Consider the following 288358-nt stretch of genomic DNA (forward strand, 5'->3'; position numbering starts at 1 on the left):
CGTTGACGAAGACGTCGTCTTCGCCTGCGTCAGTTGGGGCAGGTTCGACAGGAGCCCGGAAGGACAATCTGCGTCCAAATGTCTACGACCGGATGTTTAGGTCACTGTAATGTCGTATTCTTGTAGGTGGTGGTGAAAAAACTTTATATTTGGGAGCCTTAAGGGATTACATGCTAATGACGGGTCGGCTCTTGGCTGCGTGTTGTGGCCGGAAGCTGGTGCTTCCCAGCGACACCCAAAGCGCAGTCCGTCAGCCGCTTTTGAACGGCCGGGTCAGAGCTGGACACCGCAGCCTCCCATCGCTCGAGGTCGGAGAGTTGCCAAGAGGCTGGGGGTGGAATTCCGAGCATTTGATCATAATATGCTCAAAATCAGCTTTAGGTGCCCCACACTGGGTGCACTGCGGCGAGAGCAGTCCTGGATGGATCAAAGATAAGAAAGCAGGGGATGGGAATGTACGGGACTGAAGCTGGCGCGACGTCACCTGTTGTAGCTTAGTCATAGATTTATGAGGAGGAGGGTAGATGGTTCGTTGATCACGGTAATGAAGAGAGATTTCGTGATAGGATACCATGCGCTCGCGAGCATCTCCCCAGGCAGTGGCAGTCCCTGCTTGGCTGACGTATCCTCGAGCAAGAGAGTGAGCTGCTTCGTTGCCTGGGTGACATGTGTGAGCGGGCACCCATATTAGTTGAATAGGGTGTTCGGGTGGGGGGAGGGAGGCGAGGAGCCGGAAGGCTGGCGTTGAGATCCGATCATGGGCGAAGTTCCGTACGGCGGATTTAGAATCGCTAAAGATGGTTGTGGCTCGGGTGGTAGCTATGGCGAAGGCAACCGCCGCCTCCTCCGCCTCCAGGGAAGTGGAAGCAAAAGTTGTACCGGCCGCGACCAGTTGCAGAGTTGGAAACAGCGCTGAGGGCGAACGCTGAGCGGGAGGGGTATAAGGTAGCGTCTATGTAAACGGTCTCTGGCTGGAAGCCATAGTGTTTGTGAAGAGCTTCTGCGCGTGCCTTGCGGCGAGTGACATGGTGCTCTGGGTGCATATTCTTTGGCAGGGGATGCACCTTAAGAACGCGGTGTATCGCAGGGGGAAGTGTATGTTGTGTAGAGCAGTGACCGGGAGGTGAGAGATGGATGCGAGCAAGGATGTTCCGACCGGTGAGGGTAGATGATAATCGCTCCAACTGGGCTGAGCGGTGGGCTTCCGTGAGCTCAGTTAGGGAGTTATGGATGCCCATGTGAAGAAGGCGTTCATTGGAAGTGTAACGGGGTAAGTTAAGGGCGGCCTTGTACGCCTGTCGGATAAGGGCGTTAACCTTATCTTCCTCCACCCGCGTGAGGAAAAGGTAGGGGAGCGAGTACACAACACGGCTCAGGACAAATGCCTGTACCAGGAGTATGAGGTCATGCTCGCGCATGCCACGATGGCGATTGGCTATGCGGCGAATGAGGCGGTTTGTTTGATGAACCATCACCGTTCACTTTTTCTTCTTCCTCAGCCCACATAAAAGCCCCGCTTAAACACACCCGTACCCAGGTAGCACAGAATGTGGGGCCCCAGTAGGTCCGATGTAGGCAAGTGGGGCTGGGGCAACCATCATAAAACCTGCATCGGTCCCCGATGGGGCAAATGTGGGCAAGCCCCATTTGGGCTTGCCCCTGCTCCTCCTGCATGGGTCCCATAGCGGCGTTTCTAGGGCTAATGCAGAGCACATTCCTGCATCCAGACCACAAGGGTCCCTTGCCGGATATTTGAGGGCAATCCAACCTAAATGTGGGCTTTTTATGGGAAAGCCCTCATAGATCCGAAGTGAGGCCGCCCCCATTAAATCTTTGTGGGACCAACATCGGCCGTAGTGGGGCAAGAAAACGGACATACCCACATGCTGCCCAAATCGGCCCCTTGTAGGTTACTTGAGGGCAGGTGAAATATGAATAAGGGCACAATTTGGGCAAGCCCTCATGAAGCCCAAATGAGGCAGCCTTAGCTAAACCGCTTTAGGTCCCACATAGGCTGTAATGGGGCTGGAAGGCGGGCGTACCCGCATGGTACCAAAATCGGTCCTTTGTGGGGGCTTTGAAGGCCCGTGCAACAGCAGGTGGGCTCTAGGTTCAAAAACAACGTCCAGCCCAATTGGGGCTGCCCACATAAAACTGCTTTATATCCCACATGGGCCGCAATGGGGCTGGAAGGCGGGAGGGCCCGCATGATACCAAAATTGGTCCCTTGTGGGGAATTTGAAGGCACGTGCAATAGCAAGTGGGTTTTAGGTTCAAAACCAACACCCAGCCCAATTGGGGCTGCCCACACAAAACCGCTGTAGGTCCCACATCGGCCGTAACGGGGCTAGAAGGCGTGCGTGCAATTGCGTAATCATTGCTTCCAACTTTTATTTGCATTAGATGTTGCCCTAAATTACTTTTATAGGTGATTTGTATAACAGTTGTGGCCATGTTTAGTCGATTAGAAATTTACATGGCTTTAGTTCTCGCGCTCGTGCAAATTGCGCTACATATACTAAAACAAACTGATTGCTAACCGTTGCCTCTTATGTGGTTGCTTTGGACAGCCTGCAACTCGCAGTACAATATTACTGTTCAGAACACACATCTCCATAGCCTGAACAAGATGTACATGAAGTCATTTCGGCTAGATGAATGTTATGAATTATTGTAAAATTTATTATTGTGGCTGTTTAGAAAGTGCAGACATGTATAAAGTAATTACTTAATTATGTGCCTAAATAATGATTGGGAAAACTTGGACTAGGGCTTTCCATCAATTTCCTACGTCGGCCCCCTATGAGAATAATGTGGGCAAGCCCAAGTGTGGCTAGCGCTATAGAACCCGCATTGGTCCTATGTCATTTTCTGAGGGGCTAACTGAAAATAAAACAATGTTCCTCCAAAGCGGCTGCCCAAATTGGTCCAAAGTAGGACCATCGCGGGGAGTTGGCGGGATGTGCCCTTTTAACAATGCCGGAAAAATGTGGGCAGCCCCGCAAGGGCTGCCTGCATCGGCCCCTAGTGGGGCCAATTGGGGCTTTGTCGACAGCCCGCTTCGGGCCTACGTCGGCCCCTCTTGCAGCACCCACATTGAGCCCACCGGGGCTGTCCTGCATTGCCTACATCGGGCCAACCGGGGCCCACCCTTCATAGCCCACTTTGTGCTACCTGGGTATGAACATGCCTTAGTGGCCTATAGGGGTAACGTGAATGCCAGGGTCCTAGCAGGCTGATTCTGACGTAACCGTCCCATGTGAAACGAGATACCCAAGTTGGCAGCTCGGGCTAGGCCACATATAAAGCCCCGCTTTAACAAAATCGTAGGTACGTACCTGACGTCACGTATTACGTGAGCACCAGCTGCACCTCTAGCCCACCACATCGACCGCGTTTGTGCCATGGGGGGTGTCGTCAAGCGCTGCGCTGTAGCTGCGACCGCGCTACGCCGACCGCTTGAGTTGGTAGCCCAGCTCTCACCCTAGTGTCACGTGCGGTGTGATGTCACAGCGTCACATGGGTGCGTCCGAGCTATACTGAAGGATCGAAACCTAGAGTAGTTCTGCTTTCGCAATAAAAGCTTATGATTGAGCAGAGGAGATCGTTGTTGTCTTACCCTACATTCAGGCATTTCACATCGTTTAAGAAGATTGCCAGGCCAGTTAGGTTAGTATAGTGCTGCCCGCAGCCAATCAGTTACAAAGACAGTGTAGAAATTGAGCCCAAGGAAGGCTGCTGCCTGCGCATAAGGAACGCTTCGTCAGCTGCTGCAAGGGAGTGTTTGTACGAAGTTCCTCTTACATGTGGGAAGGCGTATGTTGTCCAGACGGACCGTTGCCTCAATGTTAGGATAAGAGAGCATCGGATGGCATATAATGCAATGTCGGCTAAAGGGAGCTTGGCAGACCATTGCTGCCACTTGCATAGAAATGGCGCGCAAATGAATTGAACTGTGAAACTTTGATCGCCCAGGTTAAGGGGCACAACTGTCAAAGATCCAAGGATTCGTTGAATCCAGTGATTATCAAAGCTTTAAGAATGAGTTCGGCTCAGGAGAGACAGTGTATGAGTATGCCTTCGGTATCCTTCGGCGGGAAGGAGACGCCGCCGCTTCTTCAGGACAGTAGAAAAAGATGGGATTATTTTTTTTTATTGTGAAATAAATACTACGACAGCCAAATCTTGACCTCGAGTGGCCGCAGTTACACCGCGAAGAGGTGTAACTACGGTCTCCTCATAAAAACATCAGCCTGCCATGTCATTTGAATTCACGTTACCCCTAGGCCATGGGCCGGAGCTGCCAACTCGGTTCGCTTCCTTCATATGGGAGGGTTTTATCAGAATCAGCCTGCCAGAACCGTTTGCATTCTCGTTACCCCTACAACCCGCAGGCACGTCCATACGGCTTTGCCGAAGCGTGACTTTATATGGGGGCTGGCAGTTTACGTTCTCGCGTCCTACCCTTAAAGTACCACCTTACACTGATAGGGCGTGATAAGGGAATAATGTAGCAAGGAAAAGAAGCTTCTGCCATTGCTTTCGCAATTAAAGTAGGGTTACCCAGAGCTGAATCACAATTAATTTTTTCATAGTTTTGTTCCCCACGATTTTATTCGAAAGCAATACTACTCGCGCTTTCAAGCATTCGCGTGACCCGGCCGCAGTTACGTCTAATTCACATGACGCTGTGACGTCACACCCCACGTGACACACGGGCTGGCAGAAGCTGCCAACTTGCGTCCCTCGTTTCACATGGAAAGGTTATGTCAGAATCAGCCTTCTAGGACCCTGGCATTCACATTACCCCTATAGGCCACTAAGGCATGTTCATATGGGTTGGTTAAAGCGGGGCTTTATATGTTGGCTGAGGAAGAAGAAAAAGAGAAGAACGCTCGGTCCCCCGCAGATAATGCTTTCGCTCAATATTTGGTTCAGCAGCGTCGAGCCTTTGTAACTTTTTTTCGCTGCTCTTTTTCCCCTGATCTCTTGTCTTAATTACGTTTTTTTTCTTCTTTGGTCTTATTTTTTGCAGATAGAGAACATTTTCTTCTTTCTTTTTCATACTAAAATAAACCGCCAGTAGTCAGCATATGCTCCACCGCAGTGAACGTGTTCTTTGTGTTCGCTATTGCGCTTTAGATGAACTATGTATTCAGCATTTCGGAAAATCGTGTCACCAACTAGCCTGCAAGCCCGTTTTACAATATGTCGGACGAATGCTGCTAGAGCCGGAATGATTTATGCAATAGTTTCAAAGAAGCCCACAGGTGATAAAATTGTCAACCATTCTCTCATTATGGCACAATCAGCGCTATTGTTTGTTCAATCACTTTGTGAGTGTGTACAGTAATCCAGCAATTTTCTCAATACATTATCTTGTTTTGTAGATGCACTGCTAATTGGTTTTGGTTTATTCCTTTTCAGACACAAATCATGACTGTACCAAAGAAAAACTAGATAGAAATAGATAGAGAAATAGAACGCTGAATAGATCAGCAACTTGTCTACTGGTGCACCTACACGCAATAAACGTTTCACAAAATCGCGCCAAATGTCTTGTACTCCAGTGTCTATCATAATTGAGGGAAGCTCGGAAAAACTCAACACCCTACCAAAATATTGGACCAATCAATCAATAAATCAATCAAGTAAGCAATAGTATTTTATTCTTTTAGTGCACGCAAACTGGGTATGGTGAGAAAAAACTGCCAATTATACACCGCTTGATGAAACGAAACGTTGAAGCAGCGGTAGGCACAAGGCAAAACAACAACTGCTAAAAAATAAAAGTTCGCACTAAAAAATTAGTTGTGGTGTAGCTCTGGTTAACCCTAGTTGAATTTCGCAAGCAAACGCGGAAGCTCCCTTTGCCTGCCTACATTGTTTCCCTATCATGTCCTATCAGTGTAAGGTGCTACATTATTGGGGACACTTAAGCTCATCCTTTAAGGATATGAAGCGAGAGCGTAAGCTACCAGCCCACATATAAAGTCACGCTTCAACCAAGCCGTATTGACATGCCTGCGCGTCGTAGGGGTAACGAGAATGCAAACGGTTCTTGCAGGCTGATTCTGATATCACCCTCCCATATGAAAGGAGCGACCCGAGTTGCCAGCTCGTTTGTCATAAACCCGGCTGATGGGGCATATAGTAAATCAGTTTCCCTCTTTTTTTACTACCGGTTCAGCTATGACTGCCGTGCAATACTGTCTGATGACAGCGCCGTAATCTTCCAAGACAAGAAATGAGTTTTTTGAGGCAGTTTGTCAGTTGCTACAAGCGTTTTTCAGCCACTTCCTTGTTGCCACTTAAATCTATACTCTCCTTCCATGGAATGACTACCTCGTATCTAGAGCCACTGCGGCTGATATGCTCTTCATAAGAATTAACCCGCTTGTATTTCGCATCGCTGTCATCGTCCGTGAGTCCGATCGACTCGAGAGCCCAGAATCGTTCCAAGCAGTTTGCAGTTTCTATCTCGGCAAGACAGACACGAAGAGCACTGGTTTGCGCGGATTGCGAGCCAGAAGTTTTGTACCCTACGTGGCCCTGAATGCACCACCAAAAGGGTGTTTTCACCGCTCACAATTTCCTACTGAGCTTCTTGCTTCTTCCCGTTACAAGTTCCCAGTAGTGCTCCGAGCCGATAAACAAGTCTATGTCACCTCTATCGTTATCGCGAGTCATGTCAGCAGCAGTAAGGGGTCCAATTAATTTTTAATGTTGACATCAGGAATCGGGATTCTTTGCTCAGAGATCATGTTAGTCTCAAGAACTTCGATCTGATAACTCGTCTTACTGTGCGCGGTTAGCGACGCCAGCACTCTCTTAAAATCTCGTTCTGACTGATGTCCACAGCGCACACCAACTTTTAACGTTTCTTTTCAAGAAATTTGTATCCGATTTTTTAGATGCTTGCTCAGTAATGAATGACCGTTGTCTTCTGCTGTCAAAGAGAGCAAGTACATAAACAGCTTTACGTTCGCGTGCACGCAATACTGCCGCGAAACCTTAAAAACTGTATTTCTTGTTTTTTAGCAGCCGCCGGCATGCCGCCTTATCACTCTGATTCTGGCTCGCGTCTCAGTTCTGTATTCTTAGTTTGCTAATGGTCGATGTTGCAAGACGCACATTTATCAGTTTCGTTGTCGCGTAAGATGCGCCGCGATCTCTCTCGAAGATTTCAGCCACTCCCGTATGTTTCTACAAGGTTCCAGGTTGTGCTAGTAGCAGTTTGTAACATTATCTAGATGGTTCTGAGCAGCCTTTATATTGAGCGTTGACGAGTGCGACGGGAATTCTTAGTTCGACGACCGACGAGCACGCTTGTTGCTATCGCTGTCGCCGATGCGCTTAGTTCTTTTGCGGGTGCAGGTCAGCCCAATAAAGAGCTTCTTCCCTGCACTAGAAGGCTCTTCATTTGTGCCATCGACCTTGTCACCACCACGTGACATCTGGTGGAGGTACTGTCCTTCTTGTCCCGGTTTACTCCTTTAAGCCAAGACATCAGCCCTGTTCCCGTCATCCTGGGGGATCCGCCAACAGGCTAGCGAACCAGCCGCCGACATCAAGGGTTCCAACCCAAACCCGGTCTACTTCCGGACCCCGTTCGATATCGGAAGGCATCAATGGTGACAATGGTCCAGCCTAGAGCACCGGTTTTTTCGTCCAACTCCGTGAGCCGCCCTGCTTCTATGGACGACCGGACGAGGCTACGGAAGACTGGCTCGACCTGTTCGAACGCGCGGCAAGTGTCAACGCCTGGAACGACGAAACGAATGTCAGGCAATGCCAACATTTCTCTTGAAGGAACAGCCCCAATATGGTTCGAAAATCATGAGGCAGCTTTGAAGGATTGGAAGATTCTCAAAAAGAGTTTTTGACTGTCTTTGCAAGTGTCGTCCGAAAGGAAAGAGCCAAGGCACTTCTTCAGTCACTACTTCAACTCCCTAACGAGCCTATCCTGGCGTACGTTGAGGAGATGAAGCACCCCTTTCGCCGCGCCGACCCTAACATGACAGAATGTAGAGAGTCAAATTTTTTATAACGAGGCGTTAAAGAGTCGGTTTTGGCAGGTCGTGTCCAAAATCCGCCAAAAACATGGCGGAATTTGAAACGGAAGCGTCTACCCTCGAGAAAACGTTGGACACCCGGATGGACACCGGGCTAATAAAGTCACTGCCCCAGCGCATCTGCAAGCGAAGAGAACCTTCAGCACCTCATCCGGGGTATCGTATGAAAGGAACTCCGCCGATTGCTGCCATCATCGCAACAATCCAAGATGGGGACGCTCGCGGACGTCGTCCGTGAAGAAGTCCAGCAGGCGCTGGGCGTTCCTCAAGCGACGGCTGCGACGGCTGCGACAGCTCCAGCACAAGAGACAACAGCGATGAACTACGCTACTGCGTTATGTCGCCCTGCGCCCCGACATGGTAACTTTCCAAGCTCTCACCGCTACCGTCCTGTTCCTGAAAGCCGGCAAACGACATCCAATGCCCAGGACGTACGACGCCTGGAGGGCAGCGAACAACCGGCCATTGTGCTTCCACTCCGTTGAGGCCGGCCACAATTTGCTCCACTGCCCATACCAACGAATCGGTCTACGCGGATTTGCAGTCGATGCTCCATGACCACGCCCAGGTGAATGATCGCAATAAATTCACAACTATCTGCGCAGCGGTGAGATTGAGCTACCAAGCCGTCGGTTCAGGTCCTAATCGCCGTACAGGGCCCGCTCTGCGTCGCCAGGCCGCAACTACAATACCAGTGTGCGCGGAAGGTCCCAAGCCCACACAGGGGAAACTAAATAGAACAGCCTTTGGAGGTGAGGTTGCTTCACGGTGAAAACACGAAGATCCTTCATCGCCGACAAAGAGGGACGATGACGCAGCCATTAAATCTCTGATCCACAAGACAACGCCGACGACAGCCCGACCAGACTTCAAGTTGACATCGCCACCCAGCGACGTGACGACGATGTGCCCCGGCCGCGACTTCAGCACGAGACGAAGCAGAGATCAAACACTGAAGCCAACGTGCAATACTAGGACGCTAAGAAGTGACCTTGAGGTTGCTGTCGACGGACGCACAGTTACCGCAATAGTGGATACCGGAACCGATTACTCTGTCATCAGTGGAGCTTTCGGCGCCCAGCTCAAGAAAGTGACGACCACTTGGGAGAGCCCGCCAATCCACACCGCTAGTGGCAACCTTATTACGCCGTCGGGGCAATGAACCGCAGGGGTTAGAGTAAATTGACGTACCTACCCTACCAGCTTCGTCGTCCTTCAGCACATTTCCCGCGACGTGATTCTGGGCATGGGGTTTCTGAACGAACATCGAGCGACCATCGACCTCCGATATAAACTCATCAAGCTCTCGACCGACAAAGCCATACCTGCTCCGACACATCACGTCGCTCTCAACGTCCTTGACGGAGAATTGACCGTACCGCCCCAATCAAGCGTTATCGTCCCTGTGGTTAAATAAGAAGTCGAAATCCCGGAAGGGGTTGTCGAAGGGAACACTCAGTTGTTACTGGATAGAGGACTTGGCATCGCAAGAGACATCGTTCGTTCCCGTCATGGACAAGCCCATGTGTTCATCACGAACTTCAGTGACAAATACCGGCACCTGAACAAGGGCATGACGATTGCTTTCCTTGACGATCTAGCAGACACCCGAGAAGTCTTAGTCCTCCCCAGCCAACATGAAGATGATGCACACAACCGAGCCAAGCAGCCCAATTTCAACATCAACCCAGCGCTGACCTTAGACAGACAAGACCGGATTCCCACTCTTTTTGAAAACTACAGCGAGTGGTTTCCTTCAGCATCGAAGGTGCGGCAAAGTCCGTAAGGAAAGCATCGCATCATCATGGACGAAAACACTCGACCACTACGTCAAAGCCCCTACTTTGTATCGCCGCGAGAACGCCCGGCCATACGCCATCAAGTTGAGGAAATGCTGCGTGATGATGTGATCCTGCCATCGAACAGCTCCTGGGCGGCACCAGTCGTTTTGGTGAAGACGAAAGACGGCACACTTCGCTTCTGCGTTGATTTCCGCCGCTTGAATAGCATAACTAAGAAGGATGTCTACCGGCTTCGCCGCATCGACGACACATTGGACCGGCTCTCTAACGCTAAGCAATTATTGTCTATGGACCTGAAGAGCGGGAAATGGCAAATTAAGGTCGAGGAAAGAGACTGCGAGAAGACAGCGTTCATAACACTGGACGACCTCTTCGAATGCAAGGTAATGACATTTGGCTTGTGCTCTGCACCGATCACGTTTCAGCGGGTAATGGACACTGTCCTGGCGGGCTTAAAGTGGAAGATTTGTTTGTTATACTTTGACGACGTCGTAGTGTTCTCGTCAAACTTTTAAGACCATCTGAGAAGTCTTCGAACAGTACTTAACGCAATCAAGTCTTCAGGTTTAACATTGAAAGCCGAGAAGTGTCACTTCGCCTACGAAGAAATGTTGTTGCTTGGTCATATTGCCGCGAAACCTTCAAAATTGTATTTGTTGTTTTTTAACAGCCGCCGGCATGCGGGCTTATGCCTGTGATCCCGGCACGCGTATAATTTCTGTATCTCGTGTTTGTTCATGCTCGTTGTCGCGATACCACACGTTATTATTTTCTTTGACACAAAAGATGCGCCGAGATCTGTCTCGAAGATTCCAATCACTTGCGTATGTTTCTACAATGTTCCAGGTTGTGCTAGCAGCAATTTCTAAGGTTGTCTAGATTGTTCTTAGCAGCCTTTAAATTGAGCGTTGACGAGTGTGACCGGCATTCTTTGTTCGACGATCGACGAGCACGGTTGTTGCTATCGGCGCCGCCGAGTTGCTTAGTTCTTTTGCGGGTGCAAGTCAGCCCAATAAAGAGGTAATTTCAGTACCATCAAGCCTGTATCCTCTTTTGGTGTCTGCGGTCTTGTCACCACTACGTGGCATCTGGTAGAGGTGTTGCGTTTGATCCTTCAAGCGAAGACTCCAGCCTTGTTCTTGTCGCCCTGTGGGACCAGCTTACAGGTCACCAAACAAGCCGCCGACTCCAAGGCCTACAACCCGAACACGGCCTACACAGCCTGCTGCCTGACCCCGTTCGACTCCGGAAGGCATCAACTTTGGAAATTGCCAAGTTAACAGCACCAGTTGTTTTCGCGCAGCCCCGGGAGCCCCCCATCTTCTAAGGGCTGCCCAGTGAAGATGAAGAAGACTGGATGGACCTTTTAGACCATGTGGCAGAATTCAACGGCTGGAACGACGCTGCGAAACTCCGGCAAGTCTGCTTTGTTCGTCAAGGACGTGCCCGAGTTTGGTTCGAAAATCACGAGACTTTTTTAAAGGATTGGGAGATCTTCAAAGCAGAACCCGCTGAAACCTGTGCACGAATTTAAAAGTGAAGCATCGACCATCGAGAAGATGTTGGACACCCGGATGCGTCACAACGAGCGACCAGTTCAACCGGACTACTCAAGCCACTATCCCAGCGCCTCTGCAAGCGGAGAAAACCTTCGGGACCTCATCCGGGAGATCGTGCGAGAGGAGCTCCGCCGATTACTGCCATCATCGCAACAACCCCAGATGGCAACGCTCGCGGACGTCGTCCGTAAAGAAGTCCATCAGGCGCTGGGCGTTCCTAAAGCGACGGCTGCGACAATTTCAGCACAAGAGGCAACAGCGATGAATTACGCTGCTGCATTACGCCGCCCAGCGCCCCGACGTGATGGCTTTCTAAGCCCTCGCCGCTACCGTCCTGTTCCTGAAAGCCGCCCCTTGGCCCCCACCAGCCAAGCCTACCAACGACCCCAAGCCCCTGGAAGAGCGACGCCTGGAAGACAGCAAAAAACCGGCCATTATGCTTGAACTGCGGTGAGGCCGGCCACATTCTGCGCCACCGCCGCTACCGAAAAATTGGTCTCCGCGGATTTGCAGTCGACGCTCCACGACCACGCCCAGGTGAACGACCGCAAGAATTTGACAGTTATCTGCGTAGCGGTGATATTGCGCCATCGGTTCAGATCCCCATCGCCGTACAGGGCGCGCTTTGCGTCGCCAGGCCGTAACTACGATGAGGGTGTGCGCGGAAGGTCCCCAAGCCCGCGCAGGGGAAACTAAATATAGCAACCTTAGGAGGTGAGGTTGCTTCATAGCGAAGACACGAAGATATTCCTTCGCCGACGATAAGTTACGACGACGCAGCCATTAAATCGCCGATTCACAAGACGACAACATCGACGAGATCCCGACCAGACTTCAAGTTGACATCACCGCCCAGCGACAATACGACGGTGTGCCTAGTCCGCGACCTCAGCACAAGACCAAGCAGAGATCGAACACCGAAGCCAACGTGCAATACTAGGACGCGAACAACCTTGAGGTTGCTGTCGACGGACTCACCGTAACTGCCCTAGTGGACATCGGTGCCGACTACTCTGTCCTCAGTGGAGTTTTCGCCGCCCAGCTCAATAAAGTGACGACCACTTGGGACGGCCCGCTTGTCCGCACCGCTGGTGGTAACAATATTATGCCGTCGGTACGGTGCACCGCAATGGTTACAGTAAATGGACGTACCTTACTCGACCAGCTTCGTCGTCCTACAGCACTTTTCCCGCGATGTTATTCTGGGCATGGAGTTTCTGAACGAACATCGAGCGATCATCGACCTCCGATCCAAACTCATCAACTCTCGACCGACAAAGCCATACCGGCTACGAGAACTTCGACGCATCACGTCGCTTTCAACGTCCTTGACGGACAATTTACCATACCGCCCCGATCAAGCGTCATCATCCTTGTGGTTACAACAGAAGTTAAAATCACGGAAGAGGTTGTCGAAGGAAACACTCAGTTGTTACTGGATAGAGGACCTGGCATCGCGAGAGGGATCGTCCGTTTCCGTCATGGACAAGCTGATGTCCTCGTCACGAACTTCACCGACGAATAGCGGCACCTGAACAAGGGCATGACAATGGCTTCCCTTGGCGAGCTAGCGGACACACGAGAAGCCTTCGCCCTCCCCAGCCAACTTGAAGACGATGCACCCAACCGAGCCAAGCAGCCAATTTCGATGTTAACCCAGCGCTCGACCGAGAGAGAGAAGACCGGATTCCCACTCTTCTTGAACACTACACCGAGTGCATTTCTTCAGCGTCAAAGGTGCGGCAAACTCCGTTGGCGAAGCATCGCATTATCACGGACGAAAACACTCGACCGCTACGTCAAAGCCCCTACCGTGTATCGCCACGAGAACGCCAGGCCATACGCGATCAAGTTGAGGAAATGCTGCGTGATGACGTGATCCAGCCATCCAATAGCCCCTGGACGGCACCAGTCGTTTGGGGAAGAAGAAAGACGGCACACTTCGCTTCTGCGTCGATTACCGCCGCTTGAATAGCATAACTAAGAAGGATGTCTACCCACTGCTCCGCATCGACGACACACTGGACCGGCTCTGCAATGCAAGGTACTTCTCATCGATTGACCTGAAGAGCGGATATTGGCAAATTGAGGTCGACGAACGAGATCGCGAGGAGATCGCATTCATCACACCGGACGGCCTTCTCGAGTTCAAGGTAATGCCATTTGGCCTCTGCTCCGCACCAGCGACGTTTTAACGAGTAATGGACAGCTGGCGAGCTTGAAGTGGCAGATTTGCCTGGTATACTTGGATGATGTCGTTGTCTTCTCGTCAAACTTTGAAGACCACCTGAAACGGCTGCAGACAATGTTGCAAACCATCAAATCATCGGCACTAACGTTAAAACCAGGGAAGTGCCACTTCGCCTACGAGGAACTGCTGTTGCTAGGTCACATCGCTAGCAAGGATGGTGTTTGGCCAGACCCGGAGAAAACAGCTGCAATCGCACAATTTCCACCACCTGCTGACAAGAAAGCAGTGCGAGGTAACTTGGGCTGTGCGCTTATTAGCGACGATTTATCAGACATTTTTTGCGCATCGCCGAACCGTTGACGCAGCTTACAAAGGCTGACGTACCTTTTAAATGGGAAACGCCGCAAGAAGAAGCCTTTGGCGAACTCAAGCGCCGCCTGCAGTCCCCTCCGGTCCTTGGCCGCTTTGTTGAAAGCGCCGAGACCGAAATTCACACCAACGTGAGCAGTTTGGGCCTAGGAGCCGTTCTCGTCCAGAAGAGTGCCGCACAGGAAAACGTAATCGCCTATGCTAGCAAGTCCCTCACAAAAGCCGAAGTCAATTACTCAACAACCGAGAAGGAATGCCTCGCAATCATCTGGGCTACTTCTAAGTTTTTTCCATACCTATGCGGTCGACCATTCAAGGTGTTAAGCGACCACCACGCGCTCTGCTGGCTGGCTAATTTGAAAGACCCCTCCGGCCGCCTTGCCTGATGGAGCCTACATCTTCAAGAATTCGACATCACAGTCGTCTACACGTCAGGCCGCAAGCACTCCGATGCAGACTGCTTGTCACGAGCCCCCGTTGAGGCGCCTGTGAAAGAAGACGACGAAGACGCTTTTCTGGGACCGGTAAGCAATATTCATGGCGAGAATCTCGGTACTCCAGTGGAATTGTCGCTCTATCTTATCTTCTTTCGACGACCTACAGCCCCTTATTCTTAAAATTACCCCTGATATTATCTTACTGCAAGAAACTTGGCTCTCTCCTAATCGTCCTTTCACAGTTAAAAATTACCGTGTTTTTAGAACTGATCGCCCAAACGGCAGAGGCGGAGACTTGTTAACGTTGATTTCAACAAATCTAGTTCATCGTGCTAAAGGGCTTCATTATTTATTGGGCCTGATTGTGAGATACTTGCCGTTAAGGTAATTGTCCCGCAGTGTGTCCCGGTCATAATTGTAAATATCTACTTTCCCACAGGCGCCCGTAGGACATAGTGTTTAGAAGCTTTGCTGACAATAATTTCAAATGTAGCTTTGGCTGGGGACTTCAATTCCCATAATGTCATATTGGGTTTCAGAACAGACTATAGTGGGCAGTTACTTTCTTCTTGGTTGTCTAGAAATGGTATTCATTGTTCCGCGCCTACACTTATATGAGAGCAAATTCTCATTCAGCCATTGATTTAACATTAGCTACAAATGGTATTGCAGTATCATCATAGTCTACAATAGACTTCGGTACGTCAAGTGACCACTAACCAATCACTTTCAACATTGCATGTAATCCGATTAGGTCAACTGGTACATCGTGTAAATTTCTCAACATTATCCTGTTGAAGAAATGTCTAGGAGAAGCCTTCTAGGAGAAGCCTTCTGATAAATCGAATCGCAGTCCTGAAGTTTCAGTTCAGGATTCAGTTCAGGACAGTTCAGTTTCAGACGCAACTCGGCGATCAGAATTTATTGTTCAATCAGCCAATAAAAGAAGACTCCTTCGAACTGGTGGAATGAAGAATGCGAAAAAGCCTATCGTCAGAGGAAAGCCGCATGGAAGCGCCTAGCTCATAATCTGTGCCCAAATAACTGGAATAATTACAAATTCTTTGCAGCTTCGTTTAAAAGAACAATGTCCAAGGCTAAGGAGGAATATTGTCACGACTCAAGCCACAGGGAGCCGTCAAGGTACACGGTACCGTGAAGGTAAGACCCGAGAGTCAGGTTTGCGTCTTGCTCCGATGACCGTGTCCAGCACCAGCGCGCTGCTCGTGCCAACCACCGCTTCGTCGTCGTCGGCACCAAGCACGGCTTTCGCGCGGCGCTAGGCACGTGGCATTATTCCCCCCCGTGAAAGAAAAACATCGTCCCAATGACAAGGTGAGAGGAGAAAAAAAAATTAGGTGTGAGGTGAACTTTACAATAACGCATGGTCTCACTTGCAGGAAGCGCTCAGTCACGCGAAAAGTACGGCTTTAAGCGCACCACATGCACAATTTCAGGCCGCTGACGCCGAACACTGACCATCTGAAATGACTTGGTAATTAACGCTGTTTAAGCGGCGCAGGACTTTGTAGGGTCCGAAATAGCGGTGGAGTAGTTTCTCGCTCAAGCCTTTGTGGCGCACGGGGGTCCACACCCACAGTTGGTCCCCTGGTTCGTAGTGGACTTCCCTGTGCCAAAGGTTATAGTATCGAGCGTCGGTGGCATGCTGCTCCTTGATGTGCAAGCGGGCCAGCTGACGGGCTTGCTCGGCCTGTACAGCGAAATGGGCGGCATCGGGTTCGACCGCTTCATCCCCGCATGGGAGCATCTCTTCCAACATCGTGCGGGCCTCCCTGCCGTATACGAGACGGAACGGCGTAAACTTCGTGGTTTCCTGCAACGTCGTATTGTAGGCGAAGGTGACATACGGCAGGATCTCGTCCCACATTTTATGTTCAACGTCGATGTACATTGAGATCATGCCCGCCAAGGTTTTGTTTAGTCGTTCTGTTAATGTATCTGTCTGAGGGTGATACGCAGTTGTTGTGCGATGCTCGGTATGACTGAGAAGTAAGGTGTACCACAATAGCCGGGCTGTAAATGCCTTTCCTCGGTCAGTAATGATGGTCGACGGTGCACCGTGTCTGAGCACAATGTCGTTCATAAAGAATCGAGCAACTTCGCCGGCAGTACCTGGGGCAAGGGCTTTCGTTTCAGCGTAGCGTGGTAAGTAGTCTGTGGCGACTACGATCCACCTGTGTCCGTTCGAAGATAAAGGAAATGGGCCTAAAAGGTCCATGCCCACTTGCTCGAAGGGTGTGAGGAGTGGTTCGATGTGGACGGCGGGTAGGAGTGATGCGAGCGGGGCGGCGGCAGAAGCTGGGCGGCATGGTCTGCGTCGGGGCGATTTAGTCGACATGGCGTTGATAAATGGTCAGCGATGCGGACGACGTCGGAGTGATCTGGTCTGTGCGACAAAAATTGGACGGGAATTCGGCGTTCGATGTCGCGACGAATCAAGTGGTGCGGCGGTGGAAGCTTTGCGGCGAATCGGTGTGCGCCGGCCTCGCCCCCAAAGGTCGCCGGAGCTAGTTTTCCCGATGAGGGCTCGAAGAATCAAGGTGTGCAGCGGTATAACGTGGCCCAGAGGGCGAACAGCGGCGTGGCGAAGGCGATCGCGACTGACGACGAGGAGAATGTGGCGAACTACGCTGGCGGGTGATGTACTCGGCGATGTTCTGAGGCCGTTGACCAGATCGTGGACAAGGGCTGTCGGGAGCAAATCCTCTCAGGCCCATCTGGCGATAAGGGCACTGCCGGTAGAGGTGACTAGCCTTGCCACAATGATAGCATAGAGGGCAGTTATCTGCAGCGCGCCAGATATCAGTCTTTCGGGGCGCCTGGCGCCGATATGCCCAGTGGGCCGGCGGTTCTGCAGCATGTACAGTGACCTCGGGTGGATTGTAAGGAGAAGGAGTAGGAAGCAGAGCTGGGCGGCGTGTGACATCAGCATAACTCATCGGCTGCGTGAGGCCCGGGTGCGGCGGTTGAACGACTGTACTTATCGGTGGCGTAAGTGCGTTCTGGACCTCCTCACGGATTGCGCTGGCCAGAGAAGCCAGACCTGGGGCAAATGTCCCGTGGAGTTGCTGCAGCTCCTTACGGTGCGAATGAGGTCGCGAAGGGAGCTCAATCTGCCAAGGGATTGTAGTCGGTGTGATAAGTCGGCGGGGGTACGGAGAGGGAATTCAGTAGCCGAGCACACTGACTGCACCGCTGCTGTAGCAGTTTCTCCATGATCACAGCTTCAGACAGAAACATCGCGACGGTGGTAGGCGGGTTCCGCACGAGGCCAGAAAAAAGCTGATCTTTGACGCCGTGCATCAGGTGCCGCACCTTCTTCTCTGCACTCATGAACGGGTCGGCGCGATGGCAAAGGGCGCATGACGTCTTCAACGTACATTGTGACCCCTTCGTTTTGACGCTGAACCCGAGAGGTCAGGGCACGCTCCGCGTTCTCCCGGTGGTCGCTGTTGGCGTACGTACCGAGGAGTTGGCTTCGGAAGGCCGGCCACGTAAAGAATGTAGCCTCGCGGTTCTCGAACCACGTCCGAGCAGCGTCTTCAAGGCTGAAGTAGACGTTTCGCATTTTTGCAGCGTCGTCCCAGCCGTTAAATGTCGCGACCCTTTCGTAGTGAGCTAACCAGTCCTCGGCGTCTTCAAACTGCTCACCGTGAAATGGCTTAGGGGTAAGTGGGGTCTGAAGGATGAGACAGGACGAAGGGGTGGAAGGGACAGTCATGTTATGGGCGGCCGGGCTCGTTACCATAGCTAGGTTAGAAGCTAGGGGCTCTTCGTCAAGAGGGAAGGTTTCGGGGGGTAGGCCTCGGAGCCGCCGGCTTACACGATGAACTGGAGTGGTCACGAGAGGCGGCCACGCCGGGTCATCCGCAGGAGAAGGGGTCAACAATGGCACCTCCACCAGTGTCACGACTCAAGCCACAGGGAGCCGTCAAGGTACACGGTACCGTGAAAGTAAGACCCGAGGGTCATCGGAGCTACACTACAGTGGCTACATGTTCAGCACTAGCGCGCCGCTCGTGCCAACAACCGCTTCGTCGTCGTCGGCACCAAGCACGGCTGTCGCGCGGCGCTAGGCACGCGGCAATATAATGCGAATCTGAACACCTATTTGCCTAACCCGGTCAACCGGAAATCTCTATAGATACATGGAACGTACAAACGTTTTGCCCTCCTTTTATACCACCCAGTCCACTGTTTTGTCTAAAAAAGATGAATTAAATCAATTGGAATCAATTGCCCAAGGCCTTGCGGCGCGTTTTCAAGCTTGCACTACCTTTCATTCAGCCCGATTGCAGTTTGGTATAAACTTCACTGAGGTAACTATATCTAAATTAATGTCTGTAGTTACCTGCCTGCAATCGGCTGCCCCTGGAGTTGACAGAATATATGTTGCCATGCTGAAAATACGGTACAAAAACTTTGCCTCGGACCTATTGCAGATTGTGAATTGGTCTTTGGAAAAAGCTCGGATTCCACAAGTTTGGAAAACATCGAAAATAATTTTACTACTGAAAGGCCAGGCGAAAGGGTTTGATCTCGATAACATTCGGGCGATTGCTATCACGTCAAATTTAGTTAAGCTTATAGAACGGATAGTCTGCTCTCGTCTCACGGATCATGTTCTATCCTTCCCAGGCTTTAGCGAGGCTCAGATTGGATTCCGACAGGGATGCTCGATTTGGAACGTACACGTAGACTTGGAGATTCGTATTAGCGTTGCCATGAGCAAAAAGAGGTTTCAGCTTTAGTTACTTTAGATATTGCCAAGGTGTACGACAGCGTAGAATACAGCATTTTGCTTCATAAGCAAGCTGATCTACATCCTCCATTATGCATGTTTGCGTGGATTAGGGAATTTTTAAAGGATAGATCATTCTTCTCCACAAAGAATACAATTACATTCCAGCGCTTACACTCAGTCAAGAGGTGTACCCCAGGGAGCAGTCCTGTCGCCGTTATTGTTCAATATACTAATGCGTGACATTCCTATCCACCTGGCCGTCAAAGTTTATGTGTATGCAGACGATATAGCTTTTGTTGCTTCTGCCACAAATATTCACAACCTATAACATTTGTTGCAAGATTATCTAAATGCACTGGAGGTCTGGTTGGACATCCTAAGGCTAACTTTAAATGTCAACAAATGTGCCGTCCTAGTATTTCCACAGACAATCCCCAACATTTCCTTGCCTTATCATTCGCTCCTAATCCCGCAGGTTGAATCTATTAAATATTTGGGTGTATTATACGGCCCACTGTTAGACTGCAGGCCTCAAATTAGGAGCCTTGTGCTTCAAGGTGAACGCGCCCTTGGCCGGTTGATAAGAATCAGCAATAAGAAATATGGTATGCGTCGGGACACTCTGCTCTAGCTTTATAAGACCTATGTACGACCAATACTTCAATTCGTCTCCATTCGCTTTTCTGGATGCCCAAGGTACAAGCTTGAGCCCCTGTTTGTTTTGGAACGATGAGCTGTGCTCCTTTGTTTAGGTCTGCCCAAATAAGTTGTCAATGCTTTGCTATACTTGGGAGCTCGGATACTTAATCTATATTCGCGCTTTCAGCTTTTAACTGTGCGAACATATTTAAGGTCTTTGGAGCCAGTCTCTGGAGTGGGTAACCCAATATTTACTTCGATCCCATGATACTTCTTTGATAATATTTGGCCTAGGTATAAGCTCCCTCAGGTTGTGTTTACTAATTCCCTGCTGTGGAGACTTTCAGTATCAGTAACAGCTTTAGTACAAGTTAACCACCGGCGGCCTGATACTATAATCTCATTTGATGACACCCTCCTAGGGAATGCTAAGAATTTGTCTCCCAATGTAATAAATGCCCTTATAGAGGATTCCCTAGACAATTTTCTGAGCCATGTTGCCATTTTTACAGATGCGTCTTAGCAGGATGAAAAAGCAGCTATTGGCATATACTCCCAGGCTCTTGACTGGAGTTATTCACTTCGGGTACCAGACTGTCCGCCAATTTTCGCTGCTGAGTTTCTGGCCATTTAGATGGCCTTATCTAAAATCTCTAGTAGTATTTCTAAGGTTATTTTTCTTTCTGACTGCCTATCCATGCTGTCATCGCTCGAAAATTCGAAGGACATTCTGCTTTGCCGTTCCCTTTATTTTTTCTTCCTCCTCACATTTCAGATTTGCGTTTTCTATGGGTCCCTGGTCACTGCGGTATTAACATATAATGAAAGGGCAGATTTTTTAGCAAAATCCGCTCTTAGTGGACCTCTTGTTCTATTCATACCTAATACCGTAGTCATGGTGAAATTGCGCAACAAACACGACACAAAAGTAAGAGGGACACGTAGCACGGGCTACGTGTCCCTCTTACTTTTGTGTCGTGTTTGTTGCGCAATTTCACCATGACTACAGTAGACATTCACCAACTAGCCCGCCAACAGCTCCTGTTAATACCTAATACCGTTTACTTAACTTAAGCACGATTTCAAAATTTCTAACGTCTCCATTACCTCAGTAACGAGCCTCTCCTTTCTGCACCAGATTACTAAGACCTCAGATGGCCTTGGCGTGGCCGCATAAGTGTTTCAAGACTATGTGAAGTGTCTATGACTCTCTTGCGCTGCAGATTACCGAAACTGAATCTATAGTCAACAACGATGGCAAGGCGGCTATTGTGCTCCTGGGAGGTCTTGCCGAAGATCACAACATCGTCCAAATAGCACCAATTTTCCACTTCAGTCCGCGCAGAATGATGTCCATGAACCGTTCAAACGTGGCAGGCGCATTGCACAATCCAAAGGGCATTACGTGAACTCATAAAGATCATCGGGTGTCCCAGATTCTCTTTTTCTTTGTAGGTCGGATTCATTGGCATCTGCGAGTACTCAGATCTCAACTCCTCCGAGGAGAAGTATGACGCCGAGTGTAGACAGTCGAGTCCATCGGTAATACGTGAAAGCGGATTCACAACTTTTTTGGTTACGGCATTAAGCCGACAATAGTACACATAGAAGCGTCATGTGTTGTCTTTTTTAAGGAACGCCCAAGGACTTGAAGATTCCTGGATCACACCACGTTGGTGCATGTCATGAACTTGTCCGTTGATAAGCTGACATTTGCTCGGCGACACACGGTATAGGGCTTCTGTCTGATCGGGCGAGAGGCTCCAGTATCAGATCAAATGATGAATGCGAGAAGCTGGAATCAGTGGTGGACGATCCCTGGCGAAGTTGAAATGTAAACCTGCTTGGAAAGCAGGTCCGTCAAAATTCGGCGCTCTTTTGTTCCCAAAGATGTTTTTATCATCGCTTAGGTTCAAAACTATGCAAAGGGTTGTATTTTCTATTCAAGAGCACAGTCCCTCATTGCCATCACGTAATTCGCCACATTTTTCTCGAAATGGGCCAGTTTCATGTCACGAGGTAACACGGCTGACTCGCCTGAATAGTTCATTCCTCAGTAAAGTGTGGCCTCTGGTTAATGTAGCTATGCAACGAGGCACCAAGACATTCTTCTTAGCACAGGTAAGCGTTGTAAATTCGACTACGGCGTTGAAATGCTCACGTTGAAATGATCTGTAGATGAAACAACTTGGGTGAATTCTACGGACATCGCCGGTACAATTGTATCTTGTGAGGCTCCCGCGCCCCTCATGGCCTTTTTAACTGCGTGCGCTCCTTCAATTCCGTCTTGGTGCGCACGGAGGTAGCGCAACGGCGCATGTGCAGACTTTATCGCGGTGCATGACATGTACTCGACTGAGAGTGAGCCTCACGGACGTTTTAACTACGTGCGCTTTTTCCACTTCATCATGGTGCGCGCGGAGGTAGCGCAACTACGCATGTGTAGTCTTTCTCGCGGGGCGTGCAATGTGCTCTTTTCGAGAGGGAGCCTTAATGAGGGTAGCGCAAGGCCAAACCAAAGAATGGCAAGACAGCGCCCTGGGCCGCGGTCGTGCTGTCAGCAAGCGGTACGATGCATGCCGGGTGAACGCCGACGGCGTAGTAGAGCCTTACCAGGATGAAGACGTATGCGGTACCACCGAATAAGTGTTACGCTGTGTGCGTGAGCTGTTGTCACACGCGATTAATGTCTCTGGCGCCGCTAGGAGCGATTATGCCGTGCCCCATCCCAGTATTCGCGCATCCTAGATTGCTGTTCCTTTCCGCGCCGTATCAGGGCACAAACCCCCCTCCTTTTGTAATCATGGCGTAGCGCTGCTGCATGCCTGGATTGTATGCATCGCTTTGCAGTGTGTTCTAATGTTTTATCGTTAGAAAGTGCATTTTTGTTAACCCGGAATAATGCGGTGTTTTTATGGCTTGTCAGGCGAGACCATTTCTCGCAGACCCGTTTCCTAGAAGGCGGAGCCTTCAATCTTCAGAAACAGGAAACGTTCCCAAATCGGGTGCCGAGGCCTGGGCCGCTGACATCAACGTAGTATTCAGAAAGATCTGTCTGCTGCGGCAGTCTAGCATTGCGCCACAGGAGGAGGAGGAGGAAGATGAGGAGGAAAGTTAGGGAGGTTAACCGGTAAAGTAACTGGTTTGCTACCCTGCACTGGGGGAGAGGGGTAGATGGGTATAAAAGTTGTGGGTGAGAGAGGGATGGGTGATGACAGTACAGTTGCATCAGACATGTCACATCACATCAGTTCAAAGGCATATTGTAGCATGCGTTGACGACAAAGAAGCGCAGAAGTGTGAGAGGAAGAAGAAGTGTGCTAACCTCGAGTCTGAACTCTGACGCTGTTCGTAGAACCTTTACCACGCCTTGGACCTCGGACGAAACTGTAAGGGTCGCTGTTTACGCGACATCTGGTGGAGGTGCGGGGTACGATTTTCATGAGCCGGACGGCCCCTACAAGCCCAGGACGCACCCCTAAGGTGGAGACCCCAGTACACCAGAGCAGCCGCCGACTGCAAGGTCTGCCTCCCGAGTGTGGTCCTCTCCCTGACCACAGACCAACAAGGAGCATTTCTGTCAGCGCGATGAATCCCCCGGTATCGACAACTCCTGTCCTGCTCCACCACCAGCGGGATCCACCACATTTCCACGGCCTGCCCCATGAAGACGCTGAAGACTGGCTGGAGCAGGTCGACCGGGTGGCTGCCTTCAACGTCTGGAACTCTGACTCGAAGCTTCGCCATGTCTACTTTGCACTGGAGGATTCTGCGAGGACATGGTTCGAAAATCACGAAGCCGGACTCCGAACGTGGGACACATTCAAGGCAGAATTCTTGCGTATGTTTACCAGCACGTTTCGCAAGGAAAAAGCGAAACTGCTTTTAAGTAGCCGTATACAGCATCCGAATGAAATTGTTACGGCCTACGCCGAAGAGATAAAGCGACTCTTTCGACGCGCGGACCCAGTCATGTCAGAAGAGAAAAAAGTGCGCCTTTTGATGCAAAGTGTTAAAGAGCAGTTATTTGCAGGCCTGGTGCGAAGTCCACCAACAACTGTCGCCGAATTCATAAGTGAGGCGTCTACCATCGAAAAGGCACTTGACATGCGCGCCCTGCAATACCAGGGCGCTACAGTGTCTATGAACGCCGTGAGTGCAGGTGAAGCCGTACAGTTTTCGTCAGAATCGCTGCGTGATACGATCCGGGCGATAGTCCGGGAAGAGGTGGCCAAATACTGCGGATTCCTCCACAGCCACAGGTTGCCACAGTTTCCGATATCATCCGTGAGGAAGTACAACAGGCGCTTGGTGTTCCCGCCCCCGTCACCGTGCCCGCACCCGTCACCGGGCCCGCACCCGTCGCCGCGCCTGAACCCGTCGTAGCTACACCGCTGCTCCAGACCCTGAGCTACGCCGCGGTCACCAGCCGCTACCTGCCGCCTTCGACAGCATCCTACGAACCTCGCGCACCGGTCGCCCATGTGTCTTCCCGGCCGAGCGTACGCCGCCGAAGGACCGATATCTGGCGAACGCCCGAACACCAACCGCTGTGCTACCATTGCGGCGAAGCTGGACACCTGTGTCGCCGCTGCTCCTACCGGGAACTCGGCCTCCGTGGGTTTTCTTTTGATGCCCGTCGTCCGTTGCCTGGCCAGCGGCCACGCGATATCGCAGAATACATTTCGCGTTCCGACACAGGCCCAAGCCGCTTCCGGTCGCCGTCGCCTCGCCGTTACAGCTCTCCTGGACGCCAGGAGGAACTCCAAAGTCCCCGTAGGGGAAACTAGATGCAGCAGCCTCTGGAGGTACGGCTGCTACAGTGCGAAAATTTCAAGATCCTCCACAGACCCACGACAGTTCTTCACTGCAAACTACAGTTAGTTACATACGGCTACCACCAGAATCGACGCCGCTACGAAATTCCGCTAATCCTCAACGTAACCACGACGCCGACATTCGCCCCACCACTCCTTCAGAGCATCGAAGTCGAGACCGAACCCCACGAAGCTGTCGCCACCCGACACAACAAACTGCCGACCTGCAGATCTCCGTTGATGGCGTAGACGTCACTGCTCTAGTCGATACTGGCGCCGATTATTCAATTCTAAGTGCACACTTCGCCAAAGCTCTCAGAAAGGTCACAACATCATGGGGTGGCCCGCAAATACGCACCGCTGGCGGACATTTCATTATGCCCACGGGAGTGTGCACGTCGAGGATCACTGTACAAGGGCAAACCTTTCTGGCGACATTCATTGTATTGGCTCAGTGTTCCCGTGACGCCATCCCAGGTATGGACTTTTTAACCGAAAATGGCGCCATTATCGATCTGCAGAATAAGTCCATAAGATTTTCAGTTGAGAATGCTATCGAATCCAACAGCCTGCTCCCCGCTGCACTCCACATTATTGATGACCATGTTAGTGTGCCCCCACGTTCAAGCATCCTGGTCTCCGTGGGTTCCATCCCAATGCAAGATACAGAAGGTATCGTCGAGACAAAACAGAAACTGCTTATTGAAAGAGGCATCGCCGTTGTCAGGGCAGTTGTTTTTGTTGAAAATGGCAAAGTTGATGTTCTCACGAACTTCAGCAATGAACATCAACATCTGAACAGAGGGACAACTGTCGCATATCTCGACGCCATAACTGACACTAGTTATGAATGCAATTTCACCAGCGCTTCAGCAATAGAACCCTCCGACAACACTGAACCTCTGTACAATATAAACCAGGCATTACCTCGAAAGTATCAAGAGAAACTACGGCACCTGCCCCGTCGCTACTCTAATGCATTTGCCCGATCATCACGCGTCGGTCGAATCCACCTTGCAAAGCACCGCGTCATTACAGACGAAGCTGTTCGATCACTCCGCCAGTCGCCTTATCGAGTTTCCCCTAAAGAACGTACTGCCATCCGAGACCAAGTGAAGGAAATGCTCGATAACGATGTCATTCGCCCTTCCCGCAGCCCCTGGGCTGCACCTGTGGCACTTGGGAAGAAAAAAGATGGCACACTTCGGTTCTGCGTAGACTATCGCCGACTGAACAACGTTACGAAAAAAGATGTTTACCCTTTGCCCAGAAGAGATGACGCCTTAGATCGTCTGTGCAACACAAGATACTTCTCCTCCACGGATCTCAAGTCTGGATACTGGCAGATAGAGGTCGACGAGAGGGACCGCGAAAAGACTGCTTTCATTACACCTGACGGGCTATACGAATTCCAGGTCATGCCCTTCGGCCTTTGCTCCGCGCCCGCAACCTTTCAGAGACTCATGGACAGCGTTCTTGGAGATCTCAAGTGGACGACATGTCTTGTATGCTTGGACGACGTAATTGTATTTGCCCCGAATTTCGAGGAGCACCTGCGTCGCCTAGACGCAGTACTAGACGCCATCCAATCGTCGGGCCTCACTCTGAAAGCCGAAAAATGCCATTTTGCTTATGAAGAGCTGAAGTTTTTGGGCCATGTCGTGAACCAGGCGGGAGTTCTGCCGAATCCTGAAAAAACAGTTGCCATTGCCAATTTTCCGACGCCGCGGGACCAGAAAGAAGTGCGACGCTTTCTTGGGCTATGTGCATATTATCGACGTTTCGTGAAAAACTTTTCTAAAATAGCCGCCCCCCTTACACTTCTTACTAAGGCTGATATGCCGTTCACATGGGGCGACCAGCAAATGGACGCATTACAGGAGCTTCAACGTCGCCTACAGTCACCTCCAGTTCTAGCACATTGCGATGAAACCGCAGACACCGAACTCCACACGGATGCGAGCAATGCCGGTTTGGGCGCTGTCCTAGTACAGATACGGAACAGTGAACAACGTGTGATCGCCTACGCTAGTCGGGCTTTGTCTAGGGCTGAGACAAACTACTCTGCCACTGAAAAGGAATGCTTGGCCATCGTGTGGTCTATTTCGAAGTTTCAACCATACCTGTACGGCAGACCCTTCAAAGTGGTGACCGACCATCACGCGCTTTGTTGGCTGACAAGCCTTAAAGACCCTTTTACGCGTCTCGCCAGGTGGAGCCTACGACTTCAAGAATACGACATCACTGTAACCTACAAGTCAGGTCGTAAGCATTTAGACGCAACTGCCTGTCTCGTGCTCCTGTACAACCAGCTTCGGACGCCTCAGGTGACGACGACGCATTTCTGAGTGCAATTAGTTCAGACAATTTTGCCGATGACCAACGGAATGATCCCGAACTTCGCCAGGTAATCGACTTTCTTCAAGGTGCCGGCAGCATGGTCCCTAGGCCTTTCCGTCGTACTTTGTCTTCTCTGTGTCTCCGTGATGGCGTTCTCGTCAAGAAGAATTTTACAGCCAACAGTCGCCAATACCTCCTCGTTGTACCAGCAAGCTTAAGGGATGAGATTTTTCAAGTCTGCCACGACGAACCCATATCCGGCCACCTGGGAGTCACTCGGATGATATCCAGAATTAAAGAACGGTATTACTGGCCACGTTTGTCAAGCGATGTAACGCATTATGTTCGAACTTGCCGTGACTGGCAACGTCGAAAGGTTCCGCCTCTGAGGCCAGTCGGTCTTTTAAAGCCCATTACGCCACCGTTCAGACCATTCCAGCTAATAGGGATGGACTTGCTCGGACCGTTTCCTACTTCGACCTGTGAGAACAGGTGTATTATAGTAGCTACTGACTACCTGACCCGCTACGCAGAAACCGCTGCTCTTCTTTGTGGTACCGCTTTTGAAGTGGCGAAATTTTTCGTTCTTCAAATTGTCCTGAGACATGGCGCACCAGAAGTACTCATTACTGACAGAGGAGCTGCATTTTCTGCAGAGCTCATCCAGCATATCCTTGTTCTTAGTCGCACCAATCATCGTCGCACGACTGCATACCACCCGCAAACAAACGGCCTGACAGAACGTTTGAACAAGACCATTGCCGATATGTTGTCAATGTATGTGTACGTCCATCACAAGACATGGGACGAAGTATTGCCGTATGTAACATTTGCATACAATACCGCCGTTCAGCAAACTACCAACATGACTCCATTCAGCCTAGTTTACGGCCGACAAGTGACGACCACGCTCGACGCCATGCTGCCCCACATAGACAAAAATCCAAATGATGATGTCGCCCCTTTTCTACAGCGTGCCGAAGAGGCCCGTCAACTTGCACGGGTGCGAATACAGCAGCGGCAAGGCCGAGATGCACAACGCTACAACCTGCGGCGGCGGACTGCAGACTATCTGCCAGGTGACCTTGTCTGGGTTTGGTGCCCCATTCGACGACGCGGACTCAGCGAAAAACTCTTGCGCCGTTATTTCGGCCCCTACCGCGTTCTTCGACGCGTTAGTGAACTGGACTATGAAGTCGTTCCGCACGAGGAACCAGAGCCCCGGCGTCCCAAGCGTTCTGAAGTGGTCCACGTGGTCCGCTTGAAGCCTTTTCATGCCAGATAGCAGCCCCTTTTACTCTGTCCCTCTTTCAATCTAGCATCGGGACGATGCTTTTCGCACGGGGGGGGGGGGGGGGGGGGCTAATGTAGCATGCGTTGACGACAAAGAAGCGCAGAAGTGTGAGAGGAAGAAGTGTGCTAACCTCGAGTTAGAACTCTGACGCTGTTCGTAGAACCTTTGCCACGCCTTGGACCTCGGACGCAACTGTAAGGGTCGCTGTTTACTCGACAATATCACGTAACATAAAAAATCATAGCCTTTCGATCAGTCCTGTGCTTTTCATAAAGCGGAGCAGTGCCTGGGAGGCCTTCACCGCAGACGATCGCCGTGGCCAGAGACCTAGGATCTTAATTTCAGTTAGTGGTCGTCCATCTAGATGCTCCAGCGCATGGCATAGGCACTGTCTTTCCTCGCTGTATATGGGGCACTCAGAAAGAATGTGGCCTATAGTCTCTTCTCACCCGCAGTTTGTGCATGCAGGGCTATTTACCATTTTGACCGGAACAGCGCGCACTAAGACTTAGTGCGCGCTGTTCCGGTCAAAATGAGTTACCAACTTGCCCAAGCATCTGTTTTAACGTATTTACCATTCCTATCACAAAAGAATGAGAGTTTGTAAATGCTACACCAACCCACAGGCGGCACAGCAAAGTTTCTTCACATCGGGGTAGGCCAGGTGGAAGCCGGAGCTTCAGGTCAGGGTCCAGGGATTTTAAGCAGCAGTTCGCAAACTGGTAAGAATTCCACATGGAGAGCGTGTGTTCCCGCGCAAGTGCGCGAAGCCTGCCCGCTGCGTCTGCCCTGGAAAATGGAATCAACGCACAATCGCAGCCTTGGTGGGCTGTTCGTGCGACCTCGTCCACCCGGAGATTGCCCGCTATGCCGCTGTGTCCTGGAAGCCATTGGTAGATGATTTCTTGTCCTCTATTTGTGGCATAGTAATGAAGTTGTCCTATTTCCGCGGCGAGTTGCTCATGGGCTAAACGGCGAAGAGCCGCTTTCAAGGCTTGCAGAGCTGCTCTTGAATCTGTGAAATAGACCATTGTTGAGGGCTTTGCTGACTGATATGCCTAATAGTGACACATAGAGCGGTTAGTTCTGCGGCTGTTGAAGAAGTGCGGTGAATTGTCCTAACTTTTATTTCTGTAGTAGTTGCGGGTATGACCATGGAGCCTGAAGAACTCACGGCATTCACTGAACCGTTGGTGTCGATGTGCATACGATTTGCATGGTACTCATGGAAGTATTCAAGAGTGATTTGTTTTAGTTCTGTCGGCGATAGCTCGACCTTCTTCCTGATGCCGGGTATTGAAAGAAGCACGTGCGGTTGATGCAGGCTCCACAGTGGAGAGGACGGTCTAGATGCGGGTGTAAACTGGGAGGGCAGAATAGCGCGATGCGCATCAACGGTCTCTGCAAACGATGTACGCTGCCTGGTAATAGGAAGACTGGCCAAATGATGACAGAGAAACCGGGTATGTAGTTGATGCCCTCAGGGCGTCAACTGTTAGGTAGGTAGATATTGGATGCTCCTGAGCAATCAAAATGGTAGCAGCCGTAGAGGCACATTTCGGCAATCCCAGGCAGGTTCGCAGAGTTTGAGCTTGAACGTTGTGTAGAATTCCTAAGTTGGCTTTCCTGACATTTCCAAGTGCAGGTAAGCTGTACCGAAGAAATCCCATAATTAATGCATAGTACAGCTGGAGCATCGACCACACGGACGCTCCCCATGGCTTTCCCCCAATAAAGGCAAGTATGTGAGCAATTGCTGTCATCCTCTTTTTCATGAATGAAATATGGGGAGTCCACGAAAGATTTCTGTCGATAATCACTCCCAGAAAGCGATGGCTGCTTTCGTAGGGTATTGCTTTACCATCAATGCGTACGGTGTAAGGTGACATGTTCTTGCGTGTAAATGCAATTAGCGAATACTTTTCAGTTGATATTGTCACGGACAACAAGGCTAGATGTGACTAAGACGACGGGACGAAGCTCAACCAGCAGGCAAAGTTCCGCGCACAGCACGCGAGACAACTTCGGCGTCCTTTTCTTCTAGGTGCCACCTAAAAACATCTGGGACACCAGGTGGCATTACTCCCCCTCCTAAAAAAAACGAAAGCACAGACTGGGCGCGAGCGATGAGCGATGCAAGTCAGTACAGAAAACGAATATAAAACAGAGGCGGTGCCCTACACAACTAAACGAGTGCATAGTACACCGCACATTACTGCGTGAAATACGGTTTCATGCGGACAACGTGCACCACCTCGGAGCGTGGTTGCCGACGCGATGTCTGCACAGTGCCCGCTGGAAGGACTTCGTATGTCACTTCTGTGACACGGCGCAGAACCTTGTAAGGTCCAAAGTATCGCGACATCAGTTTTTCAGACAAGCCGGGCCGGCGCACCGGTGTCCACACCCAAACTTGCTCTCCTGGTTGGTATGTGACGTGTCGATGACGGAGGTTGTAGCGACGCGTATCCTTTCCCTGCTGTTGCTGAATGTGGATGCGGGCAAGTTGACGTGCTTCCTCGGCGCGCTGAGCAAACTGCTCAGCGTCTGGGATGAGAGGATTATCCGTGCAGCACGGAAGCATGGCATCTAACATCGTATGAACGTCGCTTCCATAGAGCAGGCGAAATGGCGTAAAACGCGTAGTCTCTTGGATGGCAGTGTTGTAGGCATATGTGACGTACGGGAGAATCTCGTCCCAGGTCTTGTGCTGGGAGTCTATGTACATGGCAATCATGTCGGCGATCGTTTTATTGAGTCCCTCCGTGAGGCCATTCGTCTGTGGGTGATGAGCAGTTGCTTTGCGATGGCTCGTGTGACTCAGCTCAAATACGTCGTGCATAAGTTGTGCCGTAAACGCCGTGCCTCGATCGGTGATTACTTGGGACGGTGCGCCATGACGCAACACGATCTGCTGCATAAAAACTGGGCGATCTCAGATGACGTGCCACGCTTCACCGCCTTGGTTTCCGCATACCGTGTGAGATAGTCGGTCGCGACTATAATCCATTTGTTACCGACCGATGTCAGCGGAAATGGGCCCAGAAGGTCGATGCCGATTTGGTCAAACGGTGTTCGGGGAGGCGCAATAGGTTGGAGCAAACCCGCTGGCTTGAGAGGTGGCGCCTTTCGACGTTGGCACTCACGACAGCCTCTGACGTAGCGATGAACGGCGTCAGCGAGTTTAGGCCAATAATAGGCTTGATGAACTCGGGCGAGTGTGCGTGTAAAGCCCAAGTGGCCGGAGGTGGGCTCATCATGGCAGGCAAAAAGGATATCGGCACGGAGGACGGCTGGCACTACGAGGAGGAACGCTCGGTCAACAGTGCTGGAGTTCTGTTTGTATAGAACGCCATTCCGGACACAGAAAGCAGACAGGTTTCGAGCAAATTGCCGAGGGATATCAGCAGCGCGACCCTGCAGGTGGTCAATGACAGGTCGGAGGTCCGGGTCAGCTCGCTGTCGGGTCATTATGTGTGAAGCACTCACCAGTCCAAGAAAACCGCTCTCATCGTCCGTGCTCTCATCGACTAAATCGACGGGTGCGCGCGACAGCGCGTCAGCATCTTCGTGCTTCTGGCCAGATTTATACACAATGGTGTACTCAGATTCTTGGAGGCGAAGACTCCATCGTGCTAGGCGCCCCGATGGGTCGCGGAGGTTAGCCAGCCAGCACAAGGAATGATGATCGGTGACAACTTTAAACTGGCGGCCGTAGAGGTAAGGCCTAAATTTCATGGTTGCCCACACAACCGCAAGGCATTCCTTTTCCGTAGTGGAGTAGTTTGTCTCGGCGCGGGAGAGCGTGCGGCTGGCATACGCTATTACCTTTTCGACGCCAGCTTGGTCTTGAACGAGTACAGCGCCAAGGCCGATATTGCTGGCGTCGGTGTGGACTTCGGTGTCAGCGTCTTCATGAAAGTGCGCAAGAACAGGGCTTGTTTGCAGTCGGCTGCGCAGCTCCGCAAAAGCCTCTTGTTGCTCGGCGCCCCACACGAACTGTGTATCATCGCGCGTGAGGCGAGTCAGGGGGGCGGCAACTTTGGAAAAATCGGCGATGAAGCGGCGGTAGTATGTGCAGAGACCCAGGAAGCGTTTCAAACTTCTCTTGTTTGCAGGAACGGGAAATTTGGCGACAGCAGCAGTCTTGTCGGGGTCTGGCCTAACGCCTGCGGCACTCACAAGGTGACCAAGAAACTTCAACTCTTTGTAGCCAAAGTGGCACTTCTCGGGCTTGAGCGTCAAGTCAGCTGACCGGAGGGCATCTAATACTGCGCGCAGGCGTTCGAGGTGGTATTCAAAGGTTTCAGAGAATACGACAACGTCGTCGAGATAGACTAAGCAGATTTGCCATTTGAGGCCGGCGAGGACGGTGTCCATCATGCGCTGAAAAGTTGCCGGCGCTGAACATAGGCCAAAAGGCAGCACTTTGAACTCGTACAGTCCATCTGGGGTGACAAAAGCTGTTTTTTCGCGGTCCCGCTCATCAACCTCAATCTGCCAGTACCCACTCTTTAAGTCAATGGAGGAGAAATACTGGGCGCGACGAAGCTTGTCGAGCGAATCGTCGATACGGGGCAGCGGGTAGACGTCTTTTTTAGTGATGGCATTCAGCTTTCGATAATCGACACAGAAGCGAAGGGTCCCATCTTTTTTCTTTACCAGCACGACAGGGGATGACCACGGGCTGTTGGATGGTTGTATGACACCATCACAAAGCATCTCCTGAACTTGTGTCTGAATCGCTTCACGTTCTGTCGTTGAGATACGGTACGGCTGCTGGCGGATAGGGCGGGCGTCGTCAGGAGTAATGATGCGGTGCTTCACGAGAGGCGTTTGCCGTACTTTCGATGAGGACGCAAAGCAAGAGCTGAACTCTAGTAGGAGGGCACGTAGCTCACGATTCTGTGTGTCCGAGAGATCCGGACTAATATCAAGACGGTCAAGTGGGGGCTGCACAGTGCTAACAGCCCCAAACGTAAAACATTCAGAAACATCCGCTAAGGAGTCAGCAAACGCGATGGCAGTAGCACGAAAAAGATTCCGGGGTTCGTTGGTGAAGTTAGTCACCAGGAGATCAGACCGGCCGTCGCGGAGGTGGATGAGGCTGCGCGCTGTACAGATGCCGTGGGTGAGCAAAAGTGACTGGTTGCCTTCCGCGACCGCATGCCCATCACACAGTTCGTCGCAAGTAACAGTCACAAAAACACTGGCGCGTGGCGGAATCGAAACGCTCTCGGCGGAAATTCGAAGGGCGGCGCGGCGTTGGCGATTCTTGACGCCAGTATCAGCAGCTTTCTCGGTTGAAAATGTCACTGTGCGCTTTCGGAGATCGATAATAGCTCCATACTCCCGGAGAAAATCAACCCCAAGGATAACGTCACGGGAGCAGTCAGGTATAACGAGGCAGCTTACAATAAACGCGGAGCTGCGAATTTGAACTCGTGCCGTACACAGGCCACTAGGAGTTACATGTCCGCCAGCGGTGCGAATCTGCGTGCCCGACCATGGTGTCATGACTTTTTTTAGAAGCGCTGCTAGCTTCCCGCTTATAATCGAAAAATCCGCGCCAGTGTCCACCAATGCGCTAACCTTATGGCCGTCGAGAAGCACGGGTATGTCCAGCGAGAGTCGATGTTCATGCGTAGGAACTGTCGTCGGTGCCGTAAAATCCAGATCGCTCACAGGTCTCCTTGTCAGGGGGTCTTCATCACGTCGATTGCAAGCGGCCTCGCCCCCGGAGGTCGCTGTCTTTAGTTTTCCCGGTGGGGACTTGGCGAGCGTCGCTGCGCCGTCCAGGATGGCCCGCGCTGCGGCGATGGTCGGCGTGGGGACGTGGATCGTGACTGCCGCTGAGAAGTTGGCGCCATGCGCTGCTGCGCTAAGTAGTCTTCAATCTCCCGGGGTCTTTGGCCTATTGGAGGGCGACGCATGTCGATGGGAAATCCGTGAAGTCCAAGGTGTCGATAGGGGCACTGGCGATAGAGATGACCTGGCTCCCCGCAATGGAAACACAGGCGCTGGCGATGTGGGGCGCGCCACAGGTCCGCCTTCCGCTGGGGTGGTCGTCGGTTGTCGACGAACGGCTCAGTGTGTGCGGAATACAGTGAGCCTTGATCGGGTGGCGGTAATGGCGCCGAAGCAGTGGCAGGGCGTCGCGCCATATCTGCATAAGTTGGACGCAGGTACTCCGTGGGGAAAGGTTGTGGATCAGCGGACGCTACCGAGGGCTTCAACGCTTGAAGCTCTTCGCGGACAATGCTAGCTACAGAGCCTACCATCGGCTGTGGAGCGCCGAAAAGCTTCTGGAGCTCTTCGCGTACAACTGAGCGGATAATGTCGCGTAGGTTCGGCGTAGCCCCGAAGGCCGAAAACGGCTCCACAACCGAAGCGGCGACCACCGGCCTGTCGTAAGTGGTAGACCGCTGCTGGAGCGTCCTCTCTATTGTGACAGCTTCTGAAAGAAACTCAGCAACAGTCCTTGGTGGATTACGCACGAGGCCAGCGAACAGTTGCTCTTTAATACCGTGCATAAGGTGGCGCACCTTTTTGTCTTCGGTCATTGCCGGGTCAGAACGTCGGAAGAGCCGGGTCATGTCCTCCACATACATGGTCACAGTCTCATTTGGCATCTGTATACAAGACTGTAGAGCCCTTTCTGCGCGTTCTCGCCGATCCGCGCTGGTATAGGTCTCACGAATTCGTCGGCAGAACTCACGCCATGATGTTAGGGCGTCTTCTCGGTTCTCGTACCAAGTACGAGCGCCATCTTCCAGGCTGAAGAAGACATTTCGAAGCTTGGCGGCGTCGTCCCACTGATTAAACGAGGCGACCCGTTCAAATTGGATAAGCCAGTCTTCGACGTCTTCGCTCTGACTGCCGTGGAAGGGCTGAGGCAGTCGTGGATTTTGCAGGTTGCAGTAAGTTGGAGCTCCTTGCATAGCCAGTCGAGGGGGCGCCTGCGGTGTTGAACTCCAACGGCCCGTGCTCAGGTGGTAGGCCTAGGTTCCTCCGGCTAGCGCGGTGAACAGGAGTGTCGATTGGCACAGGACCTGAATCCTGGGTATGCGGAGGATTTCGGGACATATACTGGGATCGATACCCTGCGCCGACACCAAAATATGTCACGGACAACAGGGCTAGATGTGACTAAGACGACGGGACGAAGCTCAACCAGCAGGCAAAGTTCCGCGCACAGCACGCGAGACAACTTGGGCGTCCTTTTCTTCTAGGTGCCACCTAAAAACATCTGGGACACCAGGTGGCAATATATGCAGACCTTGCAGATGGAGGTAGGACGCAACTATACTTGCCGCCTTTTGAAGCCTCGCTCTAACCTGTGGGCGCGTAACTCCTGATGCCCAGATACAGATGTCGTCCGCATATATTGAAAGTTGCACCGACTGTGGTATTGAGTCAACAAGCCCGACAAGAATCACATTGAACAGTGTTGGGCTTAGTACTCCACCCTGTGGGACTCCACGGGAAGTGAAGTGAGAAGATGTTGGGCCATCGTCAGTCTGCATAAAGTGAGAACGGTTGGATAAATAACTGCGTATCCAGCAAAAAACACGACCGCCGAGTTCGGCAGCTTCCAGAGCGTCCAAAATGGCCTGGTGAGTGACTTTGTTATATGCGCTCTTCTCTTTATATCCAGGACCAACGCCGCGGGTAAGCGCTTCGAAATTTTTTGGCGTTGTACAGATGATACCAGGTCCACCACGTTGTCAATTGAAGAGCATCCACGTCGAAACCCTGACATTATATCTGGATATATGCGGTAGTGCTCCAGATACCACTCAATATGTGTAAGCATGCAGCATTCTTTCCAGTACTTTACCAACGCAACTAGCCAGTGCAATTGTGCAATTGGACGGTATGATGTCAAGTCCAGAGGCGGTTTGCCAGGTTTCAGGAGCGGAACTAAACGACTGCACTTCCACTTGTCTGCAACTGTACCCTCACTCCATGATTTGTTGTAATATTCCAAAAGAGCGTGCCTAGCTTCTTGTCCAAGATTTCCAAGCGCAGTGTATGTTACACCGTCGGCACCCGGCGATGATGACCGTCTGCAAGAAGCCAGCGCAGCGTCAAGTTCTTCCACAGAGAAGGGAAGGTCTATTCGTGAATCCCGTGAAGCTGGAACATCGTTGAAATGTAGCGTTGCCGTTGAAGTCGATTGGCCAGCTACCCTAGCGCAGAAATCTTCTGCTACCTCGACCTCACTACGTCTTTGATAGAGCGCGACAGATTTGAATGGGTAGAGCTGTTTAGGGGATGTTCGGAGACCATGAACGACATTCCAGATTCGTGATAAAGGCATGCGGAGATCAAGCGTTTCACAAAATGACCGCCAACGTTTTCCCTGCAGGGCTTGAATTCGGCGCTGAATTTTCTTTTGCAGGCGCCTCGCATCTCTGAGGTCGAGGCGCGACTTCGTGCGTCGGTATCTACGCTCTGCCCTCCGTCGCAATGCTCGCAGGCGCTGTAATTCCGTATCAAACTTTGTGTAGGTAGGCACTGGGGTGAAGAAAGACGTCGCGTTTATCATGACCTCCTTAATTTTCTCTTCAATACTTGCAGAGAGGCCTGCTGTGCAAGCATCTTCCATAAGTGCTTGAAATGCCGACCAATCGATGTGGCGTAATCGTGGGACAGACTTGGACGTGGAAAGGCCATTAATGATCACATACGTAGGAATGTGGTCACTTCCGTGTGTTTCTATATCTGCAAAACATTGGCCGTTGTTGGTAAGGCATCGAGACACGAAAGCTAAATCAAGACAGCTGCTGTAAGTTGCCCCTCGAATAGAGGTCGGTGTACCGTCATTAAGACATTGCAGGTCATGATCAGAGGCGAAGGACACAAGTTTTCTTCCCTTGAGGTTCATTCGAACACTTCCCCACATCATGTGGTCAGCGTTAAAGTCTCCTATAATGATCCAAGGGCCAGGTGTAATCGCCATCAAGTCGCTCAATCGTGTGGCGTCAAAACGACTGGGTGGCGACATATACGCACCCACAAGTGTAAACGTGAGATTGCGCTTCTTCACTGTCAGGCAAACGTACTGGTTGTCGTTGCTGGGAGTAACCGGATGGATTACATATGTGAGTTCTCGCCGAATATAGATGATGATCTTGCTGTTTCCCTGGTGCGTTGGAGATGCAAATGCCTCGTAGCCTGACAGTCGTAAAATCTTTAATACATACGGCTCACAAATAACAAAGATGGCGATGCGATTTTCATGAACATATTGTCGAATATCTGCAATTCGGGACTGAAGCCCACGAGCATTCCATTGAAAAATGGAGGCGTCCTTGAGATTTTTTTCAAAAGTTAATGCTGGGGGAGCCATTGTGTCTACTACTGTAGAGCCGCTAGAACTGGTGTTAGCGCGTCCAGAACCTGTAGCGCATTCTGTGCTGCTGGTGTGTGCAGACTAGATAGCACAGCGCGGATTGCATTCATCATGGACGTGAGAATGGCAATTACCTGTAGGTCTTGAACATGCTCCACATCATGACTTTTCTCTAGCTCGGCAGTAGGTGCAGGAGATTCGGTTCGCGGCAAAGTTTCCTGGCCCAGCGCACGTCGAAGGTTTTGGTAGTGGTGGCCAGTTAACGTCTGAGGCCCCACCTCCAGATTCACCGCCCGTCGAGGTCCCTTGATTTAAAACTGCAGGCATAGGAGTAGGACAAGATGCGGGAGTGCTCGAGGCCTTGCTATCAAAATTAATTGCTTTCTTAAATGATCTTCGGCAGCGCGAACGACGCCGTCGCACCTTAGCAGCGGCCTCTCTGTGTGTATATTGATCACGCACCATTTGCTTCAGCACTTCCCGTTCTGTCTTTAAGCGGGGGCATTCCTTTCAGGAGGAGTCATGAGGGCCGTGGCAGTTGGCGCACTTCATAGCAATCGCGCGGCAAATGTCGCCGCTATGCGACTCGGGGCATCTAGGACACACGATGGAATTTTTGGAGACCGCACTTACGTGCCCGATCTTCATACACTTTCTGCATTGAAGTGGCTTGGGCACCAAAGGGCGGACCGGGTGTCGAAAATGTCCAACCTTCACATGCGATGAACTACAGTCCCCCTTTTATGTGAGCTTGATGCATTTCGATCTGCCGAGGCGCTGCACTTGCAGTATGGAGATGCTATTTGATGCTGGTTTGATTAAGACTGGTAGATCGGTGTCAACATTGTAGATGACACGTGCTATAGTGCCACTGTCCTGAAGAATATGGGAGCGCACTCTGATGTCGCCGAGTTTGTTGATGGCGGTCAATCTCTCCAATGCGCTCCGCTCCATGATATCAATGACAATTATGTTTTTGTAAGGATTAACTCTAACGTCTTTGATCTTTCCAGGGACGAGGCTTTCAAGGAACACAGACATGACTCGCCTGTTGAGTTGGTTTAGATTGTCTGTTGGCGTCTCTGACACAAACAAGACAGTGTGTGTCGGAGGGCCTCGCGTAGTGATGAGCGTGGACGTTCTTGATGAGGACGAATCTTGTCGATGGTGTAGTGTTTGCTTTGCTTTCTTGCTAAGCACCGGCACGACCCCATCGTCGTCGGCAGAAGAGTCATCATTAGCATCCGAGTGCAGCACGGTGGTCTGGCTGCTTGCGTCACTCGAGTTGTAGAAGCGCTTCCTCTGGGCGACCGCTGCCGATGCACCGGGTTCCACAGGAGGCCCATGAGTGTCCACTTGCATCGCCGCGCGGAAAAGGGAGCGGCACCTCCCGGTTATGTCCCAAATTCCAAAAAACAACGGAGACTGGAACGCAGCGTTTTGGTAAAGAACAAATTCTTCTTTTCCCGTTGCGCCACAGCGTTGTAAAGCGTCTATAACTAGAATTACTCCATGTGTGGAACGAGGTAACACTATATATTAGGTTCAAAATGCTTAGCTGCCATTCACAACGTTCGCGCAGCACACACCCAGAGGCATGAATGATTCCCCGCCAACGCCACCGAACACCACAGCTATACTCCCCCTGAACATAACGTTACGTCCCAAGTGCTTGTAGAATCCTAAGCTCATAACAGAAACTGTTACTTTAATGTACATGAATGCCATGTTGCTGATGACGTCACTGAATACTTCGTATATGTTCTTTAACATAAACACAGGGAGAGGCATTGAGAACGTTGATTCTCCGGTGACCTCATCCGCATTTGCCGCACATTTGTTTCCCGAAGGGGAAGAACAGCGTCGAGGAGATGGTAAGCGTCGCTGTTTTTGGGTTGGCGGCGTCAAGCTGCGAACAGAAACAGGTGGTCCATTTCGCATCAGTCATCATCATCATCATCAGTCTGATTTTACCCACTGCAGGTCAAAGGCCTCTCCCATATTTCTCCACTTAACCCGGTTCTGTGCTAGCTGCATCCACTTGACCCCTGCGAACTTAACCTCATCCGCCCACCTAACTTTCTGCCGCCCCGTGCAAGGCTTTCCTTTCCTTGGAATCCAGTTTGTTACCTTAAGAGACCATCGGTCATCCTCTCTTCGCACTACATGGCCCGACCATGCCCATTTCTTCTTAATTTCCAGTAGAATGTCGGTAACTTGAGTTATTTCTCTGACCCACTCTGCACGCTTCCTATCTCCTAATGTTATCCCTACCATTTTTCGTTCCATAGCCCTCTGGGTTGTCCTCCACTTAAGTAGAACTCTCTTGGTTAGCCTCCACGTTTCAGACCCATAGGTTAGTACAGGTAAGATGCAACTGTTATATACTTTACTCTTGAGCGATACCGGCAAGCTGCTAGTCATAATCTGCGAGTGCTTGCCAAATGCGCTCCATTACAGTCTTATTCTTCTTGTTACTTCCTTTTCATGGTCCGGATCTGCGGTTACTACCTGTCCTAAGTAGACATATTCGCCTATTGCTTCCAGTACTTCACTACCTAATGTAAACTGCCGTTCCTTCCCGAGGCTGTTGAACATTACGTTAGTCTTCTGCATATTGATTTTCAAGCCTACCTGTCTACGTTTCCTGTCTGGGTCATCAATCATTATTTGCAGTTCATCCCCAGAGTTGCTTAGCAAGGCAATGTCATCAGTGCCGGGCGGTATGAACCGAAAGTCGGGGTTGAATACACTTCATTGTTCAGACGATCAGAATCGTTGGGCAGCGGGCGATGGTCTTGTGTCAGCAGTCCCCGTTGATAGCGATGTGTCCGGGAGATGTGTGCGGTCATATTACAGCTATAACGCACGGGTTGCGGGCGCCACCACTCAGAGTGAAAATAAGTGCAAACTTATTCACGATGGTCGTTGTAGTCGGGATTGCGCTACTGACGAGCCACCCCGCGTTTTTAGACGATTCTTCGGCTCATCCGTGGCTAGGAAGAGATCATATCGTCACACTGTCTCAGGTCGTCAAAGCGTGGCGCATTTAAAACCGGAGGCCAGGACGTTGATGCGGTCGAGGGTTCTGTCTGCAGCGCGCAACCGTCATACTGGTGTTCATACGGGCACGCATAATCTTTGTTACGTAGCAATTCTGCCTGCACGAACCGGCGTGTTTAGATCAGCCATCGACTCCGGAACACTGACATCAACGCCCGCGATGGGTGTAACGTCGGCCAGTCGTCCCAGTTTAGGTGTGATGCAGCGCAACTACAAGGTTTCATAACTGTGGCAGTGACTGATGACGTCAGCTGTAGAGATAAAACTGTCTTTGCTAATAAGGAATGAATAGATATCTTCAGCGATCCCTTTTGGCAAGTGCCCCACTTTTTTTTCCTCGGACATTTGCAAGTTAACAATCTTGCACAATTTCACAATGTCCTCGATATATATGGTGCAAGTCTTTTCAGATACCTGGGCTCGCTACAGCAACGTTAGCTGTGCGCGTTTCTTCTTCGCGAAGCCATATCCAAAGAACGTCTTTATCCCTTCTGTGAAACGATCCCAGCTCGTAAAAGAGTCTCCATGATTGGCAAACCAAATTAGTGCGGTGCCTTCCAAGAAGAACACTACATTCGCTAATTTCACGGTTGAATCGCAAAGACAATACCGGCTCACTCGTTTGTAGTTGGTTCGCCAATCGTCGACGTCCTCTTCAGATTTTCCACCAAAGGTGCGCGGGTCACGGTGATGCTGCCAGTTGCTCACCACAGGTATAGTATGCCAAGCGTCACCGTCTTCAGCCACACTGAATGTTAGAGGTGATAGGCCAGCTTGTCTGCGGCTTCGTCGAAGACGACGGGGACCCTTTTTGAGTCACCCCGCACCTCCGTCACAACTGTTACGTACTCTTATTCATCCTTCTCATGTCGCCCCAAAGTACTTGAAAAAGAAATATATATATATATATATATATATATATATATATATATATATATATATATATATATATATTGACATGGGGCGTTCGGAGTGAAAACGACGTTAAAGTGCATTGGCTCCGGACTCGTAGGACGTACCTAAAACTCGGATCGTGCAATTCCACCTGTCCCGGCTGTTAACCTAGCCCCAGTCTCCAACACCGTGACAAATCTGATGGAGGTGAGCCCTGATGTCCCGTACCCCTACGCTAAGCAGGAGGGCCGGTGATATATCCGAGGAAACGCCTTTCACCGCACTAGCCACAAACAACGAGGCCTACCACCTGAGTTTTCCCCCTCGGGCATGACTACGGCAGCCACGACGTCGTCGCAATGCCTGACGCGACCCCCACTTACGTGACGTTTCAGAACCCCCGTGTCCCAAAGACCTTTTACGGGGACACCTACAAAGACGTCGACGGCTGGTTGCAGCACTACGAAAGGGTAGCTACATTCAACCTCTGGGATGACGCCGCTCGGCTTCGAAATTGGGACGTGGTTCGAGAACCATGAGGAGCAGCTGTCTTCTTGGAGTGAGTTCAAACGTCATCTTGCGGCAACTTACGGTAGCTCAGATCGCCGTGAACGGGCTGAACGCGCTCTCCAATCTCCAATGCCTAACGAAACCGTCGCGGCGTATATCGAAGACATGACGCGCCTGTTTAAGTGTGCGGATCCTAAGATGTCCGAGGACAAAAAGCCGCGCTACCTCATGCATGGCTTTTTGCTGGCCTGGTGCGCAGCCCGCCGACAACTGTCGCAGAATTCCTTGCGGAAACATCCACGATAGAAAAAGTGCTTCAGCAGCGAGCTTCTGACACATCGGCGCTACGGGAGTTCGTACGTTTGATAGCGCTCGATGAACTCCGACTGATGTATGGCACACCTCAACCAGTTCCTGCCTCCATTGCAAGCGTTGTCCGCGAAGAGGTGCAGGAAGCGCTCCGGCCTTCATTTCCAAGCGGTGAACCTCGCCCGGCTCCTCCTCTTACTCCACCTGAGTGTCACCGCCCCACATACTCTCAGGTGCTGCAATACTCTCCGCCCTTGTCGCCATCCCTGATTCCTGCGAACGTAGCTGTGCCGAAAACAGCAGCTCCCGTGATCCAGTACGTCACAGATTCCCGACCGCCAACCCGGAAAGCAGACCAGTGGCGTACCCCCGACCGACGGCCGTTATGCTTCCACTGTGGCGAACCGGGTCATGTCTATCGGCGCTGTCCCTACCATCGACTGGGTCTCGGAAGGTTTTTCGCTGATTCTCCGCGGCCTCGCTACGGCGAACGGCCTCGAGCCGTTGAAGATTTCGTCAATGATCAGCGCCGGGTTGTTCCGTCTCATCTGCGATAATCTAGATCACCGTCACCCAGGGCTCGCCCGTCGCCATCTGCTACGAGTTCCTCATGGGCAGCGCAGGGCCGATCGCCCAGTCCCCGGAGGGGAAACTGAAACCAGCGACCTTCGGGGGTAGGCTCGCTGGACATCGCTGCGCGGGACACCCCCCATTGATGCGGACATGGAAAGACTACGCATCGACATTGGAAAAGCCCGCGGTTACCGATCATAACGCCACTTCGACGACACCACGACGCACCTGCAACCCCGACGAATTGCCGGTGGAACCGACGACGAAACAACGCACCCGCAATGACGACGAATTGCCGGTGGAACAAACGGCGCCACTACGCACTTGCAACGAGGACAAGTTGCAGGTGAAGCAGACCGCGTACACCGACGCAGAGCACTCAAAGACTCAGAAGCCTGACATTCGTGAGCAGCTTTCGTTGGACATACCCGTAGTACTGGATGGTCGTCATGTTCGAGCTCTGTTGGATACTGGCGCTGATTATTCTATTTTGAGCAGCCAGTTTGCCGCAGTTCTCAAGAAGGTTTTGACTCCGTGGGCTGGCACACACGTTCGCACTGCGGGTGGTCATCTGATTACTTCTCTGGGTATGTGCATAGCTAGAGTCCAAATTTCAGAGTAAACATTTGTAGTAAGCTGCCTTTTTCTGAAAAGCTATTCGTGTGACCTGATTCTGGGCATAGACTTTCTGCGTGAATATGGCGCAATTATTGAAATCCGGGATTCTAAGGTCTCGTTTTCTACTGAGAAAGCAGTGGCCCTCAGCGGTACAAAGCGACCACTCAATGTGCTTCGAGTTTAGGAGGACAGTGTCACTCTGCCTCCTCTAACCAGCACTTTCGTTAATGTCAAATGCAATGCCCTTCACGATGGTGACGCAATAGCCAAAACTAACGTCTCGTTACTGTTGACACAAGGAGTCTGCATGGCCCGCAGTTTGATCCATCTTCACCGAGGTCAGTCCAAGATACTTGTTACCAATTTTTCGCACGAGTATCTGCACCTTTTTCGTGACACTTTCGTAACTTTCGCCGAACGCATCTCTGATGTCTCCGAGTGCTTGTCCACAGAAACCGTGCCACCATCCACATCCCTTGACAATCTCGATGTCAACTCAGAGCTATCGGTCAGCCAGCGTGTTTAGCTGTTTTCATTGTTACTGGAATTCAGAGAGTGTTTTGCATCATCGTCAAAAGTGAATCAAACTCTCATCGCCAAGCACCAGATCGTGACGTTCGATGATGTGCGCCCAATCCATCAGCACCCCTACCGCCGCGTCTCTTCGACCGAGCGCGAAGTTATTAAGTCACAAGTTAAGGAAATGCTCGAAGATGAGGTTATCCAGCTTTCCAATAGCCCGTGGTTCTCCCCGGTCATTCTAGGTAACAAGAAAGACGGCACGTTACGCTTTTGCGTCGATTACCGCAAACAGAACGCCGTAACCATGAAGAATGTCTACCCCTGCGGCGGATTGACGATTCTCTCGACCGCCTTCGGCGTGCAAAGTGTCTTTCGTCCATTGATCTAAAAAGTGGCTACTGGCAGATTGAGGTCGATGAGCGGGATCGTGAGAAGACGGCCTTCGTCACACCCGACGGCCTTTACGAGTTTAAGTTCTACCTTTCGGCCTGCGTTCCGCGCCGGCCACATTTCAGTAGATGATGGACACTGTCCCCGCCAGCCTTAAATGGCAGTGTTGCCTAGTCTACCTAGATGACGTGGTGGTCTTCGCAGAATAATTTGCACAACATCTTAAGCGCTTGCGGTCAGTACTCGAAGCCCTTTGATCCTGACACTAAAGCCACAGAAATGCCACTTTGGCTGCCGAGAGCTTAAATATCTCGGCCATGTCGTCAGCGCCGACGGCGTGAAGCCCGACCCTGATAAGATTGCTGGTGTTGCGGAATTTCCGATTACATGTGACAAGAACGCTGTTTGCCGATTTCTCGGCTTGTGCAGTTACTACCACCGAGCTGCGTCTTCGTCTCCAATCGCCGCCTGTTCTCGCCCATTTCAATGAGCAGGGGGAGACAGAAATACACACCAACGCCAGTAATATTGGCCTTGGGGCGGTTCTCGTCCAAAGTCAAGAGGGTGTTGAACGAGTCATCGTTTATGCCAGCCGTACTTTATCCCGCACCAAGACGAACTATTCAACTACTGAAAAGGAATGCCTCGCCATTATTTGGGCTGCTGCGAAATTTCGCCCCCACCTTTATGGTCTCCCATTTAATGGGGTCACTGCCCACCATTCTTTGTGTTGGCTGGCCAACCTGCGTGACCCATGCGGCCGCCTGGCGCGATGGAGCCTTCGCCTACAGGAGTTTGATCTGACTATTGTCTATAAGTCCGGGCATAAGGATGGAGATGCTGACATGCTCTCCCGTGTGCCTGCCGAGCTCGCATCGCCAGACACGGAAGACGCTGGCAGTTTCCTCGGAGCTGTTGATGCTTCAGATATGTCTCATCAGCAGCGTGCCGATCCAGAGTTACGGGCACTGATTGATTAATTAGAAGGTCAGCCAGCCACCTTACCTAAGTGCTTTTCTCGAAGCCTCTCAAGTTTCTGCCTGACAGGTGGCGTGCTTTATAAGCACACACTCTAGATCCGAGTCGAGAACCTAGCTCCTCGTGGTACCCACAGCTCAGAGGAAATCCTTTCCGCGTGCCACGATGCACCAAATTCTGGACACTTGGGCTATACTCGCACACTTGCTAGAATACGACAGAAATTCTACTGGCCCAACCTTGCCACTGTTAAGCGCTATGTCAAGAGCTGTCGGCAATGTCAGTGTCGGAAGGTTCCGCAACCAAAGCCTGCAGGCCTCCTCATGCCCATAATACCACCACGAGCAGAGCACCGTTTGGTCAAGTCGGCATGAACCTTCTCGGTCATTTCCCTCGGTCCTCCGGTGGCAACCGCTGGATAATTATCGCCACGACTATCTGACTCGCTATGCCGAGACCAAAGCTTTACCTAGTGAAACAGCGTCTAAAGTTGCCCATTTCTTTGTACACCAGATCATACATCGGCATGGTGCTCCTACCTGTATTATTACTGATAGAGGGACTGCCTTTACTTCACAAATGATGGCCGAAGTCTTTCATCTCAGCAGCACGGCACATCAAAAAGCTACTGCTTACCGTCCGCAGACCAATGGGCTGACGGAAAAGACCATCGCGGATATGCTGGCGATGTATGTCGGCGCCCAGCACAATAGTACTGTGTTAACGTCTTGGTTTAATTCTCTTGTGTGTGTAGTGTGTTTTTTTTTCTATAACCATGCAGCGCCGGAGGTCGTCGGAGCCCAGTACAAGACTTGGGATGCGATCGTACTATATGTGACATTCGCATACAATACGGCAGTCTAAGAGACTACACGTTTCACGCTGTTTCGCCTCTTTAACGGCAGGGAGGTTCGGACGATGCTGGATGCAATGCTCCCTTGCAAAACAGATACCGAACTTTGTTCTGACGCCGAGCAGTTTGCCCAAGATGCTGAGCAAGCACGCCAACTAGCACGCGCCCACATCACCCAGCAACAGGACAGGGATTCACGCCGGTACAACCTCCGCCACAGACAAGCTTCCTACAACACTGGGGACCAGGTGTGGGTGTGGACTCCTGCTCGACGCCGCGGCCTGTCAGACAAGCTAATTTGCCGCTACTTTGGACGATTTAAAATCGTGTGGCGCCTCAGCAACGTCAATTACGAGGTGCTCCCGGATGCATCAGAGCACACAGGCCGTAGGCTACCTCGTCCAGAGACAGTTCATGTCTTGCGATTGAAGGCGTACTTTGCGCGGTGACTGACAAACTGCATCTGCAATTTTTTTTTTGCTTTTGTCCGCTTATATGCACGTGTGAGTGTGTGCGTGCTTAAGGAGGGAGGAATGCCAGGGGGCGCTCGTAGTGAAAACGACGTTGAAGTGAATCGGCTTCGGACTCGCAGGACGTACCTAAAACACGCACCGTGTAATTGCACCTGTACCGGCTCTGTTTACCTACCCCCAGTCGCCAACAGAGACTATATATATAAACACACTGTTCTGCAACTTTATCAACCCCGTCTGAAAAATTCTCCCGCCTCTACTGGAGGCTCATCTGCGCTGAAACTGCACAGAACACGTCCGCGTTGTTCTCGCCTGCTTTACGAGGTAAGTATGGCTATGGTGCTTACTTGGTTTGGCAGCGCATTGTGAGAAAACAGAACCGTCTGCGACGGGACTGAAGGGCAATAAACGCATACATAAATTTTCTGCGAAAGGGCAGCAGTGGCGCCATCTAGCAACATTGCAGGAACGTGTTATGCTTCCCTCGGCGCTTTTGAACCGCAGCGCTTTCCCCCAGCGACGCCAGAAGGCATCACAGCTGCCTCACAACGACGGGCTGCTTCAAGGGAACACCGAGTGGCAAAGCACAGGTATCTCAGGAGGAAATCGACCAAAAATGGAATCATCTCGACAAAAGAAACTTGAAGTACAGGCTCTCGTCCAAAGTAAAATAAAGCAGTCCACCGTTCGCTGGATGGCTGACTACACGATGCCTCTAAGGCGGAGCAAGAAAATTCTGGAACCATATAAGCTGGCTAGGGAAAAAGAATCAAAGAAAGCAGGATTGGATTCAAGGTAACGAGTGAAATTGTTCAATAAAATGGAGAGTTGAGCTAGTTGGTACATGTTTAAGGAATAACAGCGCGGAGGCGAAGGACAAGGATGAAGACAACACCTGCTCTATTTAAAGGAAGACAATGCAGTGAGTCATTTAAGAGCGACGATAGGGTAATCTCCGTATATCAGGAAGCAACAGAAGGTAGCAGAATACAAAGCAGCTTAGAACTGACCAATCTAAACAGGAAAAAGACAATATTTCTAAAAACACATATACAAGAATAGATGGAATTCCGATCAAGCTGATTAATGAACTTGGTCCAAAAAGTAAGGAAACGTTGTTAAAAGCTTTGGAAACAGTCATAACGAATACGCAAATTTCGGACAGCTGGCGGCAGAGTAAAATAAATTTGATTTATGAAGGGAAAGGCGAAAGGATGCACATAAAATCCTACAGGCCGATTACCATAACATCTGTTATGTACAAGGTGGTCATGCAGGCGGTGAAATTAAAGGTGCAAGCATGGGTAGAAAGTAACAAGATAGTCGGAGAACTTCAGAACGGCTTTAGAAATGGTAGGCGCTTAGATTTGTGCTTACCCGATGCATCGAAATATCTAGAGTGGAAAATAGACCTTTGTATTTGGCCTTCCTGGACATAAACGGGGCGTACGACAACTTAAAAAGGGAATGCAGATAATATTGTGCTGCTAGCTGAGAGTGTGGAAAAATTTCAAACTCTAATTGTGTATTGCGGAGACGAAGGGGATGCTCTAGGCTTCAGTTTCAGTGGAACGTATTAAAAGAAGAAGGTATCGGTTATGAAATAACAGAGTTCCTACAGGAAATATACCGAGATACCAAAGTAGAAATTGCATGGGAAGGGATAAGCAGTACGGAAGATGTCAAAGTATGCAAAGGATTAAGACAAGGAGGTCCTCTAACACCGCTGCTGTTCACGCTTTATATGATAAACCTGGAACGTTGGATACAAGACAGTAACCTAAGTTTTAACCTATCATATAGATTAGGTGGAAAAGCGGTAGAGCAGCGCCTCCCCGGTTTGATGTATGCAGATAATATTGTGCTGCTAGCTGAGAGTGTGGAAAAATTTCAAACTCTAATTGTGTATTGCGGAGACGAAGGGGATGCTCTAGGCTTCAGTTTTAGTGCAGTTAAGTCGGGTCTGGTGGAACGGCTGAACTGATCAAGACCTTAAAACACAAGGCCATGAAATACCCAGAGCCGTAGAATATAAATATTTGGGGGTATGGGTAAACGAAGGATTGGCATACATTGGAAAGCATGAGCAATCACTTAAGGCCAAAGGGCGAAGAAATTCCGAGATAATGAAGCATAGGGCACTGTGGGGATACAACAGGTACGAGGTTTTGAGGGGTATTTGTAAAGGAATTATGGTGCTCGGACTTACTTTCGGAAAGTGGTTATGTGCCTAAAATCAGAGGTACAGTCGACATTAGAAATAAATCAGAGTGCCGTCGGACGATTAGCACTATATAGGTGCCCACGGCAAAACCACAGGGAGATATGGGCTGGGCATCTTTCGAAGTACGGGAAGCTCAGAGTAAAATATTATATGAGGCACGCCTGAGGAAATTGGACAGTAACAGATGGCCAGCTAAAGTATTTAAATATCTATATTTAAAAAGAGTTGACTCACAATAGAGGAAAAGAACTAGGAAACTAACTAGTAAGTATGCTAGTCACAAGGACGGAGAAATAAAGAGCGTTAAGCAACAGGTGAAAAACACAGAAGGTAAAAATTGGATAAATTCGATAAAAAAGAAACAGAGTGTGGAATTATGCCGAAAGTGGAAAAGGCAGATCAGGAAGGAAGCTTTCTTTGATAACTCAAGAGGCAGTGCCCTACTTTTTGAAGCTAGATCAGGGTGTCTTAGAACACGCAGCTACAAAAAGAAATTTAACAATGAAGATGACGCATGTGTTTAATGTGGTAACTGCAGTGAAACAATTGACCATATTATGCTAGAATGTAATGTTATCCATCTGGAAGTTGATGCAGACGCAGTCACTGTTCCTGAAGCTCTGGGGTTTAGAGATACCAGTGGCCAGGTGAATAAACCAGCGATGGAAACTAGCAAAAAACGACTGGAAAATTGGTGGCTTAAAAGCAGAGAAGTGGCGTAATGTTAGTAATGTAGAAAAAAAAAATCAATAAATAGAGTGATGGTATAGTTAACCAGTCTAAAACAATAATTAAGATATAGGGAGAAAAATGAGCATGATAGCTACTGCTACCACCCCGTTTCAAAGGGGACGCTCCTATATTCCATCCATCTAGCTGGAAACTGCGTTGGCGTTTTTTGCTCCTCATTCTCGTCGCAGACGGTTCTGGTTTCTCATCATGTGCGGCGAAACCAAGTAAGCACCGTGGTTAAACTTACCTCGTAAAGAAAGGGAGAACTGGCGAGCTTTGTGCGCAATTTCAGCCCAAGTGAGCCTACGGTTGAGATTGGAGAATTTTTCAAATGGGGGTTCGATAAAGTTGCAGAACAATCTATATGCCATATCAATAGGTAATTTGCTGTGTTCCCCGTCTCACTTTACCTAAGCCCCACCTAAACATTACAGAAATCGTTCGGTGGATAAAAATAAAACCCACGAGCATCAAGGAATACAAAATAAATTGTATAGGGGTCGTAGGGGTATACCGCGGCCTGATATCAGTCTTGAAAGATTTTAAAGAAATTATTTGAACGAGAATACGTTTCGTCACTTTAAGAAAAAGTGTCAGCTACTGTGTGAAGTTAAAAAATTTTATTTTCCTCTGTGCTTTGCAAACTTGAATTTTGTCTGGCCGCAAAAGACACATTTACAGGAGATAAAATTACTTTTACAAACCATTCCGGCAGTTATTCGAACTGATTACAAACTCACTTAAAGGATGGGTCGCCGCCATTCTAAGCAAACGGCAGCGCTGTGAAGCTTCTAGGATTGATACAAAAATTTAATGTGATAGCAAGGATTTTACTTGCAAAGGAAGCAAGGAAAATCTTTATTTGGCTCTATGTCATTTTTCGGCGGTTTTGGGGCTCTCGAGATGTCTGCTGGTTGCAACCCCAGAAGTCATCTCGGTCGACCTCATCCACGTCCAACCATTGTCGGTTGCCCTCAGTCCAGAGCTCCGCTGGCCACTGCCGCCCGTTAAGCTCGCTACACCATACTCTGCTGGTCTTCGCAGCGGTAGGTGTACAGAAGAGTTTGCCATTGCTCTGTACTCTGGTTTCGTATTCTGGAGTCCACGCCTATGTTTTGCCAGGCCCATGTGATGTGATATGATGTGGGTTTCTCGTCGCACCAGGGCATGTGTTCGCGTATATCGTGGGATGGATTTTGTTCAGCATGTGCAGGTTTGGGTACGAAAAGGTTTGTAATTCTATCCAAATGACAGCTTCCCCTCTGTTGACAGATTAGTGCGGCGCATTTTCTGCTCGTATATAGAGCCATAGATATAGATAGCCATATAGATATATAGAGCTTGAAGATATCGCATTCTTCTGGCTCTATAGATTTCTAGTATGGCTGAGTATTCCTTACGTGCTGGCAAAAGTTCCTTGGTCTCGTCGGATGCTCGGAAAGTAGTGTATGCTTGAGCTGACCTGCCGGCTTCTTTGTTGCCCGCACCCAATGTGCCCCGGTACTCATATAATTTTCTGTGTGGTCATTTCTTCCCAGTGGTTTTAAATTTTGTCGCTCGCTACGAGTAAGATGAGAGCTTGGCGGCCTATCTTGTCATTCATGTCATTTCGGCAGGCTGTTTAAGAGTTCGTGAGTGTAGTTAGTGATCGCCCTGTTCTAAGCCATCCCCCACCGCTAAATCAACGGCTACTTCTTCGGCCTCTGCTTATATGCAGTCTAGCATTGACGTACTGGTCATTTCGCGTACAGACGAATCGACCACCGTGGCCATTACAATTTTGGTGTCTCCTCCTCTTGAGGACGCATCTGCATACACGGTCGCGTCTTCAGGAGCATATATTTTTGCAATGAATTCGGTCCTCGCTTCCTTTCTGCCTTGAAGGAGCTTGGGGTCCAGGTCCATGTTGCTCGGAATTGGCGCTATACTTTGTGGGAGAGAAAGGTGGGCGGGAAAGTGGAAAGAGAGAAAGGGGGAGCCGTAGTGGAGGGCTACGGAGTAATTTGAACCACCTGGGGATCTTTAGTTTGGTTTGTGGTCTTTAACATCCCAAAGCGACTAAGGCTATGAGAGACGCCGTAGTGGAGGACTCCGGAAATTTTGAGCACCTGCAGTTTTTTAACGTGCACTGACATCGCACAGCACACTGACGCCACTCCGATTCGCCTCCATCGAAACGCAGCCGCCGAGGTCGGGTTCGAACTCGGGTACTCCGGCACAGCAGTCGGGCGTTTACCACTGCACCAGCCCGACGGGGCAACCTGAGGATAATAGTAGTACATTGACACCCCTGATGGTGCAGGGCAGGCTGGTCACCGCCGCTTGCGGTGGGGGCTAGCCTGCCACCGAATTTTTATCTGTCGTAGGCCGTCATTGCACCCGCCACCGCTTCGGTGGTGGTGGACGACGGCTGCTGTTGCGGCGCGCGCCTTTCTCTCCCTCTTCTTTTTCTTGTCTAATTTCTTCTGTCCAAGAAAGAAAAAGAAGAGGGAGAGAAAGACGAAGAGGGAGTGTAGGTTAGGTTGGTTGGTTCATAGGAAGGGAAAGGCGCAGTATCTGTCACACTTGCTCTGTGGACACCTGAACCGCGCCGTAAGGGAAGGGAGGAAGGTGGGAGTGAAAGTGAATAGAGAGAAAGGGGGGCTGTAGTGGAGGGCTACGGAGTAATTTCGACCACCTGGGGATCTTTAACGTGCGTTGACATCGCACAACACACGGACGCCACTTCGTTTCGCCTCCATCGAAACGCAGCCGCCGAGGCCGGGATGAGAAGAGGGAGTGTAATTTCTCTTCTGTCCGCCACCCCGGCGGGGCGGACAGAAGAGAAATTACACTCCCTCTGGTACAGTGGTAAGACGCTCGACTACTGTGCCGGAGTTCCCGGGTTCGAACCCGACCTCGGCGGCTGCGTTTCGATGGAGGCGAAACGAAGAGGCGTCCGTGTGCTTTGCGATGTCAGCGCACGTTAAAGATCCCCAGGTGGTCGAAATTACTCCGTAGTCCTCCACTACGACTCCTCTTTCTCTCTTTCCGCTTTCTCTCCCACCTTCCACCCTTTCCTTACGGCGCGATTGCGGTGCCCACAGAAAACAAGTGAGACAGTTACTGCGCTTTTCCCTTCCTATAAATCAATCAATCAATTCAATTCTCTTCTGTCCTAAACGAAGAGGCGTCGTGTGCTGTGCGATGTCAGCGCACGTTAAAGATCCCCAGGTGGTCGAAATTGCTCCGTAGCCCTCCACTACGGCTCCTCTTTCTCTCTTTCCACTTTCACTCCCATCTTCCTCCCTTCCCTTACGGCGCGGTTGTGGTGTCCACAGAAATCGTGAGACAGTTACCGCGCCTTTCCTTCCTATAAATAAATCAGTTTTTTTTCTTCTGTCCGTGCGATGTCAGCGCACGTTAAAGATCCCCACGTGGTCTAAATTACTCCGTAGCCCTCCACTACGGTTCCTCCTCCTCTCTTTTCACTTTCACTCCCACCTTCCTCCCTTCCCTTACGGCGCGGTTGCGATGTCCACAGAAAACAAGTGAGACAGTTACCTCGCCTTTCCCTTCCTATAAATAAATCAGTTTTTTTTTCTCTTCTGTCCGGCCCGCCGGGGTGGTGCAGTAGTAAGACGCGCGACTACTGTGCCGGAGTACCCGGGCTCGAACCCGACCTCGGCGGCTGCGTTTCGATGGAGGCGAAACGAAGAGGCGTCTATGTGCTGTGCGATGTCAGCGCTCGTTAAAGATCCCCAGGTGGTCGAAATTAATCCGTAGTCCTCCACTACGGCTCCTCTTTCTTTCCACTTTCATTCCCACCTTCCTCCCTTCCCTTAGGGCGCGGTTGCGGTGTCCACAGAAAACAAATGAGACAGTTATCGCACCTTTTCCTTCCTATAAATAAATCAGATTTTTTTTTCAGTCCGCACGAGGCAGCGGAGGTGGCTCAGCTACAGAGCCAGTAGCAGGCCCATGCATTTTCTTTTGTTTCTTCCTACAGCCACAACAACAACAACATAATAGTAGCGGAATACCGCGAGTGAGAGATACTGCGTCTTTCCTTTCCTGTAAACCAATTACAAACCCCGGTGAACTTTGATGCATTCAGCGGAACGCTGGTTGCGTTCGACAAGTAGCGCACGATGTACTGAGTGCAGGAGCAACGCTCAAGCTTTCGCATTTCTCCACTGCCGATTCTGCAGTCCTCTCGGGTTCTTCCTCTTACAGGTTAGAATATGCTATATTTAGATGACAGTTGTCTATTTGAAGCAAAATTACACTCTATGGAAGAAGGGCAATTTCTTTTTGTCGGCATCGCCCCTTTAAGAAAAGGACGGATTCGTGCAAACATCGACACTAATAATGTGCACTTCAGGGACAAATAAAAAATACCTTCTCTATGGTCAGAACTACGTGGTATGTCTATATGCGCGGTCTGTGCAGTTGGGTAATAAAGACACGTGTACATTAGGAATGCAAAAAAGAATGAGAATTAAACGACTAAATCCCTAAACAACCAATATTCTTTATTTCTTATTTTAAGAGTCATTGTTACGAGTGTGAAGGCGTTGAAAGCAAACTCGAGATGTCTTTCTAAGCTATCCTAATCATATGGGGGTTCGAAATATTGAATACGTAATATGAGCACGTGAAAGCTCGTCTAGTTGTCTTTACTGCGTGGCACAGCTGTATAATGAAGTCGTGCCGTGCAGAAAAGTCAACAGAAATAAGCTAACGTCTTGCGAAGGATCAAATCTGCAAATGACGTTTGTATCTGATGCGCAAGAGATTCTATAGATGCAAATTTATGAATGTACATGCCCGAAAGTCAACTAAATAAACTTTCGGTTGCGTGTTTTGATGTTAACTAGTCCGACTAGCGTATTCGATTATGAAAATTTATACACGGCCTGCACTTTCACATAAAATAAAAAGAAGTACTACAGCTAATTTAGCATCCAGCTATCGAGCGCTATGAGGTATATTCATCAGCCTTGGTGTAAAATCACTTGCACAGGTCGAACAGACAGTTTTCACAAAATTTTGTAAACGTGAAATAAACTGCCGTGTATATACACTAGTAACAAAATACAAAACTGAACAAGCATGAGCTGCTGCACGCAGTGTACAGACGTTCCGAATTATAACTGTTTGCGACCTACCAATGCACATATATAGAATACTACATGTATAATGCGCACATGCACAAAGCTGCGCGTGTAATATGTTTTTGCTGACTGACTAAGGTGTGCAACATACTTAACACAATTTGCTCAAATGGCTCCGCTGGGGCGTTCGGCTGAGTCTTTGTAGCACACACAACTGTCGTGCCCGGTTGGTCATATTTTTTTAGCGGTGGCAGTTGTCCACATCGAAGCCATAAAATAAGTCCATGCACTCGCTTCTGGGCACACCTGATACAAATCCGCCTTAGCCTTATAAATCATACTTCATGGCAGTTATTTCGGTAATCTGCAAGGCAGTAGAATATTATATGGCATCGCGTACGGAACAAAGGCATGCTGCAAGGATATTTGCTCACAGTATAATTGAAGGCGTTCACTTTGTGATAGGCATGTTTTTCTATAGCGTCTTTGATGAGTTCGACCGCAGTGATGGCTTTGCCGCCGTTGTAGTACTCCGTAAACCGGCGACATTTCACAGCTTTGCTTTTTGCAAATACGCTCCAACACAAATAGAAACATTGTGAACAAGTATAGGCCTAAAGGAATAAAATATACATAGAATACTGTAGAATTAAACGACAGAAGGAAGAAATTATTGGCGTGGAGGAAGCGGCCGGGAATACCAAGACGGTAGAAGTACAAGAAGCTTTACGAACAAATCAATACAAAGACAACAGTCATGAATATGGGAGAGTCATTGAGACATGAGTGGGGGACCAGTATTATAGCATCCTGCTTACAGTCTACACATTTTATTGGCTCTAGAAATAATTACACTGTCCGTCTTGCTCCACTAGCGCCTGAAGAATCATGTCCCGTCTTTTACAACGTTAACTCCAGTTCTCCAGCGACATTGATGGTAAACAGGTATTACCGGTCATGTATGTTATAGACACATGCACACCAGTCATTAGAAATATCGTCAATCTGTCTTTCACTCGGTATTTTTCCCTCAAAGGTGAACAGAAAAACTGATTCCACTGTTTAAAACGGGTGACAGGAACAATTTATGCCATTATAAAGCAATTTTTCTCTTGCGTTTCCCAAAGGCCTTTGAAAAAGCAACTGGCACATACCTGCTTTCTTCAGTAGGACAAAGTACCGTCACGGAACCAGAGCATTGCTTTAAGTAAAATGCCTCCGCTAAAACTGCCCTTTCAGCCCAAAGAATTTATTCTGCGTAATGTTGTAGACCATAATTTATCACTGGACGTTTTTGTGGATGTTTTTCGTGTATTTAAAATTTTAAAATCCCGATGTTCTTTTATTAAGCGGCCACAGCATGAATTTCGCAGAGCTACTCTAGCGCTCACATGCGTTCCGATCTGTCTCAGCGTATGCTGTTTTTAGAGCCTAATGGCTTCACTTCACCTGAGCTGCTCAGCACATGTGCAGTACAAACACGAAGTATTTTTTACCTTTCTTACTCAGCCTGCATATAAATGATGATATTAACGTAACAATTGAGATGCTTATATTATAGTTTATGCTACTGATGTTCACTGAAAATTATCCCGATTGATTGAAAATTTGAATGATGCACTCTTATTTCTTGACCGCCGCAGCCATGAACAAAACATGTTTCTTATTCCGAAAAGGTGCAGAGTAAACATGCCTGGGACAATATTGCCCAGCTCTAAATCAAGTGACGTTGTGAGTGCTTTTAATGCGCTTGAAGTGCTTTTAAGAATCAAGATACTTTGGGATGCACATATAAATCACAAAGCTTTGAAAATGTCTCATGTCGTTTGTCTCTTATACTGGCATGGTCATCTCCTTCCGGCTGTAGTCAAGCTGCTCCTATTTAAATCTTTATTCATATTCCACCTACACTACTGTCACCCTACATAGGGCACGTGCACATCAACTAAACAAGATAATACACGCTCTGCGAAAATGCGCTTGGAGCGCCATCCGGTGAACCCTGGGCTAGTCAAACAAAAGAGCCCTGGCAAGTGTTATTTCTGTGTCTTCATGTTGTATGCGCTGCATTCGTGCGTCGGAATGAACTGTCTAGACCGACAAACCCGAACTTCCACTCTTCACCAGCCGTGCGAGGTTGCTGATAAAATCAACATTTTCACCAGCACGTGTTACGCCTCGCTCAGACCTGCAAAAGTCAAGTATAACATTGCCTTTATACGTAAACTGGTGCACCTTCAACTGTCTTACCAACGTGCTCTATACGTTGTTTTTTATACCTGGACCACGAACTAACTACGGTGCTCAGCTGTTGGGTTATCTGCTTCCGTCAATTTCCAATTGACTAGCTGATAGCGCTTTGAAAAAGGCTCCAGTTCTGAAGCAGATTTAGGGATCTTCCTCAAAGTTTACCTTCTCATTATGTCACTCGTTAAACGACTAGAGTGCCTTGTACAAATGTTTGTATTTTGTTGTACACTTTATTAGGAGGCAACCATAGATCCCGCGTATCATACTGACATGCTGTATGTATTTTTGTTTGAAGCTAGTACTGTAACACTGGCACTGCTAATATTCTTTTATCTATTTCGCAGTTCCTGTTGTGTTATTTTTTTGAGCTCGAGTGTCAGGCTAACACTGAGCCATTTTAGTTTCTAAAACTCGTGCGCTATGTCTCTTTGCACAACCCTATTTCTCTGCCTGCAGATCGTACGTTTGTGCCCTAAATTTATCCGAGTCATTGCTATTGAAGACGTCAATTTGGCGCTACCGCTAACCTCCCCTACCCCCCCCCCCCCCCACCCCACCTACCGCTACCGCGCGAGTGTCAGTATATAAACACAGATCACCTGATGACGACAGATTGCGCCACGTTCCCGTCAAATTTCGGGAGATTCGGCAAAAATGTGCCAATCAGTGCTTGCGTGGCGGACGGTGCGCGGTAGTGGTAGAAATTGGCGGTGAGTGGTAGCGCTAAACTAATTAACTAAACATCTCTACTGTGCTTGTCCACACAGGGCTGAGAAGGTCGTTAAGCTCGTTGAAGCTTTTTTTTTCTTTTTTGCGTGTACTCACCTTCCTTTCTTTCTGGTCAAAAAAAGGCGAATTTGATCTTATTTGAAAATTTCGAACAGACTCATGAACCAATATTTAAGGAGAATGGTGTTAAAACTGATTTCACTCTCCAAAAAATGCTGCGGCGTTTGCGGAGCCTTTTGCAAGTGTACGCCACCAGAAAGCCGGTTGTCGAAACGGGAGACGCTATTTCCCCATTGGGTATGGGTAGTGGGTTGCGAACTAGCCAACACACGTAGCCAATGTAAGCGCCAAGACACTAGACAGACATCCCTACAAATAGGACATAGGCCCCTTCCTTAGCGTCTTGTTAACGCTTTAAGGTGGCGGGTAGTGACCGCATAATTCTCACAAAACTTGTTTCTCATTTGCTCCCCAAGCTCTTTGCGAAGCCCTGAGTTTCACGTCTTTTGTTGTAATACGATTCCTTGTTGGAAAATAGCACCAGTTATCTTTCCTCAAAATAACATAGCACGCACATGTCAAATTCTTTTTATTTATTGTAGGATACCAACATACGCATTCCTTTTTTCTCAAACTCTTCTTTCCTCTTGATACCTCAGTCCTGTATGTCATTTTATTTCCAATACCTTGCGGTGTTATCGTAGTGGTTACTAACTACTTAGTAACATTCACAAGTTTCTTCTTCATAGATGGCTTGCCACACTATTCAACTATAATGCCAAAGAGTTCTGTACTCAGGCTAGGTAAGCTTTCATCTGCCCCAAAAATCATGGATAACTTGCGTAATTTAGGAACAAAGGATCTTTATTGCTACAAGCTGCAGGGAGTCAGATTAACTTTACTCGCCGTAGTATATATCACAAAATTTACAATCAAGGATGCTGGTCTCATTCTGGTGGAGAATCCCCTCTTTGTTGTGAATTAGTCCTGTTGGTGATGCACTCGAGCACTTTGTTGGCACTGGGGCCAGTCTTGAAGAACTCGACCAGCTCCTTCACAAGCCGTGTGCGTCCGTACGCGCCGCTCGTCGACATGCTGGGGCACTCGTTGCCGTAGTCGCTGTACTCGAGGCCGTACGCAGCCACACCGTATGCCAGGCCCATGTGCGCCTGCTTGCCGGCGCAAAGCTGCAAAAGCGGGCATGTTTTACTCCCCCTAGCTTTACAGGATTCGTTACATAAGCCTTGGCAAAGTAAAGTGCAATGTATGCGTTTGAATCAAAGGAGTAATCGTGGCTATTCACGTGCGATTCCAAAACACTGCAGTACATCGTTTTAACTTTTTATTAGACTTTCATGTGCACCGTATCAGCGCTCAGCCGTTGAGAGCATCATACAAATGCCATGATCAAAGATCTCATCGCTACAATTACATCATTAGTGAAAATATGGAAAGGCGAAAAAACTAAGTCAGCGTAAGAAGTTAGACCTATTTCTGTTTCCTGAATGCGTGAATAAGTTAATACTGGACTCGGCAATAATACCCATGTGTGTGCACTACGTTATGAGTGAGATTACATATACTCTTTAACCAACCAATGCAGCGTTGCATTCAGAGATTGGCTTTATGCAGTTGTCATCGCTTGCCAAAGCTTTGCTTTTGCAGAAATGTTCCTTGGATCATGTAACGCTCATACAGCACCTGGCAACTAAGGTTTTTATTTTTCTCAGCTAACTATGTTAGAAGAGGTAGTTGTTGTTTTCCTTTTCAATTACAGGAGCAAAGCATCGTCCACACTTCCATGCATAAATGACATGATGGATGTTGTACACATAATAATTTTTTTTACGGAAGCCTAATTCCTACCAGACGTTTCTCTCAAATAATTTTAAATGTACCGCACCGAGACTCGCCTACTATTGTTGGTCAGTTCGCAGACGTCCTATACTATGCTGTCATACTCTTGTATTGCATAGGTGCCCATTTGTGCACCTTTGTGTCAATTATTATATTCGCTCCACTATGCAGTGTTTGCCAGTGGATAAAAACTCATAAGGCTGGCTGAAGCATAGAAATATATTAATGTTAATCAAACTGAATGCAAGGTCTTCATATTGACCCCATGTACATATTATTTTCTCCGGCTATTGGCATTCACAACCATCGCTTGCCATTACGTGCCGAATGGTCCCACAGGTTCACCTAGTTATGAGACTATACATTTGTGAATATTATAGTTTATTTTCTTCTGCTGTATGCAATCAAGAAAAATAATAAAAGATATTGCAAACTCTAGAGGGAGATGACTCAGCACCCGCAAACATTTAGAAATTTAAGTAACTTAGCTGCCTACAGATTCAAGAGTTGGTACAATTGTTTTGTCGAATATATTATCCTAAAGCAAGGAGAGAAATAAATCTGCAAGTGATGGGCGTATAAAATCAACGAATTTAATTTTGAATTCAGTATGCCAACCTCGAGTCAGCAACGCATAAGCTGAATTAAGTTGTTACTCAGAAGAAGTGGGGTGTTTAGTTGGTGCGGAACTGTTCCTATTAATTATTTTATTTCTTTCCACGAAAAAACGCACGAGCATTTTAAAGATTGCATCAATCAGTGAGTTTTTTACACGAGCCTACGTCCTGTGGAGATCAAACTCATGTAGGATTCTCTCGTTTCTTAGTCACTGCCAGCCAACGAAATATAAAGTGTAGTAACATGCAGAGAGTTATTTCCATTGGAGAGCCAACATAAGACAGACAAAAAAAAAAAACAAAACAAAGAAAGAGAAGATGACATGCGCTTCCTTTTTTTGGTATTTTTTTTTCGAGCTGGTTCCACAATATTATTACAGCTACTAGAATGGTTACAATGTTCTGTAAAAAAAAAAAAGCTCACTAGCTCACCTTTTCTGCTATGCTGTACTCAGTGTCGTACACAATTGTCCACTGGCCTTCCTTGTCGAAGCTCGACACGCCTTTGTCGTAGATGTTCGTTTTCAAGTTTCGAAAAAAGATTCGCTCAGTGCAGAACTGCGAAAATTTAACGAAGCATGTCAAACAAAAGCAGCCATAAGTACCCGTGCATTCCAGCATTCATGATTTGCAGTGATAAAGTCAGCCAATTTCATTCAGTGGTTTTGGTTCTTCTACCGCAGTATAAACCATAAAGTACTACACTTCATTGGGTTTGGATCACGAAGCGCTCGATACGCTTCTCAAAGACAGACAGCACTTTCATTCAGGTGTCGGCGCACGGAGCATTAGTTGGCACGGCACGTTCAAACTGCATTTTCATTTTTCACAAAGCGTGGAGGCCTACGACAACAACTAAATGGTACGGTATACCATACAGTACATCCACCGTCAAGAAACCTATGCGATGTAGGTTGAGTTGGGACCGTTTCTTTAATGTTGTGCTGTTGTATGTTCTGGAGATTATATTGGGCCACAGTAGTCCAGGAGTACGTGTTCTATTGTACCGGGTTTCTTGCAAATAAAACAATTTCTTGTGCATGGTATAAAACGCCTTTGTCATGAAGCCAGGTTTTACCGGCCAGTTCGCTTTTGTGCAGTTTAAAAGAAGAAAGGTTTAACGAACGTTATTACTGCCATTTCCTTTAAACGGTTAAACACATCCAGTCCTGGATCTCGAAAGTATAGCAAATGGTACATTGGCACGGGAAGCACTGAGTCTATGAAGTCATGAACGTTTTTCTTACTCATACTTTGAGATACAGTTGCGAAAAGCATGCCTTCATTATCTTGAAAGTAACAGTTCACGAAGACAACGTTCTAGAAGCTGATTGCGCAATCTTCCTTTTGTGAATCTGCGCGTAAAGTGACCCTTTTGATCACACACGCATAGAAAAACAAACCGCGACACAACTTGTCGCAGAAAAGTATTTATGAATAATTGGCGGGCACACTTTTTTAACAGGACAAAAGAAATTAATTTGACTCATATGATTACATTTCGAAGCCCTAATGAAAACAGCAAACATTCAATGATTTTTATTGCAAAAGCAATACTACTCGCGCTTCGAAGCATTCGCATGACCCGGCCGCAGTTACGTCTTACCCACATGACGCTGTGACGTCACACCCCACGTGACACAAGGGCTGGCAGGAGCTGCCAAATTGGGTCTCTCGTTTCACATGGGATGGTTATGTCACAATCAGCCTGCTAGGACCCTGACATTCACGTTACCCCTATAGGCCACTAAGTAATGTTCATATGAATTAGTTAAAGCGGGGCATTATATGTGGACTGAGGAGGAAGAAAAAAAGAAGAACGCTCGGTCACCTGCAGCTATAGTGCTTTCGCTCAATATTTGGTTCAGGAGCGTTGAACCACTGTAATGCTCTTTCTATGTTGGCCCATAGTGCAAACAACACGTTTATCACGTACGGGATCTTGGAGACAAGGAATAGGGTGCAGATACATAATTAAATAGTTTTAAGGCGCAAAAAACAGACAAGACACATAGGTAGGTGACAAGACGAAGCACCAACTTCGAACTGTCACCTACCTATGTGTTTGGTCTGTTTTCTGGCCTTAAAACTATTTAATTCTGAACCGAAACCGACTAGCCCAGCAGCAAGTGATTTTAGGTTGCAGATAGAGGCTATTGTAAACCTTGATAGCTGTCTGTCTATACGCGCATCGGGCTTCCCCTTTGCACTCAGGTTATGAGAGGGCTCTGGAAATACCAATCATTCGGGGTTTCCTAACATGCAATGGCCTCGCATATCACATGGGCTCCTAGCTTTTCGCCTGTATCGAAAAGCGGCCGGGATTCGGTCCCGCTTCCTTGGGAGCAGCAGTCGAGTGCCCTAACGACTACCACACTTCAGCGGTGCCGTTGAACACTAGTGTGGATCGCGATAGCAGTCGTTTGCACAACGAACAATCAGACCCCTTCAGCGATGGTAATGCTCCGGCGGGTGGTCCCAAAGGCAATGCCATAATTGGTAATCTTATGCCAGATGATCAGAGCTCCGGTGTATTCAAAACATTGTTCAACAACGCTCGTGACCTGTTTATTGCTCTCTCTTTCTGAGCCAAATATGGCGATATCACCTGCGTGGGCAGAATATTTACATGCGCCCTGTGATGTGGTTGTTATAAGCGATTGACAGCAGACCGACTGAAGATGAGCTGCAAACAACAAGGGCAAAAGTGGGTATCGCTGCCTTACTGAAGAGAAACGCTGTCGATCTGTAAGCGCTCACACCAGACAAGAAGACGTGTTGTACAATTGGTGTACACAATTTTAACCCTTTCAATGCTATGCGGCCAATGTTGGAAAACTCTAAATAGAAAAAAAAAGAAAGGACCTCATGCAAGGCACAATCAAAAGCTTTTTTTTACATGAGCTGCATAATCACCACATGGTCACCAAATGCGCCACAGCACTCTAGCAGAATTATGCCTAAAGTCTTGATACGCCCTTACGATGGTCGTTACAGCTTCCTGAAGACTATTCGCCTATGCTTGCCTAAATATTTTATACCCTCCATTAGCAAGGACTATTGGGCGATAGGACCCCTCAATAATCGTTTCTCCGGGTCATCGGTTTTGGGCACACGCGCAACATGTGGTTGTGAACGACAGATGCAGCCTGGATTGGCCTTAACATTCTTGGACAACTCCAAGGATCAACGGGGCAGTCAGAATTTTGAACGCTTTAAGAAGGCAGCATGTCGTCCGGCAGGCCAAGGCGCTTTGCCTACGATCAAACCATCAATAGCCTTCTCTATTTCCTACACGGCAACCGGCTATTCCAGAAATCTTTCAAATTATTTATCCAGCCTGGGCATATGTAAAATAATACATCCTGAAATCGATCCTTTATATTACTAATCCTTACATTATTGATTATATTTCAGTCGCTGAATTGGTCGACGATTACTTTTCTTTCGACTTTTCATTTTCTGGCTAAAAACAAACGGTTACTCATCATCATCATCATCATCATCAGCCTGATTATACCAACAGCAGGGCGAAGGCCTTTCCCATATTTCTCCACTTAACCCGGTTCTGTGCTAGCTGCATCCACTTGACCCCTGCGAACTTCTTAATCTCATCCGCCCACCTAAGTTTCTGCCGCCCCCTGCTACGCTTTCCTTCCCTTGGAATCCAGTTTGTTACCCTCAGCGATCACCGGTTATCCTCTCTTCGCACTACATGTCCTGCCCATGTCCATTTCTTCTTCTTAATTTCTACTAGAATGTCGGTAACTTGAGTTATTTCTCTGACCCACTCTGCACGCTTTCTATCTCCTAATGTTACCCCTACCATTTTTCGTTCCATAGCCCTCTGGGTGGTCCTCAACTTAAGTAGAACTCTCTTGGTTAGCACCGACGTTTCAGCCCCATAGGTGAGTACAGGCACGATGCAACTGTTGTATACTTTCCGCTTGAGCGATACCGGTAAGCTGCTAGCCATAATCGGCGAGTGCTTGCCAAATACGCTCCATCCCAATCTTATTCTCCTTGCTATTTCCTTTTCATGGTCCGGATCTGCGGTTACTACCTGTCCTAAGTAGATATATTCGCCTACTACATCCAGTATTTCAGCACCTAATGTAAACTGCTGTTCCTTCCCGAGGCTGAACATTACCTTAGTCTTCTGCATATTGATTTTCAAGCCTACCTTTCTACTTTTCCTGTCTAGGTCATCAATCATTATTTGCAGTTCATCCCCCGACATGCTTAGCAAGGCAATATCATCAGCAAATCGCAGATTACTGATCGGTATTCTCCATCTACGCTTATCCCTAACTGCTCCCATGCCAAGTCTCTGAATACTTCCTCTAAACAAGCTGTGAATAGTACTGGGGAGATTGTGTCTCCTTGCCTAACACCTTTCTTTATGGGAATTTCGTTACTTTCTTTATGTAGAACTATGGTTGCTGTACAGCCACTATATATATCTTCCAGCACTTTTACGTACGGCTCGTCTACCCCCTGATTTCGCAATGCCTGCATCACCGCCGAGGTTTCAACTGAGTCAAATGCTTTTTCGTAATCAATGAATCCTATATATAAAGGCTGGTTATATTCCGAGCACTTTTCTATCACCTGATTGATGGTATGGATATGATCGATAGTAGAGTACCGTTTCCGAAACCCTGCTTGATCCTTTGCTTGATTGCAGTCTAAGGTTGTCCTGATTCTATTAGCGATTACCTTAGTAAATACCTTATACGTAACAGACAGTAAGCTTATTGGTCTGTAATTTTTAAGGTCATTAGAGTCCCCTTTCTTGTGAATGAGGATAATGTTTGCATTCTTCCATGGTTCCGGTACCGTCGATGACACCAGGCACTGCGTATACAGGGTGGCCAGTTTTTCTAGCACGATATCCCCCCCCCCCCCCGTCCTTCAGCAAATCTGTAGTTATCTGATCCTCTCGAGTTGATTTCGCCCTTTTCATAGTTTCCAGTGCTTTCTTGACCTCGTCCTTCGTCACTGGTGGAACGTCTGACTGTTTTTCCCTACCCCCAATCTCCTTACGGTCCTGACTACTTTGGCTACTGTAGAGATCTGTATAGAATTCTCGGCTACTTTGACTATCTTTTCCATATTAGTGATGACGTTGCCCGCCTTGTCCCTTATCGCATACATCTGATTTTTGCCTATGCCCTATTTCTTCTTTACCGCTTTAAGGCTTCCCCCGTTCTTTACAGCATGCTTAATTTTCTCCATGTTATACTTCCTCATATCGGCCACCTTGCGCTTATTGATTAGCTTTGATATCTCGGCCAATTCGATCTGGTCTGTTGGATTGGAAGCTTTCATACTGTGGCGTTTCATAATCAAATATTTCGTCTCCTTAGACAGCTTACCGGTATCGTCTCTAAATATCCTACCGCCTACTTCTGCCGCGCACTCAGTAATATCTCTGAAATTATTGTTCCTTGCCTCTAGGGTAATGTCGCCATCCTCAGTTAGAGCTGAATACCTATTCTGTAGCGAGATCCCGAACTCTTCTGCCCTCCCCCTCAACGCTAATTCGTTGATGGGTTTCTTTCTCACTAATCTGTTGCGTTCCTTCTTCAGATTTAGGCTAATTCGGGACCTCACCATCCTGTGGTCACTGCATCGCACTTTCCCTATTACCTCTACATCTTGCATAATGGCGGTGGTTGATGAAGTCGATTTCATTTTTAGTCTCTCTGTTAGGACTTTTCCATGTCCATTTCCGGTTCTTCCGTTTGCTTAAGAAGGTATTCATGATTAGTAAGTTATTGCGCTCTGCAAACTCAACCAGTAACTCCCCCCTGCTATTCCTAGAACCAATGCCATAGTCACCTACTGCCTTGTCTCCTGCCTGTTTTTTCCCTACCTTGGCATTGAAGTCGCCCATTAGTACAGTATACTGCGTCTTTACTTTTCGAATTGCCGATTCTACATCTTTGTAGAAGCTTTCAACTGCCTGGTCATCATAACTACATGTAGGTGCATAGGCCTGTACAACCTGCAGTTTATACCGCTTATTAAGCCTAATTACGATGCCTGCAACCCTCTCATTAATACTATAGAATTCATCTATATTACCCGCTATATACTTATTGACAAGGAAACCTACTCCTAGTTGTGGCCTCTCTGGTAAACCTCGATAACTCAGTACATGCCCATCCTTCAGTACAGTATATGCCTCATTCGGCCTCCTAACCTCACTAAGCCCTATGACATCCCCTTTCATGCCCTCTAGTTCCTCTAACAGCACTGCTCAACTAACTTCACTAGCTAGGGTTCTAGCGTTAAACGTTGCCAGGGCCAGTTTTCAATGGCGGTCAGTCCAGCGGAGCCAGGCGTTCTTAGCACCCCCTGTTGCGTCACAGGTCTGATCGCCGTCGTGGTCAGTTGTTCCGTCACCGCTGGTGACTGAGGGCTGGGGTTTTATGGAGCTTATCATAGGAGGTTGCGGCCAATTACTGCACCAGGGTAGCCAATTCCTATTCTGGTGAGAGAGTGCGTTGCCGGAGGTGTTCACCGGCATCAGGTCGCACCCCAAACCTGTGTATGCAATTCCATCGACACGCGGAGTTTTTTTTTCATCCGGTGGAGAATAGCGCGGCACCGGGATTTGAACCGCGGTCCTCTTGCATGCGAGGCTGATGTTCTGCCGCTACGCCACCGCTGCACCTACGCCACCGCTGCACAACGGTTACTAGCCTTTCACAAATATCAAGAACTATAGTTGATCGTGAAGTTTGGTTTCGTTTTGATTTTGGCTATAATTAAGGATGGTGCTTCTTTCGATATATGAAAAATATTTCATCCTTTGTTAAAACCCTTGACATTTGACTCTCAGCGTGCTGAATGTTCTTTGAGTATCGTGTGTAGTTATTCTATCGCTGTATTGTAAAACTTTCAGTCTTCTAAAGCTTCATTATAAACTTCCACAGGTTCCAGTTTATTCTATATTGGCCTGTCTTTTTCCGAATGTTGCAACAACTAAGCAGTGATCACTGAACGCAATGAATCGACCTCATCAGTTCAGTTCAGTCATTCAGTCGTGTCCGACTCTTCATGACCCTATGAACCATATTGCGCCACGCTGTCCGCTCTCACTATCTTCCTAACATCACATAACTTCATCTGCAGCGCCTCGAGGATGCCATCTAACCATCGCGTTCGCTGCCTCCCCCTTCTCCGGTGACCCTAAACCTTTCCCAACATCAAATCTTTCTCCAGCGGCTCCTCTATTCTCATCAGATGACCAAAGCAGCTGAGCTTTAACTTTATAATTTGACCCTCCAATGAGCAGTCACGGTTTATGGTCGACAACATCGACTGATTTGATCTTCTGGCAGTCCAAGGAACTCTCAAGAGTCTCTGCCAGCACCACCATTCAAACGCGTCAATTCGTGGTCGGTCCGCCTTCTTCGCAGTCCAACTCTAGCAAACATACATCACAAGTGGAAAGACCATAGCACAAGTTATACAGATCTCGGTTGGCAGTCTAATGTCTCTGCTCTTTACTAGGTGGTCAAAGGAAGCCATGGCTCTCTTTCCCAGAAGCAGGCGTCTCCTAATTACATGGCTGCAATCTCCTTCCAGGGATTACTAATGTTGGAGCCCAAGAAGAGAAAATCTGTCACCGCTTCCACTTCTTGTCCCTTGATGTCCCAGGACTTGATAGGGAAGACGCCATGATCTTTGTTTTTTTAATGTTCAGTTTAAGCCCAAATTTCTGATCTAATACGCAGTGCACAAATGCGGTAGTTCGGATAATACATTTTTCAATAAGTCTAGCAAGACTATCTCACTTAATATGGACTTAACGTGGGCGGGTGCAATCAGTAAAAATGCTGCCTATGTCTGCTAAGTGTTTTTCGTGCACAGGTTTGAAACCAGCTCGCCATTATTGTCCCGTACTCGTGTATGCTTCCAGCGATCGTGAGCAGCACGTACATGGTTGAAATCATCTAACAGTACTTACTGCCAGTCGGACAAAATGTAAATTTATATCGAATAGATCAAAAGTGGACTTACATTCCGTTTCGTTGTTTAGAGCACACGCTCAAATCATGTTCAACACAGACATGAAGCGCTGAGGTCAACAATCAACAATCGGCCACTTTGATATGAACCAACGGAATGTACAGAAACGGCCACGTGTTTGAGTGTAAACAAAGCAAAATAGCCAGAAATTTCAACCCCGCTAAAAATATGCATCAAAATGGGCATGAAAAGCACATTCAGTCAGTCACCTCCTCGCTTTCTTACTTTGTCTCTTGGACTGCTACAAAGTGCAAATCGAAGCCCTCCGATGTTTGAAGCCGCTATCCGCAGTGCTTTTTCAACTTTATAGCCATGATCTAGTGATTGATCGCTCTCCCAAATGGTGCCTACTGCGAAGATCAAAGTTCCCACCCTCAAAATAATAGGATGACGTGGGCACAATCGACTTCCCAACAAATAGCTCTCAGAATTAACGCAAGGATATCATCGTACTTTTTTCTGCACAGCTAAAGGTGACTAATCTTTTTTGCCATGGATGTCATCGAAATCCCCTGAAACCCCTTTTCCGGTTAACGGCACATAACTGCAGAAGTGGTTTCCTGCCTGCCCTGAGTCGACTGAAATGTTCGGTTTGAAAATTGGGTGCGTACCTCCTGGCAAATTTCGCGCAGACTCGTCACCTCCAGCGTTCTTTGGTCGCGGCTCACCGATCACAGCCTGTACATGCGACCGTTTTCCCGTCGTAAGGCTAGTATAACCTCACAGGGGTGTCCATGCACTTAGCGCGCATTGGCGGACTGTCACCGGAGATTCTCAAAGGAGTTTCGCAGCACCTTCCGGCTTTGTAACGTCACGAGGGCACACTGTTGCTTTTGTTTGTTGAGGGCATCATTCTGTGACAGGTTTCACGTCCAGTTGACTCGTCTGAGGGGATGTTTGGAACGCCGCATGTTTCCACTGTCTGCAGGAGATGGCTATTCCGCATATGCCTCATCCATAAGCAATTCGGATGAATTACCGCTGCTCACCCCTCCAGTAACGTTGATATACGTACGGACAAATTGACTATCATCATCGCGAAAGGGCCGGCAAACACCAAAACATGGACTGCGGCACTAACAGCGAATATGCTCCGTACCGTGGCAGCGAACGCAGAGCGATACCCTGTCCGGCACAACCACGAGAGATAGCTCGGCAGAAACGCTAAGCTGGTGAGGCGAATCATCAACCTTCATTTTATGGTTTTCCTTCAGCGCAATAATCTTGATGGTTACAACCGTTGTTAGGTACGCTCTGAACCCGGCACCGTTCCCTGGCGACGTCGGTGGCTTTGCCAAATGGTGATAGAGGTGCACTCCCTCCCCCGGAACGCTCTTAAGAAGCCAATTTTGCTTCATATGGACTGCCCGATGTCACGGCTTAATTATGAGGCAGTGGTGACTTTCCCTTGCATTTCATCGACGTGGACTGTGCCACGATGCAGTCACTCAACCCGTTCTGCCTCGCTGTGCAGGTTAGTAAGCCATGTTGTCTTTACGCTAAGAAATCTCGTGATTATTTCATGTTACAGCTGCCGAGCCCACTATGTTGCCTTGCGATTGCCACTGAGTGTGGTGATGTCATTATTTCCTTGCTTTTATTATCCGGCGACATAGAGACTAACCCCGGCCCTGCCCAACTCGAAACTGTACTTGAGGAAATTCAAAATTGTCCACCGGTTAGTCGACACTAATCACGTAAGTTTCAGACCTCAAAACCCAGTTACTAACAACAGGAAACCTTATTTCTGATCTAAGCAGGCGCATTAGCGCACTTGAAGGCCGCTACCAAATCATACAGACGCTACGCGCAGAGATAGAAGGCATAAGCACTCGCACCGCTCAGGCGACTCGACAGCTCTGTGATCTCGAGGATCGTATGGACCGAGGAGAAAACCATTCACGTCGAAATAACCCGATTTTCTGCAATATTCCTGACCGTGATCTGAAACGTGGGCCGATTCTGAAAAACGACTAATTTGCCGTTGCTCCGAATTTTTGGACATCACCCTCGACCCCAAAACAATAGACCGCACTCGCCGTCTTGTGCGCCACGAACCTGGCCGCTGCCGTCCGTTAATTGCCAAATTCGCGCTCTTCAAAATGAAAGAAGAAATTCTAACTAATGGTCGCAAATTCAAGAACACTGACTACTCCGTCGGCGAGGATTTTTCATTTCGCGTTCGTAATGCGCGCAAACACCTAGTTACCTTTGCAAAAAGCAAGACTAGCCGTTTTTCTTTACGGTACAAGACCCTGTTCGTCGGTGCCCATAGATATATTTTCGACGAACCATCGCAATCTTTAAAAGAGATACCATAGCCGTTGCTGCGCCACAAGCTTCCAGCCGCTCACGTATCTACCACCCCCTAGTATAATCTTTCCCTTTCGGCGATTTTCACTAACATACGCAGTTTTCTTCCGAAACGCGAAATCATCTCCAATCTTGTGTGTTCATCTCCTAGTAACTTGCTGATTCTTACCGAAATATGGCTCACTAACGACGTCACTGATATTGAAATTCTCGCTGACTTACCGAACTTTAACCTTTTTCGCAAAGATCGCACAGCCGCTCGAGGCGGAGGTGTCCTCATCGCAGTTCACAATCAGTTCTCGTGTAAAGTCATAAATATTCCATCAGACCTCGAGATAGTATGGCTACAGTGTCGCGCCGCGCATCAAACCGTACTGCTAGGCGTTTGTTACAGAGCGCCAAATACTAACTCTGATTTTTCCCGAATACTTAAAGACGTGATTAGTCAGCTATCGAAGAAATACACCAAAGCACATATCATCCTTTTTGGAGACTTCAATTCTCCAGGAATCATCTGGCAGACACAGACAGCAGTCGGCAACAGGGAAGCGAATGACTTCATTGAGGTCTGCCTAAACTTCAACTTAACACAAGTGGTATCCAAACCGATCCACGTTGCAGAAGGGCGTGCAAACATCCTCGATCTAATCCTAACTACCCACCCGGAAGCCCTCTCATCTATCAATTATCTACGCGAAATCAGCGACCATAAAGTCATCCACGCCACATTTGTGTTCCACCCACCACGACGCCAAAATCAAAACAAAACTATTCGGCTATACGACAAAGGAAACCATGAAGCCTTTAATCTCGAATTAAGCCAATATCTCACATTTGAGGTATCTTTTCACGATCGCTCAGTAAATGATAACTTGTCCCTTTTTAAGAGTAAGATTATCGAACTAACAGACAGATACATCCCTAAAATAAGCTTCCACTCGGACCGCCAAAGACCATGGTATACCAAAACAATAAAAAGGCTCAGCAATAAAAAGAAACGCCTTTTCCGTGCGGCAAAATTAAAGCGGTACGACGCTTTCGCATGGGAAAAATACTATGCAGCCGAACACACGTACCTCTCCGCAATCCGAAACGCGAAATACTCTTTCCTTCACAACGACCTCCCGAAATTGTTGGCTTCCAATCCCAGAAAGTTCTGGCAGGCAATAAGTGCGCACCCGGCCCATACCATCACTCTTACTAAAGAGTCTAGGGAAGAAGCAGATGACAACGAATGCGTTGATATTTTTAATAATACCTTTTCATCTGTGTTCACTAATGAAATTCATCCAACAACTGCGCCTTCCGCCGCCAGTATACAGTCCAACATGCCTGCTGTCGTGTTTTCTGAAGCTGGCATTTCCTCGCTAATCGAACACCTTAAAAGTTCATCATCGGCCGGCGTCGACGAAATTAACTCCGAAATACTTCGCAATACTAACAGCATTTCTGCAATGTACTTATTGTTATTGTTTTCACAGTCGCTTTCTACAGGATGCATTCCGGATGACTGGAAAAGGGGGAAGGCCATTCCCGTCTATAAATCAGGCAAGAAAGTTACCGTCCGATATCATTAACCAGCATATCTTGCAAAATCATGGAACACGTCATCTATCCTCAAATCATGAACTTTCTTGACAGTAACAACTTCTTTCATCCCTCACAGCACGGGTTTCGCAAGGGTCTGTCATGTGAAACTCAAATGGTGTTCACTCATGACGTTCACTCCAACCTCGACCTAAACATACAAACTGACGCTATTTTTCTAGACTTCGCTAAAGCATTTGACAAAGTTCCCCACATGCGTTTACTGCTGAAACTAACCATGCTAAATCTGCATCCTAACGTCTTATTATGGATCGAAGAATTCCTTTCTAACCGCTCCCAGTTTGTTCTCGTTAATGAACACAGTTCTAACCCTCTTCCAGTAACATCAGGCGTACCCCAAGGTTCTGTATTAGCTCCCCTCCTATTCTTAAGCTATATAAACGACTTACCCTCAAACCTGGTTTGAAATGTTCGTCTGTTTGCAGATGACTGCGTTATTCATCGCACAATTTCCAACACCTCTGACCATTCACAGTTCCAAAACGACATTAACGCAATACATGCCTGGTGCGATGACTCCCTAATGTCGCTTAATCCTAATAAATGTAAACTCGTATCTTTTCACCGCCGGCGTAAACCCCACATTTTCACTTACTCGAATGCTAACACTCCACTAGAATATGTGTGCTCATACAAGTACTTAGGCGTCACCTTGTGCCAGGATCTCTTCTGGCGCTCACATGTAACGAACATCGTCGCATCAGCTAACCGATCATTGGGATTTTTGAAACGCCATTTACGGCACGCCCCTCAAAGTATTAAACTTCTGGCCTACCAATCTCTCATCTGACCCAAACTAGAATACGCATCTGCTATCTGGAGCCCGAAACAAGCATATCTCATCAGTTCACTAGAATCTGTCCAAAATCACGCCACGAGGTTCATTCATTCTGCCTATTCGTATGACATCAGTGTATCGTCACTTAAACGGCAATCAGGTTTATCAACTCTTGCCCATCGTCGTCGCATTGCTTCTCTTAATCTGTTCCATAAGTTTTTTTACAGCTCCCTCGGCCAACCACCCTACATCCCACCGCCAGCTCGCATATCTCTTCGCACCGGCCATCCACTAGTAGTTTCATGCCAGCGCGCCCGCACCATCACTTTTTCTTCATTCTTTCTTCGCACTGCAAAAGACTGGAATGGCCTTCCCTTCGATGTTCATGCAATCACCTGCCCATCAAGTTTTGTTAACAGTTTAAATATGCACTTCATAAATATCATGTAGGCAATCATATTCAATCAATGTTTATACTCCCACCCCTTATGTAATACCCCCAATGTGGGGTTTTTAAGGTAATAAATTGAAGTGAAGTGAAGTATTCTTCAATGTTATGGCTGACGGGGTACACCCTCAATGCGATCTCCTCGGAGAACATTGACCATTGAGTGGGAGCGCCACAACAATCCCCTACCCAGTTGGCCGACACCTGATGTCGGCGTGCAGAAAGAAGGCATTTAAAACAATCTCACCCGTAGCAAATTGGGCAAAACAACTTCGTGGCCGTTCTTAGAGGCCAACAACCTGCTATCGCGTCCCTTCTGATCCGCTCAAACCGTTCCGACAGAGGTCATGACAAACACGTCAACTCACTACCGCGGTCGGAATTGGAATGCTAAGCCATGCTGACGACCTGAGAATGTGTTTTTAATTCCACATCACAAGCGTAATGAGCTCAAGGGCGGTGAGGGAAAAGACAACTCTTACGTGAGATGAACAAAAAAAAAATATGACCGCAAATTCATATACCTGTCTCAGAACACAGGTTACAGGAGCCAACGAAAGCGTTTAAAAATCTGAGCATGTGAAAACCAAAGTTAAAACTTAATCCGCCAGTAGCCTTGAGCGTTGCGCCATCTAGTGCGGTTGACACAAAACAGCACAGTACAGCAGTCTCGTGGTGCGGAGAGCTTCAAATGATCTTGGGGCCTCAAAACCGCATTCATTACAGCAAGAAACGCTTATCCGAAACAGCCAAGACCTAAAGAAACGAATATGCAGCAGCATAATCGGCATCAGTAAGAGAATTTCTTTTGCATTATTGCACCTAAGCAGACTTAGATGCATGCACCCCTGGAATTTTAGGTTTTGCAGGCTGTTTTGCATTTTGCAACAATTCCAGCAAAGGCGCAGTACAGATAATCCGTCTCATGTCCCAGGGGACAGCCTTATTATGAAGCTATGGATTAATGTTTTTCTGAATAAAAAATCCGCGTATTGCAGGAATCGAGTAACCAATCCTGTGTCGAAGCAAGCTTCTGGTCACTGCAGCCAGTAAAGCAGTCACTCAGCAGAAGACAAGACCGCCCTGGTTCCTTGGACATCACATACGACCCAAACGTACCAATTAATGATCACTGCAGCGGACAGGTATGAGGCGCAGCATAGGTTCCTGAGTATCTCTGGCCGCCACACTGGGGATTAAATCGGACAACGTTGAACAAAGTACTCTTTCATCAAGTGTACACTGTAACAACAAAACATTTTCCTCATTCATCAACTTTGTAGACGATCCACATTTAGGCAGTAGTGCAACTGAAGTTTGTTGCACTTTCCAGTGGTTTACTTTGCAACAGAAAACGACTTTTCCAAGCAGTTTCCACCTTCAAAAGGACACTTCAGTCAGCCGAAAAAGCCACAGCACACCTGCACAAAACACCAGGGGTGGCTCTGTTTTGTGTTTGCGGGTAGCCAGAATCTCCTGGCATCAGATATTTGGCTGTTTCTTGAAGCTGAAAAGTGATCTGTTCATGCGTGCTCTGAAACTTACACAGCCTTCCAGGCTTGTACGCCGTTCTTATGTTCACGAAGGCTGTCCCAGTTCCTAGGCGCATCCATACGACCAGAGCAGAGCACCAATTCTTCCTTTGGAATGTTTGCAAATTTTCTATAGGAACAAGCATACGACCCTAAATTCTGTTCTTCAGGCGCTACTGAACTTGCAGTTTTACTCTGATTTTTTGATGGCTCGGCTTCGTAGTCAAGGTTTTGTAGTGCCTATCTTCAGCTCCTTGATAATTTGTTTCATAATTGAAAAATTATGGGGAACACTTAAGCTCCGCCTTATAGGGTATGATACGGTAGCGTAGGGGCACACCTAACGTCTTAAGGCCCGTTTAACTAAGTGGTTAGAACTTACCTGCGCAGCCTTTCTTTAGCGTCCCTGACTTGGTATCAAGAGAAGAGAAAGGTGGATTGGTATTCCACCTTCCCTATCCACCAACGTGGGACACTACTCTTCACTACAAAAAAGAAATCAACGTTCACTACGACAACATTAGAGAAACTCTCCGTACACTTCCTCTTCCTGATAAATCTCTCACTACCACGCGAATCCGCATTCTTAGACGCATACAACTAAATACACTCCTTACTCCTGCCCGAGCTTTTCTATACAGAATCATACATTCCCCTGCATGCCCAAATTGCCCAGAACACTATGCAAACTTGGAGCATTGCATCTTTTCATGCCCTGTCACCCTCCAATCTCCTCACTTTCCACACCCTCCTCCCCCCACGTGGCGGGCTTGGTTAGCCTCTGACCAGCTGCAAGATCAGTTGGCCTTGGGACCCTGTCCCAGGACATTCTTAACGCCTAATGAAATGCGGTAAATAAAGTTGTTTCCTCCTCCTTCCTCCCCAAATGAGCAACCGAGCTGGCAACTACTCACAACGTTCTGACATCGTATGGCCCCGTTAAGTCGCACAAACCACCGAAGTGGACGGCCATGCCAGGTGCCAGCTTAAACCTTCCAGCACCATGACCGTGATTTTAAGCGAAAGCCTTTGTATGCTCACGGGTGTGCACAGAAAGTATGCGGTCCCAAAACCTGTCCACACCTTATGGCGCCGGAACTAATAAAGACAAAGAAAAAAGAATGATGGTACCAGATAGAGGAGAGAATAATGATCCTTGGACCCATGTTTGAAGACTGTCGAGAAAATAAATTATTAGACCCAGAATGTGAAATTGTATCGAAATAGCGCGGACATTGACATAGCCTTGAGGACGTGCAAGCAATGCGGAAGTCAGAATAGGCCATAAAACGTCAAGATTAGGATACGAACGCTGAGTGTTTTGTCAGATCAGACTAATTCATTCAGACTAAGATTTCATTCAGTGGTTTTGGTTCTTCTACCGCAGTATAAACCATAAAGTACTACACTTCATTGGGGTGGATCACGCAGCGCTCGATACGCTTCTCAAAGACAGACAGCGCTTTCATTCAGGTGTCGGCGCACGGAGCATTAGTTGGCACGGCACGTTCAAACTGCATTTTCATTTTTCACAAAGCGTGGAGGCCCACGACAACAACTAAATGGTACGGTATACCATACAGTACATCCACCGTCAAGAAACCTATGCGATGTAGGTTGAGTTGGGGCCGTTTCTTTAATGTTGTGCTGTTGTATGTTCTGGAGATTATATTGGGCCACAGTAGTCCAGGAGTACGTGTTCTATTGTACCGGGTTTCTTGCAAATAAAACAATTTCTTGTGCATGGTATAAAACGCCTTTGTCATGAAGCCAGGTTTTACCGGCCAGTTCGCTTTTGTGCAGTTTAAAAGAAGAAAGGTTTAACGAACGTTATTACTGCCATTTCCTTTAAACGGTTAAACACATCCAGTCCTGGATCTCGAAAGTATAGCAAATGGTACATTGGCACGGGAAGCACTGAGTCTATGAAGTCATGAACGTTTTTCTTACTCATACTTTGAGATACAGTTGCGAAAAGCATGCCTTCATTATCTTGAAAGTAACAGTTCACGAAGACAACGTTCTAGAATTTGATTGCGCAATCTTACTTTTGTGAATCTGCGCGTAAAGTGACCCTTTTGATCACACACGCATAGAAAAACAAACCGCGACACAACTTGTCGCAGAAAAGTATTTATGAATAATTGGCGGGCACACTTTTTTAACAGGACAAAAGAAATTAATTTGACTCATATGATTACATTTCGAAGCCCTAATGAAAACAGCAAACATTCAATGATTTTTATTGCAAAAGCAATACTACTCGCGCTTCGAAGCATTCGCATGACCCGGCCGCAGTTACGTCTTACCCACTTGACGCTGTGACGTCACACCCCACGTGACACAAGGGCTGGCAGGAGCTGCCAAATTGGGTCTCTCGTTTCACATGGGATGGTTATGTCACAATCAGCCTGCTAGGACCCTGACATTCACGTTACCCCTATAGGCCACTAAGTAATGTTCATACGAATTAGTTAAAGCGGGGCATTATATGTGGACTGAGGAGGAAGAAAAAAAGAAGAACGCTCGGTCACCTGCAGCTATAGTGCTTTCGCTCAATATTTGGTTCAGGAGCGTTGAACCATTGTAATGCTCTTTCTATGTTGGCCCATAGTGCAAACAACACGTTTATCACGTACGGGATCTTGGAGACAAGGAATAGGGTGCAGGTACATAATTAAATAGTTTTAAGGCGCAAAAAACAGACAAGACACATAGGTAGGTGACAAGACGAAGCACCAACTTCGAACTGTCACCTACCTATGTGTTTGGTCTGTTTTCTGGCCTTAAAACTATTTAATTCTGAACCGAAACCGACTAGCCCAGCAGCAAGTGATTTTAGGTTGCAGATAGAGGCTATTGTAAACCTTGATAGCTGTCTGTCTATACGCGCATCGGGCTTCCCCTTTGCACTCAGGTTATGAGAGGGCTCTGGAAATACCAATCATTCGGGGTTTCCTAACATGCAATGGCCTCGCATATCACATGGGCTCCTAGCTTTTCGCCTGTATCGAAAAGCGGCCGGGATTCGGTCCCGCTTCCTTGGGAGCAGCAGTCGAGTGCCCTAACGACTACCACACTTCAGCGGTGCCGTTGAACACTAGTGTGGATCGCGATAACAGTCGTTTGCACAACGAACAATCAGACCCCTTCAGCGATGGTAATCCTCCGGCGGGTGGTCCCAAAGGCAATGCCATAATTGGTAATCTTATGCCAGATGATCAGAGCTCCGGTGTATTCAAAACATTGTTCAACAACGCTCGTGACCTTTTTATTGCTCTCTCTTTCTGAGCCAAATATGGCGATATCACCTGCGTGGGCAGAATATTTACATGCGCCCTGTGATGTGGTTGTTATAAGCGATTGACAGCAGACCGACTGAAGATGAGCTGCAAACAACAAGGGCAAAAGTGGGTATCGCTGCCTTACTGAAGAGAAACGCTGTCGATCTGTAAGCGCTCACACCAGACAAGAATACGTGTTGTACAATTGGTGTACACAATTTTAACCCTTTCAATGCTATGCGGCCAAGGTTGGAAAACTCTAAATAGAAAAAAAAAAGAAAGGACCTCATGCAAGGCACAATCAAAAGCTTTTGTTTACATGAGCTGCATAATCACCACATGGTCACCAAATGCGCCACAGCACTCTAGCAGAATTATGCCTAAAGTCTTGATACGCCCTTACGATGGTCGTTACAGCTTCCTGAAGACTATTCGCCTATGCTTGCCTAAATATTTTATACCCTCCATTAGCAAGGACTATTGGGCTTTAGGACCCCTCAATAATCGTTTCTCCGGGTCATCGGTTTTGGGCACAAGCGCAACATGTGGTTGTGAACGACAGATGCAGCCTGGATTGGCCTTAACATTCTTGGACAACTCCAAGGATCAACGGGGCAGTCAGAATTTTGAACGCTTTAAGAAGGCAGCATGTCGGCCGGCAGGCCAAGGTGCTTTGCCTACGATCAAGTCATCAATAGCCTTCTCTATTTCCTACACGGCAACCGGCTATTCCAGAAATCTTTCAAATTATTTATCCAGCCTGGGCATATGTAAAATAATACATCCTGAAATCGATCCTTTATATTACTAATCCTTACATTATTGATTATATTTCAGTCGCTGAATTGGTCGACGATTACTTTTCTTTCGACTTTTCATTTTCTGGCTAAAAACAAACGGTTACTCATCATCATCATCGTCAGCCTGATTATACCCACAGCAGGGCGAAGGCCTTTCCCATATTTCTCCACTTAACCCGGTTCTGTGCTAGCTGCATCCACTTGACCCCTGCGAACTTCTTAATCTCATCCGCCCACCTAACTTTCTGCCGCCCCCTGCTACGCTTTCCTTCCCTTGGAATCCAGTTTGTTACCCTCTGCGATCATCGGTTATCCTCTCTTCGCAATACATGTCCTGCCCATGTCCATTTCTTCTTCTTAATTTCTACTAGAATGTCGGTAACTTGAGTTATTTCTCTGACCCACTCTGCACGCTTTCTATCTCCTAATGTTACCCCTACCATTTTTCGTTCCATAGCCCTCTGGGTGGTCCTCAACTTAAGTAGAACTCTCTTGGTTAGCACCCACGTTTCAGCCCCATAGGTGAGTACAGGCACGATGCAACTGTTGTATACTTTCCGCTTGATCGATACCGGTAAGCTGCTAGTCATAACATGCGAGTGCTTGCCAAATACGCTCCATCCCAATCTTATTCTCCTTGCTATTTCCTTTTCATGGTCCGGATCAGCGGTTACTACCTGTCCTAAGTAGACATATTCGCCTACTACATCCAGTATTTCAGCACCTAATGTAAACTGCTGTTCCTTCCCGAGGCTGAACATTACCTTAGTCTTCTGCATATTGATTTTCAAGCCTACCTTTCTACTTTTCCTGTCTAGGTCATCAATCATTATTTGCAGTTCATCCCCCGACATGCTTAGCAAGGCAATATCATCAGCAAATCTCAGATTACTGAACGGTATTCTCCATCTACGCTTATCCCTAACTGCTCCCATGCCAAGTCTCTGAATACTTCCTCTAAACAAGCTGTGAATAGTACTGGGGAGATTGTGTCTCCTTCCATAACACCTTTCTTTATGGGAATTTCGTTACTTTCTTTATGTAGAACTATGGTTGCTGTACAGCCACTATATATATCTTCCAGCACTTTCACTTACGGCTCGTCTACCCCCTGATTTCGCAATGCCTGCATCACCGCCGAGGTTTCAACTGAGTCAAATGCTTTTTCGTAATAAATGAATCCTATATATAAAGGCTGGTTATATTCCGAGCACTTTTCTATCACCTGATTAATGGTATGGATATGATCGATAGTAGAGTACCGTTTCCGAAACCCTGCTTGATCCTTTGCTTGATTGCAGTCTAAGGTTGTCCTGATTCTATTAGCGATTACCTTAGTAAATACCTTATACGTAATATAGAGTAAGCTTATTGGTCTGTAATTTTTAAGGTCATTAGAGTCCCCTTTCTTGTGAATGAGGATAATGTTTGCATTCTTCCATGGTTCCGGTACCGTCGATGACACCAGGCACTGCGTATACAGGGTGGCCAGTTTTTCTAGCACGATATCCCCCCCCCCCCCCCCCGTCCTTCAGCAAATCTGTAGTTATCTGATCCTCTCCAGTTGATTTCCCCCTTTTCATAGTTTCCAGTGCTTTCTTGACCTCGTCCTTCGTCACTGGTGGAACGTCTGACTGTTTTTCCCTACCGCCAATCTCCTTAGGGTCCTGACTACATTGGCTACTGTAGAGATCTGTATAGAATTCTCGGCTACTTTGACTATCTTTTCCATATTAGTGATGACGTTGCCCGCCTTGTCCCTTATCGCATACATCTGGTTTTTGCCTATGTCCAATTTCTTCTTTACCGCTTTAAGGCTTCCCCCGTTCTTTACAGCATGCTTAATTTTCTCCATGTTATACTTCCTCATATCGGCCACCTTGCGCTTATTGATTAGCTTTGATATTTCGGCCAATTCGATCTGGTCTGTTGGATTGGAAGCTTTCATACTGTGGCGTTTCATAATCAAATATTTCGTCTCCTTAGACAGCTTACCGGTATCGTCTCTAAATATCCTACCGCCTACTTCTGCCGCGCACTCAGTAATATCTCTGAAATTACTGTTCCTTGCCTCTAGGGTAATGTCGCCATCCTCAGTTAGAGCTGAATACCTATTCTGTAGCGAGATCCCGAACTCTTCTGCCCTCCCCCTCAACGCTAATTCGTTGATGGGTTTCTTTCTCACTAATTTGTTGCGTTCCTTCTTCAGATTTAGGCTAATTCGGGACTTCACCATCCTGTGGTCACTGCATCGCACTTTCCCTATTACCTCTACATCTTGCATAATGGCGGTGGTTGATGAAGTCGATTTCATTTTTAGTCTCTCTGTTAGGACTTTTCCATGTCCATTTCCGGTTCTTCCGTTTGCTTAAGAAGGTATTCATGATTAGTAAGTTATTGCGCTCTGCAAACTCAACCAGTAACTCCCCCCTGCTATTCCTAGAACCAATGCCATAGTCACCTACTGCCTTGTCTCCTGCCTGTTTTTTCCCTACCTTGGCATTGAAGTCGCCCATTAGTACAGTATACTGCGTCTTTACTTTTCGAATTGCCGATTCTACATCTTTGTAGAAGCTTTCAACTGCCTGGTCATCATAACTACATGTAGGTGCATAGGCCTGTACAACCTTCAGTTTATACCGCTTATTAAGCCTAATTACGATGCCTGCAACCCTCTCATTAATACTATAGAATTCATCTATATTACCCGCTATATACTTATTGACAAGGAAACCTACTCCTAGTTGTGGCCTCTCTGGTAAACCTCGATAACTCAGTACATGCCCATCCTTCAGTACAGTATATGCCTCATTCGGCCTCCTAACCTCACTAAGCCCTATGACATCCCCTTTCATGCCCTCTAGTTCCTCTAACAGCACTGCTCAACTAACTTCACTAGCTAGGGTTCTAGCGTTAAACGTTGCCAGGGCCAGTTTTCAATGGCGGCCAGTCCAGCGGAGCCAGGCGTTCTTAGCACCCCCTGTTGCGTCACAGGTCTGACCGCCGTCGTGGTCAGTTGTTCCGCAGCCGCTGGTGACTGAGGGCTGGGGTTTTATGGAGCTTATCATAGGAGGTTGCGGCCAATTACTGCACCAGGGTAGCCAATTCCTATTCTGGTGAGAGAGTGCGTTGCCGGAGGTGTTCACCGGCATCAGGTCGCACCCCAAACCTGTGTATGCAATTCCATCGACACGCGGAGTTTTTTTTTCATCCGGTTGAGAATTGCGCGGCACCGGGATTTGAACCGCGGTCCTCTTGCATACGAGGCTGATGTTCTGCCGCTACGCCACCGCTGCACAACGGTTACTAGCCTTTCACAAATATCAAGAACTATAGTTGATCGTGAAGTTTGGTTTCGTTTTGATTTTGGCTATAATTAAGGATGGTGCTTCTTTCGATATATGAAAAATATTTCATCCTTTGTTAAAACCCTTGACATTTGACTCTCAGCGCGCTGAATGTTCTTTGAGTATCGTGTGTAGTTATTCTATCGCTGTATTGTAAAACTTTCAGTCTTCTAAAGCTTCATTATAAACTTCCACAGGTTCCAGTTTATTCTATATTGGCCTGTCTTTTTCCGAATGTTGCAACAACTAAGCAGTGATCACTGAACGCAATGAATCGACCTCATCAGTTCAGTTTAGTCATTCAGTCGTGTCCGACTCTTCATGACCCTATGAACCATATTGCGCCACGCTGCCCGGTCTCTCACTATCTTCCTAACATCACATAACTTCATCTGCAGCGCCTCGAGGACGCCATCTAACCATCGCGTTCGCTGCCTCCCCCTTCTCCGGAGACCCTAAACCTTTCCCAACATCAAATCTTTCTCCAGCGGCTCCTCTATTCTCATCAGATGACCAAAGCAGCTGAGCTTTAACTTTAGAATTTGACCCTCCAATGAGCAGTCACGGTTTATGGTCGACAATATCGACTGATTTGATCTTCTGGCAGTCCAAGGAACTCTCAAGAGTCTCTGCCAGCACCACCATTCAAACGCGTCAATTCGTGGTCGGTCCGCCTTCTTCACAGTCCAACTCTCGCAAACATACATCACAACTGGAAATACCATAGCACAAGTTATACGGATCTTGGTTGGCAGTCTAATGTCTCTGCTCTTTACTAGGTGGTCAAAGGAAGCCATGGCTCTCTTTCCCAGAAGCAGGCGTCTCCTAATTACATGGCTGCAATCTCCTTCCAGGGATTACTAATGTTGGAGCCCAAGAAGAGAAAATCTGTCACCGCTTCCACTTCTTGTCCCTTGATGTCCCAGGACTTGATAGGGAAGACGCCATGATCTTTGTTTTTTTAATGTTCAGTTTAAGCCCAAATTTCTGATCTAATACGCAGTGCACAAATGCGGTAGTTCGGATAATACATTTTTCAATAAGTCTAGCAAGACTATCTCACTTAATATGGACTTAACGTGGGCGGGTGCAATCAGTAAAAATGCTGCCTATGTCTGCTAAGTGTTTTTCGTGCACAGGTTTGAAACCAGCTCGCCATTATTGTCCCGTACTCGTGTATGCTTCCAGCGATCGTGAGCAGCACGTACATGGTTGAAATCATCTAACAGTACTTACTGCCAGTCGGACAAAATGTAAATTTATATCGAATAGATCAAAAGTGGACTTACATTCCGTTTCGTTGTTTAGAGCACACGCTCAAATCATGTTCAACACAGACATGAAGCGCTGAGGTCAACAATCAACAATCGGCCACTTTGATATGAACCAACGGAATGTACAGAAACGGCCACGTGTTTGAGTGTAAACAAAGCAAAATAGCCAGAAATTTCAACCCCGCTAAAAATATGCATCAAAATGGGCATGAAAAGCACATTCAGTCAGTCACCTCCTCGCTTTCTTACTTTGTCTCTTGGACTGCTACAAAGTGCAAATCGAAGCCCTCCGATGTTTGAAGCCGCTATCCGCAGTGCTTTTTCAACTTTATAGCCATGATCTAGTGATTGATCGCTCTCCCAAACGGTGCCTACTGCGAAGATCAAAGTTCCCACCCTCAAAATAATAGGATGACGTGGGCACAATCGACTTCCCAACAAATAGCTCTCAGAATTAACGCAAGGATATCATCATACTTTTTTCTGCACAGCTAAAGGTGACTAATCTTTTTTGCCATGGATGTCATCGAAATCCCCTGAAACCCCATTTCCGGTTAACGGCACATAACTGCAGAAGTGGTTTCCTGCCTGCCCTGAGTCGACTGAAATGTTCGGTTTGAAAATTGGGTGCGTACCTCCTGGCAAATTTCGCGCAGACTCGTCACCTCCAGCGTTCTTTGGTCGCGGCTCACCGATCACAGCCTGTACATGCGACCGTTTTCCCGTCGTAAGGCTAGTATAACCTCACAGGGGTGTCCATGCACTTAGCGCGCATTGGCGGACTGTCACCGGAGATTCTCAAAGGAGTTTCGCAGCACCTTCCGGCTTTGTAACGTCACGAGGGCACACTGTTGCTTTTGTTTGTTGAGGGCATCATTCTGTGACAGGTTTCACGTCCAGTTGACTCGTCTGAGGGGATGTTTGGAACGCCGCATGTTTCCACTGTCTGCAGGCGATGGCTATTCCGCATATGCCTCATCCATAAGCAATTCGGATGAATTACCGCTGCTCACCCCTCCAGTAACGTTGATATACGTACGGACAAATTGACTATCATCATCGCGACAGGGCCGGCAAACACCAAAACATGGACTGCGGCACTAACAGCGAATATGCTCCGTACCGTGGCAGCGAACGCAGAGCGATACCCTGTCCGGCACAACCACGAGAGATAGCTCGGCAGAAACGCTAAGCTGGTGAGGCGAATCATCAACCTTCATTTTATGGTTTTCCTTCAGCGCAATAATCTTGATGGTTACAACCGTTGTTAGGTACGCTCTGAACCCGGCACCGTTCCCTGGCGACGTCGGTGGCTTTGCCAAATGGTGATAGAGGTGCACTCCCTCCCCCGGAACGCTCTGAAGAAGCCAATTTCGCTTCATATGGACTGCCCGATGTCACGGCTTAATTATGAGGCAGTGGTGACTTTCCCTTGCATTTCATTGACGTGGACTGTGCCACGATGCAGTCACTCAACCCGTTCTGCCTCGCTGTGCAGGTTAGTAAGCCATGTTGTCTTTACGCTAAGAAATCTAGTGATTATTTCATGTTACAGCTGCCGCGCCCACTATGTTGCCTTGCGATTGCCACGGAGTGTGGTGATGCCATTATTTCCTTGCTTTTTTTATCCGGCGACATAGAGACTAACCCCGGCCCTGCCCAACTCGAAACTGTACTTGAGGAAATTCAAAATTGTCCACCGGTTAGTCGACACTAATCACGTAAGTTTCAGACCTCAAAACCCAGTTACTAACAACAGCAAACCTTATTCCTGATCTAAGCAGGCGCATTAGCGCACTTCAAGGCCGCTACCAAACCATACAGACGCTACGCGCAGAGATAGAAGGCTTAAGCACTCGCACCGCTCAGGCGACTCGACAGCTCTGTGATCTCGAGGATCGTATGGACGAAGGAGAAAACCATTCACGTCGAAATAACCCGATTTTCTGCAATATTCCTGACCGTGATCCATCTGAAACGTGGGCCGATTCTGAAAAACGACTAATTTTCCGTTGCTCCGAATTTTTGGACATCACCCTCGACCCCAAAACAATAGACCGCACTCGCCGTCTTGTGCGCCACGAACCTGGCCGCTGCCGTCCGTTAATTGCCAAATTCGCGCTCTTCAAAACGAAAGAAGAAATTCTAACTAATGGCCGCAAATTCAAGAACACTGACTACTCCGTCGGCGAGGATTTTTCATGTCGCGTTCGTAATGCGCGCAAACACCTAGTTACTTTTGCAAAAAGCAAGACTAGCCGTTTTTCTTTACGGTACAAGACCCTGTTCATCGGTGCCCATAGATATATTTTCGACGAACCATCGCAATCTGTAAAAGAGATACCATAGCGGTTGCTGCGCCACAAGCTTCCAGCCGCTCACGTATCTACCACCCCCCAGTATAATCTTTCCCTTTCGGCGATTTTCACTAACATACGCAGTTTTCTTCCGAAACGCGAAATCATCTCCAATGTTATGTGTTCATCTCCTAGTAACTTGCTGATTCTTACCGAAACATGGCTCACTAATGACGTCACTGATACTGAAATTCTCGCTGACTTACCGAACTTTAACCTTTTTCGAAAAGATCGCACAGCCGCTCGAGGCGGAGGTGTCCTCATCGCAGTTCACAATGAGTTCTCGTGTACAGCTATAAATATTCCATCAGACCTCGAGATAGTATGGCTACATTGTCGCGCCGCGCCTCAAACCGTACTGCTAGGCGTTTGTTACAGAGCGCCAAATACCAACTCTGATTTTTCCCGAATACTTAAAGACGTGATTAGTCAGCTATCGAAGAAATACACCAAAGCACATATCATCCTTTTTGGAGACTTCAATTCTCCAGGAATCATCTGGCAGACACAGACAGCAGTCGCCAACAAGGAAGCGAATGACTTCATTGAGGTCTGCCTAAACTTCAACTTAACACAAGTGGTATCCAAACCGATCCACGTTGCAGAAGGGCGTGCAAACATCCTCGATCTAATCCTAACTACCCACCCGGAAGCCCTCTCATCTATCAATTATCTACGCGAAATCAGCGACCATAAAGTCATCCACGCCACATTTGAGTTTCACCCATCACGACGCCAAAATCAAAACAAAATTATTCTGCTATACGACAAAGGAAACCATGAAGCCTTTAATCTCGAATTAAGCCAATATCTCACATTTGAAGTATCTTTTCACGATCGCTCAGTAAATGATAACTTGTCCCTTTTTAAGAGCAAGATTATCGAACTAACAGACAGATACATCCCTAAAATAAGCTTCCACTCGGACCGCCAAAGACCATGGTATACCAAAACAATAAAAAGGCTCAGCAATAAAAAGAAACGCCTTTTCCGTGCGGCAAAATTAAAGCGGTACGACGCTTTCGCATGGGAAAAATACTATGCAGCCGAACACACGTACCTCTCTGCAATCCGCAACGCGAAATACTCTTTCCTTCACAACGACCTCCCGAAATTGTTGGCTTCCAATCCCAGAAAGTTCTGGCAGGCAATAAGTGCGCACCCGGCCCATACCATCACTCTTACTAAAGAGTCTAGGGAAGAAGCAGATGACAACGAATGCGTTGATATTTTTAATAATACCTTTTCATCTGTATTCACTAATGAAATTCATCCACAAACTGCGCCTTCCGCCGCCAGTATACAGTCCAACATGCCTGCTGTCGTGTTTTCTGAAGCTGGCATTTCCTCGCTAATCGAACACCTTAAAACTTCATCATCGGCCGGCGTCGACGAAATTAACTCCGAAATACTTCGCAATACTAACAGCATTTCTGCAATGTACTTATTGTTATTGTTTTCACAGTCGCTTTCTACAGGATGCATTCCGGATGACTGGAAAAGGGGGAAGGCCATTCCCGTCTAAAATCAGGCAAGGAAATTACCGTCCGATATCATTAACCAGCATATCTTGCAAAATCATGGAACACGTCATCTATCCGCAAATCATGAACTTTCTTGACAGTAACAACTTCTTTCATCCCTCACAGCACGGGTTTCGCAAGGGTCTGTCATGTGAAACTCAAATGGTGTTCACTCATGACGTTCACTCCAACCTCGACCTAAACATACAAACTGACGCTATTTTTCTAGACTTCGCTAAAGCATTTAACGAAATTCCCCACATGCGTTTACTGCTGAAACTAACCATGCTAAATCTGCATCCTAACGTCTTATTATGGATCGAAGAATTCCTTTCTAACCGCTCCCAGTTTGTTCTCGTTAATGAACACAGTTCTAACCCTCTTCCAGTAACATCAGGCGTACCCCAAGGTTCTGTATTAGCTCCCCTCCTATTCTTAAGCTATATAAACGACTTACCCTCAAACCTGGTTTGAAATGTTCGTCTGTTTGCAGATGACTGCGTTATTCATCGCACAATTTCCAACACCTCTGACCATTCACAGTTCCAAAACGACATTAACGCAATACATGCCTGGTGCGATGACTCCCTAATGTCGCTTAATCCTAATAAATGTAAACTCGTATCTTTTCACCGCCGGCGTAAACCCCACATTTTCACTTACTCGAATGCTAACACTCCACTAGAATATGTGTGCTCATACAAGTACTTAGGCGTCACCTTGTGCCAGGATCTCTTCTGGCGCTCACATGTAACGAACATCGTCGCATCAGCTAACCGATCATTGGGATTTTTGAAACGCCATTTACGGCACGCCCCTCAAAGTATTAAACTTCTGGCCTACCAATCTCTCATCTGACCCAAACTAGAATACGCATCTGCTATCTGGAGCCCGAAACAAGCATATCTCATCAGTTCACTAGAATCTGTCCAAAATCACGCCACGAGGTTCATTCATTCTGCCTATTCGTATGACATCAGTGTATCGTCACTTAAACGGCAATCAGGTTTATCAACTCTTGCCCATCGTCGTCGCATTGCTTCACTTAATCTGTTCCATAAGTTTTTTTACAGCTCCCTCGGCCAACCACCCTACATCCCACCGCCAGCTCGCATATCTCTTCGCACCGGCCATCCACTAGTAGTTTCATGCCAGCGCGCCCGTACCATCACTTTTTCTTCATTCTTTCTTCGCACTGCAAAAGACTGGAATGGCCTTCCCTACGATGTTGATGCAATCACCTGCCCATCAAGTTTTGTTAACAGTTTAAATATGCACTTCATAAATATCATGTAGGCAATCATATTCAATCAATGTTTATACTCCCACCCCTTATGTAATACCCCCAATGTGGGGTTTTTAAGGTAATAAATTGAGGTGAAGTGAAGTATTCTTCAATGTTACGGCTGACGGGGGACACCCTCAATGCGATCTCCTCGGAGAACATTGACCATTGAGTGGGAGCGCCACAACAATCCCCTACCCAGTTGGCCGACACCTGATGTCGGCGTGCAGAAAGAAGGCATTTAAAACAAACTCACCCGTAGCAAACTGGGCAAAACAACTTCGTGGCCGTTCTTAGAGGCCAACAACCTGCTATCGCGTCCCTTCTGATCCGCTCAAACCGTTCCGACAGAGGTCATGACAAACACGTCAACTCACTACCGCGGTCGGAATTGGAATGCTAAGCCATGCTGACGACCTGAGAATGTGTTTTTAATTCCACATCACAAGCGTAATGAGCTCAAGGGCGGTGAGGGAAAAGACAACTCTTACGTGAGATGAACAAAAGAAAAAATATGACCGCAAATTCATATACCTGTCTCAGAACACAGGTTACAGGAGCCAACGAAAGCGTTTAAAAATCTGAGCATGTGAAAACCAAAGTTAAAACTTAATCCGCCAGTAGCCTTGAGCGTTGCGCCATCTAGTGCGGTTGACACAAAACACCACAGTACAGCAGTCTCGTGGTGCGGAGAGCTGCAAATGATCTTGGGGCCTCAAAACCGCATTCATTACAGCAAGAAACGCTTATCCGAAACAGCCAAGACCTAAAGAAACGAATATGCAGCAGCATAATCGGCATCAGTAAGAGAATTTCTTTTGCATTATTGCACCTAAGCAGACTTAGATGCATGCACCCCTGGAATTTTAGGTTTTGCAGGCTGTTTTGCATTTTGCAACAATTCCAGCAAAGGCGCAGTACAGATAATCCGTCTCATGTCCCAGGGGACAGCCTTATTATGAAGCTATGGATTAATGTTTTTCTGAATAAAAAATCCGCGTATTGCAGGAATCGAGTAACCAATCCTGTGTCGAAGCAAGCTTCTGGTCACTGCAGCCAGTAAAGCAGTCACTCAGCAGAAGACAAGACCGCCCTGGTTCCTTGGACATCACATACGACCCAAACGTACCAATTAATGATCACTGCAGCGGACAGGTATGAGGCGCAGCGTAGGTTCCTGAGTATCTCTAGCCGCCACACTGGGGATTAAATCGGACAACGTTGAACAAAGTACTCTTTCATCAAGTGTACACTGTAACAACAAAACATTTTCCTCATTCATCAACTTTGTAGACCATCCACATTTAGGCAGTAGTGCAACTGAAGTTTGTTGCACTTTCCAGTGGTTTACTTTGCAACAGAAAACGACTTTTCCAAGCAGTTTCCACCTGCAAAAGCACACTTCAGTCAGCCGAAAAAGCCACAGCACACCTGCACAAAACACCAGGGGTGGCTCTGTTTTGTGTTTGCGGGTAGCCAGAATCTCCTGGCATCAGATATTTGGCTGTTTTTTGAAGCTGAAAAGTGATCTGTTCATGCGTGCTCTGAAACTTACACAGCCTTCCAGGCTTGTACGCCGTTCTTATGTTCACGAAGGCTGTCCCAGTTCCTAGGCGCATCCATACGACCAGAGCAGAGCACCAATTCTTCCTTTGGAATGTTTGCAAATTTTCTATAGGAACAAGCATACGACCCTAAATTCTGTTCTTCAGGCGCTACTGAACTTGCAGTTTTACTCTGATTTTTTGATGGCTCGGCTTCGTAGTCAAGGTTTTGTAGTGCCTATCTTCAGCTCCTTGATAATTTGTTTCATAATTGAAAAATTATGGGGAACACTTAAGCTCCGCCTTATAGGGTATGATACGGTAGCGTAGGTGCACACCTAACGTCTTAAGGCCCGTTTAACTAAGTGGTTAGAACTTACCTGCGCAGCCTTTCTTTAGCGTCCCTGACTCGGTATCAAGAGAAGAGAAAGGTGGATTGGTATTCCACCTTCCCTATCCACCAACGTGGGACACTACTCTTCACTACAAAAAAGAAATCAACGTTCACTACGACAACATTAGAGAAACTCTCCGTACACTTCCTCTTCCTGATAAATCTCTCACTACCACGCAAATCCGCATTCTTAGACGCATACAACTAAATACACTGCTTACTCCTGCCGAGCTTTTCTATACAGAATCATACATTCCCCTGCATGCCCAAATTGCCCAGAACACTATGCAAACTTGGAGCATTGCATCTTTTCATGCCCTGTCACCCTCCAATCTCCTCACTTTCCACACCCTCCTCCCCCCACGTGGCGGGCTTGGTTAGCCTCTGACCAGCTGCAAGATCAGTTGGCCTTGGGACCCTGTCCCAGGACATTCTTAACGCCTAATGAAATGCGTTAAATAAAGTTGTTTCCTCCTCCTTCCTCCCCAAATGAGCAACCGAGCTGGCAACTACTCACAACGTTCTGACATCGTATGGCCCCTTTAAGTCGCACAAACCACCGAAGTGGACGGCCATGCCAGGTGCCAGCTTAAACCTTCCAGCACCATGACCGTGATTTTAAGCGAAAGCCTTTGTATGCTCACGGGTGTGCACAGAAAGTATGCGGTCCCAAAACCTGTCCACACCTTATGGCGCCGGAACTAATAAAGACAAAGAAAAAAGAATGATGGTACCAGATAGAGGAGAGAATAATGATCCTTGGACCCATGTTTGAAGACTGTCGAGAAAATAAATTATTAGACCCAGAATGTGAAATTGTATCGAAATAGCGCGGACATTGACATAGCCTTGAGGACGTGCAAGCAATGCGGAAGTCAGAATAGGCCATAAAACGTCAAGATTAGGATACGAACGCTGAGTGTTTTGTCAGATCAGACTAATTACATATGGTTGGTTGGTTGGTTTGTGGGGTTTAACGTCCCAAAGCAACTCAGGCTATGAGAGACGCCGTAGTGGAGGACTCCGGAAATTTCGACCACTTGGGGTTCTTTAACGTGCACTGACATCGCACAGCACACGGGCGCCTTGCTTTTCGCGTCCATCGAAAAGCTGCCGCCGAGGCATATATTACATATAATTACATATAATTAAGAATAGTCAATGTTTAACCTCCCCGAAACAAAATATAAATTTGGGCAGAGAAGCCAAAAATTACCGTTTAAACGTCAAATCAGCCGGAAGTCGTACAAGCAGTGTGAAAGTATCACACAATAATCACAAATACACCGGATTTGTGCCAAATAGATTAAAACGTATGCAATTAAACGTAATTGACTTTTATGAACTTTGAAAAACTGTAAATTGGGCCAAAATGTGTTAAAAATGTGGAATCGTGGAATATGAAGTCACAAAAGTGATATTGAAGATATGCGATTTTTTACAAAGAATGATTTAACAACTTAAACGGTACCTAATTAGTGTCTAGTAACTAACTTTATTGATTATGCGAAAGAATTTGACTGCATGGATCACAGCAGATTGTGGCAAGCTCTCCAAGAGATGGGAGTTCCAATTCACCTCATCTGTCTCCTCAGGAACCTGTATGAAGGGCAAGAGGCCTCGGTCAGAACTGGGCATGGTCTTACGGATTGGTTTCCGATTGAGAAAAGAGTGAGACAAGGCTGCATACTGTCGCCCTGCCTATTTAACCTATATGCTGAGTGCATCAGAGGAAGGCCGGTCTGGACGAGTCTTCAGCTGGAGTGAAGATTGCTGGCAAACCTATCAACAACCTTAGATATGCGGACGATACCACTTTAATGGCAGAAAGTGAAGTGGAACTCAAGAGACTTCTGATGCACGTACATGAAGAGAGTGAGACGTATGGGCTTAAACTGACCATTAAAAAGAAAAAGATCATAGCGTCTTGCCCTATGAGGTCCTGGAGCATCACATGACAAGAAGTGGAAGCTGTGACAGATTTTCTCTTCTTTGGCTCCAAGATTACCGCGGAAAGAGACTGCAGCCATGAAATTATAAGACGTCTGCTTCTGGGAAAGAGAGCCATGGCTAGCCTTGACCGCCTAGTAAAGAGCAGAGACATTAGACTACCAACCAAGATCCGTAAAACTCGTGCTATGGTCTTTCCAGTTGTGATGTATGGATGCGAGAGTTGGACTGTGGAGAAGGCTGACCGCCGAAGAATTGACGCGTTTGAATTGTGGTCCTGGCGGAGACTTTTGAGAGTTCTTTGGACGGCCAGAAGATCAAATCAGTCGACATTGTTGATCATAAACCCTGACTGCTCATTGGAAGGTCAAATTCGTAAGTTAAAGCTCAGCTACTTTGGTCATCTGATGAGAAGAGAGGAGTCGCTGGAGAAAGATTTGATGTTGGGAAAAGTTGAGAGTTACCGGAGAAGGGGTAGGCAGCAAACGCGATGGTTAGACGGCATCCTCGAGGCGCAGCAGATGAAGTTATGTGACGTAAGGAAGATAGTGAGAGACCGGAAAGCGTAGCGTGATATGGTCCATAGGGTCACGAAGAGTCGGACACGACTGAACGACTGAACTGTACTAACTGGAAGACAACAACTTACTAATTTCTGAAATAATTTATTATAGGCGTTCAATGAGTCGCCAACGGCTTCCACCTTACGCATTTAATAGTTATGCAAGAGCCTACAAAAAGTTTTTTTTCTCACAACGCCGACGCTGTATCTTTAGAGTAAGGGGACATTCATCGCTATAGCGTTAAAACAGATTAGCCTTCTTCCGTTATGCGTTGTTCCTGGTTCTTTTCGGGCCAACGCTGGCAAACGGAGAGTGATCATGTATGCCTCTTAACACGATAGCTTAAGATCCCTCTCTCCAGAAAATCCGGTGTAGGTGTTGTTAGCATTCTTGTCGTGAGCGCGTGCACGGCTCTGACAGGTGGCACATAACCGATGACATGGCTGTGCTCTGACTGATTGTCTCATTGTGCGACATCAGGATACTGCATGACATGACCTAGTTTGCAGACGCTGCCAACTCGGCTTTCGCCTTTGTAATGGGAGGTTGGGATCAGAAGCACGGTTAAAGGGCTCTGCATCCCGAGTAAGAAACGCTACCTTTATGCTACACATACACGTCCGTGCTGATTTGTTAATGCGGACATTGATATCTATATGCCGACTGCATGGTCTTTCACATAATTTTTTACATTACGAATATGTACCAATGAGTATATGTAGGATAATAGAGGTACAAATAAAACATTAACAAAGAGAGTAAATATGAAAGTATATCCCCAAGGGCTACCGCCGGTAAACGGCAGTCATTAACGCTGTCGTATGTTACCCTTAAAGACGGAACTTAAGCGTATTCCCAAAGTTTTTTTTTTGCCCTTCCATTTTCTCTTCATGAGGTACGATTGTGAAGCTATGGGCCAGGTCGTATGCCCATTTTGCAATGTACAGGGAGTTGCCACCATTGCTTTCTGCTCTTAAGCACCCTAACCCTCGCTCTTTTTTCGTACTCCTCCGGAGCAAATCAAGCATCTGGTTTGTGGTGTGCGTGGTTTTCCTGACCGTGAAATTCCTTTCCCCGTTCCGTATCTGCATGCCGAGGTATCGCTTGCTGATTTTTAGAGGGCTAGATCTATTGCTATCATCACTGAAGGTCAAATGTAGCTGGGATCTTATATCTAACGAATAAATGCAGTCAATAGTCACGTATGCCATCGCTCTGACAGAGGCACCTTTTCGGTCGCGTCCCATGTGTACGATGTCTGGCACGATTCGACAGCGGCGAACCGATGGATCTGCCCCAAATTTAACCGGGGCCACAACAGAAATTTGACCTCGGGCGATTTGGACCAAAATTTCTTATCCAGCCTAAGTCGGCTATTGCGAACCCGATGGTGTCGTTCGAATGGGCCCCTCCCAAATTTGGCGACGGCCACCTCTAAAATTCAACCTCCGTTCATTTGCGCCAAAATCGATGTACAGCCTATTCAACTTTGGGAACATGGCGGTAACATCCAAATTTGGCCTGGGCCTCCCCGAAATTTGACCTGAGGCATCCTAATATTTGACCTCAGCCGATTTGATATCCGGCCTAATTTTTCATGGCGAACGCAATTTTGACCCCGTAACTGAATTTAAGCTAAATCCAAATTGACTCGGGCCACGCACAGAATTGATGTTAAGCCTATTTAGGCTATGTCAAACACGATGATGGCCTCCAAATTTAACTCGGGTTATCCTCAAATTCAGTCTGGACCACCCCCAATATAGGACATCGGCCGATCTGGGATTCAAAAGGGATCCCTCACAATTAAACATGGATCAGTTAAAAAAGATTAAAAAAGGTATGAATTCTTTGTTCAGTCTAAATTTGCCTACTTTCACTCTTTCGACATGCGTATACAAGATCGTCCTAAACAATTTTGACAGTACATAAACAAAAAACAGAAAAGACGAATTGTCTATCCCACCACTCGATCATAACGGAATTATCGTTCATAATAATCTGGAGCAAGCCAAGTGCTTTAACACGTTTTTCAGCTCGGTGTTTTCTGTTGTGGCCAACAATAGCCCTGCCGGGTTTCGTTTGAACTTGAGCAGTACCGAACCTATGGCGACTATTGAATTTGATCAGCGAAGAACTGGGTCGCTCTTGGGGAACTTAAAGGATAACACTGCCTCCAGACCTGGCGGCTTACCCACGGGGCTCCTCTTTTCTTGCGCTCTTGCTTTGTCAAGGTACCTACCTATTCTTTCCACGAAATCATTACAGGACGGCTCTTTGCTTGAATAATGGAGGCTTGCAAATGTTGTACCAGTATATAAATCGGGACCTAAGAATGTTGTTTCAAATTATCGACCAGTGTATTTCAACAGTGTAATATGTAATGTTTTAGAGCACGTGTTTTATCCTAATAATATTGGTATAGTACACATTCATTATTAAATAAGCATCAGCATGGCTTTCGCAGTGGTTACCCGTGTGTCACCCAACTTACCGAATTCGTACATCCCCTGTCAAGCGCAATGGATAAGGGATATTTTGTTGGCTGTATATTTCTAGATTTTAGGAAGGCTTTTGAAGTTGTATCACATCCCTTATTAATGCAAAACTTATCCTGGTACAACATTAATGAGAAAGTTATTAGGTGGATAAAGGAATACTTGAGCTTTATACGTCAATGTGTTGTTGTCAACGGGAAACAGTCGCATGAGGTGACTAACGTCAGGGGTGCCTGAGGGATCCATCTCGGACCCATTGCTGTTCATTATTTACATGAATGACATCTTTTTAGGTATTTCTTCATGTATGCGTCTTTTTGCGGACGATTGTGTATTGTACACAATTATTAATGATCGAAGTGACTGCGATTATTACAACTTGAGTTATGTAAAGTAGCCCAGTGGTGTTAGAATTGGGGAATGCATGTTAATTTACAAAAAAATGCATTATGTGTTTCCCTAAAAAGGTTTCACATAATTTCACTTATAATAATATTATTAGTATATTGATTTCAGTGTTCGCATTTAATTATCTTGGTGTTTATTTAACCAGTGCAGCGTCTTGGCATCGTCACGCGGATTTTGTTACTGCCAAAGCCTGACGTAACGCTAAACTTTTTTCCTTTAAAGACAAAGGAACTGCTGTATAATACAAACGTTAGAAGCATACATGAGTATGCTTGCACAGTCTGGGGCCCGAATTCCTTGACTGATATTCCAAAGCTAGAAAGAGTTCAGAATTTGGCAATTCGTTTTGTTTGTAATAACTCTGGGTATTATTTTAGTGTAACTAGTGCGAAAAAAGCTTTGGGTTGGGACTCGCTTCAAAACCGTAGGAAAGTTTTGCGTTTAAAATTATTTCATAATATATTTCACCGAAGAACTTGAATAGACAGAACGAAATATTTAGTCAACCCTGATTATGTGTCTTTACGGAGAGATCATTCACTAAAAGTTAAAGAATACAGATCCCAGACTAACCTTTTCAAAATGTCTTTTTCCCCAAAACGATTTTTGGAATGGAACCCACCTGTCACGCCAGACAATGACGCTGTGGGTATGATGATAAATAAACAAATAAATAAATAAATACTAAATGCTCAACCTAATAACACTAAGGTGAACACAATGGTGACTTCGAGATTTAGGCTGGGCCGACCTCAACTTTTACCTCTGGCGGATTTGAATAAAGTAGGACTACATCTGGCGCGAATTCGTCTCTAATAAACAATACACGCAACCATGCTACTCCACGTTCACCCAAAGTAACTCGTGGTTAACACTCAATATTAAGATTCGGCAGCGTCGAATCTCTAAAGCTCTTATCCCCCACGTCTGATACTAATTGGTATGGAATAAAATTGAGTATCTGTACACTTTGTAATTTCAGGTCTCCTGACGCCTTACGTTCCGGCGTCTCGCAATACTCTCAGTGCGGGAGTAGGGCTTTCAGAGTACGTCCTGTTTTTCAGTGGGGAATCACGTATTTGTCCTGGCCTCAATGTGAACACCATAAAGATTGCCCAGTATATTCTGCAGTTTCTAGTTAGAACGTCAGGCGTCATTACCACTGCTACACATATCCTTTTAGTGGAAGCATAACTGTTCAATTTTTTTTTCTCGGGATCTCTCACGAAGTAAAACTTACTTCCAACGAGGCAATCTCAGAAATCTCTTCCAACATAAAATCAACGTTCAAAAGCGAAAACAAAACATTCAAGCTTACGTGTGTGAAATGGACCAGGTAGTCACCGGCATACGATGTGCACGGCTGCCCGGGAAGGAAGCCGCTGTAAATGGGTGAAGTGACGGGGTCCGGGTTAGCCGGCTTGTAGCGCCGGCCGAACAAACCCACCGAAACAGCCAGCGCTGCAGTGTGGTGCTTCAGCTTCTCCAGCATCTTGAGGGCGTTTAGCTGTGGCAAGGAAGCGCATCGCATATCATGAACCAGATCCCACCCTCAAGTTAGCAATATGCAATTGATTTAAGAAAATGGAACACAACGCTTACGTTATTCGCTTTACTTTACGGTGAGTAAACATTTGAAATTTTCTCTAAGTAGTAATGTTTCATTTTTATGCTCTTAATTATCACGACATTAACACGTCCAAGGTATAAACTTATAGAATGTTCACCAAGGTCTAGTTCGCAGTTAAACACAAAGCGACGTGCACGACCATTTTTGGCATCACAAAACAAACTATTGCGTAGCACTTTGATCATTTCCTTTGATGTGGAAAATCTTGACCGATGGAAATGCAGTCTTAGCAGCATTCAGTTTAGTGCTATGACTAGTGCACATTTCAAACTTCTTTTAAACCTAACTGCTCCTCTTTGAGTGAGCACTCTCTGCTACAGCCATGTCCAATTTATTCTGCAGAAGCGCCTTCTCATTTTTGTACTTTTTGCTTTATTCTTGGTCACTTTGTCTCCTTACAGTCTCCACAAGGCGGTATCGTCTCAAATCTTTGGTTAGGTCTACAAAAATATATTTTTTTCACGGTTTGTATGTTGTGGCTTTGACTCCCCCCCTCATAGTTCTGAAATAACAAGCTGCAGGTTTCTTGACGGAACGGTGGGCGGTGGGATCCTTATCATGTGTATGAAATATAATGTTTTATGTGGCAGATTAGTCTTCCCGAGCGATAGGTTGACGATGAACAGAACATTTATACGCCACTTTGGTGATGGGTGAAAGAATTGGATGTTTAATGACATCGTGAAATGCGCAGGACAACCACGGGATCTCCTAGGTAAAGTCCCTTGATGATTTGAAAGTAGCGACTTTCTGTGAACTATGCCGCCGCGCCGCGCACCCTCGCCGATCCTCCTCTCTCACTTCTCCCATCGGATGGTGATTGGCTCCGCGGGCGGTCTCCGGGAAAAGTGCGCGAAAAGTTCGCTCTTTTTGTGTTTTCGTTTTTCGTCGGCGCCATGTTTTGGGCAGTGGTCGCTGCTACGACCGAGCTCCGTGACATTGCGCGCTTGCTCTTCGCGTTATTCGCGCTCCTTTAGTGCAGCACTATGCCCAGTTGCTGCGCATTTCAGTGCACAAGCCGGCGTGAAAAAGGCTTTGTTCTTTTCGCGATTCCGAGCGGCAAGAAAGACGTCGTTAGAAGAAAAAAGTGGCTGCACAACATTGGCCGCAAAAACTTTACGCCGACGAAGACTGCCCATCTCTGCGAGGTACTGTGCATTTCTTCCAAGCGACTGTGTATACTGAAACTGCATGCAAGCGCATCACGAATCTGGCAATCTCACTTAATTCACTGATCATTTTGCATCGTTATGCGTGTTATTGTTTTCGCTTCATGGTTCCGCTCAACGTGCTATAATAGCGACGGCTGATGCATGCAATGCGCATACATTCGCATACACTTGCTTTTCAATGATAACGCGTGCAGTAAGCATTAATAGTCTTATGCCGCAGGAAAGCGTGTAGAGAACTTGTCCACAGAACGTGTCCGCAAAACTATATATCCGCACATCAAAAATTTCCCTTTAAACCTTGAAATTTGTCCTTGTCCGAATCTCGCGAAAATTGGTGTCCAACCTAACTTGAATATGGCGAATTCAGTGGTTACGTCCAAATTTCGGGACCTCTCGCCAAATGCAACCCCAGGGACCCTCTGAATTTGACCTCATCCGAATGTGGCCAAAATCGATGTCTAACCTATAATTTGGGTACGGCGAATTCAGTGAAGTCGAATCCAAATTTCGGTGGACCTCCCCGGAAGTTTGGCCCCATGGACCCCCGAAATTTGCCTCGTCCGAATCTGGCGAAAAACGGTGTCCAACCTAATTTGAATAAGGCGAATTCAGCGGTGATGTCCAAATTTTGGTGGAATACCCCTAAAATATGAGGCGCAGAATTTGAATCTATTACAATTTTTAAATTTTTGCAAGCTGCTACATATGTGTGCTTAATAGCACTACTTGCCATTTCAGCTCCATTTTGCTGCTGATCAGTTTGAGCCGCTTATACTGCAGCGCTATGGGAAAAAGAAATTAAAACCTAATGCGATACCGACCATATTCTCGCACCGCACTGCACCAAAGCAAAGGAAGCCCCCTGCGAAAAGGCTGCCACTCCCCCCCAAAAAAGGTAAATGACACTCGTCGCCCTTTCTTTAGCACTACTCTTCACCGTTTGAAACATTTTGTCCAGATGCACAGCCAAAAGCGAGCAATGTGATTATGGTTGGCGAACCTTTTCAAGAATTTTATTTGCTCACAGGTTATATAATAGTTTTGTTTTCTCCAGCATATCTACCTGCGGGCAGCGTTGCAGAAGGTGTGCCTGCTGAATCGTCCCGTGAGCACGCTCTTTTGAGAAATTGCCGTTTCGTTCAAACCTAAGCAAGTGCATCAGACTTTTGGCTTTTCCATTTCAGAGCCTCCTAATGAAGGCGCGTCGATTAATGATGCTAGCAACGAGCAGTGCATTCCTGATGGTGAGTAGACCGTGATCACCCCACATACACTTTTAGTGGCTGACATTCTTCTTTTATGCATACCTGCCGATGGTCACACACTTACCTGAGGACAATATGATGCCTTCAAGGTGTACTTTGATTTGCCCTGATTATGCTCGTAAGATTCGCTGCGTTTCATCCAAAGTACAGTAGTTAAATGATTACGCATTACTCGTTACTCAAACTGGTTCCACATATGCGATAAAAATGTTCCAGTTATAAGTGGAATTTCCACTTATAACTGGCACTTATTTTGACGTGTGTGTGGAATCAGATTAAGGGTGTAGATACTGAAAGCGGTGGCCATTGTATAAAAACGGCAGATTAGGGACTCGGTAATTCAGCAGTTCTTGGCTTTCTCGTTTCAGTACAAGCAGATGAGGATTTCGACATGCGCGACTGTGCGGACCAGTCGTCTTTTCCCGACGGTGAGTCTCAGGCTTTGCAAGGTATTGTTGACTGTGTTTGATGATTTAGAACGTGACATCGTTAAAAGGCCCTCTTCTGCAGAAAATGCGGTGGCGGCGTTGTGACCGAAAAATAAAAATCATGAGCATGGCTCTGGCAGGTGGCAATAGGCAGGTGTATTGGCAAGGCACTCATTGATAGACGGGTTGTGTGACATCACGTGCCACTACCAAGTTTTCAAGAGCTGCCAACTCGGAGAGCTACTTTCAAATGGGATGGTAAGATGGGAAAGACTCCAGACGTTCGACCTTGTGTCGCACAAGCTGCCCTTCCAACACAGGCACGTTCGTATCGGCTCATTCTGAGGGTGGAGGGGCTTTATATCTATGTTAAGTGGTCTTTCAAATAATGCGGTTGCTTAGGTTATATGGTAATATGTACATATGAAACAATAGACACAAATTAAGGGAATAAAGGGGAAGCGAGTAGCAAAGTGCACGCAGCGAAAATCCGCAGGTGGGTGCCATTAACTCTATCGCGTCATGCCCTTGAAGGTGCAGCTGAAGTGCCCCTCAATGTTTTTTTTTTTTTTTTCAGATACACAAATAGGCACGCATTCCTCTCTGGACGGTATGACAACAACGGAGCCTCCTGCATCTGACCTTCAGCATGCTTGTATGTTTTGTAAAATTTAATTACGCTAATTCAGCATTTTTAAAAAGTTGCCTCTGAAATCTGAGTGAACATTTTTTTTTTAGCAACACATCAAGCCCTGATAGACCGCATATCACAGCTGGAGCGCCTTCAAGAACAATCAGAAATGAAGCTAGTTGCTGCCAGAAGAAGATATCTCAAAAGTGAAAGAGAAAAGGAACTGCTCAAGTCAAAGGTTAAACATCTTTTCAGCGACGACCAGATGAGGTCAATGGAGCGGCTTTCAAGCCAAGGTATGCGCTGGGAGGCCAACACGCTTGTCAAATCACTCAAGCTACGTCTGGCCTGTGGATCCCAAGGCTACAGTCTTATGAGAAGTTTCGGTTTCCCATTTCCGACTGAGCGTACACTCCAACGTCACATACAAAACTTCAAATTCCGTCCTGGACTTCTTCAAGACTTACTCGAGCCACTCAGGATGAAGGTAAATTATTTTTGACACCTGATGCAGTGGCTTAGAACTCTCTTCCCGACGTGAGAGGTACTTGACAGCTGTAAATTCATGATGGCGTTAACAATACAGTTAAGATCGATATCGGTTGCTATACATTATATCTGCTCGATTTTAGCTTGTTTTGCTTTAAATATAAGTACGGACATTTCAGCAATTTTTCCGGATTGGTTGCAAAATTGACGGTACTTCAATGTTTAGATGTGGCTGTGGACAATATCTTGACTCGGTGCCGTTTATTGTTTTTCTTCTTAGGTAAACCTCATGAAGCCTGAAGAACACCACGCCACATTAATGATTGATGAAATGCAAGTTACACCAGGGCTCGTTTACGATCATTCATGTCGCAGTGTTCTCGGTGCTCCTACCTTGCCTTTATCTGATGGTTCACTGCCGGAAGATACCTTAGCTACTCACGGTTTAGTGTTCATGCTGGGAGGCTTGTCCACTAGGTGGAAACAAACGATCTGCTATCATTTAACGGGCAACTCATTTCATGCTGTAACTTTGAAAGAAGAAATCATTAAGGTAATAACGACATGCGAGTCACTTGGATTGAAAATTCATGCCGTGACCTCAGACATGGGGGGCGGGAACCTAGCGCTCTGGAGGCTTTTTGGTATTCATGCCGGGAGACACAGCAGGCCGAAAACAAGTTGTGTTCATCCCTGTGACTCTGAAAGAAAACTGTACTTTTTTGCTGACGTGCCGCACTTGCTAAAAAATTTGAGGAACCACTTAACTAAAGGTCAGTTAATTTACCTTCCAGTTGATATAGTTCAGAAAAATGACTTGCCAACAGACATTGTAAACCTTGAATATATAAAGATTCTTGTCCAGCGTGATGCTAAATCGGAACTGAAACTTGCTCCTCACCTAAATGCTGCATGTGTCGATCCTAGTCACTATGACAAAATGAAAGTCAGCATGGCCTACAGTTTATTTCATAATGACACATCAGCTGGTTTGCAGCTTTTGGTGCAGAAAGGCTTGATATCGAAGAATGCGCTCTCGACGGCCTGGTTTGTCGCAACAGTATTTCGTTGGTTTCGCTTGCTGACGTCCAGGACTACCAAGCTCGCGTTTAGCAGCGCAGTTGAAGGAATCCATGAAGACAGCGTATCTTTTTTAAATGAGGTAGTAGAGTTATTTTCTAAAATTTCTATCGGTGCCCAGACTAAAGCCGTTTGGAAGCCAGTTCAGACAGGCATTCTTCTGTCAACACTGTCGGCCCTTGAAGTTCAAGACAAGCTACTTAATACATACGACTTCGAATATGTTCTATTAAGTAGATTCAGCCAAGATGGCCTTGAAAACTTGTTCTCAACTTTGCGCTCAAAAAACCCTATTCCACGTCTCTACGAGTTCAAGTGCAGCCTCAGGAGCGCGACACTAGCGCAATTTCTCAGGCCAAGCAGGTACGGTAGTTACTCGGACGATGAAGGATTTTTGCTGACTGGTTTGAGTCCAGGAAAAGACTGGAGCGAAGGCAGCGAAAACAGCAGTGTAACGGCTCCCACTGACCTTCTGGACTTGAGCACGGAAGGAGAAGAGTCACTAGTCTACTTAGCTGGCTACGTAATCTCAAAAATAATCAAGAGACTTCATTGCGAAAACTGCAGGGCTTCTCTAACATCCAATGATGCAAGTTGCAAATTAATTGAGCTTAAGAACTTCTCTTCATCGCACCTGTCGCTCACCAGCCCTTCTGAAGGTGTGGCTGAAGTCATTAAAGTAGCAGAAAACTTTTTCCGTGCAAACAAAGAAGCACTACTGTCGAACCGTGTCGACCCGTTGGAAATTGAGGAACCAATAATGAAAAGCATTTCAGTGCAAACGCTTTTTCCTTCTTGTCATAACATAATGCCTGAAATTGTTCGCACAGTCCTGAGGGTAAGAATGCAGATATTCGTTCGAACTGAGGCTTCTCACAGCACACCTGATGTTGCCAACAGCAAGTGCGGAAGCAAAAGTGTTGGTATGCGTGCAGCGGTATCCGCGGTGCGGTAAATTTTTTGAAACTTTGCTAATGGTGCGCATCGCAGTAATGCGGTGCAAGTCCAGAGCGAGATTTAACCTAGATTTTTTTTATGAATGCAACTTGTCTAACGATCTTCGCTTATTTGTTTTTCTGAGCCGTTACATTAAGTGAGATGTATCAATGCCACATTCTCGGAAAAAAACCTCATATTGCATTCATATAAATCATTCATTTTTTAGTCACTTCAGGGCTTTCAGTGTTGCTGAATGTACTCAAGTATTGTAAATATCCAATGTATGCTATTTTTGTATATTCATTTCTACAGTTCCTGATCATTTGCTTTACTTGAGCATGGTCGCGTGGCTTTTTGTTGAATACATCATCTGCTCAAAAACAATAGGCCTACATCTGAGCTGTTTCATTTCCCTAAGTATGGTTTGTATTGAAGACTGCGTTCAACCGGTCACAGATGTCCACAGCTGGCTTATTCGTATTCGTGGTTTTTATGTATATTTTCGGGGTAAAACTACAGGACTCACCTGTAATAAACATTGCATCTAAAAAACTGTCTGTCTGTGTCATATTGTGACTGTATTTATACTCAAGACTGATATTAGTCAGGCATTTGCTTTAGTTTAGCCTTGACTGTGGCTAACCAAATTGCTAAGACCCTATAACTTTCTCTTGGGTTTTGTCACGGTCGTTGCTATCAGTTTTTTTCTTTCCTAATGTGCCATCTCTTTGAAGCGGGTTGAAAAAGGAACAGAATGCGGGCGGAAAATGCCCAAGTGTGCCAAACTTGGGGAGGGGGGGGGGGGGGGGGGGGGGGCTACCTAAATTTGGAAGCCAACACTGAATTTCCCATAATCAAACTATGTTCGACTCCAATTTTGATCAGATTCGGAATAAGTTATATTTCAGGGTCCAGGTGGGCTAGAATTTGGTGTGGCACACCTGAATTTGGATGTCACCATTAAATTCGCCATAGTCAAATTAGGTTGGACCCCAATGTTGGTGGGTTCCAGAGAGACAAATTTTGGGGATAGCCCACCTAATTTTTGAGGTCACCATTGAATTGGTCATACTAAAAATAGGCTTGACTCCAGTTTTGATGAAATTCGGACAAGGTTAAATTTCGGTGGTCGAGAGGGTCAAATTTTGGGGTGCGGACACTTTCCTTGATAGCGAGAAATCGGTGCGCGGTTCTTTGGCTCTCGATTTCGGCTCGACATCACCTCAAGGTTGCCGACAGCGGGAGCTAAAGGCGTTTTATGCTTAATAGAACAAAGTTCATACTCGTTTTCAAGCCGCCGCGAAAATTCTCAACCACAAATACGATTAAGCCGTTGCATGTGCACTGCGCGGTGCCAAACTCCGACTGAATCTTAATGGAACATTTTAGGACGGCCATCAAAGCAAATGTCCCAGCTTGTTCGCAGCAACCATCCCACTAATAAAACTCCACTCGTGAGCAACTTCATAAACTGTACTTCCGCGAAAATTAGTTCGAGGTGAATCTACATTTAACTAAACATTGGTATGCTGAAAATATTCTGGAATGTTCAAATATATTGTAAATATTAAGCGTCATATACCATGCCGTGTTGAGACAGACGGTATTGAAAAGTCAAAAGGAATGAGAGATGTATGCAGCAAGTGGTTTTGTTCGTACCGCAAGCTCTCGTAATTGGCACTTCCACTGCGCGTACGAGACGCTAATTTATGTGGCTCGTGGTAGTCAAGCATGTCGCATGTCTTACTTGTGTTTTCATTCAATAACAGAGCGTGGAAAAAGCGCGAACTTAAGGGCGCGCGCATGTGCCAGCCATCTTCCCGGACGGCGAGCGAGCGCTGCCCAAAAAAGCGTGCCGTGTGCAGCGCGCGCAGCCGGCGGGCGAGGATATTCGAGGAGGAAAACGCCGGAGTGGAGGAGAGTGTCGCTACTTTCAAATTATCAAGGGACTTTACTCCTAGGATGCTGACGTCGCCACCTAGCTATCACACCTGGTACTGCAATGTGAACTATGTCTGCCTATATTAGCTAGCACCGAACTTCGGCAAAAATTCCAGGCCATCATTCTATAATTTTTAAAAATCGTCGTTGTACCTGACTGCTTCTGTATTTCCCAACTGAATTAAGTGGCGTTGGGAGCACCATCTTGCAATCCATTCCAAACCCTCGGTCGTCGAAACCAATATGTCCGTGAGCGATGATAAGGCTCGGTGTATAAACGGTCCTGCGTATAGAGCAGAATACAGGCAATCATCAGAGGTAATTGATGGTACTGCATGTAAGCCATAAGCTTATGCGATATGCCGTAAATAAACCAGCTATTAATGCGAAGGACAACTCTTATGACTCCCTGAGTTCGTAATAAATGGATGCGGAAGTGAAAAGAATGGCTATAATTAGAAATACACAGCATGAACACTTAGTGCCCGGCGGATCTAGTACTAAGGCATGACGACCGCTGTCAGACTGAAAAGATACTCGTTTCTTACAATACAGGGTCAAACCTCGCACAAGATTGTCACTCGCCATTCAAGATTGCGCTTATCAAACGGTGTTGTAAAATTCTTACTTCTAGGCTGCAGAATGACGACAATAAGCTCTGCGTACCTGATTGTCTTTATCGCTTCGTTCAGATCCGCATCTTCAGCGTAAAACCCGACCGCCAAATACGAAGCGTCTTGGGGTGACGTGCGTTGCTTCTGTAGCAGGTTGTCTAGAAACTGCGCAGAAAAGTAATCTTCATGGTAGCCAGGAACATTTTGATTTCAATATTGTTCATTGTTCCACCTAAGCAGTTCTTGCTAAGTGGACGAATTACTTATTAAGATAACGCACCGTGAAACTCAATCACCTTACGAAGATGTGCCCCGCACGCATGGATGACATAAAGCATGCCTAATATAATGGCATGCATGTCAGGATATGTAATTACGGAAATCTAGAATGTGCAATTACACTGGTAGTAGTCGGAACACAGAAAAAATGGCCTTACCTGATGCCGGTTATTATGCAGAAATGAGAAAGCAGTAGATAAGTGGCTCCGTTATTAAGCGTTTTAAGCACTCCTCTCATGCAGTGGAAAACGTAAGAGCTGAAATCGAGTGAGCCCCTCGCAGAAATGCAATGGACCCCTTGCAAAAATCGTTAAGGAGGCTTTCCCACGCTGCTTCTTTCCCCAAATATGGCGTCACTGGCCGCCAGAAAAATGGCGATATAGACCTGAAATCGCATGTTGCTTCTACACAGATGCATGTAGTGGTAATAGAGCAATTATGCGAATATGTTCTGATGCATAAATGATATGAATTATGGCCATAATATAATGTTTCAATACACTGCTGTTCCGCCATTAGAGGGGAATGCAGCATAGAGGTGAAGCTGACTTAACATTTACGAAAGGGGTCTATAGTATGCATATAATTTATAGACATAATCTGCGCTCCGTCTTACAAGGCACTCCACACGAGTATGGGTGAACAAAATTACACAATTCACCGTTGTCATGACCATCCTGACTGCACCCTCGCTTAGTCATGCGGTACAACTCGTGACCAATACAAAGGGTATGCTGCTACCATCATTGTCATCACACAGTGCAGAGGAAATGTGCTGTCAAATGCTTCCAATTGAGTTGATCTTGTGCTAAACTTACCACTTGGAACTGAAAAACGTCCTAATTTATCCAGCCAACTAACTTTATGTCGACGGCTGCTACGCATGCCTGCGTTTGGAATGCAGTCTGTTGTAGCTACCAACAAGTGGTTACCTTCCCTTCGTATTACTTGCCTTGTTCATGCTCATTTTTTCTTTCCGATGTCGACTAGAATTTTATTCTCTGTAATTTTTTATCTTAACCCACGCTATACGCTTCCGACATCTTAAATGTACAGCTGCCGTTTGCCTTTTCATACTCTCTGCGCTGTCCGAAAGTTTACATTGAATCCAGACTCATCCCCTTAAGAGAGTACCGGTTAGACACAGGTGTTATAAAATGTAATCCCCTTCAGAGATTTTCTTAAGCTGGCATGCATAATTTCAGAGCTTTTGCGAAACGAAATAAACCCCAACGGAATAAATATCGTTCTAGCTCATTCACCCTCTTAAACCCGGATCTTCGGCTACTACCTGTGCTAAGTCCACGTATTCCTTACGCTTCCAGAGCCTCGCTGCTTATCGTAAATTACTGCACTCTTACGAAGCTGTTGAATACTATTTTTGTTTACTACGTACTAACTCTGGGACAACAGACAACAGAAGCTCTGTTAGGGCTAGTTCGTCATGGTTTTTGAAACCATAGCGCAAATATATACGCTGACAACATCAATTTAGTCGGATGTCACGAAATCGGCGCACATTTTTACTAAGCCGGCGCGGCGCGAGGCCCGCGCGTCGCCGCATTGAAACTTCCACAAGGTTCTAGAAAAAGCTGCTTCCGTGCGCGAGAGAGCGCGTAGCTTTGTACGCGTCGCCGTCACCCTCTTTCTTGTCACCCGGCGATGACGGTGACTCAAATGTCCGCAAAATGCCAGACGTCTCCAGAACATTCTATAGGACCTAGCCAATGACACGCACGGCTCAACAGGAGGAAAAGGGAGCGCTCTAACCAGCGAAGCTAAGTGTGTGTGGCGCGCCTTAACAGACAGACGCAGCGCCCTATTTATGGAGTCCAGTCAGTCAGTCAGTCAGTCAGTCAGTCAGTCGGTCGGTCGGTCGGTCGGTCGGTCGGTCGGTCGGTCGGTCGGTCGGTCGGTCGGTCGGTCGGTCGGTCGGTCGGTCGGTCGGTCGGTCGGTCGGTCGGTCGGTCGGTCGGTCGGTCGGTCGGTCGGTCGGTCGGTCGGTCGGTCGGTCGGTCGGTCGGTCGGTCGGTCGGTCGGTCGGTCGGTCGGTCGGTCGGTCGGTCGGTCGGTCGGTCGGTCGGTCGGTCGGTCGGTCGGTCGGTCGGTCGGTCGGTCGGTCAGTCAGTCAGTCAGTCAGTCGGTCGGTCGGTCGGTCGGTCGGTCGGTCGGTCGGTCGGTCGGTCGGTCAGTCAGTCAGTCAGTCAGTCAGTCAGTCAGTCAGTCAGTGATTGCGGCGTGTTCGCAAGTGCGACAACTGGACTCTTGGGGATCACCCGCTGTTGGCAAGCCCACGGACCTGCGAGGGAGCGGCGCTCGTCTTGTATGGCGGCCACGTCGTGACTATCGAGGCGTCGGATTGCAACAGTGCCCGGTGGACAACTCGGTCTTTGTCCATATGACTCTGTCGTGTCTGATCTGTGTTGTACAGCCTCTGTGTTATTGAATACCTCTGTAGTTGCATGCTTAGCGTTAGTTTTCTGTGAACCTCTCGTCTCTGCAATTTGAGTATTAGTGTTCCTCTGTATCGTCTTTTGCTGTGTGTAACGTTTGTTTTGTTTGTTACTTCTGACTCCGATCGTTACTCTGGCTTGAACCGGCGACAGCTGGGCACAAAACGGCCACCCCTTCTGTCACTACATGCTAGTTGTATTCCGGCTGAGCTTGCCACGCTAGTCGAGGGTACGGTGTTAGAAGTACTTTTTCTAACACCATGGTCGAGGGCATCTCCTTTGCGACCGGAACAGCTACCCCCACTCATTCTAAGGGTGTCTGGGAGTGTGCGCACCGTTAATAGCGCATCGTTAATAATCTCCTAATTATTAACGAGTGACATCGGAACCGGCGCTAACTTATCTAATATTGCTTCTAACTTGTAACACTGCATGAGTATACGCAAAGAAGAGCACTATCAGGAGAACAGAATGTGGAAAATAAAAAGGGCATGTTGCAGGGGTGGTTCTGCTACCATGTTGTTCTTACTTGTTTCGGAGCGAATGCACTTACAGCGAGAACTTCAATCGTTTCTCCAAAGTCAGCCGCGTTGAATGGGACGGAGTTGATGGAGAGGAATCCGTATTGGCGTATGTTCTGCTTCCAGAGGTCTACAATTCTTGACTGACCCGCCACACGTAAAATGTCACGCGCCACTTCATGTCTTTTGCTGGGAAGAGAGAAACATCGGTTATGTAAAATATTAATTTAATGCAGCGTAGAGCGAGAAGGGTCATAATGTTTGCAGTATTTATTAGACACTTTTAGCACAGTGGAGACGCACTAATGTAGACGTATACCTCCACCCCTATCAATGCACGTGCACTGGAAGCGTCCGATAGTAAACCTGTATATCTGTACGCAAGCACGTCTCAGTCAAGCTGAATCTCTCTATTATCCTCATAACAAACTATTTAATGGCATTCTTATCTGCTTTCTTGAGTTCATATCAATTAGCACTGCAATGTCTTTATCATTAAAGAGTCGCATGTTTAAAAATCCCCAGTTATCATTCTTTCTCTCAGCCTTTTAAGACACTCTGTATTTCCCCTTTCGATTATATTTTAACATCAGTATCTTAGGACAGAAACAGTACATGGCGATACACTCATAACGCGTGCTGTTGAGTTAGGATGAATAACCTGTTTTTAGCGTCTCGTTTACCTTGAGCAAGAGAAGCCTACCAACGATTTCATTTGGCAATCTATTAAAGTGATAGGGGACGTAATATGCATGACAACTTTTTCCATCATTGCTGCACACCATTGGTAGCTTAAAAAGTTCGTTTCTCCGAAACACTCTAGGGTTATTCTGAGAACGTTTGAATTTATTCGATAACTACTCATCATCATCATAACCAGCTGGACTATACCCACTGCAGGGTGAAGCCTTCTCCCATATTTCTCTAATTACCCGGGTTTGTGCTAGCTGCATCCAGTTGACCCCTAGGAACTTCTAAACATCATCCGCCTACATTTATTTCGCCCCCGTGACGCTTCCTTGAGATAACTACGAATGCAAAAAGATAGATAGAGGACAAATTTCTGCATTTATTATTTTAGCACTCAGATGTAAGTTTTCTAGGACAGCTCCATACATAACATTAATTGCGATTCGGTACAGCAGTTAATTTACATGACAAGTTTGAAATTCGTCAACAGCCGCACACTGTGACTCCATACCGCACTACACCCGACATCCGTCGCTTCACTCAAGGTTATACTTTTGTGAGGGATCTTAAACCACCCCAACAGGATGCTTTTGTTTTTATTGAAATATATTTCGTTTGAAGCTGACCACTGTACAATATTCTAAACACCTGGACAATCAACTGGATTCGAATAAATTCAGAGTTAATTATGTTTTAGTGCTCAATCGATAGAGCCATTGAATGCCGACTGCGAAAAACATGTTTTCACATAGCGATATGCATCTTAAATGCTCTAGAAGCACGCAATCTGAGCACGCTTTAAACTTTTCCAAACAAAATTGGGTCAAAGGTTTCCTTTCTAGCGTTTCTAGTTAGACACGCAATTTTTTTATTCAAAACTGAAATACCACATTAAACCACATAAAAACGTGCCCACTCCCAGTCGAAAAAACTACAGAATTGTGTTAAAAATACGACAAAATATCTTGCAGTTCTGTCGTAACCATCAGATTATGCTGTAGTTCTGTAATACGTTTCTGTAGTTTTGTAGTTTTTCTGTAGTATATTTTTCTTGTCTGTAGTTCTGTAGCACTTTTCTGTTGCAACTACAGAAATTTATGATGTTACTACAGAATCTTTTGTTGTCACAGCAGGTTTCCCGTCAAAAACCGCACAAAAATTCTGTCGTGACATCACAAAATTTTCACTCGCATCTGCGAGTGAAAATTAGGCTCGAAAATTTTGCCACTATTTTTGCAAGGTATCTTTCTATAGACGCCCAAAACGAGACATATCGTGTGCGACATCATTTGACCAGGCCCTAATCTATTAGGTCTCCTTGATTAGTATACCTGTTGTGAACACTGTTTCTATGATATTCGTTTCGATTGTGTCTTTCCCGTCAGTAGAAAAATTAATATGATTCAACCTCAACAATTTGAAGAAACCACCGAGCTGTATGTCATTTGGATAGCAAAATAATCGCACGATAGGTAGGGCTCAAGCAACTACGACATGATCATGCTAATAAACAGATAAATCCTAGTTAAAGCAACTTCGATCAGGTGTCTTAGTAATTAATCTTCCTACATGAGCTATTAGTAAGTTTAACTTTGCCCTACAAACGCCCTTTAAAAACAGGGTTGGTGAGCGACTGCGAAGGACAAGCATGACCAAGGAGAAGATCTTTCGGGCGAGGCAATTTTTTTTCTACTGCGAAATGTATGAGAAAGCTGTAGAGGGTTTCCCTGTAGCCAATTGGCTGCGCTTGGGTGTATGCTAATGTGTACTATTCTGTATAGCAGACATGTTGTGCACTTGCAGAATTTCTACACCGGTTAATTGCTTTCATGATATTTATGAGTTGTAGCACGGGGGAATCTACCGGGCGGCGTATTAGAACTCGCAAAGCGTACACAATAGTGCACTTAAGCTGACATGAGTGCACACCTGGAACTTTTTCCTTTTGCATATACCCCAAAACCAAATATGTACACCTGCCTGTAGTCGAAGGATAGTCCATATTTCGTGGCAGAGTGTTTCAGGGCGTTGCCCAGCACGTGCTTTACTGCCGGCCGGAATTCTTGGCTAGTAAGCGTATCATCCCGGTAGGTGTACAGCCCGTCATAGAAGGTGAAGTCGCACATGCCGTCCGGAGGCATCAATACCGACTCGTTCGTCGCAGAACCGAAGACGCAGACCATCGGATAGCGCTTCATGGGAGGCTCTGCATGATGGCACTACAATGAAACGTCTAGAGAAGGTATATCGGTAAAACACATATCCGTCATATAACAGCTGAATTCCGTAGAAAGATTTATGTTCAGTTGGCGCAAGTGCCGCATAGCACAAGTAACCATGCACGAAATTCAACAGGCTTGTCAAAAATATCTGCATCATGCAAATCAGCAATCATTAATGTTGGCACGCTCCACATATATACCATGATACAGATAAGTGGTTTGTTGGTGGCGCAACCTTTAATATTACTTAATCTTACCATAATGTATACGTATACGACAAGACAAAATGCAGTATTTGCAATAAAGGTCGGAAGTTAACAATAAAGCCCCGTCAAATGAATGTCATTGGTCAGGACTATTAAATGCCTGTTCTTTTTTTTCATCTTGTCACTATCAGGGTGAGAGCGAAAAAATGTTTTGCATTATTCAGCTGCTCGCTTAAGACAAAACACATGCCGTGTATTTAAACAAACCAAACTTGGGACCAGTTGTGGCGAATTCAAAATTTGTAATGAACAATAAAAAAACGCTTAACAGGAAATTACCCAGACGACCGATATACAATACACATGTACGGGGTGGATTAGTGCTCCTTCTGCTTGCAAGTCAGACCAGTAGCATGCCTTACATTTCTTCATAGGTTTCTCGTTTGTTGCCTCCAATATGTCCATTTTTTTCACTCGTCTGTAATCGCTACCACTAAACAAGATTCAGATTGCTAAAAGCAGACAAAGACCAAGTTGCTGACTTATCCCGTAGTTTCAGGTCTTAAAACGCTAATGAGTTTGTACACATAAAAATGTTAGGCCAAGTACCAATACCTTCACGGAACGTACTGTACGCTTATGAGACACATAAAACTTATTGCACCGCCATGTTTCCATGATTTGCGAAATAACTGTGATGAACTGTAACAATAGCAGAGGCACTAAAACCTGACAAAAAGCACCGGTTCGCATGCCGGCTCGGCGCAATCTTAAAAAACTGATTTATTTATAGGAAAGGAAAGGCGTGGTAACTGTCTCACTTGTTTTCCGTGGGCACCTCAACCGCGCCGTAAGGGAAAGAGGAAGGTGGCAGTGAAAGTGGAAAGAGAGAAAGAGGAGCCGTAGTGGAGGGCTACGGAGTAATTTCGACCATCTGGGGACCTTAACGTGCACATCGCACAGCACACGGATGCCTCTTCGTTTCCGGCGCAATCTTGTGGTTGCTGTGGCTGTAGAAAGAATGAAAAGAAAATGCACGGGCCTGCTACTGGCTCTGCAGCTGAGCCACCCCAGCTGCCTCGTGCGGACAGAGGAGAGAAAGTAGAGAAGAAAGAAAAAGAAGAGGAAGAGAACGACGTGCGCCGCTACAACCATCGTCCACCACCGAAACAGTGGCGGTTGCAATGACAGCCTACAACAGATAAAAATTCAATGGCTGGCTAGCTCCCGCCACAAGTGGCCTTGAGCTACCGTCCCAGCTCCGTAGGGCCAGGAACAGCCGCCCCTCAGCACCAGTCCCCGGCTCGGCGCATTCTTCAACGTTGACTGGATATTGACAAAAAAGAGGCGCTTCTTTTGCAAAAAAAAACTACGACATGCGACTTAAGTGGTAAAAGGAGAAAGCCTGAGTGCCGCACTCTGCTACGCATTTGTTGCGAATGTGGCGGTGAATGATGCTTCGAGTAAAGAGGCTGACTACTGTTTCACATTACTCCCTTCCTTTCCCTGAATTCTGACAGGCGTATTGAGCTTATATGGGTGCCGGCTCACTCTGGCAATCCCGGAAATGAGGCCGCCGATAACATAGCCCGAGGACTTATTAGCCGGGCAAATGGCGACCCATGCCGGGACTTCTCGAGGGAGCGGGCACATACATTTTCTGAGCTCACACAGCAAGCACGCCTTGCCCGTCGACTCTACCCCCCTCCCCACTCCCGGCTGTCGCACTCCCAACAAATCCTCTGGAGGCGTCTTCAAACCCGAACGCTTCTCACCCCTCAACGCCTATCCTACTACCGACCCGTTTCCCCTGAGTGCACTCTCTGTGGAGAGTTGCACGCCACCTTGGACCACATTCTTTTCGGCTGCCCTGCCGATCCTCCCCCGCAGGTACAGCCCGCCATCGGATCATGGGAGGAATGGGAGGCCCTCCTTACGTCGCAGGACCTGGACATACAACGTCGCTGTGTGGACCGGGGTGCCAGCGCCATGGCCCTACGTGACCTGGACACATGCACGTAATGTGAGGGCCGTGCGGTGGCCCTGGGCCCTTGAAGGGTCCAAACTCGCTCGTTTAATAAAGTTTTTTCCTCCTCCCTCCCTTCCTTTGTGGCAGGGTACATGTGTCCGCGAAGTCGTCTGACAGATACTGCGCCTTTTCTACCCTGTAGATCAATTTCAAACGCCGCTGATGGCTGATGCACTACTGCCTCCTAGACGTCTGGATCTGCTTGTTTTCTGTGTGGTGCGTCGTTCGAGGTAGCGGCAAATGAAAGCGCGTACGGATGCCTGAATCTGACGCCCAGTGGAGTCAGCTTCGTATAGAGCTTATTCATGAGACGTCATTGCTGCTTTACTGGCAAACTGATTTTAAAAACTGATTTATTTATAGGAAGGGAAAGGCGCGGTAACTGTCTCATCGACCGCACCGTAATGGAAGGAAGGAAGGTGGGAGTGAAAGTGGAAAGAGACCATTACACGCACAATATAACATGAGAGAGGGAGAAGGAAGGAAAGAAAGAAAGAAAGAGGGCCTAAGGCGAATCAAGGTACGGTGCCGGTAAAGTCCAAACTCTGGTTAGACGGCCTTCCAAACGGCGTCTCAAGAATCCGACAAATGAGCGGCGCGCAGCAGGGAGGACGGTGGCGACGCGTAGGAAGCATTTTTTGTAGGCTTTTAGTTTTGAACCGCCCAAAGTTATGGCGTCTTCCCAATGCAGGGTTGCCACAACGGACGTTTGCTAAACCTAATAGTGAATAGGGTCAATATGCATGAATCGCCTGGTGACGTCATAACCTGTCGTGGCGGTACATTGCGCGCCCCCTTTGACCCCCTCATGGCCGATGCCTTCTTCTTTCAATATGTTCCACAGGAGTTCCCTGTTTATGTTGTCGTACGCCCCGTTTATGTCCATGAAGGCCAAATACAAAGGTCTATTTTTTTTACTCTAGATATTTCGATGCATTGGGTTTCGATGCAACAGGCTATCATCAAAGCGCCTACCATTTCTAAAGTCGTTCTGAAGTTCTCCGAGTATCTTGTTACTTTCTACCCAAGCTTGCATATTTATAATTTCACCGCCTACATGGCCAACCTATAAAAAACAGATGCTGTGGTAATGAGCTTGTAGGATTTTATGTGCATCCGTTCTGCTTTGCCTTTATAAATCAGATTCATTTAACTCTGCCGGCAGCTGCCCGGAATTTGCTTATTCGTTATGACTGTTTTCAAAGCTTTTAACAACGTTTCCTTACTTCTTGGACCAAGTTCATTAATCAGCTTGATCGGAATTCCGTCTATTCCTGTAGTTGTGTTTTTGGAATATTTTGTCTGCCTTTTTCCAGTTTAGATTGGCCAGTTCTAAGCTGCTTTGTATTCTGCTATCTTGTGTTGCTTCTTGATTTGCGGAGATTACCCTATCGTCGCTCTTAAATGACGAGCGGCGATTACGGCGTCACCTCGCGTCGAGGGGAAGAACAAGCCGACTGCGCCAGGTTCCTGTTTTTCCCCCGCCTTTTCTGTTCAATGTGGCGATGTCGGTGGTGCCGGGCTGCCTGCCTGCAGGCGGCCGGCATCATGTGTACATCTCCATATACGCGGATGACATTGCTCTGTGGTGCCTGGGACCGCCGGGCGAGACAGCACGGGTGCGCGCGTGCCTGCAGGCAGCTCTGACGGCGGTGAGCGACTGTTTGCGCGGCCTAGGTCTCTCGCTCAGCGCGGACAAATCCGTCGCAATGGCCTGTGTTCCGAGCTCGCGCAAACGACCACCGCCGCTCACACTGGACGGGACCCTCTTGCCGTGGCGACGTTCGGTGCGGTACCTGGGGTTGGACATAGACCAGCGCCTTTCCTTCCGACCCGCGGCGATCAAAGCCTGCCTGCAGATGAAGAGAACCACCGCCGCCGTACACAGACTCACTGCTCGAGGCCAGGGCATCTCCCAGCAAGCAGCGTTACGGCTGTACAACTCCGCGGCTCTGGGGGCAATACTCTACGCGCTACCGCTCGTCACACTGCGCAAACCATGCTGGAAGAAGCTAGAGGTCGAGCATCGCAAGGCGCTCCGCATTTGCCTCGGCCTTCCTCAGAACTCTCAATGCGCAGCTACTTTGGCCGAGGCAGGTGCGTGGCCTTTACAACTTCAGGCCACGCGGCGGGCGCTCCGACACATCGATCGCCTACAGCGCGCAAAGGACGGCGGCCCGCTATTACATCGGTTGCGACATCATCGCCACTCGCGCATGGGAGCGGCGCTGCTCGAGTACGAGCAGCTCACCAATGCAACGCCCCCCTACGACCTCTTCTCGCCCTGGCCCGCTGCTACGGAGGTTCAGCGAGAGATTGTCGGAATCGCGGGGAAACGCACCACACCGCCCTGTGCAGTGCAGCAGCTGACCAGAGCCGTCATCTACGAGGAACTCCAACACCACCTCCTCGTTTACACCGACGGCTCCGTGGCCAGAGACAGTTGCTCGCTAGCAGCGGCGGCTACCATCCCCGCCCTGCAACTGCACAGACAGCTGCACCTGTCATACCTGGGTTCTTCCACCACGGCGGAGCTGCTGGGCCTACGCCTAGGCCTGGATCTACTGCTTGAACTGACTCCGCCGCCACCCAGGTGTGCCGTGCTATGTGACTCCCGCGCTGCCCTCAGCCGCCTTCGAACCACCGGCCGGGGAACTCCGCTGCTGTGCCAGATTCGCACACGTCTCAAGCACTTGGCGGAGCGTGGCTGCGCTATACGGGCACAGTGGATCCCCGGGCACTGCGGCATAGAGGGCAACGAACGTGCCGACGAGCTCGCGACCGCAGCACATGAACTTCCTCCCAGCGACGAGCAACTCGCTTTGGAGGATGTGCGTGCGGTAATCGACGATCACCTCCGGATGCAGCACCCCGACCCACGCATCGCAAGAGGTGAGCGCATTCACAGTGTCAGCGGCCGCTCGCTGACTCGGCTGCAACGCGCAATGATCCTCCGTGCACGCATTGGATGTGTGTGGCCTGGGGAACGACGGATGCGCCACGGACTTGCCAATAGTGACGTGTGTGATGGCTGTGGCGAGGTAGAAACTCTCGAACATCTTCTACTGCGCTGCATCGCGCTAGCCGAACCACGACGTGAGTTGCTGGCGGCTTACAGAGCGCAGGGGCTAATCCCGGACAGCGTAGCTGTGCTCCTGTGGCCACCGGGCTGTGCGCGCGCCCGCGAGCGAGCTCACGTGAGCTTGTGTGAGTACATCGAACAGGCGGGCTTGATGACCCGCCTATTTCACCTCGCCAGATAGTGCGCGCTGGGACTGAACGCTCCACGTGTGCTATTTCCCACAATAACGGCTGATCGCCCACGACAGCCGTCAGTGTTTTGTACAGTGTGCAAGTGCGTGCGTAGTGAACAGTTGCCTGCACGTGGAGCTATTGCGGAGGCCCGCCCGATGTGCCGAGTACTCAGGGACCTAAGACATTTGCGGGTGGGCCTCAAGCAAACTACTGTATACTGTACCATAGTGTATATATTTCTTTTATTTTTACCTACTCTTTTCTTTCTCCCTATCACTCACCTCTTTGATTTCCTCTACCTTCTCCTCGCTATCCCTTTATTTCCGCCGCCCCAGTTCAGGTGCTTCAGATATAAGATAGCAGATACCGGGGCTGGCAATCATCTTTTCTTTCCTTTTGTACATACAATAAATAACCACTACAACAACCCCCGCGCATCTTTTCTCTTCTCCTACTGCGCACAGACTCAGCCAAACAGCGTTTACATGTTTCCTGTAGGGGGTCGAGTCCAGTCAACACACCCTCTTCGCGGGAGTTGACTGGCCTCAACCCGTCGTGTTCTCGGCCCGACCCGACGAGGTTTACATGAACCCGAAAAGCGGTTTTCGACCCAATACCTCAACTCAACCAGCTCCTGTCGGGTCCATGTAAACGCCGCTAATAACTTTGTCCTTCGACCTAGACCTTCTCCTTGAATTTTGATGGGCATATTGCTACCATAAGTGGTTGTGGCTGAATTTCCAACTTGACCTCGAAGCTGTTTGAAGGTCGTAAGAAGAACACGGTGAGCTTGGCTTTACCTAGCGCAGCTATCGCTTATTAAGTTCTGAGAACACTGCAGAATCTGTAGTGAAGAAATGCACAAGCTTGATCGTTGCTCCTGCACACAGTACATCGCGCGCCCCTTGTCGAGATATCGGCACGCGGGGTCCGTGTCCCGACAGCAATTTTGAAATATTCTATAAGCTAAGGGGGTGGTCCACACTTGGGCGACGTTCTGGCAAGCCGGGACACGGCCCCGCGTGCCGATATCTCGTCTGGGCTCCTAGCCACCAGGGTCTTGCAGGGAATGAGGCAGCTGACGCAGCCGCCCGCGCGCTTTCTCTCCGGGCAGTTTCCTCGGGACTCGAATCGGCTGAGGACATCGATTCCAATCCGGCCTACACATTCAAAGATATTGTACTTTTTTTATCAAAACTCGCATCGCAAATACCCTAACCCCTGTAAAGGGTTAGGAAAAGCGAACGAGAGGCTGCTCCTGCGCCTCTTCACTAACACGATGCTGTGCCCGGCAGTACTTAAACATTTTGACTCCCAATTCACTGGGCCAGTGCCAGTACTGTGGGAAGGTGGCTGACACCTACCACATGGTATGGGCCTGCCCACAAAATCAACCTCTTCCCCCCATCCCTAACCCTTCTCGGGAGGACTGGGAGGCGACCCTGCTCGGCTGCTGGGACCTACAGGCCCAAAGGGCCTTAACGCGGCGTGCGCGGGCGGCGGCAACCGCCAATGGGGTCCCTGAATAGGGTCTCAACCCAGTATTGTAAGGCCGAAGCCCTTAAGGTTCCGCGTCAAACCTCCCAATGTGAAATAAACGTTTTCACCACCACCACCACCCCTTTGTCGAAAACAACCAGCGTTCAGTTGAACGCGTCAAACTTCACCTGCGTTCTATAATTGGTTTCCAGGAAACCGAAGGAAACTAGCCGAGTCTCGCTGGCACATCTCGCAGACTAATCTCGCCGACGCGAGATTTTCACCATGAGCTTAGAAAAGATTTCGCCTTAATAATTGTTTCACAGGAAGGAAAAGAAGCAGTATCAGTCACACTCGTTTCTGTGGACAATTGAACTCTTTTTGGGGTACCATCCAGTCCACACGGTGGCGACACATGTTCCCGTAATGGGGCTAGCAAAACATTCGCTTTATTATTTGGGCTTACGAGCAGCTTCAGGAACAGCTCAGCAGATGATGATCGCCCTGTCGCATCATGCAGATACACCAACTCCCGCCTTATTTGCCGAACGTCACAGTTATAGCGAACTGATCAAGCGAAAAACCGGCGCTTGCATGATGTTCGCTTAAACCTAGCACGACAAACAGTGACTTCACGGCGCGTAAAATTAATCCTCCAGCGTAAACGAAACCGCAGTGTTCGCTGCTTCGTCACGTGACTTGCTTAGTGAGAATTCTTTTTTCAAATGGGCAATAGACAAACATTGCGTAGGCTAAACTTTGTTGGACCGATTTTTCTGTACTTTAGAACTGTTTAGCATAATCTGGAATGACATTCTTTTTTGTGCATTAACGAATCGCCTCATATTTCGGCAGTGGTTCACAGATGCAGTTCCAAGGTAAAAAAATATGTATGTAGTTTGTGTGCTCTAACCTGACTCAACCTATGCGAGAGGCTGTAGTGGAGGTCTCCGGAAATTTCGGTCACCGGGAGTACTTTAACGTGCGCTGACATTGAACAGACCACAGGCACCTTCCATCTAAAAAGCTTTTTGACAATAAGCAGGCATATGCTAATCCGCAGAAACCGTCCGGTATATGCTATGTTTGGGATAATATTTAACATAGCAATGCAGCTAAGGTACAACGACAATTGACAAGAATATCCCTCAGCTCTTGTGTCCGCGTGGGCGCGTCCGCAAAACAAGCACGTCTTTCACACCCATACAGTTTGCCTCGAAATAGGTGCCGAGCCGGCTCGAAAGCTACTGGTGCATTGCAAAACTCCGATCTCTATGACCACGTTCTTTACACTACAATTTACGTTCCTTTCAGGAGAATGTCTGGCATTATGATCGAAAAAAATTATGATTGAATAATTGCCGCTATGGTAATCATCCGCATTCTTGTTAGTTTGCTGAGTTCCATTAGATTGGAACCAAGATTCGTTCTAAACTTACTTAAGACGTAGAAACCGCTGGCATTCCAGAAAGATTTTACCTGATGGATCGATAGAAAATTTACCACCCCGTTGAAACGGGGTGGTAACAGTTGCTATCATGCTCATTTTCCCCCCATAACTTAATTATTGATTTTGATTGGTTAACTATCCCTCATTCTATTTATTGAAGTTTTGTTTCTAAATTACTAACATTCTGTCAATTTCTGCTTTTAGGCCACCAATTTTCCAATTGTTTATGCTAGCTTCCATCGCAGGCTCATTCACCCGGCCACTGGTATCTCTAAACCCCAGAGCTTCAGGAACAGTGACTGCGCCTGCATCGACTTCCGGATGGATACCATTACATTCGAGTATAATATGGTCAATTGTTTCGCTGGAGTTACCACATACAAAACCAGCGTCATCTTCATTGTTAAATTTCTTTTTTTAGCTGCGTGTTCTAAGGCACCCTAATCTAGAATCAAAAAGTAGGTTACTGCCTCTTGAGTTATCAAAGAAATCTTCCTTCCTGATCTGCATTTTCCTTTTTCGGTATAGTTCCTCACTTCCTTTTATTTCTATCGAATTTATTCCATTTTTACCTCCTGTGTTTTTCACCTGTATCTTAACGCTATTTATTTCTTCGTCCTTGTGATCAGCATACTTACTGGGTAGTTTCCTAGTTCGACTTTTAAGTATAGGTATTTAAGTACTGTAGCTGCTCATCTGTTACAGTCCAATTTCCTCGGGCGTTCCTCATATATTTTACTCTGAGCTTCTCATACTTCTAAAGGTGGCTAGCCCATATTTCCCTGTACCGCCTTATTTGTGGTTTTGCCGTGGGTACCCAGTGCTAATCGTCTGACTGCTCTGATTTTTTTTTAATGTCGACTGTACCTCTGATTTTAAGCGCGAAACAGCATTTCTGAAAGTAAGTCCGGGCACCATAATTTCTTTTCAATTACCCCTCAAAACCTCATACCTGTTGTATCCCGACAATGGCCTATGCCTAATTATCCCGGCATTTCTTCGCCCTTTTGCCTTAAGTGATCGTTCATGCTTTTCAATGTATGCCAATCCTTCATTTATCCATAGCCCGAGATATTTATATGGTGCTACTCTATGTATTTCATGGCCTTGTATTTTAAGACCCTGCTCAGTTGAGCCGTTGAAAATCATCTGACCCAACTTAACTGCGCTAAAACTGAAACCTAGCCATCCCCTTCGTCTCCGCAATACTTAACTAGAGTTTGCAATTCGTCCAGACTCTCTGCTAGCAGCACGATATCGTCTGCATACATTAAACCGAGGAAGCGCTGCTCTACAGTCTTTCCGCCTAATCTATATGACAGGGTAAAACCTATGTTACTTTCTTGTATCCTCCGTTCCAGATTTAACATATAAAGCATGAACAGCACCGTTGATAGAGGACTACTTTGTCTTGATCCTTTGCATGCGCTTCGAGTGCAATAAGCCAGTCATAATCGCTATGATATTAAAATTTTTTAACCTATCTGTCAATAACGAGGAAGTTGCAACAACCAATACGACTTTGATAAGCTACTGTTTCGAGTATGTCCAATAACCAGCTAACCGAGGACCAGACACAGCCGCTACACTTACGAAAAGGAAGAGGAACGTTCACGCTAGTGCTAGATGCAGTTGAAGGCTCCGTGAGCATTGTCGTTTCGTCCGGAACTACTGTCGACACTGCAAAGGTATCTGGAGTCGTCTCAGCAGCGTCGGTGGTGAAAGGTCCACCTGCATGGTCTGAAAGGGCAATGGCACTTAACTCGGCAATATTCTCGAAGGCGTCTTTTTCAGAATTCAGAATAGGTTCCGAGTCGACGACAAAACGCCATCAAAACACTAACCAGATGAACGCCTAGTTGGTTTTGCAAGCGTTGAAGGCACCGCGGGCCTCACGGTCGGCAATTCTATCTCTGTCGAGAATGAAGGGATTGGCACCATTGTATCGGCCGCGTCAGTTGATGGTGTCTCCCTTGCGATATCTAAAAGAGGGCAATACATAGCCCCAAATTTTGAACACATTTAGGGGAAGCGTTTTCGAAGGGAACTTTTGAAATAGTTTCACAACTTCGCGACAACAATCAATATATCCTTTCGAAAAATGTCACCTCGGCAGGCTCCTATCTTCTCACTGCGGATTTTCATAAGCGAAATTTTCCACCGCGTTGGAATATAGAACATGATAATATATATATACAAGCGGAAACAGCGCTGGTACTAACCGGATGAGCTCAACTATTTCGGATGCTGACAACTAGACGGTTTAGACCATAACCTTGGTTATGCGGTCCACTGTTCGTATTTAAGCCAATAGTGCATCCCTCCTGTTTTTAACATACAGAGAGCGAACCAGCAAACTCGCCGGGAATTACAACATATGCAAGACACAAGACACGGCGACAGTAGAATGCTAAGCCGTGCAAAAACCATAGCGCCCCGATTCTAATATTCGCTTATCGCGCGACTTCCCATATTCAAAATGCTTCTAATCAGAGTACCACAGCAAATGTCACAATTAAAAACAAAAAACAATCTATGGCAAGCGCAGGTGAGTACCATATTCAGTAGCCTTCTGGACAGAAAATGAGATGAGTTGATGCGATGGTAATGCCAAGCAATGAGATAGGTGAACAAGATTTGGTGCTGCCACAAAGAAGCTCGAGGAATAGATTAGCAGCTGATTGCCGTTGTCGCCTATGCTTCATGCGCATTCAACAAGTCTCGCTGAATAATCCTAACCGCTCCGTCATAATGCGCTGATCAAGCGAAAGACCGAAGCTCGCCTGATATTGACATAAGCCTTGCACGGCCTGCCGGGCCTTAAAGCGAACACGTACTGTTTCCACCTTCAAATTATCTGACTCTCATAGCGGGAATCTCTTTCCTAGAAATTCAACGCTGGACAAAAAAAAAATTTGCTGGGTTTTACTTTGGTCCAATTGAGCGCCAAAGGTTCACCAAAAATTTCAGCAAGGTTTAAAATGTCAAACTGTAGGTCATAAATGGGGATTGACCGTTGTCAGGTATGGCGCTAAACCATGTTAATCATATGCTATGCTTGGCTTTACAGCTGTTATAGAAACGAGGCTCAGGCGCAAAAGTGGGTGTTGCTCGGCTTTGCAGTTCGTAGTGCTTTCGCATTAAAAGAGCGCATTTCGCGCCCCTTGAGTCCGCTTTGAAAAGATGCCGAGTCATCCCGAAATGTTATTTTGCGTCGTAACAGTCCGGTCTTTAATATAACGTTACTTGCGCTCCTATTTTTACTAATCAGGAGAATCTCTGCTGAATTGATCTCAATAAAAAAAGTTTGAAACGATGCCGCTCCTGTAATATTTCGCATTCTTGTTAAGCTGGAACCGTACGGCGCGATTTAGGGCGTGATTGCCGCGCGGATGGTGGGACGCGCGCGTCATTCTGACGCATGCCACCACGAAATTGCGCCGCCGCTGGTTCTACGAAGAGTAGAAAAAAATGCCTCGCACGGCGCGTCCGCTGACGTCACTGCCGCCAATCACCGTGTAGTCACGTTTCATTTTGGTTTTTTGGTTCGCAAACAGATGGCTCTGCTCTCCGCGCATAGAGCGTTGCGCAACAGATGAAGAACACAGAAGGAAAAAATTGGATAAATTCGATGGAAAATCAACAGAGTGTGGAATTATACCGAAAGTGGAAATGGCAGATTAGGAAGGAAGATTTCTCTGATAACTCTAGAGGCAGTTCCCTACTTTTTGAAGCTAGATCAGGGTGGCTTAGAACACGCAGCTACAAAAAGAAACTTAACAATGAAGATGACGCATGTGCTGTATGTGGTAACTCCAGTGAAACAACTGACTATATTATACTCGAATGTAATGGCCATCCGGAAATCGATGCAGGCTCAGTCACTCTTCCTGAAGCTCTGGGGCTTAGAAATACCAGTGGCCGGGTGAATACACCGGCGGTGGGAACTAGCAAAAAACGACTGGAAGATGGGGGGCTTAAAAGCAGAATAGTGACATAATGTTAGTAATGTAGAAACAAAAATTTAATAAATTGAATGATGGTTTAGTTAACCAACCTAAATCAATAATTGAGATATAGGGAGAAAAATGAGCATGATACCTACTGCTACCACCCCGTTTCAAAGGGGACGCTCCTATATTCTATCTATCCATCCATCCATCCATCCATCCATCCATCCATCTCGGCGGAACCTTTCTTGCGGAACCTTGTTGTTTCGTCGGCAAAGCTGGTGCGCGCGTCCAAGGAGCCACATGCATTCGCGAATCGTGTTCATTCGCGCGTAGTGTTCGGTCAAAATGGACAAGACAACCTTTAACGATGCCCTAATCACTGAAGTGGAAAAGCATTGCGTCTTGTGGGACGTGCGCGACCGAGACTATACAAACAACATAATCCGAAAAACGCGGCGCGACAGCGCCGCTCCATTTTTTCGTGCGGATGCTAAGCGCGTCGCGTTTTTCGCTCGCGAAAAACGTTCCATGCGGTTCTGGCTTTATTTTGCTAAGTTTGAAGAGTTTGAAAAGAGTCTACATTTGTTCTGCCCTTAGTAAAGACGTAAAGAAAATGAGCTGGGCCACCGAAGGTGTACGATTAAGAGCGTTAGCTTGAAAATTTGATAACCTATATCTAGGTTCGAAATTTGGATACCGTCGGGTACACCACGAAACAAAGATTCCTTCGGTACCACTCACACTTTTCTGCGATCACTTGTTCGCCCATCACAGCCCTCCCAATGTCGCAACCAATGACGATTTCTAGGACCAAAAGTCGTCTGGGCGAATTGATCGCACATGTGCTCGAAAAACAGTTATGTGTACTATTGGTGCCATTTCGTTTACCACAAATTAGAATCCTGTATCAAAATAAGGTGAACGCCAATTTTCCGACCCCTGGTGGCGAAACACACACACTCACTCTCTCTTCCAGGAGGAGTATATAAATCTGGTCGATGTCGTAGTAGGTAAAGCAGTGATGGTGGGTGTGGCTGGGACATGTGGCTTTTGGAGGTTCATGACGTCATACATGGTGGACCAGGTGGTGGACACCATTTTACAGGGACTAGAATATTAGAAGTATGCTTGTCACCTCACAGCGGTGCCTCTCTCGGTTACACGTTAGGTCGGCAAATGCAATGCGTGCTTGAACCCTCTGCTGCTGCCTGATGCGAGCGTCTTGTGTTATGTTTTCTGAAACTTCTGCTTGAGGGTGTATGCTGAAGCAGGCGCAGAATCACTAGTTTACCTGGCTACGAAAACCAGCGCAAATCGTGCTGGGAAGTTATTCCCTGCGCCAATATTATTGACAGCTGTTTCCATAATTACACAGTCGACGGCGGTCCCTCTGCCTGGCGCGTTTAGGATCATTTTACGGATGTGCTTTTTATGCCCCAAAGCGCTCTCGAAGGAGAATAAAGGAGGAGTCTCATGACACGACGGCCACTTTTGACAGCGTGTTGCTTTTAATCACATGCGTGCATGGGCACTGGAGAATTAATTACTTCAGTGAGGTGTAACTGATTGCAACGCGCAGTGTGTGCCTTAGCCATGAACCTGGCATGAGTACCCTGGACGCGTGGAAACGTGTTGGTTACAACAGCTCGACACGGTATGTTTGCGCACGGTCGAGTTAAAATCAATCTGAACAACCCTTCTACTGTCTTGTATCTTCGAGAAGTCATTAAGCGTGTGTTCAGGGGCAGGATAGCGTAAAGTGTTCACGCGAAATCCAGCTTGACAGCTTACAGAATTTGAGCACGAAATGACCGCAGCTCTAAAACCTCACTTAAGTATACAAATTGCATCTTTACCCTGCAAGAATGTCGATTCCGAGTGTTTTCCTTAGTAATTAGTGATGATGAAAATAGGATACAAAATAAAAACAATGGCCGTAATTTAAAAATTTGTTGATGCAAATATATCATGGAATGAAATTGTTTTGTCCTGCAGAGATGTGTTTTTCTCTTTGGTGAGAGAGGGAAAACAGCAAAATAAAGGACTCGGCGAAGTAAAATTAAGTCAACCAATAAACAATCTCTCAAACAAAATTTCAGCTATCAGAGCTGCCCACCACTTCGTGGCGACGAAAACAATTAGGTGGCAGTTTACCTTGGCTAAGCACGGATGAACATGCGCATGCAATTTATTGCACCATGTTTAGCAAGACTTTTGCTTCATTTAGCTTTGTTGTACGACGTCATGATGTGTTTAGCTAAGCATTTAAACAGGTTCTTTGCGTTTTGTTAAGGACGATTGATGTTTAAGTAAAGTCTTTAGTCCAGCTTTGTCAGAAGGTGAAGACGACACTATTCGAGGCGCTACTTGAAAGACTGGCAGCCTATAGCTGGTGAATAAAACTCCCGAAATTACCTAGTGGTCTTCCGCTACGGCCAAAAAAACCCTTATCTCTTCCCCTCGTGTCCGACACCCACTGGCGGCAAGCGTTTCTTGTAGCGGCTTCTCGAACAAGGTTTTACCGTCACCATGGCGCTAAATCCGGCCTTGAAGACGGGTTGTATTTCTTCACCTAACAAAAAAGACATTAATGCATAATGATGGAAACTGACCCTGGCAACGTTTAACGCTAGAACCCTAGCTAGTCTAGCAGTGCTGTTAGAGGAACTAAAGGGTATGAAATGGGATGTCGTAGGGCTTAGTGAGGTTAGGAGGCCGAATGAGGCATATACTGTACTGAAGGATGGGCATGTACTGTATTATCGAGGTTTACCGGATAGGCGAGAACTAGGAGTAGGTTTCCTGATCAATAAGCATATAGCGGGTAATATAGATGAATTCTATGGTATTAATGAGAGGGTGGCAGGCATTGTAATTAGGCTTAATTAGCGGTATACACTGAAAGTTGTACAGGCATATGCACCCACATGTAGTTACGATGACCAGGCAGTTGAAAGCTTCGACGAAGATGCAGAATCGGTAATGCGAAAAGTAAAGACGCAGTATACTGTACTAATGGGCTACTTCGATGCCAAGGTAGGGAAAAAGCAGGCAGGAGACCACGCAGTAGGTGACTATGGCATTGGCGCTAAGAATAGCAGGAGGGAGTCACTAGTTGAGTTTGCAGAGCGCAATAACTTAAGAATCATGAATACCTTCCTCGGCAAACGGAAGAACCTGAAATGAACATGGAAAAGTGCTATCGGGGAGACTAAAAATGAAATTGACTTCATACTGTGTTCAACCCCTCGCCATTATGCAAAATGTAGAGGTAATCGGGAAAGTGCGATGGAGTGACCGCAGGATGGTGAGGTCCCGAATTGGCCTAATTCTGAAGAAGGAACGGAACCGATTAGTAAGAAAGAAACCCATCAACGAATTAGCGGTGAGGGGGAGGGCAGAAGAGTTCAGGATCTCTCTACAGAATAGATATTCAGCTCTAACTGAGGATGGCGCCATTACCCTAGAAGCAATGAACAATAATTTCAGAGATATCATTACTGAGTGGGCTGCAGAAGTAGATGGTAGGATAGTTAGAGAGGATACCGGTAAGCTGTCTAAGGAGAAGAAACATTTCATTAAGAAACGCCACAGTATGAAAGCTTCCAGTCCAACAGACCAGATAGAATTGGCCCAGATATCAAAGCTAATCCATAAGCGCAAGGTGACCGATATAAGTATAACATGGAGAAAATTGAGCATGCTGTAAAGAACGGGGGAAGCCTTAAAGCGGTGAAATAATTGGGCATAGGCAAACGCCAGATGTATGCGATAAGGGACAAGGCGGGAAATGTCATCGCGAACATGGACAAGACATTCAAAGTAGCCGAGAAGTTCTATGCGGATCTCTACAGTAGCCAAAGTAGTCATTACCGTAATGAGATTGGCGGTAGGGAAAAACAGACGTTCAACCAGTGAAGAAGGACAAGGTCAAGAAACCATTAGAAACTATGAAAAGGGGGAAATCAGCTGGAGACGATCAGATAACTACAGATTTGTTAAAGGACGGGGGGATATCGTGCTAGAAAAACTGGCCACCCTGTGTACGCAGTGCCTGGTGTCATCGACGGTACAGGAACAATGGAAGAATGCGAACATTATCCTCATTCATAAGAAAGCGAATCAGCTTACTGTCTGTAAGGTATAAGGTATTCACTAATGTAATAACTAATAGAATCAGGACAACCTCAGACTGCAATCAAGCAAACAATCAAGCAGGTTTTCGAAAACTGTACTCTACTATTCATCATATCCATACCATCAACCAGGTGATAGAAAAATGCTCGGAATATAACCAGCCCTTATACATAGCATTCAATGATTACGAAAAAGCATTTGACGCAGTTGAAACTTCGGCGGTGATGCAGGAATTGCGAAATCAGGAGGTAGACGAGCCGTACGTGAAAGTGCTGGAAGATATATATCGTGGCTGCACAGTAACCACAGTTCTGCATAAGAGAGTAACAAAATCCCTATAAAGAAAGGTGTTAGGCAAGGAGACACGATCTCCCCAGTGCTATTCACAGCTTACTTAGAGGAAGTATTCAGATACTTGGAATTGGAGCTGTCAGGGATACGGGTAGGTGGAGAATACCTCAGTAATCTGCGATTTGCTGATGACATTGCCCTGCAAAATAACTCGGGGGATGAACTGCAAATAATGATTGATGACCTAGACAGGAAAAGTAGAAAGGTAGGCTCAAAAATCAATATGCAGGAGACTAAGGTAGTGTTCAACAGCCTCGGGAAGGAACAGCAATTTCCGTTAGGCAGCGAAGCACTGGAAGTAGTAGGCGAATATGTCTACTTAGGACAGGTAGTAACCGCAGATCCGGACCATGAAAAGGGAATAATAACAGGAATAAGATTGGGATGGAGCCATTTGGCAAGCACTCGCAGATTATGACTAGCAGCTTAACGGTATCGCTAAAGAGGAAAGTATATAACAGTTGCATCTTACCTGTACTCACCTATGGGGCTGAAACGTGGAGGCTAACCAACAGGGTTCTTCGTAAGTTGAGGATAATGCAGAGGGCTATGGAACGAAAAATGGTTGGGGTAACATTAAGTGATAAGAAGCGTGCAGAGCGGGTCAGAGAATTAACTCAAGTTACTGACATTCTAGTGCAAATTAAGAAGAAATGGGCATGGGCAGGACATGTAGTGCGAAGCGAGGATAACCGATGGTCGCTTAGGGTAACAAACTGGATTCCTGTGCTGACGTGGGAGCTGCCCTCTACACCTAGCGCCTAGCCGAGTGTCCTTCAGGACCCCTACTGTGGGAAATAAAGTTTTACCAAACCAAACCAAGGGAAGGAAAGCGTAGCAGGGGGCGGCAGAAAGTTGGGTGGGCGGATGAGGTTAAGAGGTTCGCGGAGGTCAAGTGGATGCAGCTAGCACAGAGCCGGGTTAATTGGAGAAATATGGGATAGGCTTTCGCCCTGCAGTGAGTATAGTCAGGCTGATGATGATGGTGATATGAGCCTAAATTGGTACACCACATATTGTAGGTAAAAAAAAATAAGAAAGCTGCGTAAAAATGAAAGTCGCCTTAAGACCGTAAAGTATGTAGCAGTATTTGAAGGGACGTCTCAAACGCGGCCGATAACTTCCAGCCATCATAGGACGCACAGCGAGATGACGTGTACGCGGGTGTGAGCGCTTTCTGGAGCGCCCCCTCCGGCGTATCGCGGAGGAGCTTCAGAGCCGACAACACTTTCCGCACACTTCCTTATTCTAGCCACAGTAGACATTGTATCGGTTTCACATGACTATATTCACGCTACTTCGTCGCCATCTTGAATCTTAGAGAGACATAGATGGGCGATAAGCTGGCAAATGTAAGTAGTACGAGCTAACCCTGTTAAAATACAGATATGTAATAGAGCTTGTGCCTGCCTCTAAATGTGCTTCGAGCACACTAAGCTTCCAGCGCAGCAGTTGTAGGCTCACAATGCTAATGTTCTACTATTGTGCAACCAAGAACACAATTTTCATTCACTACGGTTTCCAATAGATGCAGTAACCACCCAACCAGTACCCAGACACAGCCGCTGCACTTGCAAAACGGACGAGAAATGTGCGTGCTAGTGCTAGGCGATGTCGAAGGCTCCATGCGTATTGTCATTCGTTCCGGAACTATTATCGGCACTGTAGAAGTGTCCGGTATCGTCTCACTCTCTTGAAGTGTCTAGGATGTCACTGGCAAATGACTCTACACCGTTCTCGAACGCGTGTTTTTTGAATTCACAATAGCCATTCAGCCAATTACGACACGCCACCAGCACACTTACCAGATGAGCGCTTGGCGGTTGTGGTAGACGTTGAAGGCACCACGGGCCGTACGGCTGGCATTAGTACCTCTGGCAAGATTGAATGAATTGGCACCGTCGTATCGGTGGAGTCTGTGGTCGTTGTCTCCTCTGCGACATATAAGGGGCAAATAATACACAGGCACAAATGTTGTACGTTTTCAGAAATTGAAGGAAATTTTTGAAAGCATTTCTTCAAGTTTTTTATCACTTCGCAATAACAGTCACTATATCCGCAGATGTCCCGTTGGCTGACCTCTCAATAATTACCATTGATATTCAATTACGCGTCTCCTTGGCTTTTATGGTAGCCTTATTTGGTTGTTTTTACCACAGGAGAAACGTCTCGAGTAGAACGTTTCTGGGCATTCTAAACAAAATATTTCTATCAATGCTCTCATAAACAAGCTTTACAGCATGCTCCAGCTCTCCACAATATTTGCAAAAACACAGATAAACGGTTTTAAATAGCATTTATAAATACTCGGTGTATGCGCAGAGAACATCTTGAAGGCCTAATTTCACCACACATGGGAACCGTTGGCCAATCGCCTCAAAGTGTTCATAACTGTTTCCTAAAATATCTCTGATGCCCTAAAATTAGAAGCTGTTCGAAACTCCGGGACTTCAATTACTTTAATGCATGTCCCATAAGCTTCTTTATCCTTATCTAAGATTAGTTTCTTTAGCTAACAGAGCGCGCTGCTCCCAGGCAATAACCCACGAACAGTGTGACTGAACATAAACAGAACTGCAAGGCACAAAGGCTCTTTAGTAAATATAAAATAAATTGGTAGAATCAATTTTCTAACATACTATAGATGACCTGTATGAAGGAAAGGAACAGTACCGGACAAAGAAGTAGAGAGCTTCGCGACGCCACAGTGAAGCATACAAACATCGCAGCTTCATTAGGCCTTATCAGGGCGGTGGCATATGTGGCGAGTTAGGCGTCCGCGCAGGAGCCGGCACCGTCGGAACGATGCCAGCGCACCGGTGGCAGAGAGAAAATGTAGGCTGCGCTGGGCCTAATGAAAATAAAATTTCCTGAAGCATGGGTCACAATACATTTATGCTCGCAGGTTAATTCTGAAACAAGCTACCCAGAATGAAAGATGCTTCACCTTGAAAAGTCCCTTGCTTGCGGTGACAGTCACCACCCCTTCTGTGGCGTCATCCACACGCAGCCGTTTATAAAATTGTGTAAGATGTATCTTTGTAACCATTTTGCCCCCGCATAACGTCGCCATCAACTCATGCGCTGTATGAAGAAAATACGATGAATATTTCACGTTCCCTTTTATAGCGTGGTGTCTATGCATATGCGCAGAGCCCGGCTTTTAACGAATGAGCCCCACCAGCTTTGCCCAAGAGGAAGACGGAACTGGTTCAAAGATATCTAGACATTCGGGCCTTTGCAGCTGCGGCTGGACGATTTTTCCCAGTGCGAACGGGACTTGTCAACACTTCTGAAACCAAGGAGGTGCATCTGGCTTGACAGAAAGATGGCCCTGTGTCCCAACATGATCGTTCAAAATGTCCTCGAAGTGTGCGTTTAAGTAGGTCTTGAGAATTTTCTCAACGGTGTTGCATACACCTCGTGGATTTCACAGAACTATATACCAACAGTATGAAATAGCTGTGTCCCAGCCGACTTGACCCGGCTCATTTAAGAACAGTAATGGCAGCTTTGCTCCCTTTTCTGCTGTTGCGACAATCACTAGTGTCTTTCAGAAGCAGCAACCCCTCACCCAACCACCCTTGCAACGTCAAGTTCTCTTCCTTGCGAAGCGGCGACTTAACCCGGCCATATTGCGTTGTGCGTATCTTGGCTGATAACCGAGATCTCCACGCTGGTGTTGAATTCCATCATATGGGAAATGTCATCCAAGAAGCGTCGCATGGCGCAAGTAGGTATGATATTCGTGGATAGGTTTGTTCAATGTGTACAGACGTCCTTCTGCAGCGCAAGGATTGTCGTGAGGCTCCACATGATGTGCGTGCTGCTTGAGACCGTTCCACTTCGCTATGAAGGCTTTTTCAATAGGTCTTTTTTGGCAACAGTTACATGTTGCACTCTTCATGCGGCACGTATAAATGACATGCTTCCCGGAACAGAGAAAGCAGGAAGAACTACGATGCGGCTTCCCAGGGTCGTTTTGATTTCGTCTAACATCTTTGCTCGGCGTCGTGAGAATTTGCGCGAAGTCAGGTAATGGCGCTTGCAGTTTAACCTGAGGATATCGTGTTGACTCGGCTGCTGACGTCATGTCCAACGCCCTCTGTAACGTGATATCGTTCTCGCCGAGAAGCAGTTGCTGACTCCGCACACCCCTTGGTTTCGTTGCATTACTTCGAGTAGCAGTGTCGCCGACGTCGTCTTGAACGACAGCCCGCCGCGTTCAAAGTGATGACGACGTGAGCCATCGCAGGAGCCGATCCACTGCTTGTGCCAGAGTTGCATTTTTTGGCGATTCGCGTCATCTCCATGAACTCTTACGAAATAGTATCAAACGGCACTTGATCCAGTTTGTAAAATTCGTGGCGTCAGGTGGGCTCTGACGGCTGGTCAACAAGCTCGTTGTAGCCCACCTCCGCCGGGATTTTGGTTAGCAGAAAGCCAGGGACAATTCTGTATGTGTGCTCACCGCATTACCTTAAAACCATCGCCCGCTTCTTTGTCGGAGCAACAACTTCGTTGGCCTCGAATTTAACTCAAGACATTCAATTCAGAATGAACTCTTTAATCGCAATGATACACAAGCTGCACAATGTGTCGCAAGGTTGGTTGCCTCGTCGTGCAGTGTTACATCGATCAGGCGGCCAGAGAAGTTCCTGGCGGAATATAACAGTGAGCGGTCTGAAGACCCCGGTGATATTAGAACATCTCGGCGGATTAATGGCTGCCTAGGGAAGAATGCCCATTTGTAGCTTTCCGCTTCCCTTCACTTGTGAAATGCGCTACGTGTGTACAGTATGTGTAACCCTTTCTAAGTCAACGTGTTTATGGCTTGAAATCGTACCAGACAGACACCTTATCCTTGGATTTTACCTCCCGCGTCCCTGTGCGTCGTCTGGATTTTTTATTAATATCTCAGTCTACCATTACTTAAACAAAATTACCCTGGTAGTCTTCGACCTACTTGAGCTCACTTTTAATAAAGCGAAAGGCTTAAGCAAAGTGTAGTTCTGGGCCAGTTGCAGGACATGATTTACAGGGAGGCTTAGCGCGAGACAGTCGAGGACAAGAGAGGCACACAGGATAGCGCTCGTCCTTTGTTCCTCGCTTATCCTCGTCTTTCTCGTGCTAAGCCTCCCTGTGAATATAAAGGCCTACGTTGTTCATAAGTGGCGTGAACACGAAGTGTCCGACGACAGAGGAAAAGCTTGCCTTGTCAGATGGAAAGAAGGATTCACTAAGTGCGATCCTCAGACCTCAACCTGCGACCATCATCATCCTACGGCTACCCCAGGCAAGGCCTTGCGTCATGTCTCGCTTCATATCTGACGTGCCCAGCTTGCGTAACAGTATCCAAATTGTTACGAACATTTTTTGTTACTGTTGAGCGTTATGTATGGTGTCACCCAATTTCGCTTCACAAATGGCACGCATTTCATAGTCTACTTTGTAACACAGATCCTAACCTCATGCATTCCTCCATATGTATGACTTAACTGCCTCACTTTTAACGTTACCGTGCCTAAAGGTGATATCAGAGGAAGAGGAGGGGATGTGGCACAAACAGATTCAGTAAAGTTAATAATTGTGCTAGTTGTTTGCCATTGATTATGGAGCCGCACATCAGGAAAACACACAGGCAAGAAGGAAGGACAAAAAAAAACTGATTGCTTTATACGAAGGGAAAGGCGTGGTAACTGTCTCACTTGCTTTCTGTGGACACCTGAACCGCGCTGTAAGGGAAGGGAGGAAGGTGGGAGTGAAAGTGGAAAGAGAGAAAGAGGAGCCGTAGTGGAGGTCTTCGGAGTTTTTGTGACCACCTGGGGATCTTTAACGTGCGCTGACATCGCACAGCACACGGACGCCTCTTCGTTTCGCCTCCATCGAAATGCAGCCGCCGAGGTAGGGTTAAATTGGTTCACAGGAAGGGAAAGGCGCAGTAACTGTCACAATTGCTCTGTGGACACCCGAACCGCGCCGTAAGGGAAGGGAGGAGGGTGGGAATGAAAGTGGAAAGAGAGAAAGAGGAGCCGTAGTGGAGGGCTACGGAGTAATTTCGACCACCTGGGGATCTTTAACGTGCGCTGACATCGCACAGCACACGACGCCTCTTCGTTTCGCCTCCATCGAAACGCAGCCGCCGCGGTCGGGTTCGAACCCGGGAACTCCGGCACAGTAGTCGGGCGTCTTACCACTGCACCACCCCGGCGGTGCAGAAGAAAGGACAAGCGCTGAACTTACAACCAGATGAAATTCAGGAGTGCTTAAGAATAAATAAACAATTCAAACATAACAAAAACAAACATGAGAGCAGGCAATTGTATACGGGATAAAGTTGCCCTGAGCAAAAAGTTACATCGACCAAACAGGCCGATGTCTCCGTGAAACGCTGTACGACCACAATTATAATGTGTGTTAGACCACATCAGGCATTCCGACAAAGCAGTGCAGCGCATACAAGCACTAATCTGCCCGAAAACCTGACTTTTCCGCTTGCAGAAACCTGGCCAAACATGACTGTAAAATAACAAGAGAAATTATCGAGGCGAAGGCGGGGTCTTAATGTGCAGCGCATAATCCATTTTGTTATCTGAAAAGCGGTTGCGATTCCATGATGCGCGAAGGTAATCCGTGACTAAGGATGCTCGTGGGTCCGCATCTTAACCGACCTGTTTCACGTTTCAATTGCTTCGTATTTATTCTGACGCGCTCCTGAATAAAATCTACTTCAGCGCTTCTACATTCTTCCTGTTTGTGTATTTTCCTCGTACACTGTTGTTGTTTAAAAAAAGAATTGCGAAAGCCTACCCTTCCTCTCCTTTCATTTGCCTCTCATCGTTTCTTTCTTATCGGCGCTCGTTGTAGTACTTCATATTGATGTAATTGGCTTACAGGAAAGGAAATCCGCAGTATCTAATACTTTCTCTGCCAATTGTCAGTTTGGAAGATACATCATCGCTTCTGACGCGTGGCGTTCCTTGGTGGACGTTCAACTGTGCCATTACTGATGGTAGGAACGCTAGACAAGAGCTAATCTTCTGGAGTCTCGCAGAATATGGCAGATTTTGCGCACAGCTCTCACGCACGGGATTTTTTCCCGAGCCTAGAACGGCTTTCACCTTAGTAAATATAGGGCATTACTATACAGCTCGCTTGGTGGAACGCGCCACTAGAAAAAAAAAAGATGGTTTAGCTCTGCTATATCTGGATATACGTAGCGAAAAGCAGTGACTACCTCGGAATCAGAAGAAGTCAATTTCTCCAGCCTTGTGCGCCTTTCGCCAGCAGCTGAACTCTCCGTGGCTTCCATGTCGAGCACGTCTAAGTTCAACGGCGTTCTATAATTCATTTACAGGAAAGGAAAGGCGCGGCATCTGTCACTCGCGGAAGGCAAGAAGCGTCACCCGGCGGCGTTGGAGCGCACTCGCTCCCGCTTGTTCCTCATAGCTGACGTGACATCCTTCATGGGTGACTAAACTATTTTTAGCCTATTTCTATATATACTCCGTGGTTCGGCTTTCGAGGAAGCGCCAAATGAAAGGTGCCGCATGTACTACACAGGAATGGACCGCCCGGCGGAGTCAGTTTCATATATGCGTGAATCTCTTGGTGATGTCCCCAGAAGTCTTGGCGTCACGACCAATGACGTCACCATGTGACGACTACGGACGTCTCGAAACGTTTAACCATCACTATTGGCTAGTGATAGCTAACCATGACTTGCACTTTCTGAGTAGCAGTTAATGTCTGATTAGTGTTAGATAAACACCCCTTAACTAGCAAATGATTGTTAGTGATACGATGACCTCCAAATGCATTGGTTTCTATTGGCATCTGCAACGCCGGCAAAGCTTGGCGAGGGGCTGCGCAGGAGGGCTTGGCTGTGAAGCCACTCGGTCGTGGCATACCGCGTAGGGCATACGGCATACGGCATAAGCGAAGCTGGTCTCTGACCATCGTAGTGAAGCTTTTCGCTTCAAAACGTGAGACTCTTCGCTCCGCGAGCGAGATTACGTCTTCATACACCCACGCGGTCATGTCTCTGCTTAGTTTTTTTTTTAAAGGCAGTTTTGCTAGCCGAGCAGCGTGGGTCCCGTATTGAGTGATGCCTTTTTTCGGGACTGTCCTGTCTTTACCTGTGGAAAAAGCAATGAGTCAACTAGCCCAGATTAAGATCCCCATCTAACCGAGGCAGGTGTTAGCAGGCACCTAACGGCTGCGTTTTTAAGTCACATATCGCGTTAAAATCTAAAGTAATAGCTAACTACAGTGGCTAAGAACTAGGTTGGTTCCCTCAGGCATCGCAGGGTACGTCACCAACCAAGGTCCAGTCCAACTTGTTCTAAGTGGGGAATTTAGCCCTTTTTCTATCCCATCACTATAGACAAACACCGATCTGTGACGTAAGCGCAATGCGGTGGAGCTTCTGTCGCCCGGCTGTGCCGGTTGGGGGTGAAAACTCGGCTAAGCGTCCTTGGAATACATAGATCCGAAAAATTTCAATGCAATTTTCTAATTTCACGGCGCACCTACGATCCCGTTTGTCGCTACAGAGCAACCATGAACATTCTAGAACAGATCGAAAGTATGAAATCTCATTAACGAGGCGAAGTATTTTTAAAATATAGCGAAATGTATGCAGGTGCGAGTTGGGAGGGCGACCCATAAAAACACATGTAAACACAACTTACCGCTACATTTTACTCGGTTCAGCAGCGTTGAACCCTTCTAATTTTTTGATGAACGTCTTGTATCAAGCCAGGACATCATGTTTCATGGCACACTACATTCCCTTGCAAGTACTGCAAGTCTGACGACTTGCGGGACCGTTCACAGCATGATAAACTGACCGCGCACAGTTGCAGACGGCATTGCACCCCCGGCGCAGTCGCTAGCAGACGCCTGGGAGCTGGTGGCAGCCGCAGTGGGTATCGCCAGCTGCGCTGTCGTCTACTGCAATGCGCGACTCTCGTTCGGTCCGTATTCCCAAATCATCAGGACTACAGGCAGAGGCACACCACAAGGTTCGGTGCTCTCGCCATAGCTCTTCAACATAGCAATGATTAACCTCCCCTCCCTGCTAAAAACAATACCAGAAATCAAGGTTAGCCTCTACGCAGATATCAACATCTGGTTAAACACAGGCTCGGATGCAGAAATACAGGAGAAACTCCAGCGTGCGGCTAGAATGGTCACAGAGTAAGCGGAAAATATAGGCCTCAAGTGGTCACCGCAAAAATCAGAGCTACTAATCTACACGAACAAAAAGGAGAAGCCAACTTTCGAAATCACAGTGGATGGTCAAAAAGTGCCCGAGGTTAATCAAATTAGGATCCTTGGACTCATCATCCAGGTAGACGGCAAAAATGGGTTCATGATAGCCAAACTACAGAACTACGCTGAACAAGTAACGAGTCTCATCAGAAGGGTCTCTCTCAAAAACAGGGGACTCAAAGAAAAGAGCCTGCTAAAACTAGTACAGGCTTATATAATGAGTAGGGTAAGATATGCAACATCCTACCTAAACCTGGCAGTAAGAGAAAAAGAACAAATAGACGTCGTAATAAGGAAGAGCATCAAAAGCGCACTCAGCCTTCCCAGCTGCACCTCCACGACCAGACTGCTGGGAATGGGGGTACACAACACATGGGAGGAAATAATGGAAGCTGCAAGAATAGCGCAAATGGAAAGACTCAGTCAATCCGAGACGGGAAGGCAAATTCTAGAATGGGTCGGGTTCCAGCACGACAGAAGGATGGACCCCAAGATCGACCTCAGCCAGAACTGCAGAACCAACCTGTACATCCAACCCATGCCAAGAAACATGAGCCCCATTCACAACAAAGAGAGAAGAGAAGACAGAGCCAAAGCCATCGAAAAGGAGATGAGAAAGCTTGACCCAAACTCCGTGGCGTACACTGACGCAGCCACCGGGAAATCGGGAGCTGCAATCGCAGCAGTGGTGGACGGAGCCGGATCACCTCTAATCACGGCGTCTATAAAAACAAGAAATGTAGTCATCGCTGAAGAGGTAGCAATTGCGCTAGCCTGCGTCGGCACAAAAGCTAAAGTGATTATAAGTGACAGTAAAACAGCCATTTGGAACTTGACAAAAGGAAGAGTGTCATCCGTGGCTAAGAAAATTCTCGAATCCAGGGAGATCTCACGGAGGATCACACTAAAATGGACCCCAGGCCACGAATCGGCGTCTGGAAACGAAGCCGCTCATGCGCTCGCCTGAGATATCTACCATCGGACGAACGTCGAGCAGGTCGACAACTCAGAACCCGAGGAGAGGTTAAACACCTACCACGAGATCTGTGAATACAACAAACTAAACAGAAAAACATTCTCCCCTCCACATAAAGAGCTAAACAAAGAAGAGGCCAAAAGTCTTCGCAGACTACAGGCCGGAAATTACCCCAACCCGGTATATGGCTGCACCATTTAAAAGTAGATGACAGACAACACGAAAACTGTAAACACTGCGCACAGAGAGGTACACTAGATCACATAATCTGGCAATGCCCCTTTTCGCCTGGGGCTGTGGCCAACATTCATGACACGGAAGTTTGGGAATCCCTTCTCCAAAGCGAAATCCTTGAGACGCAAAACGAAGTCGTCCGCCTGGCGGCTGAGGCCGCGAAGAATCAATGTATCCTTGCGCGCTTCTAGTCGCGGAGTCCCAGCCCCCTATTCGTGTCTACGTACCTGGGTGGGGGAGTAGGGGAACCTCCTGTATCGGCGGCACTAAAGTTTTAAATAATAATAATAATCGGCCCGTATTGTCGTACGGCGTTTGAAAACTGCCTTTTAAATGTAATTCTGCCTAGAATGTATCACTTGAGGGACAGTATTATCAAGATAATTTAGTCCATGCGGCAGCATATCAGACTGTAAACAAACTACGTGATTCGCTACATAAGTATTTTGGGAGTGTCTGGATTCACAACATAGATTATTCGGGGAGTTTCAAAATAAGACCGCCTCCGCAATGACGCAGCATACTTCTTCAAAGCGCTGGCCAATGTTTAACGACCGGCCACCACTTCTGGTGCTCTGCGAAACGAGAAACTTGTTGCGGTAAGTTCCATTTACTTCTGTTTTTATGGGTCGCCCACCCACCGCGGTGGTTACGGCGCTCGGCTACTGTTCCCAAGGTTGCGGGATCGAATCCCGGCCTCGGAGGCAGCTTTTCAATGGAGGCGAAAAGCAAGACGCCCGTGTGCTGTGCGATGTGAGTGCACGTTAAAAACCCCCAGGAGGTCGAAATTTCCGGAGTCCTCCACTACGGCGTCTCCATAGCCTGAGTTGCTTTGGGACGTTAAACCCCACAAACCACCTCCCAACTCGCACCCCCATACGTTTCGCGGTGTTTTAAAAATACCGTAGGTGTCGGGGCGTGTTGGTTATTCATGATGGAAAATACAGCGCAGAGAAGGACGAGGACAAAATGAAGACACATAGGACACACGAGTTTAAAAATACTTCGCCTCGGTCATGAGATATCATAATTTCACGATCTGTTTTAGGATGTTCACGGTTACTCTGCACCGAATAAGGACATCCCAGGTGTCCCGTGAAATGAGAAAACTGCTTTGGAATATTTCGGTTCCATGTATTTCTATGGGCGCTAACCCTATTTTTCACCCCCAGTCGGCTGCGACGCCGCGAGCGCCTGCTTTGTTTGTAAACACGGTGTTGGTCTATAGCACTAGCAGTGCACCTCGAAAGGAGGAATCATGAGATTGTAGCAGTCTGGTGGGTGCTTGTGTGAATTTGGATAAATCACTTTATCACAAGATCTGACCGAACTCTAGGTTGCTCAAGCGCGCCGCTATCACGTGACTCAACAACCCACCTTTGAGCCTCTTAATATAGAGAAATAAAGAAACTGTAAAGAGTACACTCGGCTGAAACTGGCCTCTGGTAGGACGTCACAACTACGCATGCGCTCAGTATTCTCACCCAACGCCAGAGGGCACAACGGGGAACAAAATGTTTTTAAATTCAGGCGTACAACATTTTTCTTGTTAATAAATTACCTTGTGCTTTAAGGCCAGTATTTTGACATACATATTAAGATGTAAATGATAATAAAACATGTAAGGATGTAGGTCGTCTGCTCTGTCAGTTCGGTACTCTTATGGTGCACTCAAGGGGATTATAAAAAAAACTGCTGGAGTGGAAGTCAATGGGCTGGGGTGAAGCCAGCGGCGGCCGTCTTGGGGCTGACATGAAGTGGCCTGCCAAGCTCACGGGAGCTCTGTTCGTCGGCGTTGCTATTGTGTTTCAAATGTTCATAGGATTTTTAGGTTCCGATGCAATGCTTTGGGCAATCAGGTGAACCGTATTGGACGTCTCTGCATCGATTTGAACCACCTGGATTTTTAAAGATATCGATGATATCCGAGTATTGGGCGTTTCTCGCTCCACTCAGAGCAAATGTCGCAGCTCAACGTGAAGGCCAACCTTTGAGTGAAACCATAGCAACGCTAGTATTACATAGTTGCGTAGCTTGTGTCGAATATAATAGCACTGAAATTTTTGCAAGGCTTATCTAAACATGGTGAAATGTTTATTGCTAATAAAATTTGGATTTTGTGCGACATCATGGAGTCATATGTCATTATATAGCATATCTCGAGTGTAATTGTACTGGGCTAATTTCAGATCCTAATTAATTACTGCTAAATAGATAGTTGTGAGTAAATAATAAAATACATGCTTTGGCTAAAGTCGTATATTGTTGGATAGCGTATGCCGAGCAGAACAGCACTAGGCTAGCTGCGTGTCTTAATTAATTACCACTAATTTGAGATATTGCCCATGCATTGCGTGGATAAATTAGCTATGTTCTGCATGACTTTTTTGTTGTTTAGCGTTTGATTTGGATTATATTCGTCGAGACTATTTCAGCAATATGTTGCTACTTTGTAGCATAAAGTACAAAATTAATCATGATTACTAATCATCAGCAGTTATTCCCTTAGTGTATTGCAATATTATTACTTTAGTACAACTTCACTCGATATAAGCTACGCCACGATATATGACTTGAAAGGATAGCATACATTTCAGGTTCAATCCCATTTGACTAGTTAGCGGGAATTATTTAAGACGTGCAATTAGTCCAGTGTAATTGCGTAAGTTATCCAACGACATACGACTTGTAGCCAAAGCATGTATCTAATTAGCAGTAATTAATTACGACCAAAAGTTAGACTAGTGCAATTGTACTCGACATATGCTATCTTACGACATATGACTCGATGTCGCATAAAATTCAAAGTTCAGTAGCAGTTAATTATTTCACCGTGTTTATTTATGACTTGCAAATAATTCAATGCCATTATACTATACATAAGCTACGCAACTATGCAATAGAAGCGCTGCTACGGCTCAGTAGCATTTGCTCTGCCGCATTTGCTCAGAGTGGGGCGAAGCACGTCCGATTACGTCGATATCTTTAAGAACCCAGGTGGTTCAAATCGATTCGGCGATGTCCGAGATGGCTCACCTGATAGCTCAACGCATTGCACCAGAACATAAAAATCCTCTAAGTATTTGAAACACACTGGCAACACCGGCGAACAAAGCTCCCATGCGCTTGGCCGGCCACTTCTTGCCCGCCCCAAGGACGCCGCCGCAGACTTCACCCCAGCCCATTGGCCGGTATAGGGGGTTTTACTCCAGCAGATTTTTTTATATCCTCCTTGGGTGCACCAATTGATATTTTGCATGCTGGACTACAGATGAGACACGTTTTTCTGTTTGAAAATACCGGCATAAGAGTCAGCACAGGCTAGTGTCGTGCTTTTACATCGCAGTGGGTTGTTTCTATAAGGCGCAGTACGGCATTCAATGCGCAGCGCATATGCAGGTTTGATCACAAAAGTAAGAGGATAAGACAAGGGGGCATCAGGGGCCAGAGCATGAATGTATAAAGCATGCACTTATTTTGTGGTACGGCTTAAGGGTAAAGTCGTGCGCATTTACGAAATCCTGAGCCTGCAGGCAGACTGTATTGCTCGTAGTGAAACGAACTGCATACAGGCGCTGAATTAGCGCATATTTCAAATCATGAACGGGCTGTTACGATTCGCCACCGCCATGTGCGACAGCCGACGTGGCCGCAGCACGTAATGCAGCGAACGCAAGAGCATCAGTTAAAGCGGTGAGCATTTCGGCCATTTCAGCGCCCTGCTGCCTTCCGCTGAGCCACCGAGTCACAAGGCCAAAACTACCAATTTTGCCTCGAGCCACATCTAACTGGTGGCAGCGGTGGAATGACCCAGGCGTGACGGCGGTGCAACAACTGGTGGCGGCGGTGCGATGTACCAGGCGTGACCCTTGCAACAAGCAGCTCAAAGGCAAGCTGGAAGCAGTGCAACGTGCCCTGTGTGATGAATGGTTGCCGGCAGCAGAACGACTGCATTGGATACTTGGCTGCGAGGTTTGGTGAGTGCAAGACTTTATTCTATTGAGTTTTGCCAGGCTTTTTTATTGTATAAATCACAACTTGTAATTGTGTTGTCGCTGCTGCTGGGTAAATTTGCAGCAAGGCAATGGTGGGCAGCAGAGAAGGCAGCACTCGGAACAGCCATGGATTTGAAGTCGTTGCGCAAACCGAAATTGCTGGAGCCTGCGAAGGAGTTGGGCCTGAATCTCACAGACAGACTCAGAAAACCAGAAGTTATAAAGGCTATTCTAGCGTTGGAAGCTAAAGATAACGAGCTTTCAGAATTCTTTGAGATCATTGAGGAACGGGAATGCAAAGAAAGAGAAAAAGAGGAGCTTGAACGTAGGGAACGTCCAGAGAAAGAGGAACTTGCACGTATGAAACGAGAGAAGGAGGAACTTGGGCGTGAAAGGCTAGTATGCCAAGAGCGCGAGGAGATAGAAAAACGGTTTGCCCGCGTAACGAAACTGATGCAACTGGATATTTCTGCTCAAGTAATGAGCGTGGAAAGGCATAAACTTTTAATTGCCATTCAAGGTAACGATTCGTAACCGCGAGACGGTCTGCAAACGTTCCTAATTGCCGATAATATAGCAGAGTATTTGGCAGACTTGGAGAGTGTTTGCAGAAGTGCTTCGAGCAAGATAGTTGGGCGCAGATATTAGTAGCTGTTCTCTCCGCTGAAGCGTCTGAAGAAATCAAGCGGTTGATATGCGAAGACTTGAAAAACTACGATGAACTGGTAAAACATCATTTGTCGCCTCAAAGCCTTCGGAAGAGGTATGAACGCGAGAAAAACTGCACCAAGTCGTACTTTGCTTTGGCGCATCAGTTGAGAGTCGCTGCAAGCGAATTGCTAAAGATTGCGGAAGTTTCAGACCAAATCTGAGAATGAAACACAGCTTGGCGAAGCGGCCGAGCAACGCGACCGCAGCAGCGAGCCGACCGAACCTCGCATAGAAAAGTATCGGGTTACCTTGGTCGAGCCACTGGCAGATGAGACGGTTGGTCCGGCTCAATTGGCGGGAAATCCGCAGTGACGCCGTCAAGCGAGGTGAACTGCACGCCGCCCCACGTGGCTGTATGCAATCCAATTACATCAAATGAGAGTGGGGAACTGACAGGAAGTGAACCACCTTTCGAGTCAAAAGCTGAAGTTTGTAAAGAGCGTGACGGATACGGAAATCAACTAGGGGATGACAAAATTCTGGTTTCCAAAATCATAGAGCAGGGCAAGAAAAAAAACGAAGTGCCCATAGGGCAGACTCACGATGAGCTTCTTGAAGACATAGCGCAAAAAAGACGGGGACAACTAACACAGATGTAGACTGACTCTGCTTTTGCCTCGCACGTTTTTTCTGGTTTTGACCTATGACTGCTTTTACTTCCCTTGTATTGGGCCCTTTTAGGCTCGCTGGTTACTGTGGTTGGGTTCTTTGGCACCGTCCCTTGGCCACGATGTTGTTCGCGCCCCTTCTGTTGTATTAAGTTCACAATGAGTTTTATGTAATCTGTTGATAATGCTTTCCGGCCCCCCCTTGTTTCTTTTATGGTTTTTCCGGGTCAAGATTGTCGGCCGCCCTTTGTCAAACTGTATCTGGTCGTAGTATAAGGCCCCTTGATTGTCACGTGAGTTTTGACATAAATTGTGCTGCGGTTTTCCTCGAGAATAAAGTTGTCAGTTAGCGCCTGTCCTGTCTACATCTGTGTTAGTTGTCTTCGTCTTTTTTGCGCTATGTCTTCAAGAAACTGCTACCAACTAGCCGAAACCAAACATCTGTTGCACGATGAGCGCGTGTCCACTGTACGAGAGCTACACTTTCGAAGTCGACAGCGAGCGACTAGAGCGGAGTGAGCATCATTTGTGCCCTGACACGCCGGGTTACATTCGTGAGAGCAACAACTTTCGTATGAACGATGACGTGGCATACAAGCATACATGGCTCTCAAGCGATCCAAAGCGCCCCAGCTGTCGAACGAACTCGATCGTACGCCGGTTAGCGCTCAGTTACGCGGCACACCGGAGGACCACGGTAACCTGAGTGGCGGGCAGAGGAAATGCCAAGCTTGGCGGGCAGCGTGAACGGTTGTTGTTCGGACTTGACTGGAAGTGAGTCATGCGATGCAGACGCGGCGCCGCACTCAGATGACGCTGGTGCCATACCCGCTACGGTTACCGCTAGCTCGCCCGAGCTGCCCCCCCCCCCCCCCAAAAAAAAAAAAAAAAAAAAGCAGAAATCGAGCATTCAAGTGCTGCCACCGAAAAAAGCGGAAAAACAGGAGTGCGAAAGAATGCTGCCATCGTAAGATGCGGAAGCTGAAACTATCGCCAAAGAAAAACTACTTTCCCAATGGCAGAAATGAACCCGTGCTGAGAAAAACCATGACTGGTACGCAAAACGTAAGGAGAGGGACAGGCCGTTCAGCAAAGCGAGTGATTCGTGCTCGTATGTTTCTTCTCACAGAAACAGGAGAGTAAAATTGTTCCGTGAAACGGACAGCCAGAGCTTCAATGAAATGTTGAATCACAACGGTAACGCTTATGGCCTAAGGCGGAGCCCCTAACGTGAGAATACAAGCCTCAAAGTTGGCACTTGCTGGTGTTTTTCTTCCTGACGCAGGATTTAACATATTGCATTATCTTTGTCTAGCGTTTCAAAGTAATGTACTTTTTAAGTGCAATTTTCTAGTTTCTGGACGCTTATGTGTACGACGAAAAACTCTCCGGAAGCCATTTTGCAGAGTGCTTTGGGAACCAGAACGTGCGAATGAAGCCTTCTGGATGACTGGGTTCAAGAGAAGCAGAGCGGGACGACTCCAGGTAGCCGCATCACCGCAATTCTTCAGGGCAGCGGGTGCAGTCCCCTGCCTTTCGGGATCTCCTTTACCTGGCGGGGCAGTCTGTTACGGTACGCCACCGCCATGTGCGACAGCCGACTCGGCCGCAGCGTAATGCAGCGAACGCAATAGCACCACTCAAAGCAGCGAGCGTTTCGGCCAGTTCAGCTCCGCGCAATCGGCCGCCCACCGCTTCCTCCCGCGGACGTGCTCCAACGTGTTGAATCAGCACGTGTCGTCATGTATGTGTGTTGTTGCGTTGCGTCTGCTCTAGTAGTGGACCAACGGGTAGCGAAAAGTCGAGTCAGACGTCGAGCTGCAGGCACTTGAACTTTGGGCGGTGGTCGCCCAAGCAGAGACTGGCCGAGAGTTAGAAAGAACTTAACGAAGATTTATATGCATGATGAGGGTATGGGAAGGTACGCACCAAAGAGCACTCGTGCTCTCGTTTTTTAAAACTTTTTTCTCCCCAAGTACCTAGTTAGAGAATTTTTTCTATATGGTCAAATTACAATCACACTAGAGTTCCTGACATGCACACATTTCGGGAACCGCCCACCAGAAACGTCCTCCCAGCGCCCGCTTTCCACTCTTGCGGCACGATGGCGACTTCACCGGGGAGGACAGGCATGGGGGCTTCAATGAGGCTTGCTTCCTGTCGAAGGTCGGAACTGTGCGCCATCCACGCAAGCGGGCGGGAGCACTCCACGTGAAAGGAATGCCGTGCCCGCTCTTCTCCACGGAGGAAAGAATAGCCGCTCTCTCCTTTGTGCTAACACGCAGGCGCCGCGGAGCTCTGTTTCCAAACACAGGGCCGCACGCTCTTCGGCGAATTCATTTGCGCCTCTGTGCACAGTGCCTCCGGACACAAACTGGGGCAGCTGCTGCCGTCGCTGCCGATATGCGACATTGTGTCGCTGCGTCTTGGGCGGTTCTGGTCCACGAACTCCGAGGTCGTCGCGTGAAGTTTTAGAAAAGTGACGCCGATTTCGACAAGTGAACCGTCTCGTTACTCGGGAAGTTCGAAACGTAACACCGTGCGTGTGTGTGAAAACGCTGCCAAGCCAACACGCCAAGCCCAGAGCTCAACGAAGAGATTGCCGCCCTCGCACGTTAAAAGGAGGTTGAGGAGGTACCTCTGCGCCGTCGTGACTTAGTCAGTACAGCTTGCTCTGACATGAATTCTCCCTTTCCCTCTGAACTGCCCATCGTATAAAGAAGCTGTTGTTTCCGCTGCGAGAGAGACTATGCCGAGATGACGCCGAGACATCTGCTTGTGAACGTATCAGTTTTCTCTCCAGGCCTGCTTCTCTGCCCGTTCCTACGGGATGCTGTCTTAAACGTTGTTTTGGTTAGTCGACGCTCCGTCTTGCCGCGCCTGCTGATGCCTTCCTCCGAGCCACCGAGCCGCAAGGCCAAGGCCTCGAGCCACATCTAACTGGTGGCAGCAGTGGAATGACCCAGGCATGACGGTGGTCTAACAGGCCTCTTATTGATATACTTTCGGTATAATTTATCTACACCTGTCGTCAACTGCTATTTTGAGTTAAATTAGTGAAACCCTATTACGTTTGTTATTGTGCCTACATTTCCATATGGCGTTCAAAAATATTTTTAACATAGCTACGACTTGTGAATACGGTTCGGTAGTTAAGAATAACACGTGCGTGTAGTGACATTTTTAGACCGTTCAGCCATGCCTTCCGGCGGCTTTTCATACGGCAGCTACTGCTCTGTCGTGGTGCCAGAACAGTGGCAGAAACACACAAGAAACCTGGAATTAGTTTCTTCTACATACTATGGATAAGCAGGACAGTGAAGACTACAGTTCCTTTCTCTTCGTAATATTTAGACTGCTGACTATGATAAATAGGTCACACAATACTCAAACTTCCGACATGTGGTGCATAAAAGAGGGAAAAGGGTTGCCGACAATAGAGCATGGTTTATTTTTCAATCTCTGTACCAGCTGCAGAGCAGTACCTGTACTTTTGAGCATGTCCATCTTGTCCCACTTCTTTTTCTGTAAGCACTACCGATGCGTTTACTTTTTTGTCTTATGTTCTGTCTGTTACTACATCTATTGAGATTTGATTATATTACGCAACACAGTTGCATTTCTATCGAGCCTTTCTCTACCATACTGGTCTTGGTTTGTGCCCAGATTTTGTTGTCAATTTCTTTCTTGCCCTGAAATAAAATGCTTCCTCGACACTCCGTCTCTTTATGAAATATTGCATGCTGAATCACTATTTGCTCCAAATAAAAGACAATCGCGCCAGGCAGAAAGAACATTTAATGATATATGAATACACGCGTGTCTACTGTAAGTACACGTTTCTGTACATCATCATCATCATCATCATCAGCCTGATTATACCAACTGCAGGGCGAAGGCCTCTCCCATATTTCTCCACTTAACCCGGTTCTGTGCTAGCTGCATCCACTTCACCCCTGCGAATTTCTTAATCTCATCCGCCCACCTAACTTTCTGCCGCCCCCTGCTACGCTTTCCTTCCCTTGGAATCCAGTTTGTTACCCTCAGCGACCATCGGTTATCCTCTCTTCGCACTACATGTCCTGCCCATGTCCATTTCTTCTTCTTAATTTCTACTAGAATGTCGGTAACTTGAGTTATTTCTCTGACCCACTCTGCACGCTTTCTATCTCTTAATGTTACCCCTACCATTTTTCGTTCCATAGCCCTCTGGGTTGTCCTCAACTTAAGTAGGACTCTCTTGGTTAGCCTCCACGTTTCAGCCGCATAGGTGAGCACAGGCAAGATGCAACTGTTGTATACTTTCCTCTTGAGCGATACCGGTAAGCTGCTAGTCATAATCTGCGAGTGCTTGCCAAATGCGCTCCATCCCAATCGTATTCTTCTTGTTATTTCCTTTCCGTGGTCCGGATCTGCGGTTACTACCTGTCCTAAGTAGACATATTCGCCTACTACTTCCAGTATTTCGCTACCTAATGTAAACTGCTGTTCCTTCCCGAGGCTGTTGAACATTATCTTAGTCTTCTGCATATTGATTTTCAAGCCTACCTTTCTACTTTTCCTGTCTAGGTCATCAATCATTATTTGCAGTTCATCCCCTGAGTTGCTTAGCAAGGCAATGTCATCAGCAAATCGCAGATTACTGAGGTATTCTCCATCTACCCTTATCCCTAACTGCTCCCATTCCAAGTCTCTGAATACTTCCTCTAAACAACCTGTGATTAGTACTGGGGAGATTGTGTCTCCTTGCCTAACACCTTTCTTTATGAAAATTTTGCTACTTTCTTTATGCAGAACTATGGTTGCTGTGCAGCCACTATATATATCTTCCAGCACATTCACGTACGGCTCGTCTACCCCCTCATTTCGCAATGCCTGCATCACCGCCGAGGTTTCAACTGAGTCAAATGCTTTTTCGTAATCAATGAATGCTATGTATAAGGGCTGGTTATATTCTGAGCATTTTTCTATCACCTGATTGATGGTATGGATATGATCGATAGTATAGTACCGTTTTCGAAACCCTGCTTGATCCTTTGCTTGATTGCAGTCTAAGGTTGTCCTGATTCTATTAGCGATTACCTTAGTAAATACCTTATACGTAACAGACAGTAAGCTGATTGGTCTGTAATTTTTAAGGTCCTTAGAGTCCCCTTTCTTGTGAATGAGGATAATGTTTGGATTCTTCCATGGTTCCGGTACCGTCGATGACACCAGGCACTGTGTATACAGGGTGGCCAGTTTTTCTAGCACGATATCTCCCCCGTCCTTCAACAAATCTGTAGTTATCTGATCCTCTCCAGCTGATTTCCCCCTTTTCATAGTTTCTAGTGCTTTCTTGACCTCGTCCTTCGTCACTGGTGGAACGTCTGACTATTTTTCCCTACCGCCAATCTCATTACGGTCTTGACTACTTTGGCTACTGTAGAGATCTGTATAGAACTCCTCGGCTACTTTCACTATCTTTTCCATATTAGGGATGACGTTGCCCGCCTTGTCCCTTATTGCATACATCTGGTTTTTGCCTATGCCCAATTTCGTCTTTACCGCTTTAAGGCTTCTCCCGTTCTTTACAGAATGCTCAATTTTCTCCATGTTATACTTCCTTATATCGGCCACCTTGCGCTTATTGATTAGCTTTGATATCTCGGCCAATTCGATCTGGTCTGTTGGATTGGAAGCTTTCATACTCTGGCGTTTCTTAATCAAATCTTTCGTCTCCTTAGACAGCTTGCCGGTATCCTCTCTAACTATCCTACCGCCTACTTCTACCGCGCACTCAGTAATGATATCTCTGAAATTATTGTTCCTTGCCTCTAGGGTAATGTCGCCATCCTCAGTTAGAGCTGAAAACCTATTCTGTAGCGAGATCCTGAACTCTTCTGCCCTCCCCCTCACCGCTAATCCGTTGATGGGTTTCTTTCTTACTAATCTGTTGCGTTCGTTCTTCAGATTTAGGCTAATTCGGGACCTCAGCATCCTGTGGTCACTGCATCGCACTTTCCCGTTTACCTCTACATCTTGCATAATGGTGGGGGTTGAACACATTATGAAGTCGATTTCATTTTTAGTCTCTCCGTTAGGACTTTTCCATGTCCATTTCCGGTTCTTCCGTCTGCTGAAGAAGGTATTCATGATTCGTAAGTTATTGCGCTCTGCAAACTCAACTAGTAACTCCCCTCTGCTATTCCTGGAACCAATGCCGTAGTCACCTACTGCCTTGTCTCCTGCCTGTTTTTTCCCTACCTTGGCATTGAAATCGCCCATTAGTACAGTATACTGCGTCTTTACTTTTCGCATTGCCGATTCTACATCTTCATTGAAGCTTTCAACTGCCTGGTCATCATAACTACATGTAGGTGCATAGGCCTGTACAACCTTCAGTTTATACCGCTTATTAAGCCTAATTACGATGCCTGCAACCCTCTCATTAATACTATAGAATTCATGTATATTACCCGCTATATACTTATTGACAAGAAAACCTACGCCTAGTTGTCGCCTCTCTGGTAAGCCTCGATAACACAGTACATGCCCAGCTTTCACTACAGTATATGCCTCATTCGGCCTCCTAACCTCACTAAGCCCTATGACATCCCATTTCATGCCCTCTAGTTCCTCTAACAGCACTGCCAAACTAGCTTCGCTAGCTAGGGTTCTAGCATTAAACGTTGCCAGGGTCAGTTTCCAATGGCGGCCTGTCCAGCGGAGCCAGGCTTTCTTAACACCCCCTGCTGCGTCACAGGTCTGACCGCCGCCGTGGTCAGTTGTTCCGCAGCCGCTGGTGACTGAGGGCCGGGGTTGATGGAGTTTATCATTCGTACGTGTGCTGTACGATGTCAGCGCACGTTAAAGATCCCCAGGTGGTCGAAATTACTCCGTAACCCTCCACTAAGGCTTCCCTTTCTCCCTTCAGGTGTCCGGTTCAGGTGTCCAGTGAGACAGATACTGCGCCTTTCCCTTGCTGTGAACCAACTATTATATAATCTGAAATTCCCGCCCGTGAAACCGGAACCGGAAGCATCCGAAAGTGTGATCCAGTGGTTCTCACCCACCGCTAGGCGCGCTAGAGTCGAATGGGCCGCTTGGGTCTATGGGTGTGTCCTCTCTTATTCTTTCTCTATACTCTTAATGCTACTCAGAGAATGATCTTCCCGTAAAATGATAGCAGTCCCCACAGACTTACGGCGAACCGGTCCGCTAATCTTAATCAACCAGCCTTTTATTTTTTCTTAATTAGGGAAGGAGAAAGGACTAAAATTTCACAAACTTGACAAAGATACTGCCCCTTTTTTCACATTGGCATTGCATTAGACAAGCAGAATATTTCATCACAAAAATTTGAGGCAATAAATACTGCGCAATACATTATAACACAAAAGAAGATAACACACTATGGAAAAAGAAACAGAAAGTGCCAATATAAAAACAAATGCAGTGTGACGACATAAATTTGTTCAGAAAACATTTCTTAACAATATTTGAATGCTGGAAGTAGTCAGACATATTAACTGTTTAATATCACTGGAAGCGTATAAGAGACAGATTGTTCTGAGTAATATGCTCTAAATGTAGGAACTAACCACATTTCGTTATTTCTGGTTTGTGGAATATGGTTGTTTTTCGCAAGTTCTGCCAAATTGTTAACAATATTTTACTGCTCCCTGATGTACTGTTGAAGTTCATTAAAGTCTGTAGTCAAGTAAAGCGAAGACTGGTAGGATTTCATTGCTTAAAAAGCGGTCACACGTTGCGAGACAATAAGGGACACCAGCAATGCATCTCACCGCACTTTTTGAAAATATCGATACTTGGTCAGATTCATTATACCAGTGGTGCTACAAATGATAACGCAGTATTGAAAGAGAGATGACAAGTAAATAATTATACACCAACAGCCTAATTTTAACTAGAAGAATGGCGCGCAGGCGCGATATAACTCCGGCGGCTGAGGATATTTTAGATCTAATATAATCAACATGATCATTCCAAGTCAAGTGGTTTGAGAATATGACACAAAGGAATTTAGCAGAATCCGCTATCTCCACAGGATCATTGTTCAAAGATATACTGAGTCACCTAAACGACACCTTACTTTTGGAAAGTACAGTATTTTAGCCTTTTGAGGATTAGTCTTTAGACATTTTGATTTTGCCCCTGTATTTAATGCGTCGAATTTTCTGCTTGCTTTTTCTTCAATATCATCTTATGATTTCCCCAATACGAACACTGAAGTATCATTGGCGAAGGATACAAATTTACTATCAGCTTCACAATGCACAATATCATTTAGATAAAATAAAGATAAAATCGGGCCCAATATGCTTCCCTGGCGGACTACTGCGCATATATTCTGTACTGAAGGCAAGGAACGCTTAAAGTTCCTGAACGTTTTAACGCAAAAATGCGTTTAATGGGCGCATTTTCAGCTCTTCATGTCCGTCATAGTTCCGTCCACCAGGGCAGTTAGACATCTCGACATAGCACGGTTACGGATATTCAGAAACTCTCCTGTGTTGTTGTAGTAAGTGTTATTTTGAATTAATATTAGGTGAAGAAGTACTAAATGTGAACAGTCCTTTTTTTTTATTTACTACCGCCAATAACAATACCGTAAAACCACTAGATTGTTAGTCTGCGAAAGCTTCAAGGCCGACGCCATGGTTTGCAGCTGCCGGACCAGTGGCGCCATTTGGCGTAGCCAACGCACAACACAATTTTCTTTTGAATCGCCTTAATGGAGCCACATGGCGTCACTTGCCGAACAGTAGCCGTGTACTCCGCGATTTAGGTTTTTGTGCTTGATTTATCATTTTTAACTTATGCATGCACCCCTCGTCGACTGCCACCTAGTTGCTAAGACGCTATGAACTGTAGTTATTGCTTATAACTCACTTGGAACCCCTACAATAAATGCATCTTGTATTGATTGCATCTTTTCTTTACAGGTCAATGTAACTAGTATGCACTCTGCGTTACCTCAGGTATCACGTGTCATTGCTCGTAGTCCTGCACGACAGCACAGGAGCACATGTGTGACAATCCCTACCTTGCTTATGCTAACAGAACAAGGGTCACCCCGTATGCATTCTTTTAGTTGAAATATGTGGGCGTAGCATGGAGCAAGTAGCCAATTTCTTCTCGCGTCGTTCTTGATCTTTATCCGTCAATTTACTGTCAGAATGTGCACCTTATCCCAGGTGGCGGGCTTACTAAGAAAACCAAGACATACCCGGTAAAAAAGCCTAAATGTGTATACAGTGGGAGGCGCCATTTACAGGTGCGGACATAAGTAAACGGAGCACTCTTTTCCGTTCAAATTACAATCACGCCTTCTGTACTGGAGATAAAAAACTATTATTTGTCCTAGTTACAACGCGCTGCCATCTAGTACCTGTTTGCATATACCACCGCTGCCAGTTTCAATTATGCAAGGCGTGAAAAACATTTTAGAAGCAAATAGCGTGCTCCATTTACTTTTGTCCGCATCGGTACAGCTCCGACCTCGCTGCACAAAATTGTACGAGAGCTCGGAAAAAGGCTTCAGCCAACGTATTCTCGAACTGATGACCCGACCAATCCCGCTGCTATCGCCTAATAATCCATTTAAGAAATGCTTTCCACTTGCGCTATGCGACAATATATAATCTCTTATCCTAGCTAAGGCGGGTCACCTTGGGGGATGGGTGAAGGCGTAACGTCGAGGAGGCTACACGGAAAGCTTCGCGGCCCTGCATCTAGACTGACGTAATGCGGAAATCGCGCCTAAGCACTAGACTACGAGGACGCCCGCTCAACGAGGAGTCTCGACTGCTCCTATTCGACAGGCATTAAAATTGCACGAGACGTTGTCTTGGAACATCAAGGAGTTTGACTCACCCACACGGAAGGCGACAATCATCAGCCCGAAGATGATAACCATGAGGGCCATACAAATCGCCATAGCCGAGAGGGCGGCGCGCAACAGCATCTCTCTGCAAAGATACCAATACGTACGTGTGCACAGCGGAAATATTGGTGCTGACCTCATGTGCTCTAGAAGTCTGTAATGCTGACAGAACTGAGCTTTCGTGTGCGCAACCGGCCTATTCAAGAAGCCGAGGGAAGGACAAAGTCGGTTTCGTTTTGTTCATAATATTAGAGAGGCAGGAACATCAGAAGTAAGTAAGATAAACAAAATCGTGGGGCATTTACGTGGCACTGATATGTCTTTATCTCTTATTAGTGGACGGAAAGTATTATTTTAGCAGTTGATAGAGGAAGGTTTGGTACGGCAGCGGTGGATTCAGAGTATTCATGTGACTAATAAAGGTGATGCACCACAGTTATCACATCGATATGGCAGATAAACCCAAAGATCCGGTCCCGACTATTTGGTACATGTTAAGCTCCTGGAAATAGCGCGAACAGACGAAGGTGATGCAGTGGGCACACTTGCGGATAAAACGTGCATCGATACGCGTTATCAGGTGCTTGAAATAAATGTTTGGCCAGATTGACATGTGTGCTTGTCTCGTAATGCTGGTGTCATTTTATGAGGTAGATCCGGTATCCACTTAACATTCAGAGTCAGCATACAGGTATGATATGAACGAAGGCGTGACCAGCATCTTAATTTTGTCTGACTTCATGTTTTGCACCTCAACGTCTATTTTTCAAAGTGTAACAGCGTGTAGCGTACAGGGTGCTGCAACATCTCTTGCCTTTCGGCCAGCACATTCAGTGTCAGTACACCACATGTGAATAACTGCAGACGTCCGAAAAAATTTAGAGTTATCGGGTTACGCTCATAATTTAGCTATGCCAGGGTCTACAGGCTGCGAAAATAATAAATTATCATAATCACTGTTCTCATTCTTCTTCAAGGATTTCAAGGGAAAAAAGATTTTTTCTGTGCAAACAGAAAGAAGGCATGTTTGGGAACTTTCTCAGGTTTTGTTCCCGTGAAGTCTTCTATATGCAGTTTATCAAAACCTAATTGTGAATAGTTGTTTTTTGCTGTATTACTAAGCGGACTAACCATCTGTTGAATGAAATTGTAGCTGCGCTTTCGTATGATCAGTCAGAAAGCATAGCAACATTTGTTTCCGCTAACCACGTACAGGCTTATTTTTCTTCATCTGATTTTTGTGAGTGATTAGCCATGTGCGGAAGTATGTAATTAAACTCGAGCAGCACACAAAAGGAAGCAACTCATTTTATATTGGGAAACAATATGGTGAATGTTGCTATATTTTTTTATGCCAACGTTTTAAACACATTTTCAAATTAAGTTTTTTTTTCGGAAGCGTACTTTCTCCTCTTCTACTGCTGGACATACTTTTGTTGAAATGAAAAATGTAGAACTATATAAATGCTATGCGGCTCAAACTTAGCAATTTATCTGGGAATGTAATGGGGCTTAAGTGGAAGCTTAAAAATGAAACATTGTAAAATTTATTCCTTTTTGCTCTGCTCTCGTAATATTCGACCATGAAAATGTGTACCCCTAAAGACACTGCAGATTAAAGGATTTTTGGTTTGAAAAAGCTTACTTCTCCGCTGGGTGTGCTGAAATCAGAGCAAAAGAACGTGATTCAAGCACGATTTTTAAATTCATAATCCAAAGTGGGGAGAGGGTGACACAATGTGCGTAAAAAGCACGGGATTGCAATGAACGATTGGCTTCAGATCTTTTATAATTATAGCCTCCCATGTCCAGCTGAGATATGCTATAATTTAAAACTTACGTCTTATTGAAAATAACCTTCCTCAAATGATGCGTCTTGCCGGTAGTACGGAATACAACAGTGTGTTTCAATGAATCACTCTATGTGACCGACTGGGAGGCAAAATAACTGGCGGTTAGATTTAGCTGGAGCAAATAATGCACACCCGACCAAGCGACCATGAACAGCCGTTTTTATGGATTAGTGCTTGATGTCTTCTTTATGAACTTAGTTACGTTTACATTTAGTTTAGGCTCGGCTGTATAAAGTGTGGAACAATTAAGGGCCTCATATGCTGGTTTTCGTGTTTCTTTAAAACCAAGTTTTTTAATCATATGCGGTGCGCTTAGCCCCAGCGAAACCAGCTAAGAGTTGATTAGGGCTGCCTTTCGTAATCTATTGCGTTTATTTTCGTTCAATATATTTATTTTTAGCAATTGAGCTTATCCGGTAATTTTTAATTATTTTCTTGAGGAAAAAAGTGAATGAAATATTTGTAAATTGCCTCAAAAAACGCCTAGCTACTTTTTTTGTCATCATGCTGCTATTTCCGTACCTCTGTTTACTGGCGTTAAAAGAAAGCTGTCACGCTACCAGTTGCTATTTTAAATTATTCGCCAAGTGCGTACACAAAGTTTCGTCGCAGGGAGCACTGCAAAGAAAAGCGAATATTTTATGCGAGACGCGTATCGGGGCAATAAAGTAGCGCCACCGTCATGAAGCAGCTCTTTTTGCGTTCCCGGGTATAGCGTTGTCGGCTGGTGAAAAATCTCTGTACGTAAACGCCAGCATGACGAAAACAACTTAGAGATCTATTTTTGAGATCTGCAACTTTTGCGTTGACACTTCTTTCCAGAACCCAGTAATAAAAGGTCTAGCTAATTTGTCTTTACTAATTATTTAACTTAAGGGAACGAAACAAATACTGCAAACTGTAGGCAATGTACATCTATTGTCACGTTTTAATGTTACGCTCAGAATGTCTGTATTTTTCTTCTACTTATTCCAAAACCAGAGCCCACTGATTTTAAACGGCAGTCTTAAGTACTTGATACAAGCGTAGGAATAATTTTAGAAGCATGATTTGGGTTGCATTGAATTATTAGGCTTATAGCTCATCAATAGGCTCACAACAACACCATATAATATTCTGCAGTCGTATCACAATTGAAAGTTGTGTTCAAGAAAGTTGAAGTGCAACAAGCGAGATGAAGCTTGGTACCCCAAATATGCCCAGTAAAGGAAAAACCTCAACATTGGTGCTCATTTTCTCACGCTGTCACGTACTAAGCATTGAGTTTGTTGCGCTTCTCCATTTGTAACACATTGTTTTGTTTTTCAAGCAATAATAAAGATTTTAACATGACGGAAAAAATTATTGCAGAAACTTGCATTCCAGATGAGTGCAACAATATACATATTGTTTCACGCAGTATGATGCTCCTCATGATATTTTATTTCTCACATAAATAGAGAATTAACTCTGGGTCGCGAGCGCTCTCTCTATATTCATACTTGGTCCAATTATTTTGAATCATTTTGAGAAAGATTGCGAAACACGTAAAAAAAAAAACATAGAACGTTATTGCTGTCCCGTGCTGCATTGTTTTGCTACTTGAAGGTGCCTTTCGAACGACGGAAGCGTTCGAGCTAACGGTCTCGATGTACGCCGCTGGTTACTACCTCGTTTATCATATGGCATTGAGATTGCTTTAGCATAATCTGCCCGAACGCCAAAACCATGCGCTGGGATTTGCGATACGTGATAATGGCCATGCATCTGTAGACCAAATAAAACAGGGAGCTTTATCAGCTATCGCACTGAAATAAAAAAAAAGCAAGGAAAAAATATGAAGTCCAAAGCTCCACTAGCCTCTGCTTTTTGGTCGAAAAGACGTCGCCTTCTCCGAAATCCAGAATGGAGAAAATCGTGTTGCAGAAATGCTCAAATCAATAAAATAAATTTGTCATCGAGGTCCGAAACCAGGCTCTTCTGCACGACAGGCGGTCAGACAAAGAATATGGTACGAAGCGGGCTTTCTACTTATTTATTTGTGCGAGTGCCTGGAGTGATTTGTCGCGATCAAAAAAATGGGCCACGGAACCTCCCGAGTGGCTCTCAGGAGTAGGATGAAAGAGCACTGAATTACCAAGGGTTGAGTGGGAGCCTTAGTTCGTTAGCCTAGCCAAAGTTTCGGCAAGGGGACTTGTACCTTGCAAACGGAGACAAGTCCCCTCATCGAAACGTTGCCTCGGCTTGCAAACTGACGATCCCTTTCAACCCTTGTTCAGTGCTGATTCATAGTGTGCCAGCCGTCTTCTTTCTCTCGTTCTGTCCTCCATTCGCAAGTGGAACCAGTCGCGGCTTTGCGCGGACCGCTTATGGTGCTGCACGTTGATTCAGATACCGCATTATGAAAGTTTTGTATTCGTTGTACCTTATGTGTGGACAATTTGATTCTGATTGTTTGGTGGTGTAGTTTTCGTGGAAAAGCCTGGCAATAAATAAAAAAGACCGTGAAGGTTTATTGGTGTTAAGCATATTAGAGGAGCACTCAGTGAACGTGTTGTAGTGCGTATGGCCTGTTAAAGTATATTTGAGATACTAAATGTACTCAATACAACTTGCGCATGGTCTACCTGGAGACGTGATTTTCTTAACTGCTTGCTCTGCATAGTTCAGCATGCACAAAAGAGAAAAAAAAAAGGAAGATGGAAGTAGTGTGCTCATCACATAGCAGACGGAATGAGCGAGCCCAAGAAGGCTGGACGTTGCTTTGCGTTTTTGTGCCGATCGGTTGGGAGGAGCGATATCCATAGGTACTGATTCAGACGATCCCTGCGGATACGGAGGAGAAGGAGTGAGTGTGGCCGTTGGCTTTTCGAGAGCCTCTACTCTGAGTATCAGTTGTTGAATGACTGCTGTCAATTCCATAATCGCTTTGTGTGTGTCTAGACTAGTGGGAGTCCCTGCGTATTCACCGGAGGGTTGGCAGGCGCGTCTTGCCAAAGTTGAGGCAAGCTGCAACCTCAAACTCGCATCAAGACTTTAGAAGCACACATCGAACGCTCACTCCACAGAATCGGCTCACAAATTACGCAACAATTTGAGATTCTGAGCAAAGCTATAGAAGCACAGGACAAACTCCTCTCTGCCGTGGTACCCGCGGCCCCTGAGCCGACACCCGTTCCAACCCCACAACTCTCCCAGCCTAATCATGGCGAGCAGCTCGGGTAACACCATCATCTGGCAGTGGAACTGTCGTGGGTTCGTGCGTAAGCGTCCGGTCCTCCAGCAGTTCCTCGCAGCGAGTGATCGCCCTGAACTAATAGCTCTCTAGGAATGCTACAAGAACACGAAACTTGCCGGTTACAACACATAGCTATCGGAATGAGTAACGCCTCGAATAGCTACTCTCGTCGAACGTAATCTCACTGTCTTCCAACACAATTTAGATCCAACTTTCCCCGAATACGTCTTCTTAAAAATATTAAATCGACCCTCACGTGAACGTTGCACTAGTCTGTTTATAATCAATGTCTACAGCCCTCACCGAGTTCATAAGGATATTTTCGGTCCGCTTTTCCTCAAAGCCCAGCAGCTGGCGCAGGGGCAACCCCTCCTCATTCTCGGTGACTTTAACGCGCATCACCGCGCTTGGGGCTACCACTACGACTCTACTAAAGGCCGGCGCCTTTGGAATGACTGGCATACGCACCAGCTGATCCTTATCACGGACGTGTCCTACCCTGCTAGACAAGATACGGGCCTACAGCGTGATACAGCGCCGGATCATGCATTTACGGCCTCCGGAGGTAAGGAGACTTGGTGTCACACTCACGAAAATTTTGGGAGTGATCACTTCGTGCTCGAAATGGTGATACACGAGTCTACCAGGATTGTACGCGGCCGGCTCAAGTTATTGACTGGGACTCAATCCGGACGCATAGGAAATAGCAGGACAAACATTACGGACATCAAGGCCTGGATGACCGAAATTGTCAAATAAGTGGCGGACGCCACACAAACCGTTTAGTTAGAGGACAGTGTCCCACAATGCGACCGCTACTACACCCATCAGGAGCGCAAGAAATCGCTCGAAGCTCTACTCGCCACTCAGAAATGGGAGCGCAACATTGGACCTAAACTGGCGCGCGCACATACGAATATCGAAAACTATGCAATAGAACTCACTGGACAAAGCTGGCACAACATCTGTGACCAGATGAACAAGACTGAAAACGCTCGTAACACGTGAAACCTCATTCCACATTTACTCGACCCACCAGGAGGCAAACTCCAAACACGCCAACAGCTCGAGCGAATCTTTCACCAGTATCATGGCACGTCTGACGAGGTCAAACAAGAGCTTATAAACACTTACATCCGCCCCAAACCAACAATCAAACTTCCCTTCTATTAAAGCGCGGATAATCTGTGTCTAGACGCTCCAATCATATTTGCGGAAGTCCGAGCAGAACTCAATCGCCTCAGGACGACTTCGGCGGCCGGCTCTGACCACATTTCACATAAAATGCTTAGTAATCTAGACGATGCATCCATTCATGCTCTTACGGACTATTTTCAAGAATAGTGGGCCAGCGGTATTATCCCTCAGGAGAGGAAATACGCTAATCTAGTCCTCATCCCCAAGCCGGGCAAACCATCAACCTTAGCCAACCTTCGTCCCATCTCTTTCACGTCCTTCGTTGGGAAGCTGATAGAACACGTTATCTAGGCCAGACTCTCACGATACCTTGAAGACAACCATCTTCTACCAGACACAATGTTGGGCTTCCCCTCTCATTTAGCGGCCCCGGAGATTGTGCTTCTTCTCCATCATCAGGTAGTCCTGAGACGTACACTAGACACGAAAGTCATCTTCGTCCTCGATGTTGCCAAGGCATTCGGTAACGTCCTCCATAAAGCGATTCTTCAACATCTTCAGGCTCTCGGTGTTGGACATCGCACGTATGCGTACATCCGAAACTTCCACACCGACCGCACAGTGCAACTTAAAGCTGGCACGGGAGTTCCTTCCATCTTCTCTCCGGGAAACCGTGGCACGCACAAGGCGCCGTACTTTCACCGATGCGTTTTAATGTCGCCCTGATAGGACTGCCGAAGCTACTGGCCGAAATTCCCCATCTGCATCAAAGCATTTATGCTGACGACCTCACACTTTGGATCACGTGCGACAGTGACGGCCAGCATGAAGAGACTCTACAGACTGGCATCGAACGAATCGGAGATTATGTAAGCACAGTTGGCCTCACCTGCTCGGCGAAAAAGTCCGAGTATATCATCATCCCTTCCCCGGGACGACGCCCCCCAAATATACCTCCTGACATCTACCTCCAGGTGCAAGGAAACCCGCTTCCTCGAACAGATAACATCAGGAACTTGAGCTTGCATCTACAGGCCAACGGCAGCAACATCACGATCCAACGCATCGACCTGTCGGTGGCACAGATCGGACGCCTCCTCAAGCGAATCTCCAACAAGCACCATGGCATGCGAGAGTCCATCCTCCTGAGCCTCGTTTAAGCTTTCATCTGCTCCCGCATCACCTGCTCTGGACCCTACTTACGTCTCACTCGTACCGAAAGCGAACGGCTAGAGGCGTCACTTCGAAAAGCACACAAGACGGCCGTAGGTGTTCCCATGTCCACAGATACCCATAAGTTCATGGCTCTCGGAATCTCCAATACCGTGATTGAACTGATCGAAAGCAACCCTCACCGCCCAGTATAGGCGGCTCTCAGTCACACACGCTGGCCGACAGGTACTGCAACAAGTTGAGATCTTCCCGCTGAGATCGGCCCTAAGTTACGCTGAACTTACACCGGAATATCGCCTAAATCTCTGCATCCCTCCCATTCCCAAACGGATGCACCCGGAACACCACGCCGAGAGACGGGCCGACCGGGCTCGTGAATTCGAGAAGCGCTTCAGCAGACGTCCGGAAGTCACGTATACGGACGCCTCTTACCATCCATCGAGGCCAGCAATGATGGCGGTAGCTCTCGCCCCTCACCGCAGCTGGCACACAGCCTGCAGCATTCGCAATGTAGAAACAGTCAACGCAGCTGAGGAGGTTGCCATTGCGCTAGTGCTAGCCGACCCTAATACCAAAGTTGTCATCAGTGATTTTCAACAGGCTATCCGCAACTACGCTGCTGGCCGTATCTCTTGCCAGACGTTACACATTCTACGTTCTACAGCACCTTCCTCCACATCTCGCTTACTTCTTTGGGCTGTAGCCCACGAGTCGCTCAGCGGAAACGCCCAGGCGCATACTCTCGCTCGAGATCTCATCTGCCGAGCCGAGAGTATGATCAGCCACCCTGCTTTCAATGACACTAATATATCACGCACTTCTCTACTCACCAAGTACACGGACATTCTCCAGCACTAGACTCCAAAGATGCACATATCCTCCCGCACACCACCATCTAACAAGACGCGAGGCCGTCCAATGGCGCAATCTACGAACTGACAGCTTCCCACACCCCCTCTTCTACAGCAGAATCTTTCCGGAACAGATAGCTCCCATGTGTAAACACTTCTCAACTCCGGCCACTCTCATACACTTGGCGTGGACTTGTACACACAACACAGACAACTCAAACACCCCAGAGACGTGGGAGTCTCTCCTGCGTACTTCTGAGCCAGCAGATGAACGCTGGCTTATTCAGCGCGCGGTGGAGGCCGCGACAACCCAAGGGAGCCCCGTCGACCTCCTCTAACCCAGCGCAACCGGTCCTTTTACTGATCCCCTGTTTTTGGGCGCAATAAAAGAGTTCACCACCACCAAAGAAGGCTGCGGCATGCTGCATTTTGCCGCGCGCCGCACTGGTGTCAGCTGCTGCGAGGGAGTGGGGCAGAATGTCCCATTTAAATGTTGCAAGGCATATGTTGGGCAGACAGGCCATTGCCTTGATGGCTGTTTAATAGAGCATCGGACGGCACATTATGCAATGTCACCTCCAGGGAATTTGGCAACCTATTGCTCCCGCAGTGGTGAAGATGGCACAGAAAAAAAATCTCACTGTGAAACGTTTTGCCCGTCCAGGTTCGGGGACGCAAACGTCCGGGATACTTTGAAGAGAGATATCTCAGCCTTTCTATGACTTCGAGTCTGGAAGGTGTGTGAGTATGCCGTCGGTAGCCGTCAGCAGGAAGATAATGCAGCTTCTTCTTCAGGACAATGAAAGAAAAGATTGTTTCCAATAGCTCAGTTTTGTTCTCTTCGCTTAAATTTTTTCATCTAGATTTATGTCCTTTTTCTTTTATATCTGACATTTAGTCGTTTTGAAGTATTGTCCATATTCTTTTTTGTAGTCAAAGAACATCATATAGAAATAAAATGGAATTTGGTAGTGTACACTTCCCCGGCGTGGACGTCTTTCTTTGGGTTCTTCATTGTGTATGTGATGAACTATGCAGCTCCATCAGTTCAGAGAATAAAATACCGATGTGAGAGCAATAAAACTTTTTGCATATTTATTATTTCGGCAGCAAAATTAGGAAATACGTATAAGGGGTGAAAAGACGGTGTTAAAAGCCCTGTCGCGTCTACTTCTCTTAGTTTAAGCGTAAGTTTCATTGCAAACACTGTGGAATCCATGGAATTGGGCATGGAGCACTCCCTTGACCTGTTCGTATCTTCCCACTGATCAGTGCGGATTTATTTCGCATGGTCTCCTAAGTGTTGTGCATCATTCTGCGAAAATATGAATGGGAAGGTGCAGGACACCGAGGTCTCAGTAAGAATGCCTTGCACCCTCCTGCCACTTTTCTCCGGCAGACAACCAATTTCGGCCCATTTTGTGACCGAGCATGTGACCGAGCATGTCACCGAGCTAGGATTATTTTAGACATAACATGACTAGGGCCCACCCTTGTGCCCCCTTCCACCCTTCTCCCTCTCTATGCCTAGCTGAGCGAGATGCACCACCCCGTGTAAGGGGAGGAGACTACTCCGGAACGACGCACCCTTCTACAAAAACTGAAAGGCAAAAAATCCGCGTCAACGCGACGAAGGAAAGCGACCGGTGCACATGATCCCGTACGTCCACAAGCTTTCGCACAATCTTCAGAAAGTAGCAAAGCATTACAAGGTGAACCTGCTTTTCTCGGCACCATGCCAAATGTCCGGGATATGCAGCATTTTAGGAAAGAAAAAGGAAAAGCTGGAAGATTGTACGAAAAAACATGCTTTGAAAGCTACAACTTGTGCAACTGGTGTGGTGTACGACACTCCGTTGCTATGTGCCAGTTCCTATACTGGCCATACTGACCGATGTGGTAATGACAGAATACGAGAGCATAGAAGGTTGTGGACAACAATGGAGGCGGTCATCTTGCCGACCACTGCAAGAAATGTAAAAACTGTGGTTGTGATTATGATTGTGGGCCAGAGTGCGATTTTAAATCTAAACCACTGTACGATGAATCAGGGATAAGGGCACGTGCAAAAGACCAGCATGAAAGGGAGGTAGCTGAAGCTTGGCTCATGTCTAGGGGCGGAGAGTGGTGAGTCAGCCCTCCGTCAATTTGCTTGTCACTAAAAGAAATTGCTTATTGGATGGGTCAATTTAAATGATTTGGTTTTGTTTTAAAGCGGGGGTATGCCTACGACTTCCTTGTGTTCATTTTGAACTCCTTTTTTCTCCTCACCTTGCCTTTGCGCAGTTATGCCAAGTTGTACCTCATCATCACCATCATCATCAGCCTGACTATACCCACTGCAGGGCGAAGTCCTCTCCCATATTCCTCCACTTAACCCGGTTCTGTGCTAGCTGCATCCACTTGACCCCTGCGAACTTCTTAACCTCATCCGCCCACCCAACTTTCTGCCGCCCCCTTCTACGCTTTCCTTCCCTTGGAATCAAGTTTTTTACCCTAAGCGACCATCGGTTATCCTCTCTTCGCACTATATGCCCTGCCCATGACCATTTCTTCTTAATTTCCACTAGAATGTCGGTAACCTGAGTTATTTCTCCAACCCACTCTGCACGCTTCCTGTCTCTTAATGTTATCCTACAATTTTTCGTTCCATAGCCCTCTGAGTCGTCCTCAACTTAAGTAGAACCCTCTTGGTTAGCCTCCACATTTCAGCCCCATAGGTGAGAACAGGTAAGATGCAACTGTTGTATACTTTCCTCTTGAGCAATACCGGTAAGCTGCTAGTCATAATCTGCGAGTGCTTGCCAAATGCGCTCCATCCTAATCTTATTCGTCTTGTTATTTCCTTTTCATTGTCCGGATCTGCGGTTACTACCTGTCCTAAGTAGACATATTCGCTTACTACCTCCAGTATTTCGCTACCTAATGTAAACTGCTGTTCCTTCCCGAGGCTGTTGAACATTATCTTAGTCTTCTGCATATTGATTTTCAAGCCTACCTTTCTACTTTTCCTGTCTAGGTCATCAATCATTATTTGCAGTTCATCCCCCGAGTTGCTTAGCAAGGCAATGTCATCAGAAAATCGCAGATTATTGAGGTATTCTCCATCTACCCTTATCCTTAACTGCTCCCATTCCAAGTCTCTGAATACTTCCTCTATGCAAGCTGTGAATAGTTCTGGGGAGATTGTGTCTTCTTGCCTAACGTCTTTCTTTATGGGAATTTGTTACTTTCTTTATGCAGAACTATGGTTGCTGTTCAGCCGCTATATATATCTTACAGCACTTTTACATACGGCTCGTCTACCCCCTGATTTCGCAATGCCTGCATTACCTGCATGTACCTATGGTGTCCATTTGTTTTTGTTTCTGTTTTTATGGTTTTACTGTGATGTCTCTGCTTTGCTACGATGCTCCGACTCTGCTTTTGCTACCATGTTCCGACACTGCCTATGCTACGACGTCTGACTCAGCTTTTGCTATGACTTTTTGTTTAGTTTTTTTAAACGTTTACACCTTTTTTGGTTCTGTTTAGTCGTTTTTGTTGTTTGACTCAGCTTTTGCCACGTTGTTCTGACACTGTTCTTGCTAACTCGGATGATAACTCGGAACTGCTTGTTGTGCAATGTTTTTAATTTCCCCTTAGGCATTTATGCATGTTGATTGCCTCTGAACTTTGTCGGTTGATAAGGTGACTGTCGTGCTGTCAATGGTTTGCTTGTGTTTATAGATTACTCGTCTTGTTTGATTAGGAGTATAAATTACGGCCTGTTTTTCAATGAAAATTCAGTTGGTAGTCTGCGCTACTCCTGTTTTCTGTTAGTCCCTTACGTCCTGTTTATTTTTTTTTTTGCGCTCCTGTTCTGCACGATCCGTAACAGGCTCGAACCGAAGCGCAACGATCAGCCGATACGAAAGCTATTCAATGCAACTACATTGAGCAACACGCTTCGGGAACTCAAACTCTCTTTCGAAACAAGTAAAAAGAACAAAAAAAATCCGTACCTCCTTGCAAGCATATCGCTGAGCACCCGATTACAATGAATATGCACCCAGAGTACCACGGGGAGTGAAGAAAGGCCAGAACCAATGTTCTCCAAAAAAAAAAAAAATATGGGAACCCCAGCCGTGGTAGAGAAATGGTTAAGGTGACCGACCACTCTCCCGGATAATCCAAATCGACCGCCGGCGGCTGCATTCGTCTGGAGGCGAAGCGAAGAGGCATCCGTGTGCTGCGCGATTTCAGTGCACGTTAAACGTCTCCAGGTGGTCTAAATTACTCCGTAGCCCTCTACTGCGGCTATCCCTTCTGTCACTCCACTTTCACTCCCGCCTTCCTTCTCTTACAGCGCAGTACAGGTGTCTACAGACACAAGTGGGAGAGACCCTGCGGCTTTCCCTTCCTGTGAGCCGATTGATCGTATCATTAACCGCGAAGAAGTAGTCTACGCAGAGGGGGCCAAATACAGATAGTAGTAGCAGTAGTAGATCAGAAGTTCAAATACCTGTCCGCCGTTGCCAAGTTTGGAAGACGCGCAGTGGAAGCTGTGGAATCTACAATAACAACTGCAATTACCAATACCACCTGTGGAATTATTAATACGAAAGCATTTTAGGCTATGTTGCTGAGGCCAAAAAGCGGTCACAGAAATAGACACAAAATGTGAAGCTACGACAGTTCAGGTGTTCACAGAAATATTGTGACAGATGTGGCGCCTTTCCTTTCCTCTAAACCAATTACTAATGTGAAAGCAATATTATTCGATGTAACAATTGAAAATTAGTGACGATGGTAATTATTACGATTACTATGAGCATAATATTATTAGTAAATGATGCTGATATTGCATTATTAGGAAAAAATGAATAAGATCAGAAACAAAAACAAGATTAATTATGAAATAAAATAAGTAAAAGTCATTCCAGCAAATAATTAACACAATAAGTACAAAGTGAAATGACACAAAGTGAAAATATAAAAAGCAAGAGTAAAAAATCTCCCAGGCCTCTTTCGGCAGTTACCTCTAAATGTTTTCCAGCGATTTAAAAGTGCTGTGCGTGACTGGAAAAGCAACATTTACTCGTTTCACTCCCCGCCAGGTCAGAAATATCCGGATTCCTGTGCATTTGTCCCATAAGGGGAACGAAACAGCCCACAGTTTAGCCCTAGTTTTCGCAAACCGGGCAGTGGACCAATCGTTCCTGGGGGGGGGGGGGGGGGGGGGGGGGGGGGGGGGGGGGGGGGGGGGGGGGGGGGGGGTCAGTGAACGCATAAAAACATGGTAACAAATCGCCATGTATCTTAGGAATAGCAGACTTGAATACACATTCCTGGATGACTCTCAGTAAAACCCAGCACGTGACGTGGCGGCCACTCCTAAAGAGTACCCTCCCTGACCCACTTAAAATAACCCTCGTTAATCCAGGGCATCTCACCTCTAAATGCACTCTCTGCGAGGCCAAAAAGGCCAACTAAGAGCAGATCCTAATAGGTGCCCTGAGGTCCAACACAAAGCCGAATGGTTAATATCTAACCAACTGCAATGGGAGGTTGCTGTGACAAGCTCCGAAACTGTGGTAAAACTGCGGGCAGTAAATTGACCTTCGGAGGACCCCGAAAGACACGTTCCGACGGCCGCAATCACAAGGTAAAAAAATAAAGAGGCCCATCGACCATCTCACAAATACGAGACTTTTGGCGGAAATAGTTTTCACCATCACTCATTTCACAGTTATCGCGCCGGTTCTTTTCTTGGTCAAAACGGGGTTGTGTAGCTGCAGTATGCAGTGCAGTAATTTGGCCCTTTTTGTGCATGGCTGGCTTTCTTTAAATGCTAGAGAGGAGGAGTCTGCAAAAGGTACAAGAAAAAAGATGAATCATTTCTTTCTTAGCCCCCTGTACTGCCTAACGAAACCCGCCTGGTCTAAACAGTAATAAATATTACAAAACAATAGTTAACTAGCAAAGCGTAATATTAATAATTGTAATAATCTGAAGATCAGCGCTACATGACAGCAGAAAAATGAGTATTTGGCGACTACCAGCCTCATGTCTCGCTTTTAAACGTTAAAACACATCCTGTAACATCTGTACGATACGCACTCCTTTGAATTAAAAACGACGCTTGAGCTAAGCTGGAAGATGCATGCTCAGTTTGGAACCCTCACATTTCTTATTTCACTAAAACATCGAATCAGTTCAGAATCGCGCAGCTGATTCATTCTCTGTGATTACTCTGATTCGTCTATTGTCATTGCCACAAAGCCTAACCCAAACATCTGACGTGGAGACACTTCCGAATGTGTGCAGACGTTCCCCCTGTCACAATTGATCAGTCATCCTTTAGATTTCACAGCAGCTGATCGCATTTCTCATCGCTCGAGTCAGAGTAAAGCCGTTTATTCACCTTACGCACGTACTAGTAGTTGGCCTGCCTGCTGAAGCCACACTCCACACTGCAGCACCGTTCATGAGCCAGAATATTCTCATTTACCCAAGTGTCATTAATTTTATTTGTATTCCTCGTTGTCTTGTATTTCCTTCATGTAAAACCTCCTTTCGGTACATTTAAGCTTTATAACGAACAAATAAATAACACAACACCTTGGTATAAGCGATGCTCAAAACGCCGACAATTGCCCCTTTCGTCAAAGCCGCAAAGCGTAGGCGGGTTCGGTCGGGAGCTGCTCATGTCAGTAGAGTGCTCTAGATATTCTAGAGCACTGTAATGTCAGCCTCCGTGCATGCGTTGTCGTGGTTTAAAATATATAAGCCGCTGTCAACCTTCCGCTCTGTCCGGGAAGAATTGTTGTGTCTACTTTCGAACACGCATCAAACCTCGCAAAGAACACGTTTCTACAAGTTTACAGTGATGCCTAACGAGCAAGAATAGCGGCGGCGGGGAACCGAGGTTGTTCGACGCAAAAAGCAAGCAATCCCACCGAATGACATTTGTTGAGATTGTCATTTTTTCGTCGTGCTTCTACACAACTAAACTAAGTCCATTTCCAAATGATGGCAATTGCGATTATTGCTAAAACGTTGATGCGCCTTAAATATGTTGCAAAAATGACTACGCTATCGAGGAAAGCAAATTGATATTCATATATTGCATGCTTCGTAACTAGCCTGTTTATTACTACTATCCATTGCGAAGTTAGCGGCTGTGTCGGAGCGTTTGTTTATGATGGGGTACGGATGGTGTGCAAAAAGCGTACCATTTCCGACAACCTACACTTTGCTTACTAAAGCAAGTGTCAAAAGCAACGCATAAAATAGGTAGCGCACTGTCCAATGGCGCTTATATAGAACTTTCGAGTATCCTCCGACTGCACCAGCCCCTTCGAGTCCCGTTTTCGCTAGATCGTTCGCTCGGCGCAAAGACCAGTCTAAAAATACCCGACCTTAGCCTCATCATGAAAGCAGACTACAAATTCGTAACACATACCGTGTCGGATGCCGCGAGTTTTACCGCAACGGTGCTGCCCGCGAGAGCAGCTGACGACAGCGCTCTGACCGTGCGCTAAGCCCTAGTCATCGCTAGGCCTAAACGGCTTCGCATTGAAGACGTAGCTAAAAGCCCGTTGGAAATAGTAAGTTGCCTATTTGCGGAACTGCCTTACTATCAGTTGAGGTTTCTCACAAATTGTCTTACAGTAAACGGAAGGTGTCCTTTCGGCGACGCCTTAGCAGCGGAGCTGGAGTAGGAGATCGGATGAGCTGCGCCACAACGGCGGCAGCTGCTACAGGACTGTGAGCAGAAATTTGATCCTGTTGCTGTTATCACTCCTTCCAAAATCTCGTTACATAACAGCGATCCTCAGTAAATATTATTTTTTAGAGATTCCTTCATCCAAGCGCGTATTATTTAAGTTCCTTCCAAAATCTCGTTACATAACAGCGATCCCCAGTAAATATTTTTTAGAGATACCTTCATCCAAGCGCGTATTATTTAAGAGCAACAGAGCCTGCTTCTCTGAAGGTGGCGAAAGCAATCCGCCGTGGCGGCGACTCGGCGCCGACGAACAGCTGCAGCAGGAACGGCCGGTGCCGTTTACGCTGAGTACGGTGGCCACGCATTGGCTGGGGGCGAGGGTGGCAGTTTTTAAAGGGCCACTGTCCAGGGAAGGGCCTTCTAAGCAAAAAAGCCCAGTGTTTCGATCAGGTACCGGAGATAGTATGTGCAAAATGCTTACAGCGATACGCGCGCTGTAAAGCAGCACAAATACAAATCCAAGCTCTCTCATCCTCCCCTTCGGGAAACCAGCTTCATCCTTTACGAGCCGCAAGGATGACGTCGTAGTCGAAAACGACACCCATTGGTCCGTCTCGCTATCTGAGGGTGAAGGATGGGTGTCTACCTCTCGCTGCGTGCTTTACCCTCGCCACGGCCGGACTGAATCCAGCGGCGCGCGCTCCCTGGCCCGTTTTTATTTTTCGCACACGCAGAGTGCCACTCCCTACCTCCCGCCAAATGAGGATGAGCAAGGGGAATATGTCTTGCGGAGGCTAGACGACCGGGCAGGAGAGTGTAAAACCTTTCCGATTGAACGGGAGGAGAGAAACAAGACAGATCGGGTGATTGCGGTGGCTGTAACTGCGTTATTAGTTACTCTTTTCAAAAACAGTTTGTGATCGTACGTTTGGGGGCGAAGTTTCACAGTCATCGGGGAAGAAAATATTTTCGACTGGAGGGTGGACAGTGGGCCTTTAAGGCGAAACCCTTTAATGGCTCGTACTGTCGTGCACAAGACGTGTCCGGCTTTTGCGGCGGCTCAGATTGGTCGAGACGGGATGACGTCATGGAGGTCCCGACCAATCAAAGAGCACCACCATAGTATGCGCGAATGCGTGCCTTATATGGCCACATGTCAATCAATAATGAGTTAAAATAATTGACTGATAATTTAATTACTGCGTAATTAATCACGACTTAGCAATGAGCAATAAATAATCAATTGTACCTAATTGATAGCTATTTAATGATCTAATTATCACTTAAATATTACTGAATATTTATTAACGGTATCAATGATGACTAGTTGACCTAATGACTTAAATTTAGGCATTATAATTGAATAATTAATACCAGTTAGCGACCGAATAATGACTAATTATCAAATTTCAATGTCTGATTATCACTTACTAATTGGTTGGTTGGTTGGTTTGTGGGGTTTAACGTCCCAAAGCAACTCAGGCTATGAGAGACGCCGTAGTGGAGGACTCCGGAAATTTCGACCACCTGGGGTTCTTTAACGTGCACTGACATCGCACAGCACACGGGCGCCTTGCTTTTCGCCTCCATCGAAAAGTGGCCGCCGAGGCCGGGATTCGATCCCGCGTCCTTGGGAACAGTAGTCGAGCGCCGTAACCACTGCGCCACCCCGATTGATTGATTAGTTTATATGTCGACTAATTATTGACTACCTAATGACCAGTTCAGTAGCAGAATGCGGCACTAAGCTTTCGCCTTTCACTACTTTAGTCGCTAAAGTCCCTATAATTTTTTCTTGTCGCGTTGCTGTTGGGCATATTTTATATAGTTTAATGATTATCTACAAAATTATAGGAGCACAGTAGTATTATAATTCCTGTGCTACTTTTTTAGTTTATTTTGGGTGTATGTTCTCACTGAGTCGAAATAACCCAGTTCCTTGTTGATCGCATTCGAATGAGTACCTGAAACTCATTCAATACATCATTTACATCGAATGTCATTATATTTTCTCGTGTGGGAGCAAACAAACATCATTTTAAAACATTTTAAAAGAACGTTATCCAATATAAATGACAAATTTGCCGTGTGGCAGGGGTAAGTGATGACTGTTTTACTGTTATCTGCTTGTCATTGCATCTTCCGTTAACGCTTCCGTGTTTAAACTTGGCCACCTCCTCTACAGCCGGCAAAGATACAATATGCATTAGATTTGAGAAACCAGCCAGAGGATATTAAGCGTGCATTGACATCGCACAGCTCATCGTTGCATTCTACGTTTCGCCTCTGTCTACACGCTGGCGGCGCTGCCGAGTTCGGTCCCAATAACTAACTAGCCTGGGACACTGCGGCAGCTTATTGAACATATATTTGCAAATATGCATTTTTAAACTTGCCATGCTATTAATTTGAAGACTACCGCCATGTTCGTGTAGTCCTGCAACATTACGAAAACAATCATAAGAGGGTGCTAATGCTTGCTAATTCAGACTAAGTGCTCTGGAGCAGTTGATCTTGAGCTCTAAGCTTGCTGTTATTCTGGAGATGGGCGCGAGAGAAATGCGAATGAGAATGGGGGTTCTACAATAAATAATATACAAAATTTAAATCTAATATTTTCTTAGTTGACCAGTAATGCAGCTTTTTCAGCTATGACCTCTGCTGATAGCTCACTCCCGTTTTGCCATGAAATCATTCACACGCTTTGCCGTTTTGACGACGGAATATGTGAAATCCGTGCTGTGCAGGGAGAGGTAAAACGCAAACATAATAAGTCTGAACTCTTAGTACAGGAGTTCAATACGCGCTATTTTTTTTTTTCATGCCCAGAATGCTGGTTTGCAAGCTCGCTGGCTTTTCCTGCGGTCGCACCAATACGAACCGCTCGCAGGGTCGATGACGCTGTCTCAATTACTGTAGCAATGTATTGCATGTAAACGAAGCAAGCGTGTACCATTGAGAAAAGTAAGAACAGTGGTTCATGGGTCAAGGAGGATGCGCATTAGCATAGGCGTCGTAATGAAAGCGAGTACTCAAAATAAGCTCCACTTCGTATGCAACCTTGTTGACGCTCGCCTGCACCAGACACTTGGTGCATTATGGAGGTGATGTAGATCCAGACGACCGTCAAGTCAAACACACGTCCACTGTTATACAGTGTGATCCCCTTGCGCACATTGTCGCCGCAGAGGCGGCTAAGACGCGCACAAATGGCAGATCGCGCGAACGCAACACGGCCACTCTTGCCGCATAAGGCCCGCCTGGGGTTACAACGGCCGTCGCTACGCGGCTTTCAGTGGCGCCCCTATCGGCGCTGCGCATGGGCTATAGTGTCAGCGGTGTCTAGTTTTTCAACTCGGTTGCCCTGCGTGCGCTGTTTTTTCTTCCTCAAGATGCGCTCCTCAGCATCTATACATTATATTTATTTATTTATTTATTTATTTATTTATTTATTTATTTATTTATTTATTTATTTATTTATTTATTTATTTATTTATTTATTTATTTATTTATTTATTTATTTATTTATTTATTGTCAACTGCCTCTTAGCAGTCAGAACAGGAGTGGATTCCGGATTGCATTTTGACAACGCCAGGGAAACAAAACCTATCATTAACAATCAGCCCTGAGAGAACGTGCCAGTCACCTGAGAAAGAAGACAAACCAAATTTCGAAAGCCGTCTAACAGCGAAACAAAATAAAGTGCTATTACAAATACTTTCTGCATCAGAGATGAGGTGTAACGGCGTTTACGAAATGTTGTACGGATGGCATTTCAGCAATTTGTTTACGGTAAGCGTCACAGACATTTGTTTTTGTGCGCACAAATTTGGCTGCTTATGCGCAGTTCAAAGATATTTGTAATCTGAAGAGCCAAGCTCAGAACAATATTATTATCCTGCTGCTGAAACGAACATACCTTGAGTTCCCAATCGTTACACTGATTTCAAACCAGTGGTGTCATTTTATAGTATGCGTGTCCTCAGTATACGCTGAGCGCCATGAACTGACGTTAACAGGGGACATAATAGCTGGTTCACAGGAAGGGAAAGGCGCAGAATCTGTCACACTTGCTTTGTGGACACCTGAACCGCGCCGTAAGGGAAGGGAGGAAGGTGGGAGTGAAAGTGGAAAGAGAGAAAGGAAGCCGTAGTGGAGGGCTGCGGAGTAATTTTGACCACCTGGGGATCTTTAACGTGCGCCGTGGTCGTAACAGGGGACATACGAACTTCAGTTCTTCAGTGTAATCCTCGTTGCACATCTTTTTATTGCGTTCACTTTTGGAAATAATTCAACGTCCACAGATAGCCGAATTTTCCTATGAAGTTTGGAGAACATTCAGCTATGGTAGAGCCAAGTCGGCATGAAAGGGTCTGTTTTGCTCGTAGGAAATTGTCACATATCTTGAATGATACTAATGGTCGAAATAGGACTGCAACGGTCCAAACACAGGCGCAAAATATGCAAAAACGACTGGACAGTGCAATAAAAAAAGAGATTTTACAGCCTCGCCCTTCCAATGTTTATTTCATAGTCCCTTATTCGACTTAACTTTCAAATTTGCATTCTGTGAGAAAATACACTTACGACGGGTGTCTCCTGTGAAGCCTTTACCTGCACAAAAAAAAGCATACAATATTACTGAAATAACGTTAAAATACAGCGAAAAAAAAAGGCTATTGAATTTACCCTCCTGTTCTTAACAACATACGATCTAGAAGCTTGAGCTTTCATAGCCGCAACTGCCCACAATAAATCACTGCTACCACTACGAATGCGTTCAACATTTCCTTCGCCAACTGTAACATTCCGTTTTTGGTGAAAAAATGTGACAGCGTAGCAAAAAAAAAGCACGAAAATTGAATTTTTAATTTTGGCTTACGAAAACGAGTATGTACAGAGAGAACAGCATATTAACCGTGCAATGCAAATCGTGTATTTATTTTTCTAGCCTTCATTTCTTAGTGCTGTGTTTTCTAGAGAACGTTTACGCTCGCCTAAACTTTTGTTGCTTTCAGGTGCCTTTTGTTGGCTTCTCATTTTCATGTACAGCAGCTACAACTCGGACGCAAACGCAAACTCGGACTAAAATATAACGCCCACTGCTCACAGTTTTTTTTTATTTTGCCATGTTTAATGACCACCACTATCACGTTGAATAAGTATGTGGTTGCGGGCTGTTGTTGCAACGCCCGCGATTCATTTGGCATGCCTAGATATCATTTAAACATCTGTTGTTCTTCGTTTCACCCGATTTCAAAAGCGTCCAAGGCGGCTTAAATTTTCTTCTGATAACGTGGGCTCCACTTACAAAAACGTGATCCTCGCAACCGTTTCCTATTCTTCCGGAAAGCTGTCGTGGATCTACAGTGAGGCCTACGCAGGAAAGGAAATGAAACGAGTTTGCCCCGTCTCATTACCTTTTACTCGGAGGGACTGGTCAACTAACAACCTACACCCTCTCGTCAACCCCGCTCCACAACACCGCACTCAACAACCCACTCCCCATTGCACAGGTGTAAAGACCCGCCTCCTTCGCTTGCTTGCGTAGCTTTATATGCAGAGGCACAGAAAGTGTGTGCATGGGCAGAACATTTTTAACTCTGGTCTACCACAGCTCTCAATCAAGCATTCACGTTTCCTCGCTTAGGCAGACGTCTGCATTATTTATGCACTAACCGACAGAGGTCCCGCAAACCTATTCGGATCCACAACAAAACAATGTAGAGATTTTCGCCACAAAGCACATTGCATTCGTGTAAGTTTCTGCTAACAAATGCGCCACTAAAATGTCATCAGCACATGGCACTAGGCTAAGTGGTTTTTGTCTGTGCCCTTGTTTTCAAAAATTTAGGACCACATTGCACTAACTGCCGCCTGTGAACAGCCACTAATCTTGGGTTCTATTAGTCTCCTTAACCCTGGTACCATTGTTATCGCAGATGTATGCCTGCTTTTCGGAAGCATTTTGCATCATTAGGCATTTGAAATAGTGCATGTGAAGGCTTCTCATAGGAATCATCGCACCAGCACGAATGTTAAGAAGACTTTTTTTTTCGTGTTGTAGTTACTATAGTTGAAATGCGTATCGTATCTTGTGTTTTCTATGCAGTTTCTTTTATTACAAATTGTACTTAGAGAGGACATTGTCGTTACTCATGTATCATGAAATCCATGTGCATTATTTCCTGGTCGTACACTAAAATAAAGCTAGTTGCGGTTACCAAGCTTTAGGATAGTAACTCCTTGTCACATATGTTACTGACTAGTTAGTACTACAGGTAGTATCTGCTAGGTAGTAGCATATACTACCACTAGAATGTAGTAACCAGACTACCTCTTACAAATTTGACTACCTCTAGATGTAGTACTAGCAACTACATTTAGCGAAATTTCCACCTATAGGAGAAAGTAAGACCAAGTACTTTTACTAATATTCACTACCACTGCAGGTACTGAGAGTAACTACCTTTAGCAAAATTTGCTACCTATAGGAGATAGTAACACCAACTACCTTTACTAATATTAACACCACCGTAGGTAGTTAGAGGAATTACCTTTAGGAAAATTTACTACTTATAGGAGGTAGAAGCGCAACAACCTTTACTACCATTCAGTACCACCACAGGCTGGTAGAGGAACTACCTTTAGCAAAATACACGACCCCAGAGAGTATTGACAGTAGCGACCTCAATGAAAATATACTACTCCTTGGAGTAGTAACAGCCACTACATTTAGCAACACGCACCACCTCCGGAGGACTGTAACAGTAACAACCAGCAGTAAAAATACTACACATTTAGCAAACTGCTCTGCTTTTTTGCTGGCAGCGCAACCGCTAACATGAGTGCTGGATTACAGAAGATGAAGGCACAGTGAAGCAGTGGTCTTACATGGCTTCAAAAAGAAAAGAGACAAACTGAACACAAGTGTGACTAAGACGATGAAACTTTATTTCTCATTATTCAGTTGATGCATTCAAATTTCAAAAAAATATTGCCCGCATCACAAGTGGTGAAAACGAGATTGACAGAAAACAAGAGAAAAGCTCAAAAAGAGAGCAGGTATATAATTTGTTCCGTATGGTTATCAGACATTCATATGAGACAGTGTATTTACTTCAGAGCTGACTGTGTTCATCTCCGAACCATTACAGGAGGTTTTAGTACTGATAGATTCTAGAGCCTGGCGTGTCTTTGAACATTTGTAGCATTAATGATCTGATAGAAGGAATAGCATACAACAACAATCAGCATATGTCTATGGACGTTGCTTTAGATGCAATAATTTAACAACACATGTGTAATGAAAATCACCACTAAAATGTTTTTGGCAGAAAAAAAAAAGTGAAATCACCAGCTCGTACAATACATAACCTTCTGCATAACCTTCTGCATAACTGCATAACAATTGTACCAACTCGCCCAGCTGTGCATCCTATAACCTTCTGCCTAGGCTACCTCTAGCAGTACCTCAGGTATGAGGAAGATTTTTGTTCCTTATTCTTTATCCACTATTATCCTTCATATGTATGAAATAGTTGTCAGTGTCATAGCTAAAAAGTGGTTAACTGCCCACTCTATGGAAATTATATTAAAGAAATGTTAGATCTACATAAAACACCATAAAAGGATATTAGCAAGACCTATCATGAGACGGAGTCCGATTCATAAGAGAATGTGTCAAAATCGCTTAGAAGAGAATGTACCGCTTATAACAAATGAACTTGCTAATACACAATAAATTGCTAATTATGCCAAGCTATGACACACATGTTTAATAAAAGTGCATCAGCAATTCCTATACTAAGAATGAAAACTGCCTCACAAGAATGCGCATTTGAAACATTCCTCGCAGCCTGATATTGTGTCATCATGCATATTACTAATTACTGAAATGATGCCTGTTAGGCGCAAATTGCTGGATGTAGCTGCTAAATATGACCAAGCTCATTCAAATAAACTGGACTTTTCAGATGTGTTGCATAACCTGCAGTAACTTATTTGTTCCACTGACTTTATTGCCAATTTCGTCTGAATTTTGGTTTAAGGAAAAAAGTGCCAATAATTGCCTTGAAAAAGAAGACTGAAACACTTTCACCAAGCTACTGTTTATGTAAACCGGTTTTCCAACTGGCATAAATGACAATTCACACAATAAAAATCTGGCACAATGCAGCTGTACCACTTCACCAACCCAAGACACCCATCTTCAAGAACAAAATCGCTTTTTGATCGAGTGCTCTCCCTGATGACCACGTATGCATCTAGTGAGAAAAAAATACCAAGCCAACAGCTGGTCGCGTCACAGCTTTCTGTTAATGCCATTAAATAAAGCTGCATAAATAGTATCTTAAAGCAAACATTGTAGCCAGTTCTTCTTTAAGATGACCAAACTCCTTACCATGCAAGCTTTGTTGCTAAAACCAACAAACAAATTTTGTTAATGAGTTTATTAATTGACAAACTTTGGAAAACAGAGCAATGCAACAGACTAAGCAATGCGACTTATAAGCCCTCATCTGATTTTAGTGGACTAGGACACTTAGTCGTTTAAAACTTGATACCTTGCGACACCTTGGTGTATATAGTATTGGCTGGTGTGGACTGATCTGTGCTGTTTAGAAAACAGCTTTGCATATAACTCAAATGGGAGATTTTCATGTGATCTACATGCCTTTGCAGGGAAAAACAGTCAGACGTTCCACCAGTGACGACGGACGAGGTCAAGAGAGCACTACAAACTATGAAAAGGGGGAAATCAGCTGGAGAGGATAAGATAACTACCGATTAGCTGAAGGACGGGGGGGATATTGTGTTAGAAAAGCTGGCCACCCTGTATACGCAGTGCCTGGTGTCATCGACGGTACCGGAACAATGGAAGAATGCAAACATTATCCTCATTCATAAGAAAGGGGACTCTAAGGACCTTAAAAATTACAGACCAATCAGCTTACTGTCTGTTACGTATATGGTATTTACTAAGGTAATCACTAACAGAATCAGGACAACCTTAGACTGCAATAAAGCAAAGAATCAAGCAGGTTCTAATTAAGTTGAGGACGACTCAGAGGGCTATGGAACGAAAAATTGTAGGATAACATTAAGAGACAGGAAGCGTGCAGAGTGGGTTGGAGAAATAACTCAGGTTACCGACATTCTAGTGAAAATTAAGAAGAAGAAATGGTCATGGGCAGGACATGTAGTGCGAAGAGAGGATAACCGATGGTCGCTTAGGGTAACAAATTGGATTCCAAGGGAAGGAAAGCGTAGCAGGGGGCGGCAGAAAGTTAGGTGGGCGGATGAGATTAAGAAGTTCGCAGGGATGCAGCGCCAAGTGGATGCAGCTAGCACAGGACCGGGTTAAGTGGAGAAATATGGGAGAGGCCTTCGCCCTGCAGTGGGTATACTCAGGCTGATGATGATGATAAAGCTTTGACTTTATAAATAAAATGAAAGCAGGTGAAACTTTTTCCCAATTATGGAAGGTTTGAACACAGTATATTATTGTTCCTTTTTTTTGAATCTCAAAGAAAATTACCCCATCGTCAAATAAATTACTCCATAAACTATCATAACGTTTCATGAACTTCACTCTTGGAGGAGATGAATAAAGAGTTCAGGAGAGCACATTACATTATTCTATTTCCAACAATGTTATCAAAGGTGAAACGTGCAGCTTCTCAAGAATCGTCACAACTGTTTATTGAAGGTGCGAAATTAGCAAACACAGTGCCCGTTACTAAACTTTTACCCTTATGTCAAGGCTGAGGCGAAGAGATAGCACATGTGAATAAATTATTATGAACAACTGCTGGATTGTTACATAAGCAGGAGGTAGCGGCAGTCATTTGTGGGTGAAGGTAGCAGCTTGAAGTGACGCGCATATGAATGCATGTAAACAACTGTTTAGAAATGTTCTAGCTTCAGACTAACTATGGCACGTCTACGGCAATTTTCTTCGTTTATAATAGCTAAGTGAGAAAAAGGTTGTGTAAGATGTCCTTTCAAAACCAGTTTTTTAAAATCACTCCAACATTACCCTTCACGAATTCTTCACAAGTTCACATTTTGTTTAACCTCTATTCAAATTTCTTGACAAAGGCAACTTAGTTTTCTTATCTTGTAGGACTCCTGATGGGCAAACCTGATCAGGAAATAAACAAATAGTGCGGAAATACGTTCTCTAGGAAAGCTACGCAGAAACAAATAACTGCAATAAAATAAATTTAACAAATGAGAGCGGAAGATCCTCAACATGTACTTCATGGATAAATAGCTATTAAAAAAGAAAAACCAAGCAAGTATGTCAACAAGAGAAATAAAGAGCAAAGATCTTAAGATGCGGAAGTCATCATAGATGAACTTTGAAAAACAATACACTGGAAACTGTCATTTTCAACTGAAGTGCTAAGGGAGGGGCCACGAGAGGCCATCCACATCCACCGATAGTGGCACCCCCACAGCCTGCGTACTTCAACGACCAGCATTACTTAATGTTAATGTAATCAGGTGTGCTTTCCCTTTATGGTAAAGGTTGCAGAGTTACTGTATGCGCAATATTCTGAGGAGTAGGGAGTCTGCTAATTTTGTGCCTTCATTTTAGGCCCTTCTCCCAATGTTTGAAAAAACATGTTTCAGCTTTGATAACGTTTCTGGAAACAATAAAATGCAACATGTTCTCTCGTATTCTTTCTCATCTCCTAGAAACTCCATCCTTAATTTTAAGAATTGGGAATCAGATTATTTCTGTTAATTTCTGAATGAGACTACTATGCTCAAATGCGCCCAATTCGGGACAGAGCTTAATGTGCTGCCTTTTCGTATATTAAAAAAATATATTCGTAAATATTTTACTCTCTTAGTGGTTATTTATTCTGCAATTCTGATGTAGGTGTTCCTTACAGTCACAGAAAAAAAAACACATAAAATAGCCTTCTTTCAGACTTGTGACACATCTGAATTTTTTGTCTAAGTGGTTACTTTCTCGCAGAATCAGAAATATACCTGAGATTCTGTATTCTCCTTTTTGCTCCGTGCATATAAATATATTCATCAAGGGCCTGCATATCTCAATTCAAGGCGAGTTCAAAGTTGCAAAAGAGTGCATGCACAGAAAAGCTGCTCATGCCACGATGTCGAAAATACTTCACCTTTCGAAATACTTGAAATAGCACAAGCTAATTTCGCTGCAAGTGTATTGTGAAATCGGTGTACTATATATGGCAACTAAACAACTCTGCACAAATAAAGGCCACTAATAGTACCTTAGCTGGAAGGACAGCGGATATGAAATTAAGGGAGTGAAATTACCTTTTCCTTTCTGGTTCGAAACTGTATACTATTGCATCATTTCAATGCTTCCACCAAAAGCCATGACACAAAATTCCATGAATACAACTGCCCACTAAAATAACATTTCCGCCTGTGCTATGAAAAACACTAAGATACGTGTAATTAATCAAAAATATAACAGGCTATTTGGTAATAAAAGCAATCACTTGTGATTCAACTACGTGCGGTCCCTCAAATATTTCTTTCGAATCTTCATTCTACTGCCAAACACCTAACGGTTATGTAGTGTACCAGTTTGTACCTTGCCGTCATCCGACCATGTTTCACAGACATAGGAATATCTTTTGGAGCACACAAGCACATAACATAAAGGCAGCGATGGATGTATGGAATACAGGAGCATTGCTTTAAAACGGGGTGGTAGCAGTAGCTATCATGCTCATTTTTCTCCCTATATCTTAATTATTGTTTTATACTGATTAACTATACCATCATGCTATTTATTAATTTTTTCTACATTACTAACATTATGTAACTTCTCTGCTTTTAAGCCACCAATCTTCCAGTCGTTTTTTGCTTGCAATTCCACCGCCGGTTTATTCACCCGGCCAATGGTATCTCTAAACCCCAGAGCTTCAGGAAAAGTGACTGCGCCTGCATCAACTTCTGGATGGATACCATTACATTCGAGTATAATATGGTCAATTGTTTCACTGGAGTTACCACATACAGCACATGCGTCATTTTCATTGTTAAATTTCTGTTTGTAGCTGCGTGTTCTAAGGCACCCATATCTAGCTTCGAAAAGTAGGGCACTGCCTCTTGAGTTATCAAAGAAAGCTTCCTTCCTGATCTGCCTTTTCCACTTTCGGTATAATTCCACATTGTTTCTTTTCCATCGAATGTATAAAATTTTTACCTTCTGTGTTTTTCACCTGTTGCTTAATGCTCTTTATTTCTCCGTCCTTGTGACCAGCATACTTACTAGTTAATTTCCTAGTTCTTTTCCTCCATTGTGAATCAGCGCTTTTTAAGTATAGAATATGTAAATACTTTCGCTGCCCATCTGTTACAGTCCAATTTACTCAGGCGTTCCTCATATAATATTTTACTCTGAGCTTCCCGTACTTCAAAAGATGCCCAGCCCATATCTGCCTGTACCGCCTCATTTGTGGTTTTGCCGTGGGCACCTAGTGCTAATCGTCCAACACCTGTCTGATTTATTTCTAATGTCGACTGTACCTCTGATTTTAGGCACAAAAGCGCATTTGAGAAAGCAAGTCCGGGCACCCTAATTTCTTTCCAAATACCCCTCAAAACCGCATACCTGTTGTATCCCCACAATGCCCTATGCTTGATTATCCTGGCATTTCTTCGCCATTTGGCCTTAAGTGATTGCTAATGCTTTCCAATTTATGCCAATCCTTCGTTTACCCATACCTCCAGATATTTATATTCTGCTACTCTGGGTATTTAGTTGCCTTGTATTTTAAGACCCTGCTCAGTTGATCCGTTGAAAATCACCAGACCCGACTTCATTGCACTAAACCTGAAGCCTAGAGCATCCCCTTCGTATCCGCAGTAGTCAACTAGAGTTTGCAATTCTTCCAGACTCTCGGCTAGCAGCACAATATCGTCTGCATACATCAAACCGGAGAGGCGCTGCTCTACCGCTTTTCAACCTAATCTATATGACAGGTTAAAACCTAAGTTACCTTCCTGTATCCTCCATTCCAGGTTTATCATATAATGCATGAACAGCAGCGGTGATAGAGGACAGCCTTGTCTTAATCCTTTGAATACCTTGACATGTTCCGTACTTCTTATCCCTTCCTATGTAATTTCTACTCTGTTATCCCGGTATATTTCCTTTAGGAGCTCCATTATCTCATAACCGATACCTTCTTTTAATATGTTCCACAGGTGTTCCCTGCTTACGTTGTCGTACGTCCAGGAAGGCCAAATACAAAGGTCTATTTTCCACTCTAGATATTTCGATGCATTGGGTAAGCACGAAAACGCTATCATCTAAGCGCTTGCAATTTGTAAAGCCGTTCTAAAGCTCTCCGAGTATCTTGTGTTACTTTCTACCCATGCTTGCATCTTTAATTTCACCGCCTTTATGGCCAACCTGTACATAACAGATGTTATGGTAATCGGCCTGTAGGATTTTATATGCATCATTTCTCCTTTCCCTTTATAAATGAAATTCATTTTTCTCTGCCGCCAGCTGTCCGGAATTTGCTTATTCGTTATGACTGTTTCCAAAGCTTTTCACAACGGTTTCTTACTTTAGGGACCAAGTTCATTAATCAGCTTGATCGGAATTCCATCTATTCCTGTAGATGTGTTTTAGGAATATTTTTTCTGCCTGTTTTTCAGTTCAGATTGGTCAGTTCTAAGCTGCCTTGTATCCTGCTACCTTCTGTTGCTTCCTGATTTGCGGACATAACCCTATCGTCGCTCTTAAATGACTAGGCTATAACTGATGTAATCTAGTTCACTGCGTTGTCTCCCTTTAAACAATTTCCCTCGTTATCTTGAATCCGATCCTGCTTTCTTTGATTCTTTTTCCCTAGCCAGCTTATATGGTTCCAGAATTTTCTTGCTCCACCTCTGGAGGCATCGTGTATGTCAGCCATCGAGCGATCGGTGGATTGCTTTATTTTGCTTTGGACGAGGGCCTGAACCTACAGTTTTTTTTTTTTTTCGATATGATTCGCATTTTTGATCGATTTCCTCCTGAGATACCTGGGCTTTCTTTGCCACTCGGTGTGCCCTTGAAGCAGCCCGTCGTTTTTCAATAGCTTCCCTGATTTCCTTATTCCACCAGCTTCGCGGCTTCTTTCCATTCCAGCGGTTCGCTACTTTAATCTCTTTCATTTTCCTCCTTATGAGTAGTTCTACCAGTCTTCCATAGGGCGTTTCTCTATTGCATCCATGTCTGCTGCTACCTGCGCTATTTGATCGTCGTTTAATTTTGCGTTTACTTTTTGTCTAAGTTCTCTCTTCATCAAGGGCCCCATCTGCAGACTAATACGTTTATGATCACTTCCCAGACTACACTCCCCTTCTTCGTCTATTTGCATTTTTGTGACCTTGCTAGAAATTCCCAGCGATACTAGAAAGCAGTATATGGTCGTCTGCCTGCTGAGGAATTCTCACTTGATTTGGCCTTCGCATTTTGTTACTTTATTAACTATAACTAGGTCGTGTCGTTCACAAATCTAGCATTAGCTTCCCGTTACAATCCGTGCATCCATCCAGATCGTCGATGCGGCCGTTCATGTCCCCCAGGACAATAATATCGGCCCCGTCTCCAAACTGGCTTATATCGACACTGAGACATTCAACAAGATCCTTGTTTTCTTGCCTGCACTGGTGTCCTGTTCCTAAATAAACTACCCCTAGCCATGTCCTTATGCCGGGAAATATTCCTGATACCCAGATATGTTCTTTACAAGATGATTTTATTCTTTGCCAATTTGTTCCCTGGTGTATCAACATACCTACCCCTCCCCCCCTTTTTTTCCGTTCTCGTTCTTGTCACTGTTCTCAGATGTAGCCTTGTATAAACGGCGGATCGTCTAGATCCCTGAGATGAGTCTCGCATAGAGCGTACACATCTATTTTGTCATCCTTCAACTGCTGTTCTATCTCTAGCCATTTCATTCTTTTTTTACCTCCTTGCGTGTTGATGTAGCTGATCCTAGTGCTAAGTTTTTGTTGTACTTTTCTTTTTCGACCTCCTCCTTGCCATTTTTTGGGGGCTCAGCCTCCGTTATTACACTTTATTCAGCTTCCCGTCTAACTACCTCTGTGCACGGAGTCCTCGCGGTCCCCCTAAAAAAGCTACAACCCTGCCTGCCAGGCGCCAGCCGATCTCTGCTCCCACCTTTCTGTTAAAATAAATGCCATCTCGCTGAAAATCCCTAGCAAAACCTACTTTACGCACCTCCCTGTTTACCTCAACCACTTCAAAACGCTACTCCAGGCTTAACTTTATTATGTCCTGATTAACTGTCACCACGTCTTTTTGCAGCTTTCCGTTCGATCCTAGCACCTCCGTACTGTGCATACACCTATCTGCGCTTGCTGCGCTATCTCCCTGATATCGTCAACTCCCTAAACTAAACTTTTCTTTTGGACATCGTTCAGCCCCGCGGCCACAATCACCATACTGCGCTCTGCGGAAGTTTTCAAAAGCCTATCTTTACTCTCTTTCAAAACTGCCCTCATTGTCCTCCCTATGAAGGATGCAACTAACACTAGCTCATCACCCTTTACACGTTCGAAGATATCTTGATTGCACCTGGTCATGTTAGAATCTCCGGCGATAAGCACTTGGGCATTCCCTCTCTCCCAGCTGTTGGCTCCTGCTTTCGGCTATCTGTGCCCTTCTCTCTGGGATTTTCATTCTTCCTTTCTTCCTTTTTTCCCGACTTCTGAGTAGCTGCTTCTAAATAACTCTGTCGGTTCGGATCAGCCTGACCTACTTTGCTTATGCCTTCCATGCCAGTGCTGGTCCCAGCCACATGGCCCGCACTGGAATGTTCGTCCTCGTTGGTTCCAAGGATAAAGTCGGCCACTTTTTTTTTCATTTGAGGAAGCTGTCCAAAAAGTTTGATTTTCTGCCCTTAACAAACGTACTTCATTTTCTAAATCATCCACACAAGACACTAAACTGCCCTTTTCTCGATGAAATCTATCTAGGTGCGCACTCAGCACGCAACACCGACACAAAAAGTCACTGCCTCCCGCTTCATCTACAGAGTGAAAACGCGCTTCCTTGAGATTAACTCACACTGAGTGAACTTTGCCTTCTTTTGATTGCACATCTTAAACATGTATCGACTGAACTATTTCTATTATGAATTCTCAGAAATACAAACTGCAAAAAGAAGACACAAGAAACGACTAGCAAACACGCGTTAAAATTAATTCTGAGAATGTCAATAGCCTAGAAAAAAAGTATGTATCCAAATAAAATAGTTAAAGAATGAACGCCGAGAAAACCTAGCTGCCGGCACGAAAATCAGGCTGCTAGGACCAAGCGCTAAATTCTATTCTTTAGGCTACACCTAACCTAACTAGCTGAAAACTAAATAAAGTTAATAAAAAAAAAAGACATCTATTTGACGCTTCGGAAGCTCCCGCTGTCGTAGGAGGTAGGTGACTGAAAAATGCGCCACCACAACCCGCTTTCGCAAGCTGGTTCTAGTCATCGCATTAACGAACCGAACTGTTAGAAAACAAGGCTAGTTTTAAACAATACCTCAAATAAAAGATTTAGATGCACGCTGGTTGTATTAATATATAAATTAATTACAAAGTAAAAGCTTATTATGCGGATTTTCAGAAAATAGCAAGGAGAGATAATAACGCCTTCCTGAACATACAGTGCCAAGCAGTTCAGAACAACAGCCAATTGAGGAACACAAGAGCTCTGTTTAAGACAATCAAAGATATCTAAGGAAGCTTCTGTGCTACGCTGGGCGTGATAAAGGACAAAGGAGGCAGGGACCTTACTGACGCCTCAGAGATAAAGAGGTGGCAGGAATACACGGAAGAACTGTACAAGAAGGACCCGGATGTGCAAACCCAACATAAGACGCTTGTGATTACTGATCTCGAGCCGGGCATCCTGAAGAGTGAAGTTTAATGGGCCTTAGCCAGTCTTGCTATGAACAAAGCTAGCGGAATTGATGGCATTCCAGCTGAGTTGCTTCATAAACTCAACCATGACGCCGTTAACATTCTGCATACATTATGTCAGAAGGTTTGGACAACCCTGCAGTGACCACAGGATTGGAGGAGGTCAGTTTACATCCCCATTCCAAAGAAAGGCAGTGCCAAAGATTGTTCAAACTACCGCACGATCGCGCTTATTTCGCATGCTAGCAAGGTGATGTTGAAAATTCTCCAAGGTAGGCTGCAGCAGTATGTGGATCGGAAGCTTCCGGACGTGCAAGCTGGGTTTCGCAAGGGCAGAGGAACTAGAGACCAAATTGCCAATCTTTGCTGGATCATGGAAAAAGCAAGAGAGTTCCAGAAACCCATCTACATCTGCTTTATTGATTATGCGAAAGCGTGTGACTGCGTAGATCACAGCAGATTGTGGCAAGCTCTCCAAGAGATGGGAGTTCCAATTCACCTCATCTGTCTCCTCAGGAACCTATATGAAGGGCAAGAGGCCACAGTGAGAACTGGGCATGGTCTTACTGACTGGTTTTTGATTGAGAAAGGAGTGAGGCAAGGCTGCATACTGTCGCCTTGCCTATTTAACCTATATGCAGAGTGTATCATGAGGAATGCCGGTCTGAGCGAGTCTTCAGCTGGAGTGAAGATTGCTGGAAAACGTATCAACAAACTTAGATATGCGGATGATACCACTTTATTGGCAGAAAGTGAAGTGGAACTCAAGAGACTTCGGATGCGCGTACAAGACAAGAGCGAATTTTGGGCTCAAACTGAACATTAAAAATACAAAGGTCATGGCGTCTTGCCCTATCATGTCCTGGAGCATCAAGGGACAAGAAGTGGAAGCTGTGACAGATTTTCCCTTCTTGGGCTCCACGATTACCCCGGAAGGAGACTGCAGCCATGAAATTAGGAGACGCCTGAGTTAAACAAAAAGTGCGAAGACTTGGGGAATAGATGGGCTTCCCTACACAGCAGATGTTTCTTGCTGTTTCTCCTTCTGCCTTCGCTCGTGCCGAGTGGTGTTGGTGACCATCGCTGCGTCCGTGGCTCAGCGACACATTGCGGCGCGGATATGAGGACTTCCCTTCTCGACTGTACACATTTATTTACGCTTTTAACATCGACGTATTTACAATAACGTCGGCGGATGCGACATCAAAACATAGAGGGCTAACTGCAACTGGTGAACGATCAGAGGTCAGAGGCTAGCAGAATCAGGCCTTAGCCTCCTGCTACACTTTAGGCCGGAGTCCCTTGAGATCTCCGTCAGCCTAGCCTCCCTCCTCGAACAACCCGTCTGCTCTCGACTCTCGTCTGAGTCCCACTCTCCTTCGAGCCCAACTGTCCAGCGCTCCTTCCTTAGCGCTCAAAATTCGAGTATAGTCCGTTGACCAATCAACGACTAGTCACTCTGTGGCCAATAACATGCAGTGCTTCGAAATGGACTGACCAATAATTGTGCCACACATACCCCTCTCCTACGCTTCTCAAATAAAACACACACAACGAACGCACTCAGCGGCGAGTTGTTGCGCAGGCACATACATCTGCGATTTACTCCCTCCAAAATCCTCCCACGCAAGAGGCGCCCAGCAGTCGCAAAGACGAACGGCGTCGACGGTTACACTTCCGAAAACGCCCACATATAAACACATACACGCAAACCTCAGACCCAAACATTCCGATCCCTGCTCTTGTTCGGTTGCGCGCGGGCGGCGGATTCAAAGGGACGTACAGGTGTCTTCCCGGGAAGACATGTCAACAGCGCGTTCTCCCCAGGCCCGTGTTATACCGCATTCGGGATTTATGGCCTCCGCGCACTCTCCACTCGAACCGGGGGACATAGCAGTTAGCGCTGAGCCCACAACCACTGCGCTTACGCTGTGCCTTCTACTTGCACTGCTCTGCCTCCCTCGCGGCACGGGACGGACAGTGCCGGCAGCGTCGGCCGCTGCCATGTGTTCTGGGCTCACTTCCGAGAAGCGGTCGCCTGCGCGACCGTCATAAATCAGCCCGCGTCAAGCTGCCCCTTGACCTTGGTCGCCCTTTCGGAATCTCGCTTCTGTGGAAAGCTTGCAAACTTAACTGTCTGCTTCTGGGAAAGAAAGTCATGGTTAGCCTTGACCGCCTAGTAAAGAGCAAAGACATTAGTCTGCCAACCAAGATCCGCATAACTCGTGCTATGGTCTTTCCAATCGTGATGTATGGATGCGAGAGTTGGACTGTGAAGAAGGCTGACCGCCGAAGAAGTGACGCGTGTGAATTGTGGTGCTGGCGGAGACTCTTGAGAGTTCATTGGACTGCCAGAAGATCACATCAGTCGACATTGTCTACCATAAACCCTGACTGCTCATTGGAGGGTCAAATTCTAGAGTTAAAGCTCAGCTGCTTTGGTCATCTGATGAGAAGAGAGGACTCACTGGAGAATGATTTGATGTTTGGCAAGGTTGAGGGTCACCGGAGAAGGGGTAGGCAGCGAACGCGATGGTTAGATGGCATCCTCGAGGCGCTGCAGATGAAGTTATGTGATGTTAGGAAGATAGTGAGAGACCGGAAAGCGTAACGTGACATGGTCCCTAGGGTCGCGAAGAGTCGGACACGACTGAACGACTGAACTGAACTGAAAAACTTATTCATTCACACACATGCCTCGAAAAGGATCACAAAGGTACCAACACGTTCGGGGCACTGACTACATCTAATACACATCCGCCACAATTATACCATGAAATATACACCATAACATTCTTAAAACACACAGCTCTTTCGTCGTAGAGACAAACTTTCATATGAAATGCGATGGCTTCCAAAAGTGATTGGTTCGCCCTCACAATAAAACAGGAGGCTTAGTGAAGGCGTCAAGTCGCGTTCGCAGCTTGTATTACGAACGAAGAAATCTTCAGACCACAGGCAACTGTAGTAACAGCGTGTACCCCATTCAATGGCAACATTAAACAAAAATAACCTTATGCAGCGTACTCCCATTTCCAAGCAACTACGCCAGTCCATTTCCTTCTTCCGTGTTGATGCCGGCGTTGCCACGGCATGGTGCAAGCGGTGTTCGACACTGAATGTATTTACCACTGCGTCGCGCACTTCAGAACGTGTATGGATGTGCACGTCAGAGATCGATTCCGCGACCTTTTCACAAAACCACCGCACAAAAAAGCATTACAACGTAAGGAAATAACGTTCACAATCACATCGCACTACAACAAAGGCATCATGGTGCCATCGCACCTCTCCGCAACTGATGACTTCGGATCGGTTCGCACTGACCTATCGATGGCTTTTCTGGCTTTTACTGCCGCTTCCTAGACAGATTTTCGGTTTCTTTCCTTCTTTCTTTCTTTCTTTCTTTCTTTCTTTCTTTCTTTCTTTCTTTCTTTCTTTCTTTCTTTCTTTCTTTCTTTCTTTCTTTCTTTCTTTCTTTCTTTCTTTCTTTCTTTCTTTCTTTCTTTCTTTCTTTCTTTCTTTCTTTCTTTCTTTCTTTCTTTCTTTCTTTCTTTGGAAAGGCAGCGTACAGTCTGCGCCCAGGCATAACGCTAACTGGTTGGGGGAAAGGGGTTTTTTGCATGCATCTTCCACCGTCGTGAAGCCATTGTGGTCGTGTGCTGTGTTTGAAAGGAGTGGTTAAGCGGATTAATCTCAGCCTTGATTTTATGTCTTTCAATGGCGCTGTTAAACGTGTTCTTGGATCGTTTGGCGAAAAACAAAACTAGAAAATGAAAAACATTTACTCATGAAGACTAAGGAATCCGTAGGTACCGCGTATGCACTTTGTTATTTCAAACAAAGAAATCAGCGCTGGCAATATTTTTTAGATCTTGCTTCATTTAGTGCTAGTTCACTTGATGGAAATTTTTATTGTATTGGTTTTGTTTTCTAAAAAATTCAGCTTTTTGTTTTTGTTAATTACGTACTCCACTCCCCTGTATAATGCCTAGGCGATTGAGAGTAAGGAAATAATAAAATAAATAAATAAATAAACGAATTATAGTACCAACGTCATCAGAACTGTTGCAGCTAGCGTATACTTGAATATTCCTATCGTGTATACTATCAGATATCTTCTCATCATGGTAGTAACAGTTAAGATACATTTACTACTCTTGCTCCCAGTGAGGTAGTAATGAGGTCGTACTACGATAGTTGAGGTCAAACAACATAGTAACAGCAGGCGTTACTACCATTTGCTACCTCATTTTACTTTGAGGTAGAACAAAGTCGTAAGAAGGTAGTACAAATGTAGTAAAAGGTAAAAAAGGTAGCAACGGCAGCCGTTACTACCTTTTTACTACTTTTTTTCTAAGTATGAGGCAGTAAAAATTGGCAATGGCTTACATCTGTTATGCCGGGATATACGTAGCGTAAAGCGTAAATTGTCCACGGCAGCGTGCTGTCGAAGATTCAGTCTTCTGGGCATCTCTCGTGGCCGCTCTGACAAAGCGACTTGTCCTGACGGTACATCACGCGCCCGTTGTCGAACACGACCAGCATTTTACTGAACGTATTCTACGGCGTTCTATAATTCGTCTACAGGAAAGAAAAGGCGCAGCATCTGTCATTCGCTGGATCGCGCTATCATTCTTCCTGTAGACAAGGGGAATTATGAAGAGCGTTTCACGATCCGGGGCATGGCTCCTTGTGTAACTTTTTACATGTTTTGATCGAAGTTTCATTTTGTGTTATGTCGGGCGCCAAAGCGAGGCAATGCAGGCATGCGCATAACAGGCGGCACAGACTCTCGCGAAACTCGGCTCTGACCAGCGTAGTGTAACTTTATGCTACAAAAGTGGCCTGCAGAGTTTCTCACCCTGTTCAGCCACAAGTCACATTGTAATTGGGCGCGGCAAGAGAGTTGGCTCTCATAATAAACTTGGAAGATTTGCGAATAGTAACATTATATTGCCATCTTTTACAAACTGCGCGTAAATAACTAATTGTAACTGTCTATTTGTGCACTTCCGTCCGTCCAACAAATGTTGTTCAGAGTGTAGAAAAGAAAACCCTAATTGGACAAAAATTCAAACAAAGCTTGAGTAAATTTGCCTCTGGCCTTGAAAAATGATAATTATGTGATTACCGAAAAGACCTCTAATGCTGAGAAATGAGCACACGGTATCGGGTATGCACTAGCTCTTACCAGGACCCGTTGGCGCAAAGTACGACGCTGAAAAAAAGGCGAGCAATATTTAGAATAAAAGAAACCAGGTATACGTCCATTCTTTCGGCTTCAGAATGAGCGGACTGAGATAGCTGAAGAAGTTCAAAATACTTACTAGTGGCATACTTCACACTTTGTCCTAAAAAATTTAGTATGAAAGTGCGCACAAGACGCTTTAATTGTGCCTTCTCATGACTGTCTCAGTGATGGTCGTTTTCTTACCAGTACCCGATATCATTGGTTGCTTCCCTGAAATAGATTATTTCAGTTGAAAATTCCATGCATAAATACCGTTTAGAGTTTTCGTCTGCCGTACCGAGGGCTTCAGCATATCGGCACAAAAAATATTCGCTTGCAATCACGCTGATTATGTGCCATTATATACATGTGAGCGTTGTTTTTCTGAAACATATTACATTATTCTAGTATACCGTAAATGACAGAATTTATGATTGGTTCTGTATTGTTCATTGTGCTGTGGTCGTTTCTTCAGCAAATAACCCTCGCGATCAAGCAGTGCGAGACCAGTATTTGATTTGCCCTCTACCACCTGCCAGAGGAATTTCTCGACACGGCGAATCTTCAAACGGAGGGTGGAAAGGTGGTCACGGTGGGTTCGATCACCATTTCATCCTTTCGCATGGAAGCAGCGGCAAACTAGGACAGCTGCTACTTCCTCGTCACATCGCAGAATCGGCCGGCCAAACTATCACCTACTACAAGCCACAGGATGATGATGATGATGATGATGATGGACTGATTTTTTTATGGCGCAAGGGCATATTTGGCCAAAGAGCGCCAAAACACAAGGTGAAGTGACAACTGAATTTAATAAAACGTCCGAGGTGAGGTGTTTAATGAAGTACTTAAATACGATAGTGTATAGGGCCTAAAAGTTTTTCCGGATTGTGTAGTCTAAAAGCAGTGGTGTATAGGGCCTAAAAACATTGAGTTAAGGTGTTTAGTGGTCCGAGTAAAACTGAAAGGGTGAGATGTACGTGTTAAAAGAATAAGTTCCCTCAGCAACAATTTCTTTAAAAGAAAGCCATTTAATTAAAAGAAATGGGCTGACTCCGTATAAAAAGCCTACTTTTAATAAATATTTAAAAAGTCTTTCTAAAGGAAACATTGGATGATCGCCAAGAAACAAGCCACAGGCATGCTCATGATTTCATGAATGTGCAAGGTTGCTAACGGTCGTTCCCGACGTCGCTGGATTTTTTTTCTACATCAGTGTAATGACACCTTCGCGTTATTAGCCCGCCGAGGCTTGTGCGTACTTTTTGAAGCAGCCAGGCTTCAAATGGTTTACGCCGCTGACGCTGGCGTAAAATATTTCTAGACATAAGGGTACTCTCCCATTATGACTGGATCCGATATCAAGTGTTACATAGCTCATCTATAATTATAAACCCAATTTCCCCTGATGTTCTAGCAGGATAGAGATATAAATATCCTGAAAGGGGTTGAGTTACAGTAGCTCCTGATAATTAGTTCCTAAAGCCTGTTGTGTTTACATCAGTCGCAAGTTAATGAGCTACCAGCACACTGCGTGGAAAACCATTATCACTACAATATTCCATTTGTAGGCGCTTGGCGGTTGTTCCCCAAAGGGCTGTAACCCTAATTGTAAAACAGAGTGTCGCTGAGAGCAGTTCCACGTTTACGCGATCTGGTCGGACACTGATGTTAGGCGCGGGCAGTGACGCGTACATAGAAAAAACATACATGCAAACTACTGCAAAAGGCCACGTTTTAAGAATAACTTGGCCGAAGCTGTATTATTTCAGTTCTTAGGTGGCGCATAGGGCTCTCGAAGACAGAAAAACTGAGCCTTTCAAGAGCGCAGAACAATTTAGGTTAGATAAGAACAATTTGGTTTACCAACTTGCGGTCTTCCGCAGATCAAATTCGCAATTGGCTGTCTCAGTGACAGTGTTCAGGACAGTAGGACCGGCTTCCGCATGAGTACCAACTTTCGGATTTCCAACGCACGTCATTCAACCGAGAACATCGCTACACATCCGTTGAACAATTACCACATAACAAAATTACAAACCGGACATGCACATCACTACTAACCTAATCAGACAGCGGCTTACGTTATACAGGATGCAAGCTAGCTTACACATTATGCGGTCAGCAGAGAGGAATCAGACGATCGTGAGCCAGTTGAAAACGGATTGAACCTTCTTTTTCTACCGAGAAACAACGATGCGGCAGCACGTGGTGTGATGTACACAGCAAAGAAGCAGAAATGCGGTATTCAACATTACGCACCGTTTAGCTTGCCAGAATCAGGCTCAGAAAATATCACCATAAACAAACAATATCAAGATAAGGAAAGCATAATGACATGCATAGCAAGGTACCTCTTCTAAGCCAAAGCAAGTATTTTCTTTTTTTATTTTTTCAGTTGGAGATAATCGGCGAAGACAGAAAACGACCTCTATATTTCGAAGTCTAGATCAGGCTGTTAACTATAATGCTGCAAACCATTCAAATCTCTTTTTGCTCTTTTTTCGGCCACTTGCATGCGGTCTTATCACTCTTATTCTGGCGCGCGTATCAGTTTTGTATTTCAATTTTCATGCTCGTTGTCGCAAGACGCTGCGTTATTAGTTTCCTTGTCGCGTAAGATGCGCCGAGGTGTGTCTCGAATATTCGGGCTACTCGCGTTTGTTAGTAGCTTTGTCTAAGTGTTTCCTCGCCGCCTTTAAATTGAGTGTTTATCGATCTGACGGGATTCAGTTGTAAAGGCGGTGCGTTGCAAAGACGGGAGGCGACTCTCTGCGACCACGGACGCGGTCTTCCCGCTGCCCGGCTCTCGTCAGCAATAAGAATGAACGATGAAGAATGCGACGCTGACAAGAGGGCCCACCACAATGCTTTGCAGCAGAAGCGAAGGGACGACATGAAGTTAGGCTTCACCAGTCTACGTGACGCCGTGCCGGCTCTACATGGCGAGGAGTCAACGCAGCTTCAGATCCTGAAGAAGGCTCCCGAATACACCCAGTCCACGAGGCATCGGAACGCTGCCCATCAGCAGGACATTGAGCACCTGAAGCAGCAGAACAAGCTTCTTGAGGAAGAAATTCTTGCGCTGGAGGGAATCGGGATGACCACTGGAGGTGGCCACTCGACCGGCTCGGGGCTCGACGCCATGAACATCAAGGCGGACTCCATACTTGCTCCTGACGTAGGTTCCGGCTCCGAGAGTTCTGAAGGTACCGACAACTCTTCAAGGGACTCCCAGAAAAAGACGTCCAGTCTCGGCTCTACGCGCATGAACCTCTAGAGGAAGCCACTACTGTTCCTTTCGAGTTGGCTATTTTTTCGCACTGAGGAAGCGTCGAGCAACAAGCTCTGGCTTGGATGCAACTGCAATGATGTGGAGCCTGAGACCCTCCCGCTTCCCCGCATGTCTTCTGTCCTTTTTTATTTTAAACTTTCTTGTTCCTTGCCTTCTCAAAGACTTGGTGCCGAGTATGCATTCTGTATGTATGTGGACGCCTTTGGACGAGTTTTGGCAATGGTTTTAGGCGTTATTTATATATTTCCACCGTTTTTTTCCTGGCCCTCCCATGGTCTTCTTCGTGTCCATGTTGTGTGGTGTTTCGCACTTGTACCTTATAAGCAAACAGGAACGATTGTTTGGTGTCCGATCACCTACCTTCCGCTGCTGCTCAGACGACAGTGGGCTCAGCCTAACTCTTGCCCAAGCTGACTAGAAATGCCTGACTGTGGTCAGCTCGAAGACGCTGTGCGGAATTTCCTTTTTTTTTTCACGCGTTTTTGTGACACTGTGAAGTGAATAGAGAGGGCCTGTACTTTGATCTCTCATCTTCTGGCACGGGTTATCTGGGTTTAGCGGTGTACTAGAAGCTTCCCCTGGATACCTGTTCCGGTTCCTGGTGCAGATGAGGCAGCGCACGAAGGTGGGCATGTCGTTTTTCCAACAAGCGGGGAGTTGCAGCACGAGCAAAATTCAGAGACGTCGAAAGGTAGATGCGACCGGCTGTGCCGAACGTTTGTGCCCGTGCTGTGTAGTTTTGGCTTCTTACCTTTGCTGCTCTCGCTTTTTGTGGTTGGAGGTTTGGTGTGTCGTGCTGCCGTTGAGACGCTTGCGAACCACTTGAGGAGTAAGGTGTCGGTGATCCTGGCTCATTCTTTTGGAGTTGTAGCCTTTTGGCACGTCTGTTACCTTTCTGAGTTTATTTTGTGACCATCACGTCGATACCTTTTTAAGCGGGAAGTAATGCCGCAAACCATTCAAATCTTTATTTTTTTTTCGGCAGCCGCCGGCATGCGGTCTAATCACTCTGATTCTGGAGCGCGTATCAATTCTGTATTATTTGATCGTTCATGTCCGTTGTCGCGAGACGCTTTATCGAATTCTTTGTCGCACAAGATGCGCCGAGACGTGTGTCTGTAATTCTGGCCACTGCAGTATATTTTGTGGAATGTTCTAGGTGATGGTAGTCACCGTATGCGGCTTAATCTAGATGTTTCCTTGCCTCCTATAAATTGAGTGATTGTCGATTTGACGGCATTCGGGCATCAACGCCCGCAGAGCACGATTGTTGAGACCGCCACCGCCGCGTTGTTCAGTTCTTTTGCATGCGCAAGTCAGCACAATAAAGAGTTAATTCCTGTGAACACTCATTGAAGTCCTGTGAAGTCTCCTGTGAAGTCTCATTTTTTGCCGACGGCATTGTCGTCACTGCTTGACAACATGCGCGATTTCTGGATTTCTCTGCACCTTGTTGATAAGCCATGTTTTGTCTGGTCCTGTTAAGAATAGTCATCCTGAACACGTTTGTCGAACGTCCCTCCCTTCCCTCTTTTTATTTATTATCTACTACTCTAAACTCATCACTGACTTAGAGGATTAGCGTATATATTGAACTTGGAACAAAACACACCTTACGTGTGTAGGCAGTCTTTGCGGGAAAGCTGATATCGTTGTGAAAACAAAAAAAGCTCTTACAGTCGCCCTGAATCTTCCTGAATTAGCTGCGAGGAAAGGTACGAACACTTTAACATCGGGTAAATTGTTTAAAGCGCCGTCTCCTAAGTGGTTGAAGCAACTGTATTTTAATGAGGGGCCAAAAGTTGGGCAGTTCTCCGGTTTCGATATTGTGCTCCTTTTCATTACATTCAAGTAGTGGATGTTTATGCCATCAGAATCTAATGCCATTCCTAAACACAGCGAGTGTAGCATGCGCACACCCAGAAATCCTGGAGAAACACATTTGTTTCGAGGCTTTTTACATACGCCTAATTTTCGCAGGACGATAGATCTTGGTTTTCAGAATCAATATATCCACAGATAACGTTTATGGGGGCCTGTTCTTCCATGTATTCAATTTTCAATCGCAGTCTTGGTTACTCAGTGCCATTAATCGCGCCGTCGTGTAGGCAACTATTGGAGATTGTTCGCTCTCACGCGTCAGCCATGGTAAATAAAATCACTGTTCATACTTGAGCTGACGCAAGCAAATGCCATACCGCAATCCATGATTTGCGGTTCTACGCATCCCCCCAATTCGTGGTCATTCACCTTGGAGCTCTTTCTTCATATTTTTAGACAGTTATCCCGCCCTAGTTGCGACAAGATTTAATTAGTTACTGCAAACGTTTCACGCCGATAGCGATTGTAATTCTGTAGAAGATAAAAAGCAAAATGTTCTAGTGTACCATGCAACAACGGTGCACGTAAAGAATAGCATTCCCACAAATATTTATTAATCTTCATTTGTCTTACTCAGGTTCCTCGCCGCTAATTACAAGGGACAGCATCAACAGATCAACAAGGTTAATTTCAGGCTCTGAGCGGACTCTCGGCCTTGGTTCCGAAATTAGCCGGCGTTTTTAGTCTAGGGCTCTTGCACCAAGTTTTAACAGCTTTTCTTCTGTTGGCCATCTTCAGTAGAATCATTTTGCACAGATTCTCCGGCAAAAAATTATGTGCTTTTAGTCCACACTGCCCTAATTGCATGCCGCAAGAGACACGCAAGTTGCCTCTTACCGAAGGGCGTCATCGCCATACCTCCGACAGTAGTAGACGGCACGTTGTGGATGCATGGCCGGGGTATGCTGGAATCAGTCACAAAGTGGATGGACGCCTGTGGAATGCGGTGGTGTCAGACAATGCAAAGTCACGACTATAGTTAAAGAAACGAAGATGGATGCGTTTATAAACGAAGATCATTGAGCTTGAAATATGAGGATGAGATGACGCACTGAGAATTAGAATTTTAATTCAAGAACACAATGTACTGGGGAAGTTTAAAGCCTAGGAAGACAACGCCGAACATATGAATTCTCAGATCCTGTTATTAGATATTGTAGTAACTGGTGTTGTTAACACTGTTTGGTACCCATAGAAATAGTTTGATGGCCTCAAAATGAAAGCGATTCAATAAACGACTTTGTCGGCATTAACATTCGAATCCAGGATCTCTAAGAGGAAGGTGGGCCAGCTTCCCAAAGGCCACGAAGGATAGTTAGTTTGTACTTTTATAAATGCACCTAGGAAACACTTGGGTCGAATGTCTATTTATATTTTTATTAGGGGAATCCCCCAGGGTGGAGTTTATTTGTAATAAGGGAGCAATTATTCATTGACATCCACTCAAGTGCAGCCTACGACTATACAAAGGAAAGCTATAGAGCTTTCTCCGAAACGTCTTAGTTAAACAAAAGTTCTCCTTTCTCCAGGGAGACATTTCTGGCCCCGGGAAGGAATACAGTTTCTGCAGTGGCCCGGTGGGTGATTAAGACCTGCACCAAATATATTGTCCAGTGTTCAACGCTGGAATACAGTACTATAATAAATACAAGTATGATACTCAGGAAACAAGAAAACTATAAACAAGAGCAGAGGAGGTTACAGAGAAGCACTAGTGGTTGCAGGCATGTATAAAAATGTTAATGCGTCTTGAGTAGCTTTTACAAAACTGTCGAGATCCAAGAGGCGAATTTTCCCAGTTAATGCATTCCAGGATTTAACGGTACGGGGAAATATAAACTGAATATGAACGGGCTAATATGTGCATAAAAAGGCGTCAAGTTCAATTTGTTATGCCTTCAGGGTTATATTTCTGGAGCAAAAGTACAATGATTGTAAGAGAGCCTGAATGAAGAAATTTTTATGCAACGCAAGAACTTCAGTGATTTGAAGTGGCGACGTGCAGAAAGCATTGTCAGGTTCAAGGAGGTAAGAACGGTGAGAAATGGCGGTAATAACGGCGAAACATAAAACGCACTGCTTTTTCTATGGAAAGGTTCCAACTTTATCATTAATCTGTTATTGTGTATATGAATTCCAAACTACAGAGTCGTAGGCTATAACTGGACGAATTAGTGACGAATACATTAGTACCTTTATGCCTACAGGGGATTTAGTTAATGCACGCAACAGGAAGCCTATCTTTTTAACTGCTTTGTTACAGATATAATGTGATTAGTCGATTACAAATTCAGCCTGAAAATGACACCAAGATATTAATACTTGGACACACTATTTAAGGTGTGGCCCTGAAATGGGCAACTAAAAGTTGATGGAGAAAATGTTAGAGAAAGACACCAGGACAGATGAAAGTTCATCCTCGCCTGCCATGTATCGCAACAAGTACAAAACAGACCAAGCTATTCTTGTTGGCGAAAATGATAATTATAACATTTATTCACCTCGTATAAAACGCAGTCACATGCGTAAAGACCAATTTTAGAATAAACGTTACTAGGCACACTATTTCTGTATATTTAAAAAAAAAATAATGAGCCGAAGACGGAGCTTTAACAGACCCCTGATGTGAAATTAATTGAAGCAGAGTCAGTAGAGCTGTAAGAAAGGAACTGGGAGCGATGTGGTAGGAAGCTGGAAATCCAATTAACTAGTTGAGGGTTGCTTATAGCATTGACTTTAGCTAAAAGTTTAGAAAGCAATACGGGTGTCAATTTTTTTTTATTACGCAAGCTTGCCATAAGGTATATTATGAAAACCCGTGTAAATTATTTTCCGTAAGGAAGCGGAGAAGGCTCGTGCTCTTATTGTTGTCGGTGAGCCGTTTGGAAATGTCCTCTTCCCTTGTTGCTGATATTCCCACTTCCTGCGGAATCTTTATCCTCGGTGCCTTTGTCCCTGCGCAAGTCCACAGCAGGTGGCGAACATCCACTTCTGCAGCTGTTGTGGTACACTTCGGGCATGTGGTGGGTTAGATGTCTTCAGATTCCCATCGGCATGTTATCGACGGGCTACTTCAAAGGGAAACCTCCTCTATTCTCTTTAAGTTATGAGGGAGGGGTATGTACACGGAGGAATGAGAGCACGTGTGCTTTGCCTTAAGAGTGTGCTAAGATTGAAATAGCGGAGTGGGCAACAAAAGGGAGCCTGGGAGGGGGGGGGATGCATTAGTGTTTGGAACTTCGTGTGTGAGGTGGTCAACTTTTTTCTGCTCAGCGTTCTAAGCATCGTCTTGTGTCCAGTGTATCTGGATGCGCATCTTTGAGAAATATCAATAAAAACGGCATCAACCTGTTTACCAGAATCATCAAGGTTAAGTGAAACGTCATGCGTGAATTCACTACACTACTCTACTGTACTAAACCCGCGTCTATACTCGTGCTGCATGTTAGAGAGTCAACTATCAGATTCTAAATATAGCGTAATGTGCTTCCGAATGATGCGTTCCAACATTTTGCACGATTTTGATGTCAGTGATATTGGCCTAAAGTTAAACAAAAGCTGTTGATCACCACATATAAAAAGAGGCAGCACTTTCGGTAATTTCCAAAAGAAAAAAAAAAGAAAAAACGGGAACTATAGCTGGTATGTAAAACTTTTTAAATATTACTGAAAGATATTTCGATGATCACAATGAGCAGCGATCCAGGAACGCGTTAGCAACACCGTCTGGACCTGCGCATTTCTTCGTATCCAAGTTTAGGATATGATTTAAAATATCACAACTACTTATTTCGATGTCACTAATCGCTTCAAAAAATTAGATCGGCAAGTGGTGGGATTACGTTGTTATCAGAAATACAGACTGAAAATATATATTGAGATCATAGCGGTGTCATTGCCCATTTTGAACGAGGTAGAAGTATCACTGGGAAGAAGGGAATACCAAACGTTTCTAGAAATATTGGGCTGAACGCACGTTAAGATTAAGATTGTTGTGTGTTGTGTATTGTGTTTTATGGCGCATAAGCATCTAAGGCTATCATGCGCCAAACACATGATGAGATCTGCTGTCAATGCAGCAGATGGTAATATGGTAATTAAAACTCATAATTTGTTAAGAAGGTTGGCATCTTTTAAGAACATAAAAACGCATGATATATTAACAAGAGCATTTTCTCCTATGAGTAAGCTAGGGTGAAGAGGAATATATTCTGAATAAAATATTGGAAAATGCTTCTTTCTTAGTTCTTCTAGCTTTGTACAGGAATATAAAATGTGATTAATTGTGATAGTTTCTCCGCAAAGGTCGCATGTTGGTATTTCCTCTTTTCTAAGAATATAACCATGTGTAAGGTGTGTATGTCCAATACGGAGGCGACATAAAATGACTTCAGTGAATCGTTCTTGGTGTGTGCACGACTTCCATTCAGATATGACAGGTTTTACTAGGTGTAGCTTATTATTTTCTTCATTATTCCATTTAGACTGCCATCTATCTCTTAGCTTAGACTGCATTAACTTGACTGCTTCTTTGTAGGGAACGTGCGCTTTCTTCATTTCTATATGTCGAGCTTGTGCAGCGCATATATCAGCACTTTCATTTCCATCAATTCCTATGTGACTCGGAACCCAACAAAGCTTTACAGTATGTCCCTGGGTTGTGGCTGTTTTTATGCTGTGTATGATGTCACCAATAAGCGGTTTGCCTGCATTTTTATGATTGTATGCTGTTAGTATGCTCAAAGAATCAGTGTAAATGACACTATTCTCTATGTTTTCAATTTTAATTTTTTCTAGGGTCATGAGGACTGCATAACACTCGGCAGTGAAAATGGATGCACACTGTGGTAGCCGTACTGTTCTATTCCAATTGTTTTGGACCACTGCGCTTCCGACGTATTGTGCAGATTTTGAACCATCTGTATAGAATGCCACATATTCTCTGTACTTTTCACTTAGGGCTAAAAATTCCTGCAATATGTGTTTATGTGGTGTTTGGTTTTTCTGGAATTGGTTTAATGTGAAGTCACATACAGACGGCAGGCAGTACCATGGTGGAAGTGGATCAGGTTTTCGGGTAATATTAGGTAATGAGTTTATTAAGTCTAAAACTTGACATTTCTCTTCAAAGCGGATCAGAAGTGGTTTTATTTTTTGAGGTTTGTTTATGAACAGTGTTCGAGACTGGCACTTTGTAACTATTGGGTAACAGATATGGTTTGGCAGTGAACGGATCTTTAAAATGTATGAGCATGTGAGCATGTTTCTTCGGCTTGTAAGAGATGGTTCATTGGTTTCTACATATAAGCTGTTTATGGGGGATGTCCTGTATGCACCAGTTGAAATACGCAAGCCTGAATTGTGTACAGAGTCCAGTCGTTTTAAATATGACGGCCTTGCAGATCCATATATTATGCAGCCATAATCTAAACATGAGCGAACCACAGAGCGGTAAATTTTTAAAAGACATGTTCTGTCAGATCCCCAGTGTTTATGTGAAAGGACTTTCAATATATTGAGAGATTTCGAAGCTTTCTTTTTTAGGTTGTTTATGTGGGGAAGGAATGAAAGCTTTCTGTCAAAAGTTAGCCCTAGAAATTTATGTTCGTGCTTTACAGGTAGCTTAACATCATTAAGGTGGATGGTGGGATCAATGTGCAGTCCTCTTCTGAGAGAGAACAAAACAACTACCGACTTTTGAGTAGAAAACCTGAAGCCATTCCTATCTGCCCACGTTGCCAGTCTATTTACTGTGAGCTGCATTTGCCTCTCACATGTTGACACATTGGAGGATGTACATGCAATCTGAAGGTCGTCTACGTAGACAGAGTACATAACGGATTTTGGGATTATTTTTGCTATACTGTTAATTTTTACTATAAACAGAGTAGTACTCAAAATACATCCTTGAGGCACACCATTTTCTTGTATGAAGGTTTTAGAAAAGGTAGAACCGAGACGTACTTTAAATGAGCGTTGAGAGAGAAAGTCGCTTATACATTTCAGCATCCTGCCGCGAATGCCAAGCTCTCCCAAATCACGCAGAATCCCAAACCTCCACGTGGTGTCATAGGCTTTTTCGAGGTCAAAAAATACGGCAAGGCAATGCTGTTTATGGATAAAGGCTTCTCGGATAGTATTTTCCAGTCGGACAAGGTGATCAATAGTTGAACATGTTTTTTTGTAGCCGCACTGATGGGTATCAAGAAGTTTCCGGGATTCAAGAACAAACATGAGCCTTGTATTTACAATGCTTTCAAAAGCTTTTGCAAGGCAGCTCGTCAGGGCTATTGGCCTATAACTGCCTGGGGAGTCCGGGGGCTTCCCAGGCTTTAAGAGAGGTACTATAACGGCTGTCTTCCAGGCTTCTGGTATTGTTCCAGATATCCATATTTTATTAAAAAATTTCAATAATGCATCCACTGATAATGGAGTCAAATGAGCAAGCATTTCATAATGTATTTCATCTGGTCCTGGTGCAGTTTGTTTGCCGGCATTTATTACTCTAGTTATTTCTTCAAGTGTAATTAAACAGTTAAACGGTTCATTTGTGCCTCCAACTACTGGGAGTCTTTGTTTTTCAGCTGCTGTTTTATACTTTATAAAGGAATGTGTATAGTGTGCCGAACTAGAGATTGTAGCGAAATGTTCCCCCAATATGTTTGCTTGTTCTTCTACACTCGTTTGTGTACCAGGAGCTGTTAAAAGTGGAATCGTGAAAGGATAGTATTTGCCGTCTAGTTTATTAACCTGCTCCCACATTTTTTTAGATGTGGTTGAGCTATTTATTGATGACACATAATTTTGCCATGAGGCTTTTTCAGCTTCGCGGCGAATGCACCGTGCTTTAGCCCTGGCCTTTTTAAAAGTTATAAGGTGCTCATGTGTAGGATATCTCCGGAATATTCCCCAAGCTTTATTCTGTTTTCTTTTTGCCTCTTTGCACTCTTGTGTATACCACACTTTATGGTTTTGCTGTACAGTTCCCGAGGACTGTGGAATAGCTAGGTGTGCTGCAGCAATAATACAAGCTGTAATCTCTTCATTCAGCTCATCTATGCTGAGATTTTCTGAAAATACTTTTATGAGGTCAGCTTTGGACTGGAAAAGTGTCCAATCTGCCAGGTGAAGTTTCCATCGCCGTGGTTTGGTTAGAGTGATGGATGGTGAGGATGTTAGACTTATTATGACAGGTAAATGATCACTTCCATATGGGTTGTCGAGAACGTCCCATTTAAAATCGGTGGAAATTGATGGTGAACAAAATGATAGATCTAAGCAGCTCATTTTTCCTGACCTTGGGGAGCAATATGTTTGTTTACCTGTATTCAGGAGGCAGACGTTGTTGCACAGCAAAAAATCTTCTAAAATACGTCCTCTACTGTCTGTTCGTTCACTCCCCCAAAAGGAGGAGTGTGCATTAAAATCTCCAACTAAAATATATGGTTCAGGTAACTGTTGTAAAAGTTCCTCTAAATCGTGAAGGGTAACAATGACATGAGGTTGAAGGTAGACAGAACATACTGTGATTGTTTTATAATGAACAACAGTAACTGCAACAGCTTCTAAATTAGTTTTGAGATGGACTTCTCGCGTTGCAATACTGCTCTGCACAACAATAGCAACGCCTCCGGAGAGGCGACCTGCTTGTTCTCTGTCACATCGAAACACTTTGTGCTTTTTTAAAAAATTTTTTTGTTGAGGTCCCAGATTGGTCTCTTGTAGGCATAGGACCACAGGGGACAGTGAATTTAAAAGGTCTGTTATATCATTGTAGTTTCTTAAAAGTCCTCTACAGTTCCAATGGACTAAGAACGCCATTTTATATGAGGAAGGTAGAGAGGCTAAGTTTTTTCTGGCCCGATGATTCGGGCCTTTTCTTTTCTGGTTCGCTCCAAGGAGCTCCGTCGCCTGTCAGATGTTGACGGCCCCGGACGGTCGTCGTTTGTTGTGTCCATTGCGTCCTCGGACGTGCTGGACGATTGTGCAGACTGCACAGACACATTTGTGGTAGATCTCGCCGTTACTGGAGAGACCTTGGGGCCAGCTGACCTAGAGGCCCGCGCAGCCTGCTTTGGGGGTGGTGGAGCAGCCCCAGCTACTTCCACCGGGGACGTAGAGGTCCCTGCCTTAGGTGCACCGTGTGTCACCTGGGCAGGTTCCAAGGACTGCTGTGACGCCGCCCCCTTTTGCGTCACAACAGAATAAGTTGGGGTGTGAGTGGACGTGAGTTTCTTACGTGCTTCCCTGTAAGTGAGGTTTTCTTTGACTTTTAGTGTGATGATATCTTTTTCTTGTTTCCATGTTGGACAGGTTCGTGAGTAAGCAGCGTGGCTGCCCTCACAGTTGATGCAAAGATGCGTTTCGGATTCACAGTTCTCAGCGGGATGCTCGTGGGAGGCACACTTCGCACATGTAAGTTGACCTCGGCAAGTCTGTGAGCCGTGGCCATACCTTTGGCATTTGAAACAGCGGCGCGGGTTAGGTATGTATGGTTTCAGTTTTATCTTCGTGTACCCTACCTCCACAGCCTCGGGCAGTGTGCTCGATTCGAAGGTAAGGACTAAGTGCCTAGTCGGTATCTCTTTGTTATCCCGTCTGATTTTAATTCTGAACACATTGATGACATTTTGTTCTCTTAGTCCTTCAAGGAGTTCTTCTTCACTTAGGTACTTTAGGTCGTCATCTGAAATGACTCCCCTCACCATGTTTAGAGCGCTGTTTGGTGACATTAACTGGGCATTCCCCAAAGCTGGTTACTGTTGGGAGTTTTTCATTCTGATGATGGTACATAATTTCCAAGAGAAGGTCGCCATTTGGAAGTTTTTTGACATTGTATCCTTGGCCTATTGCTTCAGTCAATGTCTTGGTCACGACAAAAGGAGATATTTGCCTAGCTGTTTTTTGAGGGTCTTCACTGTGCACCACGTGGAAGCGTGGGAATCTGTTTGCATTCTTTAGAAAGAAGTTTGCAGTTTCATCGGTCCGTCCCCTTTTTCGGGAACGATCATTGGAGAGCAAAGAAGAAGCCATACAGTAAGTTTTTGTTCAGCCGGGGTGGCGGCCACCCACCATGGAGCCCAACGAGGGGACGGGACAGGAGCTCGCAAAGCAGTCCTGCCCACGCCAGCCATACACCCCGACTATAACCAAATATGGCATAACGCAGGGTGGTTAGCCACACAAGGTTAACCCTCGCCGCCTGGAAGTAGGAAAAAACGAAGAAGGTAAAAGAAGACAGGACAGTTGTAAGAGAGGGGATAGGAAAGTGAAAGATGTAGGGGAGGACAGGAAAAGGCGACTGCCGATTTCCCTCGAGTGGGTCAGCCCGGAGGTGCCGTCTGTGGGAAGCGTGGGCCAAAGTGGTGTGTTGCCTCCGCCGAGGGGCCTTAAAGGTCCAAACACTCGGCATCGGCTCAACCACCAGGATCCCCTTTTCCCCAGACACGGCGATGCCACGCACGGCTAAGCGTGGGTGCTCGGGGTCCGTGGTGTCGCACAGTACACGCAAACATCTGCTTTAACAGATGCCCCCTGCGGGGTTAAGATTAAGATCGTTCGTGGTATTGAAATAATAATTTAGGTAATATGATCATTACATATTTATGAAAGTCTAAGCCTGCAAACGCGTCGGGACAGATGCAAGATATCGCAGTAATCCAATGGATGCTAGTATTTTTTTTTATTCTTTATAGCAATGAAACGGCGGATACACTAGTTTACAAGACATTCAAAGTAACCAGTAAGAGTTACATTTTGGCTTTCTGACAATGCACTTAACATGTCGAAATGTTCAGCTAGTAAGTAAGTAATGAAATTTGTCATCTGCACGGGTGAAGTCTCGGAAGCTAGTAAATGTACAGCATGATTTGGAAACCGGATAATAGAGGAACAATAAGACACCTCTTTGGCATGAGGTGCCGTCGACTGTTTAGCAAGAAAATACTTTCCCTGCGAGATCAGCACTTACAAATACAATATCGAGAACATAATATAACCTAGTGGCATTAATATTTACCAGCTCTTTATAAATGGCTAGGTCACAACCGAAAATAGACACTCATTACCAGTGAATCCCGTCGAGGTGCGATAATGTGGCCCCTGCAGATGAAATTAGATGCAGCAATGTTCAGCTCATTCATGAAGTCAGAGACAGCATAAAGGACATGAATGGAAGAGCCGGGTTGACGATATATAACAATAATGATGATATGCCTGTTATGTCAGCACAGTTAGGCCACAAGAATTCTGTTTCAGAAGGAGAGGGCAAAACTAAGAATATGCGTGGCTTACCAAATAGAGGAGCTACAGCTCGCCCGTATCAAGCGCCAATTGATGGTTGCACTGCGGTCCCAAAAGAGGCTACACAGAGGGAGATGGGGAGGGCGCTGAGCACCCGGCGTCTTTAATACGTATTTTTACGGACGTTACTACTGTCTCTGCTGAAGAAGCGCTGTATCCAGCGGTCTAAGTTAAAATCGGAGAGAAGACGCTGCAAACGTGAACACGTTGCCTCATGTGTGTATTTCCTAGAGCGGAACCGAATCGAAACTGAGCAAAAAAAAAGCCAAGTGCCACCAACAGCTAAACCGAATTCAACCGAGCTTTCGCACATTAAACTTGGTTTAATCTTTGTTAACGCTGGTAGCTTTTGTTTCTCTCTCCGTGGTTTTGCGCTGGTAAGGAATGCTTGGAACATCGGCATGCGTTGTCTGGTTGTAATTTTGCTTACTCTTGGTCGCATCACGGTGGCTCAGTCGGGACGGATACGATACACAAGAACCCTTAGTTCCATCTCGGCCGCTGCTGCAGTGTTTCGATAGATGCAAAATGCGAGGCGTCCATTGGCCTTAACGGACACCAGGTGTACGCCGTGGTCCTACGGAGATGAAGCGGCGCCTTTCGTTATAACTCGGGCCATGATGAACGCCGTACTGCTCCTCGTCGCTTGATAGCCACTGAAGAAGCACGGTCCGGTGCATATAAGGAAGCGGTACACGCAAATATGTTTAGTGAGTTCAGAGGTGGTTGAAATCTTTGAGCAGCTGGAACATTTCGGTGACGGGTGATAGATCGGCTGTAAATAAATCCTGAAGCTTTTTCACTTTCTGCCTTACCGTCTCAACATTTGTGAACAACCTCAAGTACGACCATGAAGGAAAGAAGCCAACAGTCGGCGAGGCCAAGGAATGCGTTGGGGATGGTACTTTTATGTCTTTTCTTTGTTAATGTTTGCTTAGATAACCACAGAAATGAGTAATGTAATCTGTTAAGGGGAAAGATAATTAAACACAAAGTAGAAGAAAAAACAACGTGCCGATGGTGGGGACCAAACCCACCATCGAACCCACTCTCAAGGTTCGTATAAAGACAACATAAATACCCAAGCAAGTAGCAGGGGGGACAGCGGCCGATGGAGCTCAGTCGGAAGAGCACCGGACGCGATATTCGGAGGTCGTGGGTTCGGTCCCAACCATCGGCACGTTGTTTTTTCTTCTACTTTGTGTTTAATTATCTTTCCCCAAAACAGATTACATTACTATTTTCTGTGGTTATCTAAGCAAACATTAACAAAAACAAGACATAAAAGTACCACCCCCAACGCTTTCCTTTGCCTCGCCGACTGTTGGCTTCTTTCCTTTATGTATTATAACGAGCACCCTCATTTCCCCTCAATTGATCTGCTTGTAGCTTACGGGGGTCTCGGTTCTGGCAGTCTGGAAGCCATATAGGTAGCGTAAGAGGGTTCTAGCACAGCTTTCGCCCTCGCTCTTGATCACGTTCTACGTGACGCTGGCGGTAACAAAGGACGTTCTACGTCCGCCGCTACGGCTGAGGGTGGCGCTGGTGAACACTCTCAAGGTTCGTATAAAGACAACATAAATACCCAAGCAAGTAGCAGGGGGGATAGCGGCCGATGTAGCTCAGTCGGAAGAGCACCGGACGCGATATTCGGAGGTCGTGGGTTCGGTCCCCACCATCGGCACATTGTTTTTTCTTCTACTTTGTGTTTAATTATCTTTCCCCTAAACAGATTACATTACTAATTTCTGTGGTTATCTAAGCAAACATAAACAAAAAAAAGACATAAAAGTACCATCCCCAACGCTTTCCTTGGCCTCGCGAACTGTTGGCTTCTTTCCTTCATGTATTATAACGAGCACCCTCATTTCCCCTTAATTGATCTACTTGTAGCTTACGGGGGTCTCGGTTCTGGCAGTCTTGAAACCATATAGGTAGCGTAAGAGGGTTCTAGCACAGCTTTCGCCCTCGCTCTTGATCACGTTCTACGTGACGCTGGCGGTAACAAAGGACGTTCTACGTCCGCCGCTATGGCTGAGGGTGGCGCTGGTGAACACTCTCAAGGTTCGTATAAACACAACATAAATACCCAAGCAAGTAGCAGGGCGGACAGCGGCCGGTGTAGCTCAGTCGGAAGACCACCGGACGCGATATTCGGAGGTCGTGGGTTCGGTCCCCACCATCGGCACGTTGTTTTTTCTTCTACTTTGTGTCTAATTATCTTTCCCCTAAACAGATTACATTACTAATTTCTGTGATTATCCAAGTAAACATTAAAAAAAAAAAAAGACATAAAAGTACCATCCCCAACGCTTTCCTTGGCCTCGCGAACTGTTGGCTTCTTTCCTTCATGTATTATAACGAGCACCCTCATTTCCCCTTAATTGATCTACTTGTAGCTTACGGGGGTCTCGGTTCTGGCAGTCTTGAAACCATATAGGTAGCGTAAGAGGGTTCTAGCACAGCTTTCGCCCTCGCTCTTGATCACGTTCTACGTGACGCTGGCGGTAACAAAGGACGTTCTACGTCCGCCGCTATGGCTGAGGGTGGCGCTGGTGAACACTCTCAAGGTTCGTATAAACACAACATAAATACCCAAGCAAGTAGCAGGGCGGACAGCGGCCGGTGTAGCTCAGTCGGAAGACCACCGGACGCGATATTCGGAGGTCGTGGGTTCGGTCCCCACCATCGGCACGTTGTTTTTTCTTCTACTTTGTGTTTAATTACCTTTCCCCTAAACAGATTACATTACTAATTTTTGTGGTTATATAAGCAAACATTAACAAAAAGAAAGACATAAAAGTACCATCCCCAACGCTTTCCTTGGCCTCGCCGACTGTTGGCTTCTTTCCTTCATGTATTATAACGAGCACCCTCATTTCCCCTTAATTGATCTGCTTTCAGGTACGACGAGTGAAACATGCTGAAGACATATGCAACAATTCATGAAGAAATAAAATAAAGAAATATGCTTGTCAATAATTAAACAAGCAGTAGGTGGGTGCATATGCATGCAGAAGCGATGTTACGTCAGGAACAATGGGTCACTCGCTTCCAGTACGAATACGAATAGCGAATAGCTGGCTGCCGCATATCCTGCTTTCTAACTTCGGCTATGCGCATAATGTGTGCTTGTAAACTGGAAGTAACTGAAGGCACATTTTTGCCAACAGCATGTTCCTTTTGAAATAGCAAATTTAAAAATGAGGCTCACTTCAGTTGTTGATGGCCCTCAAATGTTAGCCAGTGAAATAAAAAGTAGCGTCGTAATAACTAACTAATCGCCTAATCCTTAAGCTTTATCGCGCACTCATTGTCCGCCCGGCTGGAAAATACACTTTCATCGACCGGAGAGAATTTTCAAAACAAAGTTTGTAATCCTGAAGGAAAATCGCCCTGTCTACACCACAAGAATAAAAACAACTGAAAACGTATGCCTCCCGCGCAGCAGCATAGAGAGGCTTTCGGAATATAATTGCGGGCGCGCTTACACTGACATATTTACAATAATAGATTAAAATGCACATTCCCTATGCAAAGCGGCGCGCGTACTATTTTGTTATTGTAGACTGCGGCGCGCAGGCGCTCTCTACACAATATGAGCAAATAGGTCGACTGCGGTTTTCGGTTGCGTGTCGGTGGCACGCACCACTGTGGTGCGCAGCTGCTAAGTTTTCAGCTAAGCTCCACTTGTCCACATCGCAGCCAAGAAATGATCCGCACACTTGCTTGTGGGTACCCCGGATCAATATATATACCTTGTCCTGGTGAATCATGCTTCACGGCACTTATTTAGAGCCTCCGCTAAAGGACACACAACACGCTCTTCCAGTAGGCATCATCAGCCGGACTATATCCACTGCGCGGTCAAGATCCCTCCCATATTCATCCAATCAACCCGGTCCTATGCTAGGTCCGTCCACTTGACCCTGCGAATTTCTTGATCTTATCCATGCACAAAAATTTCTTCCGCTTCCTGCTGCGCTTTCCTTCCCTTCAAATCCAAATTCCTGTCGTTTACGACAATCGGTTACCCTCTCTTTCACTACATCTCCTGCCTCTGCCGATAGCTTCTTCCTGATTTCAGCTACAATATCATAGACTCGAGTTTTTTCAGTGACCCAGTCTGCCTGCTTTGTATATCTTAACATTACACGTACAGCTTCTTCGTTCCATTGCTCTCTGTGCTCTCCTAAATGTCAGTATAACTTTTTTCTTCAGCCTATACACTTCAGACCCATATAGGACTGGTACCATCCAGCCTTTATATACTTTCATCTTGACCGATACCGGTGATAAGCTTGATAAGCGTTGCGCCGATATAACACTGCTAGTAGTAGTGATCGGCGAGCGTATGCAAAATGCTCTCCATCTCAATCTCACCACTAATCATTTTATCCTAGTTATTTTCCTTTCGGGGTCGGGATCAGTAGCTACTATCTGTCCTAACTAGGTATATTCGCCCGCCACTTCCAGTGCTTTGCTACCTATTGTAAACTGCCATTCCTTTCCAATGCTTTGAAGATATCCTTACGAGTATAGAGTTGGATTGCATTCATCTTAAAGCAGCGCGAAACACAAGACAAAGGACAGTAACAGTTAAGCGCTTGTGTCGCCTCCTGTTCTTTGCTTTCTGTTTCGCGCTGCTTTAAGATGAAGATATCCTTTGTGGTTCTGAAGGCCCACCTTTCCGTTTACCTGTCAAGGCCATCAATTATTCATTATTCAACCATTCAGTTACTACAGTAATGAACTATATACAGCAGTAATGAGGCATTCTCTATGAACCCTTATCCCTAACAACTCCCATTCCAAATCTCTCAATGCTTTCCCTAAGCAACCATTGAATAGTGCTCGGGAGACCGCGTTTACTTGTCTAACTTTCATTTATCGGAATTTTATTATTTTCTTTATGCAGACCTATGGTTTCAGGCCAACCTTTGTATGCGGAGTCGGGAGTTCATCCGTGGTTCTGCGCAAGCGAAAATGCAATCCACACTTTTTGACAACTTAAGAGAATTCCGGCGTTGTTCTGCAACCGGACAACAAAACCCTATTCGTGAGTACCGAAATCTCTTTACTTTCAGACACTTTTGCAAGTGAATAATTTCCTGGGAGGATTTATAGACTGCTGTATGTACCGCCTTATTATTTTTGGGCACGAAAATAGGTGCATACAAAGATCTGAGATAACTCTCATTGCAGGTGGTGCAGGAAGTAATTCTTCCGAATGATAAGAGCTTTATTGTTTGTTTTGGTAAGATTTATCTACAGGCGACGTTTGCCACCTTGTTAATTTCCGCGATCGGGTCTTACGTGGCATGAGATCTTATACAATCGTAGAAACTTTGGTCACATACAATATGTCACGGCAAGAACCACACACGCTTCCTTTACCATTTCAGCAGGACTCTAAAGTCTGGTTCACGTTCAAGCGATTGAGCGAATGCTACTAAAGCGGCTGTGGTGAGGCGAAAATTTCAATTAAAAAGCTATAACTGCTCTTTGTCAAACCGGTGTTTTCTAATGGCTTTGAAATTAATTATCACCGCAGTTATATTCACCGAAGTGGCGCAGATACCATTTACTTAGTTTTTTTAATGTGGAATCTGATTCCTGTGTTTAGCGCTTTTCATTCGATTTTGCTGGTATTTTGGACAGCAAATATTTTTGAGTGGAGTAGCGGGGAAGGGGGGGGGGGTAAGAGATGAAGGAGGTTGCAGAGAACATGAGAGGTATACATTATGCATGGAAGGTTAGGAAAGGTGGCTTTGAAGTTCAGAACGGTCCACCCCATAAACATCAATTTCAAATTCACTAACATTTGATTTCAATATATTGTCACGGACCAGGAGGAAGCAGCAGTGGCGCGGGCAGAAGCGCTCGCGTTAGGTCCGCTGCCATTGATCAAAATTGTCTCATCGTCTTTGGGCATCTTCTGTCTGTTCTCAGGCGGCTGCCTCGTAATATTTTGGTTGGAGGTGCGGGGTATTTCATCCCTCATCATCCTAGCTTCGCAGCCCCACATCTCTTTCGCTGTCGGTACCAGGCTGCTGCGACGCATTGCTTGGCTGTTCCTCAGCCTGCACCAAGCCGAGGTCATCTCGCCGTTCCACCGCCCTGGCCCCAGCCCCGTTCCCAAAACATGACACAGAGGAGCAGCTAAATGACTCCCCCCCCCCCCCGCAGGTGCCTCCCACACCACCACAAGACCGACAAGCGACCCGATCGCCCAGATGACACCACTGACCCGAGATATCGGCCAGAAGACGAAACTGAACGTAGTCGTACCTCCACACGAGGTAATCACCCCAGCATATGCCATGCGGTGTGTGCCCGAGCCTGAGTCACCGGATGTTGGCGACCTGGGTCCTGAAAGCCTCCTGGGCCAGCAGCGAAGGTATCATTCTGACGGCATGTTGCTAGCTTCCTTCTTTTTGTCTTCACTCATCTAGTCACACCCACGCTTATGCCATGCATCTCTTCACCTCCGTCATTCTTCCTTTTACAAGATCGGGACAATGTCTCGGTGGCACAGGGTAGTGTTCCGGACGAATCAGAGAAGCGAGCAGTGGCGGGAGCAGGAGCGCTCACTCTAGGCCCACCGGCATTCATTAAAATTGACTGATCGTAATCGCTCATCTGTCTCTTCTCCGGCTCTCTCCGTCACGTAACAATATTATTGTAATATTAACTCCTGAACACGTAACAAAATTTCCAACACTAATTTGCGCATAACATGTCAACCCTGTTGAGCTAATCGTTTATTTTTTAGTTTAGTCTTCAAGTCGGGTAAACTCAAATAACTCATACGCGGAAGAACCCTCACCAGAATGGTGCCCGGTTTTGGATGATTGGGAGGAGGTTCTCTAACACCCAGCAATCAACGGGCTGATTTGGAAGAATCAAGCACACGACTAGACTGTTCACACTAGAAACATATCTTTTTATAGAAACATATTAGACTAGACAAAAACAGCAACAATAACGAGCTTAACAGACAAGATGAAGACTAATAGAAACTAAAAAATGCCACTGGCTTAGCCCCGCTATGCAAGGATATACGTAGCGTTAGGCTACTACGCAACGCAGGAGCACAGCTGGGTACGAGCTGGTACCAGTGCGTCTACCGTGGCTATGACGTCTCTCCTTTGGAATGCGCAGACCTGCGAGGCACGCGCACGGCGATGGGGGCGGAGCTCCCTGTTAGCGTCAGACGTGGCTACTACGCAACGGTAGCGTACAGCTGGGGACGCCGGCGCCAGTGCGTCTGCCGTGGCTAAGACGTCATCTGCCGCGGCTAAGACGTCACTTCTCTCGAATGGAGCCACCCGACTGCCGGAACATGGATGAGCGTCTGCAAAATTATACGGAGATTCTTGAAAATTACAGGTTAAACAGGAGACTGGTGCCACCACCGGATAAAATTCTAAACAATACGTAGGCAGTCGCATGGCGGCGCCTGCAAGCTGGGAACTTTATAAACCCTGATGGAAGATAGAGAATACAGTAAATGCAAGCACTGTAGGGAGAGAGGGACCCTCGACCATATAATCTGGGAATGTGCTAGCTCCCAAGGGGATAAAGCAAATATAAATTGTAGAAAATCCTGGGAAGCCCTATTGTGGAGCGAGGTCCCTGCCCCACAACAACAAGCCATCCGCATGGCGAAAGATGCCGCGAAGAACCAAGAAATCTTTGCTTGCTTCTGATCGCGGAGCTCTAGGCTCCCGTCCCTTAGATCTGCGTGCCGTTGGCGCGAATTGGGACCTTCTTATCTGGTGGAATGATAAAGTTGTTACCATCATTATCATGCGCTGACTTGCGTGGCGGGCGGGCGGCGGGGGCGGAGCGCGCCGCTCCGTCGTGCCAGCTGCGTGCAGTGTGACGTCACTGCTCCTCGCGCTTGCTTAGTACAGTTCCCAGGAGCCACGCGAAAGTGCTCAGCATGGGCCAGTGTAGCTAACGCTGCAGTAACAGTCACCAGACGCTAGAAGAAGATAGATGGATTTATTGAAAGGAAAGGCAGAGAGGTTGGCCAAAATGATTAAAATCTGGCTTGCTGCTGTACACTGGGGAAGGGGAAGGGGGACGAAAGAAGATCATGATGGGGTGGAAGCTAGAAGTCCTTGCGGATGCTCCCGGTTGCGCGGGCTCGACGTGCCTGGAACGCCCGGTGTCCCCAGGCGCTTGGGTCAAGCCAGCAAGTGGCTTTTGAGACAAGAGAATCTCGGCCGAGGCGAAAGGCCTCAGGTTGCCTTCACGCGCAAAGAAGTCCGATTTCCAAGTGAGTCTATCTAGTGTACCCAGCACAGCGCCGAACGCGCCTGCTGGCGGCGTGCTCCAGGAGCACAACAGGAGTCCGCAACTCTCAGGTCTGGGCATCTGGGTCATAGGTCAGGTGGGACGCGATTGGCAGGAGTTCTGTGGCCACACCCAGGTCTGGTATCCCAGGTCGTAGGCCAGGCGGGACGTGATCAGCTGCAGCTCCTTGACCTCCCTTCCTCCAGCAAAGCTGCTCCGCCGATCTCGCTCTTACGTGTCACTTATTTGTTATGACAGAATGAAGAACGAAAATAAAATGTGTTGGCCTACCACTGGCTCTGTAGCTGAGCCACCTGCCTTGCCCTGAGGAGGGGGGCTAATCCTGGCCTGATTGGGCTGGGACAGGTAGGTCACCGCCGATTGCGGCGGGGGCTACCCTTCCACCGACTGTTTTCAGTTTTAGGCCGTCATTGCACCCGCCACCGCCTCGGTGGTGGGCGACGGCTGTTGCGGTGCGCGTCTTTCTCTTCCTCTTCTTTTTCTTTCTTCACTACTTCTTCTCTTCTGTTGGCACGATGCAGCGGAGGTGGCTCAGCTACAGAGCCAGTAGCAGGCCTGTCCATTTTTTTTCCTTCTTGCTACAGCCACATCAACACACCTCCGCTGCCTCGTGCGGACAGAAGAGAAAATAAAAAAGAATGAAAAAGAAGAGTAGAGAAAGACGCGCGCTGCAACAGCCGTCTTCCACCACCGAAGCGATGGCGAGTGCAATGACGGCCTACAACAGATAAACATTCGGTGGTAGGCTAGCCCCCACCGCAAGAGACGTTGACCTACCAGTCTCAACCCCGTAGGGCCATGAACAGACCCCGCCCTCCGTGTCACTTGCGCTGTCTTACGTGCCGCTTCTCCACATGCTCCACATACTTGCGTCGTCTCATTCCTTGGTTAACCTTCGTGCCAAGTGTTGCAAACACCGTGTGACGTTAGCTCTTTACAATGACGCACTCACTTGTAGTGTATGTTCTTTGCTAGTCAGGGCACCATTACCTTGCTCTAATGCTATATGCGAAGCACCAGAGGAGGCCTTACAATAACAAGGGTATATGCAAACGCGGCTAGTAGGTACCTGCGATGCAAGGTGATGCCACAGAAGGGGCACGCTCGATCACTTATACAGGTCGTTCGGCCTAAAAGCAGTCGTCGTGGTCGGCATCGCGTGTCGGAAATAATGTGGGGTTGCGTAAGAAATTGCATCATTGTATTTTGTGCTTCAATAGTAATTAATGATTGATCTGTGTGTGATGGGCGATGACGAGCTAATGATGTCAGTGAAAGGAATCCATTCATGCATCCATTAACTAAAGAAATGAAAATATTAAAAAAGGAGTACTAAGGGACTAAAGTGCTAAGAATGAAAAGATCAATAATTGAGATGATGGTAGTTAGGTATATGCGATGCGAAATTGATTTATTACTGAAATGGTTAATACAATAAAACATGAGAAATTGGGTTCAAAGGTGTCAGAATTCTCAGAATGAGTTGCGGCACTGAGTCGTTCGTGTCTATATTTACCTGCATTTCACACACAATCAATATTTGGTAACAGACCTTGGTAGCAGTGTCATGTACTGATTACTGAGTACAGCAGGTTAGTAACTGCTTTTAGTAACTTTAGTAAATTAGTAACCTTTAGGTTAGTAACTGCTTGTCACATATGTTGCTAACTAGGTAGTATCTGCTAGGTAGTGAATATACTACCACTAGAAGGTAGTAACCAGAACGACCTCTTACAATTTTTATTACATGTAAAGCTAGTACTAGCAACTATATTGAGCATAATTTACGACCTCTAGGAGATAGAAAAAGCAACTACGTTTACTAATGTTCACTACCACTGCAGGTAGTGAGTGAGCAAACGTTACTATTTATAGGAGGTTGAAAAACCAACTACTACTATTCAAATCACCGTAGGTAGTTAGAGGACCTATCTTTGGCAAAATTTACTACATAAAGGAGGTAGAAAGGCAACAGGGTTTACTAACATTCGCTACCACCGCAGGCAGTTAGAGGAACCACTTTAGCAAAATACAATACCTCAGGGGGTAGTAATACAAGCTACGTCTATGAAAATATATTACCTCTGGGAATAGTAACAGCCACTACATTTATTAACAAGTACCACCTTCAGAAGGCTGTACCAGTAACCTAGTAAAATACTACACATTTAGCACGCTGCTCTGCTTTGCTGGGGGCGCAACCACTAACGTGAGCGCTAGATTACGCAAGATGAAGGCACTGTGAAGCAGCCATCTTACATGGGTTCCGAAAGAAAAGAGAAAACTGAACACAAGTGTGACTAAGACGATGCAAATGTATTTCTCATTATTGAGTTGATGTATGGAACTTTCTAAATAAGTGGTCAAATCACAAGTGGTGAAAACGAGATTGACTGAAAACGAGAAAGATACTTAAAAAGAGAGCAGGCACTTTCGTTCCGTTTTGGTTACCACACATTCATATAAGACAGTATATTTTGTTCAGAGCTAAGTGTGTAACTTCAAACCTTTACAGGAGGTTTAGATACTGAAGGCTTGTAGAGCCTGGCGTGGCTGAACATTTGTAGCCATACGGATCTAATAGAAGGAATAGCATACAACAACAATCAGCATATTGCCGCATAGAAGACGACGCCCAAGATGACGACTGGGACCACAAGCGCGAGCGTGGGAGAAAAGGAAGCTTGAGCGCAAGACTCGTTCTGGTCGACTATTAAAACCGTCTTCTCTTCCAGCAGTACTTGGCGTTCTATCGAGACGTGACACTCGCGGAGCGCGCTGGGTTATGCATAAGACTTCTGCCGGCAGTCAACAGTGGTTCCCAGACATTGACACGCCTGTCCATCGCGCTAGCCGCCACCTTCTAGGCCTAGCCCCGGAGTACAACTATCTGCCGAGCGAATCTTCAAACGCCCAAGTTTATCAGGTCTCCCAAGCTATGACATATTCCAGCCCTACTAGGCCTAGCCCCGGAGTACAACTATCTGCCGAGCGAATCTTCAAACGCCCAAGTTTATCAGGACTCCCAAGCTATGACATATTCCAGCCCTACGCTGGTGACTGTTCAGAACACCAAGGTGCCAGAGTGCTTTCGCGGCGAAGCGTTTCAAGATGTGAAGGACTGGCTTGACCAGTTTGAGCGAGTGGCCAAGATCAATCAGTGGAGTGCAGACCAGAAGCTTTGCAATGTTTATTTTGCCCTTCAGGATATTGCTAGAACATGGTTTAAAACCCACGAGGCCAGCTAATCCACATGGAATGACTTCCGCCGCCCGCTGATAGTTTTGTGAGAACTGATCGACGAGACAATGCGCTGCACCTGCTTGAAGTGCGCGTCCGGAAGCCTAATGAGAGGTTTGCTATGTTTGCGGAAGACATGGCTCGCCTTTTGCGCCGTGTCGACCCTGATATGAGTGAGCCAAAGAAGCTACGGCATCTTATGCACGGTGTCAAAGAGCAGATGTTTGCCGGCTTGGTACGTAACCCACCTAAAACCGTGAGCGAGTTTGTTAAGGACGCTACGGCTATAGAGCGAGCACTCCAAGACCGGTGGCGCCAGTACAACCTACCTGTAAACTGTGCCCCGACGATTGCGGCAGCGCTATCTGCAACAGATAAGACCACTCGCATGACATCATTCAGCCTCCTTCACGGGCGACCAGTAACAACTAAGCTGGATGCAATGTTGCTCCCAAATGCCGAAACCGATGAACTCGATCAGGACGAAGAGGAATTCGCTCATTGTGCAGAGGAAGCTCGCCAACTAGCGCGTGTGCGGATCGAAAATCAGCAGGAGCATCATGAACGGCGCTAGAATCATAGACACCGACATGTAATGTACGAACCTGCGACAAAGTGTGGATCTGGACGCCTATTCGCCATGGATTCGCCGAAAAACTACTGCGGCGATACTTCGGACCCTATGTTGTTCAGCGACGTTTAACCGACGTCACTTATGAGGTGGTGCCAGACTGGGTGTCGATATCAAAGCGACGCCAGCACCACGCCGACGTCGTCCATGTTATACGTATGAAGCCGTACCACTAGGACTGACCTTATCCTTCTACTTTTGTTCTCATCGGGACGATGCTTCCTGAGGAGGGGGGCAAATGCCACATAGAAGACGACGCTAAAAATGACGACTGGGACCACAAGCGCGAGCGTGGAAGAGAAGAAAGCTTGGGCGCAAGACTCGTTCTAGTCAACTATTAAAGCCGTCCTATTTTTAGGCCCTCCTTGGAGTTTTATCGAGACGTGACAATATGTGTATGGACGTTGCTTTAGATGCAATGATTTAACTAGACATGTGCTATTAAAATCACAACTAAAAGAAGAGGTACCAGCTCATACACTGCCTAGCTTTTGACTTTGCTACCTCTAGCAGTACCTCAGGTATGAGAAAGCCTTTTCTTTCGTAATTTTTATCAAATAATATCCTGCATAGTTTTGCAATACTTATTCTTGTCACAGCTAAAAACTGGTCAACTGTCCACTTTATGACAATTAAATGAAACAGAAGTTAGATCTTCATGCAACACCATAAAACGATATTAGCAAGAGCTATCAGGAGACTGTGTTACAGACATAATAGAATGTGTCAAAGTCGATTTGAAGAGAATGCTGCGCTTATAACAAACTAACCTGCTAATACACAATAAATTGCTAATTATGCCGAGCTATAACCCACGATTTAATAGACCTTTTCGAAATTCGCCTCTGCGCGGCGCCATGTTAGCACTTCGGCACCGCCTGACGGCGGAAAGAAGAATGAGCGCCATTCTGGGCTGAGACAACCAATTTGCGCTTAGCAGTACCTTGCTTCGTTTGTACAACAGAAATTCGTGTGAATGCTCCAAGCCCCTGGAGTTTTGTCGTTTGTTTTTGCTGCCGTGTTGTCTGTTTTCATTGCCTTTCGCGGGGCACAAATAGTAGCTAGGTGGCATCTTGTTACACGATCGCGATGAGCGACGAGAACGAAGCCCGCGGTGCCTGCTCCTCGTCGACGTCGTCGTCGACTGCATCGAGTTCGTCGCGAAGTGGGCTGATAAATGGTGAGTGTTTTTACTGCGAACCGATTTCTTTGTAGGCAGCAGTGTTAGTGTGCAACAACGCTTCATCAAGTTGCGGAGCTGCGCATTTTCCGGAGAAACCTAACACTTTCCCGTCCGCGCCTATTCCCATCGATAGCCCGCTATCAATGGTTTCACGATCTGCATTTTGCCGCTTTAGAAGCACTCCTTGACGAGTGGCGTCATCGAATGGGAAATAGAGAAACCCCCCTTTCAGTTTTGCTTTTGATTGAATTTTTCTGTCGTGCCGCGCCCGTCCAAATGGTCTCTGGAGTTAGGTGGTCGGCGCTCCTTGTTTATATCACGGCGTCGACATCGCGCGCTCCTGCAGCGCGGAAATGGGCATTTCCGCGAACATTTGCGCATCAGAGAGCTAATTTTTGGATGCGAACAGCAGCAGTGATGACTCGGAAGACGAATTCAGCTCTTCAGACTTTAACACTGAAAGCTAAACTACGTCAAATTGACCTGGAACGTCGACAGCCATGCCTCAATAAGTTTCGTCTTCGCTCCCCAAAACTTTCCACTTTTGCTGCGCGCTGATCGGAAGATATCACTGTTCTGAAGGTCACCACCTCACAATCGGTTTCTGCAGGGTGACAACGTCTTATGGTTAATATTACGTGCCGCCGGCAGCGCAGGGAGTCGTGTTTTCCGCTAGACGACAGCCAGGTATACGACCTCGACTACTGTTTTCTTTCCTAACTCAGGGAATACTGTACACAGAAAGCTACAATTTCCTGCAATGTTGCATTGGTCCGTGTTGTAAAAAACGTATACTTCGAAAAAGTCATGTTTATTTGTATCACGAAACTTTGATGCTTTTGTGTGCGTGTTTTTTTACAATCTTTTGCTGATAATGCTAGTGCTTTTTTTCGTCACTTATTCAATAAATATGTTAATTGTCATACCAGTGTAAAGAGGAATTCCTCCTCTGCAATTTGATACTAGACGCTCCTGTATCAAGCAAGTTTTGTTAAACAAAAATATTAATGACACCACCCACAAAACACCGCTTTTCCCGCGGACAGAAAAGTTAATCCGCGATGCGCATTCAGTAACAACAAATAGTGATAGACTCGGTGCAGGTTCAGCGTGTGGTAACAATGATAATGCTTATTGCGACATGAGAGCGTGTTTACATTAAATTTCATTCTTCGCGTGCCATGGCCCGTGCGACTGGAGGAGTGAAATTGCGTACGTGAAGGAATTGCATCGCGTGAGTGAGATTTCCTTGAAAAATGGCTTTAAATAAATTTCTTCACTGCAACGTTTGCTAGTAGCTAGTGCACTGATACATAGCTTCATTTCATTCCGTTTTCAGATTACTGCACTGAGCATTTAACCATTTTACTGACATCCAGGCAACAATCTAGATTGGCTGTATGCATTTTTCATTCATGAAGTGTGCCATAAGGCATACTGAGAAATCGGCAGTAGTTTAGTTGTTGTCTCCCTTAGACGGATTTTTGCACTGCTTAGTCAAAATGAGTTTATGGATTCAGGATCTGAAAATTATATTATGCAAGAGTAATGTGGCAATTATTCAATGCTGTTTTTGTTTGCAGAGACCATGATGTAAACCCACCCAGACAACATCAGACTTGTCGGAAGACATGCGCGACTGGCCAGAGATAAGGGGGCCAGATATTGTCTACTATTTGGTGCAGACAAAAGCATGTGACCTACGTGAAGTAGGTCACATAAATTATTAGAATCATATAAATTACCTGCAGTCAGGATAGGTGGGGAAAGTACTTTCACACGAATTGAACTATGACATCGTATTACTGAAATCTTAAGTGAGGCACTCACAGGCTGTAAGTAGCAGGCCGCATCAGTATGGGTGTCGGCACAAAGTACGGGCGAAGGGCTGCGTGCTGGTTGCACCTGCCTGGCTGGAAAGGCCAGGGTATGCAGCCGTGTGGGAGCTGTGCTTTCTCTCGTGGTTTCACTGGAAGAGCCTGCGCAGAAGCGGCCGCAATGTGGAATAGAGGGACGAAGCGCAACGTTGAGCCCAGTACACTTGACCACATAAACTTCAAGTTGAAGAGAACGACAGCCGAACTTGAAGTCCAGGCTAAGATTGGTCCCATTTAACCACCACTATCGGTGGAAGAAATAAAAAAATGCATCAGGAATCAGGATATCCTGAGCTGTTCACTAGTCCAGGTATTATACATTTTGTTATTGTGCGCCAAACTGCTCAGCTGTTTTTAACTTCTGTCTTTAGTTGGCTGCCTGCTGTGGAAACGGCATATGCTAAATGTTCCCACGCAGTTTTGTGAAAGACAATTGCATGCTTGATTTCGAACTCCTTTCTCAAGTTTACTCCCATTTCTATACTTTATTTGATATTTAAATAGTTTGTCAGCAGAGGCTGCAAAGCCTAACTTGCTATCACAAGCACATCAGCCTTTCTTTTTGCATATTTGGAGCACATAAAATAAAGCTTAACCTCTTGTATTTTATCTGAATGGAGGTTAAAGAGACATTTTTGTTTCAATGTAGTGCAATGCATTGCACTTCCAGGCACACAGCTTTATGCAACCTTCAATGCGGCACCACAGCAGCTGAGGAGACCTTCAGAAAAGGCTCTACCGCATGGCAGCCATGAAGCCATAAGTGATTTGCAAGCCAGCTGCCTTCGATGCTGTGCCTTCTATGACAAGTTTGTCAACTGATCAGCAAAAGCTACAGCAGCTCAGGAGGAAGAAACTAGAGGCCAGAATTCGCCACTTTAGGCAATGGCAAGGTGCCTTAGATTGACGTCAACAAATATAAAAGGTGCCCAAGAAAAGCAACACAACAAGTACCAATACAGTGAATGCTATCATCAGTTCCACGTTTTCTGGCAATGCAGCTACGAAACATGGCCAGAAGTATGAAGCAGTAGCTCGTACATAATTTGAAAGAAAAACAGAACACAGTGTGACACAGTGTGGGACAATATTATGTGAAGATATGCCCTGGCTCTCTGCGTCTCCCGATGGCCTCCTTGAGACAGCTCCTGCCGTACTAGAAATAAAATGTCCGCCTGTGATGGACTGTTTGGAACCTGTGCGGTCAGAAAGGCATGACGTAAAAGAGAATGATGGAAAGTACATCCTCTCTGAAAACGGGCCGAACGGTTACTACCCAAGTTCAATTCCAGATGCTATACACAGGCCGTGATCTCTGTTATTTTTGCATGTGGAGTGTACAAACTGAAATCGTTGTTGAAGTGCCTTTTGCACCCACGTTTGTGAATTCAAGCTTGCCACGACTGCAAAAGTTCTACTTCTGTCACCTGCTACCTGAATTGGAAACGCGCCATGTGTCAGGACGGCTCATCATTTCTGCAGAAAACTCAAGCTTGTTGTGAACTGCAAGTTCGATAAGTTACAAGGAAATGCTCCAAGAGTAGAAATTCTTGGTTTAGATATTCTCCAGTACAGCATTTAAAGTGAGGTATTGCATACTTTAAGTGTGCTTGCACATTTGGCAGCCCCGCTGTGCATCAATTTTTGCAGGCTCAATACGGGTATTGCACTGGTTGCAGCAGAATTGTTGCCCTCTGTGATCTGTTGTGCATCAGATCTGCTAAGTGCAGTACCAGTATCTCCATGACTAATGTACTGCTACTTATGTGTAATGATCTCTACTGTTTCCTTCTTTTTGGTGCGTACATTGCATAATGGCCACAGTATTTACCATTTATGAAATATTTGCAAATAAGGGCACATTGCATTGCTTGCACAAAGGGCACAATGATATTACAAGGTAAACTAACTCATTCAAAGGAGTGTTGCATCATTACAAGTCCTTATATTTGAAACTGCATCCACCTAGTTCTCCAGTTTTTGTGCGCTTATAAACTGGAAAGCTATGTGTGTCGAACGCCTCTTAAGTGCAAATACATTGCATGTTCTGTTCGGAGAAGAGTTGTCGGCTGAAATCAGTACCAATCTAATCTAGAAAATGATCATCAAAGTAAAGCCACATGTATTTGTTCCGTGTCCCCACATTTGCTTCGCTATTATTTGCTCCATAGCACAATGGTTAATGAATTATCATGACCTCTTGTTCAAGATATTGGTGTTGAGCTTTGAGCATGTGTAAGGGCAAATTTTTTTTTCAATTCTGTCCACATCATCTGCTGTGAAATGGTGTTTTTGGAAGTTTAAGCTTAGAACATTGCTGTAATATGGCTTCAGATATATCGTGTGGCTACTTTAGGCAAACTTCCAGCTACTTTTTGTCCATGTTTTGCAGTAGGAAGCTGGCCAAGCCGTACCGTTTTCCCTCAGGCGCAAAGGCAGGTTGGCAGGAGAGAGTAGTAAGGGGCAGGAGGAATCTTCATTAACAAGTTAGCTGTACCTGGCCGGTATTGATACAAAATATTGTCTCAAGCTAATGCATGTTTTATTTATGGTGCCACCCGCGGCAGTCATTGCCTTTTTGCAAGACATGGAGGCTTACTTTATTTACTTAGTGGTGTTGATTACATAAAGTATTTTGTATTTTTAAAAATGATGAAGATATCACAGAAGAAAGGAGCTAACGCTAAGGAAAGCGGAGGGGAATTTTTTTTTATTGTGAAGTAATAATCATGGAAGTAATTGGCCAGAAAGTAGAAGAAAAAATATGTCGCCACTAGGAACCAAACCTACGACTTCTGAATTCGGTTCCCAACAACGACATGTGGTTATTTTTTATTCTACTTTCTAGCCAGTTACTTCCTCGATTATTACTTCACAATAAAAAAAAAATTCCCCTATGCTTTGCTTGGAGTCTTGGCTGTTAGCTACATTTTTCTGTATTTTATAACAAAGCCCCTCATCTTCCCTGCATTTGTTTGCTTATCAGCAGGTGCCACAGCTAATTTCTTGCACCATTTAGAATCAGCTTTAATGTTTGTGAAAACAGCTTGCAGCATACGTGTGAGCGAGGTTTTTACAAGTGTGATTCTGCACCTTCCCAGGTTGTCACCACGCGAGTATTTCACCGCTGCATTCACCACGTGAATGCAAAAAAAAGCAATGGGGACACAAATACAGTGGACAAAGAGAATTCTCTATTTTATTTTTTAAAAACTACTCTGCCCTTAACTGAACAATGTCCTCAAAATCTCTCAGTTGTGGCACTAAAATATTTAATCAGTTGTGGGCTCCTTCCTGATAGCAATTAAAGGGCTATTCAGGTTGCAAAGCACTGCACAAACAAAAACGATTTTACTAATCCTCTTCTTGGACTTGATGAGCATGGCCTGCCTAAATATTCTGAAGGTCTTTATCCTATTTATGGCACGCTCCACATGGATGCGCACGGAAGCTATCCGTCTTGTTCTGTTTAGTTCCTCTTCACTGAGTTGCGGCTTCCTTGTGAAATGACATATCCATGAGACAGTACAGATATTTATTATTATGAAATTTTTATGTAACATCCTTACCTTTTATGAAGGCAGGCACATTTAGCTTCACTCCTTGGATTATCATGCTTGTGGTCAGCGTGAGACCCCTACAGGTCATGACTTCATCTCCAGGACCGAGATAGTCCTCGAGCTTGCTGTCGTTCGTAATATGTTTGTTTGACGCACGCCCTTCATAAGCTTGCGACACAAACATTATATAGCCATTTGACGCTATGGCAATGAGAAACTTTGCAGTATTATGTGCCTTATAGCTACTGTATGTCTGAGCCCTTGAAATCAATTGTTTTGGCCGCTTTAAGTTGACCGTTGAGCAGTCCACAATGCATGTGGTCATTTCATAGCCACTGTTATTGAATGACTGCAGCATACTGTTTTTAATGGTTTACCTTGGCAGCCATACCACAACCTTTCTCATGATGCTATAGAGCACTGATAGCATGTGTTTAAATATGTTACGAACACTCCCCACAGATGTCTGAAATATTCTGGCCTAGTGCCCGTAGAGAAGGCCTAGGCGCAGTCGCATGAGGGTGAGGAGTAGCTTGTCTCCATAAGACAGCACTGTGAATGCCTTTTCAGACTCTACTTTTACTGCTGCAGTTAAGTTCTGGAAGTGAATCTTGGCTAGCCCGGTATAAAAGACACAGTCGTCTTCTAAAGTTGCTGCAAACAACTGCTGCTTAGATGACCATGTCTGAAGTCCAGGTCTGATGTAACAGTGGTCATTATACATATCCTCCCACTGAGTTGCTCTTGTTTTCATATCAGCAGGTTGCTCCTGCTTAAAAAATAAAAGCAGCGAGAGTCACTAGCACGCCAAATAAGTAACAAAACAATGTACCAATAGAGCGGCAAGAGTCTGGTGATTATCCAAACTGCACATATACATTTGCCAGGAATAATACTGAAACACTTTTGACCTCATTGTACGAACGGTAGCTCTGCACAAGTTGAAGCATAAAAGTCAATGTGCAAGAAATGTATGACTACAGAAGTTTTACTTGAATATGAAACATATTTTCTTCAAAACATCGAATTTACAACTTCTCAGTCTCCCTCCATGCACACTGCTCCTAGAGAATAAATGCCCTCAAGTTAGAAACAAATTTTTTTCCAACTCTGGGAACCTTTTTCCCACATTCCTGACTGGTGAAAAGAAAATCTATGCCCATTACAGGAATTTCTTTTCATTGCAAAAGAAAAACTGGTAATAAGTTGCCAGGTGTGGACTTTGATGTGGATGGAAGATCTATGCAGAGCTGCGTTTCCTGACTGCAGCTTGTGACCTGCCACATTTTGTTGAAGCTGTAACACACCCTTAAACTTCTGACAGGGTTTTTATGGCTGCCCTATGCAACAAACGCACTTGCGGCTGAATCGCAGAAGTAGATGGTTTATAAAATGGCTTCTGCATTTCAAGAAACTATTGCCTTGCATGTTTCAGCTACACAGCAGCTAGTGGTGGCCGCTTGGAGTTCCATTACATGAACGTTAGTTTTGTCTTGTGGTGGATGCAATCATTAGCAGCCATAAAAATCTGACAACAGAATCATTAATTTTGTCTAAGCATGCAAAAGATTCTCTTCACGAAATTGGTAAAATGTTTTCTGGTGAGCCAGAGGAGTAAACACTTGTGGAACACATTGGGGACTGACGCTTCACATCATGCGAACATGATGGAGGATATTGGATAATGTACTGACTGAAATGCCTGTGATATGATTTCGAGAATTAATTTTAGCCATGCGAGTTTCAAACATCACCGTCTCCATGTCATATCATAATTAGCATTCTAAAAGGTCATCACCATGAACGGAGGTGAATTGTACTCAAACTCGGCTCTAGCGCCTGCAGGCCGTACGCGTGTTAACAACTATTTTTTGCCACTGATACATATTTTTGATTTGATTTATAGGTATTAACGTCCCAAAGCAACTCGGGCTATGAGGGACGCCGTAGGGGATGGCTCCAGAAATTTCTTGAAATGTGACGGCCGCAGCCAGGATTTGATTCCACATTCTAGGATTCAGCAGTCGAGTGCCGTAACCAGTGAGACACCGGAGCGGGGCAATACATAATTATGTGCGTCAGAGATTGCGAATTATGAATGCAATCATTTTCCATTAGCACTAATGCTAAAATGATACCATGCATGGCACATACGCATGTTGCCACCTACCATGGCAGGCGTCACTTGATCTGGGATAACCTCATTGGCTATCTCGGTTTCTGCCTGAATAACGGAACAACAATGTGAGTCAATATAGCTAGCAGTCTGATGCTTGACCTTGAATGCATGCTTGTCATAATACATGCTCCTATCACTTTTATCTCCAAGTTACAGGCTAGTTTTACACAAGCTAAGGAATCAGTCATCGGCATTTCACAGAGATGCTTTATTCTTGTTTGTCAGATATTATATTTTGTGTCCAACCATCTATCCTAGCCATGGCTAACGTTAAAAGAATAGCACAAAGCTGGAGGCAGGTAGGCACTTACTAAGCCAGGTGTAACTTGATTGTTCATCACGTCCTCAGCCATTTCAGCAGCTGCCTGCAATATCGAAAAACATTGTGAATTAAATGTCAGCTGCAGTGTAATAAGCAATTATGGCTTCTGATACGCATGGGGACCTTGCAGCTTTTCTCCAAAGCATTGAAAGACTGGTATGCTAAGAATTTGATCTGCCCAGCATCAAATCTGAACAAAACTTCAAATCACAACCCTAGCAAGCATTGTTTGCCAGATATTATACAAAAGTCTGTGTTACGACATGGTGCTGTGACATAAACTACAGCACAACTGTCCTTAGTACAGCACAGAGCTAGCTACAAGTGCTTAACATGCCACAACACGTGCATTCTGAGAGCAGCCATCTACCTTTTAACTCCGATAACTGGCGTACGATGAAGGCTCTGTTTGAGATTTTAGGTCAAACAGGCCTAGACTCCTGCCTGTGACAGCTATGTGAGCTGTGCTGTGTATAAGTACACACTTTACAGTGTATAACACATGTGCATATGCTTTTGTGTTGAAACATGTCTGTACATTTCGAGCTTTTTCTGGTGCACTGCATGGTATGTGTGAAAAGACAGCTCTTTTTAACTGTGCCAATGTGCGGGCAATGATAAGTGGTGTGTGTGGAAGACGTGCACTGCATGGTATGTGTGCGTGTATTGGTGACGGCATGAGAGAAGACAGCTCTTTTTAGCTGTGCCAGTGTGCGGGCAATGACAAGTGGTGTGTGGAAATGTGCAGCATGTTGTGCCAGATGAGTGCTACCAAGTGTGTGTGTGCTGTCCTCAATAACCTGGGTCACAAGTAGAAACTACATGCAGTTTTGATGAAACAGTTTTCCCATCCATCACTGTACTGTGACATCATCACCCTCTATTAACACCCTCTCTCTTGCTTCCTATTCTCCCTTCCCCAGAGTGGAGTAGCAGGCCAGAATCTCTTCACCCCTGGCCGACCTCTCCACCTTTCTTTTCATTACACTACTTTCTCTACCGCTTAATTCTGATCAGCATTGAAACAAGAGACAGAATGCAGCTGATAGGAGGGCACTTGCCATAGTAGGTATTACTGCGTCTGGAATTGCCTCCTCAGGCATGTTGGATACTACCTGCATAAAGAAAAATGCATGTAAACTGTTAATCATAGAATTATGCACATTAGCTTGTCAGAATTTATGTAGCACTTAGTGGGAATACGGGCACCTGGGCTAAGGCTAGGAAGGCACTTACTGCAGCAGCTGCCATTTCGTCTGAGTTCGGCTCCTCGGCCATGTCGTCAGCAGCCTGAAAGCGAATCAGTGAACACTGTGTGGTTTAATCGAATCCGAAAAACCCTTACAAGCGTTGTTTACCAGACAATGAACTAAAGCCCTTTTTTTTCTTTTTTTGCCTCTATATCACTGAGTGCTTCTACACAAGTTGAAGCACAACTGTTCTTAGTACAGCACAGAGCTGCAATCGCCTAAAGTGTCACGGCATCAGAAGACAGTGGACTTAAACTAAGAAGGCACTTACCGCAGCAGCTGCCACGATTTCGTCTCCTCCGCCATGCCATCAGCTGTCTGCAAGTGAATCGGTGAACACTGCGTGGTTTAATTGAATCCGAAAAAAAAAAAGTTACGCCAAGACTTTTAAAAGCGCTGTTTACCAGATAATGAACTAAGGCCCTTTTTTTTACATCTATATCACTGAGTGCTTCTACACAAATGTGCTTAGTACAGTACAGGTCTACAAGTGTTTAAAATGTCATGGTGCCTACATTATCAGTGCGATAAAGAAAAATGCATATAAGTGTCGATCATAGCTATTAAGCACATTCACTTGCAGAATTTGTGCAGCACTTAGTGATAAAATGGACACTTGGGAACTCGCTGAACTGATACTAGGAAGGCACTTACTGCAGCAGCTTCCCCTTCTTCTCATTTCGGCTCCTCGGCCATGTCATCAGCTGCCTCCATGACAGCACTGACACCATCTGTAGGGATAGTTCTTACTTCATGTGCCTTAGCATGGCCACTTAAGTTCTCCTTTCTCTACAAAACTGAAAGTCTTTTGAAGAGCTTTAACTTGGTTTACTTTGAACCTAACTGATTCAATGTGTCCGACAAGGGAATGATTTGGTGATTTAGGGTTAGGTGATATAGCTCTAGGCTATCAGTGGATGCCGTGACATGCACATAAATGTTCTTCGGAATGTAAAAGTGTTGGACAATAAATGGCATGCTAGGTTTGCACTTGCCAAACAAGCGCCATGCTCATCAAGTGGTCTTTCAGTGTCCTGGTCACTGAACATGGACTGCACAGCAATAACAATTCGACCATTTAGTGCTCTCCTCATCTACAGCAAACATTTAGTCTGTGACTACATTTGCTGTATGCATTCTCAGCCATGTTGACCGTGAATGCAAAGACATCATTGAACATGCCAGTTTTACCCTAGATGTATTACTTTTTGAGAATTCAGCTGAAGACAAGAACTTTTCTGAAAGAGGCCCGTTAGGTAGGGTAACCATGCCAAAAAATACCAATACATTCGGATAGGCAAATTACGCCCCTACATGCGTATAAGACAGGAAGAGCAAATATGTTCAGAGCATTTGCTTACTGCTACGTTGTTATTTTGCTAATTAGCAAGTCAAATATAAAATAATTCCAAAACATTTCGGTTAGCGTTAAAAGTACCTTCTGTGACTTGACATTCAATTAAGTGGTCTAGGGATTGAATGCCACCTCACTTCTCTTCATTTGAAGCCGGTAATTATACGTGTAGACACCAATGAATGTCGCAAATTAGGCACAGAGCACGCCACTGCAGAGCTTCGGAAAAATATGAAGACCACTGTACGGACTGCTAAGAGGATGTCGTCTCTTGACATGCAGATTCAGTCAAGGAGGTATTCTTGACATAATTTGCGCTTGCGCTGTGTCACAAATGCTAGAAAAAAAAAAGCACGACCACCAGAAAGTGAACTACTCCCCGAAGCACATGAAAGGGGCCCACGTGACCAACTTCGTCGGCTCGCGACGTTGCTGCTCCGCGCATTCACCGAGCCGGCGGACTATGTCTCGGCATTGCACCTTAATAAAGATAAGAGAATAAACTTACCATATCTGGGTAGGCTTGCACGCCGACGTCACTTGTCTGTTCAGCATCGCTGCACAACCCAGTCTTGGAGCCAGAGTTCCGCTTTTGTAAACAAGCACGAGTTGTCACACTTTGGAAATGTACGCGAAGTGTGAAAATGTATACCTTCTTCGGTGGTGGAGTGTACGTGCGTCTTACTAAACGGCGCCGTCCAACAAGCACCTGAAAAAAGGTGGCGTTAAAACCCCGCAGCAGAAGTGTGCGTGCCCAGCTAAGTCGTGAGTGAAAGGCGACAAAAACTTATTTCCCTCTTGTAGCCCATATCCAACATGGGGACAGCGTTTTCGTGCGTCTTCTTTCCTCCGACGAAGTGTCGCGAGAATACACGGGAAGATTCTGTCCCATTAAAATCTTTCCTGCTAATGGAAGCAAGCCACTGCCGCCGTAATTCAGGTGACGCGGGGAAACGATGTAACGTAGACATATCGCATCGGCACTCATCTAGTGAAATGCTTTGCTCTGGACACACGATAACGCCTAGAATGTTGGTTTTGCACTGGTTGGTAGTGCAACCGCAGACATCGCAATTACGGCCAGATGATTTTCGATTACAGTACGACATAGACATAGTTGAAGCGCGCCGCTTCGAAAACCACAGATGTAGGCTTGTTACTGCTGCGCGAGTCGGCGATGTCACAGGCCAATGAGAGATGGCAACTGTGGTAGTACACTCTCCACGCCAGAAACGCCAGTGGAGGCGCGCTGGTTCAAGGATACGCCGTGAAAAGGTCTACAAACAGCGCATTAAGAATTCTTACCCTCAAACCTAAAACTGTCTCGCAAGAATACACATTTGACATATTCCTGATAGCCTGATAATATGGAACATAGAGGCTCGTCATCATGCATATCACTAAATAATGAAATGATGCCTGTCAGGCTTAAATTGCCTGATGGACCTGCTGAGTATGACCTAGCTCATTGAAAATAACTGAAACTTTCAGATTAGTGTTTTATACCTGCTGTATTGTATTTATTCCACTGAATTTATTGTTTACAATATTGTTTACAACACCCAATGAGGCCTTCGCCCTGGAGACAGCAGCTTCCGAAGCCAACAAATACCGCACCAAGCAAATGAAGAAGCTGGCAGAGCTGCAACACCGACCTGACAACACCCATACTGACCATTAAAACGTGGTCACGGATCTGTTTTCCAGAAATGTAACACCCACCAAGCTTCAATTCTGGCCAAGGGACACAAATTCAATATTTAGGCTCATAGGCCTCCTCTCCCGAAAATTGTATCTGCTCTTAAAGACAACCTCCAACAACTGAAAACAGGTCCTCGAGAAGTCAGGCTCAAAACAGCCGGAGTACTGAAAGCTTTGCTTTCACGCCGAAAATAAGAAAATCTACCACCGGATGAACGGTAAGCGCTCAGAGATCTCCACAGAGACACGAACATCGTAATCCTCCCGCGGACAAGGGAAACACAACTCGACTATGAGGAGAAAATTTCTTCTCGACTCAACAGTCAAGAATACAAAAATTGAAGGACCCCACAACAAGTACCCAGGCAAAGTTGAACAAAGTAATAAAAGAAGTTTTCCAAACCCTCCCAAGCCACAGAAACATCTACCTGCAGTTATCATGCACCAACGAATCGGCCCCAGCCTTCTATGGTCTGCCCAAAGCCCACAAACCTGGGAACCCTCTGCGTCCGATTTTCGACTTCCGTTTATCCCCTCTCCAGTTGTTGTCGGAATGCCTGCAGAAGGTCGTAGCACCAAACACAGAAAAAACCGCGACCTACGTTCGACACGCTGGGCATTTCATCGAACTCGTATCCCACGTGAGCCTTGAGGTGAACTCGTATCCCAGGTAACGAGTGCCTTGTTTCCTTTGACGTAGTGCCCCTTTTCACAAATTTCCACGTAAAGATTGCGTTGGCCGCCACTCGAGAAGCACTGCAACGAGAGGATACACTCTGCGCACGAGCCTCACTCAGAGTAGACGAGGTATGCCGCCTTCTAGAACTATGCTTATCCAACACATCCTTCTCTCCAGAGCCGAATTCTACAAAAAAGTTAAGGGAACACCAATGGGTGCCTCAATCTCTGTCGTTATGGCGAATCTAACTATGCAACACGTCGAAGAACGAGCTCTAAGCTCTTCCAGCCCACCGCCAAACATTTTTCTGAGATATGTCCAAACTTTCCTCTCTCATCTGAATTCCATACAACCGGAGATTCAGTTCACCCTAGAAATGGAGAAGCGAAGTGCCCTGCCCTTTTTGGACGTTCTGGTGACCCGAAAAAAAGAACAACCGTTTTCAATTCTCCATCTACCACAAACCCACCCACACAGGGCGGTATTTGCACTTCAATTCGGACAACCCAAAAAGCCATAAAACGTTAGTTGTAAAGTGCTTATTACAAAGAGGGGAAACACATTGCACCACAGAACCCGACAAAGCAGAAGAAAAACACTTCATATTCAAGGAAATAACCACGAACGGCTACCCAAACAATTTTATCGGGAAAATCATTCGCCTCCAATAACAAACGACAGGCTCCGGGAAGAAAATAACCATCAGCAAGCAACTGCATCTCAAAAGTGCGTCACTGTTCCCTATGTCCGAGGCGCCAGCGAAACCATCGGCCGTATACTAGGAAAAGAAGGAATTCGAGATGCGCACAAGCCTTCAAACACTTTGGGGAGCGCGCTATCCTTTCCCAAAGATCGACCACTAAGACAAAGAGCCCAAGGCATGGCCTACAAATTTTCTGCGCCGACTAAAAGAAAGCATTCGGCAATACAAGAATTATGTACGAAATGTTTCAGGAGAACGCAACCCCGTAGCTGAACATTCAGAAGATTCCGACCACAGAATAAATTTTGAAGAAACGTTCATCCTGGAGACCGAGACCAATTACCAGAAAAGACGCCGTCTCGAGTCATGGCATATGCAGTCGACCGCAAATAATATCAACCGCACAATAGGCAACCTTCGTGCTGTCTTCGCCCTTCCTGGCCACTTCACAGAAGAAAAGGAAAAAAACACCAGTGAGCACCCCTGCACCTGCGGCACCGTGACTCGTCTTAATCCCCCCCGCTCTCCTTCCTCCTCATTTCTTTCTTACCCATCTCCACCTCCTCCTCCGCTTCTTCTTCCCCTCGACCATTCCGTTACTTATAGCTGCACGAAGCCCAGCGTCATGCACCTTGAAGAACGAGCCGAGCGAGCTCCGAAACGTCAGGTTTTGTAAAATAAAAAAGTGATGGTTGGAAAAATTTCAACTTTCACTTAGATATCAACCCAACCAGACAGGCAAATCTATCGAAATGTTGAGCTTCATTCATTAGGAAAAACCTATTTAATACGCCTGTGCTACGCCTGTGGAGTCGCCAGCCATGTGGCTCGTTTGTGCCGCAATCGTGGCCCTCGTCCCTACGACTATACACGTGAGCCAATGTACAATCTTCCTCTGTCCCCCTCGCCTGTGTTCCCTGAGCCTCCTCCGCAGTCCTCTTCAAGTTACGATCACCGCTCCCACCACTCGCCTTCTCCTGGCCGTCGTTCCCGTTCTCCGATGCTCCGCCGCCAACCAGCCGTTAACACGGAAAACTAACGGCAGCAGTTCCGGAGGCAAGAACTGCGCCATCAGGGACCAACTCAAGACCTGTTCACGTACCAGCCAACATTATTACCATATTCATCGAGGGAGTTTCTGTCGAAGCCCTTGTAGACACTGGCGCAGCCGTTTCTGTTCTTAATTACGCCCTCTGTCGCAAACTCAAAGAGGTGATGACGCCGCTTCCTGCAATTTCTCCTCGCACAGCCAGCGCTCAGGACATTCGACCATTAGCCGCCTGCACCGCCCGCCTTGTTATCGACGACGTTCAATACACAATAGAATTCCTCGTCCTCGCCCGCTCATCACACTACGTTATCCTTGGTTGGGACTTCCTCTCCAATCATAACGCCATAATAGACTGCGCCCGTGCTCAACTTGAGTAATCACCCCTCAGTGACACTTTTTTCGACACACCCGCTGCTGCTGCAGCTACCGTGCACGTCGCAGAGGGCACCGACGTTCCGCCTTTCTCCTCAGTGCTTGTGCCTCTTTATTGTGCTGCTCTTTCCGACGCTACTGTTACCTACACACCTTCGTTACGATGCGCTAACCAAAAAATCCGGGTTGCTGCCCCATGCTGTGCTGACAATTTTTCGCAACTCAAGTGCTATTTTTGTTTGTAACCCGTGCCCCTGCCCTACCACTTTACTTCGTGGCCAGTCACTGAGTAGTGTTGTTTTGCTCGATTCCACGCCCACCTATCCCTTTGGCGATACCATCGCCAGCCTTCACATCAGCGCCATAACACCTATTCCTGTCATCTCTCTCTGTCACCTCAATCATCTCTCGAAGTTTTCCACCGGTCCATCGAGGCTGGCCTGACGCCCATACAACGAGCCCAGCTTGTCGCCATCCTACAACGTTTCGCGGCTTCGTTCGACTCTCAGCAACATTCGTTGGGCTCACAACTACCGTTACTCACCGTATTGATACCGGCACCCATTCCCCTTTGCGCCAGCGTCCGTACCGTGTTTCAGCCGCCGAGCGCCGCATTATTGACGAACAGGTGACCGACATGCTCCAGCGCAACGTAATCCAATCGTCGCACAGCCCTTGGGCGTCTCCGGTTGTCCTGGTCAAGAAAAAAGACGGTTCCATCCGATTCTGCATAGATTACCGCCGACTGACCAAGATCACGCGCAAGGACGTTTATCCTCTACCTCGTATCGACGACGCCCTTGACTGCCTGCAGAGAGCTGAGTTCTTTTCTTCAATAGACCTGCGTACCGGCTACTGGCAGGTGCCGATGGCAGAGGCCGATCGCCCAAAAACCGCTTTTGTCACACCCGATGGGCTCTATGAGTTTAATGTCATGCCATTCGGACTGTGCAATGCCCCTGCTACATTCGAACGCATGATGGGCAACCTACTCAGAGGGCTCAAATGGCACACTTGCCTTTGTTACCTTGACGACGTTGTCATCTTTTCCCCAGATTTTCCATCTCACCTCCAGCGCCTTGAGACAGTTCTGCGATGCCTGACCAACGCTCGCCTCCAATTAAATTTAAAGAAGTGCCGTTTCGGAGCACGGCAGCTAACCATACTCGGACATGTCGTCTCCAAGGATGGCGTTCTTCCCGATCCGGCAAAATTACGCGCTGTGGCAGAATTTCCCAAGCCAACTAATGTGAAAGAACTCCGCAGCTTTGTCGGCCTCTGCTCGTACTTCCGCCGCTTCGTTCGCAATTTTGCCACAATCATCAACCGTATCACCAAGCTTCTGTCCAGCCACGATCTTTCAGCCTAGTCTCCGCACTGTGATGATGCCTTCGCGACACTCCGCCACATTGTGACGACTGCGCCAATCCTGCGTCATTTCGAACCTCATTCTCCCACGGAAATCCACACTGATGCCAGCGGCGTCGGCCTCGGCGCAGTACTCGCTCAGCGGAAGTCTCGCTTTGATGAGTATGTTGTCGCTTACGCAAGTCGGACCCTAACAAAAGCTGAAGTAAACTATTCCGTCACCGAGAAAGAGTGTCTCGCTATTCTCTGGGCAATAGCAAAATTTCGCCCCTACTTGTATGGCCGTTTTTTTGATGTCGTCACCGATCATCACTCAATCTGCTGGATGTCTTCTTTGAAAGATCCTTCAGGTCGACTGGCCCGTTGGGCTCTTAGGCTCCAAGAATACGACATTAACGTCATCTATCGCTCTGGCCGTAAACATGCTGATGCTGATGCTCTCTCACGTTCTCCTTTGCCGTCTGAAGCCACTCCTGCTATATCCGTTCTACATCCCACCGACATGCCCACCGATATGACTTCCGAGCAACGCAAAGACGCATGGATCGCCTCACTCCTTGATTTTTTATCTGGCCGCGCGTCACGACCTCGTTGCCGCACTCTCCGTCGCCAGTCTCACCATTTCGCCATCAGAGAGGAGCTCCTCTACCGTAGGAATTACCTTCCTGATGGTAGAAAGTGGCTGCTTGTAATTCCGACCCATCTACGCTCTGTGATTTGTTCCCATTACCACGACGATCCCCAATGTGCCCACGCCGGCTTATTGAAAACCTTCACTCGCCTGCGACAGCGGTACTACTGGCGTGGGATGTACCGCTATGTTCGTCGGTTCGTCCAGTCATGCCAAGAGTGTCAGCGCCGAAAACACCCACCTCGCCAGCCCGCCGCTCCTCTGCAGCCGCTGACCTGCCCAGCTCAGCCCTTTGAGCGTGTTGGAATAGACCTATACGGCCCGCTTCCTAGCACATCAACACGCAATCGCTGGATCATCGTTGCAATCGATCTTCTCACACGCTACGGCGAAACGGCGCCTTTGACATCTGCTACAGCCCAAGACATTGCCTCCTTCATCCTCCATCACATAATTCTTCGCCACGGGGCTCCCAAAGAATTGCTGAGTGACAGAGGTCCCGCTTTCCTTTCTGAAGTTGTCGAAGCTGTTCTAAGAGAATGCAAAATCGTTCACCGCGCCACCTCCGCGTACCATCTGCAAATAAATGGAATGGTTGAGCGTTTTAACCGCACCATGGGCGACATGCTAGCAATGTATGTCGCTTCCGACCACTCCAACTGGGACCGCGTTCTTCCATTCGTCACATTCGCTTATAAATCTGCCACACAAGCAACCACCGATTTCTCACCATACTTCCTCCTGTACGGTCGTGAGCCCTCTTGTACTATGGACACCATTCTCCCTTACCGATCGGGTTCTTCCGAATTCACGACTGTTTCACAAGCTGCAACTTATGCTGAAGAATGCCGCCAGCTTGCCCGGTCCTTCACTTCTCACGCCCAGCAATAGCAGAAAACCACCCGAGATCGATCTGCACTTCTTCCTACTTACCAAACAGACACTTTGGTCTGGCTATGGGTGCCTTCCTCCAGTCCCGGCATTTCATCCAAACTTCTGAGCAAGCATCAGGGCCCCTACCATATTGCCAAGCAAACATCCCCCGTAAACTACCTCATTGAACCCCTTACGCCATCCACTGACCACCGTCGCCGAAATCGTGAAATAGTACACAGTAACCGCCTGAAACCTTACTACGATCCGGCCATGGTCACATCGCCATGAGCCGCCAGGATGGCGTCTTTTCGCCCGGGGGAAGTTGTAAAACAGGCATTAGGCTCTGATATGTTCAGCGCCTATTGCTGAAGAGAACCCCCGCCGGGGTGGCGCAGTGGTTACGGCGCTCGACTACTGTTCCCAGAGATGCGGGATCGAATCCCGGCATCGGCGGCAGCTTTTCGATGGAGGCGAAAAGCAAGGCGCTCGTGTGCTGTGCGATGTCAGTGCACGTTAAAGAACCCCAGGTGGTCGAAATTTCCGAAGTCCTCCACTACGGCGTCTCTCATAGCCTGAGTCGCTTTGGGACGTTAAACCACACAAACCAACCTGAAGAGAACGACGACAAGCATGTTCAACGCGCGTGACGGGCAGGAAGGAAAACGGAAACGAAGCTCGCTTCGATGCTCGTACGTGTGCTGACACGTCTCACGACTGATCGCAGAACGTTCTATTGACTGTTGACGACGTATCGACCAGGTCAAGGTCTTTTACAACACTTTAAAGTTTGGTTTAAGGAAAGTGCCAATAATAGCCTTGAAAAAGCAGACTGAAATATTTTCACCACGCTATTTATGTAAACCAGTTTTTTTTAATGACAAGTCACACAATAAAAAAACATGTCGCAATGCAGCTGCTTATTTTAGCTACTCAAGACACATATTGTAGAACGAAATCGCTTATCGCTGGAGTGCTCTCTCACTTTACGCATTCAATTGGCAAGAGATACCAAGCCAGCAGCAGGTCGCATCATAACTTTCAGGTAATGCGAATAAATAAAGCTGCATTAATGGTATCTTAGTGCAAACATTGTAGCCACTTGTTCTGACCAAACCCTTTACCATAGACGATTTGTTGCTAAAATCAACAATTAAAACAAGTAATGAGTTTTAATAAATTATAATCTTTGGAAAACATAAAATACAGTAGAATAAGCAATACGACTCAAAAGCTATCTGATTTCAGTGGAATAGGACACTTAGCCTATTAAAAGCTTCATACTTCACGACACCTTGGTGTATATCGTAATTTCTGGTATGGACTGAACCGTGTTGATTACAAAACAGCTTTGCATATAATTCAAATGGGAGCCTCTCATATTGTAACACTCTTGACTCTATGTAACACAACCTTTCTAAGCCCAAGAAATGGTGCACATGAAAACAGGCGGCACTTCCGCTCCCACTCCCTTCTTCGTCCAACTACCCCCGAGTTCCTCATCTTCATTATTCATACAGACTGCAACATTTGCCTCCCTTTCGCAAAAGAAGCCCTCTGGGCGAGTCAGGAGTTGTCACGAGAGTGGCACTGCTTCAAACGGGCGACATGCGTAACCTCACTTTTTGCCGAACGTCGTCCATTGGCCGTAAGGCGTGCAATCCGGTAGTTAAGTTCGCCGAGTCGTTCTAAGATCACGTATGGTCCACTGTGGCGTGCAAGCATTTTCTGGTGTAATCCGCGTTGATTCATTGGTTTTCAAAGCCAGACTAGATCACCGGGGAAGTAGATGCTCTGGCGATGATGGTCGTTATAGCGAGCTTTCGATCGCTCGTGTGTTGTCATAGTCCTCAGTCGGGCTATTCGCCGCGCTTCTTCGACCAAGCAAAGGGCTCCGGCTAAGCATGGGTCGTCTTCAGTGGAAAATGGGAGGTTGGCACCCAGGGTGTGTCGAGGGGAGCAGGCGTAAAGGAGGAAGAATGGACTGTATCCTGTGGTCTCATGCCTGGCAGTGTTGAAGGCGTATGTGATTAACGGAAGAACACAATCCCAGTTTTTATGGTCCGATGCGACGTACATTGAAAGCATATTCGTGAGAGTTCTGTTAGTACGCTCTGTTAAACCATTTGTCTCGGGGTTGTAAAGGGTGGAATGTCTGAAATCAGATGCACATAAACGAAGACGTTCTTCAATTATATCGGCAGTAAATTGGTGACCTCTGCCACTTATTACAACTCTCGGGGGACCTTGTCGCAAGATGACTGAATGCAGCATAAGCAGGGAAACTTGGTACGCTGTAGCGGCGGGAAGAGCGGCTGTCTCACAGTAGCGAGTAAGACGGTAAATACATACAATAATGCAACGATTTCCCCCATGCGACTTTGGAAAGGGACCGAATGCTTTACCCTGTAGCGCCGCCCAAAATTCCTTTTGCGAAAGCCGGAGTCGACTAGCTTTCTCACTTCTGAGTGCGGTGTAAAGTTCGCCAAGATCCCAGGTGTCCCGAAGCTGGATCATAATGCATGACGCGTACAATAGAAAGACGGAGGCTTTGAGGTACTACCAGAAGAAAGCGATGACCAGTTTCTGAGTAAACGTTCTTGTATAGTAGCCCATCACGGAGTCACAACTGGCTGTTCGAGGCTGGATCCTGAGAAGCATTCAAGAACGGCTCCAGGTGCTGGTCGTTGTGTTGCTCTGTTCGAAAGATGAGAGTATCGGCAAATCTCCGACATAAAGCAGCGACGTAATGGTCGAGGTTGTCCGCGTCGCATTCCGTTGTGGCAAGTGGCAACCAGGAGAGGCAGTCCGCATCTGCGTGCCGTCGGCCACTGTTTTTCGACATGCTGTAGTCGTATTCCTGCAAGCGAAGTGCAAAGCGGGCCAGGCGACCAGACGGGTCACTGAGATTGAGTAGCCAGCTTAGGCAATAATGATCGGTTACTACTACGAAAGGCCTTCCGTACAGGTAACAGCGGAACTGCTGGACGGCGAAAACAACCGCGAGACATTCCTGCTCGGTGATGGTGTAGTTTCGCTCAGACTTGCTGAGAGTCCGACTGGCGTAAGAAGTCACATGTTCACGGTCATCATAGCGCAGAACGAGGACAGCACCGAGGCCTATGCCACTTGCGTCCGCATGAACTTCAGTTCGAGCAGAAGGGTTGAAGTGTCGTAAGATAGGATGTGATGTTAGGAGGAACTTCAGTTTTCGGAAAGATGAGTCGCATTCAGATGTCGACTGGAATGGAGCGTCTTTATGTAGTAGACACGTGAGCGGGTAGGCGACATCTGCAAAACGATGGATGAAGCGTTGGAAATATGAGAAAAGGCCGAAAAAACTCCGGAGCTCCTTCACATTCCGAGGTTGTTGAAAAGCGGCAACAGCTACGGTCTTCTGAGGATCAGGCCGGACGCCGTCACAATTGACGAGGTGACCAAGCACCAATGCCTGTCGCTCACCAAAACGGCACTTATTTGAATTCAGAACAAGACCAGCTTGGCTCACACAGTCCAGCACGAGGACTAGGCGGTCGTTGTGCTCTTTGAATGTCCGGTCAACGATGACTACGTCGTCCAGATAGCACATACAGACCTCCTATTTCAGACCACATAGTATAGAATCCATGAATCTTTCAAATGTTGCAGTCGCATTGCACGAGCCAAAAGGCATAACATTAAATTCAACAGTCCATCCGGAGTGATAAAGGCCGTCTTCTACTTGTCTGCTGGGTACATTGGGATCTGCCAGTATCCTGACCGCAGGTCGACAGATGAAAAGTATGATGCAGAATACAAGCCGTCAATGGCGTCATCAATGCGGGGAAGCAGGTAGACCTCCTTTTTAGGGACTGAATTCAAGCGGTGGTAATCTACACAAATCGCCATGTGCCATCTTTCTTGCTGACAAGAATTACTGGAGCCGCCCAGGGACTGGACGAATGACACCCTGGTCTAACATTTCACGTACCTGCTCATTGATGACCTTGCGCTCGGACGGCGCCACACGATACAGTTTTTGGCGAATTGGATGTGCATAACCGGTGTCAATTCGATGACTGGTGCGAGACCCAGGAAAGGAGAGTGAAATGATAGGCTTCGAGAAGTCAAAAAAGAATGACTACTTCGGCAGCAGATCTTCCAAAGCATCACGCTCTGTGGCGTTCAGAGAATTAATAATCATACCACGAAGTTGAACATTCACTTGGGATGGTGCAACATTCCGCTGAGGTGCATCCGTAACCACGGCCACTGATACTGGCATGTCTGAACTGCAAGAGGCAAACTTCATTCCAGCTGCTAAAAGAACTGGCTACGTGGAGCAATTAATAGTCCACAATCGCATGCAGCCTTTGGTTGCCGACACCAAACAATTAGGAACCCGGAGAGATTTCTTCGCGCAGTTCGAATAGTTAAGTGTCACAGAAGCATCAAACGCTTCGATCGCACGGTGAGAACATGAAGCCGGAATGTACTGCATAGACAATGGAGGCACAACAATATCGTCGCTCCTGCACTCCATATTTTCAAGAACAAGAGGTTCCTCGAACAACTCAGGCGGTAGGCAGCCCACTGATCTCGCCCGTGTGGCAGTCTAGGGTTGCGCCACACATGCTAAGAAAATTTGTACCAAGAATTACATCATGTATGGAGTGGGGTAGCACGGCGGATTCTTCAGAAAACACGGTTCTTCAAAAGAACACACATTTGCACTGCACACTCCAACGGGATAGAACAAATCGCCACTAACGGTATGAAAATTTGAATTTCTGTCCCAAGGAAACATCACTTTTGGTCCCAGCAAGTTTTTAAATGTTGAACTCATAATCGATATTGTCGCACCCGTGTCCACTAATGCCATTGTAGAAATGCCGTCAACAGACACAGATCTTATTTTTGAGCATAGTCACTGAAGGACGTATTTCTGCGAATAGCGAGATTTCACCGGTGGCCTCACCGCCATCGGTCTCGGCGCCTAGCTTTCCCAAGGAGGTGACTTAGAACGACGCCGCGGGGTTGGAGAGCGGCACGAAAAGAGGGCGACTGAGTCAGATTCCGGTCGGAAGCCGGTGAGTGGTTGCGTACGCCACCGGGCTGAAACTGGCCGTGTGGAGAAGACGTCCAATACCGACGGGAGTCTACTGGGTGATCACTGGTCGGGTCTGGATACGTTGGTCGGTCATACCGCGATGGTTGACGACGGCGACATTGTCTTGAAATATGGCCCGGGATGTCACGCCGGTAACAGACAATACGTTGGTCGGTCATACCGCGATGGTTGATGACGGCGACATTGTCTTGAAATATGGCCCGGGATGTCACGCCGGTAACAGACAGGAGCAGGTCGAAGAAGGTGTTGGTCCTGAAAGGATTCGATGTCACACTGTCGGTAAAAGCCAGGATCGCGCTATCTGTGAACTGGGGTACTCGCCTAAGTCTTCGTGGCCCGAGGTCGTTACGCTTATCAAGATGTCTAGATGAAACCGGGCTTACGAAATGTTACCGCGAGCATTCTTCGTAAGAGGCAGGGTGTGCTGTGTGAAACGAAGAAAACTCAGGCTACGATTGCAGATTGTAGGCAAGTTGACACGGAAACGATGGGCGGTAGGACACTGGTGGCGTGTGCCGGCAGCTGGAATCGAGCCGGAGTAACTCTTCACGAATGATCTGCCGCATATTTGAGGCAAGGTCCGGAGGAACATGCACATCAACGCTGGTGACGATTGTCACATTGGCAAGCCTTCCAAACGTAGGAGTTACTGGACGGTTCTTTCGTGCTTCGAATGTGCGAATGTGACGGAGGACAGCGGAGACAGTCGAGATATCATCTTCGGCGATGAGGAAGTTGTAGACATCAGCTGCGATGCCCTTCAAAGGGTTCCCTACATTGTCCTCATCGGATATTTGAGAATCGATGGTCCTGCCCAATTTGAGGACCGCTTCGGTATAGGTAGTGCGGGTCTCGCTAGGTAGTTGGGCACGATGGGCGAGTGTCTGCTTGGCCTGCTTCGTGCGCGCTGAAAAATCGCCCGAAACACTGTTTAGTTCGGTATCAAAGCGGTCCCATGTCATCAGCGTGCCCTCATGGTTTTCAAACCAGACAAGGGCGGTGTCGTTCAGGAAGAAAACGACGTTGTCGAGCTGAGTGGAGACGTTCCAGCGATTGTAATGCCTCACCCGTTGGTAGTGGCGGAGCCAGTCGTCAACGTCCTCTCCCGCTGCACCAGTGAAAGGACGAGGATCTCGGTAAGGTTGATAAAGGCCGGAACTCGCCTGATTTGAAGTGGCAAGAGGCACCGGGCTAGGCTCAGTCGATGGCGGCATTGTAACGATCAGAGGCGGGAGTCCAGCACGGCGGCGGCAGCGACGCCGCTCCAGGGGTGCGTCAATGACGAAATGGCGCGGGTCGAAACCGCACTCTCCACCAAAAATGTAACCCTCTTGTCGCTATGTAAAACACAACCTTTCTAAGCCCAAGAAATGGTGCAAACGAAAACAGTCGGCACTTTCCCTCCCACTCCCTCCTTCTTCCAACTACCCCCGAGTTCCTCATCTTCCTTATTCATATACACTGTAACAATATGAATTGCATACCTTTTTCCAGATTGCTTTTATGTATGCTATGATCAGTGCAGAGGAAAACAGGTCAGGCATAAGGACAACTATGTATTTGTGATCTGCTGATCCTACACAGGCGACCACAAAACAGCGTCAAGCATATGTTGCTGCTCTGAGTTTGTGCTCGACTGCAGTGTCAACAGATAGCTAACATCATGTCTATGGCCAAATTTCGCTGAGATGGGTGTCTTCCCAAGATTTAGAATGATAAGTTTACCTTCAAAAATCTAACAGACCATCACACTCTGGCTAGGATTAGTTCAGACCATGAAAGGCATGTACTGTTGTGGCGACCGATTGAGCAAAGCTAAATCTCACAAGGAAAAGCGCAACAATGCTAGAGTAAAAACAAAAAAAAATATATTGTGAAAACCAAAATGTTGCATATGCAGTCCCATCAATGATAATAAAAAGCACTACGCAGTGATAAAATCATTTGTTACATTTTACCTAACGACTATTAGGACCTTGCACATACTTCAGCACATGTCAGTGGAGAATTTACGTATGGAAGCAAGAATCTATGATATTTTTCCTATAAATTTCGTATAATAATTGCAAGCACATGAGGTGTGGTGTGCAGTGGTTTCCAGGCAATTGTACACTTAAAACTCTGGTAGATAATTGTTGGTGGAGTAAACATTCTATGACAATCACAACCAACACAAAACCATAATTTTCAGATACATTCAACATGATATGAGGTTTATTTTTACTATACACGACATGTAAACAAATTTGCTTCGGAATGAATTTTTTACTAGCTACACCATTATTAAAGGAAATAATGCAGGTAAACCAAGCTGGCAGGCTGTCCATTCATACTAGGCTATCTATCTATGCTTAGGGTATGTCTTTATTCGTGCATCCCTTAACGCGTCATTAAATGTGGTGATGGCGTGCTCGCTGGTAGAAGATTTAAAGCATTCCTCTTTTGTGCTGTGGTGGGTAGTTGAGCAGCAGGTAGGCTCCAGGCATTGGCCAGTCTGAAGTGGTCAGGTACTTGTGTATATAAAGAGGGAAACAATCTACAAGTGAGAGCGAACACAAAAATCTTTTCCCAGTAATGAAAACAGACACAGCTTTATATTGCCGTGAATCCTTCGAATCTGTTATTTTTTGACAGCCGTTGGCACGCGGCCTTATCACTGTGAATCTAGCGCGCGCATCAGTTCTTTGTAGTTTGTTTATTCACGCCTGTTATCCCGAGTCGGTGCTGTATCACTTTGTCGCGCAAGATACGCCGAGACGTTTCTTTAAGATTCCGACCACTCGCGTGTGTTTCTGCAATGTTTCAGGTTGTGCTAGTCACTGTTTGCATGTTTTCTCGATGTTTCTTCACAGCCTTTAAACTGAGCGTTGTAGGGTGCGACAGGAATTCGTAGATTGACTACCGCCCGGCAGGCTTGTTGTTATCGCTGCTGCCGAGTTGTTCAGTTCTTTTGCGGGCGCAAATCAGCCCAAAAATATTTTATTCGAGTGAAGATCAAGCTTCCTCATTGGTCGAATGACATAGTCACCACCACATGACATCTGGTGAAGGTGCTGAATCGCTGTAAACAACATGACCATGCCGCTGAAGACGGAATCAACACAGCCTCCCGTTTTCGCCCAGCCCCATGAGCCACCAAGCTTCGAAGGTCGTCCAGATGAAGACACAGAAGACTGGCTTGACATTTTAAAGCGCGTGGCCTCGTTCAACGCTTCGGACGACTCTGCAAAGTTGAGGCAAGTGTCTTTCGCTCTTCAGAGATAATCGCGGATTTTATTTGAGAACTGTCAAGCGACTTTGCATAAATAAAGGCTGGTTCACAATGGGGACTCGCCGAGGTCGCGCGACTCGACTTGTCACGGAGGGGGCTACCCGCGACAAGCACTGAGCGACGACAAGTGTTCACACCTGCATGCGACTCTCTTCCCGATGTCTCTCGCTCTGAACGAGACTTGCCGCGAGAGAGCCGGTTTTGGCGCCTTTTATCCCTTTTCGTCTGCTGCCGTGCACTCACTCGGTCGTCAGTTCGGTCTCTCCAGCTAGGATATTGTGAGCCTTCTGTGAACCTTCTTTCATTTGTACATGCCATGAACTTCTTTCATTTGTACTTACCATCATCATCGTCCTGCGGTGCCGGCTCCGGCGCGCGCCTAGGTTCGTGATCGGATTAAAACGCTAGACAAGGCTTCGCTGTCCTTGCAGTCACGACCTCGCCGTCTCGACCTAGCCCTCTTTTACAAGTGGTGGAGGTGAAATTTGATCCCCTTGCTGCCTTGGGCCTTGCCTCTCACTGGAGCTATGTTCCGGTCGCCGTTTGGCAACTGCCACCATCGCTATGTCTACCGACAGTACCCACGAACAGGCCGGACCCTCTACCTCGGCTGCACCACCCCCTCCGACTGTGCCCACACGACAGCGCGACCGGCCGCTGTTCGCTGGTCGTCGCAATGAAGACGTCGATGACTGGCTTGACACCTATGAACGCTGCAGTGCCTACAACCGGTGGGACAATGCTCTAAAATTTCTCAACATCTCTTTCTACCTTATTGAGGTCGCCAGGACTTGGTTCATCAACCGAGAGCCCCACACAACTAACTGGACCACCTTCAAACAGCAGTTCCGACGTACTTCGCCGACCCGGCAGTTCGGACTGAGATCGCGAAGACCAAGCTCGCTTCACGCCTTCAAGGTATTGATGAGTCATATGCGTCTTACATAGAGGCCATACTTGCACTCTGCCGGCGTATTAGTCCCACCACGGTGGAACCTGAACGAGTACACCACGTCGTGAAAGGAATCAATTCTACGGCGTATAACATCCTAGTTGCTCAGAATCCTTCAACTATTGATTCCATCATTACGACTTGCCAACGCATCGACCAGCTGCAGTCCTCCCGATTCCAGCCCGCCAACGCTACTGGCCCGACCTATACTGATCTCGACCTGCGGGCACTTATTCGAGCCATTATCCGCGAGCAGCTCCAGGCCCTCAAGCCTGTCTGTCGACACGGGTGCGATCACTCTTCCGCAACATCTAATGACGCCGGTCTCCGCAGCATCATCAAAGAAGAGCTGGCAACAATCACTGAAACTATGACATCTGGCCCTCCGGCACCCCGCTCAGTACCGACTTACGCGCACGTGGCAGCATCACCCCCTCCTTTAGTTCCCCCGCCTCGACCGGCACCAGCCTACAATCACGTCAATGCAATAGCGACGGCTCAACCTGCACCACTCTATTACGCACCTTGGCGCCCCTCCCGACCAATTTGCTATTACTGTGGCATTCGAGGACATATATCCCGCGTCTGTCGCCGCCTCCAGAACGAGCGCCGTGGTTACGATACCTTTGAAAGCGACATCCCTTCAACGTCATATTATCAACGCCGGTTTATTCCAAGCCCCCCTCGAAGATTATCCCCACCCCCAGAATCCTCGTCTGAGCGTCGTGGAACCCATGCATCCCGACGTCGGTCCCTATCCCCATACCGCCGCTCAGTTTCCCCTCTCCGACTCGCAACAGCTATCCCTGTCCGCCATCCGGAAAACTAAGCGTTGCAGCTTCCGGAGGTTAAACTGCACTTTACGAACTTACCAAACGTCCTCCAGATCGCCCGTATAATGTGATTTCTGTTTTCGCTGAAGGAGTACCGGTCGAAGCATTGATTGATACAGGAGCTGTAATTTCTGCCATTCACGCTGATTTGTGCTACCGTTTGCGAAAAGTGACGACACCATATGATGGGCCTGAACTCCGTGGAGCCAATGACGTCCCTTTGCGCCCTTTAGCAAAGTGCACCGTACGAATTGTTATTGACGGCGTTCGCCGTCATGTGCAGTTTGCTGTGCTCTCACCATGTGCGCATCTGATGATTTTAGGATGGGATTTTTTGTCAACCGCTTCGGCGTTAATTTCTTGTGGCGACCGTGTTATCCATCTGACAGACAGCAATTTTTCATCTGAAGTTTCTGAACGACATCGTCTCCTCGATGCCGCCGCTGATACTGTTTTGCCTCCTCAGTGCGAAAAACGGCTTACCATTGTTTCTGACCACATCACTGACGGGGACGTACTCATCGCACCATCTTATCGTCATCTTGCACGCGGTATCGCCTTCCCGTCCAGTCTTGTGAGGTTCTGCAATGGCTCAGCGACAGTGGCAGCCACTAACACTTCACGTGAATCCCTCGTGCTCCCAAAACGAACTTCTCTCCCCTGCATGGCGGATGTTCAACCTTTGTCCTTGATGGTGCTCACCGCCCCTCTGCCTCAGCGCCGTGTTTCGCCAGACGTCTCTCTTTCTGTTCTCACAAAGACTATCAATCCTAACCTCACGCCGAACCGACGCCAAGAGCTGCTAACATTGCTTCGACACCACCAAGCCATTTTTGATATCACTTCCCCACCACTGGGACGGACTAGTGTTGCGCACCATCGCATCATTACTGAAGGTAACTCTATCGTTCGCCGACGGCCTTATCGGGTTTCCCTCTCTGAACGAAAAGTAATTGAAGAAAATGTAAATGACATGCTCCATCACAATATTATTCGCCCCTCGACAAGCCTATGGTACTCCCCAGTAGTGTTAGTTAAAAAAAAAGGACGGCTCGGTACGCTTTTGTGTTGATTACCGGGCAGTCAACAAAATTGCCCGCAAAGATGTATACCCAATGCCAAGAATTGATGACGCCCTTGACTCTCTCCAAGGCGCCGAATATTTCTCGACTTTGGACCTCCGCTCAGGTTATTGGCAAATACCTATGCACGAGGACGATAAAGAAAAAACGGCTTTCTCAACTCCCGATGGCCTTTACGAATTTAATGTTATGCCTTTCGGACTTTGTAACGCACCAGCGACATTTGAAATAATGATCGATACTGTGCTTCGTTACCTAAAATGGAGAACCTGTTTATGTTACTTGGATGGCATTGTCATCTTTTCGTCAACTTTTAACGACCATCTCACGCGCCTGAATGAGGTCCTCGCGTGTCTCGCTTTAGCGGGCCTTCAGCTCAACACCAAGAAGTGCCATTTTGCACAGAAGGAAATTAAAATATTGGGACATCTAGTCAGCCATGACGGCTTTCGTCCAGACCCTGAAAAAATCATCGCGGTCATGAACTTTGCTCGTCCACAACGGATTACAGAATTGCGTAGTTTTCTCGGCCTGGCGTCTTATTTCCGGCGTTTTATAAGACATTTTGCAAGTATTGCTGCTCCACTTCATGAACTACTTAAAGCACGCACCCTTTTCGTGTGGACTGAACAGTGCGAAGCCGCTTTCAATAATCTGAAGCACGCCCTCACATCAGACCCTGTTCTTGGCCACTTCAGTGACAGCGCTCCAACCATCCTGTACACTGATGCCAGTGGTCTCGGTCTTAGAGCTGTACTCCTGCAGCGCGAAGCAACTTCGCGTGCGAAAGTGATTGCCTTCTCCAGTCGGACTATGACTCCAGCTGAGAAAAACTACACCATTACCGAGCAGGAGTGCCTTGCCGTCGTCTTGGCAGTCGAAAAATTTCGCCCTTACCTATATAGTCGGCATTTCACAGTTGTGACCGATCACCATGCTCTTTGCTGGTTGTCTTCGCTCAAACATTTGACAGGCCGGCTTGGCCGTTGGATTCTACGCCTGCAAGGATACAATTTCGACGTCACTTATAAATCGGGTCGCCAACACCAAGACGCCGACGCTCTTTCTCGCTGCCCACTTTCGGAATCGGCTTGATGTTTTTCTTCCCAATGCATTTCCACCTATGACCACAGCCGACCATCTCTTTCCCCGACGTATATCCCAACAGTTTCATTTGATGACTCTGAAAACAAACACGCTCTCCGCTCACAGCAATTAGCCGTTGCCTACTGCCGACCCATCATGGACCGCCTTATTGGCGCTTCGGACCCACCCAATGCTCGGCTTCGCCGACAACTTCGCAATTTGAAGCTCGAAGATGCCATCCTATTCCGCTTTGTGTATTGCCCTGATGGAACTCGCTGGATCCCAGCCGTGCCCCGTGTGCTTCGCCCACGTACAATGGCGGCTCTCCACGATGGCGCTACTGCAGGTCACCTTGGTGTTGACAAAACCTACGACCGCGTGAAAAAACGATTCTTTTGGCCTGGCCTATCTTCCTGCGTTGCCAAATACGTCGCATTCTGCCCTCTGTGCCGACGTCGCAAACTGCCGACGTCTTCGCCCGCTGGCCTTCTACAACCTTTTCCCTGTCCCGCCACGCCATTCGACGTAGTCGGCATCGACATATATGGTCCCCTACCTCTCTCCGATGGGGGTAACCATTGGATTATAACAGCTGTCGACCACCTTACACGCTACGCTGAGACAGCACCTGCACCGACCGGTTCCGCTCAAGAAGTAGCAAATTTCTTTTTGCGATCAATTGTATTGCGTCATGGCGCTCCTCGGGGGCTCCTAAGTGACCGCGGGACGGCCTTCTTATCGGCAGTCGTTGCCGAAGTTCTTCACGCGTCATCCACCCTTCATAAGAAAACCTCAAGCTACCATCCCCAGACTAACGGGCTGACTGAGCGATTTCACCGCACCTTGTCGGATATGATCTCCATGTACATCACACCGGATCATCGAAATTGGGACACTATTCTACCAATCGTCACTTTCACCTATAACACAGCAGTACAGCGGACTAGCGGTTATTCTCCATTTTTCTCGTTTAAGGCCGTCCTCCCACTACAATTTTCGACGCTTCCTTCTTCTCTACGCCCGACTACTCCACATCAGTACCTACCGAGTTCTTATCTCGTGTGGCCAGATGCCGTCATCTTGCCCGCCTCAACACAGCAGCGTGCCAGGAAGACCGCAAGAGTCGCTACGATTCTACGCATCGCGTGGTCTCTTATCGTCCCGGTGACGAAGTACTGCTTTATACACAACTGCGCACCCCTGGCCTTAGTGACAAATTGCACCACCGCTACCTTAGTGCCTACGAGATCATCAGCCAAACTTCTCCAGTTAACTACAAAGTCACGCCTGTTGATCCCCCAGCCGATCGACGCCACCGTGGAACTGAAATTGTTCATGTTTCTCGCTTGAAACCGTTTGTGCGCCGCGGTACATTGGCTAATTAGGAGCGGCCAGGCTGGCCGCTTCCGACCCCCCGGGCAGATTGTGTGAGCCTTCTGTGGACCTTCTTTCATTTGTACATGCCATGATCTTCTTCTTTCACTTGTACATACCATCATCATCGTCCCGCTGCGCCGGCTCCGGCGCGCTCCTGGGTTCGTGATCGGATTAAAACGCTAGACAAGGCTTCGCTGTCCTTGCAGTCTTGACCTCGCCGTCTCGGCCTAGCCTTCTTTTACAATATGTACGATTATCTCAGCGAGGAAGAAGAAATAACCGCCATGCTCATGTGTAGTGCTGCTTTGGCAGCGCAAAACGCTGTGGTTCAGCGAAAACGAAAGCGGCGGTGGTGGGTGCGGCCTTGTTTGCGGTCCCGCGAAGTTGCAGGCCAGGCAAGTCGTCTCATGCCCGAGCTCCAAGCGCTTGACGAAGACTACTACCGTTTGTGAGTGTGCTTCATTTTCACAACTTAACATCTGTGTTTCAACGTGTAACAAACTAACCTCGCTGTTTTTTACCAGTTTCAACGTGATGCCACCCCGGACTCTTGACACGCAATGCTGGAACTGCTGAAAAGTGAAATTGCTGAACAGGATACAAATTTCAGGCGTTCCAACGAGCCATCTGCTCGGCTTGCAATGACACTGAGGTAAGTCATCGCTTGGGCAACAAAATTGATGAAAACAAAAAATTATTGCTCGAACGTTGGGGCAACCCTAAACCGTTTAAATGGGACGTATGCAATCAATATTGCGTCTCAAACATTTTTTTTTCTCGTTGCGAGCGAAGCAACGTTTTTTTCTGCCTAGGTTGCTCTCTTATACCGACTGTCATTTGCATGCAATATTATGAATATGATTTCCGGCTGTTTCTGTGAACCTTAATCGCGCTTTGCTGGCGCGAAAACTGCGGTAATCTCTACTGTGTTCCGTATAGTCTATAAGGGCTATGCCGCCTTAGCAATTTGCCTAGAAAACACCTTTTTTAGCGTTTCTGTGAAAGTGCTATCGTAAACAGCACTTTGCATATGACATGTGAACGCTCATTAATGCGTATGTAAGGTGTGATAGACCAAGAGCCGCCCAAACTACATATCACTAGTTTCAAGTTGTCGCATAATATGAATCATATAGATATAATGGAAAGTCTACCTAGTTACTAATGCGACTGCAGGGACCATAGTTTTGACAAATACCAACACGAATTCGCGAGGCCGCTCCACGGGCACCACAAGCAATGAATCAAAACTTGGTCTTGTTTCAATTTGAGCTTTACTTATAATCGTCAATGTTTTGGTGCCTTCAGTTGTTACCTCATTTCTGATTTTATGCACTTCCTCTTTCTTAGGTTTCTTGCTGCAGTACATACGCTAAGAAGCCTGTCATATGACTTTTTGGTGGGAAGATCCACTGCCTGCACAATTGTAACTGATGTGTGTAAGGCACTGTGGCAGATTTTGAAGCCATTGTACCTGGCCAGCCCAAAGACAGCAGATGAGTGGATCAGGGTATGTCAGCATGTTAAAAAACCCTGCATGTAACATTGCCATAACTACAACATTTTTTGCATGGGAATATTTTGTATTCATGTATTCATGAATTTGAACTTAGGGTACGTAAGTCATTAACATAACTGTTCTTGCATTCAGTAAAACATTTTATTCATTAAACAGGTTACAGCAGAGTTTGAAGAGAGGTGGAATTTTCCACATTGCATTGGGGCCGTTGACGGCAAGCATATCCACAATGAATGCCCGGCCAACTCTGGAAGTCTTGACCGCAATTATAAGGGTGGCTTCAGCAAAGCACTCCTTGCCGTCAGTGATGCCCAATATAATTAAAACTGCCCCTTCCCTTTTCATGTGTGAATGCTTATTCAGCAGTTATGAAATATAAAAGCACCAATTAGCCCAGCAAGGCATGTTTCATGTATACATCAGTTAATCCTGAGTCAATGACACCACATCTTATTCACTACTGTGAAAACTCAGATGGAGGATGGATGGCTTGCAACTATATGTTAAGGTATATTGATTATATATCATGAGCAAGCTACCTTTAGGGAAAAGAGGAGGCATATTGCCTCTAGCCAAGTCAAATTAATGAAAAATGTTCAGCGTGTAGGAGTCATGTATGCGGGAGCATGGCCTGTTCTTTCTTAGCAGTTATATTACAGGCAGTACCTAACATAGTATTGACTCACTGCTGATTATACCATGCTCACCATAACTTTCTAGTGAGCTCAAAATGTATTACATATTTCAGCTGCAGCTTTTTGAAATGGAATATAGTGAATAATAAAGCTAATTTAGTGGAACTGGCATTGTCGTGCATTCTGCATTGTCACTTCAACATGTAGATGCCTGGCTTTGGCTAGCAGGCAAGGCAGTAGAACTAATAAAAATGGCATATTTTTATTGTACAGGTTTTTGTATGTCGAGCATGGATATCACGGTAGCGACAATGACGGGGGTATATTTTCCTGCTCAACACTTCAAGAAAGGTTGCTGGAAGCTTCCCTGGGTGTGCCTCCACCAGACAATGTCGGAACTGAAGGACCACTGCCGTACTATTTTGTTGGTGACGAGGCATTCCCTTTAAAAACCTATATGATGCGGCCCTACCCCAGAAGGTGTAAGTACTTAGTTTATGAGAAAGATCTCATCCACCTCGCTTTAGTTATGCATCTATTTATTGATGCATAAGAATACACACTAGGTAACGATGTCATATTCTCAATGACAGCTAAACGATTCATGATAAAATTTCTTCTCTTATGCCATTTTGCTTTCGCCGACGGAACTATGGCTATGAAATCTAAGATGCATTCAGGCCACATAAAGGTTGGAAGAAACTGCACTACGACCACTAATGTTTGGTGTCATTCTGATGCTTGAAACACAGTATTCTCATCATATTAGTGGTGTCAAATGTATCAGAGGCTATAATGCAGTTAATTCGTGGCTTCATATGCCTAAACACACCCCATACACCATAGCCGCTGTTTTATGTTTGCCACTGAGACAGTGTTAAAAAATTCAATCATAAATAATTTAGTGGTCACAGTGGAATACCACGATATGTTCGATGCTTACTAAAGCCTAACATGTAATTTCAGAGAAGAATGCATCGAAGAAAAAGTTTGGTGTTGGTTATAAGCTACCTTTAGGCACATTTCGCCTTCAAAAACACTGAATAAAAATGTCAATGACATATTTTCTCGATCGACGACTTATGTGAGTAGCACGAACAGCATTTTTTTTTTAATAATTCGTAGCTGTCTCTTTTTCCTTCCAACAGCATTACACGAGAATTCCAGCCAGCCCTCCTCGAAAGAACGGCGAGTTTTTAATTACCGTTTGAGCCTGGCCCGGCGCGTTATTGAGAACGCTTTTGGCATAATGGCTCAAAGGTGGCGTATACTACGCCGACCATTCTGGGCCAAAGATGGAAATGTCAACGTATTTTCCGAGCTTATGTAGTGCTCCATAATGTTTTGCTCAAGTAGTCTACAACATCTGCTGCTGCCTGCTGCCCGCCTGGCCTCACAGACAGTGAAGACTGGGAGGGACGGCTCACACCTGGCAGCTGGAGACAAGACCAGCCGCCAGCAACTGCTTTTGCGGCCATACCACCTGTCGGTGGTAATGCGGCACGGTATGCTGGCAACTTTAAATGTTCTCAGACCATCACATGCTTTCATTGATGCAGCCTTCGCAGCCTTTCTTTTTTTACGGTTCACTAGGGGCCAGCCAGACTAGCTTTGGCATAGCCCTTATTAATCACACTTAATGTCCTCTTGTTTATGTAGCCAGAACCTCAACTTACGCACGCTACTAAGTAGCACAAGCTCTACTGCTGAATCATCTATTCAGTCATAATATATATATATTCAATTAGAACAATAATGATAAAATATTTGTTATCTTACAGGTATGCCCAAGCCGTGCGAAACAGTCTGTGCCACCATTTTGCAACAGTTGGGCAGTTACGAAAACCAAATCATTTATTTTATTGCCTACAACAGGGACGTGTCCCGGTGCTGCAGTTCAAGATGGTACATCATATTTTCTATGCTATGCATGACGTCTTGGGCAACGTTCCTGTCAAGTCCCCTCAGTCTGTCATCCAGACCCATACAAAAATGGAATATCCTGTCCCTTCTTGTTGTTCTTTGCGCACTGATTTCATTCAGGCGCCGAAGGCATGCTGCCGCAAATTCTTGCTGAGTGCAATTTTCAGATCCTCTGTTGAAAAAGGAATCCTGGTCTCACAATGGGTGTCAACAATTAAGAAGTGAATGTTTCTCATTACGGTGAAAACTGAAAGCTTACCGACTTGACTGGCGTACATTCAACCTTTTTGGTGCTCGAATACTGAAAAAAAAAATTATTCGTCATAAGAAACATTCCGCTTGTGCTGTGCCTCTAAATGGTGATTAGGTATACCCAGGGCTGACATGCCGTTTACAAGCTGGCGAATCCTCTTCTATGGCCTTAGGAGTTTGCTGGGATGGCTCATCTGGAGATATCCTGCACAAGTGGCATTATTATTATGAAACATGCATGCACATGTTTTGTTTGCAGAAATGTCACAGGAAATGTGTTTCTATAAGTATCATTATTTGTGACTATTGTCTCATGTTGCAAATTAGGATGAGCAACATACTTAAAGTTACATTTACTTTTTCCCTGGATTTTTTTTACCTGTGCTCAGCTTGTGCCTCCCAGTCCAATGGGTTTATCTCCAGGGCTGCAGGATCTGGCTCCTCCAAGTTTGATGCTCATGGCTCCTTTGAGCTCGACGGTCCTGGCTGGTGTGAGCTTGATGATCCTAGGTCCTGATGTCTCTATGTGCTTGCCTCAATAGCATTTTCTCTGATGCTGTACTGCAATAAACAGAAATTTAGTTACTTAGTTTATTTTCTTTTTGTCTACCACTAATAGCTCTTCTTGCAACGCATGGCATTCAAGAACATTTCTTACCGCTGTGTATGTCCAGTTATACTGCGTTGCGCTGTGCTGTAAAAAATTTTATTTTTTTTAGGAAAGTTCGAATAAAGTATAAGACTTCAAAAATGGTTATAAGGAAAACCACTATATCTGTGTTATAGTTGGTGACATTGATGGAAATACGGTGAAACAAGAGAATGAACAAGAGGTACCATAGTGTAAGGCTACAAGCTAATACGTATTATCTGGAGTTATTTCTTGCAAACTGAAAATAAACACACTTCCCGCTTTGCCTTCATTGAAGTTCCCTGACCTAACGTCACTTTTGCTGGATATGATACATATAGGTGTTCATGTCTTTTTTTGTTTTTTTCACTTGTTTGAATCTTTTACGCTGAAAAGATAAGCACGTAGATGCAAAGAACCAGGAGTTCTATAGATTTCATGAACTCTTTGCAGATTTTCATTTGCTTGAAATGAAACCTAAAATTGGTATGTTTTGATATGCATGTATAAATGAAAGACACAGGTCATCTGTGGCAAAATACATAGTAGCTGGCTCTTGCATGGCAATCACAAAATTAGAATGTTATTGCTCACCTTGTGCTGCTCTTTTCCAAGCTGCTGTAGACACTGGCAAAATACAAAAGAACAACATGCAATTTAGCACCAATGTTTAACAACAGTACGTAAACGAGATTTCATGTTTTTTTTTTTACAAAAATACAAAAGAACAACATGCAATTTAGCACCAATGTTTAACAACAGTACGTAAACGAGATTTCATGTTTTTTTTTTGTGATAGCAGTGGCAGTCTAACACGTTGTGTGCATTGCTGAAGGCATGCAAGCAGAAAGAATGCATAAACTAAAGGTGGAACATTTTCACGTGCTCACTTTATTTTTTGCACTTCTCGTATGTGTCTCATCTAGTCCTGTTGAGCCAGGGTGGCTGCAAATGATTTCAGATTAATGTGTTAATCACCCATGACATTATTTTAAACTTTGAACCAGCTGGGAAAAAACGAACATATGAGTGCCTATTCTTCAATCATGCAACAGTGATTGTGTTCCAAAACGCTAAATAAGAAGATTGCACTTACTCTGCAGACTCCGACGAATTTTCGACAATCTCCCGCATGGCCCAATAGTGGGGCTATTTGATGACTGGGATGTCCGACTCCCCGGCACCGCTTTTAGTTTTGGTTTTTACCCCGTTTTTTATTCTTGAAAAGACGCCTTTGAGATTCTTAAACTTCTTTTCGCATTCAAAACCTGTGACACAAAAATCAACGTTATCGCACTACACTTGAAGCAAAAACAGCAGATAAGGAACATGGCTAACAAACCTTTTAAGCGACCATTTACCATTTTGTTTGCGCATATGCACCATCCAATTCAGTTTTGCTCGTCAAAGTAGGAGTTGAGAAACAAACAACACACGCCGTAGCGATGCGTAACAATACGGAGGATTTCAGCTAGCAACAAAATGCGTCTACACGAGCGCGGCGCTGTTGCCCTGTATTGCATTTTTTACGCCTCTTAAAAGCAAGCCAGCGATTGTTTTCCTCCTGTGAGCACAATGCCGTAGCCACAATATAATTTCAACGAGTCGCACATGTACTACTACTGTCAAGGATAAATAAATGCATCCTCGCATCGTCTTCAGGGCATGTAACATAATCGCACTAAACTATAGTTATGTCAATCTGCGTACTTCGCTTACGTTTATTTCCTAGCTATCACAAAGCATGTTTATGTGCACTTGACACAGCGCCATACCTGTCTTATTGAATAGATTGCCGATTGCGTTCCGTGCGTCTTGTTTCTTCTGTCGGTATTTATGGTCCGGGTGTTGCTTCTGATAGAGGAACGGATAATGTTTCACGGCATTTATCAGAGCCTCTGGCGAAAAATCCATCACAGCTTCCATTGCAAACACGAATGCGTCCGTAGCACTACCGTAGTAGCACGCACCGTACACACGCGAACACGTGCGCTTGTTTTTCCTTCGCCGAAGGAAGAAGGCGGAAGAAAGATAGAAGAACGAAGAAGGAAGAAAGAAGTCGGAAACGTCATGTCATACAGCGCTGCGCATTGGCTGAGGAGCTCCGAAACTTGAAGTCGCGTCGCAAGAAATCGGTCAGGGAGCGACTCCCTCAAACCTGTCGCTGGCGACTCGTTTCGGTCGCCCCCTCCGTGACGAATCGTGTCGCGCGACCTCCGCGAGTCGCCAGAGTGAACCAGCCTTTAAGAAGGAGCTTCTTAAAGCTTGTGCAAGTGTCCTTAGAAAAGAAAGAGTGCAGTATCTCCTTCAATCCAGGATTCAACTTCCAAATGAGTGCGTCCTCCCTTGCGTTGAAGTGATGAAGTGTCTCTTCTATCGAGCCGCGAGGTTCAACTTTCTGATGCGCGGTGTAGGAGATCAACTTCTTGCCGCTCTAGCACGCCAGCCGCTAAGACTGTGGCAGAATTCTGCCAAGAAACAGCGAGTATAGAGAAACCCTTGGAAACAAAGAACCGCCATCACAGCCGTTCAGTCCAAGTCCTCCCCACAAGCCACTCTGACGCCTTGTCTGCAAGCAGATACAGCCTGCGAGACATTACTCGCGAGGTTGTTCGAGAAGCGCAGTGCCGACTGCTTTCATCATCCCAACAACCTTAGGTAGCGACACTTGCAGACGTCTTTCGGGAAGAGGTTCAGCAAGCACTGGGCGTTCATCAGGAGATGGCGCCGACGCTATATCCAACTGAGCTGAACTACGCTGCCGTGTTAAGCCTTACTACTCTGAGACGAGACCCTCCAAGTACCCCTCGACGTGCGCAAGCTCCACCCAAAACGCCGCCACTTGCCCCCCCCCCCCCCACTCGCGCAGTCTACGAACGACCCTAAAGCCCCAGGAAACGCGACACCTGGACGACATCCAATAACCGCCCGCTGTGCTTCCATTGTGAGGAGTCAGGCCACATTTTAGGCCACTGCCCACACACGCGCATTGAACTGCCTGGTTTCGCCATTGACGCCTCACGACCCCGTCTTGGCGAGCGACGGCAAGAAATCGACGACTTCTTGCAGAGGGAAAGCACGCGTCACCAAGTCGTCTATCTCGCTCCCCATGGCCGTTAGATCCCGCTTTGTGTCGCCGGGACGAAGCTACGTGCGAGGAAGGTCCCCAAGCCCCCGTGGGGAAAACTAAAGTAGCAACTTTTGGAGGTGATGTTGCTTCACAGCGAACTAATGAATATCTTCCGCCGCCGACGACGAGTAACGACAATGCCACTATTACGACGACAATCCTATGACGATGTCCTCCACGCGCCAATAGTTGAAAGTGACAACGCCGCTACGCACGACGTCAACATCCATGACGATGCGACCAGTTTCAAAGCTGACACCTCTGCCCAGCGAACTGATGACGGTGTGCACAGGCCACGACCTGAGCACAAGATGAAGCAGAGATCGAAAACCGAAGCCAACATGCAATACGAGGGCAGGAACAAGTGATCTCAAAATTGCTATCGATGTCGCACAGTTACCGCCATAGTGGACACCGGAGCTGACCATTCATTCATCAGTGGAGCATTTGCAGCCACGCTCAAGAAAGTGACGACCACTTGGGATGATCCACTGGTCCGCACCACTGGTGGTAACCTTTTTACACCTTCCGGAAGATTCACCGCAAGAGTGACAGTGAATGGACGTACTTATCCTATGAGCTTCGTGGTATTTCAGAATTGCTCGCAAGACATTATCCTAGGCATCTATTTTCTCAGTGAACATCGAGTGATCATCGACCTTCGATCAAAGTTTATAATGGTTTCGATGGACAACGCCATACCTGTACTACGACGACTTAGTCGCAATTTGTCGTCCTGAACGTCCTGGACGAAGAATTGACCATGTCGCCCCGATCAAGCGTCGTAGTCTGCGTGGGTAGCGCCGACATCGAAGCAGCCGAAAGCGTCGTCGGAGCAAACACCCAGTTGCTCTTGGAACAATGTCTCGGCATCGCAAAAGGCATCGCCAAGTTCCGGGGTGGACAAGCTGAGGTGCTGGTGACAGACTTGAGCGAAACATACCAGCCTCTTAACATGGATAAGGCGATCACTTTTCCCGACGCACTAGCAGCCATCCTAGATGTCTTCGCCCTACACTAGCAGCCCGCAGATGGTGCACCCAACCGAAGAAATCTCCCGACGTTCGACGTCCACCAGGCGTTACCCCGGTGCAGACAAGAGTAGATTTGCAGTCTTATTAAAAGCTACACGAAGGGCTTTTCTTCATTTTCAAAGGTGTGGCAAACTCCATTGGCAAAGCATCGCATTACCCCTTACGAACAGGCCCGATGTCTTCGTCAAATCCCCTATCAAGTATCACCGCACGAACGTCAAGCCATACGAAGGCAAGTCGATGAAATGCTTCGTGACGGCGTCATCCAGCCATCTCAGAGGCAGTGAGCAGCACCCATTGTCCTGGTGAAAAAGTATGATGGAACACTTCGTTTCTGCGTTGATTACCGCCGCTTGAATAGCATAACGAAGGAGGATCTATCCGTTGCCTCGCATTGACGACAATTGGATCGGCTAAGTGACGCTAGGTACTTCTCGTCGATGGATTTGAAGAGAGGGTACTGGCAAATTGAGGCCACCAAAAGAGACAGCGAGAAGACCGCGCTTATAACGCCAGACGGCCTCTTCGAGTTCAAGGTAATGCAATTCGGCCTCTGCTCTGCACCAGCGACATTACAGCGTGTTCTGGATAGCGTGTTGGCTGGCTTAAAGTAGCCAATTTATCTAGTGCACTTAGACCGCGTTGTCGTGTTCTCTTCGAACTTTGAGGTCCATCTGAGAAGGTTTCAAACAGTACGTGACGCAATAAAGTCATCAGGTGTAACGTTGAAAGCAGAGAAGTGTCCTTTCAACTACGAAGTGATGTTTCTCGGTCATATAATCAGCAAGGAGGTAGTTCGCCCCCTACCTACAGAAAACAGCTTCGATCGCACAGTTTCCACACCCCGGTAACTAGAAAGCTGTGTTCCGACTCCTCAGTCTGTGCGCGTATTACCGACAATTCGTCAAGAACTTTTGGCGCCTCGCCTAACCTTTGATGCAGCTTCCAAAAGCAGACGTGTCATTTCAATGGAAAACACCTCAAGCAGAAGCCTTCGAGGAACTTGAGCACAGCCTACAGTCGCCTCTTGAGTTAGGTCACTGATGAAAACGCTGAGACTGAGATACATAGCGACGCGATCAGTCTGGGCATGGGCGCTGTTCTCTTTCAGAAGGATGCCGGACAGGAAAACGCAATTACCTACGCTTGCAGGTCCCTCTCGAAATTCGGAGCCAATTGCTCGACGACAGAGAAGGAGTGCCTCGCGATCATCTGGCCCACTTCAAAGTTCTGTCCGTACTCATACGGCCGATCAATCAAGGTAGCAAGGCACGCTCTGCGGGCTGGCAAATTTAAAAGACCCCTCCAGCCTCCTTGCCCGATGGAGCGTACGCCTTCAAGAATTCTTCATCTCAGTCCTCTACAAGTCAGGCCGCAAGCTATCCGATGTCGACTGCTTGTCACGAGCCCCGTTAATGCGCCGGCGAAAGAAAGCGCCAGCAGTTTCGCAGAACAGCGATCAGACCCTGAGCTGAAAGCGCTAGACGATTACTTAAAAGGAAAGACCGCTTCCCCCCCCCCCCTGCTGTGTTCAGGCGTCACTTATCATCGTTCGCGGTAAGCAATGGCCTTCTAGTGAAGAATTTCGCACCCAACAGGACCGCACAGCTGCTTGTTGTGCCCAAAAGCCACCGGTTGGAAATTCTGCGGGCGTTGCACGATAAGCCTACAGCAGGCCATCTCGGATTTGCGCGCAAGTTGCATTCAATTCGAGAGAAGTGCTACTGGCCGCGTCTGCCTGCCAAAGATGCCCACTAAGTGAAGACGTGCCGTGGGTACCAACGACGCAAGACGCCGCCAATCAGACTAGCTTTACTACTGAACCCGATTCCGCCCCCAACCCAGCCCTTCCACAAATTGGGATAGATCTCCTCAGTCCCTTTCCATCTTCATCTACGGGTAACAACTGGATCATCGTTGCCACCAACTATCTTACCCGTTACACCGAAACAAAAGCACTACCCAATGGTACCGCGGAAGAAGTCACCAATTTTTTTGTTCAAACAATTCTCTTGTGAAGCGACGCCCCGGACAGGGGAACGGCGTTTACGGTAGAGGTGACAAAAGACATCTTCTAATACAGTCATACAAGCCACTGACAAAAAACTGTGTACCATTCCCAGACCAATGAACTTACGGAGCGCCTGAACAAAACGATCGCGGACATCATCGACATGTACGTCGACGCTGATGGATGGATGTGATGGAATCTATGTGCGTCCCCTTTGAAACGGGGTGGTAGCAGTAGCCTCATGCTCATTTTTTTCCCTATATCTTAATTATTGTTTTAGATTGGTAACTATACAATCATTCTATTTATTGAATTTTTGTTTCTACATTATTAACATTATATGTCACTTTTCTGCTTTTATTTCACCAATCTTCCAGTCATTTTTTGCTAGCTTCCACCGCTGGTTTATTAACCCGGCCACTGGCATCTATAAACTCCAGAGCTTCAGGAAGAGTGACTGCGCCTGCATCGACTTCCGGATGGATACCATTACACCATTGCTAAAGTGCTCTAGACCATTGCTGATGGATGGATGGATGGATGGATGGATGGATGGGTGGATGGATGGATGGATGGATGGATGGATGGATGGATGGAGGGATGGGCGGACGGACGGACGGACGGACGGACGGACGGATGGATGGATGGACAGATGGATGGATGGATGGATGGATGGATGGATGGATGGATGGATGGATGGATGGATGGATGGATGGATGGATGGATGGATGGATGGATGGATGGATGGATGGATGAATGGATGGATGGATGGATGGATGGAATATAGGAGCGTCCCCTTTGAAACAGGGTGGTAGCAGTAGCTATTATGCTCATTTTTCTCCCTATATCTCAATTATTGATTTAGATTGGTTAACTAAACCATCATTCTATTTATTAAATTTTTGTTTCTATATTACTAACATTGTCACTGCTCTGCTTTTAAGCCACCAAACTTCCAGTCGTTTTTTTGCTAGTTTCCACCGCCGGTTTATTTACCCAGCCACTGGTATCTCTAATCCCCAGAGCTTCAGGAACAGTGATTGCGCCTGCATCATCTTCCGGATGGATACCATTACATTCGAGTATAATATGGTCAATTGTTTCACTGCAGTTACCACATATAGCACATGCGTCATCTTCATTGTTAAATTTCTTTTTGTAGCTGCGTGTTCTAAGGCACCCTGATATAGCTTCAAAAAGTACAGTACTGCCTCTTGCGTTATCAAAGAAATCTTCCCTCCTGATCTGCATTTTCCACTTTCGGCATAATTCCACACTCTGTTTCTTTTCCATCGATTTTTTCCAATTTTTACCTTCCGTGTTTTTCACCTGTTGCTTAACGCTCTTTATTTCTCTGTCTTTGTGACTAGCATAATTACTAGTGAGTTTCCTAGTTATTTTCCTCTATTGTGAGTCAACGCTTTTTAAGCACAGATATTTAAATACTTTAGCTGGCAATCTGTTACTGTCCAATTTCCTCAGGCGTTCCTCATATAATACCTCTGCGCTTCCCGTACTTCGAAAGATGCCCAGCCCATATCTTCATTCTTGATGGAACAGCGCAAAACATCGGGACAAGAGACAAGACAAGAGACATGTTGGTTATCCATCAAGAATGAATAACCAACATGCTCAAGCTGCTGTCCTGGCCATATCTTCATGTACCGCCTCATTTGTGGTTCTCCGTGGGCACCTAGTGCTAATCGTCCAACGGATCTCTGTTTAATTCTAATCTCGACTGTACCTCTGATTTTAGGCACAAAACGGTATTTCCGAAAGTAAGTGCGGGCACCATAATTCCTTTCCAAATACCCCTCAAAACCTCATACCAATTGTATCCCCATAATGCCTTATGCTTCATTATCCCGGCACTCCTTCGCCCTTTGGCCTTAAGTGATTGCTCATGCTTTCCAATGTATGCCAATCCTTCGTTTACCCATACCCCCAGATATTTATATTCTACTCCTCTAGGTATTTTATGGCCTTGTATTTTAAGACCCTGATCAGTTGAGCCGTTGAAAATAATCAGACCCGACTTAACTGCGCTAAAACTGAAGCCTAGAGCGTCCCCTTCGTATCCGCAATACTTAAGTAGAGTTTGCAATTCATTCCAGACTCTTAGCTAGCAGCACAATATCGTCTGCATACATCAAACCGGGGAGGCGCTGCTCTACTGCCTTTCCACCTAATCTATATAACAGGTTAAAACCTAGGTTGCTCTCTTGTATCCTCCGTTCCAGGTTTATCATATAAAGCATGAACAGCAACGGTGATAGAGGACAGCCTTGTCTTAATCCTTTGCCTACTTTGACATCCTCCGTACTGCTTATCCCTTCCCACGTAATTTCTACTTTGTTATCCCGGTATATTTCCTGTAGGAACTCTATTATCTCATAACCTATACCTTCTTTTAATATGTTCCACAGGAGTTCCCTGTTTACGTTGTCGTACGCCCCGTTTATGTCCAGGAAGGCCAAATACAAAGGTCTATTTTCCACTCTAGATATTTCGATGCATTGGGTAAGCACGAACAGGCTATCATCTAAGCGCCTACCATTTCTAAAGGCGTTCTGAAGTTCTCCGAGTATCTTGTTATTTTCAACCCATGCTTGCACCTTTAACTTCACCGCCTGCATGACCAACCTGTACATAACAGAGGTTATGGGAATCGGCCTGTAGGATTTTATGTGCATCATTTCTCCTTTCCCTTTATAAATGAAATTCATTTTACTCTGCCGCCAGCTGTCCGGAATTTGCTTACTCGTTATGACTGTTTCCGGAGCTTTTAACAACGTTTCCTTACTTTTTGGACCAAGTTCATTAATCCGCTTGATCAGAATTCCATCTATTGGTGTAGATGTGTTTTTAGGAATATTTTTTTCTGCCTATTTCCAGTTTAGATTGGTCAGTTCTAAGCTGCTTTGTATTCTGCTACCTTGTGTTGCTTCCTGATTTGCGGAGATTACCCAATCGTCGCTCTTAAATTACCAGGCTATAACTGATGTAATGTAGTTCACTGCGTTGTCTCCCTTTAAACAATTTCCCTCGTTATCTTGAATCCGATCCTGCTTTCTTTGATTCTTCTTCCCTAGCCAGCTTATATGGTTCCAGAATTTTCTTGCTCCGCCTCTAGAAACATCGTGTATGTCAGTCATCCAGCGATCGGTGGACTGCCTTATTTTACTTTAGACAAGTGCCTGCACCTCAAGTTTCTTTTGTCGATATGATTCCCATTTTTGGTCGATTTCCTCCTGAGAAGCCTGTGCTTTCTTTGCCATTTGGTGTTCCCTTGAAGCAGCCCGTCGTTGTTCAATAGCTTTCTGATTTCCTTATTCCACCAGCTCCGTGGCTTCCTCTTTCCATTCCAGCGGTTTGCTACTTTAACCTCCTTAATTTTCCTCCTTATGAGTAGTTCTACCTGTTCGTAATCCCAGTCTTCCATGGGGCTTTCCTCTATTGCTTCCTCTATGTCTTCTGCTATCAGCGCTATCGTCGTTGAATTTTGCGTTTACGTTTTGTCTAAGTTCCAATTCTCTTTTCATCAAGGACCCCATCTGCAGACTAATACGTTTATGATCACTTCCCAGACTACACTCCCAAGCTTCTTCGTCTATTTCCATTTTTGTGACCTTGCTATAAATTTCCTGCGACATTAGACAGTAGTCAATGGTCGTCTGCCTGTTGCGGAATTCACATGTGATTTGGCCCTCACATTTTGTTTCTCTACTTACTAAACTAGATAGTGTCGCTCACAGAAATCTAGCATTACCTTCCCGTTACAATCCGTGTATCCATCCAGATCGTCGATGTGGCCGTTAATGTCTCCCAGCAGAATAATATTGTCCCCGTTTCCAAACTGGCTTATATCGTCACTGAGATATTCAACAAGATCCTTGTTTTGTTGCCTGCATTGGTGTCCTGTTCCTAAATAAACTACCCCTAGCCATGCTTTTATGCCGGCAAATGTTCCTGAAACCCTGATATGTTCTTTACAAGATGATTTTATTATTTGCCAATTTGCTTCCTGGTGTATCAACATACCTACTCCTCCACCCTTTTTTTCCGTTCTCGTTCTGTTGCACCTTTCCTAGACGTAGCCTTCTATAAGCGGCGGATCTTCTAGATCCCTGAGATGAGTCTCGCAAAGAGCTTACACACCTATTTTGTCGTTCTTCAACTGCTGTTCTATAACTACCCATTTCACTCTTTTTCTACCTCCTTGCATGTTTATGAAGCTGATCCTAGTGTTAAATTTCTTTTTGTACTTTTCTTTCTCGACCTCCTCCTTGCCATTTTTTGGGGCTCAGCCTCCGTTATTACACTTCCTTCCGCTTCACTTCTAACTACCTCTGTGCACGGAGTGCTCGCTGGCACCCTAAAAAAGCTACAGCCCTGCCTGCCAAGCGCCAGCCGATCTCAGCTCCCACCCTTCTGTTAAAATGAATGCCATCTCGCTGAAAAGCCCTAGCAAAACCTGCTTTATGTACCTCCCTGTTTACCTCAACCACTTCGAAACGCTTCTCCAGGCTTAACTTTCTTATGTGCTGATTAATTCTCACCACGTTCTTTTCCAGCTTTCCTTTCAATCCTAGCACCTCCGGTACTGTGCATACAACTCGCTTCCTGTGCTACCTCCCTGATCTCGTCAACTCCCTTAGCTAAACTTTCCACTACTCCTGCAGCGTCAAAATTTAGGACATCGTTTAGTCCCGCGGCTACTATCACCATGCTGCGCTCTGCGCAAGTTTTCCGTAGCCCATTTTTAATCTCTTGCAGCACTGCTTTCATTGTGCTCCCTGGGAAGGCGCCAACTAACATTCTCCTATCACCCTTTACACGTTCTAAGATATCTCGCTTGCACCTGCTCATGTTAGAATCTCCGGCGATAAACACCTGGGCCTTCTCTCTCCCTCTCCCAACTGTTGGCTCCTGCATTCGGTTGTCTGTGTCCTTATCTCTGGGATTTTCATTTTTCCTTACTTCTTCCTTTTTTTCCGGCTTCTTAGTAGCTGCTTCTAAATAACTCTGTCGGTTCGGATCCGCCTGACTTTGCTTATGCCTTCCATGCCAGTGCTGGCCCCAGCCACGTGGCCCGCATTGGAATGTTCGTCCTTGTTGGTTCCAAGGACAAAGTCGGCCCCTTTCTTTTCAATCTGAGTAAGCTGTCCAAGCAGTTTCTGATTTTCCGTCCTTAGCAAACGTACTTCATTTTCTAAATCCTCCACACGAGACACTAAACTGCCCCTTTCTTGATCAAATCTATCTAGACGTGCATTCAGTACGCAACATCGACACAAAAAGTCGCTGCCTTCCGCTTCACCTACAGAATCAAAACGCGTTTCTTTGAGATTAACCTGCGCCTCACATTGAGTACACTTTACCTTCTTTTGATTGCACATCTTAAGCGCTCATCGACTGAACTATAACTGTTACGAATTCTTAGAATATACAAATTTCCAAAAGAAGACACAAGAAACGACTAGCAAACACGCGTTAAAAACCAAATCTGCGAATGCCAATAGCCTAGAAAGAAAAATATTTTTTGAAACAAGATAGCTAAACAATGAACGCCAAGAAAACCTAGCTGCCGGCACGAAAAACCAGGCGGCTAGGACCAAGAGCTAAAATCTATTCTTTAGGCTGCACCTAACCTAACTAGCTGAAAAAGAAATAAATTTAATAAAAGAAAGAACTCATCTATTTGACGCTTCGGAAGCTCCCGCTGTCGCCAGTCCGTCCGTTTCCGGTAGCCACGTGCAATCGGAGGAGCGATGAAACACGCGTCCGCACTACACGGCTGTCAACTGTCAACACAAGACCTAGGACGCCATCTTGCGGCACGTGATTGAACAAAACGATCGCGATCATGATCGCCATGTACGTCGACGCTAAACACATGACCTGGGACGCCATCTTGCCGTACGTGATCTTCGCATATAACACGGCAGTCCAGGAGACGACCAAAGCGACCCCGTTCATGTCTGTGTGCGGCACTGTGCCTACGACGACACTCGGCGCGATGCTGCCGCACGTGACAGAAGGCAACCCCGACGTCGCCGCCTACCTGCAGCGTGCAGAGGAAGCAAGATTCGCCCGGCTGCGCATCAAAGACCAGCAACACACGAACGCCCTGAGATGCAACTTGTGACAACGCGACGCAGAGTACAGATCGGGAGACGAAGTGTGGGTTTGGACGCCGATGCGCCGCCGCGGACTGAGTGAAAAGCTCTTGCGATGGTACTTCGGCAAACACAAAGTCCTTCGGCGCATCGGACCGCTTAATTATAACGTCATCCCCAACGGCGCGACCACATCTCAGCGGCGCAGGTCGCGCCCAGAAATCATCCACGTTACGCGCCTAAAGCCTTATTACGCGCGGTAATGGCCCTAGCTATTTGTATTTCTCGTATTTTGTTCACTTGTGTTTGTTTTGTAAGCATCGACGCGATGCCTTTTTGAGGGGGGAACAATGCCGCGATTCATTCTATTATTTTTTTTATCCTTTCAGACAGCCGCTGTAACGCGGCCTTATCACTGTGAATCTATCGTGCGTACCAATTCTGTGTTTTGTTTATTCATGCCTGTTGTCCCGAGACGATGCTGTATCATTTCCTTTGTCGCGCAAGATGCGCTGAGATGTTTCTCGAAGATTCAGGCCACTCGCGTGTGTTTCTGCAATGTTCCAGGTTCTGCTAGTCACTGTTTGCGTGTTTTCTCGATGTTTTTTCAGTCTTTAAATTGAGCGTTGACGGGTCCGACAGGCATTCGTAAATCGACTACCGCCAAGCACGATTGTTATTATCGTTGAGTTGTTGGGTTCTTTTGCGGGCGCAAATCAGCCCAATAAAGAGTTCATTTGAGTGAAGATCAAACCTCCTCTATTGTTGATAAAGGCATTGTCACCACAACATGACAATATTCAGTACCAACAAACATGACGATTCTGGGCAAACAACGATGAAAACAGTGCTAGACTTCAGCTTCAATGCAATATATTGCGTTTGCCCAAAGTAACCCGCCTGCATGGTTTACCGCTCGCTCGTATAGAGGAGCCTTAGCAGTTTCCCTAAAGAAGAAAATATCATGAAAAGCCGTTAAGTTTTTACCTTGCCTTCAATGGTTTAGAACTGGGATGTGACAAAAGCGCGTCACAATCTGGATGGGAGGCAAACCTCGAAGGCTGATTTCTAGAAAAGTTTAAAATACTATAAATCTCAGATGAGGCATTTTTGAATCATATTTTTTCTATAACTGTAAGGTATACCTACCTTAAATTAGAGAGTGAATAAATTAACTGGTGCTCAAAAATTGTATCCATATTTCTGTTATGAAAAAAATGAAAGCACATAAAACATTTTCCCAATATTATATTATGTTTGAACAGAGTAGTGTTTTTTTCAAGACTAAAAACATTTCCCCATCGCCAAATAAATTACTCAAACTATCATAAAGTTTCAGGAGCTAGAGGAGAACATTTTGCCTTATTCTGTTTCCAACAATGTTACTGAAGATGAAACATGCAGCTTCTCAAGCATCGTCACAACTGTTTGAACAAAGGTGCAAAATTAGCAAGCACAGTTCCTGTTGCTAAACGTTTACTCTAATTTAAGGCTGAGACATGCACTGCGAAGAGGGCGCATATGCGAATAAATAATTATGAACAATTGATGGCTTGTTACATAAGCCAAAGATATCGGCACGGTCATTTGTGGGTGCAGGTAGCAGCTTGAAGTAACGCCCATATGAATGCATGTACAAAACTGTTTAGAAATTTCCTAGCTTCAGACTGCAGCTATGGCACGTCTATGGCAATTTTTTACATTTATCATAACTAAGTGCATTCTAAAGAGAGGAAAAGGTCGTGTAAGATGTCATTTCCAAACTAGAATTTTTAAATCACTCCAACATGACCTTGTCACATACACTTCGTACGTCCGCAATTTTTTAACCTCTATTCAAATTTTTTAACCAATTCAACTTAATTTCCTTAGCTTGTAGTACTTATGATGAACAAAACTTATCACGAAACTAAGAAATAGTGTGAAAATACCTTCTGTAGCAAGGCTACGCAGAAACAAATAAATTTAACTAATGGCAACAAAAACATCCACAAGGTGTGCCTCATTGGTGAATACTCTCCATTACAAACAAAAAGAAATTAAATAAAGCAACTATGTCAACAACAGACGCACAATGCAACGATTTGAGGATGCAGAAGTTATCCCAGATGCACTGTGAAAAATATTATACTGGAAACTGTCATTTACAACTAAAGTGCTAAGGGAGGTGTCACGAGCGGCTATCCACATCCACGGAGAGTGGCACCCCCACAGCCTTCGTAAGTGAGAGCTCAGCATTAGCTTATATTTAATGTCATCTGGTAAGTGTTCCCTTTATGGTAAAGGTTGCAGAGTTAGTGTATGCGGAATATTCTGAGGAGCAGAGAGTCTATTTTTTTTTATTTTGTGCCTTCAGTTTAGGCCCCTCTTCCAATTTTCGAAAAAACAAGTTTCAGCTTTGATAACGTTTCTCGAAACAATACAATGCAACATGTTCTCATTCCTTCTCATCCCCTAGAAACTTGTTCCTTTATTTCAAGAAAAATTAGGAATGTTTTTTTCCCTTTACTGAATAAGACGCAAACCGCATGCTAGGGTACCTTCGGAGAAATTTCTCTCGTTCATCCAATTCTTTAAAATTATTGCTTTATAAAACTCTGGTACGCTCTAAATTAGAATATTCTGCATCTGTCTGGAGCCCTGGTACTGATTCACTCGTTACCGATTTGGAAGCTGTGCAGAAGCGCCTGTCGCTTTATACTGTCAAACTATCACAGAACAAGTAATGTAACTGCCATGAATTCAAGTTTGACCCTTCCACTTCTATCTCACCGCAGATCAGTAGCATCATTATCCCTTTTTCATAAAATTTACCACCGCAGCTACCTGAAAGAAAGATTACTAACAAGACCATCTTACATATCAGTGCGCATTGATCACCGCCATAAAGATGGGGTTCTATCTAGTCACACAAAATGCTTCCATGACTCATTCATACCTAGAACTTGTGTCAGTTGGAATCACCTTCCCCATGATATCGCATGTATAACAGATAACGACGCATTTCGCAAAGCCATTGTTTTTCTTTGAATATAGCTATGCTTGTTACGATGTTGTTTGCTCTTTACTTCCTGACATAGTTTTTATTTATCCCCACTGCATTGCGAAGTTTGGTTTCCTTTTTCTTTTTGCGCATGTTTTTTGTGTACTTGTACTGTATTTTTTCTGTAACTTTGCTGTACTTTCATATACTTTTATGTATCCCACTCCTCTCTGTAATGCCTCCGGGCCCTGAAGGTAAATAAATAAATAAAACAAGACTACTGTGCTCAAATGCGCCGAATTTTGTACAATGTAATGTGCTGCCATTTTGTACATGAAAAAAATACATTCGTAAATATTTGACAACATAAGTGGCTATCCATTTTGCACTTCTGGTGTAGGTGTGCCTTATAGCTGTATACGTATGTATATATATATATATATATATATATATATATATATATATATATATATATATACATATATATATATATATATATATATATATATATATATATATATATATATATATATATATATATATATATATATATATATATATATATATATATATATATATATATATATATTGTGAAAGAAGGCCAGGTCCAGACGGCAAGGTCGTGAAGGCAAGGCAAGGTATGCCGTGTCAGCGTTTAATCTGATGGAGAAAAACCAAAGCGCGCGCCCGAGCCGGCGCCGCGGGACGATGATGATGGTATGTACAAGAGGAAGACGAAGATCATGGTATGTACAAATGAAAGAAGATCCGTGGAGGGCTCACACAATCTGCCCGGGGGGTCGGAAGCGGCCAGCCTGGCCGCTCCTAACTTACCGATGTACCGCGGCGCACAAATGGCTTCAATCGAGATACATGAACAATTTCAGTTCCACGGTGGCGTCGATCAGCTGGGGGATCAACAGGTGTGACTTGGTAGTTTACTGGGGAAGTTTGGTTGATTACCTTGTAGGGACCAAGATAGCGGTGCTGAAATTTATCACTAAGGCCAGGGGTGCGTAGTGGTGTATACAGCAGTACTTCGTCACCAGGAAGAAAAGAGACCACGCGATGTTTCGAATCGTAGCGACTCTTGCGGTCCTGCTGGCACGCTTCTGTGTTGAGGCAGGCAAGATGACAGCATCTGGCTACACGGGATAAGAACTGGGCTGGTAATGATGAGTAGTAGTCGGGCGTAGAGAAGAAGGAAGTGTCGAGGATTGTAGTGGGAGGACGGCCGAAAACGAGAAAAAATGGGGAGTAACCGGTAGTCCGTTGTACTGCAATATTATAGGCGAATGTGACGAATGGTAGAACAGTATCCCAATTTTGATGATCCGGTGTGATGTACATGGATAGCATATCCGATAGGGTGCGGTGAAATCGCTCAGACCATTAGTCTGGGGATGGTAGCTTGAGGTTGTCTTATGGAGGGTGGATGACGCACGAAGAACTTCGGATACAACTGTCGATAAGAAGGCCGTCCCGCGGTCACTTAGAAGCACCCGAGGAGCGCCATGACGCAATACAATTGACCGCAAAAAGAAATTAGCTACCTCTTCAGCGGAACCAGTCGGTACAGGGGCGGTCTCAGCATAGCGTGTAAGGTGGTCGACAGCTGTTATAATCCAATGGTTACCCCCATTGGAGAGAGGTAGGGGACCATATAAGTCGATGCCGACTACGTCGAATGGTGTGGCGGGACAGGGAAGGGGTTGTAGAAGACCAGCGGGGGAAGAGGTCGGCCGCTTGCGACGTTAGCACAGGTGGCAGGAAGCAACGTATTTAGCTACGGTGGTAGACAGGCCAGGACAAAAGAATCGTCTTTTCACGCGGTCGTATGTTTTGTTAAAACCAAGGTGACCTGCGGTAGGGTCATCGTGGAAAGCTGCTAGTATACGTGGGCGAAGCACACGCGGTACGACTGGGAGCCAGCGAGTTCCATCAGGATAATACACGTAGCGGCGTAGTATGCCATCTTCAAGCTTGAAATTGCGAAGCTGTCGGCGAAGCCTAGCGTTGGGTGGGCTCGAAGCGCCGATAAGGCGGTCGATGATGTGCCGACAGTAGGCATCAGCTAATTGCTGTGAACGGAGAGCGTGCTTGTTCTCAGAGTCGTCAAAAGAAACTGCAGTGATATGCGTCGGTGGAAGCGATCATCGGCTGTGGTCAGAGGTGGAAATGCATTGTGAAAAAAAACAGCAGGCTTATTCCGAAACCGGGCAGCGAGAAAGAGCGTCGGCGTCTTGGTGTTGGTGGCCCGATTTATAAATGACGTCGAAATGGTACTCTTGCAGGCGTAGAATCCAACGGCCAAGTCTGCCTGTCAAACTTTTCAGTGAAGATAACCAGCAAAGAGCATGATGATCGGTCACAACTGTGAAATGCCGACCATACAGGTAAGGGCGAAACTTTTGAACAGCCCAGACGACGGCGAGACATTCCTGCTCGGTAATGGTGTAGTTTTTCTCAGCTGGAGTCATGGTCCGACTGGCGAAGGCAATCACTTTCTCACGTGAAGTTGCATCGCGCTGCAGAAGTACAGCGCCAAGACCGTGACCACTGGCATCAGTGTGCAGGATGGTAGGAGCGCTGTCGCTGAAGTGGCCAAGAACTGGATCTGATGTGAGGGCGTGCTTTAGGTCGTTAAAAGCAGTGTTGCACTGTTCAGTCCACACGAAAGGGCTGCGCGCTTTAAGTAGTTCATGAAGTGGCGCAGCAATAGTTGCAAAATGTCTTATAAATCGCCGGAAATAGGACGCCAGGCCGAGGAAACTCCGCAAATCTGTAGTCCGTTGCGGACGAGGAAAATTCAAGACCGCGGTTATTTTTTCAGGGTCTGGGCGAATGCCGTCATGGCTAACCAGATGTCCTAATATTTTAATTTCCTTCTCTGCGCAGTGGCACTTCTTTGTGTTGAGCTGAAGGCCCGCTGAAGCAAGACACGTGAGGACTTCATTCAGGCTCGTGAGATGGTCGGTAAAAGTTGACGAAAAGATAACAATGTCATCCAAGTAACATAAACAGGTTCTCCATTTGAGGCCACGGAGTACAGTATCGATCATTCTTTCAAATGTTGCGGGTGCGTTACAAAGGCCGAAGGGCATAACATTAAACTCGTAAAGTCCGTCAGGAGTTGCGAAAGCGGTTTTTTCTTTGTCGTCCTCATACATAGGTATTTGCCAATAACCTGAGCGGAGGTCCAAGGTCGAGAAATATTCGGCACCTTGGAGAGAGTCAAGAGCGTCATCAATACGCGTCATCGAGTAGACGTCTTTGCGGGTAATTTTGTTGAGTGCGCGATAATCAACACAAAATCGTACCGATCCGTCCTTTTTTTAAACTAATGCTACTGGGGAGGACCATGGGCTTGTTGATGGACGAAAAATATCGCGACGGAGCATGTCATTGACATTTTCTTCAATTACTTTTCGTTCCGAGAGAGAAACCCGATAAAGTCGTCGGCGTACAATTGAGTTACCTTCGGTAAGGATGCGGTGATGTCCAACACTAGTCCGTCCCAGTGATGGGGAAGTGGCATCAAAAATGGCTTGGTGGGCTTGAAGCAATTGCAGCAATTCTTGATGTTGGTTTGGCTTGAGGTTCGGATTGATTGTCTTCGACAGCACGGAAAGAGAGACTTGCGATGAATCGCGTTGCGGAGGTAGCGGGGCAGTGAGCACCATCATGGATATAGGGTGAGCATCCACTATGCATGGCAGGGAAGTTCCTTTAGTCAACACGAGGGATTCACTTGAAGTGTTCGTGGCAGCTACTATTGCAGAGCTGCTGCGGAATCGTACAAGGCTTGATGGGAAGGCGATTCCACGGGCAAGATGACGATGATATGGTGCGATGAGTACATCACCGTCACTGATGTGTTCGGAAGAAACGGTAATAAGTGTTTCGCACTGTGGAGGCAATACAGTATCAGCTGCGGCAATGAGGAAATGATGCCGTGCAGAAATGTCAGATGAAAAATCATTGTCTGTCATATGGATGACACGGTCGCCACAACAAATTAACGCTGAAGTTGTTGACAAAAAATCCCATCCAAAAATCATCAAATGCGCACACGGTGAAAGCACAGCAAACTGCACATGGTGGCGGACGCCGTCTATAACAACTCGAACTGTGCACTTTGCTGAAGGGTGCAGAGGGACGCCATTTGCTCCACGAAGTTCAGGTCAATCATATGGTGTCGTTACTTTCCTCAAACGGTGGCACAAATCAGCATGAATAACAGAAAGTGCAGCTCCTGTGTCAATCAAAGCTTCGACCGGTAATCCTTCAGCTAAAACGGAAATCATATTATACGGGCGACGAGGAGGACTTTTTGTAAGTTCGCAAAGTGCAGTTTCTCCTCCGGAAACTGCATCGCTTAGTTTTCCGAATTACGGACAGGAACAGTTTTTGCTGGTCGAAGTTGCGAAATAGTGCGGCGGTATGGGGAAGGGGACCGGCGTCGGGATACATGAGCCCCACTTGGTTCAGACGAGGATACCGGATAGAATCGACGAGGTTGACTAGGAATTGGTCGTCGCTGATAATATGCAGGTGTGTCACTTTCGAAGGCGTCATAACCACGTCGCTCATTCTGACTGCGTCGGCGACAAAAGCGAGATATATGTCCTCGAATTCCACAATAGCACACTGGGCGAGAGGGGCGCCAAGGTGCGTAATAGGGTGGCGTCGGTTGAGCCGTCGTCATGGCGTTGATGTGGTTGTAGGGTGGTGCTTGGGGTGGGGGAACAAAAGGAGGAGGGGATGCAGTGACGTGAGCGTAAGTCGGTGCTAGGCGAGGTGCAGGAGGATCAGGCGTGACAGGGTGGTTGATAGTGGCCAACTCTTCTTTAATGATGTGGCGGAGGCCGGCGTCATTAGGAGGAGACGAATGATCGCACCCGTGCCGGCAGAAAGGGCTGAGAGCTTGGAGCTCCTCGCGGATTATCGCTCGAATCATGGCTCGTAGATCGAGGTCAGTAGAGGTCGGGGCAGTAGTGAAGCTGGGCTGCAATCGGGAGGACTGTAGCTGGTCGAGGCGTTGGCAGGTCGTTATAATGGAATCAACACTTGATGGATTTTGGGCAACTAGGGTGTTATATGCCATTGAATTGATTCCCTTCAAGACATGGTGTACACGTTCAGATTCCAGCATAGTGGGACTGATACGCCGACAGAGTGACAGCACGGCCTCTATGTATGACGCATAGGACTCATCGGGACCTTGACGGCGGGTAGCGAGCTTGTTCCTTGCGATCTCCGCCCGAACAGCCGGGTCAGCGAAGTACTGTCGGAACTGCTGCTTGAAAGTGGGCCAGTTTGTGGTGTGGGGCTCGCGGTTAATAAACCAGTTTCTGGCGACATCAATAAGGTAGAAAGATACGTTCAGAAATTTCAAAGCATCATCCCACCGGTTGTAGGCACTGCAGCGTTCATAAGTGTCAAGCCAGTCATCGACGTCTTCGTCGCGACGACCAGCGAACAGCGGCGGGTCGCGTTGTCGTTTGGGCACCATCGGAGGCGGTGGTGTAGCCGAGGTAGAGGGTCTGGCCGGGTCAGGACTGCCCTCGGTTGACATGACGATGGTAGTTGTTAAACGGCGACCGGAACGTAGCTCCAGCGAGAGGCAGGGCACAAGGCAGCAAGGGGATCGAATTTCACCTTCACCACTTTTGTCAGCGCAGTTCGACAGGCCTGTCCAGCACCTGCGACGCACCTGCGATGGCACACCTGGACATCATCCTTCCCTACTGTATCTGTCTCTTTCCTCTGTCTCCCACGTTTTGTTTTCCTACCCAGGTGTGGTCTATGTCCAAATGCTTAAAAAGCCGCAACACTATCCAAGAAGATTCACTCTTGAGAAAGATCGGTCTCCGATTGAAACGTCGAGTCTAATAAAATGTTTCTTTAAAAGAAGCGTACCCTTCGCTCTATTATTTTTTAAGCGGCCAAGTACGTTAAATGTTCTCGCATCCTACCTTCTTCAATGGCCACCACTAAGGCTTCAAGAAACATCCTCTGGAAATTTCCTCTCCACGCGCCAACATGGGCTCTGATTGGCGACTCCCAAACGAAACATCTCTACAACCACTTCGATGCATCAAGCCGGTGCTCTCCAGCCTTCATTTCACAACCCGGTGCTGAAATCAAGGACATAACAAACCTCCTGGACTTCGTGCCTCCAAGTGTAAGTGGACTCATTCTTCATTTGGGCACCAACGACATCTCCCGTACAAGCATCGATGATGCCCTCAACCGCTACGCGGGTGCACTTAAACTCATCCGCGCCACACGGCCTGAAATCGAGGCAGTATATGCCACTTTGGTGCTACCACGGGCTCCTAACCGCCGACGAGGTTCCGGGAATTGGCGGACGGTGAATCAATTTAATCAACGCGCCATGCAGTTCAACAACGGACTCATTAAATTGTGTTCTCAAGGCGAAAACGTGTTCCACCTCCACCATTCCTTGGATGCCTTTCCCGCTACCAAAGTTCTGGCTGCGGATGGAGTGCACCCAAGTTTTGGAGGTGTTTCGGTGCTCGCCTGGAATATATTCAACCTCCTCCTCAGTGCTCAACGGCACTGCATGGCCCCATGGAAAGACCACCTGCCAACCTCAGATAAGACCCACCAACCCACCATGGAGCACAGCACCCGAATAGCTGCCAGCTGTTTTGAGGTCCCATCCCAAAACAGTGAAGATGCTGGTCCACCCGCAACACCGGATTTCCCAACCATTGAGGAAGCAGAGCATCTGATCAACCAAGGACGGACATCTGGGTTGAAATGCCGCCGTGCCACGCATAACCTACCACCAAGTGGTTCAGGCTACACTACACTCAAGAAAACGCCCCTTCGCCAAGCTCTGCTGCCAACTCCAAGATCACCACATTTCACTGCGCCTCCAGCCGCCGCCAAACCATCCAGAACAACACGAAATCCCACACCGAATAACCCCACCTGCCCATCATCAAACCGCCCGTCCCTACTACCGACGCCTGCTGTGCAAGGCGGTACATCCCCGGTCTCCACTTCGACGAGGCCCCGATCCCGGATGGATCCACTCTCCGCTGCAACACTTGGATCCCAGCAAGCTTCATCCACCATGCAGGACATCGGAAATGACGTCAACACGCCCACTCCAAGAGACCCAACGGGACACCAACAGCCTCCTTCCAATGAAAACGACCGTCCAGAGAGCGCCGCTACACCGAAACAAAGTGTTGCAGCACGAGACACCACACTCCGGCACCCAAGCTCTACATCGAACTGCCCGTCCCTACTGCCGACGCCCATGGGGAAGGGCGACACGTCGCCGGCTACCACGCCGAAAACCCCGGGACCACAGATGGCTCCAATGTCGGCACCAATGGAGCCGGCACTTGGATCCCAGCAAGCATCAGTCACCGTGCAGTGCTTCGGGGATGAAGCCACCACGCCAAAACAAAGGTATGACCTTATACGACGCTGTGGCTCAGCCCAACGGCTGAAGCAATACTGACAGGCCGACCAGGCTCACGCGCCCACCAATTCTCCTTCTGGCGATGACATACACTCTCGAAATTTTTTAAAGTTAAGAAAAATAATAGACAAAAGAATCAGGCACGAGCTCCACGTAAAATCCCTTCGAATATATCTGAAATCGAAAATTGTACCGAGAGGACTTACTCTATCTCTAACCCCATCGATGAATAACCTTTCGGAATCCCATCGACTAGCATGGACCAAAGAACTACTCGGGGAATCTTTTAAACTTTTGAAAATAACAATTGAGCACTTCGAACAAACGTTGGCATCATTGAACTTCGAGGAGAGGCGGACGCGTCACAACATGTTGCTTTCAACATCACAGGCAACCGAGCTTGAGGTCTTCCAGTCTTGCAAAATTGAGCAAATTTGGACAAAGAAACTTACAAAGTTCTCCCGGGATAACATAATTGTTGATGCAAACATAGACCCTACAAAAGAAATACAACCAGGGAGCCACATACACCCATCCAACGAGAACCTCAAAACCGTAACCGAACACCTAACCACATTAGACCAAACACCCGAGGAACCACACCTTCCAGAAATTATGATTAACCTCTCAAACTCTCAACTCACCTCCGATGAAAAGTCCCTTTTGTCACGCGGCCTAAAATTCTGTCCAAGTAATAGAAAGTATAATGAATTTCAATTATTCAAAGATCTGGATAACTTTTCTCGAAATCTTAGACTACGTGAATACTTTTTCGATAAACCAAACTCGAGTAATCCGCGCTTCCCCCGACCTCAGGAACCGTGGACGCCCAAACCTGGTAGGGAAAAATATCTTGACATGTATATAAAAGCAGTACAAGGGGATATTCTTCAGGCCTTTGGGACACGCAGATCTGGCCCACCTAACCTCACAAGGAAAGAACGTAATGCATTAGGCTCACTCGGCAAACGAACTGACATTGTTATTAAACCCGCCGACAAAGGTGGAGGTATAGTCATTTTAGACAAAGACGATTACATTCAGGAGGGCAACCGTCAACTCAATAACCCAAAATTCTATAAGAAACTCTCATCGAACCCCACCGCTGAACACCGGAGCATCATAGGAAAAACTCTGACTAAACTAACCGATGAAGGTGAATTACCCCTACGTGTAAGTAAGGCACTGACGCCAAAAAATGCCTCAGCGGGGCGCTTCTATATGCTCCCGAAAATACACAAAGAGAATTATCCAGGGCGACCTATTGTTTCCGGTATCGGCACACTCACAGAGCCAATTTCAGATTATATCGATTCCCTAATCAAACACATACCTCCGAAATATCCATCTTACATACGCGACACCAATCATTTCCTGAGAGAATTATCCAATATTACCTTCCCTCATGGCGCTTTTCTAGTCACCCTTGACGTGGTGTCACTTTACACTTACATCCCACATGATGACGGAATCCAGGCCATGATCAGAGCATACGAGAAATATAAAATTTTAGACTCTCCTAGTCCAAGTACCATCGAGACACTAGCCAATCTGGTCCTTAAACTTAACACTTTTGAATTCAACAACTCATACTATCTTCAAACTAGTGGTACAGCTATGGGCACCAAAATGGCTCCAAATTACGCAAACATATTTATGAGCAAAATTGAGTCCGACTTTCTGTCCTCATGTGCAATCAAACCAATTTTTTACAAACGCTTTCTGGATGACATATTCATGATTTGGACCAAAACAGAGGCCGAACTCGTAAAGTTTATCGCCTTATTCAACAACATACACCCTAGCATCTCTTTCACACACACCTACTCAACTAGTAAAATCAACTTCTTAGATGTTCTGGTTCGAGTTGAAGGGGGCGCATTAATCACTAGCGTTTACAAAAAACCCACAGACAGACAACAATACCTTCACTTCAAAAGCTGCCATCCACGCCACTGCAAGACTTCAATCCCATACTCGCAAGCTATCAGATTCAAACGTATTTGCTCAAAATCCATAGATTTTCAAGAAAATGCTAATCGCATGCGAGTAACACTAGAGAAACAACACTACCCGCCCTCTATCATCGAAGATGCCATAAAAAGGGCTGAAATAAGTAATCGTCATCACACCCTTGCGGAATCACAGCCAACACCACAACACTGTAATCTCATTCTAACCTTCGCAGACAATATCCCAAATATTAACAAAATCCTTAAAAAACATTTCAATATCATAGAACAAAGTCAACGACTTTCCAAAATATTCTCGACTGCTCCTCAGGTAACATACAGAAGACCAAAGAATTTACAAAACCACGTTGTCCACTCAACTGTCAATAAACCGAGACCTTTGGGTTGCACGTCATGCGGAAAAAGCCGATGTCAAATCTGTAAACACATGCAATCCACAGCACTAGCTAAAAGCACCCACTCAAATTTCAAACATTTTATACGAGAAGATTTAAATTGCGATTCTAGCAATGTTGTTTACATGCTCGAGTGTGGTGACTGTGGTATGCAATGCATTGGCCAAACAGATAATTCCTTCCGATTGAGATTTAATAACCACCGCTCGCACGCTCAAACCCTTCCCAACCTCCCCCTTTCGAAGCACCTTCGCAAGGAGGGACATGAGTTCGATAATCTTAAAGTCACAATATTACAGAGTGGCTTCAAAAACACTCGTGAGCGCGAACAACGAGAATCATATTTCATTTTTAAATTTAATACTCTACAACAGGGCTTAAACGAAAACCACGGGGTCCTGTCCTCTCTTCCGATGTCACGAACACAGGAAATGTGCACACCTGGCCAAGTCGTCTGAGGTCATCACCTTTTTTGAATACCAAAGTGTTGGTGTGTTCTGGTCTTGTCAGAGCCACTTACCTCCTACCGCCCTCCCCCCTTTTTGTTTTCTTTCGCTTGCTTCCGACACTTTTTTTTTTCTAAGCTAACAACTTTCCTTATCCACCTCCATCCCCCCAACTTTTTTCTTTTTATATTATTTTTTTATTTATTTATTCATTTATAATTTTTTTTCCCTACTCCCACTCTTCGGCCGTCGTGGCCAGGAAGAGTGAAAATAGCCCGCATTCTTTCGCAGCAGAGACTATGCATCCAGGCACCTGTGTCAGCGCAGTTCGACAGGCCTGTCCAGCACCTGCGATGGCACACCTGGACATCATCCTTCCCTACTGTATCTGTCTCTTTCCTCTGTCTCCCACGTTTTGTTTTCCTACCCAGGTGTGGTCTATGTCCAATTGCTTAAAAAGCCGCAACACTATCCAAGAAGATTCACTCTTGAGAAAGATCGGTCTCCGATCGAAACGTCGAGTCTAATAAAATGTTTCTTTAAATGAAGCGTACCCTTCGCTCTATTATATATATATATATATATATATATATATATATATATATATATATATATATATATATATATATATATATATATATATAAATAACCTTCTTTGAAACGACACATCTGAATTTTTTGTCTAAGTGGTGACTTTCTCGCAGCATCAGAAATATGCCTGAGATTCTGTACTCTCCTTTTTTCTCCGAGCACATAAAATATATTCATCAGGGCATGCATATCTCAATCAAAGGGAATTTCAAGGTTATAAAAAAAAGTGCGTGCACAGAAAAGCTTCTTATGCCACCATGTCGGTCCTACTTCTTTCGAAATACATGCAATAGCACAAAGTTAATTTCACTGCTGGTGTATTGAGCGATGTGTGTACAATATTAAGGCAACCAAACAACCCTGCACAAATAAAGACCTCTAATATCACTTTAGCTCGCAGCACAGCCGACATGACATTAAGGAAGTAAAATGAACTTTTCATTTGTGGTTGGAAACTTTACTATTGCATCATTTTAATGCTTCCACCAAAAGCCACGACATAAAGTATCAATGAATGCTACTACCCACTAAAAGCACAATTCCGCCTGTACTGTGAACAACACTAAGAGATGTGGAATTCATAAGAAATATAAAAAGCTATTTGATAATAATAGCAATCACTTTTGTGATGGACCTTTGGCTACGTGCGGTCACTCAAATAATTCTTTCGACTGCCAAACACCTAAGTACTAGACTAGTTTGTAGCTTGGCGTCAGCTTACCATATTGTATCGAGGTAGGAATATTTTTGAGCACACAAGCACAAAAAAACAAGGCAGCGACCACTGTGAAACATGCGCCATCGCAACAACCAGCAGTAAGCGCGCTGGTTCTAGTCATCGCATTAATGCACCAACCTTTTCGAAAAAAATGAGAGTTTTAAACAATACCTCAAATAAAAGATTTAGGTGGTCACTGGTTGTAATAAGAGATGATTAAATTACATTATCCATTCACACACATGCCTCGAAAAGGATCACAAAGGTCACAACACGTTCGTGGCACTGACCCAATCTAAAAGACACCCGCCACATTGATACCATAAAATATACACCATAACATTGTACTTATAGCGCAAAATGTTTTCGTGGTAGAGGCGAACTTTCATATGAAACGCGATGGCTTCCGAAGAGTGATTGACTCGGAAGGGAAAATGTTTGGGCGTGTTGGTTTTCCGGAGCATATATATATATATATACAGCGAAGTATCACAAGGAAAAGAAGGAAATACATGTCACGCGCCACCTAAGCCAATAAACCAAGCTCTGTTTTTGATAGAGCCACTGCCGGTTTGCTAACGCATTTCCTTCCCTGACCGTGCTATCTGCGATGCTTCCACTATCTGCCTAGTCAGGCTGGTGCGGTGGCGATACAAAGCGATTTTTTGGCCGAACAAAGGATAGCAAGGTGCCTCACTGCCACACTTTTTACAATGCGCAGCTAACTGGCCGTCCATGGCAATGTTGCCGATCTTTTTAGAGTGTTCTTGCAGCCCGACGTTCAGACATCTTCCAGTTTGGCCGATGTAGTGTCTACCACACGAAAGCGGGATTTTGTAAACAACATCCTTCTGGCAAGGTGCCAAGGTATCCCTGTGTTTGATATTGCACACTGGTTTTGATGTACGTGTGGGACAACTTAACCTACAAAGGCTCATAAGCCTCTTTGATTGGTTGGTTGGTTTGTGGGGTTTAACGTCCCAAAGCGACTCAGGCTATGAGAGACGCCGTAGTGGAGGACTCCGGAAATTTCGACCACCTGGGGTTCTTTTTTTTCGCCTCCATCGGAAAGCGGCCGCCGAGGGCGGGATTCGATCCCGCGTCCTTGGGAACAGTAGTCGAGCGCCGTAACCACTGCGCCACCCCGGCGGGGTTCATAAGCTTCTTTGACGCGGAAAACAAAACTTTTACTTCCGATCGTTGCCCGACTTTACTGAGATTTGCGAGAAACCATGCTCGTACGGGATGACAGCTATCTTCTCTTTATGACGTCTTTTTCTTCTATTTTCTGCTGTCTGCTCATAACTCAGGCTCGCCTCCGATTTCCGTTTGCGATTCAGGGCCTTCGCAACATAAACTATCACGTGACTAGGGTAACCTGCCGCCTCCAATCGAGACACCTGTGAGCAAAGGCTCTCATTAACGGTGTGTTGGCATGACTTACTGATAGCACTCGACAAGAAGGACAGCACGATATTCCTCTTAACCAGCTTAGAATGCTGGCTAAGAACTATACTACGAACTATACGGTAGGTGAGGCTTGTTGGCCCTTCGCTCATACACCCAACATGTGTGATCTTTAAAATCCCATCCTCGTTCATTGCGGTTTTTTGCGCTTTGCTTTGTTGATAATTGACTCGCCCTCACAATTAAACAAGAAGCTTAGTGAAGCCATCACGTCGAGTTAGTAGCTTGTATTACGAAGAAATTTTCAGACCACTGGCAACAGTAGAACGAGCGCGTACCGCATTCAATAGCAACATTAAACAAGAATAATTTCAAGCAGCGTACTCACATTTGCCAGCAACTACGCCAGTTCGTTTCCGTCTTTGATGATGATGCCGGTGTTGCCACGGCGCGGTGCAAGCGATGTACAACAAGGAATCTAGTTACCACTGCTTCCCGCACTTCAGAACGTCTATCGATGCGCACATGTCAGACATCGATTCCGCGGGATTTTCAAAGAACCACGGCCCAAAAAAAAGAAGAATAACGTAAGGAAATAGCGTTCACAATCACACCGCCCGACAATAAAGGCATCACGGTGCCTTCGTACCTCTCCGCAACTGATGACTTCGGATCGGTTGGCATTGACCTATCACTGGATTTTCTCGCTCTTACTGCCGCTTACTAGACAGATTTTTGGTTTCAGGAGCCAGTTTAGTCAATCTTACCTTCTTCCTTTCTTTCTTTTCTTATACCGCGGTAGAGTTAAGGAGCTCGTGTCGCAGAAAAGCCGGTGTCGTCGGCGGCGTTGGCCGTGAGCGATAAATCCCGGCATGCACTTCATAAATAAAAAGCAACTTCCAAGATGGGCTGAGTGGGAATCCAACCAGGGTCTCCGGAGTGTGAGACGGAGACGCTACCACTCAGCCACGAGTTCGATGCTTGAAAGCGGTACAAAAGCACTTCTAGTGAATGCGGTGTTGCCTTAGAAGCGTGCCGTAGAACGTTATACTGCGGTGTATATCGGTAATTATGAGCATGTTACTTACAGAAGTCGCAGTTACACGAGTAGCGAAGTACGTTTCCGCTACATTTCTTCTGCGCTCTGCGCACATGCAGAGCCATCTTGCGGCAAACACAGAAGAGCCCCTCCTCGCAATGTGCAGCGCTGCCCTGACACGTGGCGCGCCACTCACCCCTGACGTTTCGCCGTGCACCCTCACGGGTTGTAGAATCAAGCGTCTTTCCTTTCTTTAGATCAATATCTTCGCTTACCCGCTTCTC

The 288358-nt window shown here is 46.4% G+C and overlaps 3 protein-coding genes and 3 pseudogenes across 3 annotated transcripts; 3 read left to right on the top strand and 3 right to left on the bottom strand.

Moving 5' to 3' along the window:
* Positions 1 to 58721: 58721 nt before the first annotated feature.
* LOC146187948 (uncharacterized) lies at positions 58722 to 109890 on the bottom strand. Its single transcript, XM_084603064.1, has 6 exons — positions 109758 to 109890; positions 106525 to 106637; positions 106012 to 106141; positions 97602 to 97790; positions 60767 to 60892; positions 58722 to 59047 (listed from the first exon to the last, which is right to left on the bottom strand). The coding sequence occupies exons 3-6, from the start codon at positions 106072 to 106074 to the stop codon at positions 58808 to 58810; spliced, it is 618 nt and encodes a 205-aa protein (XP_084459190.1). The 5' UTR covers positions 106075 to 106141; positions 106525 to 106637; positions 109758 to 109890; the 3' UTR covers positions 58722 to 58807.
* Positions 98900 to 101911, top strand: LOC146187949 (uncharacterized). Its single transcript, XM_084603397.1, has 6 exons — positions 98900 to 99061; positions 99824 to 99980; positions 100270 to 100329; positions 100719 to 100778; positions 101356 to 101433; positions 101517 to 101911. The coding sequence occupies exons 1-6, from the start codon at positions 98900 to 98902 to the stop codon at positions 101909 to 101911; spliced, it is 912 nt and encodes a 303-aa protein (XP_084459523.1).
* A 2432-nt stretch (positions 109891 to 112322) lies between the features above and the next one.
* On the bottom strand, positions 112323 to 155268 carry LOC146187950 (uncharacterized). Its single transcript, XM_084604960.1, has 4 exons — positions 155177 to 155268; positions 131303 to 131431; positions 122650 to 122796; positions 112323 to 112621 (listed from the first exon to the last, which is right to left on the bottom strand). Exons 1-4 carry the CDS (start codon positions 155265 to 155267, stop codon positions 112323 to 112325), a joined length of 666 nt encoding a protein of 221 aa, XP_084461086.1. The 5' UTR covers position 155268.
* Positions 155269 to 161540: 6272 nt separating this feature from the next.
* LOC146187951 (uncharacterized) lies at positions 161541 to 163755 on the top strand (annotated as a pseudogene).
* A 32165-nt stretch (positions 163756 to 195920) lies between these two features.
* On the top strand, positions 195921 to 197946 carry LOC146187952 (protein max pseudogene; annotated as a pseudogene).
* Positions 197947 to 227512: 29566 nt separating this feature from the next.
* On the bottom strand, positions 227513 to 236389 carry LOC146187953 (uncharacterized; annotated as a pseudogene).
* Between the last annotated feature and the right edge of the window lie 51969 nt (positions 236390 to 288358).

This window comes from Amblyomma maculatum, chromosome 5 (assembly GCF_055883805.1).
Source record: "Amblyomma maculatum isolate TAMU_Amacu chromosome 5, ASM5588380v1, whole genome shotgun sequence".
Lineage (NCBI taxonomy): Eukaryota > Metazoa > Arthropoda > Arachnida > Ixodida > Ixodidae > Amblyomma > Amblyomma maculatum.

What these genes read in the sequence shown, in the direction of transcription:
- LOC146187949 (XM_084603397.1), top strand. Translation starts at nt 98,900, where the DNA reads ATGCCCAGTTGCTGCGCATTTCAGTGCACAAGCCGGCGTGAAAAAGGC. An exon ending in GCCACTCCCCCCCAAAAAAG is followed by an intron (nt 99,981 to 100,269) that starts GTAAATGACACT and finishes TTTCCATTTCAG; the next exon opens with AGCCTCCTAATGAAGGCGCG. An exon ending in ATCTGACCTTCAGCATGCTT is followed by an intron (nt 101,434 to 101,516) that starts GTATGTTTTGTA and finishes TTTTTTTTTTAG; the next exon opens with CAACACATCAAGCCCTGATA.
- LOC146187948 (XM_084603064.1), bottom strand. Translation starts at nt 106,074, where the DNA reads ATGGATTGCAAGATGGTGCTCCCAACGCCACTTAATTCAGTTGGGAAA. An exon ending in GGAAATACAGAAGCAGTCAG is followed by an intron (nt 97,791 to 106,011) that starts GTACAACGACGA and finishes TCCTTGCCACAG; the next exon opens with CTAAACGCCCTCAAGATGCT. An exon ending in ACCTGGTCCATTTCACACAC is followed by an intron (nt 60,893 to 97,601) that starts GTAAGCTTGAAT and finishes AAATTTTCGCAG; the next exon opens with TTCTGCACTGAGCGAATCTT.
- LOC146187950 (XM_084604960.1), bottom strand. Translation starts at nt 155,267, where the DNA reads ATGCTGTTGCGCGCCGCCCTCTCGGCTATGGCGATTTGTATGGCCCTC. An exon ending in GATTGTCGCCTTCCGTGTGG is followed by an intron (nt 131,432 to 155,176) that starts GTGAGTCAAACT and finishes TATATGTCGCAG; the next exon opens with AGGAGACAACGACCACAGAC. An exon ending in AACCGCCAAGCGCTCATCTG is followed by an intron (nt 122,797 to 131,302) that starts GTAAGTGTGCTG and finishes TTGCCCTTTCAG; the next exon opens with ACCATGCAGGTGGACCTTTC.